Here is a 273066-nt window from a genome sequence, read left to right on the forward strand (position 1 = left end):
AGCAGCTATTAGCCCTATAACTAGCCTTCCAGAAAATATACGAGACAAAATCCGCTATAATGCTTATTCACGGCGCTATAAAATGACAACCTATTGATGCATTTTTTTTTCTTTAAGCCATTTCGAAGGGACGGTTTATCAACTAAATTGACAATGAGAATGGACAGATAGCAATACTATAAAGTATAGATTTAGCTGTACAAAAAGACACCGGTCTGTTTACAAAAGCTGGTCCTCAACCACTATATTAGACGCATCCCAGCGGTCGCCAATGTGTTAAAAGGGAATGAGAGGAGTTGATCTATTGGCCATAAGACTATAAACAGACCCATCTCAAACTCCACCCTCCTTTCTTGATCCTCCAATCACAAACGTTGCTGTCCGAGGAAAGCCACAATTGTATTTGGAGGATCAAGAACAATTGAATTGAACGATTGAAACTCCTCCTCCTAATTACAGCTCAATTCAATTATATAAATTCTTTGTGAAATGTTGTGATAACCAAAAGGTATTTTCCCTACATTTCCATAATTTGGTTGAGATGTAATTAACACAACACATTCTGTGTCTTCTGATGATCACTGGTGGCCATATCCAAACTCATTAACTCTCAAACTAAATGAATGTGTGCAAAATGGTAGTTTTGTGATGCGTGATATTATATGCAAAATAAACAGCATTGCTTTTCAGTGAAGGGCCCCTCTGAACATAAACACTAAACTTATGTACAAGTACCTGAAAACTGTATTTAAGTACAAGTAAATTAACTTACATGTACTCTTCACTGCTGTTCAACTGTGAGGTTCATGGGCAGAAAACAGACCACGAGTATAGTACCTACTTCAATGGAGGTAGAAGATACATTATTCACTTTAAATAAAAGGCATCAAGTATGTTTATGTTGTTTAAAAATGAAAAAAGAAAGTAAAATACGACATTTTCTTAAGAGTCTTAAGGTGATGCAATTTCTTCCAGACACAAGGATTCAGCATCCTCTAATGGCATCTATGAAGGACAAATGAAAACTCATACCTCTGACATGAATGTCTGACAGTTACATATCTCCCTGTAACAGTCTGACATTAATAAGGTTTGCTAAACTTGTGATAACAGATCTGTATCGGGGTCATCATGGTGCTCCTTCTTTTGGTGATGGCGCTGAACATGGTTCTTCAGGCTGATATTGTGGTTGAACTGAAGGGGGCAGAGTTGACACTTGTAGGGCCGTTCACCAGTGTGGATGCGTGTGTGACACTTTAGCTGGGAGGCTTGAGCAAAAGCACGGCTGCACACCTGCAGGAACAGAATAAAGGATGATGTGAAGACTAAATATTATTAAAAGTTGGTGACCATTATTTATTAAATCATATTCATCTGCCTTACCAAGGCATCTAAAGCCTCATATCATATTCTATCATTATAAACAAAACACTTATTGAACAAAACTAAGAGTCTAAAAGCCCCACTAGCACCCCATAGAGACTGTGCCGTTTCTTACATCCAACCGAACCAAATTGGTTGAACGGACCGATCAAGTGGCTGGCAATGCCATCTTTAGAGCCCTGCCTTCTCGCTAGCATTCTTGCATCGCTCTTCATAAAGGGGTCATGAATGTTCACATCAAACGGTTTTAATTGTAATTGCAATGAATTGCTTGTAATTACTTATACAGTTTTACAATAAATTGCCTTGTTAATTCGGTCACTGACCACAAAGCACTAGGGGTGTAACGGTACGTGTATTCGTCCCGCGAATTTACGGTACGTGGCTCACGGCGCGGTACGTGCAGCCATACGAAGAATACGTCATACATACTACTAGGTGAAACTATGGTTGCACATTTTACAAATCTATGCTCAATATCTTTACTTTACTTTACACTGGCTTACTAACAGTCTTAACACAGAAGGTCATTCATTTAACGTTGCATATCAAGCTTGGATTGCCACATTTAGATGATGAATAAAACGTTGAAGCTTGTAACGGCACGAACAAGCCGACAGAACAAATGAACGCGCACTCTGCACTCGGCTGTTTCTCCCCTCCTCTCCTCCCCTTACCTACAGCTGTCACTGAAACAAAACCAACCATACAGTATGCTTGTAACACAGCATATACAATAGGCTGAAAATGTTCATCGTTTTCTTGTTCGCCTAATAATGTTAACCAATGGAAAGACACACACGCCGTCGCACACACACACCAACTTTCTTCTGCGCTACTTTCCAGCTGATCCGAGAGAAAAAAAACACACAAACATACTTTTGCTGATCTGGACTGGTCCTTTGAGCTCCTCTCCAGTAGAGCTGCTATGGTGTTTAAATCCAAACATTGATAAATCCTCTCATTGTTGTGTAACATGGCATCTCTTCTCTAGTCTTTCTCTGCTTCACGTGAAGTAAAATCTACTCTAGAAGTGAAAGTGAAACTATACAACGGTGGGGGGTGGGGGCAGTAGGTAATTAATTTACTCAAGTGGATTCCTGAACACAGAATGACACCGTTATCACTGACTGACTACCGCAGCAAGCCTAGGTGGAACCAAGTATAACTTAATAAAATATTATTTATATATAATAATAATTATAATAAATATATAATCATAAATATTGTTTTCCTGTGTACCGAAATCGTACCGAACCATCACGCCAAAACCGAGGTACGTACGGAACCGTGGCTTCCGTGTACCGTTACACCCCTACAAAGCACTATTAAGTCATTACTATTAACACTAATTCAAGATGTAAATTTTTTTACACACACATACAAAAGGAAATAATAAAAAGTAAAAACACATTATAGAAATAGGGATGCACCGAATCTTGGCCGAAACTGAATACCGAAAATAGGAAACAGTTGGCCAAAAACCGAATGCCGAAAGGCCGAATATGATTAATATAAATATATATATATTATTTGATCGATTATTAACCATTAACTAATTCGGGGCCAACCACGTAATATTACGTGTTTGCCCAACAACCGTTGGGTGCCAACCACGTAACATTACGTTTTTGGTTCGTTTTCCCGATCGCATGGAATACTTTTTGGGACGCCCGATTCATTATGCTGTGGAGGGTTATGGCATGGGCCAAATGGACATATGATCTACCAGATGGCCATCAAATAATTGGAAAATTCTTTTTGGAATCCAACCGGCCAAAGGTAAGAGCAATTTGACGCCAAACACGAACGTAACCCTGTTCTTTGACATTCAGTTATATTTTTTCTGTGCTAAAACCCTTTCGGCCGAAAGGGCATTTTTTAACCATTTTCGGCCGATATGTTTTAGTGGCCGAATATACGGTGCATCCCTAATTATAAACAATCAACTAAATACAATTCTGTAATTTTATTTCATGTTATGAAATCCATTTCTTAAATAAACAAATACAATACATATTTAAACAAGAAAATACTGCTCACCTTGCACCTGAAGGGCTTATTATTATCACTGCTATGGGACAGCATGTGTCTTTTCAAGTGATTGCCGTTTGAAAACTGCTTGTGGCAGGTTTGACAGATAAACTTCTTGTGCTCTTTGAAGTGAAGTCGTCGTTCCTTTATGCTGCTAAACCTTTGGGGACATTCTAAACACAAGTAGGGGTCTTTCTCAGTCTTGGAATGGCTTTGTTCCTCATGGTTTAGTCTGTCCTCCCATGTTACTAACTGCTTCAAGCAATACTTGCAGGTGTAAGTTCTACCATGTCCTTTACAGTCCATTTTGTGGACTTTGAGACTGATCTCGGACACACAGCGAACCCCGCATTCAGAACATATCATCATGAATGGACCTTTATCCACTACACGGCACTTGTGTGCCCAGGAGTTGTAAGTGACACCGCAGTCTGGGCACAGCAGTGGGGTGCGGCGACAATGTCCCTTGTGTCTTGGTTTGCGACTTTGTTTTATTTTACTCTTCTTCTCAGCGTCAGAGTCAGAGTGTTCTTCCTCGTCGTCGTCGTCGTCCTCCTCCTCCTCCTCCCAGTCTTCATCATGCTCATCATCCTCCTCCCAGTCTTCATCATGTTCATCATCCTCCTCCCCTTCCTCCTCCTCCTCCTCTTCCTCTTCCCCTTCCTCCTCCTCCCCCACTTCCTCCTGCTTCAGCTCTTCGTCCTCGACATCCTCAGTTTGCCAATCGTCCCACTCGGGCCAACTGACAGCCAGCAACTGTTTGTTTTCCGCATTCTCAATTTCTCCATTTTCTTTCTCCCCCTGTTCCTGCTGTCCATCCTCTACATTGCTGTCACTCACTCCTTCCATCTCCTCCTCCTCCTCCAAGCCACCAAACACATTCTCATCCGCACTCTTCTCCCCGTCAGAATCTATAGCTACTTCCAGTTCTACAAACGGCTTTTCTGTCTTCGTGTCATCCGCTTTGCCTCGTCGTTTGTTTATGCCCGTCCCCTCTGGCGTCTCCATGTGTCCTTTTCCTTGGTCAGGAGGATTAACCAGCTCATCAGATACCTAGGGCACAGGACAAATCACTTTCACTTCAATTATTTTCTTAATTATTGATCTGTTGACATTTGAAATTTAATGGTAGTTAAATCTCTTATTATATTAGTTAGAAACCAGCAAGCCAATAATCTAAATCGTATCTTAATTATGTGATGCTAATAGCTAGGGATGGGAATTGATAAGATTATCGATACGATTCCATTATCGATTCTGCATCGATTCTGCTTATCGATCAGATTCTTTGTCGATTCCCTTATCGATTCCTGATACATTTATAATTTAAATAACTAGGAAATGCAACAGAACTAAGCCCTGATGTCAGAAAAATACAGAAACTGTAAAAAGAAAATTAACTATACACTTAAATAAAATAATGTATTTGAGATTATCTTAAACTAATTTTATCTATTGAACTGTAGTTGCATTCAACAGGTCGTTATTGCAAGAATTCGTTCCGTCTCTGTCTGAATGCGTCAGCGGCTAACGTTAGTTTACCACGTAAATGAATGACTAGGATGCAAATAATTGGAATTTTCATTGCACATAGAAACAGCGGGAGCATTTCGGGAGCATATGCGAATATTTATACAGTGAAAGCATTCGTTTTTCATTTAGGTTTTCCTAGTCAAGGAATCAAATAGTCTGCTATGGCTGCATGCGTGGCGCTAACGTTATTGTTCTAAAATGCGCAACTGTCGGAAAAACATGGCATCGATAAGAGGAATCTATAGTCACGGAGGCATGCGATTCCAGGAATAGGACAATTGGGGGTTTCCCATCCCTACTAATAGCATGCATGCCTTGGAGATGCCCCATTGATAAGGACCATACAGTATAAAAGCAGACACTACTGTCTTAGAGGGAAAGCGGGAAATGTAATTTAAAACAGCTGTGTGTTCGCACTACTCTTAAAAGCATGTGTATTTCTGTTTGTGGGGTGACTTTGTGGAATAGATTAGATGACAAAATGAAAAACAACATAGTTAAAAATTAAATACAGTTGAGTGAGTGGTTCTTGAAAGGTACAGTAAAGAGGTTATGAGTCATTAATGGAGATGTTGAAATTATTGACTCATCTTGTTTGTTTGTTAGTATTTGTTCTGATCTAGTCAGCATATACATTTTGCTTTATAAAGATACTGGATGGACAGTAGCCTATTTATTGTAAAAAACATAATTTATTAACAGTAATGTTTGTATATTAACTTGATCGATTGACTGATCAAGTGATTTTGTTTAGAGATTATTTTGTTGGAAGACAACTGAACGCTGTTTGAAGGTGTACTTGGTTATGTAGGACTAATGATGAAGTTATTGATATATTGAAAGATGGGAAATTTTTTAAGGGATTATTGCAATAAGGGGTAGGACTTGATAAGCATATTGCTTCTTCCTGTTCCTTTTCGGACAAGACTGTTTTGTTCGTTTATTATTTTATCTTACTTTATTATCTTTCTTTTCACAGCAAATCTATCTTAGATAGATTCTTTCTGTCTTTTCTTTTACATTGTTATTTTTTTTAATTTATTGTTCAAAATAAACTCAAATAATACAAACTTGAAAAACATTGTTTCTCATTGCCATAGAGTGGAAAGGATTCCGACAGCCGATGGCCTACACCCTACATGGAGCCAGAGTACACTGTACTTCTCGGAGAAGCACTTCACGGCTCAGAAAAATACACACTGATTGAGCCGAGTCTCTTGGTACTGCATTAGCCCAGTTAGACGAAGTGGCTATAACAACGGATACCTGGACCTCCCTTGCTGGACTCGTCTCCTACCTTCACACATGGTCATGTTGTTATTTCTAAATAAAAGCTCTTAAATTAACTCTGTATGGAACATTGCCATTGGGGACATCATTTACAGTTGAAAAAAGGCAATATATCACAATATTGTGACTAGGGCTGCACGATACACCGATACTAGAAATGTATTGCAATACTTATTTCAGAAAAACGAGAATGGTTCAATACTCCATTTTATTAGTCGATACTTATAGAAAATACGCATCCGGCTATTATTCTAAGAGTTGAGTGGATGCATGACCGGAGCAGTGTGTGTGAGAGAGAGCATGCTTTGCATAGTGGGCGTGTCAACAGTGTTGATAACAGGGTTCCCACAGACATTGCAAAATGAAATTCAAAGACTTTTAAGGACTATGTTTCATTCATCAAGGATGTCACTCGAATGATACAATTCACTTTTAAATGAAATTAGGAAAAGCAGTTGGAGCGTGCGAGACAGCGAGTAGTCAGATTTTATTAAAACGAAACAAAAACAACAATTTCTTGATTCAGATTCAATTTGAACATGGATGAATAAAACATTCAATGTGAATGGTTGATTTGATTTTTTTTTTTAATCTTTTTCCCCCTCCATTTTCCTCCGATTTTCTCCCCATCCCAATGTTAGTCGTATGCCAATTCCCAATCCCCTTCCTGGTCGCTGCGCACTTACCCCCCACAGTCAGATCATCTGGGAGAGTGGAGGCTATCACGTGCTTCCTCCGACACACGTCCAGCCAATCAACCGCTTCTTTTCACCTGGCAGCGCGGATCCTCCCTGAGAGGGCGTAGCGTGTGGAAGGATCACACTATCCCACTCAGGTCCTATCCGCGCTTAGCAGGCGCCCCGACCGAACTGTAGGAGTCGCTGTTTACAACGACCCGGACCCACCCCGCCAGCTTCTCCCACCCTCTAATACAGCCAATTGTATTAGTGTGAACGGCCAGCCAAGCTGGTGACAACCCCGGAGCTGTGAGCTGGATTCGAACAGGCGAATCCAGCTCACAGCTCCGGGGTTGGTGACGAACGCAATCTCCGCTACGCCACCTAACCGCCCTGAATTTTAAGGACTTTTAAAAATTTGCTGTTTTCAAGGAATTCCAGGTCTTTTGTAAAAAATCAAGGACTTTAAGCACTTCAATGACCTTGGGCGAACCCTGTGATAAGGAATCGTCTGCCAACAAAGATGTTGTTTCAAAAAATGTATTCACAAATGTATTACTATTCAAACGTTATTGAAGACTCCTGTGATCAGTAAGTAAGTACTATTGTATGTCTTTGCATTGGTCCGGATGGGAGAATCCAGTACTGTATCTACAAAACCTTCTGTTTAATCATCTTCCCTTTATTCATTTCCTTAGATTTTTTGTACACATGATCTCAAGAAGGTACTGAACGAGATCAGTGGCAGTTTTTCATGTCTGGTCATTTTTAGCATGGTGTTATTCACTGTCAAAGATGCAAAGAAAAAATCATAATTCATATTCTCCTTTGTTTCATCACAATTTAAGCAAGCCTAGTATAGACACAATATTTCTGACACTGGGAAATAATACATTCACTGAGGTCCATAGATGTCCCTAGATACCAAGAAAATGCAAATGTACCTTGTAGAAGTGGAGCAATATTCCATTTACTTAGTTATGTATTTTAGGCGGATTTTCAGAAAATAGAGCTCCGGGCTTAACACTTCCTGCGCCAAAAACGTCGTACAACGGGTTTCAAGTTCATGCGAATTCTGCCAGATCACGGCGTACAACGTTATTTTGATCATATTTCATATTTTCGCCACGGTATTCATATTTCCCTCACGGAGGCTGGTCTGATGCTGTGGGACTTTAGGCGGATTTTCAGAAAATAGAGCTCCGGGCTTAAGAGGTTAAATTATGATGAAACAAAGGAGAATATGAATTATGATTTTTCTTTGCATATTTGACAGTGAATAACACCATGCTAAAAATGACCAGACATAAGAAACTGCCACTGAGCTCGGTCAGTACCTTCTTGAGATCACGTGTACAGAAAATATAAGGAAATGAATAAAGGGAAGATGATTAAACAGAAGGTTTGTAGATACAGTACTGAATTCTGCCATCCGGACCCATGCAATTTGAAATATTATTATAGAATATAGAATATGAGGCCTATAAATGACCTTATTATAGCCAACTTGCACACTATGGATCGGGCCAACTCTTTCAATTGGCAGAGTTCAATTTGGATTTAGGATCACCAGGCGTGCATGAAGAACAGAATGAAATCTACTAGTTTTTTTTATTCTTGCAACAGCTCCGCCATTTTGAAACTGATTTCAAATCGGATGGTTGCTAAATGCTCAAAATAGGGGAGACAAACTAACTGCGCTCCAATATATGCCAATAACGTTCAGTTTTGTGGTATATAATCTAGAGTAATAAGAGAATAAAAAGAAATTCATAAGCACGTCATTTGCTTGAAGGGAGCTAGAAGCCTTTGGGAAGTGTAGTTTTTTTTTAATTCCAACGCTCATTGAAAGCTCTGGATGTCCTCTTCTCAAAATGACTACATTTTCTATCATTCAACGACGGCCGCTAATTCAAAATGGCGGATCTCTGCGATCACAACAACACATTTCAAAAACTAAAATCTCACTAGATGGGACCTGCTGTAGCAATGCCAACGCTTGAGTGCGTCACCTTGTTTGTAGAGCTAAATCTATATTCTATATTATAGCCATGGATACAATACTATGGTAATTTCCATGCATACATTCGCGCGTTAGCCCGTGGTGAATATAAGTATAATTTCAGAGTGGTCTGGGGTAATTCCCGAAAGGCTGAGTAATAGCCTTATACGTCAATTCTATTATAAGCGTTGGTGTTTCTTGCCTGGACACGCTACTATTCCCAAATCAAATCTATATAGTAGGTATTGTTTCATCATGAATGCATGAAATAGGGGGGGGGGGGGGGGGTGTCCATGTCCATTTGGTCCACGGCATAACCCACCACAACTAATGGATCAGGGATATTTGACGTGCTTCAATGGAACTGGGAGAACCGCTCGACTGGCCCTACCCAGAAAACTGCGCCCGGTGACATTTGACCGTCACACAGGCCAAGATATAAGGTTTCAAAGGGTGCTTGATACCGCCGTCTAGCTGGATGCGGCCGGTATTGCACTTTGGCGATCTCACTCATTCCCTATGGTAACACCAAGGTCCCTGGATGAATAATGAATAAAAATATCAAAAAAGAAAGGAAAAAGTATTTTTTACGTTTTTTGGCACTCAACCGTTGGCGCCAAATAACGACGTTTAAGTTTTTGGCACAGAAACAGTTAACCTATTGGTAAACAAAAGTATTGCTGAAAATATACACTATGACTGCTGTTGTGACATTGCTATGATGTTTACTCTTGAATATGTAAAAAAAAAAGAAAAAAAACGCTAATTATGTCCGGTGGTCTAGAGACTGATTTATGACGTGATGTCATTTTGGGACCTGTACCGGTCCCGTCTGGTGGAAGAGGTTAAGAGTTGGGGTGCTTTGGTGAAGGTGTCAGGGGTGTCTTGGTCACCACTGCCCTAGGAGACACTTGCTTCAGGTCAGTTTTAAGATATGCCTGTCCTCACCAAAAATCTTTTAATTTGAGGATATTTTGGAAGCTTATGCAGAAAGTCTGTATCATTACAAATCAATACAGAGCAAGTGTTGACCTGACATGATATTCCCATGAATAAAATATACAATAACTGGATGATGTCAATTCCCACCTGTAGACCAGGGGTTCCCAAACTTTTCAGGCCGCGACCCCCAAATAACGGTGTCAGAGAGCCGCGACCCCCACTATTATAGGAGGTAAAAAAATATATATATATTTATTAAGTTATTACAGGCTAGCATGCGTCAATGATTAGCAACAACAGTTTTTTGTAAGGGTCCCGCCTCCACCAATCACATGCGGCTCCCTTTGTGTGTGAGAGCAAGAGAGAGAGAGAGAGATACTTCTCCAACTTGTGTGAGTTGCAGTGATCTCCTCGTTGATCCCCACCTAGGTTATCTAACTATTGCGCTGCTGCAACTAGAAACACTGGCCTGGCCTGCTTCTAAGTTCAGTGGCCTGACTGCATAAAAAAATAAATATTTAATCATCTGGCGACCCCCACTTTGGGAACCCCTGCCCTAGGAGACACTTGCTTCAGGTCAGTTTTAAGTGCATTTACATATATATTACACATGTTATCTGAAACAGCTGTTAGAATCATATTGACTGAAAATCTCTTCTTTTCGGTTCCAATTGGAAATTGGTAAAAGTGCATTTCTTTTTGGGGCTCCATTGAACTGGAATACTTTACCATATAGTTTACGATCTTTAATCTCATTTGGTATATTTAAAAACACTTTATTTCCCCCATCTTACAACTAATTTCATTATGTTTTACAAGTCATGTTCATTGTGATGTTATTGCTGTCATTTACTATTGTCAATCGTCTCTGTATTGTGTTTTTAATATTGAAGGTCCCCCTCGAAGACGAGCTTATCCTGTGTATTTAATAAAAACATTTCCATATGAAAATCTGTAATATAGGGCCATATTTGTAGTATTAGTATATGTCTGAACACTGCATAGCGACTTGCCATCATTACTGGATCCAATACTTACCTCAACTGGCTGGTTGCTCCACGTGTTCTGCTGACTGCAGTCTTTGCACCGTCCGAGGACAGAGAAGTGTTCTCTGTCTCCATGTGTGCTGACTGCACATACACCCCTGCATCGTTCACAGTGCTGGAACAACTGGAGAAGACATCCCAAGTTCACACACACATCTTCCAGAACGCTGACATCCATGTGTTCGCTAAAGGACGCGTGTTTTGGGTGAACAACACCAGAAGAACTGCTCTTCTCTGAGACATGAAGAGAAGAAAGGCAAACGGACTGTTGGTCCCTGCAGGCATCAATCTGGATGGAGGTGGAAGACCTAGGTCAGAAACAAGAGTCATCAGTTTGACACTCCTTCAGGTTTTCCATTGCGATTCATCATGAAGGCGCAGAACCTTGACAAAAGAACCTTGCATCTTGATTGATAAGTGTTAAGAGAACATTTGTTTTCCAAATTACAAACTTATTTTTGTTAGTTAATTTGTCATTTATAACTAATAGGGGTGTCACAATTCTCACACGTTTCAATTTGACTTTCGGTGTTAAGGTCGCGATTCGATTTTCAATTAAAACGTTTAGACCATCGAGTCTTGATTTGTAAAGATTAACAGATCATTGGTTTTATTCCCCGCCAACTGTCATTTACATTTTCTAATTCTTGTAGGGTTAGAGCAGGGGTCGGCAACCTGCGGTTCCGAGGCCGCATGCGGCTCTTTAGCCAATCAGCTGCGGCTCCCTGGCACCAAAAAAAAAAAAAAAAAAATTAAATGTAAAAAAAAAAAAAAAAAAAAATCTTTTAGAGATCGATGTCATAATGTGACACTGAAATGAAAAAATATTTCATCAACCAAGATATTTAGTCAACAAAAGGCTTACCTGTATGCCCGATATGTGGTGCGAAATTTGCGAACAACGAAAAACATACCTTTTATTTTATAGATTTTCCACAAATAAGGGAAGGACTCTAATATAGCTGAATAGTTCAGGGTTTTATTTCAAAGTCGGTCTACAGACACCAGTGTTTTGTCTCCTCTTCTGTGTTTTATTTAAAAATAGGTCTACACAGCCAGTATTTCTTCTCCTCTTGATAAGAGTTTGAGGTTTTCCTTTGTTATAACAGGTAAAAACAGCAATAAAAAGTCAAAATCTTTCAATTTTTTGCTTTATAATCCCATTAATGCAACAAACTGTGTGCTATAAGTATAAAGTATAATAAATCGCAAATTACTTTGGGTATGCAATTGTCAGGCGTTTATGCTAAATGTGGGGTATGCTTGGGGATATATAAAACATTATACACTGTTATCTTCATTTCAATGAGCATTTTATTTTGTGGGACGGGGGAAAAGTGGCTCTTTTGATAGTAAAGGTTGCTGACCCCTGGGTTAGAGTAACAACAGCTACTACAAGGATCATTCAACGAATCAACTAAATATATCATTGTCAGATTGGTATATTTACAGTAAAAAATTAGACCATTGCTGAAACAAACAATAAGAACACACTTCCCACAAACCCTGTATCTTCCCGTTATGTGGTTTCTGGACAAACGGCATGTGGGATTGTTTGTTTTGATAAGAGTAGAGGGTGAAGAGCCTTGCTAAGTGAATGACAAGTTGTATCAATGCAAAATATAAAAGGATATTGATGGACTTGTCGCGGTCTCGTTGTTTATATAACTCAAGGGAACGCCAGTAACTTGAGGGAAGCAAGAGGATTTTCTAGTTCAGTTTCTTCATCATCTGACTCTGGCAGGGGCCATGGTCAAGGACAATAATGCAGGCTACGGGTAAGCTCATTAATTAGCAGCTATGCTGTGTTCTTTGAAATGTTTTTTTTTCTTCTTTTTTTATCCCTTTGGATGTGTACAAGTAGGCGGGGTGGAAGGGGAACAAATACTGGGAGGATCACTAACCTGCTCGTGATTTTGAAGGTTGAAATCGAACGCTCATTTTGATTGATTCTCGACTCAGAATCAAAATCGTGACACCCCTAATAACTATCATTTATAAACACTTCTTTTTTGGCAACAAGCACAATGCGAATTGGTTAATTATTGTCACACAATCAGTCTGACAACAGGAGAATGAACTGGACCTCAAGCTGGTAACCTCTTTCAGTCAAGTCTGAACCGGCTGATAATGTCTTTCAGTAAACTCTGCAACAGCTTGGACAGAAAATTTAACTACTTTCTACTGAAAATGTTATCATTTATCCTCAGATACTGATCACAATGGCAAAATGTTTTTATTGTCAAATCAATAATAACTCTGGCAGCATGCATCCCAAAAAGTGTATGAACTATCGCAAAAGTAGGCTTCTGAGACAAACTAAACTTACTTTTCACTTGTTGAGGAGTCTGCTTTCTTTGGTACTTTAATCAGACCAATGTCTTTAAAAGCAATCGCTACCCAGGACTGTTTTGCTGGTGGAGATGTCAGTGCTTTCCCACTGTGGGATCTTTTCAAACCTTGATTGTCGGTACCAACTCCAATACTTCTGGTATGAAAGGGTGAACCCGTTTGGCAACCTGTGTAAAAGTACAACCAAAATGCTCAAGTATGTAGTGTTTCTCATACATACATTTATTTGTGGTAGCCTACCATTATATTAAAAAAAAGCAGACCACAAATAGATTTCCCAACGGATACAATAACACTTAAATTAAGCCTCGTCTGGACACAGTCCTTTCCACTGCTGAACTGTGTGTCTTGTATCTTTTTTTTAATTCTTTTTTTCCATGAGCACATCTCTGGTAAGCACTAGATTCAAAAGAAGTCATTCTGCATAAATGTATGTGGAAACTAAATGTTTCAGATTTCTCAATTAATGTTAAATCGACAAATCAATTAGTCGACAAAGCTATATTACTATTAAGTAGACCAAGAATGCATTTAGTCAAGGACAGCCCTAAGCAGCAAATAATTAAGATAAGATATTCCTTTATTGATCCCCTTGGGTAAATGCAGGCGTCATAGCAGCCCAGAGGAGGAGGGAGGGATTAAGGTTAGGTCTGCACCTAAGGAGGTCTAATCATCATTAGTCATATGTTTAAACTTTAACAGAAAATAAAGAAATTCATTGAATAACAATTTCTAGTAGGTAATCAAGGAGTGTTCAAACAAGTCTCCTCTCTCACACCAAGTAAACCTGTTAATGACTAATTAATTGCATTCATTAATTGCAGAGTAATTTAATGACCCGGTCTGCGTTCAGTAGCCTACTTATAGGTTTGCAAAGGTTTATTATCCATAGGTACAGAAATCGGATGGTCATTAATAGCTGTTGCTATTAATTAATTAATCTCTCAAGTGTCAATCAAGGGGTTTTGGACTTTAATCTAAAGAATCTTATTGAGGAATGTGGGAGAGAAAGTGTTATGGCGTTAGAATAGGGTTATGATGCCGGAACAGCTTAGTATCCGTTATTATCCCATTACCACTGTGAACCAGTCCTAACCGGCGGGGACTAATACACACCATGACTGCGTACGGACACCAGGGTTCTTTTGGACAGCTGTGTTGCCACACTCCTTCTGGGAACCGTCAAATAAGCCTGGCAACCAATAGCCACTGTTTCCCTGGCTTGGGAACACAATGGGGCCTAAGGAATAAAGAAAACATCACCAGTCAAAGAGAAGTTACAGTTAGGGGTATGAGTAAAACCAACCTGATGACGATACGATTCATCATTATTACCAGCCAGAGAAGTTAGTTAGGGGTGTGAGTCAACTAGAGCAATTTACTAGCAATGTGTTTCTGTATGTCCTTGCCCCATGATCACGCTTTCCACAAAGTGGAAAATAAATACGCATCAAACAATAGCTAGTTAAAGGCCAACTTGCAGGTTAAACCCTACTCTTCAATTATGGGTAGTTTATAGGGATGCCCCGATCGATCGGCCAGCGATCGGTATCGGCCGATATTCAGTATAAATATGAGCTCGGTGATAATGCTTTATTTTCGCCGATCGTCAAAACCGATCGAAAAACATGATCCAATTCTTAGCGGAGATCTCACTGCTGACTTCTCTCTCAGACACACGAGAGTCCTTGCCCCATGATCACGCTTTCCACAGATACTTTTTTTTTTTTGCCAATTTGAGTGATGCCCTCTACACAAAAAACATGTTTCTTTTATGGTCAACTCCTCTTGGAGGCATGACTTTGACTATATAGATTGTCATTTGTAACTTTGACTATATAGATTGTTATTTGTATAGAACGTCACTTTTTCACATTTTCCCCATGGAGAGGGAGAGCTTCTCTGTACTTCCCTGAAATCTGAGTTGCATGTGTGATGTCAATAATAGGTCGAACCTCTCATGGTCCAATACGTGGTAATGACACCTTTAGCTTGAGCTACACAGAAAGCCAGTTGATAGAAATTAAGTCTTGGATAAATAGATGGACATTCATTTTCCGATATTGTCCAATTTGTATCTGGTAATTTAGGTATTTTAATCTTCCAAACAAAATAAATTACTGAGTGGTCACTGAGGCAGTCAGACATGACACCAGCTCTTAAAAACCTATTGGGATGTGTAACAAGTGTCCAGCCTTTGACATGTGGGGTTGACACTAGTAGGCTCATTAATACACAATATGTCATGATCAGAATGGTATATTAAAGATCCCCTCAACTCAAATTGGTAAACTCCTCTTGGATGCATGACTTTGACCATAGAGATGGTTATTTGTGCAGAACTTGTCACCGGAGTGCCTTTTCACATTCTTCCCCTGGAGAGAGAGCTTCTCTGTACTTCCCTGAAATACGAGTTGCATGTGTAATGTCACTAATAGGGCAATCCTCTCATTGTCCAATATGTGGTAACAGTATATACCTATATGTCATGTATGTCCCTATGCCATAAATGTCATGATGTCATGTATGTTGTGTATATAAATGTCACTATGAATTGAAAATGGGGGACCCTGATGTAAACAAGACAAACGTCTTTCTCTGGTCTGCATCCGCTTAACAAGTGTGTATTGAGCCGTACTGTATTGTACCCATTCTGCAATCTGTTAAATAAAGTTCTCATTCATTCATGATGTTCCAGGGCTATGTAACCAAAACTAGTTGCGACACGTTTGCGTTAGCATAGCATTAACTACAATGTTAGACACGTTATAACATAATAACGCTGCCGCCTTACTAAAACATTGGATATATCACTAGTTTACTCACGGCTTGTGAATAAGGAATAGGGGACCCAACAAAGTGGGCACCGTGGTAGTATCCTTGAGGAGTAGCTTCTTCGCAAAACCCACGTTGTATTGTGCCTGATTGAGGAAGCAGTCTGCGCTGAAATGTTTGGACTAAAATACTGTGGTATTTCCGAAAATTTTTACTTAAGCCACTGGTCTCGAATGAGTGATAGAGTCGTCTCCTCGACATGTTCTCATCAAGGACACTATACAAGAAGGAAGGGTCATCACGTCATAATACCAGCGTTCTATACCCTGCTTGGTGCCAGACTGCCAGTTGTATTGAAGCCGCTATCTGTGGAAAATAAATACGCATCAAACAATAGCTAGTTAAAGGCCAACTTGCAGGTTAAACCCTACTCTTCAATTATGGGTAGTTTATAAGGATGCCCGGATCGATCGGCCAGCGATCGGTATCGGCCGATATTCAGTATAAATATGAGATCGGTGATAATGCTTTATTTTCGCCGATCGTCAAAACCGATCGAAAAACATGATCCAATTCTTAGCGGAGATCTCACTGCTGACTTCTCTCTCAGACACACAGAGCTGCTTGCAGCGTACGGCCCCTCCTCCTCCTGCCTCTCCCGCACCCATGTAAACAAGAGGCTCCAGCTGCCTCCGGCAACAGTCAGCTCTAGTGCATGCGACGTGAGCTAACGTTGGCTACCTACCGAGCTAACGTTACTGTTTAAACTAAATGACCCAGTCAACTATTCACTTTTAGTTTAATACATGAGGCATTGTCTAACATTATCTAGCTGGCTAGCTACTGATAGCTACGGATATCAACAAATGCTCCAGCAATAGTCGAGTGCATGATAAGTTACCTCCGTTGACTTGGTAGCTCACGTTAGCTCTAAACTAAATAGTTCACCGAGCATTTTGACTTGTTGCGTGGTGGCGATGTCTCGCAGATAATACAACTACAAGTATGATTATATAATATATATTTTTTATAAAAAGAAATTATATATATATATATTTTTTTATATACCAAAAACGATCGGTATCGGCCGATATGGCTCATAGACAATCGGTGATCGGTATCGGTGGCAAAAAACGTGATCGGGGCATCCCTAGTAGTTTACATCATTGGTATCGAATTTCATTATTTATTTTTTTCCATTTGACGCCGGAAATGCCACTCAGAAAGGGTTAAAAAGGTCCACGCATGAATAACATGCACGAGCGAATCAAACAAGCTTATCAGACGCTAGCAGGGCCGTGACGTCACTCGAGGCATCTTTCGCCTTCCTCTGAATCCACTACAAGGAGTTTGACTAGCGCGGAAAAGCCATTTCCTTGATCCAAATGGACGCCTTACAAGACGAAAATGGATTTAATCGTCGGAGAGACTTTGATGGACCAGCTCCATACAATTTCGAGCCCGTTAGGCAAGAGAGACCAGCAGCAGATGCCTCTGTCAGACCTCGATATCGCCAGGAGATGGAGGCATGGGGCAACAACAACAGGTGGCGGATCGGTCAGACGTCGTCAACAGTATAGAATGAATGAAAACGTTATTTAACATATTGCAGAATGGGTACAATACAGTAGGGGTGGGAATCACCAGTTTCATCATGATACGATACGATATCGATTCTTTGGACAATGATACGATATTTGCCGATATCACAAAGTCTCTCACGATACAATACGATACGATTAGATTCAGGTGCCTGGGATCGATATGAGATGATATCATATGCCCATTTAACACAATCAGTTATGAGACTCGCCACAGGATTTTCAAAATAAGAGTATCGATATGAATCGATCTTATTACATCGCATCGATCCGATTCGATTGTTGATAATTACATCGATGTATCGTCCCACCCCTACAATACAGTACGGCTCAATACACACAATTGTTAAGGGGATGCAGACCAGAGAAAGACGTTTGTCTTGTTTACATCAGGGTCCCCCATTTTCAATTTCAAAGACCGGTGTGGTGGTCTCCGGTAGCTATACTGTGTTGCCTTGTGTGCCGATTCCCTTTGTGGCTCACAGGGTGGGAAAAAAATTAAATAAAAAATATCTAACCCTGACTAACCTTACTGTCATGCACTTGTCCTAATAAACTAAACCTACACTGTAACACGCAACACTTTGATAAACATTGTTACTCAGCTGATAGAGTTGTACCCTTCTTGCTGTCTTGTCGTACAGAACTTGTAAGTCGCTTTGAATAAAAGCGTCAGCTAAATGACTAAATGTAAATGGAAGATAGGGTTCAGATGGGCCAGCTTCCTCCGCTTCCATCATCATATTCATATGCACCTCTGTCACGTCAGGAGTCGCAGAGTGGGTTTGAAGAGTCTGTTGTAAAAAAAAAGAAAAAAAGGAGCATTCAGTGTGTACAGTGTTTGTGGTTCTCATAGTGGGTTCCAGGAGGTACTCAATTCAAATGAGTTTTATTTCACTATTATTAATTACACTCCAACACCTAGACCACAGGCAGGGCACAGACTGTGGACCTATAGCTCAGTGGTTCTCAACCTTTTCAAATATTGGAAATAATTGTATATCTTCAACCCTACACTAAAGTAACAGAACTAAGGAATGTTCATATGCAATCTACTTGATCTGATAATAACCTTGCTTTCAATTAAATCAAACTCACTCTGGCCTGTGCTCTTACACAGTGGTAAAAAAAACATTTGTTGCCTGCTCCAAACGCCATGAAAAACACTTTTAGCATTACAGACTTTCCATACAAGATAGTCTACAGTACAAAATATTTACAACGTCATAAACAACAGTTCTGCGTGCGGCCCCATGTTGTCTGTGTTGCCAGGTTTGGCGAGAGAAAAAGCAACCAGGATTATGAAAACAAGCCCAAAAGGAGACTGCGGTCAAGTGAGCCGTCTTTTGCTTTTGCGTGGTCAAGTGAGCCGCTCTTGTTTTTCGAGTGCGCGATTAGTTCCAGGTTTACGGTAATGCATTCAAACAACCCTGGGAGGCTGTTGTAATGAACCGACGTGACTTTTGAACACAGTCTCGCAAGTAGATCTTACAGAAATACTTAATATGACATTGAATGCGCATCGAATCAATAGGACGTTTAGTCTAATCAATAGGACGTTTCGTATGTGCAGTATTATTGAACATCGAATCAATAGGACGCGCAGTATATTCGACCACTAAACAAAAGCTACAGACAATTCCACAGAGGAACACTTCCGGTGAGGATTTCAAAGTAAAGGATGGCATGTGGTTCATTTCTATTATTTCATAAGTAGTTTATTACACTGCCATGTTTGTACTTAATACTTCTCAAGACTACTTGCACAAATAATATTAACTACTTTTACTGTGTACTTTGAGTAATTTGAGTTTCAAAGTCCTTTTTATAGAACAATGAGTATTTGACTAACTTTGATGTGGGATAAAAAAAAAGATTTTCCCATAAGCACTTTATGAAACTGCCATGGTTGTACTTAGTACCCCTTAGACTACTTGTACAAATTATATGAAATATTTTTACTGTGTACTTTTTGAGTAATTTCAGTTTTAAAGTCCTCAGAATCAGCATTTTCGACTAACTTTGATGTGGGATAAAAAAAGATTTTCCCATAAGCACCTTATGAAACTGCCATGGTTGTACTTAGTACCTCTTAGACTACCTGTACAAATTATATGAAATATTTTTACTGTGTACTTTTTGAGTAATTTCAGTTTCAAAGTCCCCAGAATCAGCATTTTCGACTAACTTTGATGTGGGATAAAAAAAGATTTTCCCATAAGCACCTTATGAAACTGCCATGGTTGTACTTAGTACCTCTTAGACTACGTGTACAAATTATATGAAATATTTTTACTGTGTACTTTTTGAGTAATTTGAGTTTCAAAGTCCCCAGAATCAGCATTTTCTACTAACTTTGATGTGGGATAAAAAAAGATTTTCCCATAAGCACCTTATGAAACTGCCATGGTTGTACTTAGTACCTCTTAGACTACCTGTACAAATTATATGAAATATTTTTACTGTGTACTTTTTGAGTAATTTCAGTTTCAAAGTCCCCAGAATCAGCATTTTCGACTAACTTTGATGTGGGATAAAAAAAGATTTTCCCATAAGCACCTTATGAAACTGCCATGGTTGTACTTAGTACCTCTTAGACTACTTGTACAAATTATATGAAATATTTTTACTGTGTACTTTTTGAGTAATTTCAGTTTTAAAGTCCCCAGAATCAGCATTTTCGACTAACTTTGATGTGGGATAAAAAAAGATTTTCCCATAAGCACCTTATGAAACTGCCATGGTTGTACTTAGTACCTCTTAGACTACTTGTACAAATTATATGAAATATTTTTACTGTGTACTTTTTGAGTAATTTCAGTTTTAAAGTCCCCAGAATCAGCATTTTCGACTAACTTTGATGTGGGATAAAAAAAGATTTTCCCATAAGCACTTGATGAAACTGCCATGGTTGTACTTAGTACCTCTTAGACTACCTGTACAAATTATATGAAATATTTTTACTGTGTACTTTTTGAGTAATTTCAGTTTCAAAGTCCCCAGAATCAGCATTTTCGACTAACTTTGATGTGGGATAAAAAAAGATTTTCCCATAAGCACCTTATGAAACTGCCATGGTTGTACTTAGTACCTCTTAGACTACTTGTACAAATTATATGAAATATTTTTACTGTGTACTTTTTGAGTAATTTCAGTTTTAAAGTCCTCAGAATCAGCATTTTCGACTAACTTTGATGTTGGATAAAAACAATTCTTCCCATAAGCACTTTATGAAACTGCCATGGTTGTACTTAGTACCCCTTAGACTACCTGTACAAATTATATGAAATATTTTTACTGTGTACTTTTTGAGTAATTTCAGTTTCAAAGTCCCCAGAATCAGCATTTTCGACTAACTTTGATGTGGGATAAAAAAAGATTTTCCCATAAGCACCTTATGAAACTGCCATGGTTGTACTTAGTACCTCTTAGACTACTTGTACAAATTATATGAAATATTTTTACTGTGTACTTTTTGAGTAATTTCAGTTTTAAAGTCCCCAGAATCAGCATTTTCGACTAACTTTGATGTGGGATAAAAAAAGATTTTCCCATAAGCACCTTATGAAACTGCCATGGTTGTACTTAGTACCTCTTAGACTACGTGTACAAATTATATGAAATATTTTTACTGTGTACTTTTTGAGTAATTTGAGTTTCAAAGTCCTCAGAATCAGCATTTTCGACTAACTTTGATGTTGGATAAAAACAATTCTTCCCATAAGCACTTTATGAAACTGCCATGGTTGTACTTAGTACCTCTTAGACTACCTGTACAAATTATATGAAATATTTTTACTGTGTACTTTTTGAGTAATTTGAGTTTCAAAGTCCCCAGAATCAGCATTTTCGACTAACTTTGATGTGGGATAAAAAAAGATTTTCCCATAAGCACCTTATGAAACTGCCATGGTTGTACTTAGTACCTCTTAGACTACCTGTACAAATTATATGAAATATTTTTTACTGTGTACTTTTTGAGTAATTTCAGTTTCAAAGTCCCCAGAATCAGCATTTTCGACTAACTTTGATGTGGGATAAAAAAAGATTTTCCCATAAGCACCTTATGAAACTGCCATGGTTGTACTTAGTACCTCTTAGACTACCTGTACAAATTATATGAAATATTTTTACTGTGTACTTTTTGAGTAATTTCAGTTTCAAAGTCCCCAGAATCAGCATTTTCGACTAACTTTGATGTGGGATAAAAAAAAGATTTTCCCATAAGCACCTTATGAAACTGCCATGGTTGTACTTAGTACCTCTTAGACTACCTGTACAAATTATATGAAATATTTTTACTGTGTACTTTTTGAGTAATTTGAGTTTCAAAGTCCTCAGAATCAGCATTTTCGACTAACTTTGATGTTGGATAAAAACAATTCTTCCCATAAGCACTTTATGAAACTGCCATGGTTGTACTTAGTACCTCTTAGACTACCTGTACAAATTATATGAAATATTTTTACTGTGTACTTTTTGAGTAATTCGAGTTTCAAAGTCCCCAGAATCAGCATTTTCGACTAACTTTGATGTGGGATAAAAAAAGATTTTCCCATAAGCACCTTATGAAACTGCCATGGTTGTACTTAGTACCTCTTAGACTACCTGTACAAATTATATGAAATATTTTTACTGTGTACTTTTTGAGTAATTTCAGTTTCAAAGTCCCCAGAATCAGCATTTTCGACTAACTTTGATGTGGGATAAAAAAAGATTTTCCCATAAGCACTTTATGAAACTGCCATGGTTGTACTTAGTACCTCTTAGACTACCTGTACAAATTATATGAAATATTTTTACTGTGTACTTTTTGAGTAATTTGAGTTTCAAAGTCCCCAGAATCAGCATTTTCGACTAACTTTGATGTGGGATAAAAAAAGATTTTCCCGTAAGCACCTTATGAAACTGCCATGGTTGTACTTAGTACCTCTTAGACTACGTGTACAAATTATATGAAATATTTTTACTGTGTACTTTTTGAGTAATTTCAGTTTTAAAGTCCTCAGAATCAGCATTTTCGACTAACTTTGATGTGGGATAAAAAAAGATTTTCCCATAAGCACTTGATGAAACTGCCATGGTTGTACTTAGTACCTCTTAGACTACCTGTACAAATTATATGAAATATTTTTACTGTGTACTTTTTGAGTAATTTCAGTTTTAAAGTCCCCAGAATCAGCATTTTCGACTAACTTTGATGTGGGATAAAAAAAGATTTTCCCATAAGCACCTTATGAAACTGCCATGGTTGTACTTAGTACCTCTTAGACTACTTGTACAAATTATATGAAATATTTTTACTGTGTACTTTTTGAGTAATTTCAGTTTTAAAGTCCCCAGAATCAGCATTTTCGACTAACTTTGATGTGGGATAAAAAAAGATTTTCCCATAAGCACCTTATGAAACTGCCATGGTTGTACTTAGTACCTCTTAGACTACGTGTACAAATTATATGAAATATTTTTACTGTGTACTTTTTGAGTAATTTGAGTTTCAAAGTCCCCAGAATCAGCATTTTCGACTAACTTTGATGTGGGATAAAAAAAGATTTTCCCATAAGCACCTTATGAAACTGCCATGGTTGTACTTAGTACCTCTTAGACTACCTGTACAAATTATATGAAATATTTTTACTGTGTACTTTTTGAGTAATTTCAGTTTCAAAGTCCCCAGAATCAGCATTTTCGACTAACTTTGATGTGGGATAAAAAAAGATTTTCCCATAAGCACCTTATGAAACTGCCATGGTTGTACTTAGTACCTCTTAGACTACCTGTACAAATTATATGAAATATTTTTACTGTGTACTTTTTGAGTAATTTGAGTTTCAAAGTCCCCAGAATCAGCATTTTCGACTAACTTTGATGTGGGATAAAAAAAGATTTTCCCATAAGCACCTTATGAAACTGCCATGGTTGTACTTAGTACCTCTTAGACTACGTGTACAAATTATATGAAATATTTTTACTGTGTACTTTTTGAGTAATTTGAGTTTCAAAGTCCCCAGAATCAGCATTTTCGACTAACTTTGATGTGGGATAAAAAAAGATTTTCCCATAAGCACCTTATGAAACTGCCATGGTTGTACTTAGTACCTCTTAGACTACCTGTACAAATTATATGAAATATTTTTACTGTGTACTTTTTGAGTAATTTGAGTTTCAAAGTCCTCAGAATCAGCATTTTCGACTAACTTTGATGTTGGATAAAAACAATTCTTCCCATAAGCACTTTATGAAACTGCCATGGTTGTACTTAGTACCTCTTAGACTACCTGTACAAATTATATGAAATATTTTTACTGTGTACTTTTTGAGTAATTTGAGTTTCAAAGTCCCCAGAATCAGCATTTTCGACTAACTTTGATGTGGGATAAAAAAAGATTTTCCCATAAGCACCTTATGAAACTGCCATGGTTGTACTTAGTACCTCTTAGACTACCTGTACAAATTATATGAAATATTTTTACTGTGTACTTTTTGAGTAATTTCAGTTTCAAAGTCCCCAGAATCAGCATTTTCGACTAACTTTGATGTGGGATAAAAAAAGATTTTCCCATAAGCACCTTATGAAACTGCCATGGTTGTACTTAGTACCTCTTAGACTACTTGTACAAATTATATGAAATATTTTTACTGTGTACTTTTTGAGTAATTTCAGTTTTAAAGTCCTCAGAATCAGCATTTTCGACTAACTTTGATGTTGGATAAAAACAATTCTTCCCATAAGCACTTTATGAAACTGCCATGGTTGTACTTAGTACCTCTTAGACTACCTGTACAAATTATATGAAATATTTTTACTGTGTACTTTTTGAGTAATTTCAGTTTCAAAGTCCCCAGAATCAGCATTTTCGACTAACTTTGATGTGGGATAAAAAAAGATTTTCCCATAAGCACCTTATGAAACTGCCATGGTTGTACTTAGTACCTCTTAGACTACTTGTACAAATTATATGAAATATTTTTACTGTGTACTTTTTGAGTAATTTCAGTTTTAAAGTCCCCAGAATCAGCATTTTCGACTAACTTTGATGTGGGATAAAAAAAGATTTTCCCATAAGCACCTTATGAAACTGCCATGGTTGTACTTAGTACCTCTTAGACTACGTGTACAAATTATATGAAATATTTTTACTGTGTACTTTTTGAGTAATTTGAGTTTCAAAGTCCCCAGAATCAGCATTTTCGACTAACTTTGATGTGGGATAAAAAAAGATTTTCCCATAAGCACCTTATGAAACTGCCATGGTTGTACTTAGTACCTCTTAGACTACCTGTACAAATTATATGAAATATTTTTACTGTGTACTTTTTGAGTAATTTCAGTTTCAAAGTCCCCAGAATCAGCATTTTCGACTAACTTTGATGTGGGATAAAAAAAGATTTTCCCATAAGCACCTTATGAAACTGCCATGGTTGTACTTAGTACCTCTTAGACTACCTGTACAAATTATATGAAATATTTTTACTGTGTACTTTTTGAGTAATTTGAGTTTCAAAGTCCCCAGAATCAGCATTTTCGACTAACTTTGATGTGGGATAAAAAAAGATTTTCCCATAAGCACCTTATGAAACTGCCATGGTTGTACTTAGTACCTCTTAGACTACGTGTACAAATTATATGAAATATTTTTACTGTGTACTTTTTGAGTAATTTGAGTTTCAAAGTCCCCAGAATCAGCATTTTCGACTAACTTTGATGTGGGATAAAAAAAGATTTTCCCATAAGCACCTTATGAAACTGCCATGGTTGTACTTAGTACCTCTTAGACTACCTGTACAAATTATATGAAATATTTTTACTGTGTACTTTTTGAGTAATTTGAGTTTCAAAGTCCTCAGAATCAGCATTTTCGACTAACTTTGATGTTGGATAAAAACAATTCTTCCCATAAGCACTTTATGAAACTGCCATGGTTGTACTTAGTACCTCTTAGACTACCTGTACAAATTATATGAAATATTTTTACTGTGTACTTTTTGAGTAATTTGAGTTTCAAAGTCCCCAGAATCAGCATTTTCGACTAACTTTGATGTGGGATAAAAAAAGATTTTCCCATAAGCACCTTATGAAACTGCCATGGTTGTACTTAGTACCTCTTAGACTACCTGTACAAATTATATGAAATATTTTTTACTGTGTACTTTTTGAGTAATTTCAGTTTCAAAGTCCCCAGAATCAGCATTTTCGACTAACTTTGATGTGGGATAAAAAAAGATTTTCCCATAAGCACCTTATGAAACTGCCATGGTTGTACTTAGTACCTCTTAGACTACCTGTACAAATTATATGAAATATTTTTACTGTGTACTTTTTGAGTAATTTCAGTTTCAAAGTCCCCAGAATCAGCATTTTCGACTAACTTTGATGTGGGATAAAAAAAGATTTTCCCATAAGCACCTTATGAAACTGCCATGGTTGTACTTAGTACCTCTTAGACTACCTGTACAAATTATATGAAATATTTGTACTGTGTACTTTTTGAGTAATTTGAGTTTCAAAGTCCCCAGAATCAGCATTTTCGACTAACTTTGATGTGGGATAAAAAAAGATTTTCCCATAAGCACCTTATGAAACTGGCATGGTTGTACTTAGTACCTCTTAGACTACGTGTACAAATTATATGAAATATTTTTACTGTGTACTTTTTGAGTAATTTGAGTTTCAAAGTCCCCAGAATCAGCATTTTCGACTAACTTTGATGTGGGATAAAAACAATTCTTCCCATAAGCACTTTATGAAACTGCCATGGTTGTACTTAGTACCTCTTAGACTACCTGTACAAATTATATGAAATATTTTTACTGTGTACTTTTTGAGTAATTTGAGTTTCAAAGTCCTCAGAATCAGCATTTTCGACTAACTTTGATGTTGGATAAAAACAATTCTTCCCTGTGGACTGTCCCATAACCTAGGATAAGTTACAAAAAATATTAATGCATAGACTAACATTACATACTGTAACATTTACAGTATGTATGCATTCATATTTTTCTTGTGCTTCTATGGTCATAAATACACACCTTTTTTTGTGATCAAATTTTTTTTATTTTCCATTTTTCAAACATGAAACATCACAACTCACAACACAATAATAACAATAATACGTAAAAGACATCCAAAAACATAAACTAACCCAACAATGATTAGACAATAAATTAGACAGATTATACATTTGCATACATATCCAGTTCAAATAAGCTGTCACAAAGTATAAGGAAAATAAAACATTTACTATAAAAAAATAAAATAAAAAAGGGCTTCCTGAGCCCCCTCCATCCCCAGGCCCGGCAGCCGCGAACCCCAAACCCGGAGGACCCGGAGTCCGGCGCCCACGCGGGCCAAAGCATCACACCACTTTAATGCCTCGACCCGCAGAGACCCCCAACCACGGCCCCCGGCAGTCAGAGCCCACGGCCACCAGACCCACAGCCAAAGGGGGCCCCAAAAATATACATAATTAAAATTACAAGAAAATGTATGCAGACGACATTTTGTTATACGTATCTAACCCACAGGAGTCCCTTCCTCCAATTATGGAATTGTTTAATTATTTTGGCTCTCTTTCAGGTTTTCAAATTAATTGGGATAAAAGTGAATTAATGCCAGTACAATTAAATAAGGATAGCTCCTCATTGAACTCTGTCCCTTTTAAGATTACCAAAGATAGATTTACTTACCTAGGAGTGACCGTTACTAAAAAACCTGAACTTTTACTTGAAGAGAATTGGAAATTAAAAATAAAACTGTTGAAACAGAATATAGATTTTCGGAAGACTGTCACTGGTTGGGAGAGTAAACGCTATTAAAATGGTGGTTCTTCCGAGATTTACATACATCTTTCAGTCAATTCCAGTATTCATACCACAGTGGTATTTCAAAAAGTTAGACTCGATTATAATCCCCTTTATTTGGCAGAATAAAACTGCACGTATTAGCAAAAAACATTTATGTAAAACAAAAAATGAGGGTGGCTTTGGTCTTCCAGACTTCAGATGTTACTACTGGTCTGCACATTTAAACAATATGGCTTTCTGGAGAAGTGCTAACCTTACGGAGGGCATGGAGGAGGTTACTCCTGCATGGCTCTCAATGGAGCAAGCAGCTTGTCAGGGAACCTCTCTCCTAGCCCTTTTGAATAGCCGTCAAGATAAACAAATCACTATATGAAGGGAATTTTATAGTACATAGCTCCTTGAAGGTATAGAAACAGATTAAAACATACTTGAAAGCTCCAAATATGTATACAGACACTCCAATCGGTAATAACCATGCCTTTAAGCCATCCACTATGGATCAAGGGTTTGCACAGTGGAAGGTGAAGGGTATAGGGTGCTTGAAGGACTTGTACCAAGGGGGCCAGTTTCTATCATTCGAGCAACTAAGGGACAAACATGATTTACTGTCAACAAATTTTTTCCGCTATCTACAGATACGGAACTTCGTAAGGACTCATGTAGATACATGGTCAGACATTCCTCAGCAACTAAGTACAACCATGGCAGTTTCATAAGGTGCTTATGGGAAAATCTTTTTTTATCCCACATCAAAGTTAGTAGAAAATGCTGATTCTGGGGACTTTGAAACTGAAATTACTCAAAAAGTACACAGTAAAAATATTTCATATAATTTGTACACGTAGTCTAAGAGGTACTAAGTACAACCATGGCAGTTTCATAAGGTGCTTATGGGAAAATCTTTTTTTATCCCACATCAAAGTTAGTCGAAAATGCTGATTCTGGGGACTTTGAAACTGAAATTACTCAAAAAGTACACAGTAAAAATATTTCATATAATTTGTACAGGTAGTCTAAGAGGTACTAAGTACAACCATGGCAGTTTCATCAAGTGCTTATGGGAAAATCTTTTTTTATCCCACATCAAAGTTAGTCGAAAATGCTGATTCTGAGGACTTTAAAACTGAAATTACTCAAAAAGTACACAGTAAAAATATTTCATATAATTTGTACAAGTAGTCTAAGAGGTACTAAGTACAACCATGGCAGTTTCATAAGGTGCTTATGGGAAAATCTTTTTTTATCCCACATCAAAGTTAGTTGAAAATGCTGATTCTGGGGACTTTGAAACTGAAATTACTCAAAAAGTACACAGTAAAAATATTTCATATAATTTGTACAAGTAGTCTAAGAGGTACTAAGTACAACCATGGCAGTTTCATAAGGTGCTTATGGGAAAATCTTTTTTTATCCCACATCAAAGTTAGTCGAAAATGCTGATTCTGGGGACTTTGAAACTGAAATTACTCAAAAAGTACACAGTAAAAATATTTCATATAATTTGTACAGGTAGTCTAAGAGGTACTAAGTACAACCATGGCAGTTTCATAAGGTGCTTATGGGAAAATCTTTTTTTATCCCACATCAAAGTTAGTCGAAAATGCTGATTCTGGGGACTTTGAAACTCAAATTACTCAAAAAGTACACAGTAAAAATATTTCATATAATTTGTACAAGTAGTCTAAGAGGTACTAAGTACAACCATGGCAGTTTCATAAGGTGCTTATGGGAAAATCTTTTTTTATCCCACATCAAAGTTAGTCGAAAATGCTGATTCTGGGGACTTTGAAACTCAAATTACTCAAAAAGTACACAGTAAAAATATTTCATATAATTTGTACACGTAGTCTAAGAGGTACTAAGTACAACCATGGCAGTTTCATAAGGTGCTTATGGGAAAATCTTTTTTTATCCCACATCAAAGTTAGTCGAAAATGCTGATTCTGGGGACTTTGAAACTGAAATTACTCAAAAAGTACACAGTAAAAATATTTCATATAATTTGTACACGTAGTCTAAGAGGTACTAAGTACAACCATGGCAGTTTCATAAGGTGCTTATGGGAAAATCTTTTTTTATCCCACATCAAAGTTAGTCGAAAATGCTGATTCTGAGGACTTTAAAACTGAAATTACTCAAAAAGTACACAGTAAAAATATTTCATATAATTTGTACAAGTAGTCTAAGAGGTACTAAGTACAACCATGGCAGTTTCATAAGGTGCTTATGGGAAAATCTTTTTTTATCCCACATCAAAGTTAGTCGAAAATGCTGATTCTGGGGACTTTGAAACTCAAATTACTCAAAAAGTACACAGTAAAAATATTTCATATAATTTGTACACGTAGTCTAAGAGGTACTAAGTACAACCATGGCAGTTTCATAAGGTGCTTATGGGAAAATCTTTTTTTATCCCACATCAAAGTTAGTCGAAAATGCTGATTCTGGGGACTTTGAAACTCAAATTACTCAAAAAGTACACAGTAAAAATATTTCATATAATTTGTACAGGTAGTCTAAGAGGTACTAAGTACAACCATGGCAGTTTCATCAAGTGCTTATGGGAAAATCTTTTTTTATCCCACATCAAAGTTAGTCGAAAATGCTGATTCTGAGGACTTTAAAACTGAAATTACTCAAAAAGTACACAGTAAAAATATTTCATATAATTTGTACACGTAGTCTAAGAGGTACTAAGTACAACCATGGCAGTTTCATAAGGTGCTTATGGGAAAATCTTTTTTTATCCCACATCAAAGTTAGTCGAAAATGCTGATTCTGGGGACTTTGAAACTGAAATTACTCAAAAAGTACAGTAAAAATATTTCATATAATTTTTACAGGTAGTCTAAGAGGTACTAAGTACAACCATGGCAGTTTCATCAAGTGCTTATGGGAAAATCTTTTTTTATCCCACATCAAAGTTAGTCGAAAATGCTGATTCTGAGGACTTTAAAACTGAAATTACTCAAAAAGTACACAGTAAAAATATTTCATATAATTTGTACACGTAGTCTAAGAGGTACTAAGTACAACCATGGCAGTTTCATAAGGTGCTTATGGGAAAATCTTTTTTTATCCCACATCAAAGTTAGTCGAAAATGCTGATTCTGGGGACTTTGAAACTCAAATTACTCAAAAAGTACACAGTAAAAATATTTCATATAATTTGTACAGGTAGTCTAAGAGGTACTAAGTACAACCATGGCAGTTTCATAAAGTGCTTATGGGAAAATCTTTTTTTATCCCACATCAAAGTTAGTCGAAAATGCTGATTCTGGGGACTTTGAAACTCAAATTACTCAAAAAGTACACAGTAAAAATATTTCATATAATTTGTACACGTAGTCTAAGAGGTACTAAGTACAACCATGGCAGTTTCATAAGGTGCTTATGGGAAAATCTTTTTTTATCCCACATCAAAGTTAGTCGAAAATGCTGATTCTGGGGACTTTGAAACTCAAATTACTCAAAAAGTACACAGTAAAAATATTTCATATAATTTGTACACGTAGTCTAAGAGGTACTAAGTACAACCATGGCAGTTTCATAAGGTGCTTATGGGAAAATCTTTTTTTATCCCACATCAAAGTTAGTCGAAAATGCTGATTCTGGGGACTTTGAAACTCAAATTACTCAAAAAGTACACAGTAAAAATATTTCATATAATTTGTACAGGTAGTCTAAGAGGTACTAAGTACAACCATGGCAGTTTCATAAAGTGCTTATGGGAAAATCTTTTTTTATCCCACATCAAAGTTAGTCGAAAATGCTGATTCTGAGGACTTTAAAACTGAAATTACTCAAAAAGTACACAGTAAAAATATTTCATATAATTTGTACAAGTAGTCTAAGAGGTACTAAGTACAACCATGGCAGTTTCATAAAGTGCTTATGGGAAAATCTTTTTTTATCCCACATCAAAGTTAGTCGAAAATGCTGATTCTGGGGACTTTGAAACTCAAATTACTCAAAAAGTACACAGTAAAAATATTTCATATAATTTGTACAGGTAGTCTAAGAGGTACTAAGTACAACCATGGCAGTTTCATAAAGTGCTTATGGGAAAATCTTTTTTTATCCCACATCAAAGTTAGTCGAAAATGCTGATTCTGAGGACTTTAAAACTGAAATTACTCAAAAAGTACACAGTAAAAATATTTCATATCATTTGTACAAGTAGTCTAAGAGGTACTAAGTACAACCACGGCAGTTTCATAAAGTGCTTATGGGAAAATCTTTTTTTATCCCACATCAAAGTTAGTCGAAAATGCTGATTCTGGGGACTTTGAAACTCAAATTACTCAAAAAGTACACAGTAAAAATATTTCATATAATTTGTACACGTAGTCTAAGAGGTACTAAGTACAACCATGGCAGTTTCATAAGGTGCTTATGGGAAATCTTTTTTTATCCCACATCAAAGTTAGTCGAAAATGCTGATTCTGGGGACTTTGAAACTCAAATTACTCAAAAAGTACACAGTAAAAATATTTCATATAATTTGTACAGGTAGTCTAAGAGGTACTAAGTACAACCATGGCAGTTTCATAAAGTGCTTATGGGAAGAATTGTTTTTATCCAACATCAAAGTTAGTCGAAAATGCTGATTCTGAGGACTTTAAAACTGAAATTACTCAAAAAGTACACAGTAAAAATATTTCATATAATTTGTACAAGTAGTCTAAGAGGTACTAAGTACAACCATGGCAGTTTCATAAAGTGCTTATGGGAAAATCTTTTTTTATCCCACATCAAAGTTAGTCGAAAATGCTGATTCTGGGGACTTTAAAACTGAAATTACTCAAAAAGTACACAGTAAAAATATTTCATATAATTTGTACAGGTAGTCTAAGAGGTACTAAGTACAACCATGGCAGTTTCATAAAGTGCTTATGGGAAGAATTGTTTTTATCCAACATCAAAGTTAGTCGAAAATGCTGATTCTGAGGACTTTAAAACTGAAATTACTCAAAAAGTACACAGTAAAAATATTTCATATAATTTGTACAAGTAGTCTAAGAGGTACTAAGTACAACCATGGAAGTTTCATAAAGTGCTTATGGGAAAATCTTTTTTTATACCACATCAAAGTTAGTCGAAAATGCTGATTCTGAGGACTTTGAAACTCAAATTACTCAAAAAGTACACAGTAAAAATATTTCATATAATTTGTACAAGTAGTCTAAGAGGTACTAAGTACAACCATGGCAGTTTCATAAAGTGCTTATGGGAAAATCTTTTTTTATCCCACATCAAAGTTAGTCGAAAATACTCATTGTTCTATAAAAAGGACTTTGAAACTCAAATTACTCAAAGTACACAGTAAAAGTAGTTAATATTATTTGTGCAAGTAGTCTTGAGAAGTATTAAGTACAAACATGGCAGTGTAATAAACTACTTATGAAATAATAGAAATGAACCACATGCCATCCTTTACTTTGAAATCCTCACCGGAAGTGTTCCTCTGTGGAATTGTCTGTAGCTTTAGTTTAGTGATCGAATATACTGCGCGTCCTATTGATTCGATGTTCAATAATACTGCACATACGAAACGTCCTATATTGATTAGACTAAACGTCCTATTGATTCGATGCGCATTCAATGTCATATTAAGTATTTCTGTAAGATCTACTTGTGAGACTGTGTTCAAAAGTCACGTCGGTTCATTACAACAGCGTCCCAGGCTTGTTTTAATGCATTACCGTAAACCTGGAACTAATCGCGCACTCGAAAAACAAGAGCGGCTCACTTGACCACGCAAAAGCAAAAGACGGCTCACTTGACCGCAGTAAAAGGAGCACTAAGTTCGCCCCACTTAGGTGTCGAACTCTAGAGTAACAAAAGTACGTTTACTTCATCTGCTTACACATCTACTTTTGCTAGTTGGAACCTGGAACATCTCTTCAACACTGCATTGTACACACACACTCCATTAGCGGACAGTAAACATTACCTACAGATTATCTACATTGAATAACGTCCTGCAAATGCTAACACATGTTAGCGTCAAAAAGCTAGTTTAAGATTAGATCCACACTTACCCGAGACAACCCAAGTTTGTGAACTGCAGCAGCGGAGCGTGCACTAGTACCAGAGGGCTGACCAGGTGACTTTATAGACGGCACAGCACCTTCTACCAGTCTCACCCGGTCCAGAGTTCGAAATCCCATTCTATAGGAGAGGAGATCTCCTTGGATGTAATCCTCCTCTCTGAAATGAGCCCCACATATGACCGTGTGTCGGTCACCGTCTTTCACCGACGCCGCCGTAAAATCAGCCCTTTTCACCTGCACGAATCTCACCCACGATTTAAAGGCTGGCGTGCCTTTCTTCGGAAAGGTGTGCATTTTACGGCCAGAAAGGTTGGAATTGGTACACCCACCACACACACAAACATTCACCATGTTTGTAGCAAGTCAGGCTAGAGAAGAGAACCACGTGAACATCACAACGTGTTAGTCAGCAAGTGCAACCGGATGTGTTCAAGTAACAAGAAGGCTCTTCTTTGCTTATGCCACTGTAACGAGATGCATCCAGCTGCAGGACCGGAGAACACGACACTCTCAGGACCGAAGACGACACTCTCAGGACCCTCGCTCCCATTGGCTGATTTGGGTCACGTGACCGTCCCACCCAATGGCTGAATTGGAGTATAGAGGGGGGGGCAAATGGATGAATGTGGATGAGAGCCTTGATGTAAGTGGTTGCAGATACGGCTGTGGGGGTGCTGGAGACATGATCGAATAGTCTTGTATGCGCCTGAATCTCATGAACACGGCGCGAGCCATTCCTAATTGATCAGAACTAAATCGGCAGCGAAAAGCCCGTTTTTAAGCAGCCAATCCCCATGCACATGCGCAGATTGCCTACGGTTTGTGACGCAACGCACACGCGCCCTGGACTGTTCCATCAGAGGGGGGAGCTTCGTGGCCACACTGGCCAGTGTCCTTTCAGCCGAACAGGATAATGAAACAATGATCCCACTAAATGACCAGACGTGTATTATGGCGACATCTACAATTACCTCATTGAGTCTCCAGGTAGACTAATGTAAACTTATATTTAAGTGCAGTGGTCTGTAGCCACTCACACTGGCCATGAAGCTCCCCCCTCTGATGGAACAGTCAGCTGTAAAATAGCTTAGCCATAGCCTACTTGCATAATATAGTCATGTTACATGTTACATGTTACATTTGTGACATACAGTAAATATATACAAGGGGGAGGGAACTGTACATTTATGATGAATTGAAAATGGGGGACCCTGATGTAAACAAGACCGGGGGGGAGAGTGGTTTTGGTTTGGCAATGTCCGATTTTTCCTTGCGCGCTGCGTGGGAGCAAATTCGAGACACATATTCGGTTGCAAAAAGGTGTCCCACTGTCTCCTCTATGGCCGTGAATATTTTCACGCGGATCGGAATCACGGCGCGCCCGTGGGACACTACCGTTTCGGCGAGTTTATTCCACGCTTTCAACTTTCCTTTTCTAAGCGTTTTCGGGGCTACATGTGAATGGGTAAAAGTTGCGGGACCCCCAGATGTACCCACGGTAGAAAGCTCGCGTGGAGCCTATAATAGGCTCACTTAATACAGCGTTTTTATAATCACGCATATATGACATCATGACATTTATGGCATAGGGACATACATGACATACAGGTATATAGTACTGTTACATTTGTGACATATATGATATGCAAATACACAGTATTGTTACCCATAGATCCTGACGGAGAGTATATACATATGATGGGGAGGAGACTGTACATTAGGAGGGGGTGGGTGGGAGAGAAATATACATATGGTGGGGAGGAGACTCTATTAGGAGGGGGTGGGGGGGTTTTGACATTTACGGTGGCCAGTTTAGAATTGCAGCCTCCCGTAGGTGCTCTTTAAGAGCGGTTTTGAATGTGGGTAGGGATTCACATTCCTTTACAGCTTTGGGTAGGGCGTTCCACATTGATGTGGCATAATTGCGAAACGTGTTTAGTCCCTTGTTTGAGCCGAATCTGGGTTTAACATGATTTGTTTAGCTCCCTCTGGTGTTGTGGTCGTGGTATTCACTGACCTTTGGGAAGTATTTTGACATGTACATGGGTACCTTAGTCGTATAGTGTATCTTGTAGACCAGGCCCATTGCAAGTTGCTGTACTCTGTCGTCTACTCTAAGCCATCCTAGGTTGTCAAAGTGGGCAGGGGTGAGGTGGGTTCTAGGAGTAAGGTCAAGTAGTAGTCTGACCAGTTTGTTTTGTAATGTTTGTAATCTTGTTTTTAGCGCCTTTGAGGTGCTTTGGTACCATGAGGACAGGTGCAAGCATAGTAGTACCCTTGAATGAGTGCTCCTGCCAGAGTCTTCAGGGTATTCTTGTTTACCAGAGAGGAGATCCGGTACAAGAATCTAGTTCGTTGGTTGACTTTTTTTTATTACCTTGATTGATTGATTGATTGAAAACTTTATTAACAGATTGCAGAATGGGTACAATACAGTACAGCTCAATACACACAATTGTTAAGGGGATGCAGACCAGAGAAAGACTTTCGTCTTGTTTACACCAGGGTCCCCCATTTTCAATTCATCAGGACATATATGACATACATGACATACAGATAGTCAGTACTGCTACATCTATACATTTATGACATACCAGATTTGCAAATACAGTACTGTTTGTGATACAGAAGGAGTCAAGAAAAGGGAGTATATACATTTGACGTAGAAACTGTACATTGGAGGAGGTTGGGTGGGGGGGGTTGGGTACACTGGGATATTGACAACCATACTGGGTAATTTACATTGGAGGTGGTTGGGGGGGGGGGGGGGCACACTGTATAAGCAAGCAAAACTGTACATTGAGGGGGGGGAGACTCTGTACAAACAAACAAAATTGTACATTGGACTATTGACAAAACCATACTAGGTAAATGACTGTACATTGGAGGGGGTTGGGTTAGGATATTTACAGGGGCCAGTGTTGAATTGCAGTCTCCCGTAGGTGTCTCTTGAGAGAGGTTTTGAAAGTGGGTAGTGATCCACATTCCTTTACAGCTTTGGGTAGGGCGTTCCACATTGATGTGGCATAATTGCGAAACGTGTTTAGTCCCTTATTTGAGCCGAATCTGGGTTTAACATGATTTGTGGAGCTCCCTCTGGTGTTGTGATCGTGGTATTCACTGACCTTTGGGAAGTATTTTGCCATGTACATGGGTACCTTGGTCGTGTAGTGTATCTTGTAGACCAGGCCCATTGCAAGTTGCTGTACTCTGTCATCTACTCTAAGCCATCCTAGGTTGTCAAAGTGGGCAGGGGTGAGGTGGGTTCTAGGAGTAAGGTCAAGCAGTAGTCTGACCAGTTTGTTTTGAGATGTTTGTAATTTTGTTTTTAGCGCCTTTGAGGTGCTTTGGTACCATGAGGTGCAAGCATAGTCGTAGTACCCCTGAATGAGTGCTCCTGCCAGAGTCTTTAGGGTATTCTTGTTTACCAGAGAGGAGATCCGGTACAAGAATCGAGTTCGTTGGTTGACTTTTTTTATTACATTGGCCATTTTGTCACAGGAGAGATTAGCCTCTAGGATGGAACCCAGGTAGGTAATTTCATCTTTCCTTGTGACAATATTGTCACCCACTGTAACTGAGAAGCCGTCGGTCTTGCTGAGTTTGTTATTTGAACCGAAGAGAATGGACTCTGTTTTGCCCATGTGTAATGATAGTTTGTTATCAGCGAGCCATATGCAGATTCTGCCTAGTTCCGAGCTGAGGGTTTTTTCAACCTGTAACCTTGGATGCCATTTTGTCACAGGAAAGATTTGCCTCTAGGATGGAACCTAGGTATGTAATTTCATCTTTCCTTGTGACAATATTGTCACCCACTGTAACTGAGAAGCCGTCGGTCTTGCGGAGTTTGTTATTTATGAGTTTGTTAGTTATCCGAAGATAATGGACTCTGTTTTACCCAGGTGTAATGATAGTTTGTTATCAGCGAGCCAGGTGCAGATTCTGCCGAGTTCTGAGCTGAGGGTTTTTTCAACCTGTAACTTGTTCTTGTCAGAGACCAGCAGCTAAAAAGTGGTGAAGCCATAAACGGTCATATGCCCCCTTCAGGTGAAGTGACATAGTGTCCATGTTTAGACATATGCCCGATGCATCTAGTAAGTCACACTTAGGGCATTACTTCTACCATGTATTACCCTGTACCTGTAGTACCATGTAGTACCCTGTAGTACCATGTAGTGCCATGTATTACCCTGTAGTGCCATGTAGTACCATGTAGTACCATCATGTAGTGCGATGTATTACCCTGTAGTGCCATGTAGTGCCCTGTAGTACCATGTAGTAGTACCCTGTAGTGTCATGTAGTACCATAGTACCCTGCAGGGGTGTAAAGTACTCGAGTAATTGTACTTCGTTACAATACTTAAGTACTGTTTTGGGGGATTTGTACTTTACTCGAGTATTATTAGGTTTGTATACTTTGTACATTTACTCCATTACATTTCAGAGAAAAAAAACATACTTTTTACTCCTTACAAAGTACAAATCTCACAGGTCCAACCATTTTAATTAGTATATTTTAATTGTTTATCTGGCCGAACTAACGTTAACGTTATTAATCCTGCGACCACAGGTAAACAGCCAATCAAATCCCCATCAATGGAAAATGAACCCGCCCATACCCATGCTGATTGGTCCTTGTGCAACACTAGAAAGCGGGGATCTTTGATTAAACACCTGCTATCAGAAGAATAGACAGTCAGATCCACACTATGCTGTGGTTAATATTGTGATATTATTCAGCGTACTCCAGTATTCTGTTTTTAATATTGTGATATTATTCAGGATAATCCAGTATGCTGTGGTTAATATTGTGATATTATTCAGGCTGTGATGTGAATGCCGTCCATGTTAGTTTACCTTCAATGGAGAAGTGGATAAAAATGAAAACTTGGCCCATGATGGAATGAGTTTGAGGCCCCTGGTCTATCCCTTTAAGTGTGTTTTTAGCCAGATACTTTGACTTTTACTTTTTGAGACGGTACCCATACTTTCACTTAAGTATAATTTCTGGGTACTTTTTACACCCCTGTAGTACCATGTAGTACCCTGTAGTGTCATGTAGTACCATGTAGTACCCTGTAGTACTAGTACCATGTAGTGCTCCTCACCAAAAATCTTTTAATTTGAGGATATTTTGGAAGCTTATGCAGAAAGTCTATCATTACAAATCAATACAGAGCAAGTGTTGACCTGACATGATATTGCCATGAATAAACTATACAATAACTGGATGATGTCAATTCCCACGTGTAGACAATCGAAAGTAAACAAAACAGATACTTCGGTTTGGACTTTGAGCCTTCAAAATAAAAGCATGAAAATACAGGAGAAGAAGAAGAAATACAATAACAGTAACATGCAGAGAGCCACCACTGGCTTACTGAATAATGACAAGTGAAACTGATATAATGTTGGTCAAAGGGGCATGAAACACTAGGAGGAATAAAGACATGTAGATGTATAGGCTGCGGTAACTCAGTTAATTCTTAATTTTCATTCATTCAGTTTAAATTTTAAGAAAAATCCATGATCTCCATCCAGCCAACAAAAATATAATTGTTATGATGGGAGTCGGTGTGCAGATAATTCTACACACCGAACAGCCTCCTCTATAACGGCCCTGTCCAGTGATAGCAGGTGTACAAGAAGACTATTTCTATTTGAGTTTTCACAAAGAAACGGATGCTATGACATAAGGCCCAGACCAGTTGCTTTCCGACCTTCCTTCCTTTAGTTTGTTTTATCGCCAACTTTAAAAGTGGAATGATTTCACTTTCCCTTCTTTTATGGTCTCATATGCCTCATTTTGTCTCTCCTGAGAAATATTTTATGTTCTGGTAAAAATCTGAGAAAAATATGAAATGCTTATAATTTAATTGTCATTTAAAACAATAAAAAAAAAAACATTCATATATTTTCAGGAGCATATTATGTTGCCATCACCTTTGCATGTAGATCTGTGACTCCTGCTGTCTAGGCCTCTTCTCGGACGTGGATGGGATGAAGGACAGGTGTGACAGTGATTGATTTTCTGGTGCTCATGGCCAGTTTACTTTGCCTAAACACTTTTCCCCCCCACAGACTCACGGTAATAAAACACAGAACCGAGTGTAGTAAGTTGCATCACAATATTAGAAAAAAACTGTCGCAAAAAAAGCATTTTGGGTTACAATAATTGCAAAATAATTCTGTGAAATCCTGGTTTGGCATGATGCTGGCAATTTCTGAACCAACAGACTTAAGTAAAAACTGTGATTGAGGCGGTACTGGCATTAACTGACTTTATTTGTAAATCAGAAGGCAACATGAACATGACTGAATACAAAACATCTCAGAAAACAAAAGGATAATACGATTAAAAATAATAATAAAGTTACAGGATTCTTAATTTGTCAGTGGTCCATTAACACTCATTCTGGCTGACTATTCAAAATGATGAAAAAAACATTTATGTGCCAATCATGTTTTGTATTCATTGATGCATTCATAACTGTCGATGGGAGCATCATTTCACATTCTGATTAGTTAATAAATGACCACATCAAAACTTGATTTACTGTAAAACTTCCAATAAAAGGTGCTATAGATAACATTCAGCCACTAGATGTTGCACTGACTACTAGAGCACCAGCATGTCGGACCAAAACAATGGTGCGCTTACATAGGGGTACCATAATGATTATAATTATCATATGCTGTGCCATCAAACTAAGTTCAGATCAAACTAATTTATACAAACAAAAATGTATAGTTTATACTAGTTGTCAGAAACATATTTTAGGTTCAACATTAGGTTGAAAAATATGACGAGCGAGCATGCCACCATTTTCTTTTTGAAAATGGGAGCAGAGAAACAGGGACCTCTAGATTAGCAGCGCAGTTATCCAATAAGTTGTATTCCATACTTCAGTAATCAATACTTTTATTCTGCACCTTTCTAAAAGCTGTGGATGGATATATATAGATTAAAAAAATTATATATATATATACACACATAAAAAACTGTTATCTATAGCACCTTTAATAGCCAAGGCTTTTATTCGCTTCAATCACTGAACTCAACCAGCCTATATTCGTGACAGGCATCCATATGGGACAGGTCTTTTAATTCCTTTTGCACAGAAATCTTGCTCAGAAAAAATACTATCAAATAGTTTATTTAAACCAGTATGAATATGACTTGTATACAAATTTGAATTTAACATATCAATTACGAATTATTAATTTGATCTCACTCAAGAGACCACGCTACTGAATGTAGAGAAATTAGGCTTGGTTTTCAGTTGCCTCTAGATGTAGTGGAGTAAACAGAACAATTCACTGCATGTTTTGAAACGCAGTGGTGACAAGTTATTTTTTTTATAAAATGATGCCACGTAATTTACTTTGCACCTAATCTCAATTTAACCATTATTTAACCTCGAAAGGACACTTCCCTCATTTACTGTGATGTTGAGTATAGTTAGAGATAAGATAGCACAAAGATAAAAACATGTGATCACAACACAAAAGAAAAGATGAAAACAAGAAAATCAGCTAAACACAATTACAAAAGGACAATGGTTAATGATCAAAGCTTTGAATTGAAAAAAAAAAAGTTGTAAGAAAATATCTTTAAAGTGCATTGAAGGGGCGTTCCAAGAGTATGGAGAAGTAAAGGAGCACTCGCCTGATATCCTAGAGCTCTCAACAGTTTTACACGCATTGATTTAGTTTTACAAGTTACTGAGAGTTAATGAGTTTGAGTATGTCAGTGATGTCATCAGAGGACACTGAATCAAACCCGTTCGCACGCTCGCAGGCACAGGCTGATGGGTGCACCCATTTGTCAATTTCTTGGCTTGAAGAGAACCCGTTTGCGCCGAGATTGGTGGGGTGGCAGAGCTGGGGGTGAGTCTATACAGTCAAATTTGGGCATAAAATCATGCTTGTGCCTCCGCCCGCTCTGACCAGGACTTAAGTGCAGACGCTGGTGCTCGGAGCCATTTTCGTGATGGTAGTCTGGGTGAGGGTGCACATGGGAACCCCTGTCCAAATTCCAACAAGTTTATTATTTATCATTGTTAGACTGTGCATTTCATCCCAATTTGAAGTAAAAGCTTCAACTGAATGGAACCTTCTATACAGTTAATCACAACAAGCTATTTAAGCTTTACACTTATGGTTATTGATTTATTATACTGTGCTGGCTGGAAAATATTTTATGGTATATAGGCTATATAACATTTTGTAAACATTCTCTTTTGCATGTGGAGGAGTGACGGGAGACATTACATTTCGTGGGCCAGCCGCACAAAAAAAAAGATAGGCCAACCTGTAGAATTATCTGCACACTGACTCCTATCATAACATATATTTTTGTCAGGTCAGATCATGGATTTTTCTTAAAAATGTTAAACTGAATGAATGAAAATTAAGAATTTCATTAGGCTATGGAACACATCAAGTCTGTAGGAGGAATCACCATGTGTTTGTTTGGTGCGTAAAAAACAGTAGAAAGTATTCTGTTGAAAAGAGATGGTTCGCACTAAAAATAAATAACTTACTTTTCTCATAATACCAATTTTTTTAATGTATTTTCTATAAATAGAGACATCGTACACAAATGTTTCAACTAGTGCCTTTGTCAGTGTGCAGGCTTCCAGAGGTTTGGACAAATCCCAAGTGTAAGACACGAAAATAAACGATCCATTCATTGATAATCGAATGACATGGGTATAGCCTAATATACGTATAATTATCTACATGTAGATATTGCCAATGTATCTCTTTGGCCTTGGCTGAAGTTTTTGTGACATAGCCAGAGTCATTATTGTTCTTAAAAGGGAATGAGAGGAGTTGATCTATTGGCCTATTGGCTAACAGACCCATCTCAAACTCCACCCTCTTTTTTTGATCCTCCAATCACAAACGTTGCTGTCCGAGGAAAGCCACAATTGTATTTGGAGGATCAAGAACAATTGAATTGAACCATTGAAACTCCTCCTCCTAATTACAGCTCAATTCAATTATATAAATTCTTTGTGAAATGTTGCGATAACCAAAAGGTATTTTCCCCACATTTCCATAATTTTGTTGAGATGTAATTAACACAACACATTCTGTGTCTTCTGATGATCACTGGTAGCCATATCCAAACTCATTAACTCTCAAACTAAATGAATGTGTGCAAAATGGTAGTTTTGTGATGCGTGATATATGCAAAATAAATCAGCATTGATTTTCAGTGAAGGGCCCCTCTGAACAGAAACACTAAACTTATGTACAAGTACCTGAAAACTGTATTTAAGTACAAGTAAATTAACTTACATGTACTCTCCACTGCTGTTCAACTGTGAGGTTCATGGGCAGAAAACAGACCATGATGAGTATAGTACCTACTTCAATGGAGGTAGATACATTATTCACTTTAAATAAAATAAAATCTATCAAGTATGTTTATGTTGTTTAAAAATGAAAAAAGAAAGTAAAATATGACATTTTCTTAAGAGTCTTAAGGTGATGCAATTTCTTCCAGACACAAGAATTCAGCATCCTCTAATGGCATCTATGAAGGACAAATGAAAACTCATACCTCCGACATGAATGTCTGACAGTTACATATCTCCCTGTAACAGTCAGACATTAATAAGGTTTGCTAAACTTGTGATAACAGATCTGTATCGGGGTCGTCATGGTGCTCCTTCTTTTGGTGATGGCGCTGAACATGGTTCTTCAGGCTGATATTGTGGTTGAACTGAAGGGGGCAGAGTTGACACTTGTAGGGCCGTTCACCAGTGTGGATGCGTGTGTGACACTTTAGCTGGGAGGCTTGAGCAAAAGCACGGCTGCACACCTGCAGGAACAGAATAAAGGATGAAGTGAAGACTAAATATTATTAACTCATTGACTGCCGGGGATTAGCCTTGGCCCTGTGGTAGCACTGCCACGCTTTAAAAGATAGGACTGCATCACCTTGTTTGTAGAGCTATAACTATATTCTATATTATAGCTATGGATACAATACTATGGCCCATTTGACATCACCTATCTATCATTCAATATGTGAAAAAGAATAAATGTGTCCATCCATACGTTCCCGTGTTATACCGTGGTGAATATAAGTATGGTTTTAGAGCCGTCTAGGGTAATTCATGAAATGCTGAGTTATAGCCCTACACGACAATTCCACTATAGACGTTGCCATTTCTTGCCTGTATATGCAACTATCCCGAAATCAATAAAATAAAGGGATGATGTGAAGACTAAATATTATTAAAAGTTGGTGACCATTATTTATTAAAACATATTAATCTGCCTTACCAAGGCATCTAAAGCCTCATATCATATTCTATCATTATAAACAAAACTAAGAGTCTAAAAGCCCCACTAGCACCCCCTAGAGACTGTGCCGTTTCTTACATCCAACCGAACCAAATTGGTTGAACGGACCGATCAAGTGGCTGGCAATGCCATCATTAGAGCCCTGCCTTCTCGCTAGCATTCTTGCATCGCTCTTCATAAAGGGGTCATGAATGTTCACATCAAACGGTTTTAATTGTAATTGCAATGAATTGCTTGTAATTACTTATACAATATACAGTTTTACAATAAATTGCCTTGTTAATTCGGTCACTGACCACAAAGCACTAGGGGTGTAACGGTACGTGTATTCGTCCCGCGAATTTACGGTACGTGGCTCACGGCGCGGTACGTGCAGCCATACGAAGAATACGTCATACATACTACTAGGTGAAACTATGGTTGCACGTTTTACAAATCTATGCTCAATATCTTTACTTTACTTTACACTGGCTTACTAACAGTCTTAACACAGAAGGTCATTCATTTAACGTTGCATATCAAGCTTGGATTGCCACATTTAGATGATGAATAAAACGTTGAAGCTTGTAATGGCACGAACAAGCCGACAGAACAAATGAACGTGCACTCTGCACTCGGCTGTTTCTCCCCTCCTCTCCTCCCCTTACCTACAGCTGTCACTGAAACAAAACCAACCATGAATGATACAGTATGCTTGTAACACACAGCATATACAATAGGCTGAAAATGTTCATCGTTTTCTTGTTCGCCTAATAATGTTAACCAATGGAAAGACACACACGCACACACCAACTTTCTTCCGCGCCACTTTCCAGCTGATCAGAGAAAAAAAACACAAACATACTTTTGCTGATCTGGACTGGTCCTTTGAGCTCCTCTCCAGTCGAGCTGCTACGGTGTTTAAATCCAAACATTGATAAATCCTCTCATTGTTGTGTAACATGGCATCTCTTCTCTAGTCTTTCTCTGCTTCACGTGAAGTAAAATCTACTCTAGAAGTGAAAGTGAAACTATACAACGGTGGGGGGTGGGGGCAGTAGGTAATTAATTTACTCAAGTGGATTCCTGAACACAGAATGACACCGTTATCACTGACTGACTACCGCAGCAAGCCTAGGTGGAACCAAGTATAACTTAATCAAATATTATTTATATATAAATAATAATTATAATAAATATATAATAATCATAAATATTGTTTTCCTGTGTACCGAAATCGTACCGAACCATCACGCCAAAACCGAGGTACGTACCGAACCGTGGCTTCCGTGTACCGTTACACCCCTACAAAGCACTATTAAGTCATTACTATTAACACTAATTCAAGATGTAAATTTTTTACACACACATACAAAAGGAAATAATAAAAAGTAAAAACACATTATAGAAATAGGGATGCACCGAATCTTGGCCGAAACTGAATACCGAAAATAGGAAACAGTTGGCCAAAAACCGAATGCCGAAAGGCCGAATATGATTAATATAAATATATATATATATTATTTGATCGATTATTAACCATTAACTAATTCGGGGCCAACCACGTAATATTACGTGTTTGCCCAACAACCGTTGGGTGCCAACCACGTAACATTACGTTTTTGGTTCGTTTTCTTTTTTTCGATTTTAATATCCTATTCCATGTCACGGAGCTGTATGTTGCCTGGAAAAGGCATATTGGGACTCCGAAGGTGCAGTACCGGCCAGATGGTGGTAGTGACGCTGTCTCGAGAATGCAGTAACCCCTGTTGCAAACCGTGTGTCACACTGAAAACGCTCCGGGCGGACCTTTCTGTTAGCCTGAAGCGAGGGCTTCACCCGATCGTAGGGCTGGGCGATATGGAAAAAAATCATATAGAGATAACGATATGATAATGTTATCATATTTCTCGATATAGATAATTATCGAATTGTTATAAGTATTAAAAAAAAATTTTTTAACAACAGATGTATGTTTATTTTGCAGCAATTCTTTGTCATTGCCGCCATCTTTAGTGTTACATCCCCTCACACTCCAGTTCTCAGGCTGCAGCTGGTTTAAAAGCGAAAGTAAACCGGCTTCTCTGCTGGCTGTGGCTCCAGGGGAGTTGAACAGTTCTGGCTCTGCTAGTTTATTTTCGATCTTTTGGCGCTTTTTTGGTGGACAAACCACCGCACATGTGCACCGTGACTCGTGACTGGAGTCTAGTTCTGCTAGCACACATAGCCTACTGTGTACAGTCGGTTTCAAACTGTATTTTAAATTAGAAAGCAAACAAAATAAATGGACAAGAGAAAAATAAATCTCAATTTGGTCAGTATTGTCATTTGGACAAGCAAAGCCATTACTTTAAGTTGCAGGCAAGAAAGACAAGTCTGTCCACTGTCTCTGGTTTTAAAACTGCCCTGTTGCAGCTCACATTTTTTTACTTTCGATATTCAATATCGATTATTAAAATATATCGCGATATTTATCGTTATCGTTATATCGCCCAGCCCTACCCGATCGCATGGAATACTTTTTGGGACGCCCGATTCATTATGCTGTGGAGCAGTGGTCACCAACCCGTCGATCTTGATCGACTGGTCGATCTTTGAGACTGTCCCTGTAGATCTTTCCATAAAAAAGAAAAAAAAAAACATATTTTTTTTTTATCTTACCCTGAGAGTCCACATTACAGTTCTACTTTTGTTTTGATGTGAAAAGTGATGCTGCACTTAGCACTGACTGAGAAAGTACACATACAGTTCTACTTTTGTTTTGATGTGAAAATGATGCTGCACTTAGCACTGACTGAGAAAGTACACATACAGTTCTACTTTTGTTTTGATGTGAAAATGATGCTGCACTTAGCACTAACTGCACTTAGCACTGACTGAGAAAGTACACATTACAGTTCTACTTTTGTTTTGATGTGAAAAGTGATGCTGCACTTAGCACTGACTGCACTTAGCACTGACTGAGAAAGTATACATTACAGTTCTACTTTATAAAATGCTAATTGTAAATATGTTTGTCAATGTTAATATAAGAAAGTCCACATTACAGTTCTACTTTTGTTCAGATGTGAAAAGTGATGCTGCACTTAGCACTGACTGCACTTAGCACCGACTGAGAAAGTACACATTACAGTTCTACTTTATAAAATGCTAATTGTAAATATGTTTGTCAATGTTAATAATATGAGAAAGTCCACATTACAGTTCTACTTTTGTTTTGATGTGAAAAGTGATGCTGCATAAGATGACTGCACTTAGCACTGACTGAGAAAGTACATAATAGTTCTACTTTGACGTTTTAATGTTGGACCAAAACATTGCATGTAATTAGAATACAGGCAAATAAAAGTAATTTAGTTTAAAGTACAATCTTGGCTGTCTTTTTCTCTCAACGCTTCAATAGGTAGATCTTGCCTTCACCAAAAAAAAAAAAAAAGGTGATCTTGGGCTTAAAAAGGTTGGTGACCACTGCTGTGGAGGGTTATGGCATGGGCCAAATGGACATATGATCTACCAGATGGCGATCAAATAATTGGAAAATTCTTTTTGGAATCCAACCGGCCAAAGGTAAGAGCAATTTGACGCCAAACACGTTAGGTTACGAACGTAACCCTGTTCTTTGACATTCAGTTATATTTTTTCTGTGCTAAAACCCTTTCGGCCGATATGTTTCGGTGGCCGAATATTCGGTGCATCCCTAATTATAAACAACCAACTAAATACAATTCTGTAATTTTATTTCATGTTATGAAATCCATTTCTTAAATAAACAAATACAATACATATTTAAACAAGAAAATACTGCTCACCTTGCACCTGAAGGGCTTATCACTGCTATGGGACAGCATGTGTCTTTTCAAGTGATTGCTATTTGAAATCTGCTTGTGGCAGGTTTGACAGATAAACTTCTTGTGCTCTTTGAAGTGAAGTCGTCGTTCCTTTATGCTGCTAAACCTTTGGGGACATTCTAAACACAAGTAGGGGTCTTTCTCAGTCTTGGAATGGCTTTGTTCCTCATGGTTTAGTTTGTCCTCCCATGTTACTAACTGCTTCAAGCAATACTTGCAGGTGTAAGTTCTACCTTTACAGTCCATTTTGTGGACTTTGAGACTGATCTCGGACACACAGCGAACCCCGCATTCAGAACATATCATCATGAATGGACCTTTATCCACTTTATGGCACTTGTGTGCCAAGGTGTTGTAAGTGACACCGCAGTCTGGGCACAGCAGTGGGGTGCGGCGACCATGTATCTTGTTGATTGGTTTGCGACTTTGTTTTATTTTACTCTTCTTCTCAGCGTCAGAGTCAGAGTGTTCTTCCTCGTCGTCGTCCTCCTCCTCCTCCCAGTCTTCATCATGCTCATCATCCTCCTCCCAGTCTTCATCATGCTCATCATCCTCCTCCCCTTCCTCCTCCTCCTCTTCCTCCACTTCCTCCTGCTTCAGCTCTTTGTCCTTGTCGTCCTCAGTTTGCCAATCGTCCCACTCGGGCCAACTGATAGCCAGCAACGGTTTGTTTTCCGCATTCTCAATTTCTCCATTTTCTTTCTCCCCCTGTTCCTGCTGTCCATCCTCTACATTGCTGTCACTCAGTCCTTCCATCTCCTCCTCCTCCTCCTCCTCCTCCTCCTCCTCCTCCTCCTCCTCCTCCAAGCCACCAAACACATTCTCATCTGCACTCTGCTCCCCGTCAGAATCTATAGTTACTTCCAGTTCTACAAACAGCTTTTCTGTCTTCGTGTCATCTGCTTTGCCTCGTCGTTTGTTTATGCCCGTCCCCTCTGGCGTCACCATGTGTCCTTTTCCTTGGTCAGGAGGATTAACCAGCTCATCAGATACCTAGAGGGCACAGGACAAATCACTTTCACTTCACAATTATTTTCTTAATTATTGATCTGTTGACATTTGAAATTTAATGGTAGTTTATATCTCTTATTATATTAGTTAGAAACCAGCAAGCCAATAATCAAAATCTTATCTTAATTATGTGATGCTAATAGCTAGGGATGGGAATTGATACGATTCCATTATCGATTCTGCTTATCGATCAGATTCTTTATCGATTCCCTTATCGATTCCTGATACATTTATAATTTAAATAAATAGGAAATGCAACAGAACTACGCCCCCATGTCAGAAAAATACAGAAACTGTAAAAAGAAAATTAACTATACACTTAAATAAAATAATGTACCGGTATTTGAGATTATCTTAAACAAATTTTATCTATTGAACTGTAGTTGCATTCAACAGGTCGTTATTGCAAAAATTTGTTCTGTCTCTGTCTGAATGAGTCAGCGGTTAACGTTAGTTTACCACGTAAATGAATGACTAGGAATGCAAAGAATTGGAATTTTCATTGCACATAGAAACAGCGGGAGCATTTCGGGAGCATATGCAAATATTTATACATTGAAAGCATTCGTTTTTCATTTAGGTTTTCCTAGTCAAGGAATCAAATAGGTAGTCTGCTATGGCTGCATGCGTGGCGCTAACGTTATTGTTCTAAAATGCGCAATGGACGGAAAAACATGGCATCGATAAGAGGAATCTATAGTCACGGAGGCATGCGATTCCAGGAATCGGACAATTGGGGGTTTCCCATCCCTACTAATAGCATGCATGCCTTGGAGATGCTCCATTGATAAGGACCATACAGTATAAAAGCTGACACTCTACTGTCTTAGAGGGAAAGCAGGAAATGTAATTTAAAACACCTCTGTGTTCGCACTACTCTTAAAAGCATGTGTTTTCTGTTTGTGGGGTGACTTTCTGGAATAGATTAGATGACAAAATTAAAAACAACATAGTTAAAAATTAAATACAGTTGAGTGAGTGGTTCTTGAAAGGTACAGTAAAGAGGTTATAAGTCATTAATGGAGATGTTGAAATTATTGACTCATCTTGTTTGTTTGTTAGTATTTGTTCTGATCTAGTCAGAATATACCTTTTGCTTTATAAAGATACTGGATGGACAGTAGCCTATTTATTAGGGATGTCCGATATTATCGGCCGATATCGGCATTAAAATGTGATATCGGAAAATATCGGTATCAATTTTCAATTATTTTTTTTACATTTCTATAACCTTTATTTACCCAGGCAAGCAAGTAAGAACAAATTCTGATTTTATTTATTGTCAAAAGTATGCATAATGTTGTGTTAATTCCACAACAAGAGATATGTAATGTTAATTACCTGAAATTATTCCGTTTTTTGGGGGGGAAAACCCTGCATATATCGGTATCGGAAATTAAGAGTTGGACAATATCGGTATATCGGTAAAAAAGCCAATATCGAGCATCCCTACTATTTATTGTAAAAAACATAATTTATTAACAGTAATGTTTGTATATTAACTTGATCGATTGACTGATCAAGTGATTTTGTTTGTAGATGATTTTGTTGGAAGACAACTGAACACTGTTTCACCTCCATAGCCATGAAGTGCTTTGAGAAGCTAGTAAAGGGCTACATCTGCTCCTCCCTCCCCATCAACATGGACCCCCTGCAATTTGCATACCGCCCCAACAGGTCCACGGAGGACGCCATATCCCATGTGCTGCACACAGCAGCATCACACCTGGACAAGAGGCAGGGGAACTATGTGAGAATGCTATTCATCGACTACAGCTCGGCATTCAATACCATAGTCCCCTCCATACTCATAGCCAAGCTCAGGGACCTGGGCTTGGGCTATGACCTCTGCCAGTGGGTCTTGGACTTCCTGACTGGCAGACCCCAGGTGGTGAGAGCAGGCAACTGCACCTCCTCATCCATCACCCTCAACATAGGGGCCCCCCAGGGCTGTGTTCTGAGTCCCCTCCTCTACTCCCTGTACACACACGACTGTGTGGCTCAGCGGAGTAGCAATACAATCGTCAAATTTGCTGACGACACAGTGGTGGTGGGCCTGATCTCTGCCAACGACGAGAGGGCCTACCTGGAAGAGGTCAAGGTCCTGGCGGGATGGTGCCAGGAAAACAGCCTCTCCCTGAACGTCAGCAAAACAAAGGAGATGATTGTGGACTTCAGGAGGTCGGGGGTCAAGGACTACAGCCCCCTCAGCATCGACGGGGCACCGGTTGAGAGAGTCAACAGCTTCAAGTACCTCGGAGCCTACATATCCGAGGACTTGACATGGACCACACACATTAACAGTGTGGTGAAGAAGGCACGACAACGCCTCTACTTCCTCAGGCGCCTAAGGAAGTTCCAAGTCAGCCAGAAGATCCTTAAGAACTTCTACTCATGTACAATAGAGAGCATCTTGACCGGCAACATCACCTCCTGGTTTGGGAATAGCACTGCAAAAGACCAAAGCAGACTACAAAGAGTGACACGTTCAGCCGAACGCACAATTGGAGGGGGGCTCCCCACCCTCCAGAACATTTACTACAAGCGTTGCAAGGGCAAGGCTAAGAGAATCATTAAAGACTCCAGTCACCCGAACAACTGCCTCTTCGAACTGCTGCGGTCAGGCAAGCGATACAGGAGTCTCAAGGCGAGCACAGAAAGACTCAGAAGTAGCTTCTATCCCCAGGCCATCAGGCTGCTAAACGAACAATGAATGAACACTACACAACAACAACCACCAAACGCACATAGCACACACATCCACACGCACACACCCACTTTAAACAAACACACTGTAGCACCCACTCCACACACTTTATAGCACACACCCACTTTAAACAAACACACTGTAGCACCCACTCCCCACACTTTATATTTATGGATGAAGGATTGCACTACAACTCGTACACCTTACTGTAAATTGTACCTAAAATTGTACCTCATCCCATTTCTGCTTTGCACTAGATAGTACTGTACATTAGTACACTGCATAGTATTGTGTATTGTATATTATATGGTAACTCAGAACATTGTACATATGTCTATACCGAACACTGTGACCTCATTTTCTTCTTCTAAATTCATGCTATATTATGTTATTATGTTATTTGATACTATCTTGTCTAGCACAGTCTCTGGAGCGTAACAGTAAGAAGCATTTTGTATGAAAGTATTCTGTACTTCTGTATGACAACTATTAAAGAACTTGAACTTGAACTTGTTTGAAGGTGTACTTGGTTATTTAAGCATTACATCACACGCAGGAGTGGTTTGTGACCAATAAACCATGCCTAGGGGTGGTTGTTAGGCCCGAGGCGCAGCCGAGGGTCGTTAGACCCCCCTAGGCATGGTTTATTGGTCACAAATCACGACTGCACGTGGTGTAAAGCTTTTATACAACTGCCAGATTCATCCAACCTTATTTCTATACAATAAACACACATTAATCGAAGATTTATTGAAAAAACCATCCGCCAGAAAAAGTAGTTCCCACAACTCCATGTGGAAGCAGCTTGAAGTGCATCCAACCAAACTAACACATCCAACTGTGTATTATTGGAATGATTGAGAGAAGTTGCCTCATGTGGAAGCAGCTTGAAGTGCATCCAACCAACTAACACATCCAACTGTGTATTATTGGAATGATTGATTGAAAATTTTATTACCAGATGCAGAATGGGTACAATACAGTACGGCTCAATACACACAATTGTTAAGGGAATGCATAGGAAAAAAACGTTTTCTTCGCCCTATTTTTTTATTTCTTTCTTTTAGCCTAAACTTAACCAGTTGGAAACCAGGGGTACAGTAATAAAATTAGCAATCAACCAATCAATCAATTCAATAGACCATGCTCACTTAAAACAGCGCTGCTTCTCTCTCAGTCTGACTCCCCCGCTGTTGCAGACAGGAGTGTGTGTGTGTGTGTGTGCGTGTGTGTGTGTGTGTGTCACAGTGTGTGTGTGCGTGTGTGTGTATGTGTGTGTGTGTGTGTGTGTGTGTGTGTGTGTGTGTGTATGTGTGTGTGTGTGTTTGTGGGTACGCCAGCGTCGGACAGTGAGAGAGAACGCTGCAGTCAGTAGCAAGAAGGAAGTAGAAATTTAAATCAATCAATTAATCTATCAATCAAACCGCGATTTTTCTTTTGTTCTAGATTGCCTCAAGACCCATCAATTACATCATCCAACATTGTTTAAAGGGCTAACACATTCCCCTTGACAGAATCGCTTCATATTTAGTCGTTTAGTCGCCATTAACATATCCATTTGTAAATATTATTGGCCACCTTCTTGTGATCCGGCGGAGTGATGTGATGTGGGTCGGTTGTGGGCGGGTCCTGGGCCAGCAGCGTGGATTGTTGCCAATAAAGACGTGTAAAATGACTGTTTCAGCCAATCAGAATCGAGAAATTTGCATGCCGTTGTATAAGTAGGACTAATGATGAAGTGATTGATATATTGAAAGATGGGAAATTTTTTTAAGGGATTATAGCAATAAGGGGTAGGACTTGATAAGCATATTTCTTCTTCCTGTTCCTTTTCGGACAAGACTGTTTTGTTCGTTTATTATTTTATCTTACTTTATTATCTTTCTTTTCACAGCAAATCTATCTTAGATAGATTTTCTTTTTGTCTTTTCTTTTACATTGTTATTTTTTTTAATTTATTGTTCAAAATAAACTCCAAATTACAAACTGACAAACAAAATAAACTCAAATAATACAACTTGAAAAACATTGTTTCTCATTGCCATAGAGTGGAAAGGATTCCGACAGCCGATGGCCTACATGGAGCCAGAGTACACTGTACTTCTCAGAGAAGCACTTCACGGCTCAGAAAAATACACACTGATTGAGCCGAGTCTCTTGGTACTGCATTAGCCCAGTTAGACGAAGTGGCTATAACAACGGATACCTGGACCTCCCTTGCTGGACTCGTCTCCTACCTTCACACATGGTCATGTTGCTATTTCTAAATAAACGCTCTTAAATTAACTCTCTATGGAACATTGCCATTGGGGACATCATTTACAGTTGAAAAAAGGCAATATATCACAATATTGTGACTAGGGCTGCACGATACACCGATACTAGAAATGTATTGCAATACTTATTTCAGAAAAACGAGAATGGTTCAATACTCCATTTTATTAGTCGATACTTACGCATCCGGCTATTATTCTAAGAGTTGAGTGGATGCATGACCGGAGCAGTGTGTGAGAGAGAGCATGCTTTGCATAGTGGGCGTGTCAACAGTGTTGATAACAGGGTTCCCACAGACATTGCAAAATGAAATTCAAAGACTTTTAAGGACTATTTTTCATTCATCAAAGATGTCACTCGAAGGATACAATTCACTTTTAAATGAAATTAGGAAAAGCAGTTGGAGCGTGCGAGACAGCGAGTAGTCAGATTTTATTAAAACAAAACAAAAACAACAATTTCTTGATTCAGATTCAATTTGAACATGGATGAATAAAACATTCAATGAATGGTTGATTTGAATTTCAAGGACTTTAAAAAATTTGCTGTTTTCAAGGAATTCCAGGTCTTTTGTAAAAAATCAAGGACTTTAAGCACTTCAATGACCTTGTGCGAACCCTGTGATAAGGAATAGTCTGCCAACAAAGTTGTTTCAAAAAATGTATTCACAAAATGGATTACTATTCAAACGTTATTGAAGACTCCTGTGATCAGTAAGTAAGTACTATTGTATGTCTAACCGCAGCATTTGCTACGCTATGTGTGCAAATATATTGTGATTCTGCCTAAAGCCAAGACTCGATAGTGCAAGCGTATTATTTAGGAGCACATGCGACAGTTCGAAGACTTGTGCACATCCCTAGTCAACACTTACTAAGCTTTCTGTGTATGCTGAAGCTAAAAGGTGTCAAGTTACCACATAGTGGAACATGAAAGGTTCGACCTGTTATTGACATCACACATGTAACTCAAATTTCAGGGAAGTACAGAGGAGCTCTCCACGGGACGAACGTGAAAAAGGCTCTCTTTTGACAAGTTCTGCACAAATAACAATCTGTATAGTCAGTCATGCCTCCAAGAGGAGTTTACCATAAAATAATAATGGATCTTTAAAATAACATATTCTCATCATGAAATAATTAGGCTACTAAAGTAAAGCTTGTCATTCCTTAGACTGGATATTTGTCAATAGGGTTTTAAGAGCTGGTGTTATGTCTGACTGCCTCAGTGACCACTCAGTAATTTATTGTGTGTGGCAGATTAAAATACAGTACCGGTACCGTTCGCTTCCATTCATTGTGCTAAGCTAATGTAGCTTTGTACTGAAGGCACATTGCACAGAGGAAACTTGTATCCATCTTCTTGTCTCATCTGGATAAGACGGTAAGAAAATTGCCCATAATGTTGAATCTTGAACGTTGGCGTGGTCCTTTAACACATTGAACGCCATAAGCGTCCCCCATCCTTCACTGTCTAGCGCCAGCATTACGCGATATTTCATGATCTTTGCGGAGCTATTGTATATTCTATATTATAGCTATGGAGACAATAGTATGGCTCATTTGACAAACACTACACACTGTCATTTGTAGTTTATTACACAAACATCATCCATTTCCAAGATAAGTCTTTTTCCATAGATCGCGAGATAAAATGTGTTATATGCAATAAGCCCAAACCGTTCTGGTTGATCCCCTGAAACCCCAAATAAAAGGTATATACCATGTACACATGTGCCTTCACAAAATTATCAAGGGGGGAGGGGTACTCTTACCGTGAAAATACGGTCGTTACAAAGCGCTTGGTTTATGTCCGGTAAAGGAAGAGGTAGGTAAAGGAAGGTAATTTATAAGCCTGCTATTCTATAATAATATTTCAAATTGCATTGGTCCGGATGGGAGAATCCAGTACTGTATCTACAAAACCTTCTGTTTAATCATCTTCCCTTTATTAATTTCCTTAGATTTTTTGTACACATGATCTCAAGAAGGTACTGAACGAGATCAGTGGCAGTTTTTCATGTCTGGTCATTTTTAGCATGGTGTTATTCACTGTCAAAGATGCAAAGAAAAATCATAATTCATATTCTCCTTTGTTTCATCACAATTTAAGCAAGCCTAGTAGACACAATATTTCTGACACTGGGAAATAATACATTCACTGAGGTCCATAGATGTCCCTAGATACCAAGAATATGCAAATGGCCCTGTAGAAGTGGAGCAATATTCCATTTACTTACGTATGTATTTTAGGCGGATTTTCAGAAAATAGAGCTCCGGGCTTAAGAGGTTAAATTGTGATGAAACAAGGAGAATATGAATTATGATTTTTCTTTGCATATTTGACAGTGAATAACACCATGCTAAAATGACCAGACATAAGAAACTGCCACTGAGCTCGTTCAGTACCTTCTTGAGATCACGTGTACAGAAAATCTAAGGAAATGAATAAAGGGAAGATGATTAAACAGAAGGTTTGTAGATACAGTACTGAATTCTGCCATCCGGACCCATGCAATTTGAAATATTATTATAGAATTTAGAATATGAGGCCTATAAATTACCTTATTATAGCCAACTTGCACACTATGGATCGGGCCAACTCTTTCCAATGGCAGAGTTCAATTTGGATTTAGGATCACCAGGCGTGCATGAAGAACAGAATGAAATCTACTAGGTTTTTTATTCTTGCAACAGCTCCGCCATTTTGAAACTGATTTCAAATCGGATGGTTGCTAAATGCTCAAAATAGGGGAGACAAACTAACTGCGCTCCAATATATGCCAATAACGTTCAGTTTTGTGGTATATAATCTAGAGTAATAAGAGAATAAAAAGAAATTTATAAGCACATCATTTGCTTGAAGGGAGCTAGAAGCCTTTGGGAAGTGTAGTTTAAAAAAAATTCCAACGCTCATTGAAAGCTCTGGATGTCCTCTTCTCAAAATGACTACACTTTCCATCATTCAACGACGGCCGCTAATTCAAAATGGCGGATCTCTGCGATCACAACAACACATTTCAAAAACTAAAATCTCACTAATAACACATTCAGTGCCAGCTATTAGATGGGACCCGCTGTAGCAATGCCAACGCTTAAGATAGGAGTGTGTCACCTTGTTTGTAGAGCTAAATCTATATTCTATATTATAGCCATGGATACAATACTATGGTCATTTCCATGCATACATTCGCGCGTTATCCCGTGGTGAATATAAGTATAATTTCAGAGTGGTCTGGGGTAATTCCCGAAAGGCTGAGTAATAGCCTTAGGGCTTGTGTCCATAGCGGACGTTTTTTTTCAAGGCGGACCGATTTGAGAGAAAAAAAAAAAGCTCAGAGCGTTTTCCTGGGTCTCGCGACTGCCGCGGCTCCGCCCCTTCCTCGATGTTGATTACCTTGATGAGCACGCTCCTTTCCAAAAGTTGAACTAGTTTCAACTTTATGCGCCGAGAGCGCTCCGCCCAAAAACGCTGCCGCCGAGAGCTCATAAACGCAAGGCGCGGCGCTGGGAAGAGAAGCGCGCCTGTCGCGTCTCCAGCATAGAAATGAATGACAGAAAGGAGCTGACAACTCATAAAACGTCCGCTATGGACACAAGCCCTTATACGTCAATTCTATTATAAGAGTTGGTGTTTCTTGCCTGGACACGCTACTATTCCCAAATCAAATCTATATAGTAGGTACCGGTATTATGTTTCATCATGAATGCATGAAAGGGGGGGGGGGGGGGGGTCGTATCTGATTATTTGATTACCAGTAAGTAACAGCATTCGTATTGAACACTAAAAACCGTTAGCCCGATCGGTATAAAAGCATTGCACGATCAAGCTAAAATTTACGTCAGATAGTCCTTACCTGTGATCGGGAGTATTCCAAAAATAATATTCCAATTGTTTGATCGCCATCTGGTATATCCGATGTCCATTTGGTCCACGGCATAACCCACCACAACTAATGGATCAGGGATATTTGACGTGCTTCAATGGAACTGGGAGAACCGCTCGACTGGCCCTACCCAGAAAACTGCGCCCGGTGACATTTGACCGTCACACAGGCCAAGATAAAAGGTTTCAAAGGGTGCTTGATACCGCCGTCTAGCTGGATGGGGCCGGTATTGCACTTTGGCGATCTCACTCATTCCCTATGGTAACACCAAGGTCCCTGGATGAATAATGAATCAAATGAATCGGCACTCAACCGTTGGCGCCCAATAACGACGTTTAAGTTTTTGGCACAGAAACAGTTAACCTATTGGTAAACAAACGTATTGCTGAAAATATACACTATGACTGCTGTTGTGACATTGCTATGATGTTTACTCTTGAATACGTTAAAAAAAAAAAAAAATTATGTCAGGTGGTCTAGAGAGACTGATTTATGACGTGATGTCATTTTGGGACCTGTACCGGTCCCGTCGGGTGGAAGAGGTTAAGAGTTGGGGTGCTTTGGTGAAGGTGTCAGGGGTGTCTTGGTCACCACTGCCCTAGGAGACACTTGCTTCAGGTCATTTTTAAGATATGCCTGTCCTCCTCACAAAAAATCTTTTAATTTTAGGATATTTTGGAAGCTTATGCAGAAAGTCTGTATCATTACAAATCAATACAGAGCAAGTGTTGACCCGACATGATATTGCCATGAATAAACTATACAATAACTGGATGATGTCAATTCCCACCTGTAGACCAGGGGTTCCCAAACTTTTCAGGCCGCGACCCCCAAATAACGATGTCAGAGAGCCGCGAGTAAAAAAAATTATGGAAATGTATGGTTGAAACATGCAAACGTTCAAACGCACACACACTAATAAGCATTGGAGGCTTTTAACCAGGGCCGGACTGGGGAAATCATTCAGGCCAGGAAATATAGTGCGAAATATAGACCCAGTCAGGCCACTTTTTAAGCGGGGGGTCTGGGGGTCCCCCACCAGGAAATGTTTTTGTTACAAAGACTTCATTTCCTGTATTCTGGTGCAGGAATTGTTTAATTTGTACCCTTTAAATGCCAGTGTTTGTGATGGCATCACAAATTATTGTTAAAAAACAGGCTAGCATATGTATGATTAGCAACAACACTGAATTTGATGGATTTTCTGTTTTTTTGTAATGTCAGATTGAAAAAAAAAATACAATATTTTATTCAACTTCAGCCCTGATCATAACTCCACATATTCATTTTATAATTCTAACCCTTTAAATGCCAGTGTGTGTGATGGCATATATTTGCAATATATCAAATGCAAATGGGTTTATTACAGGCTAGCATGCGTCAATGATTAGCGACAAGTTTTTTGTAAGGGTCCCGCCTTACATGCGGCTCCCTTTGTGTGTGTGTGAGAGCAAGAGAGAGAGAGAGAGAGAGAGAGAGAGAGAGATACTTCTCAAACTTGTGTGAGTTGCAGTGATCTCCTGGTTGATCCCCACCTAGGTTATCTAACTATTGCGCTGCTGCAACTAGAAACACTGGCCTGGCCGCGTCTACCTTAATGATAAGCAAGCAGTGCAAAAATGCGGAAGCATTCGTCACCGCACGCCACTACGGTAAAGCGCCTTTCTTTTCAGGCCCGCTTTGGGAGCTGTCGCGCGGAAATAGGCTGTCTATTGCCATTCTCTTTGACAAACTCTAACCTTAACCAGCTCCTTAACAGCGCCTAAACTTAACCGTTCTAACCTTAACCAACTCCGAAACAATGCCTAACCTTAACCTTAACCATGCCTAACCTTAACCATAGAAAGAATATTGCCATTCTCTTTGACAAACTCTAACCTTAACCAGCTCCTTAACAGCGCCTAAACTTAACCGTTCTAACCTTAACCAACTCCGAAACAATGCCTAACCTTAACCTTAACCTTAACCATGCCTAACCTTAACCGGCGAAAGAATACACGTTAAAAAAAAAATCACGTTAAAAAAAATATATTTTATGGGATTCGAACTCGCCAGCAAACGAGCTGTAGGATCCACAGCCATGCAGTGTTGCCAATTGAGCTATTTCTCGATACTGAATAAGGGGCGGTGACTTATATATATTGAGCTCCGCTCGTGTCGAACCAAGGCGGGATCTCATGCGCATGCGCGGGCACCTCGCGCGAGCACGCCGGCGCACGCACGCACCTGAGCGAGCACGCCGCCGCCGGTGGGCGGCGGAAAATGAAAGGCGCATTACCGCACGCCACTACGGTAGAATGCTTCCGCATTCTTGCACTGCTTGCTTATCATTAAGGAACAGGCGGCCTGGCCTGCTTCTAAGTTCAGTGGCCTGACTGCATACATTTTTTTTTATCATCTGGCGACCCCCACCTTGGGAACCCCTGCCCTAGGAGACACTTGCTTCAGGTCAGTTTTAAGGCATTTACATATATATTACACATGTTATCTGAAACAGCTGTTAGAATCATATTGACTGATAATCTCTTCTTTTCAGTTCCAATTGGAAATTGGTAAAGGGGCATTTCTTTTTGGGGCTTCATTGAACTGGAATACTTTACCATATAGTTTACGATCTTTAATCTCATTTGGTATATTTAAAACCACTTTATTTCCCCCATATTACAACTAATTTCATTCAGTTTTATAAGTCATGTTCATTGTGATCTGTATCGTCTCTGTATTGTGTTTTTATATTGAAGGTCCCCCTCGAAGACGAGCTTATCCTGTGTATTTAATAAAAACATTTCCATATGAAAATCTGTAATATAGGGCCATATTTGTAGTATTAGTATATGTCTGAACACTGCATAGCGACTTGCCATCATTACTGGATCCAATACTTACCTCAACTGGCTGGTTGCTCCACGTGTTCTGCTGACTGCAGTCTTTGCACCGTCCGAGGACAGAGAAGTGTTCTCTGTCTCCATGTGTGCTGACTGCACATACACCCCTGCATCGTTCACAGTGCTGGAACAACTGGAGAAGACATCCCAAGTTCACACACACATCTTCCAGAACGCTGACATCCATGTGTTCGCTAAAGGACGCGTGTTTTGGGTGAACAACACCAGAAGAACTGCTCTTCTCTGAGACATGAAGAGAAGAAAGGCAAACGGACTGTTGGTCCCTGCAGGCATCAATCTGGATGGAGGTGGAAGACCTAGGTCAGAAACAAGAGTCATCAGTTTGACACTCCTTCAGGTTTTCCATTGCGATTCATCATGAAGGCGCAGAACCTTGACAAAAGAACCTTGCATCTTGAATGATAAAGTGTTAAGAGAAAATTTGTTTTCCAAATTACAATCTTATTTTTGTTAGTTCATTTGTCATTTATAACTAATAGGGGTGTCACAATTCTCACACGTTTCAATTTGACTTTCGGTTTTAAGGTCGCGATTAGATTTTCAATTAAAACGTTTAGACCATCGAGTCTTGATTTGTAAAGATTAACAGATCATTGGTTTTATTCCCCGCCAACTGTCATTTACATTTTCTAATTATTGTAGGGTTAGAGTAACAACAGCTACTACAAGGATCATTCAACGAAATATATCATTGTCAGATTGGTATATTTACAGTAAAAAATTTGACCATTGCTGAAACAAACAATAAGAACACACTTCCCACAAACCCTGTCTCTTCCTGTTAAGCGGTTTCTGGACAAACGGCATGTGGGATTGTTTGTTTTGATAAGAGTAGAGGGTGAAGAGCCTTGCTAAGTGAATGACAAGTTGTATAAATGCAAAATAGAAAAGGATATTGATGGACTTGTCGCGGTCTCGTTGTTTACAAACTCAAGGGAACGCCAGTAACTTGAGAGAAGCAAGAGGAATTTCTAGTTCAGTTTCTTCATCATATGACTCTGGCAGTGGCCATGGTCAAGGACAATAATGCAGGCTACGGGTAAGCTCATTAATTAGCAGCTATGCTGTGTTCTTTTAAATGTTTTTTTTCTTTTTTCTTTTGTACAAGTAGGCAGGGGTGGAAGGGGAACAAATACTGGGAGGATCACTAACCTGCTCGTGATTTTGAAGGTTGAAATCGAACGCTCATTTTGATTGATTCTCGACTCAGAATCAAAATCGTGACACCCCTAATAACTATCCTTTATAAACACTTCTTTTTTGGCAACAAGCACAATGCAAATTGGTTAATTATTGTCACACAATCAGTCTGACAACAGGAGAATGAACTGGACCTCAAGCTGGTAACCTCTTTCAGTCAAGTCTGAACCGGCTGATAATGTCTTTCAGTAAACTCTGCAACAGCTTGGACAGAAAATGTAACTACTGTCTACTGTTACTGAAAATGTTATCATTTATCCTCAGATACTGATCACAATGGCAAAATGTTTTTATTGTCAAATCAATAACTCTGGCAGCATGCATCCCAACAAGTGTATTCCATGAACTATCGCAAAAGTAGGCTTCTGAGACAAACTAAACTTACTTTTCACTTGTTGAGGAGTCGGCTTTCTTTGGTACTTTAATCAGACCAATGTCTTTAAAAGCAATCGCTACCCAGGACTGTTTTGCTGGTGGAGACTTCAGTGCTTTCCCACTGTGGGATCTTTTCAAACCTTGATTGTCGGTACCAACTCCAATACTTCTGGTATGAAAGGGTGAACCCGTTTGGCAACCTGTGTAAAAGTACAACCAGAATGCTCAAGTATGTAGTGTTTCTCATATAGTACATATATTTATTTGTGGCAGCCTACCATTATATTAAAACAAGCAGACCACGAATAGATTTCCCAACGGATACAATAACACTTAAATTAAGCCTCGTCTGGACACAGTCCTTTCCACTGCTGAACGGTGTGTCTTGTATCTTTTTTTAAATTCTTTTTTTCCATGCTGAAAGATGAGCACATCTCTGATAAGCACTAGATTCAAACGAAGTCATTCTGCATAAATGTATGTGGAAACTAAATGTTTCAGATTTGTCAATTAATGTTAAATCAACAAATCAATTAGTCGACAAAGCTCTATTACTATTAAGTAGACCAAGAATGCATTTAGTCAAGGACAGCCCTAAGCAGCAAATAATTAAGATAATATATTCCTTTATTGATCCCCTTGGGTAAATGCAGGCATCATAGCAGCCCAGAGGAGGAGGGAGGGATTAAAGTTAGGTCTGCACCTAAGGAGGTCTAATCATCATTAGTCATATGTTTAAACTTTAACAGAAAATAAAGAAATGCATTGAATAACAATTTCTAGTAGGTAATCAAGGAGTGTTCAAACAAGTCTCCTCTCTCACACCAAGTAAACCTGTTAATGACTAATTAATTGCATTCATTAATTGCAGAGTAATTTAATGACCCGGTCTGCGTTCAGTAGCCTACTTATAGGTTTGCAAAGGTTTATTATCCATAGGTACAGAAATCGAATGGTCATTAATAGCTGTTGCTATTAATTAATTAATCTCTCAAGTGTCAATCAAGGGGTTTTGGACTTTAATCTAAATAATCGTATTGAGAGATGTGGGAGAGAAAGTGTTATGTCGTTAGAATAGGATTATGATGCCGGAACAGCTTAGTATCCGTTATTATCCCATTACCACTGTGAACCAGTCCTAACCGGCGGGGACTAATACACACCATGACTGCGTACGGACAACAGGGTTCCTTTGGACAGCTGTGTTGCCACACTCCTTCTGGGAACCGTCAAATAAGCCTGGCAACCAATAGCCACTGTTTTCCTGGCTTGGGAACACAATGGGACCTAAGGAATAAAGAAAACATCACCAGTCAAAGAGAAGTTACAGTTTAGGGGTATGAGTAAAACCAACCTGATGACGATTTGATTCATCATTATTACCAGCCAGAGAAGTTAGTTAGGGGTGTGAGTCAACTAGAGCAACTTACTAGCAATGTGTTTCTGTATGTCCTTGCCCCATGAAATAGATGGACATTCATTTTCCGATATTGTCCAATTTGTATCTGGTAATTTAGGTATTTTAATCTTCCAAACAAAATAAATTACTGAGTGGTCAGTGGTCACTGAGGCAGTCAGACATGACACCAGCTCTTAAAAACCTATTGGGATGTGTAACAAGTGTCCAGCCTTTGACATGTGGGGTTGACACTAGTAGGCTCATTAATACACAATATGTCATGATCAGAATGGTATATTAAAGATCCCCTCAACTCAAATTGGTAAACTCCTCTTGGATGCATGACTTTGACTATAGAGATGGTTATTTGTGCAGAACTTGTCACCGGAGTGCCTTTTCACATTCTTCCCCTGGAGAGAGAGCTTCTCTGTACTTCCCTGAAATATGAGTTGCATGTGTAATGTCACTAATTAGGGCAATCCTCTCATTGTCCAATATGTGGTAACTTGACACCTTTAGCTTCAGCAAATTCATTGATCGAGGTCTTGAAAGAACATTTAAGCTGCTGACTTGGTATTTCTGGTAAATATCAATAGGCGCTCATTCTCATGAAATCAATGATTTACCATGGCCGTGATCTTTTCTAAATAAAGGTTAGCATTTATTCAAGTAAACAAAACATAATATTAAAGATAAAAATGTGCTCCTTCTTGTACAATGAGTTGTTTACTCATAACAATTAATTATTTTAATATTTTTGTACATTTTGTGCTTAAATTCTCATTACCGCGATGCGTCCACATTGATTTATATGGCACATTGACTTAATTTTATATTTAATAACCTCAAAATGTTTCTCTAAAACTGTATTAATATTGTTTATTTATTTGTGTCATCAAGGAAATTATGATGAATTATACAATTAAATTGACAAATTAATGATTTTTTTGTGGAAAACATACTTGGATGCAGTTCTCATTCTCCGCAACAGTTTTCACCTTCCTGTTAAGACTACAGTATTTTTTTAAATAAAGTTGTATTGTCCCATGATGCATCACAAAGAAGACCAGCTAGAAGATGGCTACTAGGTAAGTGAAGTCACCTCAATGGTTAACACTTAAAAGTTCTAATTTACCTCTTCAGCCCTTGTACACGACAAAATTGCTTCTCATTACTGAAACATGAAGTATTACTTGTTTGAAAAAAGTTTTGATCATCAATATTTGATCAACACAAAGGTTAATACGTTCCTAACATGTACCATGAATTTTTTTTGCCAATGTCATCATGGCTTCTCCATTGTTAGCTAAAAAATGCTAACTCCTCTCATCCTCCGCAACACACTTCTCATATACCGCAACACTTTACTGGGTGTTTCAGTAATGAGACCTTCTCTTTCGGCAATGAGAATTTGGTAACACATCACATAACTTTGTCATTAAATAGTAATAATTGGTAACACTTCAACATTAAGTGTTCATAACGTTGTAATTACATAGTAATAATAAAATGTGTATCATCAACAGTTCATTTTGATGTAATTTACTAACTTTCCTGTTTCATTGCAGACAGTCAGCCACTGAGAAAAAGAAAGCGTTAGCAAAGGCTAGGCTAGCAAAATTCAGAGAAAAGGTTTACAACAACCCTGACCTGCTGGACGAGTACAGAAGGAAGGAGAGAGAGAGGTAAGGGGGGTGGGAATGGTACAGTCATTAGCAAACATGCTAGTTTATAGGAAGCCTCATACAAGCCATTTAGTTGATAGGATGTCCAGCTTTCTGGCCCTCACTAGAGGATGTGTACACACTCACACTTTGTAAGCCATTCAGTCCCTACTGTAGGACACACACAGGGAGAACCCTACTGTAGGACACACATATGCACACACTCTAAGAAAGTCAGGCCCTACTGTAACACGCGCACACACACACACACACACACACACACACCAGTGCATAGTGTAGGGTCTGTCCTGGGCGCGTGAATATTAAAGGCAACCAACTTGTGTTCGGCTTTTCTCTGATTGGCCGCGCCCCCCCCGCCCCCACGCGCAGGCAAGCGCAGTCGTCCCACGTCCCAAATGAAATCCGAGGAGCGCGCGCGAGCGGCAGCGCGGGCAACCAACTTGTGGCTGTAGCAGTGGAGCGCTATGAAATGCGCTGAACTAGAAAGCGTAACGTTATTATGTTTCGCGTTTCTAACAACCAACTACCAGATTCACTCGTGTATAAACAAAGCCCATACAGTTATGAAATGCGCTGAACTAGAAAGCGTAACGTTATTATGTTTCGCGTTCCATTGATTAACGCCATTACCTGCTGTGCTGTAGGAAGCAGAGGTACAGTAAGTTACAGTAGGTGTAGGTTACATGTTTAATCAAAGCCCATACAATTTTTTAGATGAATGATTGTGGATATAATATAGAAAACACATCATTATGATATTGTCAGAGGGAGAGGCATGACTTTGCGACAGCCATATTAGACACTCACTGTACATCAGTGTGGAACTGTAACGTTATATGTTATTTCGCCCGTGGAGGCTGCTGAGCCTGAAGCGCCAGCGGGGCGACGCGGTGGTTTATCCCCGGCTTTCGTGCGCCGCCGCCGGCTTGATACAGCTTCAGCAGCAGCAGCGGCGGTGCTCTGTTGTAGGAAGCCCTTCAATGACAGCGGCGCGCTCTCATATTTTGCGAATGCATAAACTATATCTTAAATTATGGCTATGTGTCTAATATGGCTGTCGCTTATCAATGACTTCGCGACAGCCATATTAGACACATCGCCATAATTTAAGATATAGTTTATGCATTCGCAAATATGAGAGCTCTGTCATTGAAGTGGGTGGTGGCAGCATTACTAACAGTAGCGATTTTTATTGTTTTGTCATGACCAAACATAATCCCAACATAGATAGGAGGTGTACTGTATGTCAAATGTCGGTCATGTGGTGGAAGAGTTTAGTACAGTCACACAACAGAACACCGCTGTAGTACAGTCACACAACAGAACACCGCTGGTTCGACCAGCGCTTCTGCCGCGCCGCAAGAGCGTGTGCTAGTGGATTGATTGAATGGCCGTGTGGCCAATCAGAGAAACGCTGAACGAAAAGCTGAACACAAGTTGGTTGCCTTTAATATTCACGCGTCATGGGCTGTCCCCGACTAAGGATTTGGATGGTCGACTAGGATTGGCCAAAATTTGCCGTTAGTCAGTACATTTATTTTTTTATTTTTTTAATCATTCCATTTGGGCTGTGGGGGTGCTTAATGTCTGAAGGAGTCGACTGAAGGCGTCTTGTCCTCTGCAAAAGCATGCAATTGGTCCACTGATGGACACATCTTGATATTTGTCTAGTATAGTGTGTTCATTAGATGGGTGAAATCCTCTTTCAGTGCCTCTGTGCCTGTTTTCGTAGGCAGTTAGCCTCTGGTATGCGTGCCATTAGCGTTAGCCACGCTTCTATGCCTCTTTTCTTTTGAAAAAAAAATATATATATATATATATATTAATAATCTTTTATATTCGACTAAGGCCCCTTTCGACCGATTAGTCGACTAATCGATTAATAGGGGTCAGCCCTATATTTTCCTAATTTTATGGCATGCTTCCTTTTCATTTCTAGATGTTTTTCCTAATTTTATGGCATGCTTCCTTTTCATTTCTAGATATCAAAAACGAAAGGAAAATGGTAAGATCAAGAAAATGGAAGATCTTACCTCCAAACAATATGAAAGGAAGAAAAAAAACAATGGAGAGAAAATTCGAACAGGCATTATGCTAAAAAGAAAACACTGAATGCCATCTTGGATTTGACCCCTCCCTCCATCAATGAGCCAGATGCCGCACAGGTACTGGAGCAATATGTAGGCCTACCGGTACCACCAAGCCCCCCAGAACTGCCATCAAACTGCCCAACACCAGAGCAGACGTCCACCCCCAAAGCAAGAAGAAAAAGGAGGATGCAGGATGTCCAGGTAGTACCAAGGCCTCCCGAGCCACCTTTGAACTGCCCAACACCAGAGCAGACCTCCACCCCCAAAGCAGGAAGAAAAAGGGAGGCAACCATAACCTCACTGAGGTCAAAACTGAGGGCGACAAAAGATCAACTGGAAATCCAGTCCCGAAAATACTCTAACCTAACGAAGCAGCTTAGAAGGCTACAAGAAAAAAACAAAAAAGGACCAGCACCTTTGATAGGCACCATTGAGAAGAGAGCCACCCACCGGAGAGAGCCCAAGACCCTGCCCAACAACAGCCAGAGACGATTGATGGGACATGTTGTGAGTCGTTTCTTGCACCAGGATGACAACTCAACCGTCATCAATGGCAAAACAGGGGAAGTCCGCAAGAAAGGACAAGTGTTCAGGAAGAGGGCACTGACTGACACTATGGAGAGACTACATGTTACATTTCTCAGTCAGCACCCTCGCTACAAACTCTCAAGGGCTCAGTTCTGCAGACTGAAGCCCTTTTGGATCGTGAGACCCAACGTTTCCCAAAGAGAAACCTGTGCCTGCAAAATCCACGAGAATTTCCTATTCAAAATCAAGAAGCTTCACCAGCTTGGGATTGTTGCCACACCATCCACAACTGAAATAGTTGAGTCCTGTGTCTGCAGCTCAAGTGATGTGGAATGCATGTACAGAAGGTGCATTCAATGCCAAGGCAAAACCTTCCCTACAACTATTGATCCATCAACCAAGGGAAACATAATTTCCTGGGACCAGTGGGTTACCCGGACAGGTAAAATCACAAAAAAGGGAAAAGATGGTGCACTGGAGGAGACGAATGTCAAAAACACAGCACTGGAGAAGACACACACATCTATCGACAAACTTGTTGACCTCACTAAGGACCATGTAAATAAACTGGCCATTCATGTGTATAACATCCAGCACCAGTTCCAGAGGCTGAAGTCACTCAAGGAGAACCTTACTGAGAAAGAGGTGGCCGTCCACATTGATTACAGTGAGAACTACAGCTGTAAGTACACCAGGGAAGTGAAAGACACCCACTTTGGTGGCGGGAACCAGCAAGTGACGCTTCATACTGGGGTCAAATACCTGAGTGGGGGACGTGTGGAGTCTTTTGCGTCTCTGTCAGCGTCCCTAAAGCATGATGCTGTTGCAACGTGGGCTCATCTTAATCCAGTGCTCAAGTCCATCCGGGAGGAACATCCAGAAGTGAAGCACATCCATTTTATTTCAGATGGACCCACCTCCCAGTACCGCAACAAGACAGCGTTCTATCCGGCCTTGACAGTGCCTTTCATGAGAGGGTTTGAATATGTCACCTGGAACTTCTCAGAGGCATCTCATGGCAAGGGTGCCCCTGATGGGGTAGGGGGTGCACTCAAGAACCTAGCAGACCGGCTTGTTGCTTATGGAACTAGCATCCCAGACACCAACACACTGCATGAGCAACTGGCAACACACTCATCTGTAAGGCTATACATGGTAACAGAGGAGGAGATCATTTCGGCCCACGATTTGATTCCTCCAGCCCTGAATACAGTGCCCGGGACTATGAAGATTCACCAGGTAGGTCAATGTGACATGAGGTTGAACACGTTTGATTGATTGATTGAAAACTTTATTAATAGGTTGTAGAATGGGTACAATACAGTACAGCTCAATACACACAATTGTTAAGGGGATGCAGACCAGAGAAAGACTTTCGTCTCGTTTACATCAGGGTCCCCCATTTTCAATTCATAATGACAAAGTGGGCAGGGGTGAGGTGGGTTCTAGGAGTAAGGTCAAGCAGTAGTCTGACCAGTTTGTTTTGTGATGTTTGTAATCTTGTTTTTAGTGCCTTTGAGGTGCTTTGGTACCATGAGGAGCAAGCATAGTCGTAGTACCCTTGAATGAGTGCTCCTGTTAAGTGTTTTAATTAATTAATTGTCATAAGTTGGCTTAACTTTATTGATTCATATGCTTTTTTAATACATTTATTGTTTAATTTCTGTTTATAGCTGACATCTACAAAACCAGGGGTAATCCAGACCCGGGACGTATCCTGCTTTTGTGGCAGTGCATGTGGATGCTTTCTCCCAAAAGAGTGCTCCTTCATAGGAGCGAATGTGGAGTCAGATACGGAGAATGCAGAGCCAGGACCTGTTTTGGACGTGGGAAAGTGGGTCCTTGTGGAGTATGATGCAGAGTTGTTCCCTGGCACCATCACACAGGTATGTAGAACTAGTTTTAGATATGGACACTATGTTACTTGTTAATGGTAAATCCTGAGTCCTGTTTTGTACTTTTTCTTTTACCTATGTCCTTTACAGATTGTGGATGATCAATATGAAGTTGACACGATGAATTGTGCTGGAGAGAATAAATTCTACATTCCATCTCGGAGGTTCGATGGAGAGAAAGTGTGGTATTACTTGGATGACATCAAATGTGTCATCCCGGAGCCACTACCTGCCACATCCTCTGCACGTCATTTTAGTGTTTCAGCTGAGATCTGGGCTAAATACACAAAGAAGTGTGTGTAAATGCGTGTTGTGGGGTGGGGGGTTCTACAGGTCTAAGCATGTTTTATACATGACAACCATTTTGTCATGATTGTGTCCTTGTTTTTTATTTCATTTTGTACAGGCCTACTTGTTTTTAACAAGAATATACACATTTATCTTAGGCCTATATGGATTGTATTATCTAAGCAAGGTTCAGAGTTGCACATTTTGCTTATCAGGCCTATGTGTGATTGTTTGAGTTATTTTTTTTTGTATTTAGAGCACTTTTTGAAGTATATGACCTGAACCAGTGATTGTTCTATGAAAAAGGTTTTGTTTGTTTTTGTTATTATTCTGTAAATTGATTGCATCTTATTGTATTTTTAAACAGAATGTTGTTAAACAGAATAAAGTTGTGAGTTGAGCTGAACAAATGCATTTTTTTTCTTAATTTGATTGACAGGATATGCAAATGCCTTAGTTGCAATTTTATAAAAGCATCCAGTCACTGCAGTCAGTGAGAGTTGGCAAGCCCTGAAATAATCTCTCATTAAAAAGGTTCACTGTGTTAACTTGACAAATAAGACAGTAAATTAGAGGTTTTCATAATTATGTAATTTGTTGTGTTACCTAAATTTTGGGATGCAAGTAAAACTAGACAATTCCGCGCAGGGAAATTGTGAAAGTGTGGGTGATGCCTCTATTATGACATCATACTGTGACATCACAAATGTTCTAGAATGTTCTATTATGACATCATACTGTGACATAACAAATGTTCTAGAATGTCTATTATGACATCATACTGTGACATCACAAATGTTCTAGAATGGTCTATTATGACAGCATACTGTGACACCACAAATGTTCTAGAATGTCTATTATGACATCATACTGTGACATCACAAATGTTCTAGAATGTCCTATTATGACACTGTGACACAAATGTTCTAGAATGTCTATTATGACATCATACTGTGACATCCAAATGTTCTAGAATGTTCTCCCATTCATTCCTTATGGACCAAAATGTCCTGTTTAAAGTCGATTTGTAGCCAAACGGTGCGGTGAAACTTTCCAATTTTCTGCTTTGGTGTTTGTGGCTAATCAGACACACCAAGTGGTTTGCTTTGAATAACCAACAGCCTTGCTTAAGCGGGCATTAAGCCTCGAGTTGTGTCTGGCAACACTTAGCATACTTATTATCATTACCGAAAACATTAATCTCATTTCCGAAACCCATGTATCATTACCACAACAGCTGTTAATTTAATGTTTATTTAATTTAGTGAACAATTATAATTTGATTCTAAAGGCATGTTCATGATCTATTTGTTATGTGCTTTCATGTTTACAATGACATTTTAAGAAAAATTCAGGTTTCCATGAAATATCACAAAAATTAGGTTGTCGACCGCAGAAGGTGTTGCGGTAATGAGAGTAATATGACAAACTATTCTAAAAATGATTATTTAAAAATATATATTATTTCATAGTTTCAGGTATGTGTCTATGACTGTTAATTATCAATTCTTAAAACTTTGAAAATGTATACACTTTTCTTATTGTCTTGAAGTTTTAAGACTGTTTAACAGGGTGTTAAATTGTAAATAAATATTTTCTAATTATTATTCACATATACTCTAGACCTGGCTTATAGTGCTTGAAAAGGAAATTTGTTGATGCAAGTTTGTTAAAAAAAATTATGTTTCTTGTTGCCAATTTGCACATGCATAGATCCTTGCATTTCAATAGGGATGAAGGTGTAGAGATGCTGCTGAGCCATTTTCAGTAGTTTAATGAACAATTGTGGGGGAAAAAACATATCCAATATACTATATATACATTTTTAAGTGTTTAAAATACATCTGGGAGGGGTCCATTGACATACATACACATATATATATACATACACATATATATATATATATACATACACATATATATATATATATATATAGGTCCAGGCAAATTACAACTCTTCTGGTACACAGAGGACATTTCAGGGCTCTACACTCTACAGTGAGAGCATTTGCCCCTAAAAATGTATTTGTGCGAACCGGAAAAATAATTTAGGAGCACAGTGTGCGAGTAATAACTTTTGCGTAGTGGGCGTGTCAACGCGCAATTATCATTTCATATTAGACAGAGCAGTGTGGACCTTCAATTTTAGAAGGTATGACATCTAGCTATTCAGCCTCTCTCATTCAAAAGGAAGATGGACAGTAGCTATAGTATAGCTCAGCAGCTGTAAAATAATTTTAAGATTATTTACATTTCAATAGCGTTTCAATTATAATGAATTAAAGAATTGTATAAAGAATTTTCATGTCCTTTAGCACAATATATAAGACAATCCCAATCCATAGAACCTATCGTAATCAAGGGCACACAACAAAAAATTTGTTTATATGCGGACGATGTAATATTGTTCATGAAAAACCCCAACACCACATTGCCTCATCTGCTCAAGTTGATTGAGGACTTTGGTGATTTATCGGGATTTAAGATAAATTGGCCGAAGTCGGCTTTCCTTCCACTTAACACCCCTGCAAAAAAAGATACAACCCTCCCAGGACAGATACCGATGGTAAAACATTTCAGATGCCTGGGAGTGGAAATATTCCCTACCATAAGACAAACGGTGAAGCACAACTACACAAAAATCCAAAACAAAATCAAAGACGACCTTGATAGATGGGCAAAACTTAAAAACACAGTACAAGCACGGATATCAATAGTTAAGATGGATGTACTACCTATAATCAACTTCTTCTGTTCAATGCTACCGTTACCCCCTCCAGAGGGTTACTGGAAAAGATTACACTCCTCCACATACAAATTTATTTGGAATAACAAACCACCACGTATAAAAAGATCCACCGCACAGAGAAATAAAGCAGATGGTGGCATGGCATTTCCAGATTTTTTCCTATATTTTAAGGCGTACTCATTAAGTCCATTGACAACATGGTTTGACTCCCAAGCATTAGCATCTTGGAGAAAAATAGAAGAAAACATAGTAGCCCCACATAGACTGAAGGACATAGCATACACTAAACTACCAATCAAGCACTGTGAACGAAAATTTTGCCCCATAATTACTCATGCGATCCGGATTTGGCGTGAATCACAAAAAAAAAATCCTAACCCACAAAAATGGCACAATCATACTCCCTTATTCAATAACAATGCTCTCTTAATTGGAAAACGACCTATAAGATTCCCTATATGGGAAGAGCAAGGCATACACTCATTAGGGGATGTTTTTAACAAACAGGGTTTTTGTAGTGATAAAGAAATACGCAAAAAATTTAATCTCACCAAGTCCACATGGCTTTTTCACAAACAGTTAGAGCTATGTTTGAAGTCTCACGGTGTTCCATTAGACAGACCAATTGAACACCACAGATACCACAAATTCTTCTACGCAAGAGAGACATCGAGAGGTTTTGTTTCAGAATTTTATCATCAATTACTACCGTCCTCGTATGAAACCCTCCAACTTGACTCTGTCTGGAGGAGGGATATACCAGACCTGGAAAATGACTTTGATTGGCAAGGAGCCTGGGCAAATGTCCGACTTACATCAAGGAACCCGGATCATCAACAAATCAATCTTAACTATATTCACAGGACATACTTGACTCCTATAAGACTGTGCCGAATGGGGCTCAAACAAGATTCCAAATGCACCCAATGTACAAATGGGGACGAAGGGACATTTATGCACATGTATTGGGACTGCTCACCAGTTAAGGCATTCTGGAAAGATGTGACCCAACAAATATCAAAACTCGTATCTTGGAATATACCTGTACACCCCTCGGTATTGCTGTTGAATGATGTTTTTGAGTTTGCAGTGAATCCACAGCTAAAGAGATTGGTTTTATCGGGTATCACAGTAGCCAAAAAGCTGATCGCATCACGCTGGTTTCAACCGGAAAAAATTTGCCGTAAAGTTTGGTTTCTTACATATCTCGATGTAATTTACCATGAAATATCTACAGCAAGAATTCTGGGTCTCAATGAATCCAAAATGTCAATGTGGTTAGAAGTGGTGGAGAGAATAAAAGCTAGCTTATAATGGTAGTGTCTGGTTAGGTGCAAGGGATAGTAGAGGTACTTCTCAAGGTGGGGTCCGGGAGGGGGGGGTTCGAGCTGAGCATATGTGTGTAGTTTTTTTTTTTAGATAACAGGTATTATGGGTATATCTTATATAAGACAACTAACTAAAAGGTGATCTCATTGGATGTGCCCTGACAATTAATGCTTGTATATCTTATCGTGTGTTGTCATGTTTGTTTATATGTTTGTTTAAAAAATAATAAAAAAATAAAATACAAAAAAAAAGAATTTTCATGTTCGGTCATCTAATAATATATTCCATTACCTTTCCCATCTGTATCGAAGTCAAAATGTTGGTATTGTGACAACACTACAAAATACAAAAGCAGCTTGACAACCGATATCCTTTGCATCTATTTTGGTGGTATGTGCTATTGCACAGAATGTTTGTCCCTTAGTATGCACACGCACAGTATAATAATATGCATGTAATAAATAGTTTATAATAAACTCTGTGCTACTTGAAACTTTTCACTGTGCTCCTAATTATTTGTGCACTCCTAACTTTTCATTTAGGACCACATGTGCTCCTTGGGAAAAAAGTTAGTGTGTAGAGCCTTGCATTTGTTCTTAAACAGAGGACCATTGTCCATCTTGAGCAATCTCCCCAAACATGGGATCTAATACTTTGTCTATATAAATTGACTGGGTTAGGGGAAGTTGGCTTAATGGATGCCTAATTAATGGACGATGGAAACGTCCCTGGCTTACAGCACCACAAGCTTGCATGATTTGACATGCTACTATAAAATGATTGCATTTTCTCCTCAATGGGTTGGCAATGGCCAATCAATCTGAAATTGCACATGGGCAATGAGCATTGGCATAGGCAGGGACTGACTGAGATGATTTTTTATTTTCCCAAATTGAAGCCGTTTATGAGCATTTCTGCCATGAGTTCTGCCATGTGTATCCCTGGACATCTCAAGTTCAAGTTTCTTTATTAGTTGTCACACAGAAGTACAGAATACTTTTATATAAAATGCTTCTTTCTGTTTTGCTCCAGATATTGTGCTAGATAAAAATAGATAAGTATACAAACTTTAAAAAGTATAAAATAGAAGTCAAGTACGTAGACAAAAAGTGTTCAATATATACATATACAATGTACAATGCAGAGTAGAAAAGTAACTGTGTTACAATACAATATACTATACAGTACAATGCAGAAATGGGATGAGGTACAATTTAGGTAAAATGTACAGGTAGTTGTGGTGCATGCATCCCCAGGGATGGACTACTTAATTTATAAACAAGAAGTTGCTTTTCGGCAGTTGGAAAGGAAGAGGGAGCCAGCATTTGCAGTTTGGAGCTCTACCCCTGGTTCCACTCAACATATTTTAATTATAAAAATGCTGTAGATTGTTGTTGAAACTTTTCCTGCCTGTATTAACATTATACTGGCTCTTTAATTTCATACACCATGGCTGTATACTCAGTTACAAGAGTTCTATTATAGAATATCCTGGTGTGGTGGGTAGCTATCCAGATTTCTCCTGGTAGCTTCATTGTTTTTCTCAATATGCAGACTTGATAATGGGACATTCTTTTTGGCCAAAATAAATATCCTTCAAGTTCCCGTTTCAGGTCTGCAGACTCGTTCTCCTGCCAAGTGCAACATAAATGCTTTTAGACTAGCATCTCCAGTAATGTCCACAGCTGTGGTGATTTTTCGAATCTGTGTATCCCGATTCCCGTGTACGAACTATGCTCACTTTCAACAGCAAAGGGAAGGAGAGCGACATGGAGTACATGGAATATGTATATATTCTCTGTCAGGATCTATGGGTAACAGTACTGTATATTTGCATATCGTATATGTCACAAATGTAACAGTACTATATACCTATGTATGTCCCTATGCCATAAATGTCATGATGGCATGTATGTTGTGTATGTCATAAATGTCACTATGAAATGAAAATGGGGGACCCTGATGTAAACAAGACAAACGTCTTTCTCTGGTCTGCATCCCCTTAACAAGTGTGTATTGAGCCGTACTGTATTGTACCCATTCTGCAATCTGTTAAATAAAGTTCTCATTCATTCATGGTGTTCCAGGACTATTATATGTAACCAAAACTAGTTGCGACACGTTTGCGTTAGCATAGCATTAACTACAATGTTAGACACGTTATAACATAATAACGCTGCCGCCTTACTAAAACATTGGATATATCACTAGTTTACTCACGGCTTGTGAATAAGGAATAGGGGACCCAACAAAGTGGGCACCATGGTAGTATCCTTGAGCAGTAGCTTCTTCGCAAAACCCGCGTTGTATTGTGCCTGATTGAGGAAGCAGTCGGCGCTGAAATGAGCTGAGCAGACAGTCATGTTTGGAATAAAATACTGTGGTATTTCCGAAAAAAATTACTTAAGCCACTGGTCTCGAATGAGTGACAGTCGTCTCCTCGACATGTTCTCATCAAGGACACTATACAAGAAGGAAGGGTCATCACGACCACGTCATAATACCAGCATTCTATACCCTGCTTGGTGCCAGACTGCCAGTTGTATTGTATCTGTGGAAAATAAATACGCATCAAACAATAGCTAGTTAACAATGCAACAAATTGCCGATAACTCTGACATCCGCGGTAATAACCTGTTTAAATGGCTGATCACATTGATTCAACTCAGTGTCGCTCGAACTGAAGGTTTCTACACACGTGACACGGGGGACCCTGATGTAAACAATGAATGAAAACTTTATTTAACAGATTGCAGAATGGGTACAAATACAGTACGGCTCAATACACACAATTGTTAAGGGGATGCAGACCAGAGAAAGACGTTTGTCTCGTTTACATCAGGGTCCCCCATTTTCAATTTATAGTTTCATTTATGACATACACAACATATATGACATGACATTTATGGCATAGGGACATACAGGTATATAGTACAAAACAAGACGAAAGTATTTCTCTGGTCTGCATCCCCTTAACAATTGTGTGTATTGAGCCGTACTGTATTACCCATTCTGCAATCTGTTAATAAAATGTTCAATCAATCAATCCTCTGCAACACGGTACGTTCACGCGCTACAGTGACGTGATGAGAGTCCCTTCCTACTTGTATAGTGTCCTTGGTTGTGCCGTCGTATTGCTGCAGTTGGTATAATAATTAATAACTACCACGGTCCAAAAGGCTAGTAAAAGCACTTTCTGACTACGGACTGTGTTGCGATGTCTCCGCGGACGGACTGATAGTTTTGATAATTTCGCAATGTTTATATTATAACCTATACCTGCTTTATAATACATAAATATAATAAATGGGGGACAAATATCCCTTTCAACATCTGGGACCCTTAACAACTCACTTGGGGTTCTTCCACTTTTTCCTCGGGCAACGGAATTTCGCAGATATACGTTGAGATATCGACTTGTGTCACAGCAGCTGACAGATGAACACACACACCAGTGGCGGCCGGCCGACAGGGGGTGATGGGGCGCCGCCCCCCCTGATTGAGAGAGAGGAGAAGAACTTGTGTTTTTTTTTATTTTAGATATTTTGAAGCCCTAAAGATAAACTAAACATGTTTAAAATGAATAATAATTACTATTAAAATTTAAAATACACACACTAAATCAAATTGGTTCCAACTTCCAGCTTGGCCCACAAAACGGTGAACTTTTTCTTATTTTATTTTTTTTACTACACTACACACACTGCGGTCAAGTGAGCCGTCTTTCACTTTTGCATGGTCAAACCAGCCGCTCCTGTTTTTCGAGTGCGCGATTAGTTCCAGGTTTACGGTAATGCATTAAAACAACCACGGATGTATTAAAACAACCACAGGAAGCTGTTGTAATTAACCGAAGTGACTTTCGAATACAGTCTCACAAGTAGATCTTACAGAAATACTTAATATGACATTGAATGCGCATCGAATCAATAGGACGTTTCGTATGTGCAGTATTATTGAACATCGAATCAATAGGACGTGCAGTATTATATATTCGACCACTAAAGCTGCAGACAATTCCACAGAGGAACACTTCCGGTGAGGATTTCAAAGTAAAGGATGGCATGTGGTTAATTTCTATTATTTCACAAGTAGTTTATGACACTGCCATGTTTGTACTTAATACTTCTTAAGACTACTTGCACAAATAATATGAACAAATTTTACTGTGTACTTTGAGTAATTTGATTTTCAAAGTCCTTTCCATAGAACAGGGGTGGCCAACCAGTCAGAGACTAAGGGGCCTTTCTCACTTATCTATTGGGATCGAATCACTGCTCCCGGGAACGGGGGGGGGAATGTTCTCACTCAGACGGACACACCCCTTTTTGGGATCGAACCGCGCTTACCCCCCGCTGAACCTGGGACAGTTGGATTAGGTGGTTTCGGAATCGGGCCAGTGGGAGCGGGGGGCGTGACACACACAACGTCGTTACTGTCATGCTTGCTTGAATTTTGGGCAGATAAAACCACACTGGACAATACCCACAAAAACGATATTTATGGGCAATTTGAGAGTTCAGACCTCAACCAAAAACAAGCATGTGGAACCTCACAGGTCAGTGGATGAAAACATGAAGCCACGTTACAAAGCACAGCACTTCTGGCTCGCATTAGGCCTGGCAATTTTTGTTTGCCATGCTATTTCTATACATTAGTTTCTTGTTTGAATGCATTTATTTCTATTAGACCAGTGGTGCCCAACCAGTCGGCCGTGGTCGACCAGTAGATCAATGACATGTAATATAATTGCCACGAGCAATGGGATGTTAGCTGCTGGACAGGCTAAGCTAACTAGCGTTAGCCGTTAGCTTAGCGTTAGCCATTGCTGTATACTATACTTTCTTGTTCGAATGCATTTATTTCTATTAGACCAGTGGTGCCCAACCAGTCGGCCGTGGTCGACCAGTAGATCAATGACATTCAATATAATCGATGCAGCAATGTTACTAGTAAAAGGCTAAGCTAACTAGCGTTAGCCTTTAGCTTAGCGATATCGTTAACCCTGCAAAACGCTCAAAAGCGGACTCTACAACAGAGTTCCATTCGTGAGAAAAGGGGGGTGGGTTATATTGACAAGGCTTGACAACAGAGGTGCAAATATAACTTCATATTTATTGGTTATTTGTTTCTTTTATATCAACATCCAGTCTCCAGTCTCCGTGTTAACACTTCCTGTGTTTACATTTCGAGCGTGACATCATCGACTACGGCAAGCTTACAAGCTCAAAGCGCAAACCGTAAACAAACCCCAGAGCGCACCAAGACTGAAGTGTGTACACAAACTAGAGGGGGGAGAGGGGGGGGGAGTTCGGCACGGAACTCGGAATGAGGACGGCACGGAGCTGATTCGACCCCGATGTTGAGTGAGAAAGCCCCCTAAGAGCCACAAAAATGACTGTGGTACCACAAAGAGCCACACCATATACCAGCGTCTCTCAACCTTTTTTTTCAGTCACGGCACTGGCCTCTGAAGTTGCTAATGTCTTTTTTATTTGGGCCTCACAGGGTTAAAAGTACCCTGTGAGACCCACGGTTGCAAAATTACAAAATCACTTTTAGCCATTTAAAAAAAAGAATTTAATTTAAAAAATGTTAAGCACATGTATAGTCAATTGGTCCTGTTGTTCAGCCTCACAATGCTATTTGATAGTAAATGTGTTTATATGTCCCACCCTCTGGCCTCTGAAGTTGCTAATGTCTTTTTAATTTGGGCCTCACAGGGTTAACATCATAAGCGGTTAAGCCCGAGATATACAGTAAAAGTGTATATTTTCAGCATTACGTTTGTTTACCAATTATTTTAACTGTTATTAGTGAAATATAAGATTATAGAAATCTCCGGGCATTGAGTCGGAAACCGGCGCATATTGACAGGAGGAAGTGGCACAGCCAAAAGTGAGTGTAGTCTTTTGAAGGAAGAGACTCAGGGCTTTCGAATTTCAAAAAACTACCCTACCCAGCTCACACAGCCCCTGTCAATCATCGGACTTGTGGATTTACTTTTTTATTTCTCTTATTTTTTGGGATTATCTCCCACAAACCTGAACGTTATTGCCATAAAACAGAACGCAGTTAGATTCTCTACCTTTCTGTGAACGTCTTGCAAAAAATGGTGTTGCAATACGATGAAAAATGGTAGAGAAATTTACATTATAAAAAAGATGGCAGAATTCAGTACTGTACAAAACCTTCTGTTTAATCATCTTCCCTTTATTCATTTGCTTAGATTTTTCAGGTCTGGTTAATTTTAGCATGGTGTTATTCACAGTCAAAGATAATTTTTTTTGTTTAAATAGAATTGATATTCTCCTTTGGTTCATTACAATTTACTCAAGCCTAGTAACACACACTATTTCTGACACTAATCCATATATGTCCCTAGATTCAGATAACAAGAACATGCAAATGGACCATTTAAAAAAAGTGTAAATGTTTATTCTACGTCCTTATGGAATGAGTGACATAAAAAAATAAAAACAAAAAAAAATTAAATAAATTACTTTTTTTTTATTGATCTTTTCCCCCCTCATTTTTCCTCCGATTTTCTCCCATCCCAATGTTAGTCGTTATGCCAATTCCCAATCCCCTTCCTGGTCGCTGCGCACTTACCCCCCACAGTCGGTCTGGGAGAGTGGAGGCTACCACGTGCTTCCTCCGACACACGTCTAGCCAATCAACCGCTTCTTTTCACCTGGCAGCGTGGATTCCCACTGAGAGGGCGTAGCATGTGGAAGGATCACACTATCCCACTTAGATCCTATCCGCGCTTAGCAGGCGCCCCGACCGAACTGTAGGAGTCGCTGTTTACAACGACCCGGACCCACCACGCCAGCTTCTCCCACCCTCTAATACTGCCAATTGTATTAGTGTGAACGGCCAGCCAAGCTAGTGACAACCCCGGAGCTGTGAGCTGGATTCGAACAGGCGAATCCAGCCGCTCCGGGGTTGGTGACGAACGCAATCTCCGTTACGCCAACTTTTTTTAATGGATGGAAGAGCCGCACATTGACGGGCAAAGAGCCGCGGGTTGGCCACCCCTGCCATAGAACAATGAGCATTTTCGACTAACTTTGATGTGGGATAAAAACCATTTCTTCCATAAGCATTAAGCAGTTTATGAAACTGCCACGGTTGTACTTAGTACTTCTTAGACTACTTGCACAATTTTACTGTGTACTTTGAGTAATTTGAGTTTCAAAGTCCTTTCCATAGAACAATGAGCATTTTCGACTAACTTTGATGTGGGAGAAAAACCATTTATTCCATAAGCAGTTTATGAAACTGCCATGGTTGTACTTAGTACTTCTTAGACTACTTGCACAAATAATGACATTTTTTTACTGTGTACTTTGAGTAATTTGAGTTTAAAAGTCCTTTCCATAGAACAATGAGCATTTTCGACTAACTTTGATGTGGGATAAAAACCATTTCTTCCATAAGCAGTTTATGAAACTGCCACGATTGTACTTAGTACTTCTTAGACTACTTGCACAAATAATATGATTTTTTTTTACTGTGTACTTTGAGTAATTTGAGTTTCAAAGTCCTCAAGAATGAGCATTTTCGACTAACTTTGATGTGGGATAAAAACCATTTCTTTCATAAGCAGTTTATGAAACTGCCATGGTTGTACTTAGTACTTCTTGGAAAGGACTTAAACTCAAATTACTCAAAAAGTACACAGTAAAATGTGTTCATATTATTTGTGCAGGTAGTCTAAGAAGTACTAAGTACAACCATGGCAGTTTCATAAACTGCTTATGGAAGTTTTTTTTTTATCCCACATCAAAGTTAGCCGAAAATTTTAAAGAGGACATGCATTGCTATTCCTAGCACTATTTGGGCAACTTTACACAATTCCTGTGAGTCTATTGAAGACATCTGTAAGTTTTTTATTTTTTTTTAAATGCATTGTTTTATATTTCTAATCAAGTACTCAAAACCATAATTTTTCAGCCTCAGGATTTCAGGCTGTTATGGCCTGGCTCCGCCCATAAGCACTTTGAGTGACAGTCAGTCCACACAGTCTGCGACTGGTAGACAGAGAGATAGAGAGAGAGGGGGTGGGAGAGAGAGAGAGAGAGAGAGTTAGAGAGAGAGAGAGAAAAAAAAGACAGGCCGTTATTGATAAGGCCCACCTCCCCCTCTCTTCCTTTTTTTTCTTTCACTCTCTCCCTCTCCCGTTCGCGTCTATGCCTTCTACAACGCTGTTCGGTTTCCGGGTTCCTCCGATTGGCCACTAAGCCCACGTGACCCTACGCTAGCACGCCCCCCTTATCGCCGCCAGTTATCGCGTACGCCCGCGCATGAGCCGCGACAAGCACCTTCAATGACAGAGCTCTCATATTTGCGAATGCATAAACTATATCTTAAATTATGGCTATGTGTCTAATATGGCCGTCGCTTATCAATGACTTGTTTTGTTTACATCAGGGTGAACGCTGTTGCATTCGCAAATATGAGAGCCAGCAATACGCAGCTCCAGTTAACCTAATTTATACCGTAATGAATCATTAAAAAAATATACCGTTAACTGGAATATGTTGTTTCTTTACACATATGTTGGATTATGTAATTGGTTTGTCATGAGAAACCAATAAAAAATCGCTACTTTACATCAGGGTGAACGCTGTTACGCTGCCACCACCCACTTCAATGACAGAGCTTCAAAAAAAGCTTCAAAAAAAGCTCTCATATTTGCAAATGCATAAACTATATCTTAAATTATGGCTATGTGTCTAATATGGCCGTCGCTTATCAATTGACAGAGCTCTCATATTTGCGAATGCAACAGCGTTCACCCTGATGTAAACAAAACAAGTCATTGATAAGTGACGGCCATATTAGACACATAGCCATAATTTAAGATATAGTTTATGATGATATATCTTATGATATATGATATTAGAGGTTGTGGTTTGGTCGACAAAATGTTTGATAAAAACGCTAAAACTGGGTCAATTTCAATCATTTTGTTTCCCCTTCTTCATGAAAGTCACCGTTGGCCTAGTCACATTGTTTATTGAACAAAAATACAACCTGCAAGTTGGCCTTTAAGTATTTCTGTAAGATCTACTTGTGAGACTGTATTCGAAAGTCACTTCGGTTAATTACAACAGCTTCCCGTGGTTGTTTTAATGCATCCGTGGACCGTGGTTGTTTTAATGCATTACCGTAAACTTTGACACTTTGACAACCTAGGATGGCTTAGAGTAGTAGACGACAGAGTACAGCAACTTGCAATGGGCCTGGTCTACAAGATACACTACGCGACCAAGGTACCCATGTACATGTCAGAATACTTCCCAAAGGTCAGTGAATACCACGATCACAACACCAGAGGGAGCTCCACAAATCATGTTAAACCCAGATTCGGCTCAAACAAGGGACTAAACACGTTTCGCAATTATGCCACATCAATGTGGAACGCCCTACTTAAAGCTGTAAAGGAATGTGAATCACTACCCACTTTCAAAAACTCTCAAAGAACACCTACGGGAGACTGCAATTCGAAACTGGCCCCTACAAATGTCCTAACCCAGTTGTACAGTAAATGACCAAGTATGGCTTTGTCAGTATTCCAATGTACAGTGTCCCCCCCCCACCTCCAATGTACAGCCCCCACCCACCCACCCAACCCCACCCCACCCACCCAACCTCCCCCATGTAGTTTCTACGTCAAATGTATACACTCTTTTTCTGGACACTTTTTGTATCACAAACAGTACTGTATTTGCTAATCTGATATGTCATAAATGTATAGATGTAGCAGTACTGTCTATCTGACTGTATGTCATATGTTATGATGAATTGAAAATGGGGGACCCTGATGTAAACAAGACGAAAGTCTTTCTCTGGTCTGCATCCCCTTAACAATTGTATACTGAGCTGTACTGTACTGTACCCATTCTGCAATCTGTTAATAAACTTTTCAATCAATCAATCAAAAACCTGGAACTAATCGCGCACTCGGAAAAACAGGAGCGGCTGGTTTGACCACGCAAAAGTGAAAGACGGCTCACTTGACCGCAGTCTACACACACTGCCCGAGCAAAGACAACACCCGGTTTAGCGACAAGATACACTACAACTGGTATTACGTGTAAGTGTAGCTAAAGTACGCTAACGACAAGGACAGCACGTCAATACAATAGTGTAAATATATGAACCTACATGTCGACTCCCGCGCGCCGCCGCGGTCCCGGTGTGTTGTATGGTGGGCACGGAGTCGTGCTTCAAAACCAACCTCGTTGCGAAACCCATCGACTTTTGCAAGAAGTTCTTGAAGGAGTCGTCGGTGAAATGTTTGCTACAAACCCCTAACCTGTGCACGGGGATCCCCTCTATGCCGTCGGGCAGCACGCTGCCGCGGTGTTTATAAATGAAACGCAACCATTTGTGTTTCAGCGCGGGATCCTTGGGTAAATTATGGATTGAGGTTTCGATCTCTGGATCGCATCTTAAAACCGAGCAATATGCCATGTTGGTTTTGGGCATCTATACGTTGCACTCACTGTTGTCTTCCGCTACTGGACCTACCCGGCGTCCGTGTGTCAAGCGCGAGAGAATAAGTTTGGACTTCCGGTCAGACCTTTTCAAAATAAATCATGCATGTACCCTTTTGAAAAGTGCTATATTCAAACTGTATTGCATTTAGATTAGGGCTGTCAAAATTAATGCTTTAACTCTGGAGATTAATTTAAATGTATTAAAGCATTAAAAGAAATCAATCTAGATTAATCTATGGAGTGAAGAATCTTCAATCTTAGCGCCGCGGATATAAGAAAGAGGTCTAGCTGAGTCAATGTTGATGGTTTTGTTGAACATTTGTATTTCACAGGAGAGAAACTGTATTCAAAGAAAGCTTATTCAAATAGTCTTTGAATCTAATATCAAATATACTTTCTTTGTGTTGATTTTACATTAATTCCATGATTTTACTCAAGTAAATATCTGTTACAAGCTTCGGTCTTAAGTAGAACAATGCTATTTTTAATCTAGATTAATTACAGAAAATTGTGAGATTAATTAGTTAATTTTTTTTATCTATTGACAGCACTAATTTAGATACATATCCTTTGATGGTCTGGTGCTGAAAAAATTGTACTATCAAACTATTAAGCTTGCCCCGTCACTCAGAAGGCAAACAAATAGGCCAATTGCAAAGCTCTGTTAACTTTTTTTTTATTGATTTGCTGTCACTCAAACCAAGTAGATACATGGGAGATTAATACTTACAATATTATTTCATGAGAAACTGCCGTTTAGGGCATCTCCTGGGGGGAAATGATTGCTGGTGGTGTTTAAAGACATACCGTACTCCTCTTTAGCCTGTAGGGCTATAGCTCCCATCCCTCGGATCAGTAAAACACTGCAAACCTCCTCTACCCAAAGTAGCCCTTTTGATTGATTGATTGAAAACTTTATTAACAGATTGCAGAATGGGTACAATACAGTACAGCTCAATACACACAATTGTTAAGGGGATGCAGACCAGAGAAAGACTTTCGTCTTGTTTACATCAGGGTCCCCCATTTTCAATTCATCAGGACATATATGACATACATGACATACAGATAGTCAGTACTGCTACATCTATACATTTATGACATACCAGATTTGCAAATACAGTACTGTTTGTGATACAGAAGGAGTCAGGAAAAGGGAGTATATACATTTGACGTAGAAACTGTACATTGGCGGAGGTTGGGTGGGGGGGGGGGTTGGGTACACTGGGATATTGACAACCATACTGGGTAATCTACATTGGAGGTGGTTGGGGGGGGGGGGGGGCACACTGTATAAACAAGCAAAACTGTACATTGAGGGGGGGGGGGGGGGGGGAGACAATGTACAAACAAACAAAATTGTACATTGGACTATTGACAAAACCATACTAGGTAAATGACTGTACATTGGCAAAACTGTACATTGAGGGGGGGGGGGGAGACACTGAACAAACAAACAAAATTGTACATTGGACTATTGACAAAACCATACTAGGTAAATGACTGTACATTGGAGGGGGTTGGGTTAGGATATTTACAGGGGCCAGTGTTGAATTGCAGTCTCCCGTAGGTGTCCCTTGAGAGGTTTTGAAAGTGGGTAGTGATCCACATTCCTTTACAGCTTTGGGTAGGGCGTTCCACATTGATGTGGCATAATTGCGAAACGTGTTTAGTCCCTTATTTGAGCCGAATCTGGGTTTAACATGATTTGTGGAGCTCCCTCTGTTGTTGTGATCGTGGTATTCACTGACCTTTGGGAAGTATTTTGACATGTACATGGGTACCTTGGTCGTGTAGTGTATCTTGTAGACCAGGCCCATTGCAAGTTGCTGTACTCTGTCGTCTACTCTAAGCCATCCTAGGTTGTCAAAGTGGGCAGGGGTGAGGTGGGTTCTAGGAGTAAGGTCAAGCAGTAGTCTGACCAGTTTGTTTTGAGATGTTTGTAATTTTGTTTTTAGTGCCTTTGAGGTGCTTTGGTACCATGAGGTGCAAGCATAGTCGTAGTACCCCTGAATGAGTGCTCCTGCCAGAGTCTTCAGGGTATTCTTGTTTACCAGAGAGGAGATCCGGTACAAGAATAGAGTTCGTTGGTTGACTTTTTTTATTACATTGGATGCCATTTTGTCACAGGAGAGATTAGCCTCTAGGATGGAACCCAGGTAGGTAATTTCATCTTTCCTTGTGACAATATTGTCACCCACTGTAACTGAGAAGCCGTCGGTCTTGCTGAGTTTGTTATTTGAACCGAAGAGAATGGACTCTGTTTTGCCCATGTGTAATGATAGTTTGTTATCAGCGAGCCATATGCAGATTCTGCCTAGTTCCGAGCTGAGGGTTTTTTCAACCTGTAACTTGTTCTTGTCAGAGACCAGCAGGGCTGAGTCGTCCGCAAACAGGAACAAGTTGCAGTCACAAGCCCTACTGACCTTGGATTTGTTTTGTAGCTAACTTACAAGAGCTGTGGGTACTGGTAGCCAGCATGAAGACCAGTAGGGATGCAACAATACGTACCTCGGTTTTTGGGTTGCAGTTTCAGTTGGGTTTGGGTTTGTTTCCATGAATTCAGGCATGTGTTTTTGCCAATTTGTCTTCAATGCCTTTGCATGTTGTTTCATAGAGGTCGTTAATTACTTTGGTGCTGAACATTCTCCGATAGGGCACAGTGATATTGCTGGGTGGTGGTGGCACAGATGTGCACTCTTATATGAAAGTGTTTCCATTTACACTGGCAGACAGTAATTTTTCTGTTAACCGTTTTCATTACCTCAGGCAGCTACGTGGCGTAGTGGGCAAGGCGCTCGCCACGAATGACGGAGACGCTGGGCTTGCCTGTTCGAGCCCAGCGCTCCACATTGCTTTCAGTTTAGCTGGTCGTTCATACTAATACACATTGGCCGTATTAGGGGGTGGGAAACTGATGGGTGGGGATCGGGCGTTGTGGACAGCGACTCCTACAGGTCGGTTGGTGCGCCTGCGCTGCTGCGCAGTAGAATCAGGAAGTGTCGGGGGCAGCGTGAGCCTCACACGTGTTACTCCTCGCCACTGAGAGATCGAGCTGCGCAGGTGAAAAGATGCGACTGCTGTTACCTCAAGTACCGGAGGGGACTTGTGCTATGTATGACTTAGTCCACATTGCAGCCGGCTTGTGGGAGGCAAGAAACAGCGTTCGTGACAGGGGAGGGTTGAATTGGATGATGCGAAATTGGGATGAGAGAAAATATAGAAAATGGGAGAAAAAGTGGATAAAAAAAAAATCTCATTACCTCGTCATTGTATTCAATGCTAAAAACCTAAATGTCCCCACAATGCTGCCTCACGACTTCGCTTGCCATGTTCCAGTGTTGTGTGAAATCTGACTCTTGTTGTGTCACCCCAACACCTGAGCAGTGATTGGATATTTACTCATGGGGAGGAGTTTCCTCTTCCCAGAGCGTGGGCACACACACACAAACAAAGCAAGAGGCTTATTATCCTGGAACAGAATATCAGTGAACTCATCTCACCAACCACACAATAGCCACCATAGTGCAGTATCAGCTTGGTGCAGTAGCTCAACCTCTTCTAGTCTGCCTGTTTGACTGCAGTGAGTGGAGTAACATAAGTACATAACTTAATTTAATGTGTTCATGCTGGGAATGCCATACATTCCTGTGGACCATACAACGGCACCAGAGAGTCCAATCCTAACTAGCTGCAATACCAATTTCTTAATTTGGTCTCGTGTCAGTCTCGTCATCTGATCCTATTTCTGAAGAAGCATTGGCTTATGGACGAGATATAACTTGTTCACTAATTTCCCAAAAAGTCGCTTGTTACTTCCCGCTCTTGGCAGAGCCTAGAATGTCTGCCCGTTGCAATGCGAGTCACCCGTCTGTAATTTGCTTGATCCAATTTTTGAATAAACCTTCTGAAAGATGTTTCTACCTTTCATTATTGGATATTATTGATAACATTGATAATTTCTTTAGCAATAATATTAGCCCTTTTCCCCAGTAATCTTGATGTGGCTGGTATCTAGCTTTATTCTCATATGATAAATACACAACCGACACTAGCTATATTTGGTTCACTACAAATAGAACATGTTACCCAATTTGTAATATTAGCCAACTACCCAACCTGCTGACTGTATAGGCTGCTAACGTGACGTTCATCCTTATCTTTGTATCTTTTTCCTTTTCACCTAACAATATAACGTGCATTTGAACCCATGGTCAGCAACAGACATCTCCGCCATACAAACCACAATGAGTTCATTATGAATTGAAAATGGGGGACCCTGATGTAAACAAGATGAAAGTCTTCCTCTGGTCTGCATCCCCTTAACAATTGTGTGTATTGAGCTGTACTTTTTTAGAGTGAACATTGAGTAGTCCGCCGAGGTGGGAATGGGATGAAACGATACAGCCTTCACATTACGGCCTATAACGTTAGATTTTCTTGGCGCAATAAACAGAGCTAAGATAACGTTAGCTAAGCTAGCAACAATTAGTTAGTTAGCTGACTAATTAGGACATATGTACTTAGTGATTCGATAGTTTTTGTCGGGTCCCGAAGACTTGGTACAGCTCCTTTCTTTAGAACCAGCTTGGAAACCACCCCAGCATTATAACATGCTTGATTCTCAACGTCGTCGTTGCAAAAATGTGCGGTACACACCGAGTATGAGAAGTTGGGACATCAGTTGGAGGGTCTCCAAAAACGAACTTGGCCCATTGCTGGCAAAGCACGACATCATCAGGAAAAGTGTGCAAAGACGTATTAGCAGCTTGGCAGCCAGGAACAACACATGTCCTGCTTATACTTTTTACGTTAGGCTAACTCACTGCACTTCCTTTGCGGTCTGCACTAAATAATGGTTGATTGTGGGCTACAGCCACGAGGGGGCTGAGATATACAGATCAGCAGCAATTGTGTGTATTGAGCTGTACTGTACCCATTCTGCAATCTGTTAATTAAAGTTTTCAATCAATCAATTCAATCAATCAGTTTTGTTTCCTGAAATAGCTCATATTGAAAAGTAAAAAGAGTTTCAAGTTTCTTTATTAGTTGTCATACAGAAGTAGAATACTTTTATACAAAATGCTTCTTTCTGTTACGCTCCAGAGACTTTTATCCAAAGCGACTTACAAGTTCTGTACGACAGGTCATCAGGAAGGGTACAACTCTATCACCTGAGTAACAATGTTCATGAAAGTGTTGCGTGTTACAGTGTAGGTTAGTTTATTACTTACTGCATGACAGTAAGGTTAGTTAGGGTTCGATTTTTTTTTTTTTTTCAGATAATGATTGAAGAAGTGAGTCTTTAGTCGACGGCGAAAGATTAGACTGGTTTCAGTTGTCCTAACTGGGGTGGGTAGTTCATTCCACCATTGTGGGGCAAGGACTGAGAAGAATAGGCGACTTCTCTTTGATGACCCTCCCGGAGCTTGGATAGGATAGGAGTAGGCAAATAGACAGTCTCCTCCCCACCGTATGTATATATATTTCTTTTCTCCCACCCACCCCCTCCTAATGTAGAGTCTCCTCCCCATCATATGTATATACTCTGTCAGGATCTATGGGTAACAGTACTGTATATTTGCATATCGTATATGTCACAAATGTAACGGTACTATATACTATTACCTGTATGTCATGAATGTCCCTATCTATGCCATAAATGTCATGTATGTTGTGTATGTCATAAATGTCACTATGAATTGAAAATGGGGGACCCTGATGTAAACAAGACAAACGTCTTTCTCTGGTCTGCATCCCCTTAACAATTGTGTGTATTGAGCCGTACTGTATTGTACCCATTCTGCAATCTGTTAATAAAGTTTTCATTCATTCATTCCGTCTAACACACACAGTGCTTGTTAACGTAACATTTTCTTGGCGCAATAAACAGAGCTAAGACTTCCCAAAGGTCAGTGAATACCACGATCACAACATCAGAGGGAGCTCCACAAATCATGTGAAACCCAGATTCAGCTCAAACAAGGGACTAAACACGTTTCGCAATTATGCCACATCAATGTGGAACGCCCTACCCAAAGCTGTAAAGGAATGTGAATCACTACCCACTTTCAAAACCACTCAAAGAGCACCTACGGGAGACTGCAATTCGAAACTGGCCCCTGTAAATGTCCTAACCCAACCCCCTCCAATGTACTACAGTAAATGACGAAGTATGGTTGTCAATATTCCAATGTACAGTTTTGCTTGTACAGTTGTACAGTGTCCCCCCCACCTACCCAACCTCCTCCAATGTACAGTTTCTACGTCAAATGTATAGACACTCTTTTCTGGACTCTTTTTGTATCACAAACAGTACTGTATTTGCAAATCTGGTATGGCATACTCATAAATGTATAGATGTAGCAGTACTGTCTTATCTGTATGTCATGCAAGGACTGAGAAGAATAGGAGACTTCTCTTTGATGACCCTCCCGGAGCTTGGATAGGAGTAGGCAAATAGTCTCCTCCCCACCGTATGTATATATTTCTCCCCACCGTATGTATATATTTTTTTTCTCCCACCCACCCCCTCCTAATGTAGTCTCCTCCCCATCATATGTATATAGTCTCTGTCAGGATCTATGGGTAACAGTACTGTATATTTGCATATCGTATATGTCACAAATGTAACAGTACTATACCTGCATGTCATGAATGTCCCCATCTATGCCATAAATGTATCATCATGTTGTACGTATGTCATATGTTATGATGAATTGAAAATGGGGGACCCTGATGTAAACAAGACGAAAGTCCTGGTTTCTCTGGTCTGCAATGCATCCCCTTAACCCCTACTACTGTAGTGTACCCATTCTGCAATCTGTTAAATAAAGTTTTCATTCATTCATTCAACTAAGATCACGTTAGCTAAGCTAGCAACAATTAGTTAGTTAGCTGACTAATTACGACATTATGTACTTACTGATTCGATCTTTTCTTTCGGGTCCCGAATACTCGGCACAGCACCCTTCTTTAGTGTGATCCTGGTACTCATCCCAGCATCATAAAGTCCTTTATTCTCGATGTCCTCCTTGCAGAAGTGAGCGGTGCACACTCGACTCCGCTTCGTGGGGAGAGCAGCGTTCGGCGGGTCTCCGAAAACAAACTTGGCCCATTGATGGCGGATCACGACATCATCAGGAAATAAATGCAAGGACATATTCGCTGCTTGGCAGCCACGAACATTACAATATAATTTGCTCATTTTAAAATGCTAACCCAATGCTAACTCACTGTTAACCCTTTACAGGCTGGCCAAGTAACCATACAATATTTAGCCAGGTGGGAGAGGGGGGGGGGTCTTTAAAATCTATGAAAAAAAAACGTCTTCCAGCCAATCAGCACAGATCAGGCTATGACACAGACATTATGTCACCATCCCATCTGACCAATCAGGATAGACCCTGGGGGCGTGATTTATTTTCCGTAGCCGCAGTTTGCGAATACCCTCTTTGATTGGTTTAGCTCCGAAGGGCTCTGGGATAGAAATGTCCGCCTTGTACATATATTCTCTGCTTCGAAGTGGTTATGCTTTGGCCCTCTTAGAATAACCACTTCGAAGCAGAGAATATGTACAAGGCGGAAGAGACCCTTCGGCGCTAAACCAATCAGAGAGGGTCTTCGCTGTACGCGGGCTAGCCAATCAGAGAGCGTCTTCGCAAACTGCGGCTATGGAAAAAATGCACGCATCCTGGGGGCGTAATTATTTTTACCAACGCACTTTCAGTTCCGCGTTCGGGTTCCGCGATCTGATTGGCCACTGACGTTTCTCTCAGCGCCAATCGCGTTAGGCCTAGTTCTGCCTCTAACAGCCTGCTAGCTAGCTAACGCCTAGTTCTATCACTGGTTAAGCTTGGCGACTCTTTCGAAGTTGGTTAAGGTTAGAGTTTGGAATCAGGGCTGGTGGTCTATAGCCATGCTCTAAGACAAACTCTAACCTTAACCAACTTCGAAAGAGTCGCCAAGCTTAACCAGTGATAGAACTAGGCGTAATGCGATTGGCGCTGAGAGAAACGTCAGTGGCCAATCAGATTGCGGAACCCGAACGCGGAACTGAAAGTGGGTTGGTAAAAATCTACATGCATCCTGGGGATCTGCAACTTCCTTCTTTTCACCACAGCAAAAGAAAAGCTAGTTTTTGCACCTGCTTCTATTCTTCAAAATCCATTATTTCCTCAACAAGTCATGGTAAGTTGATAACATTTACTCATGTTTGCAGTTGAACAATCATTGTAAAGGATGGGATAGGTGTTTTTTTGCATAGGATTAGTGAATCAGGATTTGTCGTTAGCTGAATGAATGAAAACATTATTTAACAGATTGCAGAATGGGTACAATACAGTACGGCTCAATACACACAAAAGGGGATGCAGACCAGAGAAAGACGCGTGTCTTGTTTACATCAGGGTCCCCCATTTTCAATTCATAGTGACATTTATGACATACACAACATATTATGAGGGGGCCAATGGGGGCTCAGCCCCCATAGCTATAGTCTGAGCCCCCATAGTCAAGACCCCCTGTGGGGGTCTCTCAAAAAATTTATATAATTTTTTTTTTTTTTTTTACGAATTAATATTATTTATGTTACCTAAATAAATTGTTAATAGATCATATTTTTCTTTTCAGTTTTTAAAAGAACTGAGTAATTAATGTTGTGGAATAGGCTGCATTTCACCTCCAAGCCGCTATGCGTCACCCATAAGTTTAACGCTACTCCAACCTAGTGAAGAAGAAGCAGCAAGCAGCTGCTGTAAACAGAAAGCTGCCGGTCCGTGTCCTGCAACTGAAAACATAAACACTAAACAGTACGCCACATGCCGCCAAAAAGAAAGAAAAAAAAAAAGGCTCAACCCGCCGCAAGGCTGTACAAAGCTGGACAGCTTTGGTTTTATAAAAAGGCCAAAGAGTGTAGCAGCTAGCAGCGCTACTGTCACTGAAGTTGACACTGCTAGTGCTAGTACTAGTGTTAGCTCTGCTGCTCCTGTGCGCAGTGCACCTGTTATTGTTACCGTGCCGGTTCCCACTGCCAGACCCGAGTCTCCACCACTAGACCTGGACTGCGCTGCTACTCAACCACCACAATGCTGGGGTCCGAGTCAGTGGAACTTTTGGAAAAATAAATATGACTGGTTATTTGCCAAGGAGGGATGCATTGGCTGCCTTCCATGTAAAAACGCCAAGATATTGTTAAATAAATCATTTGGAGCCCATTTGGCAGAGCAGTGGATGAATGGGACTGTGACTAGCTCTCAGAGCAAGAAGTTGAGGAAGAGAATATAGTCGTCACTACTCGCTTTGGATAAAAGAGGTCAGTGGTTTGAATCCCGGCTCTTCCAGTCTGCATGTCGGTGACATGCTGCAGTAGTTACTTTTCTTCTTGTTGTTCTAAGAAGATGCTGCTACTATTTTTCATACAGTTCTTGATTACCTGTGCACATTTGTTTATAACATTATTTATTTTGATTTATACAAGTATTTATTTTATGTTCATTTTATTATCAGATGATAATGTTACTTACTGTATCCTGATAAATGCTGCTGTTGTGCCATACAACTATTTATTTTCCATTAGATTATTTTGTTAGTTTTTGATTTATAAGTGCAGAGACAAATAAATGTTAATTCAAGTTCATAAATTTGGTCTAATTTTTCAAATAAAATTGTTGTATTTTTTCAGATGCAAAATGCAAATAAGTAAATATGGCATTATATATCAGAGGTGAGTAAGAAAATGAACAAATATTGATGGTTAAGAATGAGCCTGAATAATGACATCACACAATAGTCTAATGCATAGGTGTCAAACTCATGGCCCGCGGGCCAAATGCGGCCCGCCACGTCATTTGATGTGGCCCCCCAAGAGCGCCGGTAAAAAAATAGCGGCGTTAAAATAATTGTGGGTTAATGCGTTAATAAAGCTTTGACAGCCTTAGTTATTACACATTCTTACACATACATGTGTGTTGAACATCTGAGGTATTGATGAAGTAACAAAGGAAAAAAGCCAAAAGCACTTACTCCTCAGCCATTCTTTGACAATTTTACAGCCCAAAATACAAAAAAGATCCAGGCGGAATAGGTAACAAAGGGTTGAAGAAATATTGTCTGAACTGTCAGATGCAAGCTGGCTGTGTGACATAACCGAGCATCTCGCTCAATTGAATAAGAAGCTGTAGGGACGCAAACAAGTCCCACCCAAAACTTGACCAATATAGTTGTGAACTGAGACAACCCTTATTTTGTTATTTTTGAGTACAGTTACAGTTGTGTGTTCATGCAGACACATAATAGCAATTTCATTACGAATTGAAAATGGGGGACCTTGATGAAGTAAACAAGTCGAAAGTCCTTCTCTGGTCTGCATTCCCTTAACAATTGTGTGTATTGAGCTGTACTGTACTGTACCCATTCTGCAATCTGTTAATTAAAGTTAATTAAACTATCTTCCATTGGTGGCCTCTGCAAGGTTGTGTGCAGCCATTTGTTTTTGTAACATCTGCTACATCTGTCCCACGTGTTCTTTGCAGCTCAGTTGTTAGTTCTGCCCTTCTTGACTGTGACAAAAAGGTTTTGAACAAACTTAATGTCATAGCTTGTATTTGATGATATTCTTCTTTGTTATTTACTTGAATGGTTTGATCATTGATTGATGGAGTAATATGGGGTTCTGATAAACTAAAATTATTTGTTAAAATAACATAAGCTAACATATATTTCTACATCTATGCAAATGCATATGCAATATGTATAACTTGAATAAGTAATAAATACAGAAACAACATGTTTAACAATATGTAAATGAGTAGCTACATTTATTTTACATTACATTAACATTAATACGGTCTTTGGCCCTTTGAGGGCAACCATAATGCTGATGTGGCCCTCTGTGAAAATGAGTTTGACACCCCTGTAGAGAGGAACTGAGGAGGGTAGAAAGAAAGAGAAGTCACCCCTGCTCTGTGAAAATGAGTTTGACACCCCTGTAGAGAGGAACTGAGGAGGGCAGAAAGAAAGAGAAGTCACCGCTGTAGACAACAACTGACTCAATTTTGGATCTAGAATTCTTATTTCTTGTGATAATATAAATTAGATTGGGAGAGTAGCTTAATATAAGCCTAATCTACTGGGGGAAACCTTGTTTTAACCTTTGAATAGACTGCTACCTAATAAGGTATTACACTCTTATCTTATGAGCTTGTATAGCACATCTGCAGACATATTGATCTAGTGTGTAGACTATTCTCTTATAGCCAACTTTTGTCATCACGACTTTATTGTTTTACAGGATAATATACTGTACCAATACTGTAGATCTGTCTCTGGGTACTTCTTCTCTTCTCTCATTTCTGGACTCTTTTTGTATCACAAACAGTACTGTATTTGCAAATCTGGTATGTCATAAATGTATCTGTACTGTCTATCTGTATGTCGTGTGTGTCATATATGTTATGATGAATTGAAAATGGGGGACCCTGAAGTAAACAAGTCGAAAGTCTTTCTCTGGTCTGCATCCCCTTAACAATTGTGTGTATTGAGCTGTACTGTACTGTACCCATTCTGCAATCTGTTAATTAAAGTTAATTAAACTATCTTCCATTAGTGGCCTCTGCAAGGTTGTGTGCAGCCATTTGTTTTTGTAACATCTGCTACATCTGTCCCACGTGTTCTTTGCAGCTCAGTTGTTAGTTCTGCCCTTCTTGACTGTGACAAAAAGGTTTTGAACAAACTTAATGTCATAGCTTGTATTTGATGATATTCTTCTTTGTTATTTACTTGAATGGTTTGATCATTGATTGATGGAGTAATATGGGGTTCTGATAAACTAAAATTATTTGTTAAAATAACATAAGCTAACATATATTTTTACATCTATGCAAATGCATATGCAATATGTATAACTTGAATAAGTAATAAATACAGAAACATGTTTAACAATATGTAAATGAGTAGCTACATTTATTTTACATTACATTAACATTAATACGGTCTTTGGCCCTTTGAGGGCAACCATAATGCTGATGTGGCCCTCTGTGAAAATGAGTTTGACACCCCTGGTCTAATGATTAGAATGTTGTGTGATGTCATTATTACTTAGTATTAGACTAATCCTAATGAGATATTCCTCTAAATATGACTTCGAAAACAGCCACAATTCCAGGAAAAAAAATAGTAAAAAAAAAGATTCAGGGGGCCCCCATAGCTCTCAGGTGATAATTCGAACCCTGGGAGAGAATATATACATACGGTGGGGAGGAGACTATTAGGAGGGGGTGGGGGGGTTTGGACATTTACGGTGGCCAGTTTCGAATTGCAGGTGCGCTTTAAGAGCGGTTTTGAATGTGGGTAGGGATTCACATTCCTTTACAGCTTTGGGTAGGGCGTTCCACATTGATGTGGCATAATTGCGAAACGTGTTTAGTCCCTTGTTTGAGCCGAATCTGGGTTTAACATGATTTGTTTAGCTCCCTCTGGTGTTGTGGTCGTGGTATTCACTGACCTTTGGGAAGTATTTTGACATGTACATGGGTACCTTAGTCGTATAGTGTATCTTGTAGACCAGGCCCATTGCAAGTTGCTGTATGTACTCTGTCGTCTACTCTAACTAAGCCATCCTAGGTAGTCAAAGTGGGCAGGGGTGAGGTGGGTTCTAGGAGTAAGGTCAAGTAGTAGTCTGACCAGTTTGTTTTGTGATGTTTGTAATCTTGTTTTTAGCGCCTTTGAGGTGCTTTGGTACCATGAGGTGCAAGCATAGTCGTAGTACCCTTGAATGAGTGCTCCTGCCAGAGTCTTCAGGGTATTCTTGTTTACCAGAGAGGAGATCCGGTACAAGAATCTATTCGTTGGTTGACTTTTTTTTATTACCTTGGATGCCATTTTGTCACAGGAAAGATTTGCCTCTAGGATGGAACCTAGGTATGTAATTTCATCTTTCCTTGTGACAATATTGTCACCCACTGTAACTGAGAAGCCGTCGGTCTTGCAGAGTTTGTTATTTGATCCGAAGAGAATGGACTCTGTTTTACCCAGGTGTAATGATAGTTTGTTATCAGCGAGCCAGGTGCAGATTCTGCCGAGTTCTGAGCTGAGGGTTTTTTCAACCTGTAACTTGTTCTTGTCAGAGACCAGCAGCTAAAAAGTGGTGAAGCCATAAACGGTCATATGCCCCCTGCAGGTGAAGTGACATAGTGTCCATGTTTAGACATATGCCCGATGCATCTAGTAAGTCACACTTAGGGCATTACTTCTACCATGTATTACCCTGTAGTACCATGTAGTGCCATGTATTACCCTGTAGTACCCTGTAGTGACATGTAGTGCGATGTATTACCCTGTAGTGCGATGTATTACCCTGTAGTGTCATGTAGTACCATAGTACCCTGCGCCATGTAGTACAATGTAGTGTCATGTAGTTATACTCACCAAAAATCTTTTAATTTGAGGATATTTTGGAAGCTTATGCAGAAAGTCTGTATCATTACAAATCAATACAGAGCAAGTGTTGACCTGACATGATATTGCCATGAATAAACTATACAATAACTGGATGATGTCAATTCCCACGTGTAGAGACAATCGAAAGTAAACAAAACAGATACTTCGGTTTGGACTTTGAGCCTTCAAAATAAAAGCATGAAAATACAGAAGGAGAAGAGGAAGAAATACAATAACAGTGCCATGCAGAGAGCCACCACTGGCTTACTGAATAATGACAAGTGAAACTGATGTTGGTCAAAGGGGCGTGAAACACTAGGAGGAATAAAGACATGTAGATGTATAGGCTGCGGTAACTCAGTTCATTCTTAATTTTCATCCATCCAACAAAAATATAATTATGTTATGATGGGAGTCGGTGTGCAGATAATTCTACACACCGAACAGCCTCCTCTACAACGGCCCTGTCCAGTGATAGCAGGTGTACAAGAAGACTATTTCTATTTGAGTTTTCACAAAGAAACGGATGCTATGACATAAGGCCCAGACCAGTTGCTTTCCGGTCACTTTCCTTTTCGACCTTCCTTCGTTTAGTTTGTTTTATCGCCAACTTTAAAAGTGGAATGATTTCACTTTCCCTTCTTTTATTGTCTCGTATGCCTCATTTTGTCTCTCCTGGGAAATCTTTTATGTTCTGGTAAAAATCTGAGAAAAATATGAAATGCTTATAATTTAATTGTCCTTAATTTTTTTTTAAAACATTCATATATATTTTTAGGAGCATACGTTGCCATTTTTCCATCACCTTTGCATGTAGATCTGCGACTCCTGCTGTTTAGGCCTCTTCTCGGATGTGGATGGGATGAAGGACAGGTGTGACAGTGGTTGATTTTCTGGTGCTCATGGCCAGTTTACTTTGCCTAAACACTTTTTTCCCCCAGACTCACAGTAATAAAACACAGAACCGAGTGTAGTAAGTTGCATCACAATATTAGAAAAAAGCTGTCGCAAAAAAAGCATTTTGGGTTACAATAATTGCAAAATAATTCTGTGAAATCCTGGTTTGGCATGATGCTGGCAATTTCTGAACCACCAGACTTAAGTAAAAACTGTGATTGAGGTGGTACTGGCATTAACTGACTTTATTTGTAAATCAGAAGCCAACATGAACATGACTGAATACAAAACATCTCAGAAAACAAAAGGATAATACGATTAAAAAAAAAAATGGTTACAGGATTCTTAATTTGTCAGTGGCCCATTAACACTCATTCTGGCTAACTATTCAAAATGATGAGCCAATCATGTTTTGTATTCATTGATGCATTCATAACTGTCGATGGGTGCATCATTTCACATTCTGATTAGTTAATAAATGACCACATCAAAACTTGATTTACTGTAAAACTTCCAATAAAAGGTGCTATAGATAACATTCAGCCACTAGATGTTGCACTGACTACTAGAGCACCAGCATGTCAGACCAAAACAATGGTGCACTTACATAGGGGTACATAAATGGGGGTATGCCATAATGATTATAATTATCATATGCTGTGCCATCAAACTAAGTTCAGAACAAACTAATTTATACAAACTAGTTTATACTAGTTGTCAGAAACATATTTTAGGTTCAACATTAGGTTGAAAAATATGACGAGCGAGCAAGCCATTTTCTTTTTGAAAATGGGAGCAGAGAAACAGGGACCTCTAGATCTAGACTAGCAGCGCAGTTATCCAATAAGTTGCATTCCATACTTCGGTAATCAATACTTTTATTCTGCACCTTTCTAAAAGCTGTGGATGGATTATATATAGATTAAAAAAATTATATATATAGGGTGTAACGGTACACAAAAACCACGGTACAGTACGTACCTCAGTTTTGAAGTCAAGGTTTGGTACGGGATTTAGGTACAGTGGGGGAAAGTCTGGCTTTTCATGTTCCACTCAGGGGTGATGTAGTGTGCAGTAACTAATTGTACTTGTAGGGTTGTCAACGAATATTCTATATTGAAATTAATAATTGACTTGTAAAAAATAAAATAAAAAAAAAAATTATATTAGATTGTGAAAAAAACAGCCCCCGGTGGGCGGTCGTTAGTGGTTAACATACCGTTGTATTTGTTCGGTACACAGCCGCTCGCTAAGGTACGGTACGCGCTGAAACGGTTCGGTACGGATACGTGTACCTTTACACCCCTACATAAACTGTTATCTATAGCACCTTTAATAGCCCAGGCTTTTATTTGCTTCAATCACTGAACTCAACCAGCCTATATTCGTGACAGGCATCCATATGGGACAGGTCTTTTAATTCCTTATGCACAAAAATCTTGCTCAGCAAAAATACTACCATATCATTTATTTAAACAAGTATGAATATTACTTTTATAACAATTTGAATTTAACATATCAATTACGAATTATTCATTTGATCTCACTCAAGAGACCACGCTACTGAATGTAGAGAAATTAGGCTTGGTTTTCAGTTGCCTCTAGATGTAGTGGAGTAAACAGAACAATTCACTGCATGTTTTGAAACACAGTGGTGACAAGTTGTTTTATAAAATGATGCCACGTAATTTACTTTGCACCTAATCTCAATTTAACCATTATTTAACCTCGAAAGGACACTTCCCTCATTTACTGTGACGTTGAGTATAGTAGATAAGATAGCACAAAGATAAAAACATGTGATCACAACACAAAAGATGAAAACAAGAAAATCAGCTAAACACAATTACAAAAGGACAATGGTTAATGATCAAAGCTTTGAATTGAAAAAGTTGTAAGAAAATCTATCTTTTTCCAAGAGTATGGAGAAGTAAAGGAGCACTCGCCTGATATCCTAGAGCTCTCAACAGTTTTACACGCATTGATTTAGTTTGACAAGTTACTGAGAGTTAATGAGTTTGAGTATGTCAGTGATGTCATCAGAGGACACTGAATCAAACCCGTTTGCACGCTCGCAGGAACAGGCTGATGGGTGCAAGGCCAACTTTTTCCAACTGCACAGGCTGATGGGTGCACCCATTTGTCAATTTCTTGGCTTGAAGAGAACCTGTTTGAGCAGAGATTGGTGGCGTGGCGAAGCTGGGGGTGAGTCTATACAGATTTACCTGTGCAGTATAATTTTGGCATAAAATCATCCTTGTGCCTCCACCCGCTCTGACCAGGACTTAAGCGCAGACGCTGGTGCTCTGAGCCATTTTCGTGATGGTAGTCTGCGAGGGTGCACATGGGAACCCCTGTCCAAATTCCAACAAGTTTATTCTTTATCAATGTTAGACTGTGCATTTCATCCCAATTTGAAGTAAAACCTTGAACTGAATGAAACCTTCTATACAGTTAATCACAACAAGCTATTTAACACTTTCAGCGCCACGCCTGGTTTTCCGTTTTACAGCTTGAATGCCACCATCGGCGCCAATGTTAACGTTAATATCGCCTAATCTATGTTTTAAATTATGGCTATGTGTCTAATCTGCCCATCGCATTATCAAAGACTATTTTCCAGTCAGTGCTGTGAAGGCAGATTGTTTTTTTATCGCGTCGTTGCCGTTTCAGAGCAGTTAGAAAAGCCCCCGTTTTGATATAAAAAACAGCTCATTCTGGAGCATTCTATGAAAATCGTCTTTTAGTGGAATATTCCACAACGTTGATATTCGTCTGCCTTTTTATGAATCGTTTTCAAATAAACGCTAGATGATCAATATTATACGTGCACGCACGCACATTACGGCCGCGCACTGATAATCGCTCTGTTGATTTCCTCACAGACTTTTACAGTGAAACCGAAAGAAGACATTTCACAAAACAGCTTATAACTTCATCAAACTTACTCTGATTATCCTACCACTGATAACAGAGTCCTTACCTGACATCAGATGGTATCCAACTGGTATATTCCAATTCCTGATCACCATTCAAAAAAATCGATACGTGTATGGATCCAACGCGATACAGTAGAACTCCATGATCCGCGGGGATCTGAGGCTCCAGAATGAACTCTAGTAACCCCGGCTGGATCAGTGAACTGGAAAATGTGGAGTACCGGATTTTTTTCCCCATTCATTTTCATTGAGTCCATTCCAAAATCACTTATGTCATCTGGGAGACGACAGGGGGCGCTTTTTTCCACAGTGATCGCCGGCGCCCCTCGGCTATACTCGGGTAGGCTCGGGTGATGCAATAATTTTTCAGATCGCAAAAAAATAATAATAATAATTCCGAGAAATCTCGTGAGTGGCATGCAACCACCTATAAAAAAACCAGAGAAATCTCGTGAGTGGCACTGAAAGTGTTAAGCTTTACACTTATTGATTTATTATACTGTGCTGGCTGGAAAATATGGTATTATGGTATATAGGCTATATAACATTTTGTAAACACTATTTCGCATGTGGAGTGATGGGAAACGGATACAATTTCGTGGGCCAGCCACAAAAAAGATAGGCCAACCTATAGAATTATCTGCACACCGACTCCCATCATAACATATATTCTTGTTGGGTCAAATGGATAGAGGTCATGGATTTTTCTTAAAAAATGTAAACTGAATGAATGAAAATTAAGAATTCTTATTAGGCTATGGAACACATCAAGTGTATCTTCAAGTCTGTAGGAGGAATCACAATTTGTTTGTTTGGTGCGTAAAAAACAGTAGAAAGTATTCCGTTGAAAAGAGATGGTTTGCACTAAAAATATATAACTTTTACAAACATTTAATTTTCTCATTATACAGATTTTTTTAATGTATTTTCTATAAATAGAGACTTCATACACAAATGTTTCAACTAGTGCCTTTGTCAGTGTGCAGGCTTCCAGAGTGTAAGACACGAAAATAAACAGAAAACAGAAAACAGACCACGAGTATAGTACCTACTTCAATGGAGGTAGATACATTATTCACTTTAAATAAAAGGTATCAAGTATGTTTATGTTGTTTAAAAATTAAAAAAGAAAGTAAAATATGACATTTTCTTAACACTTTAAGTGCCGAAAACGTGTTTAGGCGTCTTTCCTAGCCATGCTAAAGTTGCCGAGGACGCCCCAACTAGAGCCATATGAAATCCGTTTTATTATTTTCCAAATTCCATTTTATTTTTTCCCAAATTCAATTTTTTCCGTTTTAATATTTCAGAATTCTGTATTTTGCTTTTTATGGTCATTTTACCATCAGAAATAGTGTCTAATAAGTGGGAATGAATAAATGTCCACAATTGAATAAGATATAACAGTCCATTTAATGTTTTTAAGTGCTGCAACTCAGAAATACAGTTCAATTTTACACAATATTTTTCAATTAATATTGTGACAAAATAAAAATACATATTTCAAGTGTAAACAATAGATACAGCTAGCTACTACTGACATTATCACAATGACAATGTCAGTAACCTAGCTATATCTATTATATTGTGATGAAATATAGTAATGCATAATTTAGGCACCTTTAGTTTAGTTTATTTCGTTTATAAAGGACAGTGTATAATGACAATCGTTTGCATTAAACAAATGGATGAGTGCACTAGATTTAGCAAGAAGCTATCATTTCCATCTATAGTCCTATGTACTGTAACGTTTCATAGCTATTTAAGTTTATTTAGATTATAAAGGGCAGTGTATAATGACAATCGTTTGCATTAAACAAATGGATGGGTGCACTAGATTTAGCAAGAAGCTATCATTTCCATCTATAGTCCTATGTACTGTAACGTTTCATAGCTATTTAAGTTTATTTAGATTATAAAGGGCAGTGTATAATGACAATCGTTTGCATTAAACAAATGGATGGGTGCACTAGATTTAGCAAGAAGCTATCATTTCCATCTATAGTCCTATGTACTGTAACGTTTCATAGCTATTTAAGTTTATTTAGATTATAAAGGGCAGTGTATAATGACAATCGTTTGCATTAAACAAATGGATGGGTGCACCAGATTTAGCTAGAACTTCTAGAAGCTATCATTTCCATCTATAGTCCTATAACGTTACATAGCTATTTAAGTGTATTTAGTTTATAAAGGGCAGTGTATAATGACAATCGTTTGCATTAAACAAATGGATGGGTGCACTAGATTTAGCTAGAAGCTATCATGTATTCATGTCCTAACGTTATAGCTATTTAATCACAATAGTGTCGGAAGTGTTTTTGCGGGTCCAGTCCACGGAACGTTGACAGAATTAGCAAAACACCTTATCACCAGAGGCGGACTATTGCCGACAATAACAAACACAACGTGAGATCCGTATTATCCTCGTCGCCAGTTTTGTTGTATACTCATCTGGTTATTTAGTATAACATATAATAATGAGGAGACACGAGACACGGGTAAATTCCAGTTGACAGCTCTTTAGTGGAAAACTCAACACAGGTGATTACAATGACGGCAGTACTTATTAGCAGGGGGCGTGACGGTATCTAATAAGGGGCAAACTTAGAATGTCAATACACAACAAAAGTCATTAGGATACTGTTCTGCTCTGAATTGAGGGCTTATTGTGGAATTGTTTAGCTTCTTGACGATGTTAACACTGAAGCAGCCAGACGCTTGAGCACCGCGGCTGTGTTGTGTGTAACACGCTGTAGAGTCCCCGCCTCCCCGGTCGCGTGTGCACCAAACGTTCCACCCAAAAACGAAATTTCAGTCCAGATTAGGCCAAATTCTGCAATATTCCACGTTTTGCAGTTGATTCCATTTTTATTGGTTAATTCCGCGATTCCGTCCGCGATTCCGTGAACGCGGATTTCATATGGCTCTAGCCCCAACTCGTCTTTAATATCAATATTTCAAAAATCTGTGATCGAAATCATATTTTTCCTCCGCAGCCCTGAGACACAGTGCTGGCCTCCTCTCAACCCTCTAGCGGTTCAAGAGCGCCATCTGGTGGCCGATCGGCAGAAGCGCCAAACAGGAAGTCATGTGGATGAAGTGCTGATCACCCATATTACTTCCGGCCACTCTCTATAGCTCCCGCGACTCCATCTTGAAACACTCGATAATAGATCGCTCGCCCTAACTCAATAAACAACGTTATTTGGACGTACCGTACTTTTCGCACTATAAGCCGCACCTGACTATAAGCCGCAGCAGCTAAATTGAATGATGTGTACATATATAAGCCGCACTGGACTATAAGCTGCAGGTGTTTTAATGTTTAATTACCATATGTAATTAGCATTGGGACACAATACTGTCAGACAAATAACAAGAATTAACTCATTTACAAGTTGTATTAAGTTTAGCAAATAAGGGAACAGATAAATAACATTTCAATGCAGTCAAAAAAGCAATATTTTGATTTTTACATTTTCGGGTTTGGTCACGTCGAGTCACATATAAGCCGCACCGTTATATAAGCCGCAGGGTCGAAAAATGGGGGAAAAAGCCGCGGCTTATAGTCCGAAAAGTACGGTATATACTATTATACAACCTGGAGATGGACAGGGTATTTCGACATCCCATAATGGAAAACTGTCTACCCCACGCTGATCGCCCAACGGCCCGCGGAGACTGGGGTGAGTTTTAGCGTGTAGTATTACCGTGTTCGACACTAACTGCTATGATGAACATTTGACCCACATTAGATGAATGGTATAACGTTGCCCACGGAATTATAAACGATCCCCCGCCCATCCGGTCATCATCAGATGATACGTAGAAACTTCTAGAAGCACGTCCATTTTAAATTTTTCATCTGGCACCGATCGCTACCAAACTGTATTTGATCATCAATATAATGCATTTGGGGCTATAAATCACGTTCTGGAGAAAGCTGCAGAAAGAGATGAAAACATACTTATACTTTAGATCATATTTTAGTATGAATATGTGAATGAAAAAGTTTAACGTTCATACACCCTGAACAATACATATAGGACATTGAATGGGCCCTAATAATGGCAATCTAGCAATAGAATTTAAAAAGTTATAGCCCTGCAAAGAAGGGGAACTTCTCCATAGACAAATAGAGCTGGCAAGGGATGGTATATCATGAATTTAACCTTCGGCAGTTAAAGTGTTAAGAGTCTTAAGGTGATACAATTTCTTCCAGAGACACAAGGATTCAGCATCCTCTAATGGCATCTATGAAGGACAAATGAAAACGCATACCTCTGACATGAATGTCTGACAGTTACATATCTCCCTGTAACAGTCAGACATTAATAAGGTTTGCTAAACTTGTGATAACAGATCTGTATCGGGGTCGTCATGGTGCTCCTTCTTTTGGTGATGGCGCTGAACATGGTTCTTCAGGCTGATATTGTGGTTGAACTGAAGGGGGCAGAGTTGACACTTGTAGGGCCGTTCACCAGTGTGGATGCGTGTGTGACACTTTAGCTGGGAGGCTTGAGCAAAAGCACGGCTGCACACCTGCAGGAACAGAATAAAGGATGAAGTGAAGACTAAATATTATTAACTCATTGACTGCCGGGGATTAGCCTTGGCCCTGTGGTAGCACTGCCACGCTTTAAAAGATAGGACTGCATCACCTTGTTTGTAGAGCTATAACTATATTCTATATTATAGCTATGGATACAATACTATGGCCCATTTGACATCACCTATCTATCATTCAATATGTGAAAAAGAATAAATGTGTCCATCCATACGTTCCCGTGTTATACCGTGGTGAATATAAGTATGGTTTTAGAGCCGTCTAGGGTAATTCATGAAATGCTGAGTTATAGCCCTACACGTCAATTCCACTATAGACGTTGCCATTTCTTGCCTGTATACGCCATTATCCCGAAATCAAATCTATATCATAGGTATTATGTTCCATCATGAATGCATGAAAGGGGGGGGGGGTGGTCGTTTCTGATTATTTGATTGTCAGTTATGGCATTCGCATTGAACACAAAAAAATCGGCCCAATCGGTATCATTGCATTGCAGGATCAAGCTAAAATTGACGTCAAATTACGGCTGTCACAGTCACGGTATGACATTTTCTCATCGCGGTTGTGTGTGGCTAATCACCGCGGGATGCGCTGGTACCGCACTTCTATTCAAAAAAGAAAAAAAAATATTTAATTTTTTTTTTATATATCTGTATATATTTTCTTTATTATGAAGACATGCGAGTTTACCCGCGATCGTGATTAGAAAAAAAATCTAAGGTCGTAGGAGTCCCGAAACTATTTTAAACATGTTTGATAATCTATCAATTTGTCCCTCAACGTTCTGAAATGTGATAAAAGTAGATTAGGGTGTTGCCTGCTCCTTTAACACATCCAGCGCCAAAAACGCTGTCCAGCGTTATTGGCCGCCATGCGTTGACCGCCAGGATCGCTGTACAGCGGTTTTTTAGATCAATATTTCATTTTTTCGCCATGGCATTCATAATTCATATACCCACCCCCGGTCCTGCAGCTGGACCTTAGATGTGACTGCAACGACGGCTCAATACCGCCGCCTGGTGGATGGTCGGGCAAGTTACACTCGCCAACAGGATGTGCCATCAGTGGATCGATGAAAATCTTCCGGCAGTCACATCTCGTTACGGGACTCCTGACAGACACTATGTACATAATGGATCGCTTTCTAAACTTAATAATCAATATGATTTCAGCGTTTATTGCACCATACAAACCGGAAATGGACCCAGGCGATCGGCGTCGTATAATTGGGATCTTTCACCGCCAGTCTCATTGGCCCACGGTAAGAGGAATATAACGTTATTTTCAACCCGATGTGCATTTCCTTGTTTGCAAACTATCTGATCAATATAGCCACCCAACCTACATAAAGCAGTTACTGAGGATCAGGGAATTATAAACGACCCCCCCCCCCCCTTTCCTCCGCGCATGATGAGGCATAATGTATACCGATCATATACATTTGAGTTTTTTGGTGTAGCGTGTATGGGGGGGAAACGGCAATCGATAATCTATATAATGCGTTTGGGCCTATAACTAGCGTTTTTGGAATTACAGCCGAAAAGATTAAAAACATACTTATATTCTAGACGGTATTAACACAACAATGTATGAATGAAAAAGTATAACGTTCCCACATCCTGAACGATAGATAATCGATGTTGAATGGGCCATAGTAATGTCAATATAGCAATACATTTTAAAAAGTTATAGCCCTGCAAAGAAGGTAAACATCTCCATAGGCTTACAGCGCTGGCAGAGAGGGGCATTAGATGTGCATAATCCCCGGCGGGCAATGTGTTAAGAGTGATATATGCCCTTCTCCAACTTAAACCTAACATTATTTGAGCGAACATTTAACGTTATTATAACACTATTTTAACGTTAGTGAATTTGAATGCACATACATAGCTAGTTAAATATCACAACTTCTGTCATTGTTTATCATTGGGGGAAACTAGCCAATAGCTAGCCTATAGCTAACGTTATAGATAGCGAACGTTAACTAATGTTTGCAAACAAAGCTAACGTTATCCAGTTGACATTACAGATCATAATAGCTATAATAACGTTAACGAAGTGAGAGTAGGGATTAGGGAAACGTTGATGTAGTCAAGAGTGTAGCGGGAACGGTAGAGAGAGGCAGCACTTAATTTGCGTGTAACGTTAGTCAATAACAATATCACAACTTGTCATTGTTCATGGGGGAAAAAAACGTGACCAGGCTAATCCCTGGCGCTGAATGAGTTAAGCCCATACACCGTTACCATTAACACTAATTCAAGATGTACATTTTTTACACACATACAAAAGGAAATAATAAAAACACATTATAAACACCCAACTAAATACAATTCTGTAATTTAAGTTATGAAATCCATTTATTAAATACACAAATAAAATGTATATTTAAACAAGAAAATACTGCTCACCTTGCACCTGAAGAACTTATCACTGCTATGGGACAGCATGTGTCTTCTCAATTTATGGCTTTTTGGAAACTGTTTGTGGCAGGTTTGACAGATAAACTTCTTGTGCTCTTTGAAGTGAAGTCGTCGTTCCTTCATGCTGCTAAACCTCTGGGGACATTCTGAACACGAGTAGGGGTCTTTCTCAGTCTTGGAATGGCTTTGTTCCTCATGGTTTAGTTTGTCCTCCCATGTTGCCAACTGCTCCAAGCAATACTTGCAGGCGTAAGTTCTACCTGTACAGTCCATTTTGTGGACTTTGAGACACTGGTGTTTAAAGGAGGTGTAAGTGACACCGCAGTCTGGGCACAGCAGTGGGGTGCGGCGGACATCTCTCTTGTTGGTGCTCATGGGTCTTGGTTTGAGACTTTGTTTTATATTACTATTCTTCTCAGAGTCCGACTCAGAGTCAGAGTCTTCTTCCTCGTCCTCCTCGTCCTCCTCCTCCCAGTCTTCATCATGCTCATCTATTTGCTCCTTCTCTTCCTCCTGCTTCAGCTCTTCGTCCTTGACGTCCTCAGTTTGCCAATCGTCCCGACTGACAGCCAGCAACTGTCCGTTTTCCGCATTCTCAATTTCTCCATTTTCTTTCTCCTCCTGTTTTTGCTGTCCATCCTCTACATCGCTGTCACTCACTCCTTCCATCTCCTCCTCCTCCTCCTCCTTCTCCTCCTCCTCCTCCTCCTCTTCCAAGCCACTAAACACATTCTCATACGCACTCTGCTCCCCGTCAGAATCTATAGTTACTTCCAGTTCTACAAACAGCTTTTCTGTCTTCGTGTCATCTGCTTTGCCTCGTCGTTTGTTTATGCCCGTCCCCTCTGGCGTCTCCATGTGTCCTTTTCCTTGGTCAGGAGGATTAACCAGCTCATCAGATACCTAGAGGGCACAGGACAAATCACTTTCACTTCACAATTATTTTCTTAATTATTGATCTGTTGATTGTTTTAATTATCAATTAATAGATTAATCCAAAGGTCTCTTACAAAAAACACCTTTTGCAATGAGACATTTGAAAGTTAAAACAAACATTTATCAAGCAACCACACTCAAGGCTAGTCATTTTGGTTTAAGAACCTATTTACAAGTTCCCAATCATGACAATAAAAACAAAGTTAAATAATTATAACTGCAAAGTTAGAAACCAGCAAGCCATGAATCAAAATCTTATCTTAGTGATGCTAATAGCATGCATGCCTTGGAGATGCTCCATTGATGAGGACCATACAGTATAAAAGCTGACTACTGTCTTAGAGGGAAAGCGGGAAATGTAATTCAAAACAGCTGTGTTCACACTACTCATTCAGAACCAATCACGAATAAAGTCGGGTTATCTCGCGATGCGTTGAGTGCCAAAACCCAGAGAAAAGTCGAGTTTTCGATCGTTTATCGTTTTTTCTTTTATTCAATTTTAATATCGTATACAGTCTCGCGGACCTCGGTGTATCATTGGGACTCATTCAGAGACCTCGAGATTGCAATGCCAGCCGAATCCTGCTAGGTGGCAGTATCGCCTACCCTTTGAAACCTTATTTCACACTGTGTGTTACATTTCATATGGTTCGGGCAGAGAAATGGTACCCGGGCAAGTGAAAGGCTTTATTCGAGCCACTTGGAACGCGTCCAGCTCACTTGATGCATAGTTCGTCTCATTTCATGTCAGGGTCCCGATGGACATCAATACTGGAAATCGCGATCAGACAATTGGAATATTCATTTTGGAATACCTCCTAACAAAGGACATCATCCCTACTTTGATCCTACAATGATTTCACATCGATTGCAACGATCATATGTCACATCAGGGCTGTACAGTGCAATGATATGATCGCAAATTGCCCCCTAATTTGGTCCGTGCGAGTTTAAAATAATATCTGGGGGCAAGCTTGCAAGTGGTGATTTCAACCCTTCATTCGCATTTCACTCCTAAATTAATCCATACAAATTGTAGTAAAACATTAGCCTACAACCAGGGCTGTACAGTGCAATATAATGTTGTGGTTGTAATTTCATTAGATAGACCAGCGCGGACCTTTAATAACATGCAATTTAATTGACACGAGCAATGAGCTAACGGTAGCTGCTTACCAAGGTATCTATTAGGATTATCCTAAGCTAACTAGCGATCTCTGCTAACCCTGGAAAACGGTCAAAGCGGACTCCACAAGACTAGTTCCATTCGTGAGGAAAGGGGGTGGGTTATATTGACAACGCTTGACAACAGAAGTTTAAACATAACTTCATATTTATTGGTTATTCATTTCTGTATATCATTCAATTTCGATCTCTGTGTGTCTCCATCTCTTCCTGTTTACATTCGAGTGTGACGTCATCACCTACGGCAGCTTAGACGACCAAAACGCGAACCTAGAACAAAACCCGAAGGGGGGGGGGGGGCTGGCTCTCTTGTTCGTTCTCGCCCCCCCCCCTCTCTCTCTCTCTCTCTCTCGCTCTCTCTCTACATTCAATGATTTAAAGTAGCCAAATGTTACACACAGTATAAATATTAACTGGATAGTTAATGATATAAACATTTAATTTCATTATCTGAAATATTCTAAAATCATTAAGTCTGTGTGATTATTATTTTCTCACAGTAGTGTGTGTATATATATATATCCAGGCGAGCAACGCGAACGACTTTCGCGAAATGCACATAGCGCTCCATAATTCAGCTTCCAGGAATTAGCCCGGATCACTCTGAAACGATACAATATTCACCACGGGATAACACGCAAACGTATACATGAAAAAACCTACTATTTTTTACATGTTGGACGAGAGATAGTGACTGTCAAATGAGCGATAGTATTGTCTCCATAGCTATAATATAGAATATAGATAGCTCTGCAAACATTGTGACGCAACGTGAAAATGCCTATCTTTTAAAGCGTGGCCAATTGACAGCAGGGATGGGGATACACACTGGCGCTGAATGAGTTAAAAGTAGAGATGTTCCGATACCATTTTTCCCTTTCCGATCCGATTCCGATACCTAAGCTTTGGGTATCGGCCGATACCGATATTTATCCGATACCAGTGCATAAAAAATAAAATAAAAAAAAATTTATATAAATTATACTTTTTTTTTTTTTTCAGATACTGTTATACTGTTTTTTAGTAATAACTAGAACGTATGGTATTTATTCAACAACAGGTGATTGTATAGATTTGTATTAGTATCATTAATCAATGAGTATGGGCTGCAGCACTGCAGATATACCCTACTCCAATGATCCACACGGACATTAAACGGTGTTGCACTCGCTACTCAGTGGCTCTGCAGATATACCCTATTCAGTCTGTAAGCTAGTGGCAGACGTTCATGTTGTGATTTTTGATGCAAAATAAATATTCAACATTCTCTTTTGAAACTCCGCCTCAGACTCTTATCCTTTGGCACTTGCTGTACTTTGCTTGCAGGTCTGCAGCCATTATTGCTGGATTATGTGAATAGCACCAACTTTAGACACGGTAACGTTATCAAGCTAAGCTAACTGACCTAGCTCGCCTTCCCGCATCGACATTAAGATAACGTTAGTAATAGTCAGCTAACGCTAGTTAGGGATGGGAATTGATAGGATTTTATCGATACGATTCCATTATCGATTCTGCTTATCGATTCGATTCTTTATCGATTCCCTTATCGATACCTGATCAATTTATAATTTAAATAAATAAATTGAAAATGCAACAGAACTACATTTAGTCATTTAGCTGACGCTTTTATCCAAAGCGACTTACAAGTTCTGTACGACAAGCCATCAGGAAGGGCACAACTCTATCAGCTGAGCAACAATGTTCATCAAAGTGTTGAGTGCTAAAGTGTAGGTTAGTTTATTAGGACAAGTGCATGACAGTACGGTTAGTTAGGGTTAGATATTTTTTTTTTTATTCAGATAATGGTTGAAGAAGTGCGTCTTTAGTCGACGGCGAAAGATTGGATGGGTTTCGGCTGTCCTAACTGGGGTGGGTAGTTCATTCCACCATTGTGGGGCAAGGACTGAGAATAGGCGACTTCTCTTTGATGACCCTCCCGGAGCTCGGATAGGAGTAGGTCTGAGGCGGCCAGAAGATGCAGAGCGTAGGGGTCTAAGCTGGTTAGAATAACATGCAACTTGACATTTCTGATTGTCATTTATTGTTGAGCCCCCATGTCAGAAAAATACAAAAACTGTAAAAAATAAAACATTAACTATAGCCTACACTTAAATAAAATAATGTATTTGAGATTCTCTTAAAATGTATTTATTTTTTTATTCTTAAACTAATTTAATCTATTGAATAACAGGTTGTTATTCCTCTGACTTCTGTCTCTCACACACACACACACACACACACACACACACACACACACACACACACACACACACACACACACACACACACACACACACACACACACACACACACACACACACACACACACACACACACACACACACACACACACACACACACACACACACACACACACACACACACACACACACACACACACACACACACACACACACACACACACACACACACACACACACACACACACACACACACACACACACACACACACACACACACACACACACACACACACACACACACACACACACACACACACACACACACACACACACACACACACACACACACACACACACACACACACACACACACACACACACACACACACACACACACACAGAGAGAGAGCTCCCCGGGCCCCTGTCCTATAAGGTATTGGCTTGTGTTGCTACACGGACACATTTGTATGTTGCACCACTGTACTTCCTGGCTTACAGTCTTGTAAACAAACATTCCGTCTCTCATTATATGTGAACTAAAGAGTACAAGGTTTACACAACAGCCCCCACCTGCTGTTGTATTGTATTTGTACCTGTACTATCCGCTGTCAGCTGTTTATCTCTCTTTGTGAGCTTGATTAAATAGCGTTAGCTCACGTTAGCTCCGCGGCTAATTTTAGCTCAGCCTGATCTAAATCAATGACTAGGTTCTAAAGCATTCAAGTAGTTTTCACTGCACATAGAAGTAGCCAAACAGCAGGAGCATTTCGGGAGCATATTACCAAAACCCAGGCAATTTCGAGCCATTAAGGAATCAAATAGAGTCTGCCATGGCTACATGCTAACGGCTAACATTATTGCGCAACTGTAGGCAGCGATAAGGGAATCGAAAGTCACGGGAGCCACACGGTTCCAGGCATCGGCCAATTAGGAACCGGTTCCCAACGGGAAGCGGTTTTCGATTCCCATCCCTAACGCTAGTCCGTAGCTACTTAACTTAAATACAATTCACCGTGGGTGCATTATTGTTGATAGACGGTCACGGACAGTGTTAGGTCCTGGAGAAAGGACAGGCGATCATCTGATTTGATGTAACGTTAAAAGCGGATGTTGTTCCAACTAGCTATCTTTCCAGCTAATGCTATCATAACACCAGCCAAACACATCCCGATTCCCGTCTGAGCTCCCCGTCACACCGCACTGTCGGGGACAATGGAATTTAAGAAAGTGTATCTGCTGTTAAAATGACACAGCATCACACTTTAAAACATGTTCATTTTATAATCCTCACTCTCCGCAGGACTCGGCAGGAGATAAATTACATCATGGGATCGGAGGCTAGAATTTACGTGTACTCGCCGATACCGATACTAGCATTTTAGGCAGTATCGGCGGCATTTCCGATACTAGTATCGGTATCGGAACAACTCTAGTTAAAAGCATGTATATTTCTGTTCGTGGGGTGACTTTCTGGAATAGATTAGATGACAAAATTAAAAACATAGTTAAAATGAAATACAGTTGAGTGAGTGATTCTTGAAAGGTACAGTAAAGAGGAGGTTATTATAACTCATTAACACATTGGTCGCCAAGAACAACTTACGCCATGCGTTGAACGCCAACAACGGCGTAAATAGTTTTTGGGATCAATATTTAATTTTTTCGCCATGGCATTCATAATTCATCCAGTCTCCCTCCAGAGAGACTGTATGAGATTGCAACGCCTCAATACCGCCGCCTGGTGGATGGTCGGGCGAGTTACACTCTCGCCAAAACCGGAAGTGGCGCTGGGGCATCGAGGAAATCCCTCCGGCAGTAATATCTTGTTACGTGGATCCAGACAAACACTATAGTGCATTTGGATCGCTTTCTAAACTCAATAATCGATATGATTTCGGTGTTTATTGCGCCATACAAACCGGAAATGGATCTAGAAGATCGGCGTCAAATAATTGGGATCTTTTTCCTCTAGGCTCATCGGCGAACGGTAAGAGGACAGTAATGTTATTTTCAGCCCGATTGTTTATTAATTTCACTGCAAACCATCTGATCAATATATCAACCCATACTAAATAAAGCCATTACTGACGACCAAGGAATTATAAACGACCCCCCCCCCCCTTCACGCATGATGAAGCATAATGTATACCGATCATATACATTTGAATTTTTTAATTTAGCGTGTATAGGAAAGAAACGCCAATCGATAATCTATCATATGCGTCAGGGCTAGGGATGGGAATAGATACGATTCCATTATCGATTCCTGATCAATTTATAATTTAAATAAATAAATTGGAAATGCAACAGCACTAAGCTGGTTAGAATAACAACATGCAACTTGACATTTCTGATTGTCATTTATTGTTGATCCCCCATGTCATAAAAATACAAAAACTGTAAAAAAAAGGCGGTCAGGTGGCGTAGCGGAGATTGTGTTGGATTCGCCTGTTCGAATCCAGCTCACAGCTCCGGCGTTGTCACCAGCTTGGCTGGCCGTTCACACTAATACAATTGGCTGTATTAGAGGGTGGGAAAGCTGGCGGGGTGGGTCCGGTTCGTTGTAAACAGCGACTCCTACAGTTCAGTCGGGGCGCCTGCTCAGCGCGGATAGGATCTAAGGGGGGTAGTGTGATCCTTCCACACGTTACACCCTCTCAGTGAGAGTCCGCGCTGCCAGGTGAAAAGAAGCGGTTGATTGGCTAGACGTGTGTCGGAGGAAGCATGTGATAGCCTCCACCCTCCACTCTCCCAGACCGACTGTGGGGGGTAAGTGCGCAGCGACCAGGAAGGGGATTGGGAATTGGCATAACGACTAACATTGGGATGGGAGAAAATCGGAGGGAAAAGGAGAAAAAAAAAAAAACTAAAAAAAAAAAAAAACATTAACACTTTGACTGCCATGAGACGTCTTCTCACGTCTTTGCTGGCCATGCTAAAGTTGCCGGGGGACGCTGTACAGCGTCCTTATATCAATATTTCAAAAATCTGCGATCGGATTCATAATCCCCCTCCGCTGGCCTGAGATTCACCAGCAGGACCCACTGAGCTCTCTGGCGGTTCAGGAGCGCCATCTGGTGGCCGATCGGCGCAACTGCTTAACAGGAAGCGCTGTAGAGGTTTTGCTGGTCGGCCCTATTACTTCCAGGCACTCGGTATAGCTTCCGGCACTCTAGCTCGTCACACTACATAGCGATCGATTGCCAATAACTCGATAAACAACATGATTTGGACGTATATACCATTATACAAGCTGGAGATGGACCGGGTAATAATATATCCCATAATGATAAAATTTCTACTCGACGATGATCGCCCAACGGCGCGCGGAGACTGGGGTGAGTTTCAGCGTGTAACGTTACCGTCTTCGATAATAACTGATATTATCAACATTTGACCCACATTAGATGATTGGTATAGCGCTGCCCACGGAATTATAAACGCCCCCTCGCCCATCCGGTCAACATCAGATGACGTGTAGTAACTTCTAGAAGTACGTCTAGTTGGAATTTTTTATATCGCGCTGATTGCCATCAAACTGTATTTCATCATCAATATAATGCATTTGGGGCTATATATCACGTTCTGGAGAAAGCTGCAGAAAGAGATGAAAACATACTTATACATTAGACCATACTTTACTATGAATATGTGAATGAAAAAGTTTAACGTTGCTACACAATGAACAATACATATAGGACTTTGAATGGGCCCTAATAATGGCAATGTAGCAATAGAATTTAAAAAGTTATAGCCCTAATAATAATAATAATAATAATTCATTTAATTTATATAGCGCTTCTCAATAACCCGAAGTCGCTGACAGTAGTCGGGAGCAGGGGTACAAACAAAGAGGCGAAAGCAAAGAAACAAAACAAAACAACAAAGAAACAAAAACAAAGGAACATGAGACCATGGGGGGAACGGGGGAGACAGCCTGATGGCACAAAAAAAAGACTAGAGACATATCGATCAGGTTGGAGGGGAGGGGGGGGTTTAGGGGTGGGGGGGGTTGAAGGCAAGGGAGAACAGGTGGGTTTTGAGGCCCTGCAAAGAAGGGGACTTTCTCCATAGACAAATAGCGCTGGCAATCTATGGTATATCATTAATTTAACCTTAGGCAACCAAAGTGTTAACTATAGCCTATACTTAAATAAAATAATGTATTTGAGATTATCTTAAAATGTATTTATTTTTTTATTCTTAAACTAATTTAATCTATTGAATAACGACCTGTTGAATGTAACTACAGTTCATTATCTTAAACTAATTTAATCTATTGAACCGTAGTTGCATTCAACAGGTCATTACACACACACACACCTACCTACCTTACATTTTAAATATCTTTTATAAACTAGTCAACACTGCATTATTTCCGGCGTTGGGTGCGTGATGCGCATGCGCACCAGGCAGCCAACGCCGGAAATGTCGTTTTGAGCAGTGTTGACATGTTTATAAAATATATTTAAAATGTTTATTAGCAACACCGAGCTTTCAAACCATCCCGTATCTCTGTCTGAAACCCTCGTGCAACTGTGAGTACCTTTGAAATGTCTCTGTGATACTTGTATAACGAACGGTTCGGCCAGAACCAGTCCTTCATTGTCAACATACGTTGGTTTGCTATTGAGGAGCAAGTGACTGTGGATTCACTCGTTGCATCGCAGTCACGAAAGGGGCTATCTGTAGGATAGTCCAGCAAAATGACGTCCTATATTCATCAATCTCACAACAACAACAACAACAACAACTGAAAACGTACCACAGTCACGGTTGCCAGTGTTTCACCTTCTCCTCTCTGTGCGACGCCGATGGATGGGATGGCCGTGTCCTTCAGAAAACGTCTCATGGTTCGGTTTCTAGGTAGCATTTTTTCATAACAGTCATCTCGTGCAAAATGCGCTGAGCAAACACGCGCGATCTTGATTATTGCCATCGGTGTGTTGGGATCCATGTTCAGCGCAAGTAGCCATAGCTTCAACCGGTTCGGATCTTTAGTTGGAATCGAATGAAACGAAAAATTAAACCCCGGCCTCGACGGTTTATTAGCACAACTCTTTACAGCACACAGAGGCATGATTGTAAAGTTGTGATTTATCTAGAGAGTCTACTACTATGTGATGAATATCCACTTCCTCAATGAAAGCGCGTCTTGTCGCGATCACACGTGTTCCGGGATATCTGCGACAACACTAAGACTTCCGGTCGGAACTTTCCAAAATAAATCACAAGTCTGTACAGTTTCTATGTCAAATGTATATACACTATTTTTTTAGTATCACAAACAGTACTGTATTTGCAAATCTGGTATGTCATAAATGTATAGATGTAGCAGTACTGTCTATCTGTATGTCGTGTGTCATATGATGAATTTAAAATGGGGGACCCTGATGTAAACAAGACGAAAGTCTTTCTCTGGTCTGCATCCCCTTAACAATTGTATGTATTGAGCTGTACTGTACTGTACCCATTCTGCAATCTGTTAATACACTTTTCAATCAATCAATCAAGTTATTTTTTTTTAATAATGTTTTTTTTTTCAATCAATCAGATTGATTGATTGAAAAAAAAATTATTATTAAAAAAAAATAACTTAATTTTTTTTTCATTTTTTATTTACCAACATACAGGTACAAAATACTAAATACACATACAACATTTACAATACTATTAAACAGACAGAAACAATAAAGAAAAAATTATAATATCAAAAAGAAAACTGAAATAAAAGACAGTGTGACATGGGTTCATTGGTCATTTCTATCTTTACATTTTTATATTTACATTTCAATTTATTTTCTTGTTTACTTTTCATCCTTCTGTGCTGTCGTTCCTCTTCTTCCTATATTCCTCCCACTTTTCCAATTTTGACTCAAATTTCTCCTCTTGCAGAGTACGTCATTGAGTACGGCTCAATACACACAATTGTTAAGGGGATGCAGACCAGAGAAAGACTTTCGTCTTGTTTACATCAGGGTCCCCCATTTTCAATTCATAGTGACATTTATGACATACATGACATCATGACATTTATGGCATAGAGACATACATGACATACAGGTATATAGTACTGTTACATTTGTGACATATATGATATGCAAATATACAGTACTGTGTTTGTTACCCATAGATCCTGACAGAGAGTATATACATATGATGGGGAGGAGAGACTGTACATTAGGAGGGGGTGGGTGGGTGGGAGAGAAATATACATACGGTGGGGAGAGAATATATACATACGGTCAGGCACGTGCACACATAGAGGCCAAGGGGTGCCTGAGCACCTGCCTTTTTGAGCCTCATCAAAAAAGTGCCCTTTTTGAAAAAAAATTAAAATATTTTTTTTTTTTTTTAATTTTTTACTGTTACGCATATAGACTGCCTTTCCAACTGAAAAATGTCAGGATAGAATCAAAATATTAGGTAAAGAGAGAGAGATGCCCCATATTCCATTGCAGTTTGCACGGCCTCCTCAGCATGCCTCTCCGCGGACCTATATATTTTATGCATAGCGTGGGTGGTGATGATGATCATGATAGAAACCGCTGTTGAATGCTGGTATTACACTCATTGAGGGACACGAAGAAGTCAAGTCTGATGGGATTTGGGAATCTCAAATACAAATCGGGATTGGAATAAAAAATGCATTTATATTAAACAATACAGAATATACAGCACTTCTTGGGGTCTGTAGGGTAAGCACTTATTCCCTCCCCCCTGAACATTTATGGAGATGTATGGGCCTTTTAAGTCAGTGATAAAAGTGTCTTTCAAGGATAAGTGAGCTCCTGCACTGATTATTATAGTTCAATATTCAATATTTGATCACCAAAACCCCCCAAAAAGCATAAAAAGGGGGCCCCCGCCCGAAAAGGGCCCTTAAAAATCGTGCTCGCGCACTACGCGCGCTCGCTTAATATATACACACAAGTGTAGTGCCCTTTTCAGCCTTTGAGCACCTGCCCCTCTAAAGTCCTGTGCACGTCCCTGCATACGGTGGGGAGGAGACTGTATATTAGGAGGGGGTGGGGGGGTTTGGACATTTTACGGTGGCCAGTTTCGAATTGCAGCCTCCCGTAGGTGTTCTTTTAGAGCGGTTTTGAATGTGGGGTAGGGATTCACATTCCTTTACAGCTTTGGGTAGGGCCTGACTGTATCATTATTTAAGAGACATTACGTCATTAATTTGCTTTTTTGTCCTTTTAGTTTGTAATCTGTGAAAGAACAAAAGACGACTATACAACGACAGCTTGTGAATTAAGTCCTGTGCCCCCAAACGACTACAAGTTAATACATTTCGGTCACACAGAAAACCTCGTATACTGGAATTCTGGTTACCTTTATTTTGACGTTTCTAGTCCACCTCAGAGGCTCAGACCGGAAGTAGAATCCCCTCGCTTGACAGACCAGACTCAGATATGCAGTCGCATGTAACGCTACAGTATAGTAGCCTAGTTATGTCCTAAATAAGTACTTTTTTTTTTTTAATATAGCAATGTGTTGTTCATGCATTCCGTTCATCGTAAACGATCAACATTGTATTTAAGGTAATAATGGTCAGGCTTTTCCTCGACGAACCGGTACGATTGCGTTGCTGTGTGTAGGTTCAACATGCTTTGATAGATTGATTGAAAACTACAGTACAGCTCAATACACATAATTGTTAAAGGAAAACTCCAACATTTAGGGAAATTAGCTTATTTGCCATCTTCCCTGGAGTTAGACAAGAAGATGCATACCTGTTTTGTCTCTGTGCATGCATTTAGCTTAGGGAACAGCCGCTCTGTTAGCGTAGCTTAGCTGATAAATTGAAAATGGGGGACCCTGATGTAAACAAGACGAAAGTCTTTCTCTGGCTGGTCTGCATCCCCTTAACAATTGTGTGTATTGAGCTGTACTGTATTGTACCCATTCTGCAATCTGTTAATAAAGTTTTCAATCAATCAATCAAACCACTAAACAATCGTCTTAATAATCACTGAAAACTCACCGTCAGTCTTTCACTTTCTCCTCGCCTTGCTATGCCGATGGATGGGATAGCTGTATCCTTCAGATAACGTCGCGTTGTGTTTCGGTATTTCAGTAGACTTGTGTCGCGAAAGTCCTCATTTACAAAATGTTCTGAGCAAACGACTACTTTTTTAATTATTTCAATCGGCGTGTTGAGATCCATGTTCAGAGCAAGTAGCCATGTCTTCATCCTTTCCGGATCTTTTGGAATTGTATGGAAAGAAAAGGGATCACCTGGCCTACATTGTAGATGATCACAACCATTTACAAAACAGTAATGCACCATGATTATACAGTTGAGATATCAGAGCGAGCAGGTAGGTAGCGATAGCTGCCTTCAATTCAATCGGTTCGGATGCTTTGAATTAAATGAAAATGTAAACACTGGCCGGTGTTCCCGCCTCCTCCAATAGGGGGTATCTGCAGAGCCGCAGAGCCAGGCTGGACGGGTATAAGTGGTCTGGACAAGTATAAGTGGTCTGGACAAGTAGTTGCGAATGGGGGGGGGGGGGGGGGGGGGCGGGGTTCGTCTCGTTTACATAGGTACATTATACATAGACAGTAATGTTACATCTAGACATGTAATAATAGAGTAAACTTGTACCCATACAGTGTTACATCTAGACATACCAGATCTAGTAATAATAGAGTAAACTTAACTTTTGTCTCAGTAACAATGTTCATAAAGTGTTGAGTGCTACAGTGTAGGTTAGTTTATTAGGACAATTCCACCATTGTGGGGCAAGGACTAAGAATAGGCGACTTCTCTTTGATGACCCGACTTCCCGAATATAAAAAATATGAGAAAAATAAACAGTATTATTCAGGCGAGGGTCTGTACCTGTACCCTGTATCACAAACAGTACTGTATTTGCAAATCTGGTATGTCATAAATGTATAGATGTAGCAGTACTGACTATCTGTATGTCATGTATGTCATATATGTCCTGATGAATTGAAAATGGGGGACCCTGATGTAAACAAGACGAAAGTCTTTCTCTGGTCTGCATCCCCTTAACAATTGTGTGTATTGAGCTGTACTGTATTGCACCCATTCTGCAATCTGTTAATAAAGTTTTCAATCAATCAATCAATCAAACCCTAACTGGCATGATATACATTATAGGTGCTGCAGGTTTTGGTGGTTAAGAGTCAGACACAGTTAGCAGTCAGACATTCCTAATAGTCGTGCAGCCATTAGTTCTCCAGCTGCTGGCAGCAGCATCTTTGAGGGAACAAAGTGACAACTAAACACACATCCTCCAACTGTTGACACACTGACTCTATTATTACATGTCTAGATGTAACATTACTGTCTATGTATAATGTACCTATGTAAACGAGACGAACCCCGCCCCCCCCCCCCCCCCCCATTCGCAACTACTTGTCCAGACCACTTATACTTGTCCAGACCACTTATACCCGTCCAGCCTGGCTCTGCGGCTCTGCAGATACCCCCTACTCGCCTCCCTCGACGTTAGCAGGTAGCACTGAAATCACTGCGCCCAGAGGAGTGGTTGTTAGGCAAAAAATAGTTCCGAGTATATTTGCTTCAGGGCAGCTCTGGCTGCAATTGTAGCTTACCACCACCGGTATGACTGTGTATGAACGAATAATGGACTCTGTAAGCGCTCTGGGGTCACTGGGTTGTCATGAAGAGCGCTATATAAATCCAATCCATTATTATTATTATAAAACGTAATTGTCGAATTAAAAAAAAAATTGTATTTCTCCACGTGGTAAATACACAGGTCACAACATGTTTACAGGAACGTTTTGGAGTTGTATTTGGAGTGTATTTCGTGACTGTAGGGCACTGTAGAATAGAATAGAATAGAAATACTTTTATTATCCCGTGGGAAATTTGACACTGCAAATCGCTCAACATTTAAACATTTAGACAGGACAGGGCACGAATTAGAATAATAACACAAATCAATCACTCTCTGTAGGGAACGTCAGGCTCGAACTCTGGCCCACTTCCAGTGATGAAGCTAAGCTACGCTAACGGAGCGACTGTTCCCTAAGCCAAATGCATGCACAGAGACAAAAAAGGTATGTATCTTCTTGTCTAACTCCAGGGAAGATGTTAAATAAGCTAATTTCCCAAAATGTTGGAGTTTTCCTTTAACGGGATGCAGACCAGAGAAAGACTTTCGTCTTGTTTACATCAGGGTCCCCCATTTTCAATTCATCATAACATATGACATACAGATAGACAGTACTGCTACATCGATACATTTATGATGACATACCAGATTTGCAAATACAGTACTGTTTGTGATACAAAAAGAGTCCAGAAAAGAGAGTATATGCTGCATGCTAACGTAAACTTCCCCAAGTTAGCGTTTGAATGTTTTTCTAGCAGAGCTGCCTGTACACAACTGAACAGTCATAGCGAAACAGGGGGATGTCGTCCAACTATGTGTCTGCCAGGGGCCCCTATCTCAGAAGATGGTTATTGTTAGATGTGCGATTAAGCTAAGTATAGACTTTCATAACAGTCTACCATAGGTGTGTGGATATAACAGAGGAGAGTGAATCCTATCACCAGAATAGTCATTCTTAGACATGCTAACTTCTTGTGAATATAGGATATTAGTGAAATTGAACTATTTTGCTGTGGGGAACCCCTGGAACCCCCTCAATGACCCTGACCCTGAGGGTCCCTGATCTCCCATCTTAATTGACTCCAATGTTTACAAACACTGAATGTATATTACAAACCTATCGCCACAAAATACAGCAAGTTGTCTAGTGTTATTTATTGTATCAAAATACCAGTCAATCAACTGAAAACATGTCTCCGTTCTTATTTGTATCTCTTGGTGCTGCTGGTGGGGTTGTAGCTCCCATCTGGATAGTTTGGTAGCTAGCTTGGCTGAATACACCAGTGTGTACCAGTGTGTACTGTAGTCACAACAACAACAACAACAACTCAATGGTTATTCGTTTACATTTAGGAGGAGGCCAAGGAGCCAATACATCTATAATGCGTTATGCATCTGTCACGACTGTTAACATCCTCTCCACCTCTCTCTCTCTTTCTTTCACCCCTGCTTTCCATTCAAGCCATGGTTAGTGGTTAGCTGAAGCAGAGAGAGGCTTACTCTCTAGAGTGTGAAGCTCCTGGGATTCAGCTCCTGTGCTAGCTGTCTGCCCCTCTCTCTCTCTCTCTCACTCTCACTCTCACTCTCACTCTCACTCTCACTCTCTGTCTCACTCTCTCTCTCTCACTCTCTCACTCTCTGTCTCTCTCACTCTCGCTCTCTCTCACTCTCAGTCTCTGTCTCTCTCACACACAGTAAATAACAGCTCCAACAACCATGCCGGACCATCAGATCGGCGACCCAAAGATCGCCTTCGCCTACCTGCGGCCGGCCTGTGTCCTGCTGACCCGCGAGCCCACCGTGGCCAACGTGGAGACGCTGGGCGTCCAGCTGAGAGACGTGGAAGACGCCACCTTACAGCAGCTGCAGGAGTACGTGCTGTTTCCTCTCCGTTGGGTCCTCAAGGTCCCCGGGCCCAAGAGAGAGGGCCTGGTGCAGGCCGTGGCCGAGGTCATGCACCACGTCCTGGAGAACACCTGCGTCCGGTCCTGGGAGTTGCTCCGCGACCTCCTCTCCGAGCTCTGCCTCTGCCTCTGTTCACCGGCCGATCCCGGGAAGCCTGCAGCGGCCACGACGTCGGAGGAGTTGAAATCGGCCGTGCTGAGGTGCCTGGACGCCCTGCTTCACGCGGCTTACGGGGATATCGTGTTCCGGCTGTTTGAGCCCGCCATGATGCCCGGGATGGGAGCCGCCGTGTCGCTGCTCCTGGCTCTGGGAGAGCAGGAGAAGTCCAGAGGGATCCAGGCGGCCGCCTTGAGGTGCCTTCAGGCCTTGACGCTGCAGTGCGACTGCACTCGGGAGGACCACGTCGTCGCCACGGCGGAGGAGAGGCGCGTTCAGGGCGGCACCGTGGCCTCGTTCCTGCCGGGGATCACCATGGCTTTGACCAGGGTCATAACGGGAGATATGAAACAGGGCCATGCAGTCACAGTCCGGGCTATCAAGGTTAGTGTTGGGATGAGCTCACCATTTGTTTGGAAATATCTTTAAAAATAATACAAGAATACAATTGTATTATAGCCATTCTTAGCTAATCTATTACTTCAAAAGGTAACATTTATTAATTTAGGCTATTTGATTGTGCACTTTTTCCATGTCAATAGGACACGCCTAAAAAAAGAGAGCTTGCTCAAATGAAACATTCTTGTCCTCATTCCTGTTCAGTTATGGTCCAGGACAGTCGGACTCGTCTTGTCTGATGCCCAGCTGAAGGGCTCTGATCCAGCGGTGACTCCCTCTCCTGACCTGGGGAGGATGGGAGAGCTGGTGGTTCACAGGACACAAGAGTGGGTGAAGAGTACCTCGGGGAGACTGGCCATCCTGCTGAACAAGATCATTTCCTGTACCTCTGCCCACCAGCATTGGAGGGTGAGGCTGGAGATGATGGAGCTGGCTGACCACCTGCTAGCCAGGTAGCACTGCATTTATTATTATTGACCAAAACATATCTGTTTGCTTTTTTTGTGTGCTATTGTGATTGAGATATGTACCATTGTGGACACAGCATGTTTTTGCTTTAGTTTTTTAGGGTTCGTTTTTTTTGTACATGTGAGGGGTTTTAGTGCATGGGACATTTAAGAAAACGAACACAAGTGAGATGCTGATAATTTCCTCAGAATATAATAAGAGATTTTCTACAACATTCAACTTAAATTGTTGACAAGGTATTCTGCACTGTATCATAATACCCTGTTCACTAGCTGTATCATTCATAATACCCTGTGATAGCTAGCTGTATCACAATACTCTCTTAGCTAGCTGTATCAATACCCTGATAGCTAGCTGGATCATAATACCCTGATAGCTAGCTGTATCACAATACTCTCTTAGCTAGCTGTATCATAATACCCTGATAGCTAGCTGTATCATAATACTCTCTTAGCTAGCTGTATCATAATACTCTCTTAGCTAGCTGTATCATAATACCCTGATAGCTAGCTGTATCATAATACTCTATTCGCTATAGCTGTATCATAATACCCTGATAGCTAGCTGTATCATAATACTCTCTTAGCTAGCTATATTATAATACGCTGATAGCTATCTGTATCATAATACTCTCTTAGCTAGCTATATCATAATACCCTGATAGCTAGCTGTATCATAATACTCTCTTAGCTAGCTGTATCATAATACCCTGATAGCTAGCTGTATCATAATACTCTCTTAGCTAGCTGTATCATAATACTCTCTTAGCTAGCTGTATCATAATACTCTCTTAGCTGTGTATGTCATAAATGTCTATATGAATTGAAAATGGGGGACCCTGATGGAAACAAGACAAACGTCTTTCTCAGGTCTGCATCCCCTTAACAATTGTGTGTATTGAGCCGTACTGTATTGTACCCATTCTGCAATCTGTTAAATAAAGTTTTCATTAATTCATCCATTCATCCATTCATTCATTCATTCATTCATTCATTCATTCATTCATTCATTCATTCAGCTATCTGTATCATAATACTCTCTTAGCTAGCTGTATCATAATACCCTGATAGCTAGCTGTATCATAATACTCTCTTAGCTAGCTATATCATAATACTCTCTTAGCTAGCTGTATCATAATACTCTCTTAGCTAGCTGTATCATCATACTCTCTTAGCTATCTGTATCATAATACTCTCTTAGCTATCTGTATCATAATACTCTCTTAGCTAGCTGTATCATCATACTCTCTTAGCTATCTGTATCATAATACTCTCTTAGCTAGCTGTATCATAATACCCTGATAGCTAGCTGTATCATAATACTCTCTTAGCTAGCTGTATCATAATACTCTCTTAGCTAGCTGTATCATAATACTCTCTTAGCTAGCTGTATCATAATACCCTATTACCCTGATAACTAGCTGTATCATAATACTCTCTTAGCTAGCTGTATCATAATACCATGATAGCTAGCTGTATCATAATACTCTCTTAGCTAGCTGTATCATAATACCCTGATAGCTAGCTGTATCATAATACTCTCTTAGCTAGCTGTATCATAATACTCCCTTAGCTAGCTGTATCATAATACTATCTTAGCTAGCTGTATCATAATACTCTCTTAGCTATCTGTATCATAATACTCTCTTAGCTAGCTGTATCATAATACCCTGATAGCTAGCTGTATCATAATACTCTCTTAGCTAGCTGTATCATAATACTCTCTTAGCTAGCTGTATCATAATACCCTGATAACTAGCTGTATCATAATACTCTCTTAGCTAGCTGTATCATAATACCCTGATAGCTAGCTGTATCATACTCTCTTAGCTAGCTGTATCATAATACCCTGATAGCTAGCTGTATCACAATACTCTCTTAGCTAGCTGTATCATAATACCCTGATAGCTAGCTGTATCATAATACTCTTAGCTAGCTGTATCATAACGTTAGCCTCGATAATTGCCTACGTCATTTTTCAAGATTTTTGGAAAAGAAGAAAAAACAAAGTTTCCAGCAAATGTGTACGAGTTTTTAATTAATATTTTGAAAATAAGTTCCACAAGGTGTATCAACAAATTAGCAAAAATACAAAAACACAACAACCATTGCGTAACAAAATAAGGTGTCTTTTAAACAAAATATGTTGTGACTTAGGCATTTTTTCCTCATACATACATACATGTTATACACTAAGGCAGTTGTTATACTTGCCTAAGTCATGCGATCGCCATCTGTGTATGTAACGTTAAAATGCATAAGTCACACGAATGAGTTAGGCAGATGGGGATTTTTGAACGTAACATGCATTCTGATTGGCTGAGGACATAGGCACCAAGCCAGGGCGATGCAGCAGTGTGAGGAGAGTATTGTTAGGCAGAAATCTCAATTTTACTTAGGCAATTATCATATGAGGCTAATGACATGTCCTGTTAGCTAGCTGTATCATAATACCCTGTTCACTAGCTGTATCATAATTATACCCTGTTAGCTAGTACTAGTAGGGATGGGCATGAGTAACGATTACTCAAGTACTCACCGTTTCAACTGGACTTGAGTGGCTTTTGATGGTACTTGATTTAACATTTTTAAATAATAATTATTATAATTATTTATTTATTACCACCAAATACATCCACCAAAACTCAGCGCAATATCTTGTTATTGCTGCTGCCATGTGCTTTAAGATGTGTTCTAAAATAGACTTCCCTAAAGAATTACATTTACATCTACATTTAGTTAATTACTCGCTGTATCATAATTATACCTTGTTAGCTAGCTGTATTATAATAATACCTTGTTAGCTAGCCGTCTGAAACACTTTTCCCTCAACAATTCATCAATAGAAAATAAAAGTGCCTTACCGTATCGATATTTCCCCCCACGCCTAGTCAGTTTTACTAAAATAGTAATAAATACAGTGTTTTCTATTGCGCACCCCTGTACCCAGGTGCAGCCAGTCGTTGGCGGAGTGTGTTGGGTCTCTGCTGGAGGCTCTGGTGGGAGCGGTGAATGATGAGGAACCCAGGGTGCGAGACAGGTGGGTTGTACAGTGCTCTACGCTAACTTTTCCCCCCAAGGAGCACATGTGCTCCTAAATGAAAAAATTTAGGAGCACAGTGAAACATTTTCAAGTAACAGTTATTATAACAAACTATTTATTACGTGCATATTATACTGTGCGTGTGTGCGTGTGCATACTAAGGGAAAAACATTGTGCAATAGCACATACCACCAAAATCACACATTAGCCCATGCCTACTAGACGCAAAGGATATCCGTTGTCCAGCTGCTTTTGTATGTTGTAGTGTACTAGTGTTGTCACAATACCAACATTTTACTTCGATACCGATAGGAAAGGTAATGGAATATATTATTAGATGACGGAACATGGAAAGTTCTTGAACGCTGTTGAAACGTAAATAATAGAAAATAATAAAATTATTCTGTTATAGCTGCTGAGCTATATACTGTTTTTGATGGCAACCTGTTCGATGATGTTGAGCTTCGCGGTGGTGAGGCCTTCAACATTGAGCTGCAGTAGTAGTAACGTGGTAAAGACATTAGTTTCGCTTGAAGGGCATGCAACCTTGCAACTACCTTTAGCTACTTGCGGGGAGGGCCACGTGGAGGCTGTCTTCGTCCCCACACTGGCCCTTTCCCGCAAGGCACAGATCAGAGCATCCCACCTCCTTCACAATACCACCACAGAGACACCACGACGTGTGCGCCTAAAGTCACGGCGGCGCCCCTTTTCCATGCAAGCCTACAGGCTACTCCACACAACACCATCTGACACTTCCAAGGCCTCCTGGGTCAGGAGGACGAGATGGAGGGACCAGTGGAGGTCAGCAGAACCATCCAGGCTGCACCTCTACATCAATGACCCTCTGGACGTCCCTGGTCAGGACTTGCCCCGGAAGCAGTGGACAACCCTCAACCGCCTAAGGACCGGCGTCGGACGCTACAGCGCCTCAATGAAGAGGTGGGGCCTCAAGGACAGTGCCTCATGCGAGTGTGGAGCCCCTGCACAGACTGTGGAACATATCATCACCAGTTGCCCCAAACACCGGCCACCGTATGGAGAACGCGGTCTGATGGAACTGGACGACGAAACATTGGCCTGGCTTGCCTCAACAGAGCTGCAGGTCTAAAGACACACGCCAGAAGAAGAAGAAGCTATATACTACTTTAAATTCAATTCTCCTCTTAGATTATAACCCCCATCTCTGCCCATGAACATTTTTTGTATGTTGCCCGGGACTATATTTTGTGTTACTTTAACACATTCACGGCCAGGGGTCGCTGTTTACCTTCTGTATAGAATGCCAGAGCTGTAAGTCAATGGGGCGCTTTGTTCACTTGCGAGTGTACAGTGATTTCTGATTTAAGATGTATTTTGTTTTATCCAGAATTCCCAAGCTTCTCGCAATTTTTTAGCATAGATATTTTATGTGTGGTTTCCAGCAGAGTTTGTGGTCTATTAAGACACCCAAAAACTTTATTTCATTACATTGACAGTGTAGTGAAGAAGGCACGGCAGCGCCTCTACTTCCTTAGGCGCCTAAGGACGTTTAAAGTGAGTCAGAAGATCCTTAAGAACTTCTACTCATGCACAATAGAGAGCATCCTGACTGGTAACATCACCTCCTGGTTTGGGAATAGCGCCGCACACGACCGCAGCAGACAGCAGAGAGTGGCACGTTCAGCAGAGAGTGGCACGTTCAGCCAAACGCACAATTGGAGGTGGGCTTCCCACTCTCCAGGACATTTACAACAAGCGTTGCACGGCCAACGCTAAGAGAATAACCAAAGACTCTAGTCACCCAAACAACTGCCTCTTTGAACTGCTGCGGTCAGGCAAGCACTACCGGAGTCTCATGGCCAGTACAGAGAGACTCAGAAGGAGCTTCTATCCCCAGGTCATCAGGATGCTCAATGACTCCATGTAACAACCCATCATCTACACTCATTGCACACACATCCACATGCACACAATCACTTTTAAACAAACACTCACCTTAACACTCACTTTAGACACTTTAACACTACATTATATGTATCTATTATTAATGAGATTTGCACTACATTCATACCTCATTTGCAATTGCACCTTACCTGAAAGTTTTGTACTTGTACCTCACTGTTTACTCATTTTTTACTCACTGTACTTAGACTGTACCTAGGTTGTACTTTAGATTGTATATTGTACTGTATATTGTATATTCCTCTTTACTTACTTTTTTAAACTTACTTTTTACTTACTTTATTACTTACTTTGTTTACTGTATGAAGCACACTCTCAGGGGCTCATACAGAACCAAGCATTTCACCATATGTGTAATTACACCGTATGTGTAATTTATTGTGATATTTAATAAACAAACTTGAAACTTGTGGCTGCCCACTGCTCCTAAATCTTTAGGATGGGTTAAATGCAAACTAATTTTGGGTACATGTTAAAAAAAAAAACTAAAAAAAAAACTTGGTAATTAAGTTACCGTATTCAATTATATTCTATTTACATTTACATTATGAGGTTCTTACACGGATCTGGAAAGTATGGGGGAAAGATATTTGAGACCTCTATTTGTGATAGGCCCGTTTGATACTGGTTTGGGCCACCACCATAAAGCATCCACAGGGAAACATTCTATCCAACTCCTCCTCTCTCCTCTACTAGGTGCGAGGCTGCTCTCAGAGAGATATCGGAGAGGAGTCAGACCTCTAGTGGTGGTGATGGTAACAACAGCAGTAGCAGTCAGACCTTCACCGACGTGCTGTCGGAGAACCTCCATGCCTTGGCCACCTCCCTGCCAAGACTGATGAGGACCTCAGACGACCACAAGAAGCTCTTTGTCTTGAACGTGTTCCTGGGCTACCTCAAGGTCCTGGGAGCGCAGGTCACCGTGCTGCTCAACTCTGCTGCACACCTGGAAAGGATCTCCAAAGCCCTAATGCAGGTACTCGAAATATTGTATATCGGACAGTGAGAGCATGTCACCCACTGTTCCACCTGTAGCCATTGATTGATTGATTGATTGAAAAGTTTATTAACAGATTGCAGAATGAGTACAGTACAGTACAGCTCAATACATACAATTGTTAAGGGGATGCAGACCAGAGAAAGACTTTCGTCTTGTTTACATCAGGGTCCCCCATTTTCAATTCATCATATCATACCATGTTGGAAGAGACCCTGATTGCTATTCAAATGAACCACACAGAAACATATTATTACTTAACTTAACTACTGCATACCACCCCTACAGGTGCTGGAGCTGGACGTAATGGATGTTCGCATTGTGGAAGAGAGGAGTTCTACCGTCACCATGGAAACGGGCTCCCACGGTCCTCAAACCACACCCACTCAGCGGAAACACTTCTTGTACTTTACTGATGAGAAGATCTTCTCTGTGCTCATGGAGATCTGCCGGACATTAGGTTTGTCATGTTTGATAGATTGTACATACGTATGTACTAGGGATGTCCGATATTATTGGCCTACCGATATCGGCATTAAAATGTGATATCGGAAAATATCGGTATTGTTTTTTTTTTTACATTTCTATAACCTTTATTTACCCAGGCAAGCAAGTAAGAACAAATTCAGATTTTATTTATTGTCAAAAGTATGCATAATGTTGTGTTAATTCCACAACAAGAGATATGTAATATGTTAATTACCTGAAATTATTTCATTTTTGGGGGGGGGGGGGGGGGGGGGGAAACCCTGCATATATCGGTTGATATTGGTTGATGTGGTTTCGGAAAATAAGAGTTGGACAATATCGGTATATCGGTATCGGTAAAAAAGCCAATATTGAGCATCCCTAGTATGTACATATTTCTTTTTATATCACTTTTTATAAAGATATATGCACATTGATTGTGTTGAAAAACATCCTCCTGCAAAAAGGTAACTTTAAGAAAAAAATTATAATAAGACAAAAAATCATTCTTTTCAAATCAACACCTATAAGTATTTGGACATTTGACTTTCAAATAGGATTTATGTATCATGACACTTGCCCAACCCATAAAGATTTAGGCAAATTCTATATATTATAAATGTATTCCTTACAGGTTACTACAGCAACGTCTACCTGCTGACAGACCACTTCCTGGATTTGTACAGAGAGTCATCTGTGTACAGGAAGCAAGCTGCCATAGTGCTGAACGAGGTTGTCGCGGGTGCTGCGGGCATCGGCGTAGCAACAGGGGGTCACGGGTCTGAGAGGAAAGGTCAGGACCACTATGCCCAAGGTAAATCAATGAAGAAGGTATCGTCTGTAGCTGTCATGTGTCCTACAGTTCTTCCTGTGATGTGGGGAAGATGTCCTCTACATGAAATCGCAATCAGCGATCAGAATCAATTCTGACATCAAAGTTCAAAATTCGTGATGAATATCTGCTTTCTTAGTTTACTATACTAGCATGTAGTGTAACTGTTTCACTTTGAGTCAGTTAGTGACTGTGGCTTTAAAACACTGTATTGGGGAATACTTCCAGAAGCCAGATTACTTGGTAGATAACTAAAGAGTTAAAGACAACTATGATGAAAGATAATGAATTATCTTCTCAAGTGTTGCTGTTCTGTTGTTATTTGTCATAGGATGTCATAGGACATTGTATGTCCCTACTCCCCTATGATCCCATAATTTCCTTTCTTTTATTGTATTTGTTTTTAAAATTATTATATTTTAAAGCTGCTATAGATAACATTCAGCCACTAGATGTTGCACTAGAGCACCAGCAAGTAATTTATCCAATCCGGTATGACATTACTAATTCCTTCTTGTTTTCCCGCCACCTAGCCCCCACCCCGGAAGAGATGAGGGCAGTGGTGGAGACTTTGATAGAGGAATACACCAGTCTGAACAACTGGTACCTGGCTACCATCACAGAGGAGAGTGACGGAGATAGACAGGAGGAGGAGGAGGTAGGAGGAAGTTCTGTGGTATTCATGCTAGGCCTGTCCTCCACTAAAGACATTCTTAATCGACTAGCGGTCGTAGGACTTCAGACTGTCAGCTAATCAGTTAGTTGATTTAATTGACATCTGTAAAATTATGTCTCCTTCATGCTCTTTTAAATGTAGTGTTTACCAGAGATGTGCTCATAATCTTTACGTAATGACTCATTCAGCATTGACCATATTCACACAGCGGCCATTTTGCTCTTAACCCTTTCGGTGGCGTTCACGAGCATTCTCGTTTCTGTGGCCCAGCGGTTGAGTGCCGGAAACGAAGATTCTCGTTTCTGGGTGGTTTTTACCTTTTTTTCCTCGATTTTAATATCCTATTCAATGTCACAGAGCTGTATTTTGCCTGGAAAAGGCATATTGGGACTCAGCAGGAGGTCTTGTTAATTGTTCTAAGGTCTGTCTTTAGGAGAGACGTACATACATAGTAATTAATTAGTATATTACTGAAATTCTAAATAAATGATAACATAATTCCAATTTTCATTTGAACACAAAATAATCAACAAAACTAAAATAATTCCATCAACAACACCTACATAATCACATGAAACTGATTCAATATACAATCAAGATTACAATGATCATGTTTTAAGACATTCAACATAAAATCACACTACAAGATAGTGTTTAAGCCAAATGATTCTGCCGTACGAATACTTCTGGTCCTACCTTGGTTATAATGTAATTTTGAAAAGGTTCCGAACCTTCAACCAGTCTTAACACATAGGATTTGGGAGGAAATTCATTACCCTTTCTAATTGGCGCTGTTGAAGTAAATAGAACAAACTATTGTTAGCAAGCATCCTGTTGTCTTTCAAAAGAGGAGAGGAGGAAGGGGCATTTAACTTTCGTTCCAAGGCTCCTTTTCTAACAACCACCACTGGTAACATCCAACCTTGGGCTATGCAGGCTCAATGGCTACCATACACTGGCACCCGGCACACATCACACTACACAATGGCTGAACGGCTCAGGAGACAGGGATTGATATCAGCCAATTAAGGGGAAGGGATGATTAGGTGGCCTTGATGTCAGAGACCTGATTGGGAATTTGGCCAGGAACGTCGGGGAACCCTTTAGTCTTTACGATAGGCGTCCTGGGTTCTTTAACAACCAAATTCAGTCAGGACCTCGGTTTAGCGTCTCATTCGAAGGATGGCACTCGCAGCTGTACGGTGTCCCTATCACCATAACAGGGGCATTGCTACTGACGAGTCCAGAGGACAGAGTGCCCCCTGTTGGACAACAATGGAATGGAAACCCTGTGTGGGGATTTAATTCAAAGGAGGGAGAGGACTTTTGTTTTGTATCACACAAAAAACCCAATTTATTTAACTCTCACTGTAAAAACACAACAAAGAGCTGACAATGACAAAAGAGGTGATTATTCTGTTAGAGGAAAAAGTTATCACAGCGGAACGTTAAATCAAAAATACTAGACTGAACTTATAAGTTTCAACTATAAAAACACACACAGACACACACACAGAGAAGGAGAGGGGGAGAGAGAATAAATACATTTTGATGTTGCCTTCATATTTGGACCAATCTTCCTGCAATTTTCCCAGCCCCCTCCACACACACGAACGCACACACACACAAAATGCCCTTCAATCATATAGTTCTATCCACACACACTTCTCTCTATCTTCCGTTACGCACAAGCAGTGTGTGTCTGTCTGACTTGCGGAACGCTCTGGAGTAGATAGAGAAACGATAGGAAATATAGAAATACTGTAGATGCGTTTGTTAGAGAAAAACGCATTTCAATAATCTATGCCTTTATTATATGCCTTATTCTATGCCTTATTCTATATGCACTGCCAGCCAGCCTTTATGCGACAGAGAGAGACACTTTCAATTTTGACGGAGAGAATCTCCCGATTTAGATCAAATTTAACACAAACGGTTCCAAAGATATTTTATATTTCTATGCATATCTTCACCGATTAATCGACTAAGATCACACCAACCGATTAATCGTCTGCTCAACTATGAAGGGACAGCTCTTATTTATACATCCTAAAATGTATTTATACAGCCGTGAAATTCTCTCACTGGTCACAGTTCCATATCTATCCTGCCACTCACTATCTCACCATGCAGTTTGATCTTTAGAATAGATATATATTTTGTACAGTACACTAGGGCTGACTTTTTTTCGAATTCGAAGCTTCGGGGCCGAGATTCGATTTTAATTCGAAGCTTCGAGTACATTTTATTTTTTTTAATATTTTTATATATTTTTTTATTTTTTTATTTTTATGTTGTGGGACTTGTACAGCACTTTGTTAAACTTTGTCAGTGCTGTAAAGTTTAAACCTTTTTAAATCTTAGACAAACAAAACACTTTGCTTTCATGAAATATTGTAAGCCGTCATTTGCGGCTTTATAAAAGCAGCACAATGAACACAAATTCATTGCTAGAGATCTAAACAATCAAACCATGCCAAAGCTACATAATGTAAAAGGTGCAAGATTCACACTCACAGCCATGCTGGTTTGGCAAAATGACATCCAGCCCCTTTTTTTTGCGCTGCAGCTCAACAAGACACTGTCAACTGCCACTCACAATGACTCTTATCTCTTCGTCTTGTTACCTTCTTTCTTCCTTCTCTCTCTCCAGCAGCTCAGTCCATCCAGGCTCCTCTACATCTCCAACAGTGACCTCAGCAGAAACTCCGCCAGTCCCATCCAGCTGCTCCCTTCCTCTCGTACATCCCCCTCCTCTTCCTCCTCCGTGGTCCAACAGCTAAACAGCAACATCTGGCAGCTGTGTATCCAACTCGAGGGCATCTCCTGCTTCGCCCGGGCCCTGGGGCACGATTTCCGTCCCCTGCTGATGACGTCGCTGTACCCCGTGCTGGAGAAGGCCGGGGACGAGGCCCTGCTGGTCAGCCAGGCCGCTCTGGGCGCCATGTGGGGCGTCTGCGAGGCCTGTGGCTACGCCTCGCTGAAGGAGCTGATCAATGAGAACTCTGATTACCTGCTGAACGACGTGTCTCTAAACCTGCAGAGGCTCGGCCTGCATCCACAGGTATGGTTGGATGTTATCAAAGGGAATGAAGTAATAATGATACATGTGAACATCCTGGTAGTATCTGACTCTTCTCTCTCTGCTGCCACACCCGGCAGATATTAAAACGAGACCTGATGTAAATGAGACTAATGTAGTAGTAAGATGTGATTGACTATTTTTCTTTTCTTTTCTTTTCTTTAAAGGAAAACTCCCAACATTTTGGGAAATTAGCTTATTTGCCATCTACCCTGGAGTTAGACAAGAAGATACATACCTTTTTCGTCTCTGTGCATGCAGTAGGAGTAGGAAGACGCGCACCGTTAGCCTAGCTTAGCGTCAGTCACTGGAAGTAGGTTCCTCCGTTAGCCTAGGTCTTGTTTGCCGTCCTCTCCTCTGCTCTCTGCCTCCATACGGGGCTGCGTGCTGTTTACACAAACACACTCTCGCCACTCGAGCCGCTCATGCACACACGCGCACGCTCCGTGCTGTTGTCGTTCTCTCCTACTCTCCTCTCCGCCCCCATACGGGGCTGCATGCTGTTTACACACACACACACGCACGCTCTCTGCTCGCGACATGTACCTGCCCGCCCATGCTCAGTGTTGGGAAATAGGCTAACGGAGGAACCTACTTCCAGTGACTGACGCTAAGCTAGGCTAACGGTGCACGTCTTCCTACTCCTACTGCATGCACAGAGACGAAAAAGGTATGTATCTTGATCTTCTTGTCTTAACTCCAGGGTAGATGGCAAATAAGCTACGGTAATTTAAGCAATAACAACACAAACGTCGAGAGTTAAAACATTTTAACCAATACTACATTGAATATTATGACTAAAATGTGACTAAAACTAATACAAGTTGTGGTTAAAATACTTGATAATAAAACTCTGACCTCCAGGCTCCGCGGGTGCTGACGGTGATGTTGGCCCACTCTGACCCCAGCCTCCTGCCTCTGGTCGGGGACATAGTCCAAGACGTGCTGCTGGCTCTGGATCTCAGCTACGACCACAGAGCCCCGCTCTTCTGCTCTGTGCTGCACTCTCTCATGAAGGCTCTGGGTGAGATTAAACTAGAAGCAACTATTTATAAAGAAAACCACAGCTGCATAGCTCACTGTCTCCTGGCACCGCACACTGTACCCAATGCCCATGGTCTGTATACTATACTTTATGTCAAAGGAACACGCCAACATTATGGGACATTTGCTTACCATCTTCTCCAGAATCAGACAACATGTGTGTGTGTGTGCGTGTGTGTGTGTGTGTGTGTGTGTGTGTGTGTGTGTGTGTGTGTAGGTGTGTGTGTGTGTGTGTGTGTGTGTGAGAAAACCCCTCCCTGTGAGTAAATATCCGATCACTGCTCAGATGTCGGGCTGACCGCTGCACTGGAGTCAGATTTCACACTGGAACATGGCGAGCGAGTCGAGAGGCAGTAGTTTGAGGACATTTCGGTTTTGGCTTGAATACAATGACGAGGGAACGAAAACAGTTAACAGAAAAATTACTGAGCATTGCTTCACATGTGTCACCTATGTAAATGGAAACACCAATTTCCTCTCTGTGCGATCAGTAGAAAGTGATCTGGCTGCAAGCTAGCCTACCTTAGCACAAATTAATGGAAGCGGATACGGACCAGTAGCCTAGCTTAAATCTCCGTCAATTTGATTCGGAGTCGTGGCGGATCTTCCGTCAATTGGCTACCTGGTATAATATGATTTGTAGATGCATACAGATTTAAACTAAATTGAGCCAATCAGAGGCGTCAAATATGATGAAAAAGGGAATTCTTTGGCGAGCAATAATGGCAAGACGCAGCGAGACAGGATTGCGCTAATAGTTCGTCGTCAGGAAAGGTATAATAATCGCAAGATACATTCAGACAGTGTTGTATCTAACAAAATGGATTCATGGACACATTTATGCCCGGACCACAAAGCTTATTGAAGGGTTAGCGGCGGCGCGGCGGCTCTACCGGTGAGTCCGTCAGCCTGTTCTATGAAAATGTAATTGTACTATTTGTAGCGCTGTCAGACCCTGATACGGGTTGTCTTTTCCTTTTAGCTAACGCTATTAAATAAAAATATACAGTGGAGGTTAAAATAAGAATATGACTTTGCCTGGGGAAAAAAAGTTCAGTCAGGAGATTTTTTTTATATGACGCACCCCCGTGGGAATCGACTTTACCATAAATCATAGGCTGATATACGCTACGTTCTCTTTAAACATATAAATGTTACAGGACAAAAGTAATAGATTTAATCACTTTTATTCTTTTAAACTTGGTCTGACCGACCTTCAGCATACATAGACAATGAACAGGCAGGTAGATCCAGAAAAGCATTCACATCATTAGGCTATGTCAGAAAACACATGTGCACAAATCCTGCATTAGGCCTACTTTAGCGGACAAAACCCAAACCAAACCAAACTTATTTCTCATGCGTTGATCTACCTCTGATACTCATCGGAGCCCGTATGAGCGTGGAAACTTGATTTCCGTTTAGCTAGTAATGCTATAAGCATGGACGCGTGCATACTAAACGAAGGCAGCCTCCGATGTGTCAGAGGTAGATAAAAGCTTGAGAAATAAATGGCGATGGGCTTGGCTCTACGAAACGGGGGAAAAACTAAAAGCCAGGTGTGTGTTTTTGCAACGTATCCCACAGGAAATTACAGTATGGCAGTAATGGGAAAAGGGTGCTAGCTCGCCATCAATCAGAAGCTAGCCACAATACTCTCATTTGCTATCTCCAGCACACAGCCTCCCTGCCTGGCGTGACAACCACCGCAGTAGGGTCTATAGTCACAGTCAGGACAGTAGGCGCTACAACACAGTGGTCTATAGTCACAGTCAGGACAGTAGGCGCTACAACACAGTGGTCTGTAGTCACAGTCAGGACAGTAGGCGCTACAACACAGTGGTCTATAGTCACAGTCAGGACAGTAGGCCTACAACACAGTGGTCTATAGTCACAGTCAGGACAGTAGGCGCTACAACACAGTGGTCTATACTAGTCACAGTCAGGACAGTAGACGCTACAACACAGTGGTCTATAGTCACAGTCAGGACAGTAGACGCTACAACACAGTGGTCTATACTAGTCACAGTCAGGACAGTAGGCTCTACAACACAGTGGTCTATAGTCACAGTCAGGACAGTAGGCTCTTCTACAACACAGTGGTCTATAGTCACAGTCAGGACAGTAGGCTCTTCTACAACACAGTGGTCTATAGTCACAGTCAGGACAATAGGCTACAACACAGTGGTCTATAGTCACAGTCAGGACAATAGGCTACAACACAGTGGTCTATAGTCACAGTCAGGACAATAGGCTACAACACAGTGGTCTATACTAGTCACAGTCAGGACAATAGGCTACAACACAGTGGTCTATAGTCACAGTCAGGACAATAGGCTACAACACAGTGGTCTATAGTCACAGTCAGGACAATAGGCTACAACACAGTGGTCTATAGTCACAGTCAGGACAATAGGCTACAACACAGTGGTCTATATACTAGTCACAGTCAGGACAGTAGGCTCTTCTACAACACAGTGGTCTATAGTCACAGTCAGGACAGTAGGCTCTTCTACAACACAGTGGTCTATAGTCACAGTCAGCCGTCAGGACAGTAGACGCTACAACACAGTGGTCTATAGTCCAAAGACTAGAGGAACCTCTGGATGCAGAAGACTTGTGGATTAAGTACAAGACACATACATTTGCGTGCATAAAACCCAGAATTAGGAGTTTTCTGTATGTAAGCTGCACTTTTTGTTTTGTTTTGTAAAATTGCATTATGTATTATTAAAGCACAGTTTCCCTTGTTTAGTTCCTTGTTCAAGTCATAAGCAGGGGTGCAGTCGTAATATCAGAACTGCCTGTACGCTGTTTAAATGACGCCACGTGCACGCACGCTCCCGCGCGTATGCGCATACATGTTCCCTCACGTGCGCACAGAACAGATGATTATTATGCATAAATAATAGGAAACATGTTTGTATAGGAAATTACTAGTTTTAGTTTAGTTTTTGTAAATATTGCCTTGAAATAGAGAAGCTGAAAAGGGTAGCAGGATGTAGCCTTCAATATATAAAGAAATTATATTGTCAACAGATATGGTTGAAAAACAAACAATGTTTTAAATGTAATTGTAGATGCAATATTATAGTTACAATTTCTTTAATTGAATTAACTTAAACTAGAAAAGTAAATACAAACTAAATTAACAATGTAACTTACAGTTTACAGTTTCCTTCTGAAGCACAACGAAATGTCTCATACTTCCAGTCGGGACCATTTGGTTCCACAGTTCAAGCAAACCCCCACCAATTGGTACAGGGCTTGTATTTTGGTTTTATTTAATGAATTTAAAACAGCATTGATATTACGTAAAAGCAAACTGGCAATAGAAAAGATGTTCAAAATAATCTAGTTCCCTTAAAACGCTAACGCTATTAAAAGAATATATACAGTGGAGGTTAAAATAAGAATATGACTTGGCCTGAAAAAAAGGGTCAGTCAGGAGATTTTCTTTTGCTTTAATCCCTGAAATCTCCAGGAGAGGGTTCTTTTGGCCAACAGCTGGGCCTGGTCTGTATTTGCTTCCATTAATTTGTGTTAAGCTAGGCTAGGTGGTATACATCACATCTTGTATCTGATCAGTCTTGTTTTTCACAGACCTTTAAAGGGTGGTGTACATCACATCTTGTATTTTTGCTCTAGTGAGGTGGTTCCCCTCCAGCCGTGGTGGCGATGGTGTCTGGGAGGCTGGCAGACCCAAGAACACCTGCTGCCCTGACCAGGAGGTGCTGAATATCCGCCAGTTCCTCCTGGACTACCGCAGACAGAAGGAGCTGTCTGAGGGCATCGGAGCTGAGGAGGAGGAGGCGCAAGATGTACAGGACCCAGGTAAACCTGGCATGAATTTGACCGTTTGACTTGAACATTAATAGCGAAGTCCTCGACTCCTACACCAACACCACACATCGCCATGCAGCATTTATTTTGCAATGTCAAATCAGACCACTCCTCGGTCTTGGAGACCACAGCATTGAATACAACTTGAGTGTCTCTGACCCAGCACCCACACATCTCACACGCATCATAAAACACACGTGCAGTAATGCACTATGACCTCTTTGAATTTAGTGTGTACCAGAGATGTTCTCATCATCTCCTCGGCAAACAACTCATTCAACGAGACAAGAGCATAGAAAACAAGTAATGAACTAACAATGTCTCAGTCGACTGAGACCATATTGACATAAACGATAAACTAATATTTTAAAGGGGAACTATCTTATAAATGGCCTTTTTCTGTGTTTAGCATTGTTTCCTGGCTATGTGGACTTATACTTTAAGTGCCGAAAGACGTGTTTAGGCGTCCTTCCCCGCCATGCTCAAGTTGCCGAAGACGCCGTAACTCGTCTTTGATATCAATATTTCAAAAATCTGTGATCGGATTCATATTTCCCATCCGCTGGCCTGAGACCCACCAAAAAGCCCCACTGAACCCTCTAGCGGTTCAAGAGCGCCATCTGGTGGCCGATCGGCGCAATCGCCAAACAGGAAGTTACTTGGACGATGTGCTGTTCACCCATATTACTTCCGGGCACTCGGTATAGGTCCCGGCACTCTAGCTTGTCACAATACATAGCGATCCGTTGCCAATAACTCGATAAACAACATGATTTGGACGTATATACCATTATACAACCTGGAAATGGACCGGGTATTTCAACATCCCATAATAGGAAAATGTATACTCCACGCTCATCGCCCAACGGCGCGAGGAAGATACGGTAAGATTCAGCGTTATTTTTCAATGTCTTCTATACTAACTGATCTGATGAACATATGACCCACATTAGATGAATGGTATAACGCTGCCCACGGAATTATAAACGCCCCCTCGGCCATCCGGTCAACATCAGATGACGTGTAGTAACTTCTAGAACCATGTCCAGTTGGAATTTTTTATATTGCGCCGATTGCCATCAAACTGTATTTCATCATCAATATAATGCATTTGGGGCTATAGATCACGTTCTGGAGAAAGCTGCAGAAAGAGATGAAAACATACTTATACTTTAGACCATACTTTAGTATGAATATGTGAATGAAAAAGTTTTAACGTTGCTTCACCCTGAACATTACATATAGGACATTGAATGGGCCCTAATAATGGCAATCTAGCAATATAATCTAAAAAGTTATAGCCCTGCAAAGAAGGGGAACTTCTCCATAGACAAATAGAGCTGGCAACCCATGCATGGTCATGAATTTAACCTCCGGCAGTTAAAGTGTTAATAGGATCTATGTCTCTAATTCTCATATTGGCGCATTCTTCCAATTCTCCTCTCACAATATTCACCCTCACTGAACTGAGTCATCTGAAAATGTGCATATCTGTGATGTCAGAGATTTCTCAGCTGCATAATAATGTGGCAGTTGGTGTGGCAGTTGCCACCAGGCCACACAGTGGTTGGAGCCCAGCCTAAAACGGCTTAAGATCTTGAGGTACAAAAATGCTGTTTTTGAGTACTTGATTAGAAATACAAAACAATGAATAAAAAATAAACTTACAGAGGTGTTCCATAGACTCACAGGAATTGTGTAAAAGTGACCAAATAGTGAAAGAAATTGTAAAATAGTTCCCCTTTAAAACGAAATAAACAAATATATAAAAATATATAAATGAAATAAACAAATATATATATATATATATATATATATGAATAAATGTATCTATAAAAATAAACAAATATACAAATAAATTAACTCATAATTATAACAAATAAACTGACGTGAAGACATGCAGGTACGTTTGGTCTCAACTGGGCCATTTCTAAATGTAACCTTTTCAATATTTTTAGGCTACATATTCATAGCAATCTATTTCATTTTCACAGGGAGGAGTAATTTATGCTCACATTTGCCTTATCACACCAGGCAAATTTCCCTGCTCTGTTTGCCTCCCTCTATTGACTATGGACTGCATTTTATATAACCCATTCACTCACTCTCACACACATACACTCACACACCGACGGGTGGAGGCAACCACACAAGGTACCAAGGTACTGTACACATCATTGAGAGCAGTTACGGGGTTCAATATCTTGCTCAAGGACACTTCGACATGCCGTCGGGAGGAGCCAGGAACGAACCGGGAACTTTCAGATTACCAGACGACCGCTCTACCAAGCCCTAAACCTCTGAGTTCTACCTATTGAGTCTACCACTGGCCTGGGTTCACGCGCTATTGATTGATTGATTGATTGACATTTTTTATTAACAGATTGCAGAATGGGTACAGTACAGTACAGCTCAATACACACAATTGTTAACTCATTCAGGGCCAACAGCGCCCTCTGCTGATGGCCCTTCGGTGCCAACGCTTTATCCAATGGCGAATAGGACTTATTTGCGAGTGCTTAAAACATGAGTGCTCCTGCTAGAGTATTTTTTTGTATCCACTTTTTCTCCTCCTATTTTTTTCCTGTATTTTCCTCCCATCCCAATTTAGTCGTTATGCCAATTCCCCCCTCCCCTTCCTGGTCGCTGTGCGCATGTGCCCCCCACTGGTCGGTCTAGGGCAGGGGTCAGCAACCTTTACTATCAAAAGAGCCACTTTTCCCCCGTCCCACAAAATAAAATGCTCAGGGAGCCGCACAACCTATTTACCCTTAAAATAAAGATAACACAGTGTATAACCTTTTATATATCCCCAAGCATACCCCACATTTAGCATAAAACGCCTGACAATTGCATACCCAAAGTAATTTGCGATTTATTATACTTTATACTTATAGCACACAGTTTGTTGCATTAATGGAATTATAAAGCAACAAAAAGAAACATTTTGACTTTTTATTGCTGTTTTTACCTGTTATAACAAAGGAAAACCTTAAACTCTTATGAAGAAGAGAAAAAATACTGGCTGTTAGACCTATTTTTTAATAAAACACAGAAGAGGAGACAAAACACTGGTGTCTGTAGACCGACTTTGAAATAAAACCCTGAACTATTAAGGTATATTTGAGTCCTTCCCTTATTTGTGGAACATTTATAAAATAAAAAGTAGTCCACTTTGAAAAAAGACTACCATGTGTAGACCTACTTTGAAATAAAACACAGAAAAGGAGAAAAAACACTGGCATCTGTAGACCTACTTTGAAATAAAACCCTGAACTATGCAGCTCTATTAGAGTCATTCCCTTATTTGTGGAAAATCTATAAAATAAAAAGTAAATTTTCCGTTGTTCGCAAATTTTCGCACCACATATCAGGCATACAGGTAAGCCTTTTATTGACTAAATATCTTAGTTGATGAAATATTTTTTCATTTCAGTGTCACAGTATGACACCGATCTCCAAAATAAGAGAGAGAGAAAAAAAAGTTAAAAAAGAAATATATATACCGGTATTTTTGGGCCAGGGAGCCGCAGCTGATTGGCTAAAGAGCCGCATGCGGCCTCGGAGCCGCAGGTTGCCGACCCCTGGTCTAGGGAGCCCTGAAGTCTATCACATGCTTCCTCCGATACATAGGAGACAGCCAGCAGCCTCTTTTCACCTGGCAGCGAGGACTCTCATTGGTGAAGTGTAACGCGTGGGAGGTCACACTACCTTCACCATTTCCCTCCCTCGCTGTGCAGGCGCCCTGACCGACAATGACCAGATTACCACCCACCGGCTTCCCTCCCGCTGACACTGCCAATTGTGCCAGTATGACGACCGGCCAAGCCGGAGGCACCGCTGACAGCCGGATTCGATACCAGTGTCTCTGCGGTGGTAGACAGACGCTGATTTTGGTGACTTTCTAGCGTCCATTATTCGCTTGGACAGGGTCTTGCTGATTAGAGACTTTAATATCCATGTAAACAAGAGCTCTGATAACTTTGCCACTGACTTTTTAAATGTTACGGACTCGTTTAATTTCACCCAGCACATCTCCGGTCCGACACATTGCAAAGGCAACACGTTAGACCTTGTATTCACGATCGGGTTAAAAGTCAGCAATGTTAGCACAGAGGAGTTATTGGTGTCCGATCACAGCTGTATTTTGTTTAGCCTATCGTTCGATAATGACTTTATTCCAGTGAAGTGTGTTAAAAGCTCTCGTATTGTCAATAGCACAGCTATAGATAGCTTCCTTGCTAGCTATGATAGGAATGTTTTGGTGTCCTCTGTTGATGACGTAAATAATTTGGTTCACAAATTCAACACACACTGCGCGGCCATTTTAGACAACGTAGCGCCCCTAGCAAAATACAGCGTTCGTCCTGTGAACCCCTCCCCCTGGCTTGACAACAACATCTGTGAGCTCAGGCGTAACTGCCGCAAAGCAGAGAGACGCTGGAAAACCTCTAATTTAGAAGTTCATCGTCTATACCTCAAAGAGCTGAGGGCTGAGTTTAATAACTCAGTAAAGTCCCCCAGAGCTGCCTATCTCAGTAATTTAATCTCATCCAACAAGCACAATCCCAGAGTATTATTTAAAACCATTAACACGCTTGTCAGCCCCCCCCCTCCCCCTACACCAGTGCTGTCAAATGAGGACTGTAACCGCTTTCTTCAATTTTTTGTCACCAAGGTTGCAAATATAATGGCAAACATCACTCCTTCTCTATCCCCCCTTCCCCTCCATCCCACCACTCAAGCATCCCTGAGCAATTTCTCACCTGTCTTTCTGGATGATCTCACCATTTTAGTCACCTCCATGAAGACCTCCTCGAGCCCCCTAGACATCCTTCCTACATCCATGTTCAAGGAAGTTTTTTGCTCTGTTGGCCCCAGTCTAGTCACTATTATAAACTCATCCCTAGCCTCTGGTTCTGTCCCAATCTATTTTAAGGAGGCAGTCGTACAGCCACTCCTTAAAAAGCCCAACCTAGACCCCACCATCCATAACTATTTCAGACCCATCTCCAATCTGCCTTTTGCAACAAAGGTGTTAGAAAAGGTTGTAGCCAACCAGCTCACCACCCACATGTCACAAAATAACATCTCTGACAAATTCCAATCTGGCTTCCGCAAACTCCACTCCACTGAATCTGCCCTTCTCAGCGTATCAAACGATCTCCTGATGTCCGCTGACTCTGATGAATGCTCTGTTCTGGTCCTGTTGGAGCTGAGCGCAGCGTTTGATACGGTCAACCACAGCATCCTTTTGGACAGGCTCAGGGAGTGGGTGGGCATCTCTGGGAGCGCTCTAAACTGGTTTGCCTCTTATCTAAGGGAGAGAACGTTCTCGGTGGCTGTGGGTCCTTTTAAATCTGACCCCACCCCCCTCTCATATGGGGTACCACAGGGATCGGTGCTAGGACCACTCCTTTTTGCCATTTATATGCTTCCTCTAGGCCTCCTCATCAATAAATTCACCGGCATTAAATACCACTGCTACGCAGACAACATACAACTACTCTGCTCTTTTAAACCTGACAATTTGGAGAAACTCAGCCTTCTCCAGGAGTGCCTGCTCAGCATTGAGAGTTGGATGGGGAGTAACTTCCTCCAGTTAAATGTAAAAAAAACAGAGGTGCTGATCCTAGCAGCTGAAAAGACTGCAGCTAGAGTGGCCACTCACTTGGGGTCCCTTAAAGACAACATACGTCCCCACCTGAGGAACCTGGGTGTTGTCTTCGACCAGGCCATGAACCTAGACAAACATGTCAAAATACTCACACGCACCTGCTTTTTTCACCTCAGAAACATTGCAAAACTATGCACCATCATACCTCACTCTGAACTAGAACTGTCCGTGCATGCTTTTATTTCCTCTAGGCTTGACTACTGCAACTCACTTTTCACCTGTCTCACCAAATCATCCACAGACAAACTACAAATGGTCCAAAATGCTGCAGCCAGGCTACTCACAATGTCAAAAAAATCATGTCACATCACTCCCATTCTGGTATCCCTGCACTGGCTCCCGGTACACTATAGAATTCACTTAAAAGTCCTCACTTTTACTTTCAGAGCACTCCACGGTCAGGCCCCTATCTACACTGAACTCATCCATCCCTACACCAACACCCGCTCACTCAGATCTGCCGATCAGCACCTCCTGGTGGTCCCCAGGTCCAGGCTAAAAACAAGGGGTGATCGAGCCTTCGAGGTGACAGCACCAAGGCTCTGGAACGCTCTCCCCCTGGACCTGCGAACTGCCCCCTCTGAAAACTCTTTTAAAAAACAACTAAAAACACATTTGTTTAGACAGGCCTTTGGTCATACATAGGCACTCTTTCTTGTCCTCACTGTTCCTATAGTTTTGTTTTTTAATTAGTGACTCATGATTTTATCCAAATTATTTTATTCTACTTTTTTATCTGGTTTCACAATTTTTTTAACTGCCATCTGTTGTTGTCATTTATTTCTGATTTAGTTTTTGTTCTGTTTTTTGTATATACTAAGCTGTAGTGTAAAGCACCCTGTGCATTCGTGCTGTGAAGGGTGCTATATAAATAAAAGTAATTAATTCATTAGTCCGCTGTGCTACCCGGCCGCCTCCTGCTAGAGTCTTCAGGGTATTCTTGTTTACCAAAGAGGAGATCCGGTACAAGAATCTTGTTCGTTGGTTGACTTTTTTGGTAACATTCATTGTTTGCCATTTTGTCACAGGTAAATGTCACTATTCCCTTGGTAAATGAAGGTTAATCTACAATGCTGCCCGGAAATATTCAACACCCGCTCTCTACGGCCCCTGGGACCCCAGGAGGATTAGCAGCCACCATTGTGGTAACTAATGGGGATCCAAGGAAACAAATCCACCCGTAAACCCACCCTCCCGTCATGAATATTTAGGAGAATACCAAGACTGAAGAGAATCATTAATAATCTTGTGTAACCCTAGTAGGGATGAGTTCGAATTTTCGAATAGTTGTGCCAGTCTCTACATTCGGTTTTCATGTCTGAGTCGAAAATATATTTTTTAATATAATTACAAAAAATATATATATTATTATTATTTCATTTTTATAATTTAATTTTTTTTTTTAAAGTGAAGCAAACCATTCTTATTTAATTCATTTGTATATTTAAAGGCAGCCTAATTTCCATAGCCTAATTGATCTAAAAGATGCACATGCTACTGTTTCTGTTTGTTTATTAAAACCGGTTGATAGGCCAATGCAAGGCTGTTATTATAGGCTACGATGGTGAATGGTGTCATTTGGATTTATTGTCGGTCAGCGGAGCCGATCAACGTTCTGAAGTATTATCTGTGAAGTGCCTATTTATGTACAATTCCCTTTGATTTGAATGACCCATTCTATTAAAAATGATAACTGAATTTAACTGAAACTGAACATTTTAACTGAATTTAAACTGAAACAGAAAAGAACAATATATTTGTAATATAATAAGAAAAAAATTAAATAGAATTTTCAAATATTCGGTCTTAAGAACAGTAGACTATTCGAAAATTATTTTGGCCAGTCATGCACATCCCTAAATCCTAGTAGACCTCGCATCCACCTTGCTTGCATCCTCACCCCGTGTCCCTCAGTCTGAAGATGTGCCTGTCATCATATTGCTCCTTATTATTATACAGACGAGTTGCTGAAACTCTGACCTCAACCTGCACCATCAATCTTTCACCGATTGCTATTGTATCCACCACGTTTGATCCAAACTGGATAATAAATGTGTGAGTTACCACGGTTACAGATGTCCCACCTCTCCTGGATATTCTCTGAGTCTTTCGGAATAAAAAAATCGGCTCCGACAGCCGCGACTGATCAATAATCTCCCCCAACTCCACATTATTGTCATTGATCAGTTTGTACTTGTGGGTACTGGGTAGGCTCACAAGTTCACAACAAACATGTCTAAACTGCTGGTTAGGGGTGGGGGAAAAATGTATATGTAGTAGTATCGCGATACTTTGCGTGGCGATACTGTATCGATACAGGGACGCCAAGTATCGATATTTAATTATTCATAAAAAAATATATTATAATATTTTTTTTTTGTATAAGGAAGTTGCATTGTTCATTTCAATACCTGTAATAGTACAGTAGTCCACACACACACACACACATGGAATATGACTGTAATACAAACAGTTCAGTTTGTCAGGTACATGCAACACAGATTACAGTGTTTACATCTGTCTGCTTGAGAAAATACCATGTTCTGCAATAAAAATTATTGAAGTGAGATGAACAGACTGAACTTTATTTTATTAGATAAAATATGTTGACAAAGTTTTACTTGAAGTTGAAAAAGGTAATAAATAAAATGTGAGCCAAAAAAAAAATATCGCAATATTTTCAGCGTATCGCGATATATTTAGTATCACGATACTATCGTATCGTGTCGCAAGTATCGCGATAGTATCGTATCGTGAGGTCTCTGGCGATTCCCACCCCTACTGCTGGTGGTCGTTCACGATTACATACAGACAGACAGACAGACAGACAGACAGACAGACAGACAGACAGACAGACAGACTGGAAAAGAGAACACGTGTATGTATGTGAATGTTGTTTTGTATATTGAACACGCCAGAGTCTTAATGTGTTGATGTGTCATTGCAGTGGCTCCTCCCCCTGTCCCGTGTGATGAGGATGTGTTAATGTGTTGATGTGTCATTGCAGTGGCTCCTCCCCCTGCCCCGTGTGATGAGGATGTGTTGTTAGGCTTGTTCAAGATGGGATAGGCGGACGCAGATCTGCGCAGGTTTTACTACTGCCTCGCCAAGCGCGTTGCATGACGGTTAGAATGTTGTCCGATTTGCTCTGAAAATCTGACGAGGCGAGGCGCGGAACTCCCGCGGGAGCGAGCCGCGCGCAGCCTTCAGAGCGAGGCTCCACAGTACCTCTCAGCCGGCTGCTCCCGGCTGGGAAGCGACTTGCTACGGTCGCGCAAAGCGCCTATTGGCTCAGAAAAGTTGTCAGTCACCAGCCATGTGACAGCCAGGGAGTTATGAGACGTTTGATTGATTGAAAACTTTATTATGTTATGCGTTATCATCATATCATCATGATAAACTTCAAGCTGTCAGACACACACACACACACACACACACACACATACACACATGCACACATGCGTCGTCTGTTTTGCCTCAATACTGTATATATAATTCTGTTTTGCCTCAATATACACAGTATACATATATATATATTGATGCAAAACAGAATTATTCAGCAGTGTGTTGTGTGTGCGTGCGGCCAGGAGCGCGCAACAAGATGGTATACATTATGGTATATGAATAGTATATTCCACTATAGCAGTATATGGTGTGTGCTGTACATTTGAATCTGATCTAATTTTGCAAACGGCCATCGCATTATAATGAGCTGGACAGGTGTGTAATGTGTGTGTGGTGACGTGAAAGCGTATCTGCCATGCCGAGACTAGGCGAGAGGCTCTCGTGAAATCGGCAGTGTCCGCCCTTTTAACTCCTCCCCCGGCTTCACTCGGCTACTCTCGTCTACTAGTCGAGGCAAACCGAAATCCATCTTGAACAAGCCTAATGTGTTGATGTGTCATTGCAGTGGCTCCTCCCCCTGCCCCGTGTGATGAGGATGTGTTAATGTGTTGATGTGTCATTGCAGTGGCTCCTCCCCCTGCGCCGTGTGATGAGGATGTGTTAATGTGTTGATGTGTCATTGCAGTGGCTCCTCCCCCTGCCCCGTGTGATGAGGATGTGTTAATGTGTTGATGTGTCATTGCAGTGGCTCCTCCCCCTGCGCCGTGTGATGAGGATGTGTTTGATGGTCCTGATGTGAAAACACACCTCCCCTCTCACATCACCGTGACTAAAGATGTTATGGAGCGCTGCATCCACCTGCTGTCTGACCCCAGCCTGAGGCTCAGACTCCAGGTACTGTGTGTGTGTGTGTGTGTGTGTGTGTGTGTGTGTGTGAGTGTGGGGGGGGGGGTGTGTATGTCGACCAATTTTAATTAAATACACACCATAAAATCAGGACATGTTGGACATCCTGGTTTTATTGACAAGCTGTGTGTGCGTATGATCTTGTATGTGTTTCATATGAAAGTGTGTGTGATTTTAATTGTACATTTAGGAGTTATATACGCCTAAATGAATGTGTGTATCAGCACTTTCCACAGGTTCTTTTTTTTTGTGGCGGGAAAACTGCTACGTTTTGTCTCCGACCCGTCCTGCATTCTGGGGCATGCATAGAATATCCATCCAGTCAAATCTGTGATTTTAAAACAATCCCAATTCCCAACCCCCATCCTATAAAATGCATTCAGTGATTTTAAAATAATCCCTCTTCCCAGCCCCATCATATAAAATACAATCAGTGATTTTTAAAACGATCTCAGTTCCCAGCCCCATCATAAAAATGTATCACCATTGGTCCTCAACTATGAAATTAAGACAAACATCAAGGTCATTACATCATTGCAGTTGTGTGTGCATTTCTCAGCACATTTCTCCAGTTATTTTGAAACATCTTTGGTAACTTGTAGAAGATGCCATCGTCATATGATGTTTTCAAATCAATGAGTAATCGTGATTTCAATATCGATCAAAATAATTGTGATTATTATTTTTGCCATAATCAAGCAGCCCTAGTGTAGGGCTGTGTGATATGGACACAATCTCCTATAACGATATGGATAATTTAATATCTCGATAATGATATATATCACAATATGGTACCTTTTCTGTACATTTGATGAAATAATTGTCTTTACAAAATAACCACATGCCTCATGACTGCTTTTTGATCCTGTGTGAACTAATACAAAATGAAAGACACTTTCTTTTTTTTTTCTTTTTTTTGAAGTGTTTGTTATTCAAGCCCACATGTAGAGAACGTAAAGCTGAATGATGTAAAATACTGCTGTAAAGCAGGGTCTGAATGATGGAAAATACTACTGTAAAGCAGGGTTTGAATGATGTAAAATACTGCTGTAAAGCAGGGTCTGAATGGTGTAAAATACTGCTCTAAAGCAGGGTCTGAATGATGTAAAATACTGCTGTAAAGCAGGGTCTGAATGGTGTAAAATACTGCTGTAAAGCAGGGTCTGAATGGTGTAAAATACTGCTGTAAAGCAGGGTCTGAATGGTGTAAAATACTGCTGTAAAGCAGGGTCTGAATGGTGTAAAATACTGCTGTAAAGCAGGGTCTGAATGGTGTAAAATACTGCTGTAAAGCAGGGTCTGAATGGTGTAAAATACTGCTGTAAAGCAGGGTCTGAATGATGTAAAATACTGCTGTAAGCAGGGTCTGAATGATGTAAAATACTGCTGTAAAGCAGGGTCTGAATGATGTAAAATGTGTGAGAGAGAGAGAGAGAGAGAGAGAGAGAGAGAGAGAGAGAGAGAGAGAGGAGAGAGAGAGAGAGAGAGAGAGAGAGAGAGAGAGAGAGAGAGAGAGAGAGAGAGAGAGAGAGAGAGAAGAGAGAGAGAGAGAGAGAGAGAGAGAGAGAGAGAGAGAGAGAGAGAGAGAGAGAGAGAGAGAGGAGAGAGAGAGAGAGAAGAGAGAGAGAGAGAGAGAGAGAGAGAGAGAGAGAGAGAGAGAGAGAGAGAGAGAGAGAAGTTCAATCTATGAGAGAACGCTTTGTACATCTTGACACTGTGTCCTTGTTCCAACAGGTGTTGGATGTGCTGGAGTTGTGTGTGTCTCCTGTCTGAGAGGGAGGATGAACTGCTGCCTATGGTTCATCGCTGCTGGCCTGCTCTCCTCCACAGACTGACCGCTGACGACCCACTAGCCGTCCTCAGAGCCTTCAGGGTGGGGAAATAAATAACCTCTGTTTCTGCACACAGTCTACACAGGGTTCCTGCGGGATTCTAGAAAGTCTTACATTTAATAATCAGGCATTTAGGCCTTAAGAAGTCTACAAAAAGTTCTTAAATTGATTGAATTAGGAGTTTACTTCTATGTTAATAAAATTAAAATAAAAACTTTTAAAGTAAAAGCTAGTCTGTAAAGGTGAGTTTTCAGGTTATCTTTTAAATTGGATGCTAAGTTTGCAGTTAAATTGAGTGAGAGGCTAATTCCAGAATAATAAAAGGCACGCTCACCTTTCGTCTTCAGCCTGGACTCTGGAACAACAACACATCTGATCTCAGGATCTGACTGTCCGGTCCGGTCAATAAGGGGTGAGAAGTTCAAATATAAAGGCAGGTGCTAAACCATTTAAAGCTTAAAAAAGAATTACAATTTTTTTTTAATTAACTCTAAAAGCAACTGGGAGCCAGTGCTGGGAACAGGGGTAATAGTTCTCTCCTGTTTGTCCTCGTTAACAGCTGCAGCTGTGTTTTGCACCATTTGAAGTCAACACATAGTTTTGCGCCCCACACAGCTATACAGCGAGTTGCAGTAGTCTATGCATGACTACACAAATGCATGTAAAACTTTCTCTCTATCTTCAAAAGACTTTTTTCAGAATTTGATCTTTTTTGATCCACCTTTTCTCCTTATTTTTTCTATTTTTCTCCCATCCCAATTTCGTGTTTCCAATCCTCCCCTGTCTTGAACGTTGCTCGCATATGCCTCCCACTGGTCGGCTGTAGGGAGGATAGAAGCCTTGCATCACGTGTCCCCTCCGGTACACGAGGAGGCAGCCTGTCACATCTTTTCACCTGCCAGCGCGGACTCTCATTGGCGAGGTGTAACGTGTGGGAGGCTCACACTACCCTTGCCATTTCCTGTCTCTGCTGTGTAGGCATCCCCCAACCGACCTGTAGGAGTCGCTGTCCACAACGTCCAGATTACCACCCATCGACTTCCACCCGCTAACTCTGCCAATGAGTTAGTATGACGGCCGGACCAAGCCGGAGGCAATGCTGACACCCGGATTCGATTTAGGGCAAGTTAGTCTAGATTGGATTGAATGAGATCAGAGGCCTATGAGCCTTTGATAGCTTCCCCCCCCCAACAATTTGTATGGAATTACTTTTCATAGTAATTTTCCATCATACTATTTGTACCAGTATGGCCGTGAAATAGGTATTACATTCTATTCAAAGTGGTCTTTACAAGGTCTTAAGGAGTCTTAAATGTAACATGTTGAAACCTGCAGGAACCCTGCTTCACAAATAGTTATGGAAGAAGGACACAGAAACATGTTGCTTCATTGCTGATCAACGCCACAAAACAACATTGAACATACATCTCCTTTTAGAAGAAGCTTAGGTGAACGTATGACTGTGTCAGAACTATGGACTGTGTGGATATACAAAAATATAATGGATTTCAGGATTCACTACATTAAAATGTTGTCATTATCCTTCAATGATATATATATTTTAGAACTGATAATAGTTAGGTTCTCTGTTGGTTCTTAGCCTCTGTTTGTTTTCATTTAGGGTGCCTGATTTTCCAACATTCATGTACTAACAAGATTTACAAAATATAATGTTTTGCTCATACTGACCACAATTCCTGCATTAGCTGTGACTCACCAACAATCTTTATCGCCCGCTGGCTCCTGATGTTGGTAAAGAAGAAACCATCTCTATATTGACCAAAGAGGTTAAAGCTAGAGTCAGTGAGCACTTCATATCTACAACAGTACAGCCAAAGCGCTCCGAGTGCTACCGTGCCATTAGAGGCAAATTCAGAAAACTCCCCCTCGTTTCTACCCAGAAGACAACATTATAAGATAAGAAATTCCTTTATTGATCCCCTTGGGGAAATTCGGTATCATAGCAGGAGGGGGGGGGGGGGATACAGGTAGTAGAAGACATACAGGTACAGGTCACAGAATTATAGTACAGTGGAGAAGTAAAAATTAAAATAGAATAAAAAGGTAGTGTAAACGATATACAATATAATTAACTCTGGACATGCGCATATGGGCAACAAGGTGCGAGATGAGGGTATATGCCCTCTGTTATTTTGCCCTACAATAAATATAGTTACAATATATAATCTAATAATCTAAATCGAATCTAATATATAAAAAAAGAAAAAAACGGAATGCTAAATATATGCAATATATAATCCAATAGTCTAAATCGAATCTAATATATAATCTAAAAATGGTAAACACTAAATATATGCTCTGAGGAAGTATACAGTATTCACATACGGTGCGGTATGCTTCTTCTTCATTTGAGATTCAGTGGTGGTTGGAACACTGAATTTTCCACATTGCTGCCACTTAGTGGAAAGAGTGATGGCGGGGATCAGTCGACTTCACCGTACACATGTTGTAGAAGACGATGGTCTGATTCAAACGGTGTCGGGCCAGGTGCGGAACAGGATACATTTCAAAAGTGCACACAGTCTAGTCCTAGTTCTCCATGATATTGACCTGCATGTCCCCCCCCAGGTGCTGTGCACGCTGGGTGAGACCTGTGGTGACTTCCTGAGGAAGAGGGTGTCCAAGGAAGTTCTTCCCAGGCTGACGTCCTCTCTAACCAGACAGGCACCTGTCAGCGGCAGGGCTGGGCCCGTCTACACTCACACCCTGGCCTACAAACTACAGCTGGCTGTGCTGCAGGGGCTGGGCTCGCTGTGTCTCAGGCTGGACTTGGGTAGGTGGGAGAACACACACGCACAAACATCCATGGGAGTGGGCTGTCCTTGACTAACGAAATTCTTACGCTAGGGGACACACCGGGCGCCGAAGTGCACGGAAGCGCAGCTGTTAACTCTTTCTGCGCCGTACCCGAGTATAGTCGGGTTATCTCGCCAACCGTTGAGCGCCGAGAACTTGAGTATACTCTGGTTTTGATCCTTTGATATTTTCCTTTGATCCCCCGCTCTATACGGTCAGCCGGAGCCCTCTAGGTGTCTCTGATTCATCTGCCCACGTTGGAATTTCAATGACGATCGAATCTCACCAGGTGGCAGTATCGCCTACCTTTTGAACTCTTGATAGTTTCGTTTAGACGGTGTCTGTCCTGATCCCTTTCTGTCCTGACTCGCTCTGAGGGGGAGGAGCTCTTGCAGAGCAATCGCTAGGAGATCTTCTCGCCTCAAAACCTATAGTTTCCCGTATACACGAGTAATTACCTATAAATGAGTAATCGCGATCGCTGATGGGATCATTGGAATCATTCTTTTTGGAGTACCTTCTGGCTAAGGTTAAGGTATATTCTATGTATATTTTACCGAACCTGAAACATATTTCTGCAACGATCACACTGTTGTATTTTACCGGACCTAAACCAAGCTTTTTGTAACTATCGCATTTTCGGGGTAAGACTACCCCCCCCCCCCCCCCCCCCCCCTTGATGATTTTGGGAGTATTTGGGGTAACAGGTAGTGATGGCGAGATGAAGCTTCATGAAGCATTGAGGCTTTCCATCCAATAGTGCCACACATGTGTTGAAGCTTCATGGTGGTTCATTTGCTCTACTGTGCCATCAAGTGGACAATAAATGTAGAACAGGCTGCGTGATTATAATGATACCATGGCTTTGGTGTCAAGCTTTGATGTGATGATGATGCCAATAAACAAATAATATTGTGTCTGTTTTTCTAACAGAATGATGGCAGGGACAGAGGAGAAAGTGCTTGTGTTACTACAACATTCTATTATTTAATATAGTGTGTTTTTCTAACAGAATGGTGGCAGTGCTTGCTTCATTAATTTTTATTCAGAAAAAGCAACTCAAAATCGACATGCCATCCTGCATTTGGATCATACAGATGTGATCAGATTAGGCACAGCAAGTTAGACATTACAGCAAGTTTATATGTAACGGAGATGATATGGTCACCTTTTTCGCGTTGTGTTTAACTTTCTTCGATGCCCCGAGGGAGTTTAGAACCCGGGTCTGCCGCGACACGGGCGACAGGCGACGGCACAGACCGCTACACCAAGGTGAATTCACACTTAATGACGTGTAAAGTGTGTCTTTTTAAGTGGAGTGAGTTTAACTCGCAGTACCGCTACTCGCCAGTCACTTCACAACGCTTGAAGTCCATCGTGACTGACAGTGCCTCGCGCTACCATCTGTTATATATATGTTGGGATTATTAGGATACACATTTATTTGTCTTTCCCAGTATTCCACGGGATTCTCCAACGCAAAGAAACTCGTAATGAATTCCTATGTCGACACATTGTGTTGCGCACCAACCCCGAAGCCATTTCCTGAATCAGTGACCCGGACCGAGGCTTCGGACGTCATCACATACGTCACCTGATACACGCCTCGATACACGCTCCACTTAAATATGCCTGGATTACTCGACACAAGCATCGATGCCTCGCTTCAAACGTCACATCACTAGTAACAGGCGATCAACCAGAACGATTTGGGCTTATTGCATATAACGCGTCAGATCTCGCAATCTATGGAAAAAGACTGGATTATTTTGGAAATTGGCGATGTTTAGCGTGTAATAAACTACAAGCTACAGTGTGTAGAAATGAACTAATTAGTCAGTAATGGACTATGAACAATGCCTGTCAAATGAGCCATACTATTGTCTCCATAGCTATAATACAGAACACACGTTGGGTCTGTAAACATCGCTAAAATGGTCAATAGCGCTGTAGAGATGGGGAAAGTCGGTGACAGTCAAAGTGTTAAGCGATTGGACTGTTCATACTGGACACACTGTGGCAGAGAAATGGCTTCTGGTGTGAACAGCCAGGCTCCTGCTCTTCTGGTGTGAACAGCCAGGCTCCTGCTCTTCTGGTGTGAACAGCCAGGCTCCTGCTCTTCTGGTGTGAACAGCCAGGCTCCTGCTCTTCTGGTGTGAACAGCCAGGCTCCTGCTCTTCTGGTGTGAACAGCCAGGCTCCTGCTCTTCTGGTGTGAACAGCCAGGCTCCTGCTCTTCTGGTGTGAACAGCCAGGCTGCTGCTCTTCTGGTGTGAACAGCCAGGCTGCTGCTCTTCTGGTGTGAACAGCCAGGCTCCTGCTCTTCTGGTGTGAACAGCCAGGCTCCTGCTCTTCTGGTGTGAACAGCCAGGCTGCTGCTCTTCTGGTGTGAACAACCAGGCTCCTGTTCTTCTGGTGTGAACAGCCAGGATCCTGCTTTTTTGGTGTGAATAGCCAGGCTCCCGAGAATTACACTTCACGGCACTTTGGGGTCCTGTTTGTCCCTGGCGTTAGGGTGCATTCCACCGACCCCAGCCAAGCCTAGCAGCACGGCCACATTAAATACATTGTAATGAAATGTAGAGGAACGTATGCAGCCTTGAGGTATGCACAAGGTACTGCATACACATTCATTGAATGCAGCCGTGATGCTAGACTTGGCTGGAAGTGGTTGAACGGCACCATTAGTCAGACTAATTAATAGTCACAGATTTTGTCAGCGAATCCATTTGTTGGTTCAATCGACACATCTGTAAAGTTGTGTTTCCCACATGCAGCCATGCAGAAGGACCTCTTTGAACCTCATGCTTACCAGAGATCTTCCATCATCTTCAGAAAATATCTCATTCAGCATCATTGAAGAAAAAAGAAAGCATACAAATCCACTAATTGACTAACAAAGTCTTGGTCGACCAAACCGACTGATTAATTGACTAAAAGGGGGAAGCCCACAGACATACAGACACAAGCATCATGGTGCCAAATTAAAGTGGACACATATGTGTTCTTCCTGTGGCCCAGGACGGGGCTGCTGAATAGACAATAAATGGGGCTCTGACTTTGTGAGGCCATAAAATGTGAGCTCTTACACCCAAATTAGTTTTAAATTCGAGTTCAGACCTCATAGCATTACTAGGATATAAACCTCATTTGGGTGCGAGAATTCAACTTGACATTTTATGGCTCCACAAAGCCAGTGCCTCATTTATTGTCTACGGAGCAGCCCCAGATTTTTACATCCAGGCGACATTTCTGATGCAGAGGATATTTCTGAATACAGTCAGCATCCTGCAAGCATACTGTAAATGAAGAAAGTTTATCTTTCTTTGCCACTAGAGGTCAGGCTTGTATCACACTAGAAGCCACTTTCATATTCCCCCACAGACTGCATTGAGAGGTGTCTGTGCATCTCAATTCCCCCAACCCTGTGTCCTCGTGAAAACCAATGGCAGAAACCCACAGTTTCATGAGTATAATTCTATATACTCAACTATTTCAATACAGGAAATATGAATAGAATATACATGGTGGGGGGGGGGGGGCAAACGATGGGTTTCCTAGATTGCGTGAAAACATGTTGAGTGCAGTAGTGTAGTTGAGAGTCTCTTTTCTGTAGGTATGATGTCTCAGAGTATACCACCCTGTAGCTCAGTGGGTACAACATGGCACCAACACAGCCAGAGGTAGGGGTTCCATTCCCACCGGGCCCATCCATGATACAAATGTATACACTTGGTACAGTAAGATGCTTAGGATGAAAGCATCCACCAAATGGCATAATGTACCGGTAATGTAGAACAAAGGGGGAATATCTGCTCCTCATGATGTAATGTAGAACAAAGAGGGAATATCTGCTCTTCATGATGTAATGTAGAACAAAGAGGGAATATCTGCTCCTCATGATGTAATGTAGAACAAAGAGGGAATATCTGCTCCTCATGATGTAATGTAGAACAAAGAGGGAATATCTGCTCCTCATGATGTAATGTAGAACAAAGAGGGAATATTTACTCCTCATGATGTAATGTAGAACAAAGAGGGAATATTTACTCCTCATGATGTAATGTAGAACAAAGAGGGAATATCTGCTCTTCATACTGTAATGTAGCACAAAGAGGTAATATCTGCTCTTCATGATGTAATGTAGAACAAAGAGGTAATATCTGCTCTTCATGATGTAATGTAGAACAAAGAGGTAATATCTGCTCTTCATACTGTAATGTAGAACAAAGAGGTAATATCTGCTCTTCATGATGTAATGTAGAACAAAGAGGGAATATCTGCTCTTCATACTGTAATGTAGCACAAAGAGGTAATATCTGCTCCTCATGATGTAATGTAGAACAAAGAGGGAATATCTGCTCTTCATGATGTAATGTAGAACAAAGAGGGAATATCTGCTCCTCATGATGTAATGTAGAACAAAGAGGGAATATCTGCTCTTCATGATGTAATGTAGAACAAAGAGGGAATATCTGCTCTTCATGATGTAATGTAGAACAAAGAGGGAATATCTGCTCTTCATGATGTAATGTAGAACAAAGAGGGAATATCTGCTCCTCATGATGTAATGTAGAACAAAGAGGGAATATCTGCTCTTCATACTGTAATGTAGAACAAAGAGGGAATATCTGCTGCAAGTTTCGAGCTACACGCTCTTCATAAGACTTGGCGAAGAACATGTACAGTAGCTCAAACGATCACACTTGTGGTGTTGATGAACACACAGCATCTGGACTCTGCTTTGTCTTCCGTCGTTTGTATTCTGTCGGGCACATGTTGAGATTTGCGATGCGTGTATTTTCACACATGTCTTCAACACAACAAAAATAAAAGGTATGCTACAGGCCAAATGCAGTAGATTTACAGGTGTCCATGAAGGCAAAACACTTAATACACCCATGTCACGTTGGTCACAAAGGAGCAGATTGATCATATTATTACAGGGCTTTCCCTAAACAATGGTATATATAGGGAACCGGAAGCCACTGTGACATGACATGCATACGCTGACAGTGTTTCTTAGTAAAGATCACCGCAGACATAGGGAAACGTATTTCTCGTAGAGGAAGTTATGGTTGCACAAACTCCCCTGTCTTTGTTCAACGTTTAACTGAACATAACCTTCACTGAATAAGAATCACTTATTTTGTGGCGTACATCAAATGTTCCTAGTTGATCACTCTTTGTGGAACTCTGATTTTATAATCAATTACAAAAACTACATTTTTGAATAGTTTATTTATTTACTTTTGTGTTTATACATACCGGTATTTATTTAACTATCCTAGTAAGCATTTATTATCAGGTTAAGCACCCTCATGGCCATTTAAATGCTCTATAACGCTATTTACTTCATAAATGCTTAATAGGTTTGGGTTACTGCTAAGTGTATCCAGCGAGATGGAAGGTGTCATGTTTCCAGAGAACCTCTTATCAGGGATGCACTGATAACCACTTGTTCACTGGTGATGCCAATTCTGAGAGCTGAACGTCCAAGTATTGGCCGATACAAACTCAAAAAACCATTTGTTTGTACTCACTGAACAGAAATTATTCAGATACAGCACAAAAAAAACAGATAGCTTTTCTTCGACTTCTGACACGTTACGTTGTAACATTAATTTCACACGGTCTGAATGTTGTTTTTGTCAAATTATTTTCTACCCCACGAGAAAGAGATTGAGGCAAACACTGGTCTGCTTCATTGCTTTTATTTTATTTTAGTCATTTAAATGAACTCAACTTCTAATGCACCTATTGTATCAGAATCATGTTGATTCTTCAAGTACAATACATCTACAGGAATGTGTCTTGGTGTCACTGGTTCCCTAGAATCAATTAGACAGCAGCCTGTACATGAACAGTGTTCTCTACATAGTTTCAAGTTCAAGTTTCAAGTTTCTTTAATAGTTGTCATACAGAAGTACAGAATACTTTCATACAAAATGCTTCTTACTGTTACGCTCCAGAGACTGTGCTAGACAAGATAGTATCAAATAACATAGTATAGCATGTAATTTAGAAGTAGAAAATGAGGTCACAGTGTTCGGTATAGACATATGTACAATGTTCTGAGTTACCATATAATATACAATACTATGCAGTGTACTAATGTACAGTACTATCTAGTGCAAAGCAGAAATGGGATGAGGTACAATTTAGGTACAATTTACAGTAAGGTGTACGAGTTGTAGTGCAATCCTTCATCAATAAATATAAAGTGTGGGGAGTGGGTGCTACAGTGTGTTTGTTTAAAGTGGGTGTGTGCTATAAAGTGTGTGGAGTGGGTGCTACAGTGTGTTTGTTTAAAGTGAGTGTGTGCGTGTGGATGTGTGTGCTATGTGCGTTTGGTGGTTGTTGTTGTGTAGTGTTCATTCATTGTTCGTTTAGCAGCCTGATGGCCTGGGGATAGAAGCTTCTTCTGAGTCTTTCTGTGCTCGCCTTGAGACTCCGGTATCGCTTGCCTGACCGCAGCAGTTCAAAGAGGCAGTTGTTCGGGTGACTGGAGTCTTTAATGATTCTCTTCGCCTTGCCCTTGCAACGCTTGTTGTAAATGTTCTGGAGGGTGGGGAGCCCCCCTCCAATTGTGCGTTCGGCTGAACGTGTCACTCTTTGTAGTCTGCTTCGGTCTTGTGCAGTGCTATTCCCAAACCAGGAGGTGATGTTGCCGGTCAAGATGCTCTCTATTGTACATGAGTAGAAGTTCTTAAGGATCTTCTGACTGACTTGGAACTTCCTTAGGCGCCTGAGGAAGTAGAGGCGTTGTCGTGCCTTCTTCACAACACTGTCAATGTGTGTGGTCCATGTCAAATCCTCGGATATGTAGGCTCCGAGGTACTTAAAGCTGTTGACTCTCTCAACCGGTGCCCCGTCGATGCTGAACATACAGTAATATACATTCTCTACATACAGTACTATACATTCTCAACATACAATACTATACATGTACATTCTCTACATAAAGTACTATACATTCTCGACATAAACTACTATACATTTTCGACATAAAGTACTATACATTCTCGACATAAACTACTATACATTTTCGACATAAAGTACTATACATTCTCAACATACAATACTATACATGTACATTCTCTACATAAAGTACTATACATTCTCGACATACAGTACTATACATGTACATTCTCCTCTACATACAGTACTATACCCCCCTATAGGACTGTTGACCCCCCTCCCTTCAGGCAGGAGGCTGCGCAGCATCCGGGCAAGAACCACCAGGCTGAAGAAGAGCTTCTTCCCGGATGCTGTGAGACTACTGAACAGTTCATCGCAGCTCATCACTGCCATGCCTCTGCACACTGCACTGTAGCACTTTATGGCACCTATCTCTTTTAATCTTTTAATCAGTGAATCATATTAGTCTTATTGAATTAAATCAGTTTTTACTGAATTAGACTAGGTTTTTATTTAAATGGATTAGTTTGCTATTGAATCAATTCGGTGTGTTGTGTGTGTGTAGGGGCAGGTATATATAAGATTTTTTCTTCTTCCTGTTCCTTTCGGCCATGGTATTTTTGGTGAATTATATGAATATCTACTGTTGGACTGTGGTAATTCCATGTACGAATAAATAAATGATGATGATGATGAATTCAATGTTTTTATTGATGGTTTTTATTAACTCATTCAGCGCCGCGGGCCTAGAGCATCTTTGTTCCTACTGTGCCACCGCTCTAAGAGATAGGAATGCGTGGCGGTGTTTGCAGGGCTATATCTATATTCTATATTATAGCTATGGATACAATACTATGGCTCATTTGACTATGAGCCATAGTACTATCCATCGTTCAATATGTGAAAAAGAATACATTTGTTCATGTATACGTTTGCGTGTTCTACCGTGGTGAATATAAGTATAGTTTCAGCGTGATCCTGGTTAATTCCAGAAAACGGCGCTATGGAGCAAAAAACGTGAATTTTACTAAAATCGTTGGCGTTGCTCGCCTGGACACGCTACTATTTCCAAATCAAATGTATATACCGTAATTCCTCTAATAGTAACCGGTATTCAATTAAAAACCGGGTCTCTATTAATGACCGGGTGCGCTGTTGAGCTAAGCAATTATAAGCCGGCCTCCTAATACAAGCCGGGTTTCATGTATATTAGAGGAATTACGGTATTTCCCTCAACGGATTTACCATAGGCAATATATTTTGTTATTGTTGTTATATGCTGGCCTGGCTGTGCAGTAAATACCATATAATGGTATGGTGTTAATGTTTACCAAGAGAGTAAGCCTACCTCAGAATTGCATAAAACGAAGTTATTATTATTATTATTATACCAGTATTGTGATTGCACTATTTTACTTTATTTAACTTTTGACCACCTGTAATTGCACTGTTTACTACCGTATTTCATACAGTACTTGGTTTCAATAAATGAACCCAGTACATTTTACTGGGTTCAAACTGACACAAAATGTTGATTTATTCATTATGATCTGTTTGAAAATTAGAAATATAGGCCTCTCTCTTATACATGCCTCCTCCTAATACAAGCCTGGTATCCGCTACAGTTGAAAAAATACAAGCCGGGGTTACTATTAGAGGAATTACGGTAATAGGTATTATGTTTCATCATGAATGCATGGGGGGGGGGGGGGGGGGGGGGTCGTTTTTTGATGCTTTGATCGTCACCAACGGCATATGTTCTGGAGTACGTTACACATGGTCGTTGCGATCTATGTCAAATCATGGTTGGATCAAAGCAGGATTGATAGTCATATAGTCCTTACCTTCACTAGGAGGTACCCCAAAAAAAATATTCCAATTGTCTGATCGCGATTTCCAGTATTGGTGTCTATCGTGTCGCCAACATAATCCACCACAACACATGCATCGGGGGCATTGGATGCATTTCAATGTCATCAAGTGAACCACAAGACTCGCCTGACCAAAAAAACTGCGCCCGGAGTGAATTAAACGTAACACCGGGTGTGAAAAAAAGGTTTCGAAGGGTGGGCGATACTGCCACCTACCCGGATGCGGCCGGTATTGCACTCTAGCGATCTCAGAGTGGTTCCCTATGGTAACCCCGAGGTCCATGTGAGATAAATGAATAAAAATATAGAATAAAAGAAATAACGATAAAAACCCGACTATACTCGGGTCTGGCGCTGAACGGTTGGCGAGTTAACCCGACTTTCCTCGGGTCTGGCGCTGATTGAGTTAATGATTAGTTTTTACTGGATTTTTATTGAATCAGTTTGTATTTCTGTCATGAGGCTCAGTATTTATTTATTTAGTATATTCAGTATCTAATGGCTATAACCGAGACCTGAGTACTATATCTCGTGCTTCCATGTCAATGGAAAAAATGACAATAAACATAACTTTGACTTTGACTTTTGACTTTGATACATTCTCGACATACAGTACTATACATGTACATTCTCGACATAAAGTACTATACATTCTCGACATACAGTACCATACATTCTCGACATACAGTACTATGCATTCTCTACATACATTCAATATAGTTCAATGGCCTTATTAACATTTTAAGTATGTAGATGTTGTTTTATATGACAACGACAATATGTTTTAACGGCCAAAGGTATTTATGATCTATTGCTTTATATTTTTAGATGCGTTTCAAATTGTAGGCTCAAATTAGACATAGGCTCAGATTAGACAGCATTGCATACACCTATAATTCCCTTGAGGGGGATATTATTTATGGCTCATTTAAAGGTAGACTCAGTAGTCATCAAACAGTGACATATACACACACTTATTTCATCAGTCAACAGTATTTTTCTCGCAAACCCAAAAGAGTTTATCTTCGCAGTTTCCATCATTCCAGCCAAACGTGCTAGAAGGTTCACCAGCTCCCTGTTCAACACAGTTATTTTTCATATCTCCATTAGGCTCAGCGTTCCTCCAGTTACAGTACTTCTCCTCCGATAGAGTCGTCCCATCCACCCATCTCCAGGTCCCCTCAGCCGCGCTGTCCGACAGACCAATCCAACACTGTTCCTTGAGCTTCTTAATAAATTGTGATTCTCCTTCGTTGTTTATGATCACCAGATCTGCTCCGCTTGATAGACAGTCCTGCCTGCTCTCATCCCAGGTTCCCTTAACATGGGAGACGTGGTAGTAGCTGCCTTCAAACGTCCTCCAGCTGTTGAAACAGGACACGTTGTTGTGACGCAGCAGGGCCGACTTTTCAGCAAGTCTGTTGTACTGGATCCCCAAGCCTACGGTGCCGGCCAGTAGGAGAACACACAGCAGCCCCAGACACACTGAAGCAATTCGGAAGGGTCTCCTCGCCGGAGCAACGGGTTCCAGCTGCTGAGCCCCTGCTTCGGCCTGTGGTGTGATGGTCTCCCTCACCTCTTCATAAACCCTCAGGCTGTCCGCGGTGACGTAGATGTCCACGACCCTCTCCTCCCACTCTCCATGGTGGTCGTACCTCACTTTAGCGCTCATCGTGTCCGGTTTGGTACGAACGTCTTCAGTTCATCTAGTTTAGATGAGATGGTCTTCTTTCGGCTTCACCGTCCAGATTGGTCTCCTCTGTACTGTATTTGTACAGACTGCGGTAACTGGCTGGCAAATGTTATGGGAATGCTACTTTTAGGAAACTGTGTATGTTGTGTGACCAGCTTCTTCTTTTTTAGTCAGTATTTGTGTGTTGCCGGGGGGGGGGGGGGCACTGCAGCAAACTTGTGATACTGTTAAAGGGGAACTATTTTACTATTTCTTTCACTATTTGGGCACTTTTACACAATTCCTGTGAGTCTGTAAGTATTTTTTCCAAAAAAATGCATTGTTTTGTATTTCTAATCAAGTACTCAAAAACAGCATTTTTCTACCTCAAGATCTTAAGCCGTTTTGAGGCTGGGCTCCAACCACTGTGTGGCCTGGCGCCAACTGCCACATCAACTGCCACGTTATTATGCAGCTGAGAAATCTCTGACATCACAGATATGCACATTTTCAGATGACTCAGTTCAGTGAGGGTGAATATTGTGAGAGGAGAATTGGAAGAATGCGCCAATATGAGAATTAGAGACATAGATCCTATTAATATAAGTCCACATAGCTAGGAACTTGCAATGCTAAACACTGAAAAAGGCCATTTATAAGATAGTTCCCCTTTAAATAAACCACATGTACCTACTGTCTTATTTACTAGTTCACTGACGATAGAATAAATAGTTTGAAAACAAGAGAGAAATCAAAGAGAGAGGGAGGAGAATGGGAGAGAGGGGGGGAGTAGAGGAGTAGAGAGTGGAAAAGAGAGAGCAATAATGAAAGCGTGAGAGCAAGAGGGAGGGAGAAAATGTGAAAGGTGTAGGAGAGATGGTGTAATTGAATTGTAATTAAGTGTAATGAGATGCAGAGAGTAATATAATAGAGAATAGAGAGTATACTGTATAACAGAATAGAGAGTATAACAGAGATAATAGAGAGAGTATATTACAGAGAATAGAGAGTATATTGCAGAGAATAGAGAGTATATTACAGAGAATAGAGAGTATATTACAGAGAATAGAGTATATAACAGAGAATAGAGAGTATATAACAGAGAGAATAGAGAGTATATAACAGAGAATAGAGAGTATATTACAGAGAATATAGTATATAACAGATAATAGAGAGTATATAACAGAAATGGAGAGAGTATATAACAGAATAGAGAGAGTATATAACAGAGAATGGAGAGTATATAACAGAAATGGAGAGAGTATATAACAGAATAGAGAGAGTATATAACAATAGATAGGAGAACAGAGATGCAGAGAGAGTATATAACAAAATAGAGAGAGAAGAAGAGAAATGGAGAGTGAGAGAGAGACCCTGAGCATACATGCTTCAACTCCCAGTTTTTATTAATTTATTTCTTCACCACAGAATTCACCAGCACCTTGGACCTCTTAATGTATTTTCTTCTTTTTCTGCTTTCCACCCCCTGCCTCGCTTCCAAGAATGCAGGCTGCAGCTAAGCCACCGCAAAGGAGAGAAGCAAGGGCATGAAAAACCATAGCTAAATAATCCCATTTAAAGTCCCTATCTGGGATTTTCTTATTTTTAATATGGCGTATATACATTCCCCATATTCTCTAATAGTTTCATCTGTCAATGGACAATAAGCTTTACTGTAACTTAACTCGTTTTAAATCCGAAACTTGCATGGTTTCAGTGGAATGTTTGATGTGTGCCACTAGGAAGACAGCTTGACTAAATGTTTATTTCCTGTTGCGATGCTTAAATATGTATTTATTTCTTGTTTGTTTGTCGTGGACCTACCTGTTAATTTAGATTTGGATTACGGTGTGGTCCTTTAATTCTGAAATATTCCCTGGTGATTTCACTCTGACACACAGTGAACAGCTCTTGGTTGAATCGAGAGAGAGAGCGAGAGAGAGAGAGCGAGAGAGAGAGAGCGAGAGAGAGAGAGAGAGAGAGAGAGGGAGAGAGGGAGAGAGAGAGAGAGAGGGAGAGAGAGAGAGAGGGAGAGAGATAGAGAGAGAGAGAGAGAGATGCAGACAGACCTCAAGTTAGCAGGGAAATAAAGGCTTATGCTTTTGAAATGAGCCTTGAATGGATGCCCAGATAGGGGCTTAGAGAACTGGTATACGTCTGTTGGGCGCTGAAGGAGAGAGAGAGATGGGAGGAGAATAAAGGGTGTAAGAGGGAGGAGAGAGTGTGGGTGTTTAGTTGTGTGTTGGGAGGGGAGCAGTTTCGGTATAGTACTGGAGTTGCCATGGTTATGACAGGTACAGTCAGAGCCAGGGAGAAAAGAGAGCGAGTGGGTATATAACATGATAAAGGGAAGACAGAGGTTGAAGCGGAGACAGGAAATGAGGTAATCACAGTGAGGGGAGGAGGGAGGGGGGGGTCCAGTTAGTAGAGCGAGAAGGGGAGGATATGGGCGGCGAGTCTGTGACCACAGAGGTCAGCTTAAACGAAAGGGGCGAGTTCAGGATTTTGGAGATCTAATGCCCTAGCCTTATTGCCTACACACACTCAGACGATCCTATTGGTGAATTGAACACTGTGCTGTTCAGTATCTCTCCGCCATAGAGGTCACTTCCTGAGATGTTCCGATACCATTTTTTCCTTCCCGATCCGATTCCGATACCTAAGCTTTGGGTATCGGCCGATACCGATACTGGTCCGATACCAGTGCATACATTTAAAAAAATAAAAATAAAAAAAGATATATATATAAATTATACCTTTTTTAAAACAGATACGGTTTTAAATATACTGTTTTTAGTAATAACTAGAAAGTAATGCTATTTATTCAACAACAGGTGATTGTATAGATTAGTATTAGTATCATTAATCAATGAGTATGGTATGGGGCTGCGGCACTGCAGATATACCCTACTCCAATGATCCGCACGTTAGACGGTGTTGCACTCGCTACCCAGTCTGTTAGTAGCAGAGGCTCTGGCTAGTATTAACGTTGATGTTGTGATTTTCGATGCAAAATAAATATTCAACATTATCTTTTGAGACTCCGCCTCAGACTCTTATCCTTTGGCACTTGGAACTTGCTGTACTTTGCTTGCAGGTCTGCAGCCATTATGGCTGGATTATGAATAGCACCAACCTTAGCCACGGTACCGTTATCATGCTAAGCTAGCTGACCTAGCTCGTCTTCCCCGCATTGCCATTTGATAACGTTAGTCAGCTAACGCGGCTAGTCAGTAGCTACTTGACTTAAATACGATTCACCGTGGGTGCATTATTGTTGATAGACGGACAGTGTCAGGTCCTGGAGAAAGGACAGGCGATCATCTGATTTGATGTAAGTTACGTTAAAGCGGATGTTGTTCCAACTAGCTAGCTTTTCAGCTAATGCTATCATAACACCAGCAAGCAAAACACATCTCGTCCGAGCTCCCCGTCACACCGCACTGTCAGGGTCAATGGAATTTAAGAAAGTGTATCTGCTGTTAAAAAGACAAACAGCATCACACTTTAAAACACGTTCATTTTATAATCCTCACTCTCCGCAGGAGATAAATGACGTCATGGGATCGGAGGCTAGAATTTACGTGTACTCGCCGATACCGATACCAGCATTTTAGGCAGTATCGGTGGCATTTCCGATACTGGTATCGGTATCGGAACAACTTCCTGGTGCTCTGCAAGGAGGGTAAAATATAAGAGATGTCACTGTAATCGTATTGTGTCATTGTCCTGTGTCCTGTGATCCTGTGAAATTTGTCTGCATTTCCAATTCGATTTGGTCCCTTATCACTCCACCAGCTCAACCTGAGCATTAGGGGTGGGAATCGCCAGAGACGTCACGATACGATACTATCGCGATACTTGCGTCACGATACGATAGCATCGCGATACTAAATATATCGCGATACGCTGTACTGCGAAGTTTTTATTTTTTTATCACATTTTATTTATTACCTTTTTTCAACTGCAAAGTAAAACGTTGTCAACATGTTTTATCTAATAAAATAAAGTTTAGTCTGTTCATCTCAATTCAATAATTTTTATTGCAGAACATGGTATTTTCTCAAGCAGACAGATGTAAACACTGTAATCTGTGTTGCATGTACCTGACAAACTGAACTGTTTGTATTACAGTCATATTCCAACTTAACTGAATGCACATGTGTGCGTGTGTGTGGACTACTGTACTGTACAGGTATTGAAATGAACAATGCAACTTCCTTATACAAAAAAATATATATATATACGCAGACACGCACGCAGACAGATAGATTCCTTCCTTTATAGTTACAGTAGATTAGTTTTGTGGCTGCTAACAGGAGCTATAGTGTGTGATACACAGTATGGGTTGAACTGAGAGAGAAATGTACTGTTCCACGGTGACTTCTTCACAAGATCCATGGATCCAGGGGTATGAGAGAGGGGGGGGGGGGGGGGGTATGAGAGAAAGAGTGAGGGTATGAGAGAGCGAGAGAGAGAGGGGTATGAGAGAGAGGATGGATGATGTGAATCTAGTGATAGAAACCTGGTCATTGTGAAATCCCTCCTGCCGTCTCAGCAGTTTCTGCTCAAACTGCCACATCTAGACATTAACCCCCCCCCCCTTTTTCCTTTTCCTCTTCCTCCTCATCATGGGTGTGATTCATGGTAGGGATGGTGAGGACATGTCCCTACCGCTTTCCTGATGACCTGAACATTTTACCCACACCGCTAATTTGCATTGCATTATGCATTTAACCCCTTAACTCATTGAACGCCAAAAACGTAAATACTCGTTTACATAATAAAAAAAAATATATATATATATTATTATTATTATTATTCTAAACAGTCCGCTGGAACTTCTTGTGTGAGCTCTGTGTGAATTGGAATTGAAATGACAATCGAATCCCGATAGGTGGCAGTTAGGGATGGGTACCGAATTCGGTACTTTTGAGGTACCGAACCGAAACACGTCGGTAATACCGAGTATCGAATCAAGTGAGAAACCGAAAAAAAAATAAAAAATCTTTTTTTTTATTAATTTTTTTTTTTTTGCTTTTTTTTCTTTTTTTGCCTTTGCCTTTGTAATGTTCCCAGCGTCAGAAAACGATTCCGGGACCCCCCCCCCCCCCCATGCGCATATGCGCACAAAACACATCATATCTTGCGTTCCAGGAAACGGAACTGGATTATTTTGAAACGGGACGATTTTTAGCATGGGATAGTGCAGAAACGAAGGTATGTAGAACTAAACGCTTTTTTCCCTGTTGGAGTATACATATTTCCTTTCAAATGAGCCATACTATTGTCTCCATAGCTATAATATAGAATATACGATGGGTCTGCAAACATCGTGAAAATGGTCAAAAAACACTGACGCCAGATGGAAAAACAGCGTGGCAGGCAGAGTTAAGCCCAACTGCCCTTATTTGTCTCCAAATGTAGCCAAGAGTAAAGACCCTAACCCTATCAAAACAGCAGTCAAGGTGTATATTTTCAGCACTACGTTTGTTTACCAAATGACATGTCATAAGCTTGTGACTGCAACTTGTTCCTGTTCGCGGATGACTCAGCCCTGCTGGTCTCTGACAAGGACAAGTTACAGGTTGAAAAAGCCCTCAGCTCTGAACTCGGCAGAATCTGCACCTGACTCGCTGATAACAAACTATCATTACACCTGGGTAAAACAGAGTATTCTCTTTGGATCAAATAACAAACTCAGCAAGACCGACGGCTTCTCAGTTACAGTGGGTGACAATATTGTCACAAGGAAAGATGAAATTACATACCTGGGTTTCATCCTAGAGGCAAATCTTTCTTGTGACAAAATGGCAACCAATGTAATCAAAAAAGTCAACCAACGAACAAGATTCTTGTACCGGATCTCCTCTCTGGTAAACAAGAATACCCTGAAGAGGAGCAGGAGCACTCAAGGGTACTACGACTATGCTTGCACCTTATGGTACCAAAGCACCTCAAAGGCACTAAAAACAAGATTACAAACATCACAAAACAAACTGGTCAGACTACTGCTTGTACTTACTCCTAGAACCCACCTCACCCCTTCCCATTTTGACAACCTAGGATGGCTTAGAGTAGACGACAGAGTACAGCAACTTGCAATGGGCCTGGTCTACAAGATACACTACACCACTAAGGTACCCATGTACATGTCGAAATACTTCCCAAAGGTCAGTGCATACCACGACCACAACACCAGAGGGAGTTCCACAAATCATGTTCAACCCAGATTCGGCTCAAACAAGGGACTAAACACGTTTCGCAATTGGCACCTACGGGAGGCTGCAATTCGAAACTGACCCACTTAAATTTCCAACCTGATGTAAACAAGACGAAAGTCTTTCTGTGGTCTGCATCCCCTTAACAATTGTATGTATTAAGCCGTACTGTATTGTACCCATCTGTTAATAAAGTTTTCAATCAATCAATCACACACACTGTATAGCCTACATGCGTAATGAATGAACAGTATGCTTATATTATTCTAATGACTTGTTTTATTAGGAGATCGCAGATACTGTATGTGCTGCCCTATAGTAGTCATACTGTAGAATGCAAGTTTGGCATTCTAAAACTATCCATTGAATAAAGACCTGGTGCTGAAGGGGGATCAGCGCCCCCTGCTGCTGGTGTCCAATGTGTTAAAGGTCCCATATTTTGCTTTATTTTTCACAATTTGGGCAATTTTACACAATTCCTGTGAGTTTATGGAACACATTTGTAAGGTTTTTTTTCAATCAAATTCATTGTTATGTATTTTTAATCAAGTAGTTTTGGTGGACCACTTTCTGCCCTTCCAGACTCCAAGCTGTTTTTGGCTGGGCTCCGCCCATACTCGCAATGTGCTTTGATTGACAGTCACCCACCTGCACTAGCAGATACGAGAGAGAGAGCTCCCCCCCCCGAATCCCTCCCACCCATTCTAACCAGCCAAGCTGCTGTCTTCTCTGTGTGTATGACTCGGTTGGATAGCTAGCGGCCAGGGGCGTAGCTGGGGGGGGGGGGTAGCTTAGGATGATTCCAAGGGCCCAGCACTGGAGGGGGGCCCCAAAAACATTTTTTTTTTTTTTTTTTTTTTTGCTAGACATCACTCAGGTGTATTATTGATGCTCTCATTGATACTATGTTGTGTGTGTGTGTGTGTGTGTGTGTGTGTGTGTGTGTGTGTGTGTGTGTGTGTGTGTGTGTGTGTGTGTGTGTGTGTGTGTGTGTGTGAGATATATAGAGAGAGAGGGGGGGCTTTGGTAGACTATTGCATTGGTCCATTCATTGAAGATGAACGCAATGCGACATCCTTTACTAGGCTCACCCACCAACAGTGCAGGTGCTGAACTGCTGATCCGAATGTATAAACCATATTATGCGTTTTCATCAATAAAAAAATTGCCAAAAAAATGTCCGCTTACGCGCGCTCGCATTCACTGGGGGCCTACAAATACATTATTTCATGGGGCCCAGAATCTGGAGCTACACCCCTGCTAGCGGCTAACGTTACGTTAACGTTACGAGGGTGCATTGCAAAGCTTATTTAAAAACATTGTTTTCACTGCACATAGAAACAGCGCGGGGGGGAAAGCTGGGATTTATAAGCACTCTGGAGCTATGCTGTCGAACACTTTTGAGGAAGTTCTGAACAGCTGAAGGTCTCTGCTGTCTGCTGTCGAAACCGCTTCCACATTATTTCCACTCGCTCTGTTTTCAACATATCACAGTTGATTGTGGGCGGTCGGTGGCAGATCAGCGGCTATTCACGTCAGCGAGCGAGTCAATTCAGAATGGCTTGGTTCAGTGGGGGAGGTTCTTGTCTGAACTGAAGAAACGGGACTGGGTAGAGATTTCACATCTAGTCGGTGTTGGTACAACCCCACATTGCTAGAAAACAATGCAAACCACTGGAAAAGGCCATTTATAAGATAGGGGCCCTTTAAGAACACAACGCACACCAGTCTGTCCGACTTACGACTGCTCTTCAGCACTCCTAAATCCTGCTCTTAGCTAAGAGTGAATCCAGGAGAAGAGACCGTTTGTGAATCCCAAAATCGGCCCGAAATTGTCTTAAAGGAACACTCCAACATTTTGGGAAATTAGCTTATTTGCCATCTACCCTGGCGTTAGACAAGAAGATACATACTTTTTTCTTCTCTGTGCATGCAGTACGAGTAGGAAGACGTTGGGAACTAGGCTAATGGAGGAACCTACTTCCAGTGACTGACGCTAAGCTAGGCTAACAGTGTGCGTCTTCCTACTCCTACTGCATGCACAGAGAATAAAAAGGTATGTATCTTCTTGTCTAACTCCAGGGTAGATGGTAAATAAGTATTCCTTTAAGTGGAGCTACGACAAAATTTGTTCTGATCTTTTGTCATAAGTCCGTTGGTGAATGAGACCCATTGAGCTGTGTGTGTGTGTGTGTGTGTGTGTGTGTGTGTGTGTGTGTGTGCGTGTTCGTGTTTGTGTTCCATCAGGTGAGACCGAGCTGGATGCAGTGTGTGAGGCCTGCCTGCCCTACCTGAGCTGTAGGCAACCAATCAAACTGCAGGAGGCCTGTCTCAGGTAATTGTATTAAAGATAATACTATTAACATTTTAAGGAGTCATCTGAGAACTTTTGTAGGTGGCACCCACTCCAGTTATGGCAGAAGAAACCCGCCTTACCAATCAAATACCTTTTATGTTACCAGAACCGGAAGTGACCGTAACACTAACCTACTGTATCTCCTGGTTGAAACTAAAGTGATACATTAACAATACTAAATTGTACATATTGGCACTTTGCAGTGGGGGTACATTAATTGATGGTTGATTATAGTTGATTATGGTGGTGCTGTTAACATTGGCTGTCACCTTTATGGACTGATGGTTGTCATGTACATCATTAGCAAACAATTAATAGATGAATTGGTTGGCTGTTGATTGATGCGTATCAATGTATTGATTCATATTGATTGATGTGCCCTCACTGTTGCCTTGTAAACCTGATTTTGCTGCTATTGCGATTACTGTTGTTTTGGGGTTTTCATTTTTTATTATTCTATTTTTATTATGGAATTGTACTGTATCACTATTGTTGAAAATAAAATAAATATTGAAATGGATATTTTACATATGACAACAGATTGGTGTAAAAAAATAAATAATAATAATAATAATAATAATAATAAAATAATAATAATAATAATAAAATAATAATAATAATAATAATAATAATAATAATAATAATAATAATAATAATAATAATAATAATAATAATAATAATAATAATAATAATAATAATAATAATAATAATAATAATAATAATGCAAGTACATTATATGTTTGTACATCTTCTGGCCGCCTCAGACCCACTCCTATCTGAGCTCCAAAGGGTCATCAATGAGAAGCCGGCTATTCTCGGTCCTTGCTCCACAATGGTGGAACGAACTTCCCACCACAATTAGGGCAGCTGAAACCCTCCCAATTTTCCATTGTCAACTAAAAACACACTTCTTCTATCAATATCTGAAATGAAATAATAATTATAATAATACTAACCTTTGTACTGTCTTTTACTAGTATGCACTCTGGTACTAAGGAATCTTGCCTATATTATTACCTACTATGCTAATATGCACTCAAATCTGTAGCACTCAAGTTCGACACTGTTTGATGAACAGTGTTACTTGCCCTTAGCTGCCAGAGTTGTACCCTTCCTGCTGACTTGTTGTACAGAACTTGAGTTGGATAAAAGCGTCAGCTAAATGACCAAATCTAAATGTTTTTTTATCACGCTAGTTTCAACTTGGAAGTAAAGGTAGAAACAGATTTCACCCATGGAACGAAATTGGCCAGAAATAGCTAATTGATTCCCCCCCCCCCCCCCCCCCCCCCCTTTCCCACAGTGTGTTCCGGCATCTGATCCAAGTGGACCCAGATGCCCTCTGGTTTACGCTCAGTGAGCTTCACTGTCCCCACTCCTACAGCCCTCCACATGCCAACCTACCACCTGTACGGCTCGGCGGCATCGGTCGACCCAGGGACGAGTTCACGGATAACATCCTAAAACTTTTGGAGGAGGAACTTCTTTGAAACCCCACGATAAACTGTCAGGGAGCCAAACGGGACAATGAACGGATGAACATGATGCTGTGGAAGGACCAATTAAATGTAGAGCTGATTGAGCTGTGGACACCGAGTGGGCAGTCCGCTGAGGACCTGATTGACATTATGGTCAAGACAAGCCACAGATTGATACAAGTCTTCAAAACACACAACCACAATAGCAGCCTCAGTACTTAACACATCCTGCGCCAAAAACGTTGTACAACGTGTTTCAAGTTCATGCTAATTCTGCCAATCCACGGCGTACGACGTTATTGAGATCATATTTCATTTTTTCGCCATGTTATTCATATTTCCCTCACGGAGCCTGGTCTGATGCAGTGTGAGCCGGCACAACTCTGCAACGCTTCAATACTGCCCCCTGGTGGATGATCGGCGAGTTGCCAAACCGGAAATGGCCGAGTCGATCTCGGTGCGTCTCCGAAATGCGTCCGGCCACTCGCATATTGTTGCGGGACTGTAGACACACGTCCTGTGTAGCGATCGCTGCCATAACGCAATAATCGATACGATTTGGCCGTGTATTATGATTATACAAACCGGAAATGGATTTAGGCGATCGCCGTCAAATAAGTGGGATCTTTTTCCTCCAGTCTCATCGTGGAACGGTAAGAGGACGCTGACGTTACTTTCAGCCTGTTTGTTTATTATTATCCATGCAAACTGCTCTGATCAATATATCACCCATACTACATAAAGCATTTAACGACGATCACGGAATTATAAACGACCCCCCCCCCTCCGTTCATCCGCGCATGATCAGTCATAATGTTTAGGATCATGTACAGTTGAAATTTTTAATATAGCGTGGATCGGCAACAAACGGCATTTGATCATCTATATATGCGTTTATGCCTATATCTCACGTTCTAGGAATTACTGCAGAAAACGATAAAAACATATTTATATTCTAGACGGTATTTTCGTATGAATGTATGCATGAAAAAGTCAAACGTTCCTACATCCTGAACGATGGATAATTGATGTTGAATGGGCCATAGTAATGTCAATTACTAGCAATACAATTTAAAAAGTTATAGCCCTGCAAAGAAGGTGAACATCTCCATAGACTTACAGTGCTGGCAGAGAATGGTATAAGATGCTCAAATTGCGTGGCAGGGAATGTGTTAACGGTGCTATAGATAACATTTGTATGTGGAGTAATGATAAAAAAAATATTGAAATAAAATGATACATCCACAGAGCTTTTAGAAAGGTGCAGAATAAAATGATTGCTTTTCTCCCAAAAATGATTGATTAATGAATTTATCATTGAAAAAATATGTGCGGGTCCAAAATGAATGATGTTGTTTACATGTTTTTTTGTTTGTTTTTTTGTTCTACCTTTATTTACTCAGGGTAGGTTCGCTGAGCACGGGTGCTCTTTTTCAGCAACGCCCTGCTTCCCATTCACCATAAATCCTCTAATATTGGACGGGTCTTGTATTTACCTCAGCTGCAAAGAGCACCAGGCCTTTATTAGAGAGAGGTTTATATAAAAGGCAGGCCTTAATTTAAAAAAATTACACTCATGGACATAATCCATTCTATTTTTTAATACGTACATTGTCTACATTTATTTAGACTAACATTGGTATTTAAATATTGAGTGCAGTTGAGTAATTATGAAACTGTGGTGGATTAACGTAATTCACAGACTGAAGTTGGAACTGTCTATACTAGGTTGCGGGGCCCGCACGGACAATTCTGCGTGTGGTACCTTCTCGACTCTACCTGAGTCGAATCGAGTTGATAACATGCAGGCAATAGCTTTAGCTGACGCTATCATAGCATCATGATCTGTAATGTCAACTGAACAACGCCAGCCCCACCTGCCAATGCCATATAGATAGTGAACGTTAACTAACGTTTGTAAATGAAGCCAACGTCATCCAGCCGACACCACAGATCTAGCTATGACAACGTTAGCTAACGCTAACGAGAGGGAAACGTTAACTCATTCAGCGCCAGACCCGATGATAGTCGGGTTAACTTGCCGACCGTTCAGCGCCAATGAGTATAGTCGGGTTTTAATCGTTATTTCTTTTATTAGCGATATCCATTCATTTTCATCCATCCAGCCTGATGTTATCATTGGGAATGGGTCTGAGCTCGCAAAAGGGCAAATACCGCCACCTACGCCTTCCAGCTGGTATTGCACTCCATTATAAATGGTGTAGTTTATTTTCTGGGACGATCCGAGCCGTGCAGGCGGGGTTTAAATTAAATACTCAGGCGAGGTAGGTCTATACAACGATGGCATGGAACAGTAACCCCGCCCCCGCCCGTCAGTGTGTAACGCTCTGTAATGTGGGACGGACCTCCGCGAGCAGTATTTGGAATGGCGATCAGATAATTGGATTATTACTTTTGCATTACATCAGATACCAGGTAAGAACACTATATATAAAAGCTTGCGTTGATCTGATATGTCTTTCTACCCCGATCGAAGCTGTCTCTGTGTGTGTGTGTCTGTGTGCCGTTGGGTGGGAGGAGGTGGTGGGGGAGCCCCGCGGTCCAGGGCCCTTTTCATTCTTTCATGAGGAAGGATAATAATGATGATCTAGCGTTGATTTCAGGAAGATTCGATAATCAGGCGAAAAATTACAACGTGTTTAGTGTAGGGCTGTCCCCGACTAAGGATTTGGATAGTTGACTATGATTGGCCAAAATTTGCCGTTAGTCGACTATTAGTTGACAAAAAAAATATATATAATATATATATATATATATTTTTTTTTTATCATTCCATTTGGGCTGTGGGGGGTGCTTAATGTCTGAAGGAGTCGACTGAAGGCTTCTTGTCCTCTGCAAAAGCATGCAATTGGTCCACTGATGGATACATCTTGATATTTGTCTAGTCTAGTGTGTTCATTAGATGGGTGAAATCCTCTTTCAGTGCCTCTGTGCCTGTTTTCGTAGGCAGTTAGCCTCTGGTATGCGTGCCATTAGCGTTCGCCACGCTTCTAGGCCTCTTTTCCCCTTTTCCTCTTCTAGGCCTCTTTTCTTTTGGAAAGAATGATTAAAAAAAAGAAATTATATATATATATTTTTTTATTCGACTAAGGTTGGCAGTCGACTAGGGCTCCTTTCGACCGATTAGTCGACTAATCGACTAATAGGGGTCAGCCCTAGTTTAGTGTATTCCACTAAAGGGCTATTATCACGTATTTTCCTGGAATTACTAAGAATCACCAAAACTATACTCATATTTAAAACGGTATAAAACGGAAATGTACAGATGAAAAAACAATCCGTTTTGTACATCACTGATAATCGACGGGTGTATTAGACCCATAGCTATAATTTAAGATATATTTTAAGCACTCGCAAATCTCGCAGTCCCCCCATTGATTAAAGTGGTGGCGTTCTAGCGCCCTCTCGCGCATTAAGCGATGGCGCAGAATGAGTATGTAGTCAGTGTAGCGGGAACGGTAGAGAAAGGCAGCACTTAATTTGCATTGGCAAGAGTTTATCTCATTCTATATCACGGGGGAAAAAAAATTGCGACCTTGTATTGGAAGCCGGCCTGTATTTGTCTGCATGTATCAAACCCCCGGCCATTATAAGAGGCCCGTCCTCTATTTGAATACCCTCCACTATTAGAGGATTTACGGTACACAGTCACACCTGGGAGCTGCCCAGCACAACCACAGTTGGCCACTGAGTAGCTCCACTGTGGTTAAGTGCCTTGCTCAAGGGCACTTCAGCGGTTGGTATCGAGGGACAGGAGAGCGTTATTCATTCACATTCTCTTTTTCTTTAGCCAGTCCGGGGGATTGAACCGGCGACCATAAACGTACTTCTCTAACCTTTAGGCCGCCGCTATCCCATCCCTACTTCCCAATTCCCCATGTGGAATGCGCCTGATTGGATAAATGACATGCTAGTGGCTGAATGTTATCTATAGCACCTTTTAACTGAGCAAAACACACAACCTATTAGCTTTAGTGCTGAGCAAGAGAGTTGAGGCCAAGTGAAGGTTTTATGTAAAGGGTCTGTATGTTGAGGGCGGAGCTCCACACAGGCTCTGTGAGGAGGGGGTCTGCTGGTGGAAACCTTTCAGAGCTCCCCACAGGTACTGCAGTGCTGACATCACATGACGACGACCACTGAACGGGGCAAACCGCCTTGGAGATGTTCAGCGGGATGCCGCACGGAGACTGCAGCGCCAACCCAACAGTGCCACAACAGTGACGTCCGCTCTGCCAACCTGGCAGATGCCGTAGATAAAGCAGTGACCATGAAAAAAGGAGTAGTTAATCAACAGTTAATTTGTCCAAAGTTAAAAAGACAAGACCGTAGATAACACACTTGAAGGCACATGGAAATGCTTTACATTGTCCTTGAATGTAAGCCACCACCACCATCCTATCTCAACTTACAGTGGATTTCAACTGTATGGCCAGATCACTCCATATTGTAATTGTTGCCTCCTTGGCTCTACGTGAGCTGTCAAAAGCTCCAGATACATGAAAGTCTGAGAGCAAGTTTCTGGGGTGGCTTCCAGTCCCAGAACATATTTAAGTAACTACCCATTGCATTATTGTTACATAACATACAATTTGGGCTTGGAATTAATTTCATGCAGCAAAGCTTCCTTGGTGTCAAATAAATTCTGTGTATAAAGTTATAATGAATCTGTTGATTGTCTGGATTTCTAGATGCCACTAATGACCCTTGGGATCTGAGTACAATCCCGACCTGTGCTGGTGGTGGTGATTGTGTACTGTATAGAAGATTGTGTTTTGTATGTAGACTCCAGGAAGAATAGCTGCTGCTTCTGCTACAGCTAATGGGGACCCTAATAAATTTAATAAAGTTGCTATGTGCAAAGCAATGGTCGCCATGCGATATATGAGAAATATATCAACACATTTAATAAATTGGTGTTTTATTACTGGATCTTGTAAATAAGTAGCAGTGGAACAATAATATGCTTTTTGTTTTATCCACTTTTTCTCCTATTTTTCTCCCATCCCAATTTCGTGATTCCAATTCTTCCCTCCCCTGTCTTGAACGTTGCTAGACTATGCCTCCCACTGGTCGGCTGTAGTGAGGATAGAAGCCTTGCATCACGTGTCCGGTGTCCCCTCCGGTACAAGAGGAGGCAGCCTGTCGCATCTTTTCACCTGAACAGCGCGATCTCTCAGTGGCGAGGAGTAACGCGTGGGAGGCTCACGCTGCCCCCGATACTTCCTGTTTCTGCTGTACAGGCGCACCAACCGACCTGTAGGAGTCACTGTCCACAACGTCCAATCCCCACCCACCGGCTCTCCCACCCTCTAACACTGCCAATTGTGTTAGTATGACGGCCGGCCAAGCCGGTAGCAACGCCGAGAGCTGGGCCTCGATACCAGCATCTCCTGCGTTAGTGGCGAGCGCTTTGCCCACTGCGCCACTCAGCCGCACAATAATACCCTTTTTAAATGTTTTACCTATTTGACTGTGCATAAATTAGGCCTTTTCTTTCAAAAGTGGTTACCAATGGTTACAGTCAGCCCTGTTAGAAGAAAGAGAACTACACAACACAAGCGTTCTGTGTAAGGCCTCCATCGCCGTGACGACAGTGTTCTCTGTGATCACCATCACCTTGACGATGGGAGAGTTCCCAAGCCCCCCCCCCCCCCCCCCCCCCCCCCCCCACTTTGTGACATCATAATGAATGTTCCGGGCCTCCACCTCTCGGGGAAGCAAGGTTGTTTTGTATTTAGCCGTGTTGGCGTAATGTTAGCAAGCACAGCACCTCTTTATCTCCGCTCTTACTGTTGCTATTCATCCTGCTGCCAGGGCTGACGATGGCACCATTAGTCATCAGCGGCGATGGGGGCCGTGGCAGCGCCTATTACACACAGCCGGCTGCTGAACGCGGAGCGACGGCCACCATGACAGCGAAACACACGTAGCACACGAAGACGCATCGCGGACACAAATATACACACACAAAAGTACACGTCACTCTCACACACTATATCGGCTATACACACAAATACACATAACCGGGACTGGACACATAAATTAGTATCATCACAAATACACCACACACACATGGCCCGAATGCCATTTCTTCAGGATGGCATCTGACCATTTCAGACAATGACTTTTGTTAAAAAAAAAAATAATATATATATATATATATCCATAGCCTCATACGATAATTGCCTATGTCATTTTTCAAGATTTTTGGAAAAGAAGAAAAAACAAATTTTCCAGCAAATGTGCATGAGTTTTTCATTTATATTTTGAAAATAAGTTCCACAAGGTGTATCAACAAGTTTGCAAAAATACAAAAACACAACAACCATTGCTTAACAAAATAAGGTGATTTTTAAACAAAATATGTCGTGACTTAGGCATTTTTTCCTCGTACATACATACATGTCATACACTAAGGCAGTCATGCGATCGCCATCTGTGTATGTAATGTTAAAATGCACAAGTCACACGAGTGAGTTAGGCAGATGGGGATTTTTTTTTGTACATAACAAGCGTTATGATTGGCTGAGGACATAGGCACACTAAGCCAGGGCGATGCAGCAGTGTGAGATTACAGTTAGGCAGAAATCTCAATTTGGCCAAAAAAGTACTTACTGTAGGCAATTATCGTATGAGGCTAACATTTATAATAATGAAGCTTCTGCACCCCAAAGGATCCCCAGGAGTTCAGTTGGTCCATGGATGACACTCGGGTTAAGAGGTACAACGATGACCCTTTGTCTCCATGGCAGCTTTTTGTCAAGAGCAGGTTGCACACCTGGAAATCTTTTTCCTAGTAATTGAAAATTGAGAATGAATGGAATGTCATGGAAATCTTGCGATGGTCCTGGTGAAAACGGGTGACCGGCCGTGGTTCTCGCCATTGGGGAGCATTTCCCTGGACCTGCCTGGAGTCCTAATGACATTTCAAAATCCATCCACATTCATATTGTAGTATATTTGTATATGAACCAAACTGCTTAAAGTTTATATTCTGTGTGTTTCAAGGTATTTCTAGTTTAAGCATCTGGTGAGGGAGTTTGTGACCTTAGACAACCTTTTAAGTTCAACTTATGGCCAAGCATGTCAAAACTGATTTGTATGCATATGCACCATACATTTCTCCTCTTGGAGCCAGGATTTTGCCTAGGAAAGACCAAAGAGACTCGAGTGTCAAACGATCTGTGGTTTAGGATAAAAAGGAGACTATGTCTCATAGACAACTCAGAGAGGTTCCACGTTTCGGCCAGAGTGTCTCATCATTTGTTAAAGATGATTTTCGGTGTACATTCAATAAACCTTGTTGAAACTGCATCGAACCGAGTCCGGGACAGTCTTTTCATTCTCTTCAAGACAATATTCTACTATATTTAAATGAAAATGATTTCCTACTAAGAGTGGGAACCCTGAAGAAGGTCCAGTCCCTGTGCTGGATTGTGGGATCCGTGTGAGGGGCTCAGGGTCCTTGCGGGACTTCTGGGGTGTCCCAAGCAAACTGAGGAATAGTTACATTTCACTATAATTTTATTTGGGAGAAGTTCACACAATGAGAGGATTTTCTAGGAAAGACGAATTCATAGATGTCACACACACCATGTTACGGACGGTGTCCTTATGTGTATATATATATAGGGAGTTATGTATGTTATCTGTTGTGTGTGTATATACTGTAGGCATGTTTTGGGTTGTTGTTGTTGTCTTTTGTCTCCCTCTTGTGCCTACATATCTATTTCTCAGGTGTCTCTCAGTTCCAGCTTCCAGCAGCCAGCTGGTCAATCAGCAACTCACCCCAGTGCAACGGCAGCTGAAGCTGATCTGCAATCAACATCCACTCTCCCTTTATATATCCCATTGTGTGCAGTGTTAGTTAGCTCTTTTGGCTCATTGTGGTGGTGGGTGTCTCTCTGTGTCTTTGGTGATAATTCACTTTGTGTCGTTTGGTATAGAGCCGTGGCTCTTTAGAGGTATATAGAGCAGTGGCTCTTTAGAGGTACATTTGGTAGAGCTGGTAAAAGCTCTGGTTCTTGTTAGTATAGGAAATATCTTTAGCGGTTCATGATACATTTGGTAGAGCTGGTAAAAGCTCTGGTTCTTGTTAGTATAGGGAATATCTTTAGCGGTTCATGGTACATTTGGTAGAGCTGGTAAAAGCTCTGGTTCTTAAGGTACATTTGGTAGAGCTGGTAAAAGCTCTTGTTTCTGGTTAGTATAGGAAATATCTTTAGCGATTCATGGTACACTTGGTAAAGCTGGTAAAAGCTCTGGTCATTATAGTTTGTGTACATTTCTGTATTAACCCTTTGTATATTGGTTCCCTTGTTCACCCAGCCTATGGTGACTACTTTTCTTGTGTATTAATCTTTTGTTTCGCACACAGGGACATTGAGGACAGGAAGATACCCTGGGTCTACATTTTGCATCACGTAGGACTCAGGGGTTCTCAACCTTTCTGCTGCCAAGGCACCTCTGTGTTCAATAAAATATTCCAGGGCACCCCTACATACGATAAAGACTTTTCCGGTCCTGTCTTTTTTGCTACAATGATGACAAAAGTGCTTGCTTTCAAAATAATGTTTATTTAAGAAACCGGGAAACACATTTGTGTGTATATGCAGGCTATATAATGCATTATTAACAGGTGTTTCAGGTCTAAATGGCTTAGTACTGTTGACATTACACTGATTGTAGTAGTAAATCAAATAGCATATTTCTTTAAATAAAATTACAGAAAATTATCACTAAAGTGCTATCTGTTGCAGCTGCACTGTTCTCCATAAATATTGCATATTTGGATAAGTTTGACCATTTCTCAAAAACAGAAAATCATGTATTTTTTTTAAATACAGAAAAGGATCACCAAGTTACCATTTCTCAAAAAATATAAATAAATACAGAAAATAAGCACTCTTTCCACTCAGTGGAAATTTCTAGCTCAATGCGAGGTCTGCTGCTGCTGGCTAATAATACGGTCAATACATGGGGAGATCTTTGACAAGGCAACATGCATGTTGTTGTGAAGGATCAGATTAAACCGAATATATATATTTATTTATGGATATATATTTAATAGTATTTGTATATCGTTTGATATCCCTTGTATATTCCTTGTACATATACACTGAATATCCCTTTATTCTACTACAGCCCAGTTCATTCTCTTATTGGACAAAAGGACCAGGCGCCAGGGACAAGCCCCTGGCGTTCAAGTTCAAAGGTACCGACGAGACATGCCTTTACTAGCCTCAGCTCCGCGCAGGAATACGGCTACCGAAAGCAGAGCGTCACTACTTGTCCACTGTGCATATAAATATGGCGCAAGAAATGTAGAATTCCTCTTAGTCCTTTACCCTTCTACCCAACTAAGTAACAAGACGTGAAGCCTCACCCCACGATACCGCGTGCGGTGTAGTACGGCCTGTTTGGCCTTAGAATAGCAGTGAGACCTCGTGCGAATTAATAGCTGAATTGCCAGAGTTTGGCACCGTATTTCTATTAAGTAATAATAGTCTATTATGTATGGTGCATCGTTCGGTTAGAGTTCTAAAGTGAGCAGCACCCCCATCGTTTCCTCGCGTTATCTAGAGTCTTAACCAGGTTGGGCAGACCACGCGTGGTGCTTTCATCCGAGGAGTACTGGGCGAGGACGAGTGGACCTGCACATTGGATTACCTACCCCGACGACTGCTGAGCCCTATACGGCATGGAATATCTATTTGCTTTGGTGCTTTGATTTGTGGAGCGGATAATCGCCAACACCGGTGAGTGTTGGATTTACCCCGAGAGGAGCCAAGGTGAGACGGCGCTCAGACCAGACTGAGGTCGCCTCGCTTCTTCTTCGTTGTGGACCGACAGCGACAGCTACAGCTATCGTCTACAAGAGAGCCCAAGTGTATTCATCTGTGGATCAAGGTTCTACGGGCACTGTGTTCTGTACCTGAACTCTCCCTGGAAATCGTTGACCAGACGGGATACAGCCGACGGCTCTCCTACCCCCCCTACTGGCTTACAACCGGCGGGACCCCTTCAGTATATTATCCAGCTATAATCATTAAGTGACCATCGCTATAATTCCCTAAAAGCCAGGTTGTATACTTGCTTCCTGTGTAACCAGAGATTGGACATTCAGTGTTGATTTGCATACGAGTACTCATTTGCCTTACAAGAGCATTCAATTCAAATCATAAATGTAATAAGTAACTATTATATGTACCTTTTGCTATATATTAAATATTTGACTATTACCTTTGTGTGGACCTGATTTCATATGTGGGAAAGTGTTCATCATACTTAGATATCGTGTACTGTATGGCCAGTAATTAAAGTACATAAAGCGGTAGTGGTTTAATGATACCATACTTATCAATACAGTCAGGGAATTGTACCCCTCAGTTACACATGTCATCCTCAAGGCTCAACTTGGCCCTATATTTTGTTTTCAGAGCTGTCATGGATGAAAAGCCAGCTTCACACAGATATGTGGTGCTGAATGGTATCAACACCTTAACTGCTGCATCATGAGATACTTGGTACTCAGCACCACACTCTGAAACTAGCTCTCCAGGTGGTATCAGATGAGATTTCATTGAGTTCTTCCAAGAGTTTGGATGGAGATGTGTCAGGAAGCTTTGTCTCAATGTTGTCTGTAAACATTTTTTTTATCCAGAGTAACTTGGTGATCCTTTTCTGTGTTTTATTAAATAATGATTTTCAGATTTTGGAAATGGTCAAACTTATCCAAATATGTTATTTTCATGGAAAACAGTGCAGCTGCAACAGATAGCACTTTAGTGATAATTTTCTGTAATCCAAAAAGAATAAAAATATATATATATTTATTATAATTTTTTTTATTAACTCAAGGCACCCCTGCCAGCTCTCTGCGGCACCCCTGTTGAGAACCGCTGACGTAGGTGACCTGATGTTAAAGACACCAGCTTTAGAGTGCGCACCACCACCTGTCCTTTTGGGCGTTCAGCACCTGTGTTGGTGTGTTTTGATTTTGTGAAATAAATACTATTATTTTGCAAATTGTTTCTGTGGTTTTGTGTCACTGCACCCTCACCTACCCTGTCTGTGGCCTTGTGTTGCGTCCCCTTACTGGGGTGCGTAACACACCACTTTAATCTCCCTGGTCACGGTCATAGAATTAGAATGTGTTTATTTGCTAAGTACATTTTACCAGTGTTGGGGAAACTACTCTAAAACTAGTTAACCAAACTAGCTACTTCACAATGAAGAGAAGGTAAACTAAATATTAACTAAAATACTTTGAATAAGTAGTTCAACTACATCCACACTACATGGCAGAGAATGATCACAATCTGAGTCTGGAATCTCGTATAGTTACTTGGAGAAACAACTGAGCTGACACTGATTCAAATGTGTGTGTTTGATTTAGGGACCTGGGCAGGCCCAACCGCGTGTTACTTTTTAACAGCGGAGCAGTGCAAGAATGTGACAATTTGACCATGTGACCGCGGCAACGCGGGAGAGCGGCAGTGCGGAAATAGGCTGTCTATTGCCATTCTCTAAGCGCCTTAACAGCGCCTAAACTTAACCGTTCTAACCTTAACCAACTCCGAAACAATGCCTAACCTTAACCTTAACCATGCCTAACCTTAACCTTAACCATAGAAAGAATATTGCCATTCTCTAAGACAAACTCTAACCTTAACCAGCTCCTTAACAGCGCCTAAACTTAACCGTTCTAACCTTAACCAACTCCGAAACAATGCCTAACCTTAACCTTAACCATGCCTAACCTTAACCGTAACCTTAACCATGCCTAACCTTAACCGGCGAAAGAATACACGTTAAAAAAAAAAATCACGTTAAAATTTTTTTTTTTGATGGGATTCGAACTTGTCAACAACGGACCGCAGGACCGCTGCGTTGCCAGGTGAGCTGAGCGCCGAATGAAAATCATGGCGGATTAGGGCGGTTACATAATGCCGCAAGCTCTGCCGCTCCGCTCTGCGGTTGCTGCGCCTGCCGCGGGGCGTGTCGCAGCCAATCAGGGAAAACGCGGAAGCAACGGCAGCACTGCTCCGCTGTTATTAAGCAATACGCGGCCCAACCTGACTCAGGCATGCCCATGGGTGTGTTTTAAAGGAGCACTTCACCCAAAAATGATCATTTGTACACGAATTACTCAACCTGTGATGCCTTGGATTCATGAAGACTTTTTTCTTCTCCTCACATGTCTCCATGGTGAATGCAGAATCCAAAAAAACATCTTTCACAACTTGTGCAGTTTAATCCAATTAAGTCTCATGTATCCAGTCATGTGCTCAGTATGTAACAAACATTCATTTTAGCTAAAACCTTGCTAACGAAAAAAAATTCGGTTCAGTGCTGCCTTTAAATGGAACTTCCGACTTACTACAATGGTGGGTCGTTCACATGGACTCTTCTTGTGAACACTGAAAACAGTTCCATTTTAAGGCAGCACTTAACCGGAAATGTTTTTGCTAGCGAGGTTTTAGCTGAGTGTACTGCACATATGACTGGATAAATTACCCTGGCTGGGATTATACTGCACAAATTGTGAGAGTTTGTAAACGAATGTTTTGATATAGTTTTGCTGTTAATTAATCCATTAATTTAAATTCAACAAGTATTTGTACCGTTATTTTTGGATTCTATGTTCATTGAGACATAGAAAAAATTCTTGATATACAAATGAAGTGCTCTTAAGGAGAGGTGGAAATAATGTTGCTTGTCATTAACTACCTAATGAATCTACATGAACCAATAACTACTGAACAATCTACAGAGATTTGAATATACTACAGCAAATTGTAGTTGTAGACCCTGATATAAACAAAACAAACGTCTTTCTCTGGTCTGCAACCCATTAACAATTGTGTGTATTGAGCCGTACTGTATTGTACCCATTCTGCAATCTGTTAAATAAAGTTTTCATTCATTCAACAAGTAATTTAAACCCAGGGGCGACAGTGGCTCGGTAGGTAGAGCAGTCCCGTTATCCGGAGGTTCCTGGTTTGATTCCCGCTCCTCCCGGCGGGAGCGTGTCGAAGTTTCCTTGAGAAAGACACTTAACCCCTACAGTAACTGCTCCTGATGAGCAGCTTGGCACCTAGCCCCTTACGTGACTGCGATGTGCAAGCCTGGGGCTTTAGTGACCGCAGTCACTCTCAGCTGTGCCGCGACCAGGCTAAAAAAAAGTACCAAGCGCTGAATCGGGGGCTGGGGGTGGGTCAAAAATATATCAGATATGAATTTCAAAGATAGATGCGCACCAGGCATGCGCGGTGACACCAATGGCGGAAATACACGGCTCGCTCTGTAAGTACCACTCGCTTTGTAACAATGATTTAAACTGTTTATTAGCAACTCCGAGCCTCCAGACCCCACTGTAAAGCTGTGTTAAACCCATATTGTACGCTGGGTATCTTTGAAATTCATATCTGATATATTTTTGACCCACCCCCAGCCCCCGATTCAGCGCTTGGTACTTTTTTTTAGCCTGGTTGCGGCACAGCTGAGAGTGACTGCGGTCACTAAAGCCCCAGGCTTGCACATCGCAGTCACGTAAGGGGCTACTTGGCACCTACTTGCCTCCACTGTGAATGTGTGACTGAATGGGTAAAAATTTGAGGAACAAATTGTAAAGCGCTTTGGATAAAAGCGCTATATAAATTTACCATTTTACAGCATTTCACATATATATATGTATACAGTATACTAGGAATATATCTACTTTTAATCAACCCTAACTATCTAGATGCAATGGGAAGCAACTGGGGACTAACTCCAGTTCTAACACCAGTGACTCGGACCAGACTGAGAGTTATACGGTTCAGAATGTTGGTGTTACCCTGGTTACCTTGTCACAATGGAGGTCCATGGACTAACGCATATCTGTGTGCATATCCTGCTACATCACATTTACCCCTCTCTTGATTTTCAACTAACGGACAGAGTTTTAAAATAAATTATACTAAAAACACTGTTGTTTCATATACAATTTATTTGCTTTGATAAAGGCATACATTTAGTGTGAGACCAAACATTCTAGAAGAAATTTCCAAATGCGTTTCTCTTTCTTTTTACAGTGATCTCGTTTTTCATTTTTACAAAACATCAACGCAAAGTTAAAGAACGAGAAACTATTCCTTCCATTTATCTCCCTTCTTTAACCAACACACCCTCACGGTCTACAGCGAAAGCACGGAATAATAAGAGAGTGGTGGTGGTGTTTTAGCTCTGGATCAGTGGATAAGCTGAGCATATATCACATTTACTGCAGTAATGAGAAATTAAATAATAATTTAACACAATTAATAACACAATGGGAAACACAAAGAAGTGGAGGGTTTGTTTTGGTCATTGGACCAACAAATCTATAAAAAAAACTTGAACTATTATCGGAACGACTGCCGCCAGGAGGGCCCAGACAGTATTCGCCCAGGCTTGAGACCTTGTTGATTTGGTAAGCTAACCCCTACTGTTGTTTCAAATTTTTTTCTTTGAAAACCACGCTATTTGTTCTGTTTTCCTCATCTTTTCCTCAATACTACACTTCAGTGTTATGGCTGGAGCTTGGATGGCCCTAATGTTATGGCCCTATAGTTTGTAACACATGGTTTCTTCCATCTATACTATTGTTCCCTTCATGCAGGACCGGAGTGTGCAGTTACTAGGGGTGGGGGGGAATCAATACAGCAATATATTGCGATATTTTGCATGCCGATATTAGATTGATACAGTAACACCAAATATCAATATTTCCTTTATTATAATTTGTTTCACTTGATAATCCCATTTTACTGCAATAAAAACGATTGGAATGAGGTGAACAGACAGAAAACATTATATTAGATAAAACTGATTTATTTTTATTATTGCAGATGTTAACAAAGTTTTCCATTGGGGAATAATTTTTTTTATTTAAATGTTTTAATAACTTGGATTTGAAAAAAGGTAATAAATCGCAATATATGGCAATATTGTGATATTACAATATCATGACTCTAATGCCATGATAATATCATATAATATCATATCAGCCTCTGGTGATTCCCACCCCTATAGCAGTTATCCTGGATGGATGAATCCATGCTTGTCTAATCCATCCTGCATCTGTTTTCGAAGAACGGAGTTAGCCAGAAGCCAGAAGATACTGCAGACGTCATCCAGGAGTATAACGTCCTAGCGACGTACGAGGAACGAGGCCTGAACCCAAACTGAGTTATGTTTCATGTTTATGAAGTCGTAAAATATACTAATGTCATGTCGTAACCCACGCGATGAGTTCACGACCATTGCAGATACCAACACATAGTTTAATTAAGAAACACTGAAGATATTGTGGAAAATACATTACCAAGCTGTACAGAGGCCTGTGTCATTCACCTGTTTATACAGTCCATCATACAGCAAAAGAGCCATGAAAACTGCTCTCTGAAAATGTATTTTCTCTTATTTAGCTGAAAACAACTTTCTTTCCTTTACTCAAACATTTACATGATCCTCTCTTCCCCAATACTGTATAGCTAAACTCCTTTGAAATGAGTCTTAAAATGATTACTCTTGGAGATACAAGCTTTATACAACAGCATGAGATAGTAATGAAAAAAAAAAGTACAAAATAATAAAATAAAAATACATAAAATCATGTCTTGAAAGACAAAGGCGGATACGGTATCAGCAAACCAAACCAAACCAAACTAAACAAAATAAATTAAAAACATACCTTTAAGCAACACTTTGCGTGTGATTGAAAAACATTTTAAGAAAAGCTTACCGAACATGCACTCACTTTATATTGTTTTATACAGTCATATATACAATGTGAATTAGAGGCTTAGAGAAGAGAGGGCTTGAGGCCTTGTTGATGACAAGTGCTGGGGTAGAGTCTGGCTTTATACTGACTACTCAGATTGGCCTCCAAATTCATAGATTTTGCTCTGTGCTATGGTCCATTTTATTTGAATTAAATCCTTTTAGAAGAAATGAATAAATAAAAAAACACCGTTTTTTGAGCAGCCCACATACTTGCCGTCGTATAGACGGTTTCAAAGTGACAACGATAACATTGTAAAAAGGAGCAGAGTTTTGCGATGTTAGCTAATGCAATGGTTGACAGGAAATAGCCAAAGCATGTCATTCAGAGTCTGAATGGCTACGTCATCACCTGCTAGTTCAAAACCTCTACTGCCTTTAACCATGAATGCACAAAAGACAACTTACGGTCTTGAGAAGATCTGCACTTAAAATGGACATCTTGGGTTCCAAGTGTCTATAAATTACAACGTTGAGTTGCAGTTTGCACAAGTAAACAACTCCTGTAGTCAGCGTCCTACAGAGACATCACAGTTGTAGTGATTGTAAAATATTAGGGCCATCTGTCCCGGATATCTTTTTTTTTGGGGCTTGGAAGCTTCAGTAGTAATTATCAGCCAATAATCAAAACTTAATTCTACCCGCTCACAAAGTTTCAATATGTGGGCAGATTGGTTACGGGGAGTTATGGGGTAGACACGTTTTCTGAATCTTCTCATGACTAAATGTCCTTGTTTGAAGAGGAACTGATTTTCAAAATGAATGTTATTATTTGGAGTGGTAAAAAAAAAGGCAAAATAAACCCCCAATAACCAAGCATTATCATATTGATTTCAGTCTGTGATAGTTTTTCATTTTGATATATTTTTTTTTTGCATCTGTGTTTTTGTCCTATTTATTCATTGTCTAAATGATCTAAGATTAATACATTTTCCTTTCTTTATTTTGTGCTTTTATAATTTTAATATGCCTGTAAAATCTCAACATTGTTGTAAATGAGAGCTTGCTCTCAACAATCATAAACGGATTTTGGCATCGACTACCGTGAAGCGTTTGGGTCAACCCTGGTCAAATCGAACTGATAACCCTTGGCTAGGTGAGGCTGGAGTTTCTTTAGTCAGTGCCTTCTTAGAGAAAAATAAGAACTTATTTAACCTTGAGGGTGTACCCTTTTGACAAAACCGCTTTTGACAATTGGAGTTATACTTTTTTTGCAGCCCGATCCCGCTTAAAATATAAGTAGTAATCGACCACAGGAAAAAAGGTACATCATTTACATTATGTTATAGCCATAAGTCATATATTTATGTATTGTATTGTAAATGTAACATGTGTACATGTGTATTACAAATAAGTACATATATTACATAATATGGAATATTATTCCAAAAATGTTTACTTTTTACATTTTCAGAAAACATGTACGTTCCCCTGCTGGGGATCAAACCATAACCTTAACCCTAACTTTATGTCTTAACCATAACCGTTAAGCGAATGTTAAAACTAACCTGAACTCTAACTAGTTAGATAGTGGTGAGAGCACTCGCCTGCGACTGCAATGATTGTTGGTTCTACTCCTGGTTGCAGCGTTTATTTTGGACTTTTGCCGATACAATATCTAAAAATATGAATTATGGCTAGTGATTTATTTATGTTTTCTGATGAGACTGTTTTTTTTTTTTTTACAAGATGGTAAAGTCCCAGAAACAAACCCTATAACCATTTGCCTTTTCTTTAATCTGAGAGTTTGTGTGTTGAACAAGAGTATGCAATGAAGGAGGGGGGTATTAGAGTGAAAGTGGGGTATCAGTTAATTTACAGTACCTAAATTATAAGAGTGGGCTGGAGGGGAGATGTCAGAGGACACCAGACAAACAGACAGAAGCTGCCTGGATCTGGGTGTCGATGACAAGCTGAATGCTGTGTGAACCAAGGCTGAACCATACATAATCATACAAGAGTTAAGACACTACAAAAAACGACAAGCTCAGGAAGTGATTTTATCTTGGGATATTTCCTTCTAACTCAAATTATCTTAGAAACTGGCAGAAAATGTTGCTGGTTTTAGGAAGAGAGTCTCTTGTTTCAGGATAATAAGACGTCAATTGTATCTGCCAGCGTGATAAGACAATTTGATCTTAAAGGAAAACTCCAACATTTTGGGAAATTAGCTTATTTGCCATCTACCCTGGAGTTAGACAAGAAGATACCTTTTTTCTTCTCTGTGCATGCAGTAGGAGTAGGAAGACGTGCACCGTTAGCAGCTTAGCCTCAGTCACTGGAGTAGGTTCCTCCATTAGCCTAGTTCCCAACGTCTTCCTACTCCTACTGCATGCACAGAGAAGAAAAAGGTATGCATCTTCTTGTCTAACTCCAGGGTATATGGCAAATAAGCAAATTTCCCAAAATGTTGGATTTTTCCTTTAAGAATATCCAAAAAGAAGCTTGAAAACTTGAATATAAGATATAATCACTTGGCAAGCGTGTGATTTCACGCAGTGAATAAAGTGAACCCAACAGTGAGCAGTCAAACCCAGAGCCATACATATACAAGTTAGGCAAACCTTGTGTAATCTATATACGACAATGAGCGGTAGAACCCAGAGCAATATATTTCATGGTTGTGGTCAATTCACTTCACTTACAATCCTTCCAATTCAAAATGGACTGTACATTTTTTTTCAGACTTCAAATATTTGAAATTGAATTGACCCCAATCACCTTGCTTAATCTGTACCTGTGTTATTATACTAATAGCAGCCCAACACTTAGAGCACACAGGTGGGTTCATTGGTACAGTCACTGGGGCTGTGGCTACTCTCCGCATCCCTCTTCCTCAGCTCTCTGCCTGGCTTATGGTGCTGACCGCTGAGGCCGTCGTGGGTCGGCGACGACTGCTTGCCATGTTCCTGGTGGTTCCCGTGTTCCTGGTGGTTCCCGTGTTCCTGGTGGTTCCCGTGTTCCTGGTGGTTCCCGTGTTCCTGGTGGTTCCCGTGATTGTGGTGCTGCCCGTGGCCTGGTTCACCGTTGTCACCGACTCCAACTCCGCTGCCGCCGACCCCTCTCTTCGTGGTGTCATCCGTGGGTTGGAAGTTGTCGCCCTGGTGGTTATCATTGCCGACGTCGCCTCCCGGCGCCACCTGCAGGTAAGCGCGGACGCGGTGGTGTCGGATGTCTGCTCTGTCACTGAAGTCGATGACGCGGCACTCGTAGGTCCCCTCATCAGTCGGCTTGATGGACGACAGACGGAGCTTGTGGGAGATGTTGCTACCGGCAACCTTCACCACCTGGGGGAGGACGACAGAGAGAGAAGGTGAGAGTTGGAAAGAGAGAGAGAGAGAGAGAGAGAGACAGACAGACATAATCCCCACCAGGTGTTCCTTGTGTCTCCATTACGTTTACATAAAAGTGACTTGATAAACATGACCCAGACTACAAATCTCTTGAGGAAACGGTACAACATCTTAAGCCATCAAGATGCTGCCTCGACACACTGCCAACAAGCTTCCTTCAAAATGTTTCCTTCAAGCTGCTCTGTGACTGATTTCCTGCAAATAGTCAACAGCTCTCTCCTATCAGGTGTTTTTCCAAAGGCTCTTAAAACGGCAATTATTAAGCCTCTACCAAAAAACGCGTAGCCTGAACGCCTCTCTAATTAGCAACTACAGACCCATATAAAATCTACCCTTTATAAGTAAAATTATAAAATAATGACTTAAGGTTTTCAAACGTGCATAAACACTGATTCCAGCTACATTTAAATCCTAGTGTTACTGGATCTTAGTGCTGCTTTTCATACTATTGACCGTTCAATACTACTAGACAGACTGGAAAACTGGGTTGGACACTCCGGCATGGTCTTCATGGTGGTTCAGGCAAGGATTAGTTCAGGTCCTACCTGCAATTACATATCTGAGCAAACTAGCATGACATGTGGGGTACCTCAAGGCAACATTTTGGGACCTCTTTTATTCAACCTCTATCTATATGCTCCCACTAGGCCTAATCACTTACCATAACTATGCAGACAACACTCAATTATCCATAGCCCTCTCACCAAGTGACTATGCTCCTATAGACTCAATGACTGGATGTGCCAACATTTGGTGCTCATCTTGATTCCCTTTATTTGACGTCAGAAATCTTGGTGTTATTATTGACTCAGATAATTAACACCCACATCAAATCTATAATAAAATTTGCCTATTATAATCAAAAAAATATAGCAAGGATTAGAGGATACAAGGAAACAAGCCCTTCAAGCCAATAGTTTGAGCTCGTGTTGAGAGGGAGGTGGGAGCCACGGCGTGTTTCCAAGTTCAAGTGTGCAGTTGTGGAACTATTTGAAGCAATATTACACTCAAGGTCATGCTGTTATACTGAATATCAGCATGGCTCTGATTATCTTCACTACTCTGCCTGATGATATTCCGTATAACGGCACTCCCTCTTGTGTGTTATTTCTTAATTATTAGAGCTTCTTTGACACGTATGTATTTTATTATAATTTTTAAATGTTGTATGTATTTTATATTTATTTACTTTTTCAGTAACCTCCTGCACACACTCATACAGTCCCACACATTCACACCTGGGAGCTGACCAGGCCAGTACAACAACAGTCTCCTACTGTGGCCCACTGAGCAGTTGGGGTTGGGTGCCTTGCTCAATCAGCAGTAGTTGAAGGAGGGAGGGCGAAGCTGTACTTGTTCACTTCTCCAATCAGATTTCCCTCTCAGCCCAGTCTGTTTAATACCACCTCATAGATCTGTTCGCTGTATATGTCAGACTCAGTGTGCACGCGCATCAAGGGGGCAAAAGGAACTTAATCCTGGTCAGAACAACTGGGCAGACTAGAATATATTTGCATTTTTTAAGCCATGCGATCTAAACAATCAATCCATGCCAAAGCTAGATATGTAAAAAGTGAAAGACTCACACTCACAGCCATGCTGATTTGGCAAAATGACATTCCGCCGTTTTAGTTTGAAACTACTTTTAGTCAGGGGAATGTCATGGTTTCTCCATAGAGCCCCATCGTACTTTTTTAAAACTAGGTTTTGATTGAATCTGACAGACACATTTCACATGCATTTATACCGCCGTGGTAGGTGTAAAAATGGTTGACAGCTCAGGCTTATCTACGATTCAACAACGGGCCCGCTCTGGAGAGAGAATATGGGTCACAGGGGGGTTGCTATGGTGACAAGATAGCAACCAGGGGCAAAGTCACAACAATCGCAGTGGAAGGATAGAGACGAGGAGCTAGTGCACAGAGCTAGTCAAGGTCAGCATTCCTTAAACGGCCCGACGGCAGGCCGTCACGCACTTGTACGCACGTTGCGGCACTTTGCCCTTGTCTGTCGGCTCCAGGCTGCGTTTTCGGCGATCAACCAATACATTGTTGGAAAGTTGAATTTGCCGCGTTTCGATCGTCACCCCACTCAACCTATTGCGTGCTTGCAGTCTCGTGATCCCGCCACCCCTCTTTTGATTTTGAGCCAGGCAGACATTCTGACCTGACTGCTGCTGTGACCTCACTGTCACCCGTCCCCCGAACTGTGAATCACTAAAGACACTTTTAACTGCTGCTGTGACCCATTGTCACCTCCATATTTATATTGTAAACACTGTGAATCAGAACGTGCAATAACGTCAATGTTACTCACTGTGCCTTGTATATATCTTATACCTTTAAAAACAAAAATATCTATTTTTACCTTATTTTTTAGCACTCGCTTGTATTTAAATTGTAAAAAACTAAATTGTTAAGTATTGTGTGATTTTGTGTGAAGGGCGGACTAGCAAAGTAAGATTTTCATTGTACGGCAAACTGTCTGGTTAACTGTGCACATGACAATAAACAATCTTGAATCTTGAATCTTGAATTGAGTTACAAGACAAAACATCCGGCGAGCGTCACTTGACAAGCCATTTGGACAAGTGACCACGTCCTGTTTGCCCCTGTCCTGAGCGGACCAATGACCCCTGACGGTGAAGATTATTGACCGCCTTTGTAGCCAAGGAGTGTCTGCTCCGAAAGCGATCCCAGACGAGCGCTAATAGTGGGGGAAGGTGACACAAGAAGACAAAGAAGTCCATTGTTTTGACGAGAGCCTCTGAATGAATAGGAGCGGACGGCCATTTTGGATAATCATGCAGAATTTTTACCGGTACACACTAGAGCTGGGGCGGTTCCTGACTCATCCGGGTTAAAAATCAGGAATCACGAGTCCGAGGTCTCCATTAACCCATTGATGAACATTGTTACTCAGCTGATAGAGTTGTACCCAGGGGTGCAGTGCTGGGCATACGCGGTCAAACGACGTTTGGGCTTCGTCACTGAGGCCGAAGTGCGCGCATCCTATTATTATGCAAAGTCTAGGTGGTAAGTGCCGCGGCGACGACACAAAAATGACTTGTCGCCGGCACTTATCACCTAGACTTTGCATAATAATAGGATACCGACAACCAAATACAAGCCCTGTAGGTGGGGGGTTGCTTGATCTCTCGACTGGAAGGATGAGACAAGGTGTATCATCTGTTCTGTGCGCAACCGAGGGAACATGTATGCGCGTGCACGCGCGTGCGCGGGCGTTTGGCCTTCGCCCATATTACGACTGCACCCCTGGTTGTACCCTTCCTGCTGTCTTGTTGTACAAAACCTGTAAGCCGCTTTGGATAAAAGCGTCAGCTAAATGACTAAATGTAAATGTAAACCCGGATCCTATGAGTCCTCTGTCTGACTGGCTGGCTGCTGCAGTACTGCCTGCTAAGTACACACAAAATGCCCAATTGCACAGCCCTGCTATTCATCTCATCCCACTGTATTGTTATTTTATTCTAATTAGCGTATACTTGACCACATCTTGCACAGTTGTACAGCCCTGGCCTATTTTAATTTCATAATTATATTATATTATATTGTGCTTCTATCTTAATTTAGTTAATATTTCATCTGATTCTGAAACAGAAAGACAGCAGACTCAGATGATTCGTTCAATGACTCGGTTAGCGGACTCACCGGAAGCACCGCGGACTCAGATTCGTTCAATGATTCGGGTTAGAGATCTCCTGTTAGCGGACTCACCGGAAGCACCAAGGACTCAGACTTGTTCAAAGATTCGGGTTAGCGGACCCCGGTTATACTCTTATGTATATGTAATCTCGTCGTCGCTGAAAATGAAGGAAACCTCCGTGCCTTTCAAAATAAAGGTTGAATGAATTCCGTTCACTACATACATACCTAAGTAAATGGAAGATTGCTCCACTTCTACAAGGTCCATTTGCATGTTCTTGGTATCTAGGGACATCTAGGACCTCAGTGAATGTATTCCCAGTGGCTTGCTTAAATCGTGATGAAACAAAGGAGAATATGAATTATGATTTTTCTTTGCATCTTTGACAGTGAATAACACCATGCTAAAAATGACCAGACATAAGAGACTGCCACTGAGCTCGTTCAGTACCGTCGAGATCACGTGTACAAAAGATCTAAGGAAATGAATAAAGTGAAGATGATTAAGCAGAAGGTTTTGTAGATACAGTACTGAATTCTGCCATCCGGACCCATGCAATTTGAAATATTATTATTGAATAGAATATGAGGCCTATAAATTACCTTATTATAGCCAACTTGCACACTATGGATCGGGCCAAATCTCCTCTTTCAAATTAGTTCAGAGTTCAATTTGGATTTAGTATCACCAGGTGTGCATGAAGAACAGAGAATGAAATCTACTGTATGTACAGTAGGTTTTTTATTCTTGCAACAGCTCCGCCATTTTTAAACTGATTTCAAATCGGATGGTTGCTAAATGCTCAAAATAGGGGAGACAAACTAACTGCGCTCCAATATATGCCAATAACGTTCAGTTTTGTGGTATATAATCCCAAGTAATAAGAGAATAAAAAAAATATTTCATAAGCAAGTCATTTGTTTGAAGGGAGCTAGAAGCCTTTGGGAAGTGTAGTTTAAAAAAATTCCAATGCTCATTGAAAGCATTGGATGTCCTCAAAACTACATTCAGCGACGGTCGCTTTTTCAAAACAACACATTTCAAAAACTAAAATCTCACTAATAACACTTTACATATTACATATACAAACGTATTGCTTACCAATATCAATCAATTAATCACCTGCACGGTGATTGATTGATTGAAAATTGTATTAACAGATTGCAGAATGGGTACAATATAGTACGGCTCAATACACACAATTGTTAAGGGGATGCAGAACAGAGAAAGACTTTCGTCTTGTTTAAAATGGGTCCCCCATTTTCAATTCATAATGAATTGTAAGTAAGGGTGCAATTAGCACCGTGCAATCCATTCTTTTTGGATCCCGCCCATAGTGTTTTAGCCAGTCGAAAATTCCACCAAACAATTGCCGCCATGAAACAAACAATACACAACGCAGAGGTGGCCAGGAGAGGCAATGAAGGCTGATAACGATCAAGTGACACTATAATTAAACAGCTCAAACACGGTATGATTGTATACAGTGAACAGGTCTATTGTCTGTCTGCCTCTCCGTCCGTCTGCCCATTGATTCAGTCAGTTTGTCTGTCTGATGCAGGAAGGGTTGCAGCAGAGGCTCAACAGTACAACACTTACTGCTCCAATCTTCTCTTTCTCTGTTTCTCTCCCTCTCTCTCTTCTCTCTCTTTCTCTCCCTAAGGTCAGCAGATGCATGCCAGTACAGTATTTACAGAGCAGCTTGTTTCTCTGTTACATTCTGTCTCTCTCTCTCCCTTTCTCTCTTTCTTCTGCCCCCCCCCCCCCCCCCATCCCCCACCCCAACACAGTTGTGCTGGCAGCCCCCCAGGACTGCTCCCAGAGACTCTCGGTCAATAAAACTGTCTGGCAGAGAAACAGTTTGAGGAGAGACATGAGGAGAAACACACAGACATTACACACACAACACTCGCTCGCTCGCACACACACACACACACACACACACACACACACACACACACACACACACACACACACACACACACACACACACACACACACACACACACACACACACACACACACACACACACACACATTACACCACTCACTCACAAACACACACACATATTACAACACTCGCTCACACGTGCACACACACACATAAACTTAATATGTTTATGTGAAATAATAAATGTTTTACTGTATCACAGAAAATGTAAGACATTTCACACAATCTACAGGAACGGACAGAGCAGGCTGTTCTTCCTGAGGAGACTCAGGTCGTTCGACGTGTGCAACCGACTGCTGCTATCTTGTGGTGAGCTGGCTAATCTAGAGGTGGTGGCTGAGAGGAGGATGAGGAAAAAGCTAGAAGCCATCCTGGAGAACCCCTCCCACCCCCTCTATGAGGAGCTAGCCAGAATGAAGAGCACGTTCAGCCAAAGACTCATCCCCCCCCGACACACCACAAACCACCTGGGCCGGTCCTTTATACCGGCAACCAAGGGCTCGGACGGCTGGCTCTGCGGTCAGGAGAACTATCACTATCATTGTCAGAACTCGAGACTCATCCACGTGCACTCACTGGACTATCTTGTTTTTTTGTACTTTTTTATATTGTATTTGTATTTATATTTTATATTGTATCTATAGTGTATATAGATACTGGTATGTGGACTGTGAAGCTCTATACCCCCCCCCCATGCTGCTTTGACACCTGAATTTCCCCAAGGGGATTAACCTGTTAAGCTGTAGCCCTATTTTCAGAAATCTCGCCTAAAGGTACATGCCTAAGTAAATGGAAGATTGCTCCACTTCTACAAGGCCAATTTGCATGTTCTTGGTATCTAGGAACATCTACTGTATTTCCAGTGTCAGAAATATTGTGTCTGTTACTGGCTTGAGTAAATTGTAATGAAAAAAGGGAGAATATAAATTATGATTTATTTTTGCATCTGTGCCGGTGAATAACACCATGAATACATTGAGGTTCTTTTGATTACTGACTGAGCTCATTCAGCACCTTCTTGAGATCAAGTGTAAAAGAAATCTAAGCAAAAGAATAAAGGGAATATGATAAAACAGAAGGATTTGTAGATATAGTAATAAATGATAATTGATTTAAATTATAAATTCATATTTGACCTTGAACTTGACCTTGACCTTATTATGGCCAAATCATACATCTATGGATAGGGAAAATGCTCCTCTTTCCAATGGCAGGGTTAAATCTGGATTTAGTCATTTCCTTGCGGTTTTACGATAAAAGAGATATAATTCGCATTTTTTCGATAAATTCTTATTTTCGGTAAATCGTATAAAACATCGGTAAAAATGAAAATATACACTTTGACTACTGTTTTGATATGGTTATGGTCTTTACTCTTGGCAAAAAAAAACAAAAAAAACCTAAATCCTCTTAACATCCAAGGGCCCACATGTGGGTCCACATGTGGGCCCTCATGAGGACGATTCGCGATGCCACTTTGCCGACCTCTAGTGGCTCGGGTGTGCATTTCTTTTAATACAAGATAGAATTAAAGCCCTATTTGTTGCCTGTCGATTGCCCTTTCAGGTGACAGAATCCGTTCAGCGGTTCTCGAGTTACATGCCGATATGTGAGGCGTGCGCCAAAGTACGCAAAAGTACACATTACCACCCCCGACTCCCGGGGCTCTAGCTCCGTCAATCATTTGGCGATCTCGAAGATCTTTGGACAGGGTTGTAGCCAATGAGTGTGGCTTTCCAATGATACCCCATGATATGATACTTGGGGATCTAATATGGTCTCTATTGATCGATTTATGATAAAGAAAAGCAGGGTCCCCCAATTGGGGGACCTTACGGCTTAAAGGATCATCTTATCTTATCTTACAAACATCAACATAATTTATATAATAATAATAAAGTACAAAATGCATTGTGGAAGAATCTGTGAGTCCATGAGGTAATGTGTGTGTGTGTGTGTGTGTGTGTGTGTGTGTGTGTGTGTGTGTGTGTGTGTGTGTGTGTGTGTGTGTGTGTGTGTGTGTGTGTGTGTGTGTGTGTGTGTGTGTGTGTGTGTGTGTGTGTGTGTGTGTGTGTGTGTGTGTGTGTGTGTGTGTGTGTGTGTGTGTGTGTGTGTGAGTGAGAGAGGCAGGATCGGCTACTCAGAGAGGGAAGAGGTCCTGTGATATACTGGGAGTCTGGGGACATCATTCCGTGTGATGCTCCCAGATATAAATATTCCCCCTCCCTCCCTTCCATCCCCCTCACACTCAAGGTGAGAGAGACAGAGAGAGAGCAAGAGTAAACGAGAGTGAACAACACATCTGTGTGTGTGCGTCTATTTGTGAGACAGAGAGAACAAGCAAGTGAGACCGAGGGCACCTGTGTGTGTGTGCGTGTGCATGTGTGTGCATGCGACAAAGAGAGAGAAACATAGAGAGAGCAAGCAAGAGCGAGCGCACCTGTGTGTGTGTGTGTGTGTGTGTGTGTGTGCATGCAACAAAGAGAGAGACAGAGAGCAAGCGAGAGCGAGCACACCTGTGTGTGTGTGTGTGTGTTTGTGTGTGCATGCGACAAAGAGAGAGAGACAGAGAGCAAGCGAGTGTGTGTGCATGTGTGCACAGTCCTTCATACCAGCGGCCATCAGGCTCCACAACAGTGGGCAGCGACTAGCAGCCTCCAGGCACCACAACAGGGGGCAGCGACAGCGACTGCTACCAGACATTGACCTGGGACTTATAGGAACCCAAGGAGGACAACCTACACTACCTTAGGCTTACTGCACCTTAGGTGGATACTGTGATACTGTGATACTGTGAATAATGTATATTCAGTGGATACCGTGATACTGTGAATAATGTATACTCAGTAGATAGTAAATTATAACACTACCTTAGGCATACTGCACTTTATGTGGCTCTGTGAATAACGGATGCTGAATGTGATTGGACCAGTCCCGTACACAGACACAGACAGTGTGGCAGAGCAGCCAGCCGCTTATGCAGAGCACTGCTCGCAGTCAGAGGAGATAGCGAGGATGCATTTGTCTTCCACTTTACTTGATATCACTCCAGAATCACGTTTCAACCAAGTCACTAACATAACGTTGCTGTCATGAGCCTGCGCTATGGTAGCCTACAAGTGATAAAATAAATAAAACATCCAACTCTTGCGCAACGTCTCTGCAAACAGTAGGGCGCAGGCCGCATTAACACTACACTTTGATGTCAAGTAGGGGCCGCAAAATATCATCCCTCGGGCCGCAATTGGCCCGCGGGCCGCGAGTTTGAGACCCCTGATCTAAAGGTACTTAGGGATGAATTGGCTGCTTGTTATCGTATTCTCATGAAACCAAAGTGAGATTTAGTCAGACTTGTGAAGATCCTTTGCAAGGTTTCCATTGTCCAACAATTATCGTTTTCTTTTACCGGGAAAATCTGCTGAAGTCTGACATAAGTAAATCTCCCCGGTCATTACATAATTGTCCTGTGAAAATAATTCCCTCTTGTTTTTATTTGGTTACAAAGTAGTATTATGCCAACTAAAAGTGGTTGTTTTTGCCACTGAAACTGAAATCTAGCTCAAACCGAGATGTGTGTTTACCTTGCGATATATATATCTCCCTCATAGAATTATGTTACATAATAGATATCTCCCTCATATAAATAATATGTTACAGTATATATATATATATCTCATATAAGATGTTACATTGTATCTCTCTCATATAACGATGTTACAGAATATCTCTCATAGAAAGATGTTATAGTATATCTCTCATAGAAAGATGTTATAGTATATCATAGAAAGGTGTTACAGTATATATCTCTCATATAAAGATGTTACAGTATCTTGCTCAAAGAAAGATGTTACAGTATCTCTCTCTCATAGAAAGATGTTACAGTATCTCTCTCATAGAAAGATGTTACAGTATATATATATCTCTCATAGAAAGATGTTACAGTATATATATATCTCTCTCATAGAAAGATGTTACAGTATATATATCTCTCATCGAAGGATGTTACAGTATATCGCTCTCATATAAATATGTTACAGTATATACAGTATATCTCTCTCATAGAAAGATGTTACAGTATATCGCTCTCATATAAATATGTTACAGTATATACAGTGTATCTCTCTCATAGAAAGATGTTACAGTATATCGCTCTCATATAAATATGTTACAGTATATATATCTCTCTCATAGAAAGATGTTACAGTATATCGCTCTCATAGAAAGATGTTACAACTCTCATCAAAGATGGATTGCATTACATTGTTTCCCCCCTCATGACCGAAAACAAATGCAAATAAACTGCTCACCAAGGTAACAGTTACTATTATAGAACAAAGGACAGACACTCACACTTATTTTGGTGGCATCCTTTGGCATGTCATCCTGAGGTGCCACCTGGAAAAAAAGATTTGACAGAAATAGAAAATGTGAATTTAAAATAAAATGCAATAAAGTCAATAGGTTACCCATAATATGCCTTATTTATCAAGCTGCTAAACTATTTAGTACGATAAGTATTTATATATGCAGTTACAAAACATGTCAGCAACAAATGAAACAGTACTGAGTTCTTACTGTAAACGTGTGTGTGTGTGTGTGTGTGTGTGTGTGTGTGTGTGTGTGTGTGTGCGCGTGCGTGCATGCGTGTGTGTGTGTGTGTGTGTGTGTGTGCGTGCGTGTGTGCGTGTGTGAGTGAGTGATTGTGTGTTTGAGTGATTAAGTGAAAGAGAGAGCATGTCCTATTTGCCATGATTAACATCTCAGCAGCAAATTAGCAGCAGGACAGTACTGAGCTGTTAAAAGATTTAGCATGCAGCTGTTTCAGTGTTAAATGAACTGAACCAGCATTCTAGGTCTATTTGAAATATTTAACACACACACACACTAGTGCCGTTGAGGGTCTGGACTTGCTTATCTCCTTAGTACCGAAGAACCGATGAGGAACAGCTTGTTAAAGAGGTGTTTCTCCTACCGTTCTGTTATGAGGACGATATGTCAGACTGTCAGACATACTCGTTTCTTACCAGACTTGCTCTGTGTCTCAAGAATTCGGCTGCATTATGGCCAATCAAATCAGCTCTTCTCATTCCCTTTGAGAACAATATGTGCCTGGCTACATCGGAATACAGTAACTTCAACCAAGGCCAAAGAGCTCCAATGGCAATGTGTGCATGTAGATAATTATATTATATATTAGGCTCTACCCGCGTCATTTGATTATGAATGAATGGATGATTAATGTTTGTATATGCATTGACATTTGTAATTTTAATTCATTCACTTTAATCATATTTAAGATAAATCTATGATCTCCACTGACCCAACACAGATTTTGATAGGAGACAGCTTGCAGATAATTATTCTACAGGCTGGTCAGTCTCACACAATGTAACGTGTCTCAGTCATGTCACTCCTCCATGTCACTCTGCTGAGAAGGTGATCGGCTGCAATCTGCCATCTCTCCAGGACCTGTACGCCTCCAGAACCCTGAAGCGTGCAGGTAAGATTGTGGCCGACCCCTACCACCCCGGTCACAATCTGTTTCACACACTCCCCTCTGGCAGGAGGCTGTGGTCCATCAGGGCCAAAACGTCAAGCCACAAGAACAGCTTCTTCCCCTCTGCAGTGAGCCTCATCAACAAGGCTCGGGACCCTCACTGACACCCCCCACTGTGTTACATTAACACACCCTTAATAATTTAGGACCTGCTCAGAGGTCATCAATCGGCACGCATGCGATGCATGCATGCGATTCGTCTCTGCAACAAACCCATATGTTTGTATATACAATCACAACTATTCATACTTGTTCATACTTCACTGTTCATACTTTTTGCACATTACCGCTCAATTGCACAGCCCTGCTAAATATTTCATCCCACTGTATTGTTATTTTTATTCTAATTAGTGTGTATACTTGACCACATCGTGCACAATTGTACAGCCCTGGCCTATTTTATTTTATAATTATATTATATTGTATTGTGCTTCTATTTTAAATGCGTTTATATTCCATTTTTATTGTATTCAACCTTTTTATTTTATTCGACCGTAATTGTCTGCCTGTTAATGTCGCACCAAAAACAACCCAATCAAATTCCTTGTATGTGTAAACTACTTGGCAATAAACATCTTTCTGATTCCGATTCTGATAAGTGAACGAGAATGTTCGCTTAATTATATATATAGTCTATATACACATCTTTTCCAGCCAGCACAGTAGCCTATAATAGTCCACATCCGACGGGACAGTCCTCAGTCTTCCTCACAGTGGGCCTAGCAGACCCCCAGTCTAACTGTGCTGCTTGAAAATATTTTTTAATATAAACAATAACTGACTGTGCGCATGCCTCTGTGTTCTGCATATCATAGATGGAGAACACAGCGCGACCCCCATAGTGTCTCTGCCTGTTCTACTTCTGTGTCCTTTTCTCTTGCGCTGTGCTCCTCATGGTTGCATTTGATTATCTCAGGTTAAATAACTGTCATCGAACGCAGGTCACCATGATGTTTTCCATGCGTAATGATGCATATTGATTGATTCTGATTCACACATGAATTCAATAACCAAGTGTAAAGCGTACATAGCTTGTTGTTGTGATTAACTGATTAGAAGGTTCCATTGAGCTGACAGATTTACTTCAGGGATCAAATGCACAGTCTAACATTAATAATTTGGGCATAATAAATGTCATCGTGGTACAGAGTTCAGGGGGATGATGACAGCTGAGGGAAAGAAGCTGTTCCTGAGTCTGCTTGACTTGGAGTGGAGGTTCCTGTAGTGTCTCCCGGGGGAGGGGAGGAGGTCAAACAGTCCATACTTATGTGTCTGACTATGTTCATTATAACCGTTTCAATGACCCGTTTACTTTTGTGCCCGTCAAAGCATCGTGTGGAGGACTAACACCAGGGGGAGCTGGTTGGCGTCGGTCTGGTAGTCGGTAGAGAGATGCGAAGAGGGTGTGTATCCCCGAAGACGCCACATGTGCGGGGTCTCTTCGGCTCAACCACGGGGAGCGAGTGGACGTGTTGGCCACGAGCATTCTACTTTTGGAAACGTGAAATACCAATTGTGCACCGGAGCAGAAGAAGTAACGCCGCGTGCCGTAAGCTTATCAATACCAAGTATAGGGATTTAGGATACGCCAAGACGAAGAGGACGTTCGGCAGATGGACTGTGAAGATGAACGTTAAAGTGTTGCGTATTAGAACGTACAGTCGGAGAGTCGGGTTAGCCATCTCGGCTATTAGCTTATAGCTAAAGTGGAGTGCACTAGCATTTTAGCTTAGCACGTCGCATCGCCGGTTTCCAGCGGCAGGAGGATTCAGACACGAGAGATTCTACTGGACGTCCACAACATTGCTACCGACTACCTGCTGACCGCCAGACCAGCCCCCTTCTAAGTATCACAGGTGACGGTTTCTCGGGACCTTTTACGGCCAAATAACCCCAGACATTTGCCATGTGGGGCTAACCAGCACATCGTCTATAGAGGCGAGTCGAGTAAAGGTACATTCCGCACCTGCCGCGGGGCTAACCAGCACATCGTCTATAGAGGCGAGTCGAGTAAAGGTACATTCCGCACCTGCCGCGTGTTTATTTTGGTAGCATGCTCGGGACCGAGCGAAGGGGCTGTCCTGTTTTGGGCCACTACGTAACGTAGTATTTTCTGTACCTAAGAGGCAGAGAGACTGCATACGGAGGAGACAGTACGGGGAGCACTTGTTAATATGACTGTTAATACTCAAATTACAGTAAAGCTCTGCTGAGGACTGTATACCTGTTGTACTGTGTCTATAGTCATTCATTGAAAATAATTAGTTAATTGCCGCCTGTGTTGCCGGTGACCCATGTACACAGAGGGGTCTTACACTAACATGATTTCTCAACAGCGGAGCAACGAGGTAACATTGTGGGGAAAGACTGCATTGATCGCCACTATCACCGGGTGTGAGGGGGTACGCCGCTTACTAGACTGGACGCAGTTATTAAGGGGGGGGGGTTACAGGGTATTGCCGGGTATTTGCCATTATAATATACATGACTAATGTACCTGTTCCTAGGTTGGTAAATCCTAAGGCCCTGCCTACTGCATCCCTATCCCTTATGTCTAGCAACATGGCCACCACAGTTGGGGGTTCGGTGGGACTTAGCTCCTCCTGCTATCCGGTGTTAGTATTTAATAATAATAATAATAATAATAATACATTTGATCTGTATAGTGCATTTCAAAGTACTCAAAGACACTTCAATTATACGTAATCTCAAAAGGAAGTGACAACATTCTCTGATCGACCAACCTCATTGGTTGTCCAGGGCTGGTTGTCCGTCCAATCGCGGTGGTTCCTGATGTACCACCATTGGATCTCCAGCGAATAGGAGGGAGTCCCCGCCCCTCTGAAAGAGCAGGCCATCTCCACATCCTGGCCTTTCTCAACAGTCATATCGTGAGGCACCTCCGTGAACATAGCTGGAGAGAGAGAGATGGGGGGAGGGAGGGAGGGAAAAAGAGGGGAGAGAGTTATTACTTTAGTTTAGTTATTTTTTCTTTTTCTTTTGAAGCTTCGAATTAAAATTGAAGCTCGGCCCCGAAGCTTCGATTGCCAAAAAAAGCTTCGAAGGTCAGCCCTAGGAAACAGAAGAAAGAAAGAAAGAAAGAAAGAAAGAAAGAAAGAAAGAAAGAAAGAAAGAAAGAAAGAAAGAAAGAAAGAAAGAAAGAAAGAAAGAAAGAAAGAAATCGGGACACAGAGAGTAAAGGAAGGACTGACAGAGGGAGAGAGACGAGTATTTGATTCAGTAAATTCCTTCATCCCAGAAACAGCCACCCCTCTACCAGCTGTGATAAGACTCCCCCTCCTGTTCAGTAGATCCAGGCCATCTCTCTAGGTGTCAGCCTGCTGACGAAGCTCTTTCTCTGGCTGGGTGACCTCACTGGCCTCCTGACCCTATAAGCCAGTGGCTTAACGTGACAACAGAGCACAGATCATATCAGTTACAGTATGTACTAAAAATGCTTTTGATCGATCTATATATAAATCTATACCCAACATCCTGTGTGTAATGTAATGTATGCAATGCTGTAAAACAGATGCTATAGTGGTAGTAACACAGGGAAAGGCACCGCCTACAACTTTACTGTTGTATATTTAGATGGTGGCATTTAGTGGCATTTTGTGGCATTCTTAGTGGCATTTGGTGGCATCTGAAGAGTTTTATTCCAAAATAAGATATCTACCATTTGAAGCATTGTGACAAAAGGGCTGCTGCTATGAGCATAAGGGACTGTAAATAGTCTCCAACACAATATCCCAGCAACTCCAATAGAGCCTGCATGAACTCCAATAGAGTCTACATGAACTCCAATAGAGTCTACATGAACTCTAATACAGTCTACATGAACTCCAATAGAGCCTGCATGAACTCCAATAGAGTCTACATGAACTCCAATAGAGCCTGCATGAACTCCAATAGAGCCTGCATGAACTCCAATAGAGCCTGCATGAACTCCAATAGAGTCTACATGAACTCCAATAGAGTCTACATGAACTCCAATAGAGTATACATGAACTCCAATAGAGTCTGCATGAACTCCAATAGAGCCTGCATGAACTCCAATAGAGCCTACATGAACTCCAATAGAGTCTACATGAACTCCAATAGAGTCTACATGAACTCCAATAGAGCCTGCATGAACTCCAATAGAGTCTACATGAACTCCAATAGAGCCTGCATGAACTCCAATAGAGTCTACATGAACTCCAATAGAGCCTGCATGAACTCCAATAGAGCCTGCATGAACTCCAATAGAGCCTGCATGAACTCCAATAGTCTACATGAACTCCAATAGAGTCTACATGAACTCCAATAGAGTCTACATGAACTCCAATAGAGTCTACATGAACTCCAATAGAGTCTACATGAACTCCAATAGAGCCTGCATGAACTCCAATAGTCTACATGAACTCCAATAGAGCCTGCATGAACTCCAATAGTCTACATGAACTCCAATAGAGTCTACATGAACTCCAATAGTCTACATTAACTCCAATAGAGCCTGCATGAACTCCAATAGTCTACATTAACTCCAATAGAGCCTGCATGAACTCCAATAGAGTCTGCATGAACTCCAATAGAGCCTGCATGAACTCCAATAGAGCCTGCATGAACTCCAATAGAGCCTGCATGAACTCCAATAGAGCCTGCATGAACTCCAATAGAGCCTGCATGAACTCCAATAGAGCCTGCATGAACTCCAATAGAGTCTACATGAACTCCAATAGAGCCTATTGGACTTCCTGACGGGCAGACCCCAGGTGGTGAGAGCAGGCAACTGCACCTCCTCATCCATCACCCTCAACATAGGGGCCCCCCAGGGCTGTGTTCTGAGTCCCCTCCTCTACTCCCTGTACACACACGACTGTGTGGCTCAGCGGAGTAGCAATACAATCATCAAATTTGCTGACGACACAGTGGTGGTGGGCCTGATCTCTGCCAACGACGAGAGGGCCTACCTGGAAGAGGTCAAGGTCCTGGCGGGATGGTGCCAGGAAAACAGCCTCTCCCTGAACGTCAGCAAAACAAAGGAGATGATTGTGGACTTCAGGAGGTCGGGGGTCAAGGACTACAGCCCCCTCAGCATCGACGGGGCACCGGTTGAGAGAGTCAACAGCTTTAAGTACCTCGGAGCCTACATATCCGAGGACTTGACATGGACCACACACATTGACAGTGTTGTGAAGAAGGCACGACAACGCCTCTACTTCCTCAGGCGCCTAAGGAAGTTCCAAGTCAGTCAGAAGATCCTTAAGAACTTCTACTCATGTACAATAGAGAGCATCTTGACTGGCAACATCACCTCCTGGTTTGGGAATAGCACTGCACAAGACCGAAGCAGACTACAAAGAGTGACACGTTCAGCCGAACGCACAATTGGAGGGGGGCTCCCCACCCTCCAGAACATTTACAACAAGCGTTGCAGGGGCAAGGCTAAGAGAATCATTAAAGACTCCAGTCACCCGAACAACTGCCTCTTTGAACTGCTGCGGTCAGGCAAGCGATACCGGAGTCTCAAGGCGAGCACAGAAAGACTCAGAAGAAGCTTCTATCCCCAGGCCATCAGGCTGCTAAACGAACAATGAACACTACACAACAACAACCATCAAACGCACATAGCACACACATCCACACGCACACACTCACTTTAAACAAACACACTGTAGCACCCACTCCACACACTTTATAGCACACACCCACTTTAAACAAACACACTGTAGCACCCACTCCCCACACTTTATATTTATTGATGAAGGATTGCACTACAACTCGTACACCTTACTGTAAATTGTACCTACATTGTACCTCATCCCATTTCTGCTTTGCACTATATAGTACTGTACATTAGTACACTGCATAGTATTGTATATTATATGGTAACTCAGTTACGTCTATTCTGCATTGAACATTGTACATATGTCTATACTGAACACTGTGACCTCATTTTCTACTTCTAAATTACATGCTATACTATGTTATTTGATACTATCTTGTCTAGCACAGTCTCTGGAGCGTAACAGTAAGAAGCATTTTGTATGAAAGTATTCTGTACTTCTGTATGACAACTATTAAAGAAACTTGAACTTGAGCCTGCATGAACTCCAATAGAGCCTGCATGAACTCCAATAGAGCCTCAATAGAGCCTGCATGAACTCCAATAGAGCCTGCATGAACTCCAATAGAGCCTGCATGAACTCCAATATAGCCTGCATAAACTCCAATAGAGCCTGCATGAACTCCAATAGAGCCTGCATGAACTCCAATAGAGCCTGCATGAACTCCAATAGAGCCTGCATGAACTCCAATAGAGTCTGCATGAACTCCAATAGAGCCTGCATGAACTCCAATAGAGCCTGCATGAACTCCAATAGAGTCTACATGAACTCCAATAGAGTCTGCATGAACTCCAATAGAGCCTGCATGAACTCCAATAGAGCCTGCATAAACTCCAATAGAGCCTGCATGAACTCCAATAGAGCCTGCATGAACTCCAATAGAGCCTGCATGAACTCCAATAGAGCCTGCATGAACTCCAATAGAGCCTGCATGAACTCCAATAGTCTGCATGAACTCCAGTAGAGCCTGCATGAACTCCAATAGTCTGCATGAACTCCAGTAGAGCCTGCATGAACTCCAATAGAGCCTGCATGAACTCCAATAGAGCCTGCATGAACTCCAATAGAGCCTGCATGAACTCCAATAGAGCCTGCATGAACTCCAATAGAGCCTGCATGAACTCCAATAGAGCCTGCATGAACTCCAATAGAGCCTGCATGAACTCCAATAGAGCCTGCATGAACTCCAATAGAGCCTGCATGAACTCCAATAGAGCCTGCATGAACTCCAATAGAGCCTGCATGAACTCCAATATAGTCTACATGAACTCCAATATAGTCTACATGAACTCCAATAGAGCCTGCATGAACTCCAGTAGAGCCTGCATGAACTCCAATAGAGTCTACATGAACTCCAATAGAGCCTACATGAACTCCAATAGAGTCTGCATGAACTCCAGTAGAGCCTGCATGAACTCCAATAGAGCCTGCATGAACTCCAATAGAGCCTGCATGAACTCCAATAGAGCCTGCATGAACTCCAATAGAGCCTGCATGAACTCCAATAGAGCCTACATGAACTCCAATAGAGTCTGCATGAACTCCAATAGAGTCTGCATGAACTCCAATAGAGCCTGCATGAACTCCAATAGAGCCTACATGAACTCCAATAGAGCCTGCATGAACTCCAATAGAGCCTGCATGAACTCCAATATAGTCTACATGAACTCCAATAGAGCCTGCATGAACTCCAATATAGTCTACATGAACTCCAATAGAGCCTACATGAACCTGGAAAAGAAAAACAAACATGTATGTATGTTAAAGGAGAAAGCAAAGATAGATTTAGAAAAGAGAATGTGAGATGTGAGCTGGGATGGTTTCTTTCTATATTATAAAAGAGGAGGCGGTGAGATGTGAGCTGGGAGGGTTTCTTTCTATATTATAAAAGAGCAGGCAGTGAGATGTGAGCTGGGAGGGTTTCTTTCTATATTATAAAAGAGGAGGCAGTGAGATGTGAGCTGGGAGGGTTTATTTCTATATTATAAAAGAGCAGGCAGTGAGATGTGAGCTGGGATGGGTTTCTTTCTATATTATAAAAGAGCAGGCGGTGAGATGTGAGCTGGGAGGGTTTCTTTCTATATTATAAAAGAGGAGGCAGTGAGATGTGAGCTGGGAGGGTTTCTTTCTATATTATAAAAGAGCAGGCAGTGAGATGTGAGCTGGGAGGGTTTCTTTCTGTTACAAAGGGTCAGATTAAACCGAATATATATATTTATTGCCTGAGATCCCATGTATAATATTTGTATATCGTTTGATATCCCCTGTATATTCCTTGTACAATATATACGGAATATCCCTTTACCTGGTAGCAGGACAGACCATAATATTCGTTCTCCTATTGGAAGCGACCCCTAGGCGCCAGCGCCATACCCCCCCTCGAGCTGACTTGAAAGCTACCGCCAGGACTTGCCCAAACATGCCCGCTTTTCGCCCACGGCTACGAGACCGAGAGGCGACAGAAATGAGATAGGTACTATTTGTTCACCGTGCACATAAATACGGCGCGGCGAATACAGAACCCCCCTTGCAGTTCCTTTTCAGTTCGCCTTCAGTTCAGTCTGGTTCAGTTATCCAAGCAACGCCTCACCCACTACGCAACGTGGGCAGAGCAGGGCTCGCATCGCCCCAAGATAGTCTCGTGTTATCCTAATACGTCTGTTTGTCGTATCGTTCTCTATTTATTAGTAAACCTTCATTACGAGTCAAAGACCACGTGGAGTGAGTAATTGTGCGTCGACATAGAGCACTTATTGCCCGTGCTAATAGTATAGTAACGTCAAGGTCAACCGTGCACTACCACGCACCGGAGGATATCTACACCGGAGCAGCAGCACCACAGGGGATTTACACCCCGCCCGCAGTGCCACTTTTCCGGCAAGGATTATTATTCTTCATTCTTCACCAAGCTGCTGGAAGCAGAAGAACCGTCTACACCCACTGCTGTGGGATCCACGTGCCCGTGGAGACATCACTCAAGCCCGTCTTTGTCGTACCAGAGACTCCACAGCTTTCACCTACACGGCGCGCATCCTGGGACCAGGCTGCTTCTCCCCGCTGCTCCAGGGATGACATCGCCCCCGTGAACCATTGACTTGCCTAGAGCTTTGCCTCCCTCTGCTGGCTTACAACCGGTAGTACCCCCTATCCCAGAATAACCATAGAGATCATCCTTAATATTCACTATTGATTTACCTGCACATTCTATTTGCCTTATAAGCGCAATCTAAGCAAAGTATATATTATGTAATACTATCCCCTTTATGTAATAAATATTCTAACCAAGTATTTTGTGTGGAAAACCGTGTTATTGTTGGAGTGTTCTAATCTAACATACTTATGTACAGTATTTGCCAGGAGTACATAGACGGTAGTGATTTAATGATATCAGTACTTGATTAATACAGTCAGGGAATTGTACCCCTCAGTTACAATTGGTCCTTCGAGCCCCGGATAATAATTAGCGTAATATTAATATAATATTAATATTGACATGGCCGATGACGAACACTCCACAAACGGTTCTCCTAAGCTAGATCGCCCGCAGCGCAGACGACAGCCACCTCCCTACCTAGAGGCATACTCTGTCAGTCCAATACCTAGCTTTAAAGGGAAGTTAAACGCGGAAAAAGTAGAAAGTAAAATTATGTCTGACCTTAACAACCAGGTTACCCCGACCACAGAGGCCCTAGTGGGTGCTAATGTAACTGACCAAGCTCACGGTGGGGACCAGGAGGGAACTGACACGGCTTTACCCCCAGACAATACCGAAGAAATAGCCCCCGATCAGCTCCGGGAGGAAGACAACCCTAAAGAGACGCGCACCCAGGAGACGGATCTCCTCGGTACGCAACAGGAGAACGGATCTCCAACAAGTACTGCCGGGAGCCGATCGCCCCGAACGGCGTCTTCCCCCAGCGAGGCGGACAAGATGCTGGCGCAAGCACTCATCGCCACCCTGGCAGCCTCCACCGAACGCGATCGACTTCAAGCGCAACAGACGTGCGAGCGCGAACATTACGCAGGTGAGCGAGAGCGCTTCCAGGCGCAACAAAGGAGCGAAGACGACCGCATAAGGCTGGAGACCAGACGCCTCCAGACAGAAGAGAACATCGAGCGAAGCCGCGCCGACGTCGCAAATGCACAGCTCCACGCCGCCCATGCCAGCGCCAATGCCCAGCGCGACGTCGCCAACGCACAGCGCGACGCTGCCCAGGCCAGCGCCAATGCGCAGTGCGACATCGCCAATGCCCAGCGCGAAGCCGCGCGCGACGCAGCCCATGCCCGGCGCGAGGCAGAGCGCGACCGGCTGCAGGCGGAGCTGATGGACAAACTGGTTGCCATGGCGACACCCCCTCACTCCGCACGAAGCTCTCAGAGGTCGTCAAGACATGGGTCTAGGACACATTCCCCCACCCGACGAAGCGACCCGGGACCCCGCCTACAGGAGGATCCTGTCCACGTCTCCGAACCCCCTCCCCAGCCGGTCCATACGAGACCTAGCAACCGGGTAACGGAACCGGACCACGCAGAGAGACTGAACAGACGACTCCAGGTCCTAGCAGAGGAAGAGGAGGAGGAGCAGGAGGAGTGTCAAGCCGACCAGCAGCAACGTACTCAGGACCAGGAGGTCCAGTACAGCCCAGAAGTCAGCCCCGAGGCCCTGCGCTACAAACCCCCGACTCAACTCACGGGTGAGTTTGACGCACCGCCAGCCCCGAGGAACAGCACCTGGGTACCCGACCTTCGGTACCCACCAAGTACCAGCCCAAGACGACATGCAAGAGGAGACTCGCCTAGGAGGCCTCTCCCCCAACGCTCACCGATGTGCCAGTCATCCATGACATCATACATTGGCACACCGACGATTCCAGACTTCATCCATGAGAATCGAGCACAGTACACGGAGCTCCGGATGTGCTTAGAGACAATGCTGGTGGATGTCGCTGATGAACGCCACAAGTATGCAATATTACTCCAGCACCTGAAAGTGCCCCGAGCGCACAACATAGCGCTAGCCTATGCCACCTCTACGACCCCATACACAGCGGCCCTAGCGGCGCTGGACCAGAGATATGGACGTATATGGGATTACGTAATAGAAGAGATAAGGCATATTGACCGCTTACCCCCAGCCACAGACAATCGCTCACTAGACGACCTGTCAATCAAAGTGCAGTCCCTGGTGGGGATGCTGGGAGCTCAACGGGAGAAGGGCAGGCATGAGCTATACGCCAACTCTAACGTTGAGAGGATTTTGGAGAAGCTGCCACCCGCAAGACAGGAGCGCTTTAGGCGGCAGAGGGACTACCGAGATCCCGACGGCCCCGAGCCATCCCTCCTTGATCTAGCCGACTTCCTGGCGAGAGAAGTCAGCAGCTTACGACTGGACACCTTCGGGCGGAGCACGCCAAGCTCCAGAGAGGGACCCAGGAGAATAAATGATGGAAGAAGATCGGTGACTGTTATGCACCAAGCCGAAGCAGTACCGCAGCACTCCAACCACAACACCCCCTCGACGAAAGAGGACCAGTGGAAGATTGAGTGCCAGTACTGTGAGGGAGAACATCGGCTCCATCAGTGCGAAGATTTCAAGAAGCTGACCACGGATGATGTGAGCCAGTGGGTCAAGGACCACCGCCGCTGCTTCCGCTGCGCGCGCAGCCACCTAGCAGCTGAGTGCCGCCTGAAGAAAAAGTGCAGCAGGTGCGGTGGCACCCACCTGGAGGTCCTGCACGACATCAACAAGCGTCAGCCAGGACAACCGAGTGGGCCCGTCGCGGTACTGTACCACGCCGAGGCGGTGGCACCAGCACCAAAGAGCCCCCAGACCGCTCCCTACTGTACCTACTGCGGCGGCGGACACTGGCTGGCACAGTGCGCCGAATGTAGGACGCTGGACCCCGTCCGGGTGGACCGGTGGCGTGAGGCGGCCCAGGCGGGCGCCGCTTACCGCGCAGCACGGTGCGGAGCCCACCAGAAGGTCCAAGACAGCCGACCAACAGGAGTGCTCCACATTGACCAGCACAGCGAGACCCCCCGTGTGCTCCTCAAAGTGGTCAGAGTGCTCCTGAGCCACGGGGACAAAGTCATGGACACTTACGCCGTCCTTGATGACGGGTCAGAGAAGACCCTTCTGCTCGCGTCCGCTGCGGCCCAGCTGGGACTGCGGGGGAGCGAGAACCAAATGACGATTCGGACAATAAGAAGAGATTTAAAGACGATAAAGGGCGAGAATGTCTCCTTCACTATCGCAGCAAGCGGGCAGCCAGAGCGACGGTATAGGATTACAAATGCTTTCACCAGCCAAGAAATAGGACTATCACAGTGCACCTACCCCATCCCACAGCTGATGGACAAATACGTGCACCTGCGTCAACTACCTATCCCGCTCATAGACGGCGCCACCCCGACCCTGCTGATAGGCTCCGACCATGCAGACCTCATCGTCCCGATAGACCGGGTCCATACCGGAACCCGAGGCTGTCCTGCAGCAGTCGAGACCCGCCTAGGGTGGACGCTACAAGGCCCCCTCGCTAAATCTCTCAACCGAACAGCAGCCACTAGCTGCCTCCACTCCAGAGCGACAGAAGAAGACACCGGCCTCTCCCCCGTACAGCAGAGGCTACTGACATTAAGCGAGAGGCCCGGGAGAGAACCGTGGGTACCAGAGGGAGTTCGGAACTCCACCCCCCTCAGCTGCGCTTCAGACGTAGCTGACCTCGAACCCAGCACCCCAAGCGACTCCTTGACGGGGCGGCCGGGACCGGCCCCTCCTCATACGGGGTACAGAGCGAACAAGAGAAACAGACGGAGGAGGAGAAAGCACAGCCAAGCCCAGATCAAAGCAGTCTCAGGCCCGCTTCCTCCTAAGCCCCCCTTCATCCCGTCCAGTCGTCATGACCATAGACCAGTCACCACCCCGAGCTGCGTGGCCGGCCGGCCGCGTAAGCAAAGTGACCACTGGTGCCGACGGAAAGGTCAGAGTGGCAGAAGTGCTCGGCCAAGGGCGGCCCTACAACCGACCCGTGGCGAGGCTGATAGAGTCGCCAAGGCTCCCCGACTTGCCTAATGACGACCATGACCCCTGACTTTGTGAACTGCCCGACCCCTCACAGACATTGAGTAGTGGACAGTGCGGTTAATCTGTCCCTGCTTAGCTAATTAGGTGGGACTAATTAGGGGGCGGCTGTTACAAAGGGTCAGATTAAACCGAATATATATATTTATTGCCTGAGATCCCATGTATAATATTTGTATATCGTTTGATATCCCCTGTATATTCCTTGTACAATATATACGGAATATCCCTTTACCTGGTAGCAGGACAGACCATAATATTCGTTCTCCTATTGGAAGCGACCCCTAGGCGCCAGCGCCATACCCCCCCTCGAGCTGACTTGAAAGCTACCGCCAGGACTTGCCCAAACATGCCCGCTTTTCGCCCACGGCTACGAGACCGAGAGGCGACAGAAATGAGATAGGTACTATTTGTTCACCGTGCACATAAATACGGCGCGGCGAATACAGAACCCCCCTTGCAGTTCCTTTTCAGTTCGCCTTCAGTTCAGTCTGGTTCAGTTATCCAAGCAACGCCTCACCCACTACGCAACGTGGGCAGAGCAGGGCTCGCATCGCCCCAAGATAGTCTCGTGTTATCCTAATACGTCTGTTTGTCGTATCGTTCTCTATTTATTAGTAAACCTTCATTACGAGTCAAAGACCACGTGGAGTGAGTAATTGTGCGTCGACATAGAGCACTTATTGCCCGTGCTAATAGTATAGTAACGTCAAGGTCAACCGTGCACTACCACGCACCGGAGGATATCTACACCGGAGCAGCAGCACCACGGGGGATTTACACCCCGCCCGCAGTGCCACTTTTCCGGCAAGGATTATTATTCTTCATTCTTCACCAAGCTGCTGGAAGCAGAAGAACCGTCTACACCCACTGCTGTGGGATCCACGTGCCCGTGGAGACATCACTCAAGCCCGTCTTTGTCGTACCAGAGACTCCACAGCTTTCACCTACACGGCGCGCATCCTGGGACCAGGCTGCTTCTCCCCGCTGCTCCAGGGATGACATCGCCCCCGTGAACCATTGACTTGCCTAGAGCTTTGCCTCCCTCTGCTGGCTTACAACCGGTAGTACCCCCTATCCCAGAATAACCATAGAGATCATCCTTAATATTCACTATTGATTTACCTGCACATTCTATTTGCCTTATAAGCGCAATCTAAGCAAAGTATATATTATGTAATACTATCCCCTTTATGTAATAAATATTCTAACCGAGTATTTTGTGTGGAAAACCGTGTTATTGTTGGAGTGTTCTAATCTAACATACTTATGTACAGTATTGGCCAGGAGTACATAGACGGTAGTGATTTAATGATATCAGTACTTGATTAATACAGTCAGGGAATTGTACCCCTCAGTTACACTTTCTATATTATAAAAGAGCAGGCAGTGAGATGTGAGCTGGGAGGGTTTCTTTCTATATTATAAAAGAGGAGGCAGTGAGATGTGAGCTGGGAGGGTTTCTTTCTATATTATAAAAGAGGAGGCGGTGAGATGTGAGCTGGGAGGGTTTCTTTCTATATTATAAAAGAGGAGGCGGTGAGATGTGAGCTGGGAGGGTTTCTTTCTATATTATAAAAGAGGAGGCGGTGAGATGTGAGCTGGGAGGGTTTCTTTCTATATTATAAAAGAGGAGGCGGTGAGATGTGAGCTGGGATGGGTTTCTTTCTATATTATAAAAGAGGAGGCGGTGAGATGTGAGCTGGGATGGGTTCTTTCTATATTATAAAAGAGGAGGCAGTGAGATGTGAGCTGGGATGGGTTTCTTTCTATATTATAAAAGAGGAGGCAGTGAGATGTGAGCTGGGAGGGTTTCTTTCTATATTATAAAAGAGCAGGCAGTGAGATGTGAGCTGGGAGGGTTTCTTTCTATATTATAAAAAAGGAGGCGGTGAGATGTGAGCTGGGAGGGTTTCTTTCTATATTATAAAAGAGGAGGCAGTGAGATGTGAGCTGGGAGGGTTTCTTTCTATATTATAAAAGAGGAGGCGGTGAGATGTGAGCTGGGATGGGTTCTTTCTATATTATAAAAGAGGAGGCGGTGAGATGTGAGCTGGGAGGGTTTCTTTCTATATTATAAAAGAGCAGGCGGTGAGATGTGAGCTGGGAGGGTTTCTTTCTATATTATAAAAGAGCAGGCGGTGAGATGTGAGCTGGGAGGGTTTCTTTCTATATTATAAAAGAGAGGAGGCGGTGAGATGTGAGCTGGGAGGGTTTCTTTCTATATTATAAAAGAGCAGGCAGTGAGATGTGAGCTGGGAGGGTTTCTTTCTATATTATAAAAGAGAGGAGGCGGTGAGATGTGAGCTGGGAGGGTTTCTTTCTATATTATAAAAGAGCAGGCAGTGAGATGTGAGCTGGGAGGGTTTCTTTCTATATTATAAAAGAGCAGGCAGTGAGATGTGAGCTGGGAGGGTTTCTTTCTATATTATAAAAGAGCAGGCAGTGAGATGTGAGCTGGGAGGGTTTCTTTCTATACATGCTGATGAGGGGGGCCTCGTCCTGCACACCGGTGAATTACTCTTCAATTACCAGTGATTCTCAAACTTGTTTTTATATCAAGGACATATTGATGCATATTGGGGCCACAAGCCCCCATTTGATAGGATTTTGTCCCCGTGACTCCTGCGTCTGAGGAGGGTTTCACTGTTCATTCATTCAATCTTCATTTAATCTCAAAGGACGCTGTTGTTCACATTGACGTTGAGAAATAAAACACACAATAAATACAAAATAAAAAACAATATAGAAAAGTCAATCAATTAAAGATTTAAACTGACCAATGGATACTAATGAATTGAAGTGCATTGCAGAACGTTCCATGTGTCTGGGGGCGAGTGAGTGTGATAAGGTCCAGAGCTCCAATCCAGCAATGAAGTGATGTAGGATGGAAGATCATCGACAATGGCTTCATACAGAAACAGATGCCAATGTAAGTCACGTCTCTCTAACCGGAGAGGACCACCCAACCGTATCGAATTATAGAATACAATGATGGGTACAATAACTGTCAGTCTGTCACCAGTGATACATCTAAGAGCAGAATGATAGACAGAGTCCAAAGGCTTCAGAGTGGAAGCTGCAGCATGTCCATGAACAAAAAGGAAAAACAGCTTCAATGACATTCCTTCTACTAAACATAGATACATTTAAGATTCATGTATGATGTACAACTGCCTAGGCCGTAGAAGATAACAGTGGAGAGCATTTATTTATTTTTGTGGGAGGGGGAGACCAACTGGAACCCCGTGCAAGGGCCCCTGGGGAACCCCGCTTTTCAAAACCAGAAAAATCTAATTTATTTATCACGTCTTGGGCTTCTCCTTGATAGACCCCACTTTGAGCTGAGAAATATATCCTTAAAGATGAATATATACATAAATATCCCTTCTAGGATATAAATATCACTGTCCCTAATTCCCCATTCCCCATGCACATGGACACACACACACACACACACACACACACACACACACACACACACACACACACACACACACACACACACACACACACACACACACACACACACACACACACACACACACACACACACACACACACACACACACACACACACACACACACACACACACACACACACACACACCTGCTATTGCTCGAGAATTTAAACTTCACTGTGCTTTGGCGTCCTGTGTGTCCCCGGCCTAATGTAACATTAATTAATTTGCATGGTCCTTGTGAAATAAATAACTTGGCGTGAATCCGCACTAGCTGTGACCATGTCTGTGCACACTCACCTTCACACCTCCACACACTCACACCTTCAAACCTTCACACCTTCACACCTCAATGCCACATTTCTGCCTTCTAGGGGGGACACTTTTGTGGACCAACCAACCAAACAGAGCGAGCTATAGAGCTGCTGGTCGCAGCTAATACATACATTTTAGAAAATGGCGGATACAAGGTTTTGTATCCGACATCTGTGATCTGGTTTTCAAAATTACCAAATGTAAGTAGTTTTAGAACTCTTAGAATCAACCTCTCTCACCAGATAAAACCAGTTCTAAGTGTTCCTCAACTGCTCATAGATTTACAGTGCCTTGGTTATTCAACCAATCGGGATGCACAATGGATCCAGCCCGGTCCCAGCAGAGAACGGCAAGCTGCAGTACAAGCCTGGAGTCATTGGCCTACACATCCCTCTTGTACATTGATCAAATCTGCTTGTATTTTTCATTTGTGAAACCTGAAACATACTCTTGTATCGATTTTTAACATTACAAGGAGGGAACTGGCTGGCAACAATGCCCAGAGCCTTCCTGTTGTAGATAATATTCAAAGATGTGACGTAACAAGTGCTGTGAAATGGATGGGCCCTCCAATGTGGCTCTCAGAGCCATAATCTGTCTTGTTCACTCACTGGGACGCACAACACTGTAGGACTAATGTGTTTATGGCGTAATGCTTCACAGATCTGGAGACAGTAGAACAATGTGATGGTCATCTACATCAACAGTAAATGGTCATGTCCTCATACAGTTTATTATCACAATATAGAATATTGAGTGTAGCATTATTATATACAGTATCATAATTATATATAGTATAGTTATGATATATAGTATAATAATAATAATAATAATAATAATAATAATAATAATAATAATAATAATAATAATAATAATAATAATAATAATAATAATAATAATAATAATAATAATAATAATAATAATAATAATAATAACGAGTATAGTAATTGAATATTTATAGTATAGTATAATATATTAATAGTATAAGTATAGTAATAATGATATAGTATAGTAATATGATATACAGTATAGTAATAATGATATGCAGTATAGTAATGTGATATATAGTAATAATGATATATAGTATAGTAATATGGTATATATAGTATAGTAATATGATATACAGCATAGTAATAATCATAATCATTTCCAAGCACTTAATTTAGCTGTAAAGCTCCTTGATATCAATATGATATGAAGCATTTGACCATCTATATGAAAATAATCTGCTCCACTCCCACATCAACAGGGTTGTTGGCTGCTTGGTATACTTTTTTATCCATAGGAATTGAACCCAGATCCTTTGAGATTACAAGAACATGAGGACTATCCCGAATGATTTTTGAAAGTGTACTTTTTCATGCATTAAAAGTGTTGCAAACACGTTTGTAAAAGTAGGAGTTGTAAGAAGTCAAACACGTTAAAAAATAGCCTCCCTGGACAGGTTATTCTACATCCGGGGGATGATGGGGATCTAATGACAAAATTACCTGTATTATGGAAAAATCATATGCTCACCCTCTTACATTCCTTGTGCAATATTTAGTGTAATATTCCTTTACTCCATTTACAATGAACCAGCCTGCATAAATTCTCTAGCGTACAGAGAGCATGTTTTGTCTGGAAGAACTCTAACGACCAACTCTCTCACAACAAAATATTAGGGTCCTGCTAGCCAGATGCAGCTTATCAGTATTCATCCCACACTGTTATCTTATGAGCACTGCCTGACTTTTTTTCTGTATGCAAAACCTTGATTTCTTTTACTATAAGGCTGAAAGTATCCTTGGCCTCGTGGCTCACTTCACAGATTGTCTTCCACTCTCTGTATCAAACTGAAACTCTATTATTTATATATATATATTTATATATTATTTTCCTGTCCATTGACTCTATCTCAATGTCTCTTAAATGGCTGCTTTTTTATATAGCGCTTTTATCCAAAGCGCTTTACAATTTGTTACTCACATTTTACCCATTCACTCACACATTCACACACCAACGGCGGAGGCAACCATGCAAGGTGCCAACCTGCTCATCGGGAGCAATTAGGGGTTAAGTGTCTTGCTCAAGGACACATCGACATGCTGCCCGGGAGAAGCGGGAATCGAACCGGGAACGGATTGCCAGACAACTGCTCTACTGTAACGGTCCCAGACAGGACAATGTGAACAGTGGTCACAATGTGAACAGTGGTCTCCTACCTGGTCTCCTACCTCCCCTCCCTCTAGTGGTCACCATCAGATGGTTCAGATGGTGCAGGCCATCATCACACCTGTGTTGACTAATATGATTAATATGATTAATGTGGTTTCATTGTGTGTGCTGTTGTTGACTTTCCCTTCCTTGTGTGATGTTGTCCTCCTGTCTGGTTGTGTTATTGTAATAATGCTTTTGTGTCTAGTTTGGTGTTTGATTGTTTCTGTGTTTTGGACTGGCCTGGCCAGGTGTTGCCAATTGTAATTAGTCTGTGTATATTAGTGTGTTCTGTCCTCACTTCCTTTGTGGAGTCATACCTCCGTGTTCCCTTACCTATCTGTCACTGCTGTCGTCTTGCCCTGCTGTTTTGTATTGAGTCTTAGTAAGTAATATTAGTATTCCGTTTTTGTGCATCTTTGTTTTTCGTGTAACAGTTCGTGTTTTTCTCTAGCGCCAGCTCGGCTGTGCCTTTTGCTTTTTGTTTTGTACTGTAAAATACCCTTGCTCTCTTGGTTCTAAAATAAATAGAATGCTACGTTTTGAGAAGAGCAACCACCGTCTCCGTTCATCTGTCTGTCCGCATATTGGGTTATTTTCTCCCCAAATCCTAACACTCAAATCCTGAGCCACTGTCTTAAGTTCATCGGACTTGGTAAAATAATTTTCCACAACACCTGTAAGCGTAAGTGTGCAGCATGGCCAACAGGACAGTACTTTAGTCTAGAGTGATAGATAGATAGATAGAATAGTTTATTGATTTAGAATGGAATAACACGTATACATTTTGAACACAAGATGAACAGGTATACATATCACCATTTACCAATAGGATTAAAATAAACACAATAAAGCCATTGGCAAGACCACCCGCATTTCATTGTATACTTGTATGCCGTGACAATTAAAACTCTTGACTTGACTTGACTTGGCTTGTTTCCATTGTGGTCCTTCATCATTGGTGTGAGTGGATTTATGTACTGGTGTGTGGACGTGGGTGTTTGTAGACGTATGTCAGGCTGTGTGGTATAAAAAGAAAAACAAGAAAAACAAACCATGGACAGTACTTTAGTCTAGAGTGCAGCGTGACCAACAGGACAGTACTTTAGTCTAGAGTGCAGCGTGACCAACAGGACAGTACTTTAGTCTAGAGTGCAGCATGACCAACAGGACAGTACTTTAGTCTAGAGTGCAGCATGACCAACAGGACAGTACTTTAGTCTAGAGTGCAGCATGACCAACAGTACTTTAGTCTAGAGTGCAGCATGACCAACAGGACAGTACTTTAGTCTAGAGTGCAGCATGACCAACAGGACAGTACTTTAGTCTAGAGTGCAGCGTGACCAACAGGACAGTACTTTAGTCTAGAGTGCAGCAGCATGACCAACAGGACAGTACTTTAGTCTAGAGTGCAGCGTGACCAACAGGACAGTACTTTAGTCTAGAGTGCAGCAGCGTGACCAACAGGACAGTACTTTAGTCTAGAGTGCAGCAGCGTGACCAACAGGACAGTACTTTAGTCTAGAGTGCAGCGTGACCAACAGTACAGTACTTTAGTCTAGAGTGCAGCGTGACCAACAGGACAGTACTTTAGTCTAGAGTGCAGCAGCATGACCAACAGGACAGTACTTTAGTCTAGAGTGCAGCGTGACCAACAGTACAGTACTTTAGTCTAGAGTGCAGCGTGACCAACAGGACAGTACTTTAGTCTAGAGTGCAGCGTGACCAACAGGACAGTACTTTAGTCTAGAGTGCAGCGTGACCAACAGGACAGTACTTTAGTCTAGAGTGCAGCAGCGTGACCAACAGGACAGTACTTTAGTCTAGAGTGCAGCAGCATGACCAACAGGACAGTACTTTAGTCTAGAGTGCAGTGTGACCAACAGGACAGTACTTTAGTCTAGAGTGCAGCAGCGTGACCAACAGGACAGTACTTTAGTCTAGAGTGCAGCAGCGTGACCAACAGGACAGTACTTTAGTCTAGAGTGCAGCAGCATGACCAACAGGACAGTACTTTAGTCTAGAGTGCAGCGTGACCAACAGGACAGTACTTTAGTCTAGAGTGCAGCAGCATGACCAACAGGACAGTACTTTAGTCTAGAGTGCAGCGTGACCAACAGGACAGTACTTTAGTCTAGAGTGCAGCGTGACCAACAGGACAGTACTTTAGTCTAGAGTGCAGCAGCATGACCAACAGGACAGTACTTTAGTCTAGAGTGCAGCAGCGTGACCAACAGGACAGTACTTTAGTCTAGAGTGCAGCAGCGTGACCAACAGGACAGTACTTTAGTCTAGAGTGCAGCATGACCAACAGGACAGTACTTTAGTCTAGAGTGCAGCGTGACCAACAGGACAGTACTTTAGTCTAGAGTGCAGCGTGACCAACAGGACAGTACTTTAGTCTAGAGTGCAGCATGACCAACAGGACAGTACTTTAGTCTAGAGTGCAGCGTGACCAACAGGACAGTACTTTAGTCTAGAGTGCAGCATGACCAACAGGACAGTACTTTAGTCTAGAGTGCAGCATGACCAACAGGACAGTACTTTAGTCTAGAGTGCAGCGTGACCAACAGGACAGTACTTTAGTCTAGAGTGCAGCATGACCAACAGGACAGTACTTTAGTCTAGAGTGCAGCGTGACCAACAGGACAGTACTTTAGTCTAGAGTGCAGCGTGACCAACAGGACAGTACTTTAGTCTAGAGTGCAGCGTGACCAACAGGACAGTACTTTAGTCTAGAGTGCAGCAGCGTGACCAACAGGACAGTACTTTAGTCTAGAGTGCAGCGTGACCAACAGGACAGTACTTTAGTCTAGAGTGCAGCAGCATGACCAACAGGACAGTACTTTAGTCTAGAGTGCAGCGTGACCAACAGAACAGTACTTTAGTCTAGAGTGCAGCGTGACCAACAGGACAGTACTTTAGTCTAGAGTGCAGCGTGACCAACAGGACAGTACTTTAGTCTAGAGTGCAGCGTGGCAAACAGAACAGGGCCCTGTTCCTCGTACCTGGCTAACTGAGTTAGCCGGATCATTTTCAGCATAGCTTGACTTAAGCCAGACCTTTCCGTTCCGCGACGCTCGATTGTCTAAATCACTATGACAACAGATCAAAAAGTTTTAACCTGGTCGAGGGCAGAGTTTAGTTCAGTTAGTTGTCACTCACACGTTATTGTGATATTGTAACTGGGATTAAAATGTTTGAGGAGATGCGCTGTTTGATTTGATGACGTGGACGTGACTTGAGAAAATTAATGAGCAATTGCAAGCCTTTGACGTTTTGATGAATGCATTTGAGAAAATGCATTTATCTGTTCAAACACTGTTAGTGTTATCTGATGATGAACAAGAAGGTGATTAACAAGACTGGTGTCACTGGTATAAACCAAAGGTTAATCAATTCAATGCATGTATGGATGATGACCGAAACAGATTAAAACCTGATTAATAGTGAAACTGTAGCTCCCTCCAAGCCTCTCTTATTTCGGGGGTCGAGTTGACAGTTGACTTTTGTTTTGCTTATAATTAAACAGAAAGAAACAGAGCAAAAAAAACCATGAGTAAATACAAACATATACACCCCGCCAACACACTCCCCACACTGCCACCCAAAGGGACCACACTTTAAACTATCATCTGATAGTTGCTATCATCACACAAAGGAAATGGGCCCAGATTGAAAAGCAGGGAGCCCGTGAATAGGTTCAGAATATGGGTCATCACTTTGTTAACGACTATGGAACATCCTTCAGCTCAGTGTGTCACATTTTTTAAAACATGGACAATCTAACAGTGTATCTGCTAGTAGCTAACACTCATCTCCTATCTGAACATCTTAATTGTGTACGACCATAAAGGGCTGTGTGAGCTGGGTCTGCCAGAAGCCTGCAGGCTCCATCATTATCTCCAGAGTACAGTGGCAGAGCAGAGAGGCACTTAGGCTACAATCACGGCTAGAAAGCTACAGTAGCGGTTACTCAGAGATACTCTGTCAAACCTCCCACGAGAGAGAGAGAGGGGGGGGGGACAGAGAGAGGGGGGGGCAGAGAGAGAGAGACAGAGAGTGATAGAGAGAGTGTGTGTGAGAGAGAGAGAGATAGAGAGAGTGAGATACAGAGGAAGAGACAGATGGATAGACCCTTTGAGAGAAAGTGAGGGGGAGATAAATAGAGAGAAGAGAGAGAGACACATTTAACCCTCTCCCAGGAGAGATAAGGGGGGAGGGAGAAGGAAAGAAAGAGAGGGTATGAAAGAAACCTTCAACCCTCTCAAGAGACAGATACCCTGTCAGCCCTCCCAAGAGCAAGATAGGGAAGATAGGGAGAGAGAAGAGAGGGAGAGAGAGAGTAGAGAAGCAGAGAAACAGAGAGTGTGTGTGTGTGTGTGTAAATATATAAATTGTCTTAGATGTTAATACTTTTTTTCTGTATTAGTGTGTCAGTAGACTACTCTTAGATCTTTAGAAACTTTAAATTTAATAATTTTTTAAAGCATCTTCATGGTTTAATGCAGTCATATGTTGCATGGACTATTATAATCATCATGTTGGCGTGACTGTATGCATCAAAGGGTTAAATCAAGCATTTTTAAGTGCTTTAGAGGAAATGTCAAAATATCGTGATATATATAATAGTGTATCGTGATATAGCCAAAATTTATCGTGATATCATTTAGCCTCCTTGCACCCAGAAAAGTGTCCATTTCAAAACTTGAACTTGAGGACTGCATACTTTTTTTGCAAACCAAAATACTATACTTTATACTTATAGCACATGCATGAGCCTGGGCCCCGTTCCCCGTACCTGGATAACTGAGTTAGCCGGATAACTTTCGGTTAAGTCTGACTTAAGCCGGACTTTCCGGCTCCCCGTACCTGGATTTTCCAAATCACCATGACAACAGATCCAAAAGTTTGAGCCTGGTCGAAAGCAGGGTTTAAGTTCAAGTTAGCCGGATCAACCATCGCCACGCCCCCGCAAAGAAGTGACAGCCCGTTTCCTGAAATTATTCCCACAGTCTACGATCTGCATTATACCATTCTGAATTACGTTTTTGTGCTCCATTCTTCCAGAGGGGGCTTTTGAAATGTAAAATAGACCCAAAATGCTGATACTAAATTCACTTTGTCCTAAATAATGCACGTTATATATACCGTGGCGCTCGCTCGGTGCGATGTACACATTATGACTTTGTGGTTATTTTAATTGTAACTGGGATTAAGATGTCTGATGAGATGCGCTGTTTGACGTATTTGAGAAATTGAATGAGCCGTTGACGTCACATTAATGAATGAGGATAAAGAAATAAAACTTCATTCAAAATAAAGAATATTCTAAACACGGGTCTCTCGTTCATTAATGTATAAACAATGAATTTATCCCATCTGGCACAGTGGCGCAGCGGTAGTGCTCAACCCTGCCAACCCAGCGACCGGTGTTCGAAACCCTGTGTTTCCAATATAATTTTTTTGAATATAATATTAATGATTATACGCCAAAGTAGCCTGGTTTTAAGTTAAAATATTATAAATCTACATGCATTGAGGATGTCATTCTTTATATAGCTCTCAACGTGCAACAAATTGAATTATTCCTATATTGCAAAAAGAAGGAAAAGACTAGGGTTTCGAACCCCGGTCGTCTGCGTGAAAGTCAAAAGAACAACCCGTTAGACCACAGTGGAGATAAGTAAAAGATCGACCACACATCAATCAATGGGTAAGAGAGCCGTATCGTAATTCTGTATAACAGTTTAACTAATTATTTTCGCTAGCAAGATCTCATTTGATTATTCAATCCAGCAGGCAAGTTTAAAGAAATATAATCTGATTGATTGAGGTAATGAGGGACTTAAAATTAGCCTAGATAACGCATTTAACTTGTCGGCGAGGCGATTGAGCCGTATTGCAATCTGTCAATAAAGTTTTAAATCAATTAATCAATCAATGCCGTTAGAGAATCAGGATCTCTGCCATCGATATGTGCTGGCTTTTCAACTGAAGCGGCCGCGCGCATTTATCCTGGGGCCCAAGTCTGAATCGAGTTAACGAGACTGAATCCACCTTCGAGGAACAGGAAAATCCCGGCTTCAAACATCGGGTTAACTGAAGCTGGATAATGACATCTTGATCGACTTAGTTGAACCAGGTACGGGGAACGGGGCCCTGGTCTACTTTGAAAGGTAACATTCTGTAGTTTCTGATACAATAATAAGAAAATTCACTTTTAGTGCTAATGAAATAGAGTAACATAGGTCTGAACTTGAGTTGAACTTGAACTTGTGTACTCACGTTTTTCTTTTCTTTTTTATCCACTTTTTCTCCTTATTTGTCTATTTTTTTCTCCCATCCCAATTTCGCCTCGCCAATTCTCCCTTCAATTCTCCCCTCCCCTGTCTCGAACATTGCTAGACCATGCCTCCCACTGGTCGGCTGCAGTGAGGACGAAGCCTTGCATCACGTGTCCCCTCCGGTACACGAGGAGGCAGCCGTCTCATCTTTTCACCTGTACAGCGCGATCTCTCAGTGGCGAGGAGTAACGCGTGGGAGGCTCACGCTGCCCCTGTTACTTCCTGATTCTGCTGTACAGGCGCACCAACCAACCTGTAGGAGTCGCTGTCCACAACGTCCAATCCCCACCCACCAGCTTTCCCACCCCTAAGGCTATGTGTCCACTCAAAACCTCTTTTTCAAGGCGGACCGCTTTGAAAAAAGAAGAAAAAAAAGCTTTGAGCGTTTTTTCTGGGTCTCCCCAGAGCTCGCGCCAGCCGCGGCTCCGCCCCTTCCTCGATGAGTTACATTGATGAGCGCGCTCCTTTCCAAAAAAGTTGAACGAGTTTCAACTTTATGAGCTGAGAGCGCTCCGACCAAAAACGCTGCCGCCCAGAGCTCATAAAACGCGAGGCGCGTCGCCGGGAAGAGGAGCGCGCCTGACGCTTCTCCAGCATAGAAATGAATGACAGAAAGGAGCTGACAACTCATAAAACGTGCCCTATGGACACAAGCCCTAACACTGCCAATTGTGTTAGTATGAACGACCAGCCAAGCTGGTAGCAACGCCGAGAGCTGGGCTCGAACCCAGCATCTCCTGTGTTAGTGGCGAGAGCCTTGCCCACTGCGCCACTTAGCCGCCCCAGTGTACTCACGTTTTTCTGTAGTAGTTGCAATATCCAAAAGTATATTTCCCCAAAAATTGGTATGGCTGAAAAGATCCGTACAGAAATAAGTGATTAGGAGCGATTTTGGTAAAAAAAAAAAAAAAGCTCTGCAGGTTTCAGTTTTCTCATTGACGTATTCCGTGTTTTTTCCTTTTCCTGTTTTCGCTTGTGACCTTTCACCTAGATCCCTGATTCGCTCATCCCCACGTGGGGTATCGTTGGAAAGCCACACTCATTGGTTACAAACTTCCAACCCTGTGCCATAATTTTCGAGATCACCAAATGATTGACGGAGCTAGAGCCTCGGGAGTCGCGGGTGGTATATAAAGAATTTTTTTGCAGTGTACTTTGGCGCACACCTCACATATCGGCATGTAACTCGAGAACCGCTGAGCGAATTTTGTCGCCTGAAATCGACGGCAATCGACAGGCAACAAATAGGCACACCCGCGCCACTAGAGGTCGCCAACGCGGCGTGTCGTGCCGGTGGGCAAAACGTCCCGGGGCCAGGTCGGTGCCAGTAAAGAGGTTAGAGGCCATATCGCCCAGCCCTACCCAGAGGTGTCTCGTTACTGTATTGTCTTAATCCAGAACGCCCCAGCCCTCCTTCTTACTCTGTCTCGTATCTCTTACCAAAAAGTATCATGGTAGTATGATGATATTTTCAGTCTTACTATGGTACCGGCCATTGTATAATTTCTCTTACCATGTACTGCCATGCTAAAAGTTACGTGTTATCATGGCACCACTTCTGTACTTAAATAATGCCATGGTATAATCCAGTTATACCATGGCGCAGGTGAATACTTTATTCCAATTGGCTGGAGGGGTGCTGATTAATATTCAATATACTAGCCTACATGGCTAGAGTCTCATCATAATGAAAATCCAAATGAATGTGCTTGTTTCACTATCTCAGTGTTGCAATGTACCACTGTTGACAGTAGTACATTAGACTACCCCTGGTATAGTGTTGGTATTATGATGGCATTAAGGTGCGATGTAGATGCAATGTACTGGGTTTGAATCAGGCCTGTGACCCGTGTTGCATATTTGAATATCGAAGTTGTACACAAATGATGTGGAAAGTATTTTCAGTATTTTAACGTAGTGGAGGGTTTTCTTTTTGCCCCAGTATTTCTTTTATCTCCATGAATGCATATCAATAAGAAGATGACCAATTCACTACTGTATATATATATATTAAAACATATGGTTACAGTGGTTTAGAATAAAAGCTTTAAATTCCGACAGTGTGTTCATTGTGTCACAGTCATCCGATACGGCGAGCTTGTGAATAAAATAAACATCACTTCTGTTGTTATGACATGTGATGCAGGATGGATGAGTGATGGGAGAAGCTACAGTACCACCGAGTTGTGTCACAGAGCTTGAAGTTAAGTTGTATTTGGTCACAAGTAGAGGAAGTGAATATCCTGCCTTTCAGAAGCTTTCACATATTATATCCCACTTCTCAGACCAGAGAGTCACATCTAACCTTGACAGACCTCCAATATATCACATTTCTGAGTCCAGCCATATGCTATTTCACAGCTGCCTAACAAGTGTATTGAGAGCTCTCTGTCTGTCTGTCTGTCTCTCTCTCTCTCTCTCTCTCTCTCTCTCTCTCTCTTCTGGCAACATTGTGCCTCTTTCTGCCTTATTCACTCTGGTTCTGAATCCATCACCATCCTGCAGCCACAGGCATCAACATCTGAATGTCAATGTCTTCAGTACATTAGAAGGCTGGACTGGTGGTGTGTGTATGTATGTGTGTGTGCATGTGTGTGTGCATGTGTGTGTGTGTGTGTGTGTGTGTGTGTGTGTGTGTGTGTGTGTGTGTGTGTGTGTGTGTGTGTGTGCATCCGTGTGTGTGGACTGCACCCTAAAACATCATTTACATTGTGATATTCCATTGACCTTGAAACAGTTACATCAATTAACATGGATAACTTGTCTCTCTAAGATGGAAATTAGAACATTGAGACTTGAATTTGGAGTTGGAGCATTACCATTACCTACACTTTGTGGGCACACAGAATTTGTGTTTGAGATATTCCATCCAAAATAGCTTTATTTAAATGTACGTCTTATACAGCTCTGAATCATAGAACGTACCCATATGCCAGTAAAATCACCATGGTTACTGTCATAGTGTCCCCATGTCCTAGTCAAATCACCATGGTTATTGTCAGAGTGTCCTCATGTCCCAGTAAAATCACCATGGTTACTGTCATAGTGTCCCCATGTCCCAGTAAAATCACCATGGTTACTGTCATAGTGTCTTGGGAGTTATTCAGTATTCACTGTCTCCAGATCCAGGATTTGTCCCTTGATGACATCATCACTAGAATATTTTCTCTCTTATGTTCAGCTTCGGGAGAGACTCAAAATAAAACAGCACAGTATTATAGAAATAACATATGGGAATTATATTTTAAGGTGGCTTTTCCTTGCCTTCTTGTACAGGAATCGCTCCTGCTGTACTCACTCTGCTAAACTCTCCCTAGTCAAAATGTCCATTCTCCCATTGTTTGACTATGATGTAATTTACATGCATGCAAGCAAGAGTCTCCTTGATCACCTTAACCTCTTATGCCCTAGCCATATTTTCAGAAAATTCGCCTAAAAGTATACATAGAATATCAGGCGTATAAATTACCTTATTATGGCCAAGTCATACATCTATGGATCGGGCCAAATCTCCTTTTTCCAATGGCAGAGTTCACCAGGCGCCCGTAACAGGGCAGCAAAGACTGTGAATGAAATCTACTGTAAGTACAGTTACTTCTTTGTAATGAAAAATGATTTCATCAGATTGAGACGCATTTTTTTCTAGACATTCACAGAGAGGTAACGAAACAAACTACGTTCTATTTTATGGCAATAACGTTCAGGTTTGTTCGAACCGTGAGACATAATCACGAAAATAACGTTCAAAAAATATTTCTTGCCAGACAGCTCCAAGTTTGACAGGGGCTGGCGTGAGCTGGGTAGTGTAGTTTTATGAAATTCGAAAGTCCATCGAATCGATTTCTATAAACTCATATTTCAGCACTACCGTTGTTTACCAATGATTTTAATGACACTTAAAATCATTGGTAAACAAAGGTAGTGCTGGAAATATAAAATGTGCCAGCTGTTTTGATAGGGTTATGGTATTTACTCTTGGCTACAAAAAAAACAAACAAAAAAAACTACATTAATTCATACGGACTGTATTAATCTATTTATGACGTGAAATAAATCTCGGCCCGGTACAGGGCCCGTCGGCCTAAGGGGTTAATACATCTGTAATAACCAGGTCTATTTGACTGAGTATATCCTTGGCTCTGTCTAATTTCCTCCACAGTGTGATACTTCATCTGTGCTTCTGTGTGTGTGTGTGTGTGTGTGTGTGTGTGTGTGTGTGTGTGTGTGTGTGTGTGTGTGTGTGTGTGTGTGTGTGTGTGTGTGTGTGTGTGTGTGTGTGTGCGCGCGTGCGTGTGCGTGTGTGGATGCATGCATGCTATGTGTACTTGCTAACATTGCTTGTGCCTATGCAAGCACAAATCTATCTCTCATAAGAGCACAGTATATGTGTAGAATAAGCATAAATAGTCTATTCTTGCCTGGATCAAATGAGGAGATTTCATGCTTTAGGCCTATGATACATGATGCATACATATACAGAAAGTTTAAACTAATAAAAGTCCTATGTGACCAGGAAGCAGATATCTGGAGGGGGAGTGTTGGAGGGTGAATCTTAGATCAGAATGTATCATACTGTGTATAGGTGGCCTCAGTGGCAATGCCTGAGGAAGAACACTAGTTCCAAACACAGTATTACAACAGCATCCATCCATCTGTATTCCTGCTTTCTTAGTGCCTGTTTGATTCTGTGCACAACTATAGCATTAATAAACATTTAGCTGCATTCAAGGAGCTTCATATACTGTAACCGAGTGGATTTGAACCATAGGAGGAGCCACATGTGCTGCACTAACCTGCTGAGCTAAAGGGTCAGACATGTTAGTTAGCAGGTCCTGGTTGACTGCATCCAACTTGTTAGTAGTTTACATGTCTGACCCCCCCCCCCATTTTTTAGGTATGTGTCACAATCACACAACAAAGCCTTGTTCTCTCTCTCTCTCTCTCTCTCTCTCTCTCTCTCTCTCTCTCTCTCTCTCTCTCTCTCTCTCTCTCTCTCTCTCTCTCTCTCTCTCTCTCTCTCTCTCTCTCTCTCTCTCTCTCTCTCTCTCTCTCTCTCTCTCTCTCTCTCTCTCTCTCCAAACAGTGAGCTTGTCTTTGGCACCTGCTCAACTTCAGTTCTCATCCCTGCTGTTTTGGCTGAATCCCACCGCCATCCCTCTCTCCATGCCTGCCTGCCTCTCTCCCTCCCTCCCTTCCTGCAAGCCTCCCTCTCACTCCCTCCCTCCCTTCCTGTCTGCCCCTCTGCCTGGCTGACTGCCCTCATCAGAGGTCAGACTCTGTTTAGCTGCTTAATCAAATGGAAAAGGTTAAAAGGAGAACATAGTTTCCTGCCAACAGTTCTTGTGGAAAATAGTTAAAAGACAAGACAAAGGACAACTCAGTGTTTATAAGACTTGATGGGTCACTCTCACTCATAAGGGACTCTGAGGTATTGTAAGTTCACTATTAGCATGTTATAACTTCACTAGACGGTTCCAGTGGAATTGCGTTGCTAGGGAATGGCTTTGACCCAAGTGTATTTCCTGTTGCAGTGTTTGCTAATATGCAGTTGTTTGCTAATGTCCAGTTGTTTGCTAATGTCCAGTTGTTTGCTAATATCCAATATGGGGTCAGTGGTGGCCTAATGGTTAGAGAAGCGAGTTTGTGACCGGAAGATCGCCGGTTCGATCCCCGGAACCGGCAGGAAAAATCTGCCACTGAAGTGCCCTTGAGCAAGGCACTTAACCCCCAACTGCTCCAGTGGAGTTGCTCAGTGGCCAATGGTGTCAGACTGTGGTTGTACTGGGCAGCTCCCAGGTATGAATGGAACTGTGTGAATGTGAAGCAGGGCGTAGCTGAAAAAGAGCATCTGTGCTCAGCGAACCTACCCTGGGTAAATAAAGGTTAAACAAGTTGTTTGCTAATATCCAGTTGTTTGCTAATGTCCAGTCGTTTGCCGTTTGCTAATATCCAGTTGTTTGCTGTTTGCTAATGTCCAGTTGTTTGCTAATAATAATAAATTGTATTTGGAGTGCACTTTTCATTCACTAGGATCCCAAAGTGCTACAGGGTTAAAACATAGTTAAATTTTTTAAATAATTATTAATAATAATAAAATAAAATAGAGAATACGAATACAAATAAAACATAGTTAAAAACATAGTATGAACAGAACATTTAAAACAACAGCACAAGAACAAATTCAATCACAAGAAATAGCTAGCAATCAAAGGCCTTTTGAAATAAGAAGGTTTTCAGGCCTGCTTTAAAAGAGTCCAGGCTCTGTGATTGATTGATTGATTGTCCTGTTATAATAAGCAACATGTTTTCTCCTTTGAGTGAGAATAACAGTATTAGGCTGCGTACAGACAACTCTTGGCCAAATCCTTTCATCTCTCCCTGTCTCTGAAGCACTGTTGCTGCCTTATACAGGAATCATAACTGGTTTAATCTTAAATTGTTACTAGAGAGCAGATGGTTGCAAAGGAATTAGAGGCATCTCTCTCTCCCTCCATTTCTGGCATTTATCAGCATTTTCATACATATAATGTAGGCACAATAAATAAGAATAAACAATAAGAAAATCAGCTAAGCCAGTTACAAGTTGACACACAGTGGGCGGAGATCATACTTTTAAATGCAGCAAGAGAAGGAAGAACCTTCAGCTTCAGAGTTATGCTAGCACTCATCCTCCTATCATAACTGGATCTGACATGTCATGAAACCTGTCTGTCAAATGTTTTTTATTCTGTTTGGAAGGTGTGTGTATGTCAGGTTGCGCTCTTTGGCTGTGCTATTATTTTTACATTATTGCAACATTGAGCAGAAGGACATCTTTCAATAGATTCAAATTTGAGCTCATGAAACAAGAGCGCATACTTTGTGCAACATTTTCAATATTTTGTGTTGTACAACACATTACTTTTGAAATGTCAAATAAACATGTTAATCTCTTGAATTAAATTAATTCAATGTAAAAATTCAGTGTATTGAATAAAAAAATGTAAAAAGTAGCCACACTTTGATTTGTAGAATATTTAGCAATGGACTAATACACAGGGGTCTAATAAGGAAACTGGAGCAAATGCTACCATCAGTATTTTAAAATGTCCCATTTGTATTAATTTGATTGTTTCATAATATAAATGTGCATATGCTTGTCTCCCCAGATAGTAAGAATTGTATAGACCCTATCTGATGCTCAAATTACTGGCTTATGCTACAGCAGTACTGGCTTATTACATGGCCCCAGAGTACAGACTGAAGTTAAAACTTTGTTTTAATGCCCCAGCTTCTAGGAATAATCTTCAACGCAATACCCCACTATCCTATGGAGAGTTTAAAAAAAACATGATTACAAATCTCTCTGCTTTAGTCTGTGACTGTTGAATTTGTACTACTTGGAAAACAGACAGCAATGTGTGCAAATTAATGACACTGTGTCAGGATTTAGGAAGGTCACCTGTGGAGTACCCCAGGGATCTGTGATAGGTCCAACACTTTTTATACTTTATATTAATGATAATATTGCTGAGCTGTTAACGTTTGTTATTTTTGCAGATGATACAAATTTATATTGCTCAGGAAGTAATTTAAAGGAACTTTTGTTTGATATTGAAAGAGAGCTTGAAATTCTCAAAACTTGGTTTGATGTTAATAAATGGTCTCTCAATATTAAGAAAACCAAATTTATGGTTTTTGGTAATCGAAAAGAAATAGAGGGGGATATCAAGTTAAAAATATGTGATGTAAAAATAGAAAGAGTTTCTGAGATAACATTTCTAGGGGTAGTTATTGACCAGAAATTAACATGGAAACAACATGTTAACTATATTCAAGGAAAAATATCTAAGTCAGTAGCAATATTGTATAAATGTAAGGATATATTATATAAAGCCTTGCACATCATTTACTGCTCACTTATACTTCCTTACATATCTTACTGTGTGGAAGTATGGGGGTCGACATTTAAAAAGACAGTAAATTCAATAGTCTTACTGCAAAAGCGGGCCATTCGGAACCTTTTCAAGGCTGGTTACTATGAACACACAATTCCATTGTTTATAAAGTCTCATATTATGAAATTTAATGATTTGGTTTATTATAAATCTATGCAAATAATGTACAGAGCTAAAGCAAAGTTACTCCGAGACGGAGTGCAAAGGTTTTTTTCAATACATGAAAGAAAATATGATTTGAGAGATATTTGTAAATTGACTGTTCAAAAAGCTAAGACAGGGATTAAAAGGAGGTGTATTTCTATTATTGGGGTTAACTTGTGGAACAATGCTGATATACAGTTAAGAATGAGTAATTTGCTTTTGGTTTTTAAGATTTTTTTTAAGTAAAGCTATTTTTGAAAACTACAAGGGTGAATAATACTGTTTTTTTTGCTATTTTCTTTTAGAATACTGTTTTGGAGTCTTAATTTTTGTTAAGAATATAGGACAGGCATATATAAGCATTATGCTTCAGTCTGTACCTTTTCAGTCACTGTAAAATCAAATATTGTTAAATGATGGTGTATATTGTATTGTGTGAGATGATGACTGAATAAACTACTACTACTACTACTACTACTACTACTACTACTACTACTACTACTACTACTACTACTACTACTACTCAGGGGCGTAGCTGGGGGGGGGGGGGGGGGGGGGGGTAGCTTAGGATGATTCCAAGGGCCCAGCACTGGGGGGGGCCCCCAATTTTTTATTTTTTTTTATACTAGACATCACTCAGGTGTATTATTGATGCTCTCATTGATACTATGTTTGTTTCTGAAGTGTGTGTGTGTGTGTGTGTGTGTGTGTGTGTGTGTGTGTGTGTGTGTGTGTGTGTGTGTGTGTGTGTGTGTGTGTGTGTGTGTGTGTGTGTGAGATATATATAGAGAGAGGGGGGGCTTTGGTAGACTATTGCATTGGTCCATTCATTGAAGATGAACGCAATGCGACATCCTTTACTAGGCTCACCCACCAACAGTGCAGGTGCTGAACTGCTGATCCGAATGTATAGGTAAAAACCATATTATGCGTTTTCATCAATAAAAAAATGGCAAAAAAAAATTCCGCTCGCGCGCTTACGCGCGCTCGCATTAACTGGGGGCCTACGAATACATTCTTTCATGGGGCCCAGAATCTGGAGCTACACCCCTGCTACTACTACTACTACTACTACTACTACTACTACTACTACTACTACTACTACTACTACTACTACTACAACTACTATCTTCTTTCTTTGTTTTTTGCATCTGTATCTTCTGTCAATGTTTAATTATCTTTTCCTCATCTTTCATATTTTTTGTAATTTTCTTTTATTGTTTTTTTAATATGCCTGTAATCTCTATGGCGTTGTAAATGAGGGAAACATCAACTACCTCTTCGAGTATATGTGAGGGCTGTGTGTGTGTGTGTGTGTGGGTCATGAGCATATAACAGGGACTCTTAAAGTTATCCGTGAAACGGACAACCACTAGACTGCTTATGCAGATATTTTAGGAGAGGGGAAAAATTAAACAACAGAAAACAACCTTTACAGGTGGAAATCTCAAAGTGAGTAATTAAGAAAATAAATCTAGTCCAAAAAAACAGGACTACTCTCAATAACGAGGTATAGTATAAAAGTAAATAAGCCACAAGGGCACCTCCTAATAAAGGAGTTTATATTGAAAAAAGTAAAACAATAAACCTCCACTAAGGGAGTTTATGTGTAGAATCACGTGAGTAGCCTAAAATAAGATTGACTACCATAAAGCTCAATCTGAATCAGAGATCAGACTACACTTCAATATAATGAGCGTGACCAAAAGGACAGCCAACACTAGGAAATGAATTAGCAGTTGACACTGCGAGATCCAAACTTAAATAGACTCAACATGGCCATAGGCACAGCTGCACTGCATCAGGTGCAATCAAGCCCACACACCTGCCGACCCATGAGGCAATTAACCACAGGGACCAGGGATTGACAGCTATCCCTCACAGAGAGGTGAAATAAAGTAAAACCATGACAGTATAAATAAATAATTGAATGAATGCTCTGTATACACAAAATTCAATGTTATAGCCACATTTACCCTCAAACTAATTTGGTAGAGAATGTCGGGATTTGGTACAGAGGTTGTCTCTCTTGGGAAGAGCTGTTTAGCAGGCTGTGACATACAGGCATAGAGACAGCTCTGTGTAGGAGTGTGGCTAAAATCAACAGCTGACAGGGAATTTAATGCAGTCAATGTATAATGTTTATGTATTATAAGTGAATAAGAAAAATAACTGTCATAAATGCATTATTTACAAAAGGCAATTTCAATACATTCTCTATTGTTTTCAATATAAGTGACTGAAGGGAGAGGCGTTTACCCTGCACTCCCAGCTCTCACTGCAGCAAAAATGCCTTGTTGTTCATTGTTCTTTTTAGAATTAACATAGTAATGAAATAGCTCAATTATTCTAAAACAGAAAGCTGAACAATAACACCAACAACAGAGTGTGAGGTTCAGAATGACAATCACCTTTCAAGTGTAAGATGACTCTATATAGACTTGTTTCACTGGAACTCTGTTGCTAGGGAACAGTTTGGACCCAAGTGTATTCCCAGTTGACTATCGCATTAGCAAACATTGCAACAAGAATTAAACTTGGGTCCTTTAGATATGGTGTCAAGATGAAACCGTCCACACTTTGAAAGAGGAATTCCACTCAATGGATGTGTTATTCCTGTGGTCCATGGCTGGTCCAGGGCAGCTCGATCAATATGCATGAACATGAAGAACTGTCTGCTGAACCCAGAAACCAGAGAAAGAATGGGCCTCATTCACAAAGCAATATAAGAACAGATACCCTCTTATTTTGTTCTTAACTAGCATTTTTTCTTATTTTGTTCTTGCCTGGGATTCAGCAATGTTTTCTTATTCTTGCTTTACTCTTAGGCAAGACCACATTTTAAAAGTGTGTGTGTGTGTGTGTGTGTGTGTGTGTGTGTGTGTGTGTGTGTGTGTGTGTGTGTGTGTGTGTGTGTGTGTGCTTGTGCGCTGAGACTGCCTCACTAAGCCTTTTTATTTTTAATAAAAAAATACAATGTTTTTATTTATGGAGCATTTATTTATCCACTCTGGTTAGATGGTGTATTGTACTTGTGCTGTATAATAACAATACATTTGAATCTAATCTCATTTTGAGATCAGTCGCAAATTGCTTCCTGTTGAATGGATCAGCATGGTGCAGATGCAATGCAGAACCTCTCTCTGCTGTTTTGCACACCGCCCTCGCCGTTTTGCACACACCTCATTCACCTTATAAGGAGCTGGCGGGGCGTGTCTATATGCAAATGTTTGAACGAGAACGCGCATTTCAGTTTAAGAATGAGTGGGATTCATCATTCAACACACCTGGGTAAGAACAGATTTGGACGTTAATAACGGGTTGTTGCATGTGGCGGTGGCTTTTCTTATTTTTCTCTTAACAGACAGTTAACAGAGAGAGTTAAGAAAGTATTTGTAAATGAGGCCCAATGAGTGGAGCGAGGGGGGTGAAGGGAAGCGGACAGCTGACCAAGCGAATACTGACTCATAACGTTACCAACGTTAAGTCGAGTTCATTCATACTACACTAGTACACGTATGATCAATCCAATAATGAACACATATATATATCTTGTCATTTTAAACAAGTTACCATTCATTCATTCATCCATTATGCGTCACCTGCGGCGAAATTAAATGTTATAGTTCAACAACAACACGCTGTGTTGAGAGAGCGAGAGAGAGAGAGAGAGAGAGAGAGAGAGAGAGAGAGAGAGAGAGAGAGAGAGAGAGAGAGAGAGACACCGCATTAACTCACTTTGTTTAGTTGAAACGTGGTCCAGGAGGGCTTGATAAAGTGTATATGTCCACTGTCCCACAGTCCCAGACTGTTGATGTATATCCACTGTCCAGACTGCATCCAGCTAGCCAAATAGCTTCTTGTTAGCCAGGTTAGGCACCACAACACAACAGCATCTAACAGCCTGCAAACTACCTGGCATTCTATCGCCCTGCTCTAAGACAAACTCTAACCTTAACCAACTTTGAAAGAGTGCCTAAGCTTAACCGTCGAAAGAACTTGCCGTCATGCTCTAAGACAAACTCGAACCTTAACCAACTTCGAAGAGTAACTAAGCCTAACCAGTGTAGAAACTGACGTCGGCCAATCAGAGAGCGTCTCCGAGAAATGCGGCTAGAGCGTCTCCGAGAAATGCGGCTACGGAAAGTATAGACGCTGCTTGCTTAGATGATATAGATCGCTTGAAAACGCGCCCGGCTTCCATCATATTACATCATATTTCAACGCACAGTGTGTTACGTGCGTTGACCTATTTGATTGGCTGCGAGGATACAGCAATGAAACCAGTGCACGCCCTGCTGTGCGTGATATGTCTCGCCCCGGCCTGAGAGGTAGTTACTAGTGATTTCCTGTGAATGAAAAACTATTATTTATATTTGATATATTAACATTATATTGTGCATTGGAAACACAAACATACTTAAAATGAGTAAATATTATTCATTTTAAACATGTTTATTTTATTTCTAGGGCTCTAAAAAAAATATAAAAATTATAAATTCTTCTTCTTCTCTCTTTTAACCAGGGAGGGCGGTGCTCTAGCGCCCACTATCGGCCGGCCGCCACTGGTCTAACCCTTGTTCCCGTCCTTCCCTGCAGTCCTACCTGGCTCTTCACCCTGTTCTCTGGCTCCCGACAAAGACCTGCTCTGACCCCTGCCTGCCTGACTAACTCTCCTTGCCTTGCCCGGAACGTATGAGGACCTGCACCCATCTTGATCCCTGCCTGGCTAACTCCCCTGTACCCGCTTCGACCCCTGCCTGACTGACTACTCCGTTCCCGTGTATCGACCCTGCCTGTCTGACTACTCCGTTCCCGTGTATCGACCCCTGCCTGTCTGACTACTCCGTTCCCGTGTATCGACCCCTGCCTGTCTGACTACTCCGTTCCCGTGTATCGACGCTGCCTGTCTGAGTGCTCCCTCCGTGTATCGACCCCCTGCCTGTATACCCGACCATTCTTTATTTATTAAATATACCCAATACTGGGTTTTAACAAGATCTGTCTGCCGAGTCTCATTATCTGCACATTGGGTTCAATACGTCAAACCGTGACACATACAGGGGCACACACACACACGCACGTACGCACGCACGCACACACGCACACACGCACGCACGCACGCACGTACGCACACACGCACACACGCACACACACACACACACACACACACACACACACACACACACACACACACACACACACACACACACACACACACACACACACACACACACACACACACACACATACACACACACACACACACACACATTTTCAGAAAAATACTTTGAAAGAAAGTGGGTGGGATGACAGATGGTGGTATATTGCTGCAAAACAAAGGGGAAAAGAGAGAGAAAGAGAGGGAGAGAGAGAGAGAGAGAGAGAGAGAGCGTTTCACTCCTCCTGGCCTCCAACCAACAACCGCACACCAGCTCCATGTGACCTCAAAGGTTTTATGGTAAATGGACTGCATTTATATAGTGATTTTATCCAAAGTACAACGTATGCTTCACATGAACCCATTCACTCACACACTCACACCGATGGCAGAGGGAACCACGCAAGGCACCAACCTGCACATCAGCAGCAGTTAGGGGTTCAGTGTCCCACTCAAGGAACAGTTAGGGGTTCAGTGTCCCACTCAAGGAACAGTTAGGGGTTCAGTGTCCCACTCAAGGAACAGTTAGGGGTTCAGTGTCTCACTCAAGGAACAGTTAGGGGTTCAGTCAGTGTCTCACTCAAGGAACAGTTAGGGGTTCAGTCAGTGTCTCACTCAAGGAACAGTTAGGGGTTCAGTGTCCCACTCAAGGAACAGTTAGGGGTTCAGTCAGTGTCTCACTCAAGGACCAGTTAGGGGTTCAGTGTCTCACTCAAGGACCAGTTAGGGGTTCAGTCAGTGTCCCACTCAAGGAACAGTTAGGGGTTCAGTGTCCCACTCAAGGAACAGTTAGGGGTTCAGTGTCTCACTCAAGGAACAGTTAGGGGTTCAGTGTCTCACTCAAGGAACAGTTAGGGGTTCAGTGTCTCACTCAAGGAACAGTTAGGGGTTCAGTCAGTGTCTCACTCAAGGAACAGTTAGGGGTTCAGTGTCTCACTCAAGGAACAGTTAGGGGTTCAGTCAGTGTCCCACTCAAGGAACAGTTAGGGGTTCAGTGTCTCACTCAAGGAACAGTTAGGGGTTCAGTGTCTCACTCAAGGAACAGTTAGGGGTTCAGTGTCTCACTCAAGGAACAGTTAGGGGTTCAGTCAGTGTCTCACTCAAGGAACAGTTAGGGGTTCAGTGTCTCACTCAAGGAACAGTTAGGGGTTCAGTCAGTGTCCCACTCAAGGAACAGTTAGGGGTTCAGTCAGTGTCCCACTCAAGGAACAGTTAGGGGTTCAGTGTCTCACTCAAGGAACAGTTAGGGGTTCAGTGTCCCACTCAAGGAACAGTTAGGGGTTCAGTGTCTCACTCAAGGAACAGTTAGGGGTTCAGTGTCTCACTCAAGGAACAGTTAGGGGTTCAGTGTCTCACTCAAGGAACAGTTAGGGGTTCAGTGTCCCACTCAAGGAACAGTTAGGGGTTCAGTGTCCCACTCAAGGAACAGTTAGGGGTTCAGTGTCCCACTCAAGGAACAGTTAGGGGTTCAGTCAGTGTCCCACTCAAGGAACAGTTAGGGGTTCAGTGTCTCGCTCAAGGACACATTTCCGGGAGGAGCCGGGATAGAACAGGGAACCTTCAGATTACCAGATGACCGCTCTACCTCCTGAGCCACTGGCACCCTAATAATACCAGCCTAATTATCCCAACGGATCCAAATGGGATACGCAGCTGGGTGAGTTTACACCTCATTACACTCACTCCTCTAACCTCACTCCCCACACCACTGTGACCATATCACATTATAACTACTGTGACCACAGCTGCAGAGCTGGCCCATATCACATTATAACTACTGTGACCACAGCTGCAGAGCCGGCCCATATCACATTATAACTACTGTGACCACAGCTGCAGAGCTGCAGGCCCATATCACATTATAACTACTGTGACCACAGCTGCAGAGCTGGCCCATATCACATTATAACTACTGTGACCACAGCTGCAGAGCTGGCCCATATCACATTATAACTACTGTGACCACAGCTGCAGAGCTGGCCCATATCACATTATAACTACTGTGACCACAGCTGCAGAGCTGGCCCATATCACATTATAACTACTGTGACCACAGCTGCAGAGCTGGCCCATATCACATTATAACTACTGTGACCACAGCTGCAGAGCTGGCCCATATCACATTATAACTACTGTGACCACAGCTGCAGAGCTGGCCCATATCACATTTTATTACATGGCGTTTTAACATTCGCGAAAATGCTTGATTGTGATTGGTCAATAGCGCTCGGTTGCCCATAGCAGCGGTCAGTTATTTTTTTCGATAACTGACCGCTGTCAGGGGCAACCGAGCAATAATGACCGCTGTTCGCAGCCGGAGCAATCAAGCATTTAGATCGCAGTCATGAAAGCTGCTCAGCATAATGCACAGCTGCACTCATCAGCATGCAAGCTGCCGGCGATGACGGCGCGGAGCCACAGAACAGAACAACTGCGTCTGCATTTGATCTCGTCTTGTCGATGGTGTAAAATGAATGAGGTATATTGTTAGTAAGTTAGCCATGTAATAAGCGGGATAATGTATAGCTATACTCGGTCATTGTCGCAAAATAATTGACCTTCACTGCGTTTAGAACACCTCGGCGAGGCGCCTCGGTATTCTAAACTCTGTTTGCGACAATGACCTCGTACACATTATCGTGTACATTATCCCTTACATAACCACTGTGACCACAGCTGCAGAGCCGGCCCATATCACATTGCATGTGCTGCATGTGGCTCTTTACCCGTCAATGTGTGGCTCTTCCATCAAAAAAATTTAAATAATTATAATATTTGGATTTATTATTATTATTATAAAAAAAACAAATTTGTCACTCAAACCTGTGGTAAACCTCATATTTTTATATTAACACTTTGAGTGCCAGCCACGAGAAATCTTGTTAGTTCATGCCATGCGTTGAGTGCCAAGAACGAGAAATCTTGTTATTTAATCGTTATTTTTTTTTATCGATTTCCATTCATTTTTCATCAATCTAGCCTCACGTTACCAGTGGGGAACTATCTGAGCTCGAACAGGGAAAATACCGCCCCCTATCGTCTCTCCGGATGGTATTGCACCCAATCTTATCCAGTCCAATACCTGAAGAGGTGGATTGGACTGGAGTGAAGGATTTAGGATTTGTGAAGGATGAAGGATTTAGCGAAGTGAGGGATTTAGCGAAGTGAGGATATTAGTGAAGTGAGGGATTTAGCGATGTGAGGATATTAGTGAAGTGAGGATATTAGTGAAGCAAGGATATTAGTGAAGCAAGGATATTAGTGAAGCAAGGATATTAGTGAAGCATGAAGCAAGGATATTAGTGAAGCAAGGATATTAGTGAAGCAAGGATATTTGTGAAGTGAGGTCGGATATTAGTGAAGTGAGGATATTAGTGAAGTGAGGATATTAGTGAAGAGAGGATATTAGTGAAGTGAGGGATTTAGCGATGTGAGGATATTAGTGAAGTGAGGATATTAGTGAAGCAAGGATATTAGTGAAGCAAGGATATTAGTGAAGCAAGGATATTAGTGAAGCATGAAGCAAGGATATTAGTGAAGCAAGGATATTAGTGAAGCAAGGATATTTGTGAAGTGAGGTCGGATATTAGTGAAGTGAGGATATTAGTGAAGTGAGGATATTAGTGAAGAGAGGATATTAGTGAAGCGAGGATATTAATGAAGTGAGGATATTAATGAAGTGAGGATATTAGTGAAGAGATGATATTAGTGAAGAGAGGATATTAGTGAAGCGAGTATATTAATGAAGTGAGGATATTAGTGAAGAGAGGTTATTAGTGAAGTGAGGATATTAGTGAAGAGAGGATATTAGTGAAGTGAGGATATTAGTGGCCAAGCAAGGATATTTCAACAAGTGAGTCGTCTCTCCGGATGGTATTGCACCCAATCTTATCCAGTCCAATACCTGAAGAGGGTCCAATTCAGAGACAGCAAAGCGAGGATATTAACAACGCAAGCATATTAGTGAAGCAAGGATATTAGTGAAGTGAAGGATTTAGCGAAGTGAGGATATTAGTGAAGTGAGGGATTTAGCGAAGTGAGGATATTAGTGAAGTGAGGGATTTAGCAAAGTGAGGATATTAGTGAAGTGAGGATATTAGTGAAGCAAGGATATTAGTGAAGCAAGGACATTAGTGAAGCAAGGATATTAGTGAAGTGAGGATATTAGTGAAACAAGGATATTAGTGAAGCAAGGATATTAGTGAAGTGAGGATATTAGTGAAGCAAGGATATTAGTGAAGTGAGGATATTAGTGAAGCAATGATATTAGTGAAGTGAGGTCGGATATTAGTGAAGTGAGGATATTAGTGAAGCAAGGATATTAGTGAAGCAAGGATATTAGTGAAGTGAGGTCAGATATTAGTGAAGTGAGGATATTAGTGAAGTGAGAATATTAGTGAAGAGAGGATATTAGTGAAGCGAGGATATTAATGAAGTGAGGATATTAATGAAGAGAGGATATTAGTGAAGAGAGGATATTAGTGAAGCGAGGATATTAATGAAGTGAGGATATTAGTGAAGAGAGGATATTAGTGAAGAGAGGATATTAGTGAAGCGAGTATATTAATGAAGTGAGGATATTAGTGAAGATAGGATATTAGTGAAGTGAGGATATTAGTGAAGAGAAGATATTAGTGGCCAATATATTTATATATTGTGTTTCAAGTTGTGAATTAGAGTCTAGACTATACTTTATTTGACTGGTTGTGTGTTGTTGTAGTAACAGCTGAGCGACTCGTTCATAAGAGCCGATTCATTGCAGTGAGCGTGTCGAATCGCTCACGTCTTGCCATGAGTGTTGCGTGGTACTGTACTGTACTGTACAAAATATTTGGTATAGCGCCCCTAGTGGCGAAGTACCCAGCGGCCGCTACTGCGTGTTTCATAATCCCTGGGTTGTCGCAGAGGACCGCATTCTCAATTCAAGTATAGAAAATGAAAAAACGCCAACACTGGAGTTAGTAGTTTTTAAATCTGACAAACACTGGTACATTGCTCTTGCATAATATATGACTGTTATACAACAGACGAGGCCATCTGATTCATACGAACCCTCTGCAGTGCATCCACCGTCTGGAACGAGGAACAGAAGGCTGCCTCTTAGTCGATGCAGTCAGTTTGGTCTAACAAGGCTACCAAGACTTTCTTAATAAAAAGAAAAGCCATCAATAATATCAATATAATTATAGCCTACATGGTTTCTGCTATGACTATATAGTACACATGTCGCTTTAACCTTCTCCTTTAATAACATGTCATTTGTAATTGTTCTCATTTATGTGACATATTGTACGGATATAGACAATAGTGAAAGGTTGTCAGTTATGTAATGTATGTGTCAATATGACTATCAACAGATAATTTCACTGTCATTGCTGAGAACCGCACACCTCATGCAAAGAACATAGGCTTTCCATGCAGAAACTCAGATGACACATTGCTGCTGCTGCTGCACACCTGAACCTCACACAGGCTGTGTGGCTGCTCTAACCTGTTAACATGGTCACGGCTCTAACCTGTTAACATGGTCACTGCTCTAACCTGTTAACATGGTCACTGCTCTAACCTGTTAACATGGTCACTGCTCTAACCTGTTAACACATGGTCACTGCTCTAACCTGGTAACATGGTCACTGCTCTAACCTGTTAACATGGTCACTGCTATAACCTGGTAACATGGTCACTGCTCTAACCTGTTAACATGGTCACTGCTCTAACCTGTTAACATGGTCACTGCTCTAACCTGTTAACATGGTCACTGCTCTAACCTGTTAACATGGTCACTGCTCTAACCTGTTAACATGGTCACTGCTCTAACCTGTTAACATGGTCACTGCTCTAACCTGTTAACATGGTCACTGCTCTAACCTGTTAACATGGTCACTGCTCTAACCTGTTAACATGGTCACTGCTCTAACCTGTTAACATGGTCACTGCTATAACCTGGTAACATGGTCACTGCTCTAACCTGGTAACATGGTCACTGCTCTAACCTGTTAACATGGTCACGGCTCTAACCTGTTAACATGGTCACTGCTCTCTAACCTGGTAACATGGTCACTGCTCTAACCTGTTAACATTAAGATTAAGATTAAGATTTGTTTATTAAGGACAATGCAAATTAATGAACATCATTTACATGTGTATGCATAACATCACAGCATGATAAGGACGTAAATATGCCGGGAATAGCACAGGGCTAATTTCCACCCGTAGTCCTAACATAAAATAAAACAAACACAAAACGGACCATACAACGTTCATTCATAAAAACTGACATCACTGACATGACCACACTAACATGACATTCAGTCAGTACAACATCACTAACATCCCTAATGAGTGCATATTTGGCTGTCTAACAGCCATTTCCTGAGTTGGCCCTTAAAGGTGGACAGGGTGGGACATTCCCTTAAGGGGACCGGAAGGCTGTTCCATGTTCCACTTCCCTTTATCGATAGACAATTTTTGCTGAAGGCGGTCTTTCTAAAATGGACCTCACAATCCCCTCTGGTGTTTGATCTAGTGGCTAATCCAGTGTTCCTTTTCTCGTGGATAAACTCCTTGAGAGGGGGAGGGGCTAATCTGTGCAGGCATTTATATACAAAGCAGGAACTTTTATAACGTCTGAGGTTTTCAAAATTTAAAATTTGATGCTTATCCAGGATTTTACAGTGGTGGTATGAGTACTGTTTCCTGTCATATACCTTCAATGCTCTGTTGTAGAGTTGTTCTATGGGTTTCATGGCTGTGGCCCCAGTAAATGACCAGTTTAGAAGGCAATATTCAATGTGAGAGAAGACCATACCGTGTAGGTATGTCTTTGCGGCTTCAAGTGTTAGGGAGGGCCGTATTTGTTTGAAGTTGGAAATGTTGAAGTTGATGGCCACATTGATGGCCACATTGCCACTGCTCTAACCTGGTAACATGGTCACTGCTCTAACCTGGTAACATGGTCACTGCTCTAACCTGGTAACATGGTCACTGTGTGTCTGCTTTAACCATACCATTATGACTATAACATGATGATAACATGGGCGGCTACGTGGCGCAGTGGGCAAGGCGCTCGCAACGAATGCTGGAGATTAGGCTCGAACCTCCTGTTCGAGCCCCGCTCTCCACATTGCTTTCAGTTTAGCTGGTCGTCCACAGTAATACACATTGGCCGTATTACGGGGAGGGAAACTGTAGGGTGGGGATTGGGCGTTGTGGACAGCGACTCCTACAGGTCGTTTGGTGCGCCTGCGCAGTAGAATCAAGAAGCGACGGGGGAAAATAACATCCCGTGCCCCTAGATGGCGTTTTAACTCAACACTTCTGAAAAACGAGAGTTTAACTTGCAATTTAAAGAGAAGCTCACTGAATTCCTACAGTTTAATGTTGGCTCTGTACAGGACCCCAGAATCCTATGGAATTCGGTTAAGGGATTTATCAGAAGTAACACTACTCTCTTTGCATCTAATCTCCGCAAGGGACGTCTCTCCAAGCTAGAGGAACTGGAAAAGCTTCAAGCCATGTTGATCTCTTCCTTGCAGCACAACTACTCTAGTCGACTGGAGCTTCAAATTAAGGTAGTGAAAAAAGAGATTAACTCCATTTTAAGACAACAATCTGAATTTCAGATGCACAGAACAAGACAGCACTACTACTTTGACGCCTCCAGGCCTAGTCATCTACTAGCTATGAAGATACGTGCCAGTGAGAAATTTGCGGATATCCCTTCCATTAAGAACCAACAGGGGGAGGTAACCACCAACCCAAAAAAGATTAATGATACATTTCGCTGTTTTTATTCCAATCTGTACAAGTCAGAGGTGGTCTTTGATCATACCAAGCTGGAGGATTTTCTTGATCAAATCAATCTACCACAGATCTCAGAAGATAGTGCTAGGTTGTTAGCTGCACCTATCACGCTGGTTGAACTTAGAGAGCCGATTGCGGATATGCAACGGGGCAAGGCTCCCGGATGGGACGGCATTCCACCGGAACTCTATCTTGCATTCTGGGATGTACTCGGCCCTTATTACTCTCAATGATCTTACACTCAATCAAAGAGGGCAATTTTTCTAGAGATGTCAATATGGCGCTTATATCTGTTTTACTCAAGAAGGATAAGGACCCCACCGAATGTGGCAGCTACAGGCCCCTAAGTCTCCTCGGAGCCGATCTTAAGCTATATGCCAAGGTTCTAGCCACCAGACTTCAAAAGCACATGACATCTCTAGTTCACCCTGATCAGACCGGCTTCATAAGAGGCCGCCTGGTTACTGACAACATCAGACGGTTACTGCACGTGATTAATGCCAGCAAGGATATTGCAGCCCCTACAGCGGTCATGTCCTTTGACGCAATGAAGGCATTTGACAGATTGGAGTGGTCTTACTTATGGGCAGTTCTCAGAAGGATGGGGTTGGGTGAGGGTTTCATTCATATGATCAAAGTTCTATACACTGAGCCTTCGGCCATGATCTTAACGGGAATGTTCTGTTCGCCACTCTTCTCTGTCTCGCGTTCTTCTAGACAGGGTTGTCCTCTTAGTCCCGGACTCTTCGCTTTATCCCTCGAACCCCTAGCTCAATACATAAGACAATCCCAAATTATGTCTCCTATTTCAATTCAGGGCACACATCATCATATTAGCTTATACGCAGATGATGTACTCCTGTTTATGCAAAATCCCTCCGTCTCTCTACCTCATCTGCTCGGCGTGATAGATGAATTCGGCAGCCTATCCGGCTTTAAGATCAACTGGCCAAAATCTGCTTTTCTTCCACTTAATGAGCCTGCGAAGTCTACCATCTTACCGGCAAACATGCTTATGGTGGAGCACTTTAAATGTCTCGGGATTGAAATATTCCCCACTATTGGCCAGACGGTAAGGTATAATTACTCCAGCTTGGGTGACAGGATTACGAATTACTTTAACAGATGGTCCAAATTAAAAAATTCATTACAGGCCCGTGCGTCAATAATAAAAATGAATATTTTACCCAGAATTAACTTTATCAGCTCCATGCTCCCGTTATCTCCTCCTGTTGGTTACTGGCAGAAATTGCACTCTGCCTCGTATAAATTCGTTTGGAACAATAAACGCCCGCGCTTGAAGAGATCAACTGCCCAAAGGAGTAAACTCGATGGGGGCTTAGCATTTCCAGACTTTAAATATTATTTTCAGGCTTTCTCTCTGAGACCTTTGATCACTTGGTTTGATGCTCAAGCAGCTGTATCTTGGCGACCATTGGAGGAGAAGTTGGTGTCCCCATATAGACTTCAGGATATTGTGTATACCAACATATCAGTTAAACAATGTAAATTAAGATTTGGCCCTTTAATCACACATGTGATCCAAACTTGGCGTGACACTCAGAAAGTGGGTACAAACCGCCATCAATGGCACACACATTCCCCTCTATTTAATAACAATCTTCTCCTTATTGGACAACAACCTATTAGGTACCCTAGATGGGAAAAGAAAGGCATCCACACATTGGGGGATATCTTCGATAACTCTGGTCTCCGTTCTTTCCAGGATATATCCAACGGATATGATCTCCCCGGAACCTCCTTTTTCTTTTATTTACAAATAAGAGCAGCTCTGCAGGCTCATGGCGTGCCATGGGATGCTCCACTAGAGCATCACCGCTTTCACAAGTTATTTTATGACAAGGAGACATCAAGAGGCTTCGTCTCTGACTTTTATCGCCATTTACTCATGACCTCGTATAAAGAGCTCCCCCTGGATACAATTTGGAGAAAGGATGTTCCGGAGTTGGATGTAGATTTTGATTGGGATGCAGTCTGGGAAAATGTTCGGTTATCCTCACACAACCCAGATCACCAACAGATTCATCAAAATTTTATTCACAGGACTTATTTAACCCCTAGACGATTGAATTCAATGGGTCTCAGACCTGACTCTCTATGTACCTTGTGTCCAAATGGCGCCACAGGTACATTTATGCATATGTACTGGGAATGCCCTCCTGTTGTTATTTTTTGGGAAAATGTTACATATCAGCTCTCAGACATTTTCTCTCTAACCATACCTGTATCTCCTTCTGTATTATTATTGAATGATCTCTCTAAATTACCGACCTCTATACAGGTGAAAAAACTAATTTTGGCCGGCCTCACAGCCGCAAAATTTTTTATTGCCTCACGTTGGTTTCACCCAGATAGACTCTGTCCAAAGGTATGGTTTCTCACCTACCTTGACGTGATCTATTTGGAGATATCCACGGCACGTGTTATAGGGGTTAGGGAATCTGATATCGTAATTTGGTTGGCTACAGTGGCAAAGTTGAGGGAACGCATATAAGTTTGGAAATGTTTGTTTTGATTCTTGTTTTTTTGCTGAGTGATGTATTGTGATGTATTGTGAGTGTGACTCATTTGACTCATGTTGAGGTCCTGGGGTGAGCGGGGGAAGGGGGGGGGGAGAGAACGAGCGAGTGTCCATGTTAGGATGATCACTGTACAGTTGTATCAGTTGTTGTCTTGTCATGTGGTGTTGAGTTACTGTCTTGGGAAGTCTTTTTATGTATTGTTGTTGTTGTATTGTGATATGTTTTGTTACATGTTGGAAAAAATAAAAGAAAAATAAAATAAAAATATTTGATCAAAAAATAAAAGAAGCGACGGGGCGGGGCCCCTCCAAAGCCCAGACCCCCGACGCTGAAAGATCGAGCTGCACAGGTGAAAAGATGCGACGGCTGTTACCTCGAGTATCGGAGGGGACTCGTGCTATGTATGACTTAGTCCACATTGCAGCCGGCTTGTGGGAGGCAAGAAACAACGTTCAAAAACAGGGGAGGGTTGAATTGGATGATATGAAAATTGGAATGGGAGAAAAAATAGAAAATGGGAGAAAAAGTGGATAAAAAAAAACAACATGATGATAACATAGTACTACAGACAGTTTGTGTCATCACCTCATTTCACACTAGAATCTCTCTCTCTCTCTCTCTCTCTCTCTCTCTCTCTCTCTCTCTCTCTCTCTCTCTCTCTCTCTCTCTCTCTCTCTCTCTCTCTCTCTCTCTCTCTCTCTCTCTATCTCTCTCTCTCTCTCTCTCATCTTTGTCCAGACCTGCCAGACAGCTCCTCAGAAATAATTTCCTCCTAACGAGTCTCATGGCGTCTTTAACAAGCTCCTTGGCCCTGTAATGATCTTCCACAAGCTCTGGTGGTAAACAGCAGTTACCACGACAACCTGAGAAGCCTTGACAGGCGGCGCCGGAGAACACCAAAGACAACTGAACCGAGCTACAACTCTCACGGTCCCAGAGAGCGTTTGGTCTTTCACACCTGTAGGCTTTTTGAAGAACTCTCTAATGAGAATCCGTGGAGGAGTTGTGGCATTTGTGTTTGTTGTGGCCAGAGTGCAAAAAGGCTTTATGCCTATTTATAAGTTATCGTCGGGAGAATTCACTTCCTTTTTTCCTGAGTCTTGTTCAGACTGTTCAGACCCTCGTGGTGTTCCAAACAATGGCTCAGAACATGTGTTGCCTGAGACTCAAATATTTGAGAAAAGCCGAAGCAAGAATCTCTCAAATCTTTTTGCAAACTAAAGGCGGGGGAAACTACATTTTAAGTGCTGATATTATATTGATAGTGACATGATTTGCAGTCGGAAAAGGGTAATAAATCACCTCTGGTGATTCCCACCCCTATGGAAACAATAATGCAATGTATGACATGACTGTATCATCTATACAGGACTGTATTACCTGAGCGATATACAGGACTGTATTACCTGAGAGATATACAGGACTGTATTACCTGAGAGATATACAGGACTGTATCACCTGAGAGATATACAGGACTGTATCACCTGAGAGATATACAGGACTGTATTACCTGAGAGATATAGTAATAATACAACTATGGTAACGTACAAAAAAAAAATAAAAAATGTGAGGCATGAGATTTGGCTTAAAACTATTGGAAATGCAGTCATTTTGTGATCACTGAAGAGTGCTAATTTAAAGAATTAGAAAAGCTTAGAAGTGTTATTCCAGTCTTACTTACATCCCTATCATATCGGGACGGCTGAGAATACAGAGATGTTGCGTTGAAGGACTTTCTAAAAGTGAATGTGTGACGGTGAGATGTATAATGTGATTAACAGGCTTGTATAAAACTATGTGAGGGAGATGTATAATGTGATTAACAGGCTTGTATACAGCTATGTGAGTGAGATGTATAATGTGATTAACAGGCTTGTATAAAGCTATGTGAGTGAGATGTATAATGTGATTAACAGGCTTGTATAAAGCTATGTGAGTGAGATGTATAATGTGATTAACAGGCTTGTATAAAGCTATGTGAGTGAGATGTATGATGTGATTAACAGGCTTGTATAAAGCTATGTGGCTTGTATAAAGCTATGTGAGTGAGATGTATAATGTGATTAACAGGCTTGTATAAATCTATGTGGCTTGTATAAAGCTATGTGTGTTAAGGATTGTATGCGACCCCAATTGCACGACACAGACAGGTAATCAGAGTTAGCCAAAACAAGGGCATGGTTTATTTCTACACAAAAAAGTGGCACTGACCCTTTAACACATTAACTACCACGGATTTTGATCATCTTATACCATTCTCTGCCAGCACTGTAAGTCTATGGAGATGTTCACCTTCTTTGGAGGGCTATAACTTTTTAAATTGTATTGCTAAATTGACATTACTATGGCCCATTCAACATCGATTATCTATCGTTCAGGATGTAGGAACGTTTTACTTTTTCATTCACACATTCATACCAAAATACCGTCTAGAGTATAAATATGTTTTTATCGTTTTCTGCAGTAATTCCTAGAACGTGAGATATAGGCATAAATGCATATATAGATTATCAAATGCCGTTTGGTTCCGATCCACGCTATATTAAAAATTTCAACTGTACATGGTCCTAAACGTTATGACTGATCATGCGCGGGTGAACGGGGGGGGGGGGGGGGGGGGGGGGTTGTTTATAATTCCGTGATCGTCGTTAAATGCTTCATGTAGTATGGGTGATATATAGATCAGAGCAGTTTGTATGGATAATAATAAACACTCAGGCTGAAAATAACGTCAGCCTCCTCTTACCGTTGGGCGATGACACTGGAGCAAAAAGATCCCAGTTATTTGATGGGGATCGAGTAGATCCATTTCCGGTTTGTATAATACTAATACACGCCCAAATCTTATCGATTATTGAGTTATGGCAGTGATCCATATCCACGGTGTGTGTCTTGAGTCCCGCGACGATATGCGAGTGGCCGGACGGATTTAGGAGACACACCGATATCCAACCGGCCACTTCCGGTTTGGCAAGTCGCAGATCATCCACCAGGTGGCAGTATTGAAGTGTTGCAGAGTTGTGCAGAGTCCCACAGCATCAGACAAGGCTCCGTGAGGGAAATATGAATACCATGGCGAAAATATGAAATATGATCAAAATAACGTTGTACGCCGTGATCTGGCAGAATTCGCATGAACTTGAAACCCGTTGTACGACGTTTTTGGCGCAGAAAGTGTTAACGTAACACGCTATTCATACCAATCGACATCACATCAATATAAATAACGTATTGTTTTCATCTTTCTATATTAACGTAACGCGCTATTCATATCAATCGACATCACATCAATATAAATAACGTATTGTTTTCAGTATATTGCACGGCGGTAGCAGTATATTGATGCACGGCAGTAGCAGTATATTGATGCACGGCGGTAGTAGTTAGTGCATTGAGGACTTGTGGAACTGAGAGAAGTTCTGAAAGTTAGGAGCAAGCGTTAGGAGTAACGCGATTGGGCGCTGAGAGAAGCGTCAGTGGCCAATCAGGCGGCGCAAACCGAACGCGGAAGGACAACCACCTTGGGGAAAGTATTCACGCGGCAAGGAGTGGAAGGCAACCAGCAGTACTAATACTCTCCCGAGGAGCTGATTACCAACCACGCACAGGTGCGCGAGGAAGAATGTTCGGCACACCCCCTCGTTGGGCAGCAAGCAGTCCTACCCAGCCCTCACAATGTGGCTTGTATACAGCTATGTGAGTGAGATGTATAATGTGATTAACAGGCTTGTATAAAGCTATGTGAGTGAGATGTATAATGTGATTAACAGGTTTGTATAAAGCTATGTGGCTTGTATAAAGCTATGTGGCTTGTATACAGCTATGTGAGTGAGATGTATAATGTGATTAACAGGCTTGTATAAAGCTATGTGGCTTGTATAAAGCTATGTGAGTGAGATGTATAATGTGATTAACAGGCTTGTATAAAACTATGTGAGTGAGATGTATAATGTGATTAACAGGCTTGTATAAAGCTATGTGGCTTGTATAAAGCTATGTGAGTGAGATGTATAATGTGATTAACAGGCTTGTACAAAGCTATGTGGCTTGTATTGTAAGGTTTGGTTCTTTCCCCACCACGGGCTTCTTAAAGTACTGTGATGATTGGTCCGCTGCTCTGTTCAAGATTTCAAGATTCAAGATTCAAGAGTTTTAATTGTCACGGCATACAGGTATACAATGAAATGCGGCTGGTCTTGCCCGCGACGATGTGCAATACAGTGGTACAACATATAATAGAATCCAATAAAATACAGTGGTACAACATATTAATAGAATCCAATAAAACAGTGCAATAAACAGGTACATGGTGTGCCATCTCGGTATCTGTACATTAGTATTTACAGAGCATATAGGACATGCTAGTTAGCTTTAGTAGTGCAATACACTGTTCCTGATGTTATACTATTTTAAGTGGCCTTTCCTCTGGCCATAAGTGTGCGTGTGTGCGGCATGAGTGTTAAAGTGGCTGCTAGTGTGTGAGCGTGCTCAGCGTGCGTGTCGTGTATGTACTTGTGTGTGGATAGTTCAGTTTCTGTGTCTCTCAATGTTCATTGTTCAAGGCTCTGATGGCCTGGGGGAAGAAGCTTAGCCTAAGCCTCTCCGTCTTAGTCTCTAGAATTCGCAGGCGTCTGCCTGACCTCAGCAGCTGGAACAGGCTGTTATTGGGGTGGTGGGGGTCTTTCATTATCCTGCAGGCTCTGGATTTGCACCTCTTGTTGTATAGAGCCTGCAGGGGAGGTAGCGCAATACCCGTGGTACGCTCGGCTGAGCGCACCACACTCTGTAGGGCCTTCTTGTCCTGTGCCGTGCTGTTCCCATACCAGGCAGTGATGTTTCCGGTCAAGATGCTCTCTACAGCTCCTGAGTAGAAGGACTGAAGTATCTTCCCCGATACTCTGAACTTCCTTAACTGTCTCAGGTGGTAGAGGCGCTGCTTCGCTTTCTTTACTACTGTGCCTATGTGTGTTGACCATGTCAGGTCCTCTGAGATGTGGACCCCCAGGTACTTGAAGCTGCTCACCCTGTCCACGGTAGCCCCGTTAATCCTCAGTGGTGTGTGTGTCTCCCGCTGTCCTCTCCTATAATCCACGATCAGCTCCTTGGTTTTACCAATGTTCAGGAGCAGGCTGTTGTCCTGGCACCAACGTTCCAGTACCTCAACCTCCTCCCGGTAGGCCTTCTCGTCGTTGTCCGAGATCAGCCCCACCACCACCGTGTCGTCGGCGAACTTCACAATGGAGTTGGAGCTGAACTTGGCCACACAGTCGTGTGTGTAGAGTGAGTACAGCAGGGGGCTTAGAACACAGCCCTGGGGGGACCCGATGCTCAGGGTGATGGTGTTGGAGGTCTGACCCCCCACCCTGACCGCCTGGGGTCTTTCACTCAGAAAGTCCAGTACCCAGGCGCTCAGGGCGGAGCTCAGGCCTAGCTCGATCAGCTTGTCCACCAGTCTGGTGGGGACTATGGTGTTGAACGCTGAGCTGTAGTCAATGAACAACAGTCTCACATAGCCCCCCTTCTGACGGTCAAGGTGGGAGAGAGTGCTGTGCAGTACCTGGGAGACCGCGTCATCAGTGGACCTGTTTGTCCTGTATGCAAATTGCATAGGGTCCATATCACTGGGGAGAGAGGCACAAATGTGGTCCTTGACCAGCCTCTCGAAACATTTCATGACCACAGAGGTGAGTGCCACCGGTCTGTAATCATTTGGACATGTTGGGGAGGGTTTCTTCGGTACAGGGATGATGGTAGACATCTTGAAGCAGGCAGGGACTACTGACTCCGCCAGGGATTGATTAAATATGGCGGTGAACACCGGGGCAAGCTGGTTTGCACAGGACTTAAGTATGCGTCCTGTTATACCATCTGGGCCTGCAGCCTTCCTGGTGTTCACCTGCATAAATGCTCTTCTCACACTGTGTTCCGACAACGAGAGAGCGCCCCCGCCCCCCCGCGGTTGCCCCCCCCCCTCCACAACAGCCGGTGCGCCAGTGACGTCACTAGCCAGAGGGCTAGCGGCGACACTGTCTACACCGAACCGAGCGTAGAAGGAGTTGAGTTTGTCCGCTAGAGAGGCGTCGTCGCTCCCCATTGCGGGGGCGCTGACTTTGTAGTCAGTTATTGTCTTCAGTCCCCTCCACAAGCCTCTTGTGTCGTTTTGTGCCATTTGTGTCTCCAGTTTCTCAGCATATGTCCTCTTAGCAAGTTTAACAGCCTTGCGCAGAGTGTAGACTGAAGCCTTGTATTCTTCCATATTTCCTGACTCTCTGCCCAGGTTATAAGCCGTGGTGCGTGAGTTTAGGGCTGTTCTTATAGTGCTGTCCACCCAAGGTTTCTGGTTTGGGAAAACCCGCGCCGTCTTTGTGGGGACAATGCCGTCTGCCACTGTAGTTATGTAGCTTACAACGGTATCAGCATACTCGCTGACGTCACTGGCGCTTCCTTCAAACATGTCCCAGTCTGTATCCTTGAACGCGTCACGGAGCTCGGCCTCTGATTCGTCAGCCCACTTTTTTGTCTCACGTGACACGACGACTTCGCGTGATCTCTGTTTGTATGCTGGGATTAAAAAGATGGAGTCGTGATCGCTCGCGCTTACAGAGCCCATCAGTGGCGGAGCCGCTACAGCCTTGTAGGCAGCTCTGAACGGGGTGTAGCAGTGGTCGAGTGTGTTTCCCCCTCTTGTGGAGCAGGCGATGTGCTGAAAAAAAGTCGGCATCACTTTTTTCAGGTTTGCCTGGTTGAAATCACCAGTCACTATCGTCGCGGCTTCCGGGTGCTTGATCTGCTGTTTGTTGATGTGGTCGTGTAATTCCCCCAGCGCTTTGCCGGTATTTGCCTGTGGATGAATATACACGACGGATAAAATGACCGCGGTAAACTCACGGGGTAGGTGATACGGGCGACACAGGATCTGGAGATGTTCCATATCTGGGGAGCATGAACTTGAGAGGACATGTACTTCCTTGGGATTAACCCAGAGATTGTTCGTGAGGATGCAGACCCCACCTCCGACGCTCTTCCCAGAGGCTGCCGTGCGATCTGCTCTCAGGACGGTGAAATTGTCCGATGGAGAGACGCTGTTGTCCGGCGTTGCTGGCTTGAGCCATGTCTCAGTGAAACACATGATATTAACGTCTCTCATCTCCCGTTGGAATCGGACCCTCGCTCTCAAGTCGTCCATCCTTCCCTCCAACGAACGTGCATTCGCCAGAAAGATGGATGGAATTGCTGGACGGTAAGCAGATCTTTTTAATCTAAGTCTGATACCGCCTCGTCTACCTCTATGTTTCTTTCTGCCGTTTCCTTTGTTGCCGTTCTCCCGCTTGATTTCTGTTAGCCCTTCTGGGCATAAGTGTCTCCCAACTCCAATTTGAGTCCGGAGTTTAGGTCCATAAGTGTCTGGCGGTCGTATGACATACCGGCCAGTGATGATTTAATAAAAAAAGTCGAAAAAACAAACATAATAGCTAAAAATGTGCACAATCGTCGCGGAGCTAAACCAAAGGCGACTGACCGGGGTCGCGCCATAGTTCCTTTAAGCCTACTCGCTCTGTTCCTTTTAGTTTTCTGTTAATCAATTGCATTCTCCTATTCACACGCTTCTTCCTGTAGACACCGTTTGATTGGGGCTTCCCCAACCACACGCTTGTCAATCTCATCCCGCAGCTGTCACAGCTTGTCATTAAGCATTCCTCTGATTATATATACCCCGATTCCCCATCAAGTGTTGTTGGATCGTTTTGATATATCATCAGCATTCGCCGTTCCTTCCTTGCCTGCTGTTTTTCCCTGTGCTTTGCCTCCCAGGATATTCAAGAAGTATTCCGCTTGGACAACCCGTTCCCCGTGGCGACGCGCTCGCCCTGTTTGATCCTGCTCTCTTTACGCACAGCGCCTGGGTGAGTTTTTCAAGACTGTCTTTGACCCTATTCGTTTTTCGTGTGTTTTAGACACTGAAGATATCCTGCTTTGTCAGACTGTCACTCACCCAGTGTCAGCTTTTTGGATTGTTCATTTGGGATAATATTTGCTTGAACATCGCTCACTGTGTGTATTCACACCGAAGATATTATCACTTGGATTATTATTGGGACTTCGCTCACTGTGTGTATTCACACCGAAGATACTGTCACTTGGATTATTATTGGGACTTCGCTCACAGTGTTTATTAGCACCGAAGATTCTATCACATGGATTTGTGTTGGGACATTACTCACAGTGTGTATTTACACCGAAGATTCAGTCACTTGGATTACTCTGTTTTGGGACAAGTCACTTCTCCTGTCACCTGCTCTGTTCCCAACTGTACTCTGAGCTAACCCGCTCCCTCTCTCCCTCTCGGTCCCGTTTACCACCTCGGAGAGCTGCCGAGAGGAATCTGCAGAGCGGCTCTGACGTCACCGTCTGCTTCCTCAGACGAACCATCCCGGGAGAAGCTGCAGAGCAGCAACATTCTTCTATGCTTGAATCCCAGTCTTTGTTTGTACTCTACCAAGTTTATGCTGCTATTTAGTGAAATAAAACAAGCCCTTGTTCTTGGCAACTCTGAAACAACTCTCTTTGTGTCGTAGCGTTTGGGGTCGGTGTCAAACCATAACATGTATAAAGCTATGTGGCTTGTATAGAGCTATGTGGGTGTCAGACAGTCACTATAATAGGCAGTGAGCTAACTAGTCATAAAGGAGTGATGGATGGTACGAGGGCCTTAGCAACCACTTGTAAATGTCTTAGTCTTTATAGGCCAATCGTCTGTGTTCACGAGGGCTTGTAATAACCTGCCTGTGTGCCCAGCGATAGTTTAGGGCTTAACACACCTGTCTCTGCTACCAAACGTAGCTCTGCTGACTTGGGATCAGATCAAGCCACAACCCTTTCTCCCATTTTCTCCCCAATTTAGTCGTTATGCCAATTCCCTATGTGTCCTGGTCGGTCTGGGGAGGGTGTAGAGTAGACTATAGAGCTGTGAATCTGCCTAACCATTCGATTACGATTCAGCTGCCCACGATTCGATTACATTCTATGATGCATCTCAATAATATATTACATCCTCAAAAACCGATAATTACTGCACATGGCTACTTTTTCATCAATTAATACAAGCAGTCAGATACATTAAAAAAAATTGTATCTACTTTTTCTCCTCATTTTTTCTGTATTTTTCTCCCATCCCAATTTAGTCGTTATGCCAATTCCCCCCACCCTTCCTGGTTGTTGCACGCATTTGCCCCCATCTTGCTGGTCTAGGGAGGGTTGATAGATACTATCACATGTCCCCTCTGATACATGTGGAGTCAGCCAGCCGCTTCTTTTCACCTGACAGAGAGGACTCTCATTGGGGGAGCGTAACGCGTGGGAGGCTCACACTACTTCCCCCAGTTCCCTTCCTCGCTGAGCAGGCGCCCCGACCGACCTGTAGGAGTCGCTGTTTACAACGACCAGGATACACACCCCACCGGCTTCCCAACCGCTAACACCACGCCAATTGGTTAGTATGGACAACCGACCAAGCCGGAGGTACCGCCGACAGCTGGATTAGATACCAGTGTCTCTGCGGTGGTAGGCAGACGCTTAGTCCGCTGCGCTACCCAGCCGCCCTATACATTAACTCTTTTATTTACAAAGTTCTTAAATTCGAATGTCAACATAACTGTCTTAAATTTATTAAATTAAATTGTAAATCTAAATAAATGCATAGGCCTATACCAGGGGTGGCCAACCCGCGGCTCGCTGCCAGGTGAGCTAAGCTTCGAATGAGAATCATGGCGGTTTACGGCTAAATAATGCCGCAAGCTCTGCCGCTCCGCTCCGAGCTCTGCCGCTCCGCTCTGCGGTTGCCGCGCCTGCCGCGGGGCGTGTCGCAGCCAATCAGGGAAAACGCGGAAGCATTCGGCGCACTCCTTCGCTGTTAATAAGCAATAGGCGTCTGTTACTAGGCTTGAGTAAATTGTAATGAACCAAAGGAGAATATCAATTCTATTAAAAAAAATAATTATCTTTGACTGTGAATAACACCATGCTAAAATTGACCAGACATGAAAAAGCTAAGCAAATGAATAAAGGGAAGATGATTAAACAGAAGGTTTTGTAGATACAGTAATGAATTCTGCCATCTTTTTTATAATGTAAATTTCTCCACCATTTTTCATCGTATTGCAAAACCGTTTTTTTGCAAGACGTTCACAGAAAGGTAGAGAAACTAACTGCGTTCTGTTTTATGGCAATAATGTTCAGGTTTGTGGGAGATGATCCCAAAAAATAAGAGAAATAAAAAAGTAAATCCAGAAGTCAGATGATTGACAGGGGCTGGTGTGAGCTGGGTAGGGTAGTTTTTCGAAATTCGAACGCCCTGAGTCTCTTCCTTCAAAAGACTACACTCACTTTTGGCTGTGCCACTTCCTCCTGTCAATATGCGCCGGTTTCCGACTCAATGCCCTGAGATTTCTATAATCTTATATTTCACTAATAACAGTTAAAATAATTGGTAAACAAACGTAATGCTGAAAATATACACTTTTACTGTATATCTCGGGCTTAAGAGGTTAACCCTGTGAGGCCCAAATAAAAAAGACATTAGCAACTTCAGAGGCCAGAGGGTGAGACCTATAAACACATGAAGGGTGCCGTGACTGAAAAAAAAGGTTGAGAAACGCTGGTATATGGTGTGGCTCTTTGTGGTACCACAGTAATTTTTGTGGCTCTTAGTCTCTGACTGGTTGGCCACCCCTGGCCTATACTGTAGGTCTAGCCTACCTACATTTATGTGTGAGTTATTTTCCATTCTCAAAAACAAAACGTACTTCTTCATCTGAGCTGTAATCTACATTTTTTTTTTTATTCTTTTCACATAGCAGTTTATTGAGAGGAGAGCCCTATTAACTTGTAGCCTACACCGCTGAACGACTTGCTGGGTACAGCTTGCTAGCTAGCCAGGTAGCACAACATAACTGGGAGTACAGAAAATAAAGATGAAGAAAGAGAGACCAGAGATGCTTTTGTTCCTGGAAATAATGTTAGCCTGCTGCGACTTGCAAATATCTAGCTGTTGGCAACAACAGCAGCCAGCTAGCTCACTTGTTGGATTATCTCATGCTTGCTATTAGTCCTCTAAAGCCGAGTGTTGACACTAGACATGTTTTGGAACCGTTTGTGATCAAGAATCAGTGATCTGAATCAGGAGATTCTCTCTGTCAAAATTCAATGAAAGTGTACGTATCTCTCCGTCGTCCACAGGCTCAGAATATGAGAGAGAGACACACACCTGTTGAATACAGGGGTCAGCACGTTTGCACACGGCCCTCACCTTATAAGGAGCTGGCAGGGAGTGTCTGTATGCAAAATCAGGTGCACGAGAAATCGCTTCCAGTTTAACCCCTTAACACATTCGGTGCCAGACCCGAGATATCCCGGGTTAACTCGCCATGCGTTGGGCGCCAGACCCGAGATATCTCGGGTTTTGGTAGTTTTTTCTTTTATTCAATATTTGTATTCATTATTCATCCACTGACCTCAGTGTTGCCATAGGAAAGGATTCTGAGATCGCCAAGGTGCAATACCGTCCGCATCCTGCTAGATGGCAGTGTCGCCCACCCTTTGAAACCTTATATCGCACCCTGTGTTACACTTAAATCCCTCCGGGCGCAACATTTTTACGGAACCGAGTAAATCACTTCATCCGACCACTACAGACAATTGGAATATTCTTTTTGGAATAACCCCGATCAAAGGTAAGGACTATCTGACATAAATTTCAGCTTGATCCAACAATGTTTTCATATCGATCCAGCTGATCAGCATGTGTAGTGTTCAACACGAATGCCGTTACTGGTCATCAAAGCATAAAAAGATATACAGGAAAATTATGCTTTTGAGTACTTGATTAGAAATATAAAACAATGCATTTTTTTTGAAAAAAACCTTCCAGATGTGTTCCATAGACTCACAGAAATTGTGTAAAGTTGCCTAAATAGTGCAAGGAATAGCAATGCATGTCCCCTTTAATTAATGTTGCGTTTCTTTTTCAAATGTAGCCAAGAGTAAAGTCCCTAACCCTGTCAAAACAGCAGTCAAAGTGTATTATTTTCAGCACTACGTTTGTTTACCAATGATTTCAAGTGTTATTAGTGAAATATGAGTTTATAGAAATCTCAGCGCATCGAGTCGGAAAAAGGCGCATATTGACACAAGGACTTGGCGCAACCTAACACATGAGTGTAGTCTTTTGAGAGAAGAGACCCAGGGCTTGATAATTGAATAACCTTGATTAATTGATTAGCGAAATATGAGTGTATAAATATTTCGGCGCATCCCGACAGAAACCTGATGAATTAGACAAGAGGAAATGGCTTTCGATGGGCTTTCGGATTTCATAAAACTACACTCCCCAGCTCACACCAGCCCATCAATTATCTGACTTCCAGCGTGAAGCTTTACGTGGTTTTCAGGATCGTATCTCACACACCTGAGCGTTATTGCCATAAAATAGAACAACATTTGTTTCTTTACCTTTCTGTGAACGTCTAGCAAAAAAACACGTTGCAATCTGATGAAAAATGGTGGGGATATTTACATTATAAAAAAGTAACTGTACTTACCGTAGATTTCATTTTAGGTTTTTGCTGCCCTGTTAGGGGTACCTGGTGGTACTAAATCCAGATTGAACTCTGCCATTGGAAAGGGGAGATTTGGCCCGATTCATAGATGTGTGACTTGGCCATAATAAGGTCATTTATAGGCCTGATATTCTATATTCTATATTCATATTTCGAATAGTGTCTGGATGGCAAAATTCAGTACTGTATCTACAAAAAAACCTGTAAATCATGATCGAATTGTCCTTTGGTTCATTACAATTTACTCAAGCCTAGTAACAGACACAATATTTTGGACACTGGGAATATCCCTAGATACAAAGAACAGACTAATGGACCTTGTAGAAGTGGAGCAATCTTCCATTTACTTAGGTAGGCTATGTATTTTTAGGCGAATTTTCTGAAAATATGGCTAGGGTTTAAGAGGTTAAGAATGAGTGACGTTTTTCATTCATGGGAACCCAGCTGCGATGATTTTAGTTTAAAGGTGTCTACCTCGCCCCAAGAGATAGACACAATCAATACCAACAGCTCCACCACAGCAGACATGCAAAGTATAACCCGCTGGCAAGTGTTTTTAGCTTAAACTGATTGTTCAGTCAAATGATCTTCCTCCGCAGGCAGGTCATTTAGCAGATTCTCCAAATGTGTCTTGTTTCACGATAATAATAATAATACACTTTATTTGTATAGCACTTTTCATACAAGAATTACAGTCCAAAGTACTTGAAATGGGCATAAAATAGACAGACATAAAATGTGCAAATGTGCATACAATTGACAGATTAAAAGCAACGCGGAGAGTAAAAAAAGGGTAAAGCAATTTGGTAATAACAATACGTATGGTTAATGAATTAACCGGATACCACTACACCTGTGGACTAGATTAGCCGCTTCTTCACACCTATAGGCCTGATGTGGAATAATGAACTACCTGTCTATTTCAGCATAACATACATCTAAATCATTGTCAAAGCATTAGGGTGAGATAACGCTGATCTTCCCTTCGGCGTCCATGATAATGTCTTGAGATAGTCTCCCATAGACAGATTCTCCAGGCTCCGTCTTGGCTCTGTGACAGCTCAGGAGAGATGTCTGGCAGAACCCATGATCATCATGCAGTAAACAAAAAAAAACATCCCTCATCACCATCATGTAGGGCGGTGCTCAGCCCAAAAATGCTAGCATGGTGTTAAATGTAAATTTATATTCTCCTTTCTTGTTTCATTACGATTTACTCAAGCATAGTAACAGACACAATATTTCTGACACTGGGAATACATTCCCCAAGGTCCATATAGATGTTCCTAGATACCAAGAACATGCAAATTGACCTGGTAGAAGTGGAGCAATGTTCCATTTACTTGGGTCATGTACTTTCAGGCGGATTCTCTGAAAATAGGGCTACAGCTTAATTAGCTAATATATTATGTTTTTACAGCAGTGATATTGGGAGAAAGAGGGGCTTCTGTGAGAAAGCAGCAGACAAGAGGGATGACTTTTAACATGCAGGCAGGCACGCGCGCGCATGCACACACGCGCACACACACACACACACACACACACACACACACACACACACACGCGCGCGCGCGCGCACAGAATAAAAGAAATAGGCCGGGTGGAAAACACAAAAGGAAGCATCTCTCTTCTTCCTCCTCTCAGTCTGTTTAAACGCTTCAGACTATTCTCCTGGGTCGCCCGACAGTGGCCAGCAGTGATATCAGCTCAGGATCTAATCTCTGTCCCCTCTCTAATGCACCCCGGAGAGCCAGGGCCTCTTCAGCACAGACACAGAGATACGATACAGTAGAGAGAGAGATAGAGAGAGAGAGAGAGAGAGAGAGAGAGAGAGAGAGAGAGAGAGAGAGAGAGAGAGAGAGAGAGAGCACAGGAGCTTCACACTGCAGCTAGCCATGGCTTGAATGGAAAGCAGGGGTGTAGGAAGACGAGGCTAGTTAGGATTCAGAAGGGTGGAGGGTCCAATAACTCTGACTTCTGATCCTCTCGATATCATGTCTGCATGTGATTAGCCTCATGAAGTCCTTGCTGGTCAAAAAAAATATTGCTAAATAAAATATTATGAAACTTTTATGAAATATTAGTAAGTTCCAGTGGGCAGATATCTTCTTCTCTGTGTCTTCTTTAGACCATTAACTGTTTCAGTTGAATGTTTGGTGCGTTGCTGGGCAACAGCCGATGACTACGGTTAACTTCCTGTCAGCTTTGTTGCTGTGTTTGCTAATATCACAAGATGGCCAATACTGTACAGTTTAGTTAAATGATCTACCTGGATGTCTCAAATGTCACTTTGGCACTGTAGTCACTCAGACAACATTACTTAGTTTTTTCGTTGTTCAACGTATGCTCATGAAGCGGCTCGTAGAATGTTCTACAAAAGGATGCACACCCATTTCTAGCTTCTCTGACCCATTAAATTAAATGAATGTTGTTATGGTTAGGGTTATGGTTAGGGTTGGATGGTGACAGGTGAGATGGAAGAGAGAAGGACAGGGATGACATGGTCTCGGGCCAGATTCAAACCCATGACATCACAAATACATGGTTTGCACCTTTGTCAGTTTTAGTTCAAACCTCATGGTAGTTTTGAGCAGGAGCTGTGGCTGGTATCAGGGTAAAACTTTAGAAACTAATATGTACAAATCAGCATCCGCCTTTACCCTATATAGGCTCAAGCCCAGAATCCTGGCACTAATCCTAGCAGGAGCATCAGCCTCTGCCTTTACTGGCACTTGACACAATCAGAGAGGTTCTCTCTCTCTCTCTTTTTTTATTATAATTATTTTAAGGCAGTTAACTCCCCCATATGACTACAGAGAGCAAATACCAAATACTTTCTTCCTCGATCTGACCTTTAAAAAGGAAAAAGAAAAAAGGATCCAATTCAATGGTGAAGCACGGCGTATTTCAACCTCAGTGATTGTTTTACTAAGTGGCTGAATCACACGGTACCAGCCATGTTACAGAGTGGCTACAGGTGGTTTAATGCTCTGTGTGAGTGTCTGGGATTTAATCTGGTGTGATCTTTTCTCTGTAACACCCTGGAGTCTGCTGTCTCCAGCAACAGCAACAGCTCAGACACAGACCAGACCTGACAGGCTCATATGGAGCTGAATACAAAACCAGAATATTGGGGTTTGAAGCTCCTGTCCTGCCAGTCTGTCAACGTTCGCCTGGTTGAATACCAGTCTGTCAACGCTCGCCTGGTTGAATACCAGTCTGTCAACGTTCACCTGGTTGAATACCAGTCTGTCAACGTTCACCTGGTTGAATACCAGTCTGTCAACATTCGCCTGGTTGAATACCAGTCTGTCAACGCTCGCCTGGTTGAATACCAGTCTGTCAACGTTCACCTGGTTGAATACCAGTCTGTCAACGCTCGCCTGGTTGAATACCAGTCTGTCAACGCTCACCTGGTTGAATACCAGTCTGTCAACGTTCGCCTGGTTGAATACCAGTCTGTCAACGCTCGCCTGGTTGAATACCAGTCTGTCAACGTTCGCCTGGTTGAATACCAGTCTGTCAACGCTCGCCTGGTTGAATACCAGTCTGTCAATGCTCGCCTGGTTTAATACCAGTCTGTCAACGTTCGCCTGGTTGAATACCAGTCTGTCAACGCTCGCCTGGTTGAATACCAGTCTGTCAACGCTCCCAAAATGAGCACAGAACAAGACTCTTCACTGTTATTTGTTCAGGTTTAAAAATGGGAGAAAATGCATATTTTTCACTCATATTTTACCAAGAATCTATGGGTGGCAACCAGGGGTGTAAAGTACTACTTTGTTACAATACTTAAGTACTGTTTTTGGGGATTTGTACTTTTTACTTGAGTATTATTAGGTTTGTATACTTGTACTTTTACTCAATTACATTTCAGATTAAAAAAAAATCAAGTTGTACGTGTTCTAATTGATTTGTTATCCTTGCTTTTTGCCTCGTCTTATTGTCTTATTGTTATGATATTATATGCTGTGTGATTCTATGTGCTTTTTCTTTTGCTCATTTCTGTATGTACACTCAACTGTAAATGAGGGAAACATCAGTTGCCTTTTGAGTTTAAATAATGGTTTGAATTTGAAATGTTATTAAACAAGTGACGGTAACAGTGGAACTCATCACAAATGACGTGCTTGTTATATTTTATTACAGTTTTGTACAGTTTTATTACTTATTTGAAAGGAACACATACAGAAAATATCCGATGGACTGTAGTCGAGGCTGATTTCAAACACCAGACTAAAGTGTACTATTTCACCACATAATCTTTTACTCATGTAAAACATTGATGTACTTCTTCCATCATTGTCCCTCCTCAGTCAACCCAGAGCCAAGCAGGCTCTTATCCCAGTCCCCAGCCCCTCCAGTCTTACAGGCATCCAGAAGGAAGCAGGCAGAGCAGACAACTGCCTCCAAGTCTGGCAGAGAGACAGCTCACATCCACACCCCAACCAAAGCTGCTCTCCACCAGGTTGCAGCAGAGAGAGAGAGAGAGAGAGAGAGAGAGAGAGAGAGAGAGAGAGAGAGAGAGAGAGAGAGAGAGAGAGAGAGAGAGAGAGAGAGAGAGAGAGAGAGAGAGGGGGAGGAAGAGAGAGAGAGGAAATATACAGCAGAGAGAAAGAGGGAGAGAGAGAGAGAGAGAGAGTGGGGGGGGGGGAGAGAGGGAGATAAGGAGAAGAGCGGGAGGGCGAGAGAGATAATGAGAGGAAATATACAGCAGAGAGGAAGAGAGAGGGCGGAGAGAGAGATGGAGACATACAGTACACCCTGGTTCATGAAAGGAGTGAACGCACCAATCGAATCTGAGAATTAATGTAGACCTGTTCTCCCACAAAGGATACCATATTGGAG

General features: G+C 41.5%; 4 protein-coding genes across 5 annotated transcripts in view; 1 reads left to right on the top strand and 3 right to left on the bottom strand.

The window, feature by feature from the left end:
- Positions 1 to 39799: 39799 nt before the first annotated feature.
- On the bottom strand, positions 39800 to 84452 carry LOC311243969 (uncharacterized protein; the record flags this gene model as incomplete). The annotated part of the gene is made up of 7 exons (XM_084333377.1): positions 39800 to 43330; positions 47607 to 48638; positions 60410 to 60725; positions 62015 to 62204; positions 63168 to 63291; positions 77322 to 77462; positions 84144 to 84452. 7 exons carry the CDS (start codon positions 84450 to 84452, stop codon positions 43133 to 43135), a joined length of 2310 nt encoding a protein of 769 aa, XP_084189503.1. The 3' UTR covers positions 39800 to 43132.
- Positions 84453 to 103690: 19238 nt separating this feature from the next.
- Positions 103691 to 121232, bottom strand: LOC311244384 (uncharacterized protein). Of its 2 annotated transcripts, none has more exons than XM_084333850.1 (3): positions 121069 to 121232; positions 108736 to 109650; positions 103691 to 106296 (listed from the first exon to the last, which is right to left on the bottom strand). In XM_084333850.1, the coding sequence occupies exons 2-3, from the start codon at positions 109603 to 109605 to the stop codon at positions 106099 to 106101; spliced, it is 1068 nt and encodes a 355-aa protein (XP_084189976.1). In that variant the 5' UTR covers positions 109606 to 109650; positions 121069 to 121232; the 3' UTR covers positions 103691 to 106098. The 2 variants fall into 2 exon arrangements, with proteins under 2 accessions (XP_084189976.1, XP_084189975.1); XM_084333849.1 differs by lacking the exon at positions 121069 to 121232 and adding an exon at positions 117841 to 118233.
- Positions 120494 to 177860, top strand: tti1 (TELO2 interacting protein 1). Its single transcript, XM_084333848.1, is given in 18 exon segments — positions 120494 to 120625; positions 123041 to 123143; positions 124394 to 125143; positions 125363 to 125610; positions 128576 to 128665; positions 131309 to 131588; positions 131898 to 132069; positions 132712 to 132891; positions 133443 to 133567; positions 136239 to 136649; positions 137532 to 137691; positions 141360 to 141545; positions 151322 to 151470; positions 153217 to 153239; positions 153241 to 153355; positions 155904 to 156108; positions 175063 to 175150; positions 176475 to 177860. Coding segments are annotated over 16 exon segments (3348 nt in total). The 5' UTR covers positions 120494 to 120625; positions 123041 to 123143; positions 124394 to 124414; the 3' UTR covers positions 176662 to 177860.
- Positions 177861 to 195245: 17385 nt separating this feature from the next.
- vstm2la (V-set and transmembrane domain containing 2 like a) overlaps positions 195246 to 273066 on the bottom strand; it is a gene marked incomplete at both ends in the record, with an annotated part of 117230 nt that continues 39409 nt past the window's right edge. The window contains 3 exons of the mRNA XM_084333654.1: positions 195246 to 195764; positions 205798 to 205842; positions 209749 to 209918. Coding sequence (XP_084189780.1) covers positions 195246 to 195764; positions 205798 to 205842; positions 209749 to 209918 — 734 coding nt within the window. The remainder of the gene's footprint in view (positions 195765 to 205797; positions 205843 to 209748; positions 209919 to 273066) is intronic.

This window comes from Notolepis coatsorum (genome assembly GCF_963971535.1).
Source record: "Notolepis coatsorum genome assembly, chromosome: 17".
Classification (NCBI taxonomy): Eukaryota; Metazoa; Chordata; class Actinopteri; order Aulopiformes; family Paralepididae; genus Notolepis; species Notolepis coatsorum.

Coding starts and splice junctions, on each gene's coding strand:
- LOC311244384 (XM_084333849.1), bottom strand. CDS start 118,155: ATGCCTCTGTGTGCTGTAAAGAGTTGTGCTAATAAACCGTCGAGGCCG. Junction 109,651..117,840: donor CACTGGCAACCGTGACTGTG/GTACGTTTTCAG, acceptor TGTGCCCTCTAG/GTATCTGATGAGCTGGTTAA. Junction 106,297..108,735: donor ATAAGTTCTTCAGGTGCAAG/GTGAGCAGTATT, acceptor CTGTTCCTGCAG/GTGTGCAGCCGTGCTTTTGC.